Below are 248,146 nucleotides of genomic sequence, written 5' to 3' on the forward strand. Positions count from 1 at the left end.
TCATGGTGCAGGTACAGCACCAGCAGGATGTGCAGGACCTGTGGTGTGAGGATGCTTGTCCTTGATTATTAAGAATTTGGGGGGAGGGGGCTGGAGAGATGGCTCAGAGGTTAAGAACACTGACTGCTCTTCCAGAAGTCTTGAGTTCAATTCCCAACACCCACATGGTGGCTCACAACCATCTGTAATGAGATCTGGCACTCTCTTCTGTATACACAATAAACAAACAAATAAATAAGAATTTGGGGGGGGGTGATGAGTGGAGCTGGAGAGGCAGCTTAGTGATTGAAAGCCTGGACTGCTCTTACAGAGACACTTGGTTTCCAGCACCCACACAAAGCTGCTTACAAACACTTGTAACTCAGCTCCAGGGGATCTAAGGCTGCTGACTTCCACAGGCGCCAGCACTGAACACACGCATGTGCACGCATGCACTCACAGACACGAATAATTAAATCTTCTAAAAAAGACTTTCAAAAGGGCAACAAAGGAAAACTCTTAAATGTGGCTGGCCAGCCTGGAGGGGTCCTGAGTGATGTCCATCCTCCTGTCTCTGCACACGGTATGACTCTTGGAGCATGAAGGAAGCCAAAAACAGCTGTGCTTCCATTCACCTGCACAAGATTGCAGACACCTGGCTCTGCTCCTTCTTACGGCTTCCCAAGCCTCAGGGGCTGGGGTGGGAGTTTCCCTCACATCCCTCCATGCTGTCTTAGACGCCTGTAGACCTTGAGTGCACAGCTCTTCTCCAGCACGCTGCCAAGTTGTGCTCCTGCATTTCCCTCCCCTGGTGATGAATCGTGGTGTGCGCTTGCACTGTGGGACTTGGTAGTGTCACGATGTCCTTCCTCCTTACCCTGTGTTACCAACCCTGATTGACACACGAGCATTTTTTAGCGGCTTTAATGTCTACAATATGCCACCCATCATCTGCGGCATGTTCATTGTATGTCACACACGTGAGGACCCTGGGGCCCAGACATGGCACAGAACATCAGATGGACAGCCAGGAGTCTAGGACATACCTTTGCAGCCTGACTTGAGCTCTTGGAAGGTAGCATTGAATTTCTCAAACACTGTATTTGGTGTTATAATGTCAAGGAATGTAATATTTTTCCTGTCGCCACCTTCTCTGTTTGCTCACACGGCAGGGAGCTCGGGATGGGGCTCCATATCTCTTGTGATAAAGATACTTATTTTTTTTTATGGGAGCTTACAACCTCATTTAAACCTAATTATCATTGGAAGGCCCCCATGCCTAAGAACTATGAAAATGAGAGTCAGGACTTCTGTCTGGGAGTGGGGATGGGTGAAGTTCAGCCACAGCGGCGAGTATCCCATATAGTTCTCATTTATTCATTTGCCCACTGTTGGTTCCCAGAGCAGTTTTTAGTCACTGCTTCTTACAACTATGCTGACCATGAGTCTTGCTCAGAGTGCACTATTCTGTTACCCAGCAGGCTTCAGTGAGTACCACATGCGGGACCTGCACACCACTGTGGTGGCCCATTGGGCAGACACTGTTCCCTGTGTTCACAAAACCTTTATTGCTGTTTATGGCCTGTGATGTCCAGGAAATACAGAGATTGCCATTATGACCTAAACTGTGCCATTCCTGGCTCTGCCTTGTGTGGAGAGACCTAGAGTATAAATCTCTTCCTTACACGCACACACAAAACCTCTTAAGCTGGGCTTCAGGATTTCCTTAAGGCTCTTACAGGATTGGGATGTAATTTCAGCCTTCATTCTCCAGCAAGGCCTCTGTGTGGAATCTGACTTGCTCTGATGCTCTCTACAAGTAGGTATTAGCTTTGAAAAACAAAGGTGCTCTTTCACGGTTGCATATGACTTGCTCTGCCCTCCAGGAGGAGATTGGTCTGCAGGCTGCTGGAGTCCCCTGCTTAGGTCCTTTTCCATACTAAATCCTTCATCAGTGAAATCTACCCTGTCATCTTTGACTCCCCGAGGCTTAGCCCGACGGAAGGGAGCATGTCACCCACACTCTGTGTCCTATGCAGACCTGAATGTCAGGGAACTGAAACAAGTGGCCTGATGCCCGGTCTCAGCTCCCCACTTGCTCACCCAGTTCTGGGAAGCAAATGAGTCAGAGCAGGCCATCTGGCCAAGCAACAGTAGTGAGGGGCTTGAGTCAGGACCCTGTGAGAGCAAATGGCTTCCATCTCCAGAGAAGAGGCCATGCTACAACAGCAGATATCACCAGGAGCTGGCAGTATTGTCCCCTTGCAAATTTTCTTCTGCCCAGGGGACACTGTGTGTTGTGCTCAATACCCAAGAAAACTGACCTTGGGCTCAGAGGGGAGAAACCTCAGACTGAGTGCTGAGGTTAGCAGCTACTGCTCCATCAGAAAGCAGTGTTGGCCCAGACAGCACGGAGGATGTGCTGAGAGCAGAGAGCTGGGGGCTGTGGTCCCGGACTGTCCTTTACTCTAAGGGTAACCCCTGATTCAACACATCGTTAAAATTCCGATGCCTTTCAAGCACAGGTATGGCAAAGCCAGTGCTGGGCTTCAGGAGGAACTGTAGGGGATCCTGAATCACCAAGCAATATCTAAAAAACAAAATTAGCTGGGCAGTGGTTGCACATGCCTTTAATCCCAGCACTCAGGAGGCAGAGGCAGGAAGATCTTTGTGAGTTCGAGGCCAGCCTGGGCTACCAAGTGAGTTCCAGGAAAGGTGCAAAGCTACACCGCGAAACCCTGTCTCAACCCCCCCCCCCCCAAAAAAAAAAGTTAAACAGTGCTTTAATTCATTAGATGTGCCTTAGTCTGGACAGTTTAGAAACAAGGGAACTTACCACACACAGTTCTAGAGGCACAAAACCCAGTGAAGGCATCAACAGATCTGGTGTCTGGTGAGAAACTTTCCTCCTAATGTTACCTACTGTGTGTCTTCAAGCAGAAGAACCAAGGGCTCCCCAGGAATAAGCAGAGCCTTCGTGACCTAGTCACCTCTCAATGCCCCACCTCTACCACGGTACCACGAGTGTTAGCTTTCAGTCTATGAACTCAGGAAGACAAGGCTTTCAGACCAGAGAAGGTGACTCAGACATCTCCCTTCACGACAACTGCGAAGGGTTCCCCACGGACAGACATGTAGATAGTTACCACAGAACTGGGAGTCCAGAGGAGACAGACAGGGCTATGGGGGCACGAAGGCCACATAGTCAGAAGAGCAACCGAGTCAATAGCCCAGAGACAACTGGACATCCAATGCAAAAGGGCGGATTTAGAGTCCTCTCATTTATACATAAAAGTCAACTCAAAATGGATCAGTGACCCAAATATGAAAGCTAAAAATCCTTAAAACTATTAAAAGAGAATAAGGATAAATGTACATGATGTTAGGTTTGTTAATGGACTCTTAGATGTAACCCCAAAAGGCAGACACAGTGAGAAAGACATGCATTGGATTGCATCAAAATGAAGACTTCATGCATATCAATGGCATTATTAAGAAAACGGGGGGGGGGGGGAGAACTACAGAATGCAAGAAAATACTTGTAAAACTTCTGATAGGGGCTTAGTGTCCAAAATGTATAAAGCAGGCTGTGGATATAGCTCAGCCATTTTAAAAACATTTATCTAGAATTTGTGAGGCTCTGGATTTAGTCCTCAGTAACACACACACACACACACACACACACACACACACACACACACACCATACACACACATACACATACATACACACATCACACATACATCATACACACAACACACACACATACACCACACATCACACACACTTCACACACATGACATATACACATGACACACACACGCTCACACACACATCACACAAATTTCACACACACATGACACACATCACACACACACACACACTTTCATTGCTGTGCTGAAATGTTTGACAAAACAACCTAAGGCAGGTGTCTTTGGCTCACAGCTGCAGGGCACAGCTCATCGGCACAGCAGGGAATCACAATCAGGAGACTGGCCACAGCACTCTAGTCAGGACACAGAGAGGCATGAACACCGGTCGGGATTCAGCTCATGTTCCCTTTTATTCTGTCTAGAATCCTGGATCATGAAGGGGTGCTGCCCACATTCACAGTGAGTCCCCTTACATCAATTAACCAAACCCCTCGCAGACCTGCCCAGAGGTTCAGGTCTCAGGTGATTCTGTCAAATTGACCATTGATATTAACCATCACTACCTGTGTGTGGGTTGTTTTATATATGTGCATTTACACATATATGTACATATAGACACATGATTTGTACATGCAAGACAAAACCCAATTCAAAAATAGATACAAGGTTTAAACAGACATTCCCTTGAAGATCTATAGATGTCCAACAAGAACGTGGAAAGACAGTTGGCACCATTTGCCATTTAAAGAACACAATCCAAAGCCACAGTAAAATACTGCCTCATGTCAAGGTGACGGCTGTGGTGTTTTCTAAGCATGAAAGATGAGGGTATAAAGACATGGAAGCCTCATACTGTGCTAGCAGGAGTGTAACATGGTACCGCTGCTGTGCAAACACAAGATGTCCAGTGGGGCAGTGGCTGGACATCTCGCCATAGCTGTGCTGCATGGCTGTTCCACAAAACTCAAAACTCAAATATAAAAATCATCAAACCCAGCAATTCGGGCTTTATGCCTATACCCAAGAGAAATGAAAACATGTCCCGAGGAAACTTCTATGTTCATAGCTGCACTACGGCCCCTGGAGGAGATATCACATGCCCAGCCATGGAGGAACAGATAGGGATGGTGCTAGATTGTACAAGGAATATTATTCGTCTATGAAAAGGACTCGAGGCCTGCTGAACAGAACTGGGATGAGTCATGAGAACGTTGTATTCACGGAGAGAAGCAACATGTGAGTTCATGCGCTGCGCGATTCCTTTCTTGTGGGATGACCAGAGCGGCTGCCGTGGTTTGAATAAGAACAGCCCCCACAGGCTCATAGGTTTGAATGCTCGGTCAGCAGGGAGCAGCACTATTTGAAAGGATTAGGAGGTGTGACCTTGGTGGAGTAGGTGTGGCCTTGGTGGAGTAGGTGTGGCCTTGGTGGAGTAGGTGTGGCCTTGGTGGAGTAGGTGTGGCCTTGGTGGAGTAGGAGTGGCCTTGTTGGAGGAAGTGTGTCCCTGGGGGTGGGCTTTGAGGTTTCCAGGGCCTAAGCCTGGCCCAGGGTCTCTCTTCCTGCTGCCTGTGGATCCGGATGTAGAACTCTCAGCTACCCCTCCAGCATCATGTCCGCCTGGGTGCCGCCATGCTTCCCGCCATGATGATAATGGACTAAACCTCTGGACCTGTAAGCCAGCCCCAATTAAATACTTTTTATAAGGGTTTCCATGGTGTCTCTTCACAACAATAAAGCACAGACTAAGACAAAAGTCAAGTCCATAGAAATAAGACAGTGTATGAGTCGCCAGGGAAGTGAATGGAGGGTGCTTACTTAAGGGGCACGTGGTGACTGTCCTGAGTGATAAAAATGTTTTGAAACTCAAGAAAGAATGTGGTGGAACACTGAGATGCCCTTGAAGGTTGCTAGGTGGCGTGACTGTCCCCTCAGTAAGAATAAGTATCAACAGAAGAAGGTGAATATGAGTGGCAGTTACAGATGAAAGTCACTGAGAACCTCAGTGGGCTCACTCCCCTGCTGTGTGTGTTCTTATTCTCAGGTCCACTGTCCGGAGCTGTGGAAGATCTCACCTTTCCCATTCCTACCAAGGACTCTGCAGAGAGCCCATCTCTGAGCCTTCAGCCATCATGTCTGTCACTATTGATTGTGTGGGGTTTGCATCTGCTGCCTGCAACACACACACACACACACACACACACACACACACACACACACACACACCAAAACACAGCTCCCTTGCTGGTAGAGGACAGTACCTCCCCAGTGGGCCTTACTCAGCAAGAAAATAGCAATTCCTGGAGGAGATCCTTGGTTCCTGTCCTGAGGCTGGGAACTGTGATGGAGTTCTAGTTACTGAGCCCTCAGTGGGGCAGTGACTGGAGATCTTACTACAGGCATGCTGCATGGCTGTTCCACGGTTCCAGGCTCAGTGCTACCATCACCAGTACCTCAATCACCTCACCCCTTCTCCTGGCCTGTCAAGGCCTGTGGGTCTTCTATGGAGCTGCATACCCCTCATTTCATGGTCGATGCTTCACCCCAGAGACCTGCTTATCCCCAGTCTGCCCAGTGTTTACCACCCTCGGGTGGGTGGCTTGTGCTGTACACATGCACATCAGCATCCTTGCTTCAGTAAGAGCTGAATGGTTAATAATCATGACTCAGGTTTATTAGGTCTGAATCTGCCAGAACTCCCAGCTTGGCCAAGTGCAGATCTCCTCACTAGCAGCTTAGGAACTGTCTTCTTCATGGTGCAGACTCAGTGGGTCTTGGCTGCACTCTATGGCTGTCCATCTCCAGCTCTGCTGAGACCCTGGACCCTTTCCAATAAGCTTCAAGCACACATGCCTCGAGAAGGGCTGTCTTGTCCCTGTGAGTGATGTGAACTCAGACCCATTTCTGCTGGTGAAGGAATGTGGTGTAGACTCTATGGCAGCCCACAGAGCTCAAGGAGATTCCTGGAAGAGAAACTCCATGTTCTTCCAGATTCAGAGCCATTAACTCCAAATGTAGCCAGGGTGTTTAAAAGAAAGTGGAATTTTTGTTTTTCCTTGGAATTGGCGGTTATTTATCTTGTCAGCTCCAGAACACGTGAGGCCCAGGGTTCTGGCCTGACCACCGCAGAGCCCGAGATTCTGTTGTCTGGGAAGACAACTGCATTCCTGAGGTGTGAGGCCGTCAAGAGTGTTGTTTTTATGGGCTCTGTGGAGACACTGTGGCCAGGAAGAATGTTCTTGTGGGTACTGCCTGGTCTGCCAGAGGAGCGGGCTGGACTGTCTTGCCTTGGGACCTCGGCCTTGCACAGGGGAGAAGCTTCACCCATGGCCTCCTCAGCTCATAGACTAGCTGGAGCCTCCCTGGACCCGGAATGTGAGTCAGCTCATGGATGGACAGAGGAAGCAAGTGCAGCTCAGAAGTCCAGAGAGGAGGCTGCTGAACCTGAGAGGAGGCAGTGCCTCAGCCAGCCGCTGGCCCAGTGTCTACAACGCTAGCGTTCCATACTCATAGGCGATTTCACCAAGGCTGGTAGAAGGAAGCAGGCTAGAAGTCACCCTCAGGTTCCCCATCTGTGGAAATGAAAAGTACGTTTATCCCATGTGCAAGCACACAGATGTATTCCCGGCCAGGGAGCACCATTCTCTCCCCTGTTCTCTGCTTCCTGCAGATGAATGTCTTTCACACCCTCGGTGCCCATGAAGACCTGTTCCCAATTTTGTTGACACCGGTTGTGTTGACGTTAAGTGCCTTGTTCCGGTCACTGTGTCCCTCTGTCTGGCCCAGTGTGGGGCTTACTGTGTTCTTGGTTAGGCGGAAACTCTGAGCTGAGGTTTTGGAGGCTGGGACTTAAGCCAAGGCCAGAGGGAGCCAAGCCCTGACTGTCCTCGCCAGAATCCACAGGATCCAGCTACTAGGCTGTCAGCCAAGAGAGGCGTTCTATCTGCCACAGACTTGAGGAGAAGCTCCTGTCCTGCACATGGGGGCCTGCAGCCACTCTGTCCTGCCCTCCATCACCTCCAGACACCAAAGGTAATAAAAGTAAGGGCCATTGATCTTGGGGGTCTGAGTGGTTGGGGCTTGGGGGATGTGCTGGTCCCCTGTGTGTACACTGTAGCCCCAGGGATGCCCAACTCCCACAGATGACTAGGGGATCACCATGGCCAACCATTCGAGTCCTGGTCCCCCACTGTCCCAGGATGGCTAGTTCTAGATGAAGGTCCCTGCCACACGCTCACGCACAGCTTCCTGCGCTGGGTGGGTAAGGGAGGCATGGCGAGATTGCCACTGTTTACAGGGGTGCTCCGACCTGGTTGTGTTCTGCCCTTGTTTCTCAACCTATTGGCAGAGAGTGGACTTGAGGAGACCGAGGCAGCGCTGTGCATTGCCGGTCACTGAGAGCTCAATGTATGTATGAGAGGATGGGGTGAGCCTCATCACAAGGTATGCATGGCCACTCAGGAGGACTTTAAATGATGGCCGCACCCCAGTGGCCTTCATACCCCAGTGGCACTGCCAAGGCATCGTCTCCTGGTGTCACTGGAGTTTCTAGCATTCTGACTTTCTCTCTGGGTAGCTGAGTGCCACGCAGCCCTAGCAGCCTTTTCCTCCTTCCACACTGGACTGCTGGCTCTCTGGTAGAAAGCCGTGATTCGTCCTGAGACAGCCTGGGGCCATCCTGGATGTGCCCCACAGGGGGGTCAGGGTGATTAGTCCCTGTGGTCATGCTGGACTTACAGGTACAGAATGTTGGGCCACAGTGGAGTCCTGGGCTCAGGAGGAGGGGTTCTGGTTTTATGACCATCCGTTTATCGGCCATCTATGGTTGAGTTTCAGCCACCGAGGCTGCCATGTGACATTGCCTCCTCTCGGCCTGATAAAGCATGGGGTGAGGGCAGGCAAGTTCCTGGGGAATCTGGGGTCCAGTCCAGGCTCAGGAGCAGAGGGCATGAGCTCCTGCTTCTGCTCCATGGTCCATTGAGTCGGGTGGCTGCCGGACCTCTGTGACATTACATAAAGCATGAAAAGCCCACCCCTCCGATCAGGCAGACAAGCAAGGGGAGCAGTTTCTAAACCATTTCCTTTGACTTTCCAGCATGATGTCCAATCAGACCTTAGAATGTCCTGGCCTCTATGTCAAGATGCCTGTGTCTGAGGGATCAGTATCCCTGGATGTCCCATGGGTCCTCGTCTGACTACGGAGTCTGAGAACTTGTATTCCTCGTGAATTTCAGTGGTGCTGGATTTTGAGATGCTATTTCCTGTCAAGGACCTGAGTTTAGTCAGAGTGAAAGCCACCAAGGCCCACCCGAAAGGGGGTAGGGTTAAAGGTGGTTGCAGTCATAGGCTTTACAACAGGCTCAAGCATGAAGATGACCATGTCCCTGAGAGACAATGAGAGCACACCAGTTGAGCAGGTTACAGTGGCCAAAGCAGAGGGTTTCTGGGCACTGAGGTCTTAGAGGAGCTGACTCCTGACCTGATGACTGTTGTGGATCCAAGGCTGGACTGGGAATGGATGACTCAAGCTGGCTGAGATAGTTGGACGACTTGGGAAAAGTGGGCAGCCGCTTTCATGTGCCCATGCATGTTTTTGCCCAGTGTCTCTAAGATGTCTCCACATAGACAGGTTCCCCTGATAGACACACACGAGTAGTCAGGCTCCAGGTTTCCTCTGGGCTAACTCAACTCCTAGCTCACTGGGACTCCTAAGCCCGTTCTAGATGAGATAAAGAAAACCACAGCACACTCTCTGTCTGGCTTCTTTGCTTGACACCATGACCGTGAAATTCTCCGAGGTCCCTGGAAAGGTTTCCAGTGACTGGGGGTAACACTTGCATGCCCTTCCTCAGGGTGTCACTCTTGAAGTAGCTCAGTGAGATGGGATGTGGCCTTGAATCCAGGGAGAGGGTGATGGGGTAAAGAACTGATGGAGTGCTCACCCGGGAATCCTCCAGCTGCTGTGCATGTGACTGTTACAGACTTTAAAAGCATGGCCACTTACTTCCATCTTTCCACAGGTAATACAAAATAGCATGTTAGTTAGCATGCTTAGCAGACTACATTTTTTTTCCTTCTGAGACAGGATTTCTCTGTGTAGTTTTGGTGCCTGTCCTGGATCTTGCTCTGTAGACCAGGCTGGCCTGGAACTCACACAGATCTGCCTGGCTCTGTCCCCCAAGTTCTAAGATTAAAGACATGCACCACCACCACCCAGCAGCAGACTACACTTTAAGGTCCTCACTTGCCCTAAAGTTTAAACACACCTAAGCAGTACTACAGCTCCTCACAGACCCATGGCCTCTGGTGATGATTCTCTATTGCTTACTGACCTCACTCAGCCCACTTTACCAGGATGTTGTTTTTTTGGTTTTTTTTTTGTTTTTTCATGCATTTTAGAGTCATTTTCATGCATTTTAGGGTCATTTTCATGCATTTTAGAGCCATTTCTGTCTCTGTTCATGTATTTTGGCACCCAGTGGAACATCTGCATCTAGGATGTACCTAAGGGTCTTGCAAGTTTTGTGCATAGATGCACAGTCATAGTCAAGACCATAAACATACTGGTCACCCTAAAGCTTCCTTCCTTCCTACCTCTCTCCCTAGATAACATTTGTCTTCCTGGTATTGTATTTTGCAGGCTTTGGAATCTGATAGAAATGGGAAAACACTTTTATTGCCTATTATTTGTTTATGCAGCATAGTTTTACCCAGTAACAGTCAATGCTGTTTTGTGAGTCTCTTGGAATGTGTTCATCTCCTATCATTTTGAAGGGCATGTGGGTTGCTTCTGGATTGAGCAATCACAGACAGATAAGCTGTTACAAACATCTGTATTCCAGTCATTGCACACACACACACAGAAAAGGAATGTGTGGGTTGGAGAAGACTGCATGTCTACCTTGTTAAGGAACTGGCCAACAATCTCTAAAAGCTATTTGCTCCATGTCACGGTCAGCCCCCAGAGTGGCCATTCTGATGGGCTGTAGGCCTACCTTAAACTTATTTTAATTGTCATTCACACAGAACTGGCTCCTCTCCTCTGCAGCCTTCAGAGCCAATGACTTATTCTCCATGGCCATAATTGGTCATTTCAGGAACATTAGGTGATATAGTATGTGAATGGGTTTGCCTCAGCATGATTCTCTGAAGGTTCCAAGTCATGGGCTAGGTCTTATTATTACTATCAGGGTGTCCTTTGGGGTTGATGCACTGCCCACCTGTGTGGCTAACTCCAGGTGTTAATAAAACGAAGTGGTGAACGTAAATCTCTGGAGCATGTCAGTAAAGCCTTATTTCCCGAGGATCAATGCCTGGGCTGGGTCATAAAATATGTGCATATTTATTTATGTGCAATGCCAGTTAGACAGAATGCATCAGGGCAGGGGCCCTAAATAGAGGAAAACATCTTTTGATTTTTCTTTGAAAAAACACTTTAGAAACAAATAGCTCACATACGTTTGGTAGATCATTCTCCTTCCTCCTTCCTCCTCGGCCCCCTCTTTCCAAGCCTGTTTTGTTTGTTTGTTTGTTTGTTTGTTTGTTTCCCCAATTTTCCGAGACAGGGTTTCTCTGTGTAGTTTTGGTAGGCACCTGGATCTCGCTCTGCAGACCAAGCTGGCCTTGAACTCACAGAGATCCGTCTGGCTCTGCCTCCTGAGTTCTGGGATTAAAGGCGTGCACCACCACCGCCCGGCACCAGGCCTGTTTTTTTGATAAATTCTCCCTAAGTTGTCTAGGCTGGCCTCTGACTCAAGATTCTCTCATGCCCGACTTCTGAGTAGCTGGAATTACAGGCATATCACCAGGCTTGTTTTCTTGGTAGATTAACTTTTAGTAGGGTACAATAATAATTCAATTAGAAAAAAAAAAGTCTTTCCAACAGTTAGATTCAGAATTACTTTTAAAACTCTGGCCTTTATCTAACACAGCATACAAAAGTAAAACTCAAAATGATTTATAAAATACAAATTCTAAATTACAAAAGAAAAAATTCTAAAAATCAAATTCTAAAACCTTGGCCTTTATCTAACACAACATACACAAATCTCAAAATGGTTTATAAAATACAAATTCTAAAACTATGAAAATCATATAAGGAAACACAGGATAGCACCTTTTATTTGAGGCAGGTGAAGATTTCTAGAGAACAAAACCATGAGAGTCAGTTGGATTTCTTACAACTAAAAACTGCACTTCAGAAATTGCCAAGCAAAAGAATCCAAGGCTCATCTCGATGTGAGCAAAGCCTGCAGCATGGGGATTGTATCCAGAGTGAGCAAGGGACTCCATTTTGTTCAGATTTGTACAGGTGCTCACATAAGAAGATGCATGGATGGTCAATGTGCTCAGAAAGATGTGGGCTGCCATTACCACCAACAGAACCATCTGATTAAGCAAGACACATTATACCAAGCTTGGGGTGTGGCAACAGGTGCCTCATACACAGCTAGCTTTGGAAAACTATCTATATCCTAAGCATTACTGCTCTACAATCCAATACTTCAACACCTACATAATAGCCCCAAAGGAACACACACCCATTTATACCAGGATGTGTACATGAGGCTCTGCCTGTGACAGTCAATATCATGAGCTCCAAATGGCCACCATTTGGTCATCTGTGTTGAGATTGCAGATGTGCTCCATCGGGCCTGGTGAAGCAGAGAGATGAGGAGGAGGGTTTTGTCTTGGACTCCCAAGAGAGTCTGACCCTAGTGAGTGTCCCTGTGACCCCGCTGGGTGTCCCTGTGATCACACACTTGGAGTGAACCTTGTCTCCCTTTTAGCTCAGGGATCTTTTGAGCTGTTGTTTGCTTTGGATCATGTTGACTATGGTTACTTGGTGATTTCATCTTTTGGTTTATGCTGGGCCACTAGGGTTGTATTGAGCCATTTGGGAACTCTACAGTTTATGTGACTAGCTTTGTCAATTTGGAAGGTTTTTTTTTTTTTGTTGTTGTTGTTGTTTTTTAGCAAATTTGGAGTTATGTTGAACTATTTGGCTATCTGCCATCATAGGAAAGTTAAATTGGGTTGGTTTCAGGGTGTTCTGTAGAACCATAGGGGTTCAGTTGAACCTTTGAGACATGAAAACAAGGGTTTTGAGGGAATCTCTGCTGTGACTTGTGTGACCACATGAGTACAGCCTTGGTTTATATAGGAAGGTTTCAGAATGGCTACAAAGGGTTAAAAAGACCAAGATGGCACGGTGCCGAAGGACACTGCCATCACAGTGTTGGGTGTCTTCCTCTTTATGGTAGCCTTTTCCTCAGCTGAGTATGTCTGCTGAGTTCTCTGGGTTTCTTGATATGGTTTAACATACCCATGTGTTCTCACAGCCCCAGCTCACCCTAGTGAGTTTATAGGGTGGTACTCACTACTCCTAGGAAAAAGCCATTTACCAGTTTATGCTACATGGGTAAGGCTAGGCAGGTAGTACCATTCTGGTTCACATCTGCTTCCATCCTCAAAGAGCTGCTTGTAAAATGGAGTCTCTGGGGGCAAGGCACAGTATGGAAAAAAAACAAAAAACCAAAAAAGTGTTTTATACAGCATAAAGTAACTTTGGGCAAGGCACAGTCCAATCTCAGTAGAAAAGATGACTCTCTGGTGGCAGCCAGAGAGGAAATCGCCCCCAAAAGGAGAACTCAAAGCGTTGACAGCTTGCCAGACCACTTTGAAGGAGATTGGAGCCCAGACAATGGCGGTCAATGATGGGCGGTTATGCATAGACTTCCTGCCCTCTAGTTAAGTCTAAAAGCTCATGTCAGAACTCTGAAGATGGACTTGGGGCCACTGGACCTCCTCTTTGTTCCTCTCTCTGATATAGTCAGCTTGACTAAACCTCTCTCTATGGTTTTTACTGTTACTTGTCTCCCAAGTTGCTATGTTAGGGCTGCTAGGATCCAGGATGTGACCCTAGCCACTCTGGTGTCTATCATAGAACCTCACTGGGGACACCCGGGATTCTGATCTGTCACCGACTCCAAGAAACTACACCCTCTTCTGTCTCCAGGAAGATCCTCTGTTTGGTTTTTGATGTAACAGGAATCCATGTCCAACTGGCACCATGCTTCAGCCATACCTTGACTCCCAAGGATCTAATAGCCAAGAGAAGTGAAAACCAACTCTAAAAGGCCATTTTTAGGATTGAGCACACCAGGCAGAGAGGTCTTTGGCCTTGACTTTTTTTTTTTTTTTTTTTAAATGAGCAACTTGGCTGTGGGCAGCCTAACCAAAACTGCTTGGCCTCTCTACCCTCCGCTGTGAGAGGCTAGCCTTGGGAGCCAAAGGGGGGCAGCTGAACAAGGCTTGGCTGTGCTTGGGCTGAGAGAGTCTGCCAGCCCCGTGGCCCACACTCTTAGTGCATTTCACATTGTCCCCTCTAAGGATCCACGAAGCCAAGCCCACCACCCCCACTCCTCTACCCCCACCCCCGCACTAAAGCCATGCAGGATGCAGCTGGCCACAGCACTCAGGCTTCCTTGTCTCCATGGCAACGACTGTTTGGGTAAACTGTGTCCAAGCCCCTGGCAGGATGAGAGCTTTCTCCTGGAAGCCCTTTCATGTTGACGCACTCTTGCTTCGTTCTGCTCCTGGTCACCAGCCTGCAGCACCAAGCCAAGCAGAGGGGAGCCTGCAGCCTGTATGGGGACTGAGTGGTCACCAAGCTCCCGCTACAAAACAACCTTTACGACCAGGCATGAGGCCTCACACCTGTAATCTTAGTGGGTCGTGGAAAAGGGTAAATTACAGGATCCACAGTTCGGAGTTGGCTTAGGCTGCAGAGGCCTGGACTCCATCTCAACACACGCCACAGAGACACACCACACACACACACACCACCCCACACACACCACACACACATACACCCCACATTCACCCCCACCACACTGTGTACCACAAACACACACCACACCACATCACACACATATACACCACACACACACACACCCCACATTCACCCCCACCACACTGTGTACCACAAACACACACCACACCACACCACACCACACACACACCACACACACCACACACACCACACCTACCACACCACACCACACCACACCACACCCACCACACCACACCCACCACACACATATACACCACACACATATACACTCCACATATACCCCCATCACACTGTGTACCACAAACACACATCACACACATACCACACCACATACATACCACACCACACATACACCCCACATACACCCCCACCACACTGTGTACCACAAACACACACACCACACCACACACACCACACACATATACACCACACACATACACCCCCACCACACTGTGTACCACAAACACACACCACACCACACCACACACACCACACCTACCACACTACACCCACCACACACATATACACCACACACATACACCCCACATACACCCCCACCACACTGTGTACCACAAACACACACCACACCACACCCACCACACCCACCACACCACACCCACCACACACATATACACCACACACATATACACTCCACATACACCCCACTACCACACTGCGTACCACAAACACACATCACACACATACCACACCACATACACACCACACCACACACACACCCTACGCCCCCCCAACACCTCATACAACACATACTTCTGTAAGTAAGCCCTCTGTCATGTGATGTGGATACCAGCAAGTAAAACATTAGAATCCGGAATTGAGCTGCTAATGACAAGGACTCCACCAAATTCAGGGTCCTGTAGTGCTAGACAGAAGGGTGCTCATTCAGACCAGGCTCATGGTGATGATTTCAATGAGAGTGACCTCCCTTAGGCACATACGTTTAAATGCATAGTCACCAAAGAGTGAAATTGTTTGGGAAGGATTAGGAGGTGTGGCCTTGTGGGAGGAGGTTTCAAAAGTCCATGCCACACCCAGTCTTGTTCTCCCCCCACCAGTGGAGTAAGATGTAAAGCACTGCACCACTGCTCACCTCATGCCTATCTGCTTCCCCCATGATAATCATAGACTAACCTTCTCAAACTGTTAAGCAAGCCCCCAACTAAGTGTTTTGTTTTAAGATTTGCCCTTTAATTCTAGCACTCAGGAGGCAGACACAGGTAGATCTATATGAGTTTGAGGCCAGCCTGGTCTACAGAGCAAGTTCCAGGACAGCCAAGGCTACACAGAGAAACCCTGTCTCGAAAAGCCAAAGCTAAAAAAAAAAAAAAAAAGTTTGCATTGGTCTTGGTGTCCAGAGAAAGAAAGACAGGCATAATACCTTAGGAGCCAAAGACTGGCAATGTATGACTCAATACTCTGCTCAGTTTGGGGTTGACAATGGCCTCCAGAGTCCAGTCCCTTTGGCTGTGAGAAGAGCTTGCACACCCTGAAGTCTGGATCTCAACCTCCTGTGGTAGGCTGTGTTGTGGAACATTATTTTAAGATGTGTAACATTTGTTTACGCTGCGGAACATCTGATGGTGCAAAGATGTGTCACATTCTTCTATGCTGCATTTAACTCTGTGAAGCTGTGTTTCTGTGCCTGTCTGAAACACCTGATGGGCTAATAAAGAGCCGAACGGCCAATAGCGAGGCAGGAGAAAGGATAGGCGGGGCTGGCCGGTGGAGAGAATAAATAGAAGGAGAAATCTGGAGGGAGGGAGAGGGAGAGGGAGAGGGAGAGGGAGAGAGAGAGAGGGAGAGGGAGAGGGAGGGAGAGGGAGAGGGAGAGGGAGAGGGAGAGAGAGAGAGGGAGAAAAGATCTAGGAGTGAGAAAGAGGAGAGGAAGACTCCAGGGAACACACACCCAGCTACACAGCCAGACTAGGAATAAGGAAAGAAAAGTATATAGAAATAGAGAAAGGTAAAAGCCCAGAGGCAAAAGATAGATGGATAATTTAAGAAAAGCTGGCAAGAAACAAGCCAAGCTAAGGCATTCATAAGAAAGAATAACCCTCAGTGTGTGATTTATTTGGGAGCTGAGTGGCGCCCCCCCCCAAAAAAGAGCAAAGATTAGAGAGTAAACACACACACACACACACACACACACACACACACACACACACACTACAAGGCTGGGTGTGGTTAGTTGCTAACAAGAGACAGCTCATGCTGGGCCTAGGTGAGGGCTTTTTCTTTCTTTTTTTTCTTCTTTTTTGAGACAGTCTCATGTATTACAGGCTGACCTTGAACCCCTAAGCCTCTTGTCTCCACCTCCCAAATGCTTAGATTACAAGCACGTGCGCTACACTTGGCGTCCAGGAGCCCGTCTAACCATCCAAAGTCAAGCACTGATGGGGCTGCAGCTTGTGTGTGAATTCTGTCACAAGTCAGCCACTTCTGCTTCAATGTTGGTGATGCTCCAGGAAGCTCGGGGTCCAGGGTTCTGGTTGCTGACACTTGTGGACCCCCAACATGCCCCCAGAATTGCTGAAGGGTCTGAAAGATGATTGACTGCTCATAGGCAGGCTAAACCTGCATAGAAAATGAACATATACCTACAAACAATCCTAAATGAACTCAGGCTTTATAGACACGACACACATGCATATGCACGTGTGACTGTACTTCTCATGCATGCGCGTGCGTGCGCACACGCATGCATGTTTAATAATAAAAAAGAATAAGAAACCATGAATTGAGGCAGGGGCATAAGACATTAGAGGGAGGAGGAGGAAATGAAGTAAACACAGCATTTATACAAGTAATTCTCAAACATGATAAAAATTTTAAAACCCACAAGATTGTGGGGGGAGGAGGAGAGGTGGGATGGGTCTAGGAGGAGTTAGGAAAAGGAGTGAGGTTAAATATGATCAAAATATATTATACGGAATTATCAAAAAAAGCGATAAAAAAACCCTTTTAAAAAGAAAGGTTTTAACAGACTTAAGCATAGGAGTTAGTAGAGAGTCACTCAGGTAACCCACTCAAGTGTGCATGTGAGTGTCTCAAGATTCATCGCTAAGAGTGGCTAAGGAATTTAAATGAGATCATAGTACAATGGGTGGAATCACGGCTGACCAGGAGGCCCGAAATCAGGAGGGTTGCATGGGAAGCTAAAATGCTTTTACTGCAAAGAGAAGTTTGTCGTTTGTGAAATTCCCAGAAAACGTCTGAGAAAGGAAAAAGGCCATTCTCAGATATATGCCTAGGTCCTGAGTACAGTTTGTTGGTATTTTAACATTATTTGATATATATCTGTTTAAGAAAGCATTCTGTCAGCAATCCTTACAACAAATATGAAATGTGCTGGGATCTTGACTCTCAGGGAGAGGTTTCAACTCCAGGGCGAGGGGCTTTTCTTCCCATATACCCCAGTTTCTCTTTCTACCCCAGTCTGGTGTGTGCATCAAGGGACCAATAGGAAAAAAACCTGTCCCCTAGGATTCAGCTCAGCACAGTCCCCACTCTTTGCCATGGCTCATTCAAATCTGTCTGTCTGTCTGGATCAGTCTTGTATTTCTGTACCCTCTAGCAGGTCTCCAGCTGGGTTCACTATCAGCTTATCTAGTGACTTGTAATATCTGTCCTTGAATGTGTCTATTTTCTGTGTCTGCCTTCAGTAAGCCTCTTTAACTGTGTCCTATTTAGCCCTTTTAATAGACTCTGTAACATATGTGTGTGTGTGTGTGTGTGTGTGTGTGTGTGTGTGTGTATACACACACACACACACACACACACACACATATATATATATATATATGTCTTACTGTGTGATACATGTAAAAGATCCTTTGATTGCCAACCACCATGGTACAAAGGGCAGTCAGCATTACTTGATATGATGGTGACGGCTGTCCATTTGAGATCTAGAATCACCTGGGGATGGGCGTGTGAGCAGACCTGTGGGTGAGCACCTTCAGTAACTGAGGTGAGTAACACCATTCCTTGGCTAGGCTCCTGGGCAGTTTAAGTGGGGAAAGAGTGGTGTGGTCGTGTGCATTGGTGTATCCCTCTTTGCTACTCAGTTCCGTGTGACATGCCCAGCTGCTTGAAGCACTTGCTGCCTTAACTTCCCAGCGTGAGGGAATGCACACTTGAAATGTGAGCCAGAAGAGACCCTTTCTCCCTTTGCGCTTTCTCCAGATTATCTTAGTGCAGCGAAAGACAAGAACTACGACACTAGGGGAAGTGCACCCTCTGAGTTTGTGGATTTATTGTTATTCAGTAAATTCTGACACTGTGGAGAGACACACACACACACACACACACACACACACACACACACACACACACAGCCATTTGTTTCTGGCAGGGTGCATTCACCTGTCTCTGGAAGCCACAGCTCTTTGCTGGAGATGGCAAACTCCCATAGTTCCTCACTGCTTCATGTCGCCCATGTCCAGTGCACACAAGCAAATAGTTTTTCTCTCCTCGGTCTGCCTTTTGGTCCAACCACAGATTTGCAGAGGAATGAGCCCTATAGTTGGCCAGTTCCATGGAAGTCAGTTTAAAAAGTCTGAGGACAGAGCAGGGTAATGTGAGGAGCATCCTGTGTCTGTTGTCTGGGGACCTGCAGGACCCAACCCTTCCCCAAGAGAATGAAGGGATGGTGTTGAGATCAAGCCGTGTTCTGCCCCAAGTTAATCCATATCATATAAAATGTGTTTTTTTTTTTCAGGCTTTGTCTTGCTTGTGTCTTAGGCAAGTTAGGGTTGCTACTGCTTTGAAGGAACACCATGACTAAAAGCAAATTGGAGAGGAAAGGATTTATTCAGCTCACACCTCCACATCATGATTTATCATTAAAGGATATTAGGACAGGAACTCAAGCAGGGCAGGAACCTGGAGGCAGGAGCTGATACAGAGGCCATAGAGGGGTGCTGCTTACTGACTTGCTCCCCATGGCTTGTTCAGTCTGCTTTCTTATAGATCCCGGGACCAGCAGCCCAGGGATGACACCATCCACCATAGTCTGGACCCTCCTCCATCAATTACTAATTAAGAAAATGTGGAATCTTATGATGGCATTTTCTCAATTGAGTTTCTCTCCTTCCAGTGACTCTAGCTTGTGTCAAGTTGACATAGAATTAGCCAGCACAACTGACTCCTTGTCAACCTGACACATAAACATTAAGCCACAGACCTCCTTTCTCACTCATTCGTCCCCAAGATCTCACATTAATCTGAACATCACAATATAAAACATTCCAAATTTTAAAAGCCTCACAGTCTTTAAAAATTCAGTCTTACCCCAACTCCAGCAGGCACTCCCTTGGAACCCACAGGCCACTCCTGCCAGGGAAGCAGGTAGGCTGACTGCAGATGTTCACCCCTCCAAATCCCATCCCACCCCCACCCCCACCCCGTCTCATTCCCAGCTCTGTACCAGAACCATGCTGCTCCCTTTGCTCTCTGACCCCATCTCCAGCAGATCAGGAAGATGACCTCCCCCAACTCATGCTGTTATCTCAGCCTTCAGCTCCAGCAGGCATTCCCTGGGAACACACCAGCTGAGCAGTCCAGGGGAGCAACCTCTCCTGGGCTCATGGTGCCAAGGCTCAACTTCTCTCCATGACCCTTGAATCCTGGGGCTTCAGCTGCTGCAGAGGTTGCACCTTCTCCAATGGCCTATCCTCTCACAGGGCCAAGCCTTAGCTGCTTTTCACGACCCCCTCCTGCCTTCAAAACCCACCTGGGAGACTCTTACACTAACAAGTATGGCTGCCAGCACAAGGTACAACCTTGGCTGCCTCTGGAACATGGCTGCTATGTGTGGACCCTGAAGAAACACTTCCCAGAAGATTTCACTCAGCGATGCTGGTCTCTTCTTAATCACTGCCAACTTCTAGCTCCAGATAACCAGCATCAGTTGTCCCAATAAAGCATGAGTTTTACTTCAGTGGTTCTGGTCCTTGTTAATCACAGCTGATTCTTCAGGCCCAGCTGATAAGAACCTCAGATTAACTCAAAAGTCCTGGTAGAGTTTCTCCTGCCTCCAAAACTATCGTCTTCACTGCTCTCAACATTATCTCAGCTCCTACAGAACAGCCACTGAGCTCTCAACACTCTATGGTGTTTCTAGTCAAAAGTTCCAAAGGATTCCATAATCCTCTCCAAAACAACACGGTCAGGTCTGTCATAGCAATACTCCACGTCCCTGGTACCAACCTGTCTTAGGGTTATTATTGCTATGATGAAGCACCATGACCAAAAAGTTGGGGAGGAAAGGGTTTATTTGGCTTATGCTTCCACATTGTAATCCATCACTACAGGAATTCAGGCAGGGCAGGAACCTGGAGGCAGGAGCTGATGCAGAGGCCATGGAGGAGTGCTGCTTACTGGCTTGCTCAGCCTGCTCTCATAGAATCCAGGACCACCAGCTTAGGGATAGCCTCATCCACAATGGACTGGGCCTTCCCCCATCAATCACTAATTAATGCCAGGGGGCTGGAGAGATGGCTCAGAGGTTAAGAGCACCAACTGCTCTTCCAGAGGTCCTAAGTTCAATTTCCAGCAACCACATGGTGGCTCACAACCATCTGTAATGAGATCTGGCACCCTCTTCTGTATACATATAAATAAATCTTAAAAAAAAAAAAAAAGCCGGGTAGTGGTGGTGTACGCCTGTAATCCCAGCTAGGGAGGCAGAGGCGGGTGGATCTCTGCTGTGGATATCACTCTGTGTAAATAAAGTTCTGATTGGCCAGTGGCCAGGCAGGAAGTATAGGCGGGACAAGAGAGAAGAGAATTCTGGGAAGTAGAAGGCTGAAGAGAGACACCGCCAGCCGCCCCCATGAGAAGCAACATGTAAAGACACTGGTAAGCCACAAGCCATGTGGCAAAGTATAGACTAACAGAAATGGGTTAATTTAAGATAGAAAAAGTAGATAACAAGAAGCCTGCCACAGCCATACAGTTTCTAAACAATATAAGTTTCTGTGTGCTTTCTTGGTTGGGTCTGAGCGACTGTGGGACTGGCGGGTGAGAGAGATTTGTCCTGACTGTGGGCCAGTCAGGAAAACTCTAGCTACAGATCTCTGTGAGTTCTAGGCCAGCCTGGACTACAGAGCTAGTCCAGGACAGACTCTAAAGCTACAGAGAAATCCTGTCTCGAAAAACCAAAAGAAAAAAAAAAAGAAAGAAAATGCCTTCCAGCCGATCTTATGGTGGCATTTTCTCAATTGTTTCCTCCTTTCCAGTGACTCTCATTTGTGTCAAGTTGATACAAAACTAAGCAGCACACCCTGAGGCTCCATTTTCAGTCCAAATGCAGAGTTTGGGTGTCTTGTAACTTGTTTGGCATTTAAAACCACCTGTCCCATACCTCCATGAGGCATAGTCTGATATTTATTCCTAAATAAAGATGCCATCCTATAAACTCAAATTGGCATTGTGTACAGAGTGTGTTAAAACCAATTCAGCTTCTTTATCTGGACCTATAGAAGATACCTCAGTCAGCAATGGGGCAGTGAGATGTCATCTCTCACCTGGAGAAGGACTGAGAGGCCAAGAGCGCCAGGACGACTCAGGAGCTTCATCTCAGCTTGGTGTGCACAGGTGATACAGAGTACTCAGATTGCCTTCTGTCTACTTATTCAGTGTCTGGAGCCAGTTCTATACTTTGTCTCAATAGCATCTGGTCCCACGTCTGGTCAGACAGCTGAACTCCATCCTGAACTGTCTCCCTGCAGCGCCCCCAACAGTCAGACCTCCACAGGGGGTGGCATCTAACTCCTGCAGAGACTGTCTCTGCAGCTGCCCAGGTTCTCAACCTGTGGCTCAGAGGCCCCTGCCTGCCTGGGTCCATTGACCCTTTCACAGTAGTCACATACCAGATATCTACACTACAATTCGTAACAGTGGCGAAATTACAGTTAAGTGAGTCAGGAAATAATTTTGTGGTTGAGGGTCACCATGTGAGGAACTGTGTTAAAGGGTGGGTCGCAGCATTAGGAAGGTTGAGAACCACTGGGGTTCTGCCTCTCAGTGTGGTCTCTTAACTACTTGAATTCTTTAACACTTTGGGGCCTTCCTGTGACCTACACATATACATTATAGACAGTCACTGTGTGATGTGGAATGTGTAATTTGAGAATATTTGGAATAAAGGCTGGAAAGATGGCTCAGCCATTGGGAAGACATACAGAGTATCTTTGCAGAGGAGCTGAGTTTGTGGCCAGCAGTCACGTTGTCAGATGATTATTAAGAGCTGGTAACTCCCAGCGTTGGGAGAGCGGAGTGGGGGATGGGGAGTTGGAGGTGGGGACCCGACACCGACATTGAGGGCATCAGCATTCACGTGCACAAACCCATACACAGACATATACTTTACATATAAAAATAGGTTGGACTAGACTCACTTGTTTTGTCAATGGTTAGCTATTAAAGGAAAACTGGATTATTTGCCAAACTGTAACCAAAAAAACTAGTTTCTAGTTTGTGTTAGTCAGTGAAATCTGACAGTGTGGAGACAAACATGTCTATCCATGTGTTCGAATCCCAGACTAGACGCTTCTCAGTTATGCCCATCTGTGGCGCTCTCTCCAGCCTCATAGTTGATCCTGGGATTCCCACTGCTACAAGGAGAGACCGACACCCAAGGGCCTGTCAGTGGTTTGTACACACACTCAGGTGTCCAGATTCCAGAGATGGTCTGCACCATTCTTACCTTCCAAGGAACCTTACGAGTTTTCAGACTTCCCGGGACCCCTGAAAGTTCCCTGTACCCCCACACATCCTACACCTATTTCCCCCTGCCACCCAAGAGTCAGGGACAACCTAGCTTTAGGCTTGTAGAAGTCTTCCCCCCTTTCCTATAGTACTTAGAAGGGACCCCTGCCAGGATGCCTCCCCTCAGAGTTCCCGCCACGCTGCCTGTCCATGGTAACTGGGGCCTGAACGTTCCTTAGAGCCCCTCTTGCCCATGTCCATGGTGTTAATTCTAGTAAACCTCTTGCCCAACAGAACATTCTATGCCAGTGTCCCCCTCGAATCCCCAAACTGAGACCTCTCACTGTGTTCCTGATGTAGCACACTCGTGACATGTGGTGAGTCTGTAGGAACCCCTTTCCGCCCTGGAGGACAGCGCCACCTAGAGTCTCAGCTGCTGGGCTCCATGCATGCTGGATGCATGCTCTTCAGCCAGCAGGACACAGTGGACCAGGAAATGACCTTATTACCTCTTGAGCCCCAAGGCCGTGCATGGAGTGACATCCCTGTCTAACCTCCTGCTCATTGCGTCCATCATGTCAATGGATATTGGGCCTGTGACATTAATGGTATCCTTGGCTGCAGACACTGAACCAAAGTGTTCCCCGGTCAGAGGCGTGAGTGGTTCTGAAATCATGAGGTGTCTGAGCTGCAGGCTGGCTGGTATGTGGTGTGTGTGTGTGTGTGTGTGTGTGTGTGTGTGTGTGTGTGTGTGTGTGTGTGTGTGTGTGTTGCATTTTACAAAGCCAGCTATGACAGACACCCCTACACGTCTGGAATGGAAATGACTTTCTCCCAATTACTTGGGAAACCTTGAGCCATGACAAGCAGATGCTGAGTCAGGCTGACAGGAGAGCCTCAAAGGTCATGCCCCTCAGCCCCGCAGAGCGGTGAATCCTGGGGCTCTGGCTTCCTCCAGCTCCTGTCCTTTCCAGGTCTACCTAGCGTGCCAGATCCCCCGCTGGTTCCTGGAATCTGTGGCTGGTCCCACCTCAGGCAGCAAACTCAGGAGGATGTCATTGGGTTCCTTGCCAGCCAGTCCTCAGAGGACCTGAGTGGGAGGCGTGGGTTAGGCAGGCTTGGAAGCTTAGGGAAGGCTGCAGGCATGTCTCCACATGCCTGGGCCTGCCCCACAACCTGGTTCTGCAGCCCTGCTGACTGAGGACTTTCCCTGTGGTTCCCATTCCTGAGGCTCCTCTCTCTTAGTGACAGATGCAGGACTGCAGGGAACTTTGCTCCTAAACTGCCTAGATGCCGGGGGCGGGATGGGAAACTGGACAGTGGAAGGCCAAGCACACAGGACTGATCAAGGACAAGAAACTGTCTTGGGATGGGGGAGTTGACTTCAGCCTTGAGAACCTGGTTCTACTCACCCAGCGGTTTATGCCTTCTTATTCACCCTATACAGCCCTGGGGTCTTTAGCCACAGTCTAGTTGAGGCCACAGATAAGAATCTGGTGGCCACTCCTAGAAAATGAAATGGAGGAGTAGATGGGAACTCCTTGGGAAACAGAGGTCTTGGATCAGAAGCGGGTACTACTTGGGTGGGATAGGGCTCTTTGGGAGACAAGGGTCCTTGGATGTGGGAAACAGGCTCTTGGAGAAGGAAGTCTTCCTCACTACAGGCACTGAGTTATGGGTTAGGTCCTTCCACAGGGCTGGATGTGTGATGAGAAGGACCAGGGCCGAAGCGTGAGGTCACCAGCTTGGGAGAAGGGGGTCGAGCAAACTTGTGGGGTAGCCCATGAGGATGTGCGCTCCACCTCAGTGCTGCTCAGTCTCTGGGCTCTGCCACAGCTTCCTGCCTGCTCCCTGTACCTCAGTTTCCCCATCTGTAAAGCAAGGGTCATCCTTTAAGATGCCTTAAGCTGTGTCAGAACCAAACAAGATGGCTGAAACCAGGGGCTCCTCCACCGAGACAGCCTCCAGCCTCCCTCCCCCTTAAAGAGCGTTTGTCCACCCCTGGGAGGGTCTGGAAACCACAGGTCACTTTTTCCAGCTGTGTTCACACTGCATGGGCTCTGAAAATGCGCCCCCCCCCAAAGCTAAGCTTACACAGGGAAGATGCCAAGAATATTGGCAGAATTCAGAGCACACTGGGGCTCATTTCATGCTCCCCACTCAGAACCTGTCAATCTCTAACCCCCTAACAAACTCCCCAGGTGTCCCGCCCCCGGGAGAATGACAGGTGCCAGCCTTAACTTCCCCCAGGACACCACATGGACTACAATAGGCACGTCTCCTCACACCTTAAAGTTGTACTCTCCACTGCCCCAGCCTCTCGCTAGGGAAGAAGAGAGGGTCTGTCTACAGGGAACCTCGCCATTCCACTGATACCTGTCAGAGGGGACCCACCCCCCACTCTGCCTCATGGGCTTGGGTGCTTATTAGAGCCTCCTGACCAAGTCGGGCATTTGGGCCCGAACTCCTTCCAAAGCACCGGCCCATGCTGTTGTCTCTGTACCTGCACCAATAACTCTTCTAACCAACTTCTTCCCGCAAAGGACGATGCGCATCAGTGCCCGAGGACTCTTTCAAACCTTTCAAATAGGAGCCCCAACTCCACGAGACCCCACAGACCATCCTCGAATCAACACTTCTTGTCCTCCCCATCCCAGCTTGGGTTCTGTGGTCTGCACATATGCCGGGCTGCTGTCAATGATGAGTCTAATAGGGTCTTCTTGCTCTGGGACGGAGGCTGCGGACACTCCCACCCTGTCCCCATGCCTCCTAGTGACCGTGACAACACCAGAAGCCCATTATGGGATCAAGCTTCTGATACCCTCTGTCTTCCATGAATTCACCATGTCTACCATATCCTTGATGAGTCCAGGTACTCAGGGCTTCAGATGTACATGTTTGAGGGATTGTTTGCTTTTTTTTTTTTGTGGGTGTGTGGGGTCACATGGGAAAGTGATTGGGGAGTTCACATCCCCAAGCATCCTTAGAGAACCAGGCTTCCAGGTAGAGGTACTAAGGAAGGCTGTGGCCCAAGGCTTGGGGGTGCAAGGATATGGGTGCAAGGAGGGACAGTTCAGAGGTGACTTTGGCCTTTCTCCTCTCCAGCTGTGGCCTGGAGGTTGCCTACGTATGATATCGTAACTCCAGCAAGGCGTTCACACGGTGTGGTTTTCCTTTAGTGAGCAATTAGCTGGAGTTTACGGTCTCTGATACCGGAGAGGTGGCATGCCGGTTGGTCCTGCAGAATTGGTTCCTAGGACTGAAAGCAAAGAGGATTGGAGAACCCGGGTCACCAGGGGGCGCCATCACACAGGCTAAAGTCCTAGTCCTGGTGTTTGCACAAATAAGCCTGGGGGAGCAGCAGCAGCCTTGTGGGTGGAAGACAAAGCAGGGGTTGATGGGAGGTTGGTGGGCTGCAGAAGTGTGCTCTGCAGAGGTGACGGGAGAGACTGATAATCACAAGCCCACACAGCTAACAGGGCACCCTTCCCCCAACACCCTCTACCTACCACCCACCTCCATATGTCTCCTGCCCTCGGGTCTTTAGTAGCTTGACTAATATTTACCAAAAGACTAATTTGTATGAAACCCTTTGTGGCTAAAATAAGAAGTATCAAGAGTTATTGTCTATCCAGCTACAGCAGGGCCCATGGGGGCGTGGACTTGGTCAATGGGCATCCCTCATCTCAGGTACTGAGTAGCACCTTAACACAGTTCAGTGACCATGCTCGTTATACACTGAAAACTTATTATAAATTCAGGGGCAACATGACCCCAACTTGTAACACAGTCTACCCCTGACCTGAGACGAGGTCCATGTGCCCTCCCTCTGCAGTGACCATCTACCAGAAGGTCAGGGGTTCACTGTCATTTTCTACCTTACCTGTGATTGGCCTTGGACTGGAGGAGGGTCCCTGCCGTGGGTCTCCGTTGGCTGCTGTCACTCTGGCCCTGCCCATGGAGGGGGGATCATGAGGCTGTTCCAGGCCTGGGCTGTCTTCCCTTAGTCCCCAGAGAGCTCTACTAGTGGCTGAGTCAGATAGGTCCCGTCCTGAGACCTCTGGTGGTTCTGATAAAGCCAAGCCTGTGTCAGTGCCTGGCTGGGAAGATGCGGCCCGAGGAGGATGGAATTCTCGGGGTCTGAGTCACAAGGGCTCCTGGTAACCACCAGGCAATGGGAATTGGGACACCAGATGCTAAGCTGTCAATCCTCCCTGAATCCCAGCATCACTTGGATCTGAGGAGCCAGTGGCTGTGCTGGATGGAAACAGTAGGTGTTCTTCAACAGCCTCTGGCCACCAGAAACAGTAGCAAGAAAGACCCTGCGGGTGAGTGGTTCCGTATCTTTACCAACCATGAACATGTGGACAGAATGCAGGTACCTCTTGTTCCTCAAGCCCCAGGCCTGTCTCATCCTCCCAGTAAAACTGGCTGCTGCCAGCTGCTGCCCAAGCATAGCTGAGCTCCTGCCCTGACGCTGAGCCTTCAGCACACGATGACCACCCTTTTCTCCCCTCTGCCAGGACCTCTCTTCTCTAGTGGGGCAAATGATGCTAAGAAGCCATGTGGCTCAGAATCCACAGATAGACGGAGGCATAGGCAGGGAAGTGAGACCCAGGTCTCAGGCATGCAGGAATGCTTAGAACCAAGGTTCAAAATATGCCTTGAGCCCTTCATAATATGATTTCCAAATATGATATCCACCTCTGGACCTGGCAGATGCTGAGACCCTTGACAAAGGGTCACACACAGAAGGAACAATATCATCGAGACTTAAGCAAAGGTTGTATCCAGAGGCCTGGCCTTGGCCAACATGAAACTGCCATCCAGACATGACAAAGGATGGACAGGTAGACAGACTCACACTGATGCCTGCCCTGTGGCAAGAGCCCAGGAGCCATGACCAAGCCTGCCAAAGGTGCCAGCAGCTGTCTGTTCTGAAGTGTCTCTCTAGAGTACCTTTCTGGTGGCAGCTGGAGAATGGTATGGTCCAAAACCACATAGTGGCCCAAGGGGTTGCCTCACTTTACCATGTAGCCCACTCAGAGGACCATCTGGGCTGTTTGTGTCCCATGAGTAATGAAATAGGAAAGGCTTGCCCTTGCAGCCAGGGGTCTGGGTGAAAACTGAGGGGTGGGCCTTCCTCCCCTCTCTACCTGGATAAGGGCCTCCCTGGAAAGTACATTCCTCAAGACTCTCATCCTGAGGGATCACAGTTTCAGTTATCTATGTAAGGAAATGTGTGTACGAGGTATGTAAATGCAAATGTTCTATGTACTATGTAAGGGAATGCATACGAGGTATGTAAATGTGAATATGTGCGCTGTGCATTCATTATACATGTGACTGTACAAGGGTGGGCATGTGTGTGTGGTATGTGTATGAGGAGCTGAGGAGCATAGTCCTGCACACTCATATATGTATGGGTGTGTACCTGTGTGTCCTATGTACATATGAATATACCTATGTGAATGTCAAGCATGTGAGAGTTCTCTGTGGTGGACTTTGGTGGCATATATCTTGTGAGGGGGAAGCTGGGCCCACTCTTAGGATGAGGTAGAGAGGCACATGGGTTGCAAATGTTGTACTATGGCTGTGTTTGCTCTCATTCAACTGGCTAAGCAAGGTAGTGTGCATGCATTATCAGCCTTCTGCTCTCTCCTGGCTGTCCTGGTTCCCCATCTGGACCTGTGAATCAGCTCTGAGCCTTCTCCCTAAGGAGCTCGGGCTCCCTGTCTTCAGGTCAAGATGCCTAGATATTTCCGAGGTCCTGGCATCCTGGCATCTATCACTTGGGACCACGACTGTGGTGACCTCCAAGAAAGAAGCTGGTTCTAGCATCAGGCTGGGAAGACAGCCAGCTGGACTGGGACCGTGATAGCCCCTAATCCAACTTGCCTGGGCTTAGGGTTTGTTCCAGAAGGCCTCCTCAAGCATTAAACAGCATCTCTGCAGCCCTGTTATCCTTGCACATTTAACTTGTATCTCTGGTGATAACAAAGCTGGGGATACTGGAGAGTTCCTACACCTAGTGGGTGGCAGTACATGGCCATGGTCAGACCTAAAGATAGGAGTTACCATGATGTGGATTATATGGTAATACTGGGGCTCTTGTTCCTCAATTTTTATCAGGGCCTGGGCCCAGCAACAAGCACAGAGGTGACTCAGGCTGCTGGGCATTACCCTGCAGGGACCTTGGCACCCACAATGCCTTCCCCTGAGCACCATGTCATATCATAGATTTGGGCCCATAGCTACTTCTAGATGTTTCCAAGATCTTCAGGGTAGGACTATCAGCATCACCCACCATTATTGACAGGTGCCTATGGAGGACATAGCCACCTTCCTGCCTCTGTCCACATCCCATGGAGGAAGAACACAATCTACAAACATCATATCATCATGTCTCTGGAGGCCAGGGTACACACCTGGGTAGTCCATGCTCCCCCTGAGCATTCTTAGGCTACAGCAGATTAGGGGTTTCTACATTACAGCACCACTGTTCTTTCTCCCAGCTATGGCTAGCCTTGCAAGATGGCAATGGAACCCCCAGGGATCTGGTTAGAGGGACTCTGGAGTGAGCACACCACCCTGTACCCCTAGCCATTCAGAGTCCCATCCTTCCCTGCCCTCCAGGTTTTGAATACCTTCTCCAAAGCATTGGTAGCTTCCTTCACCTTCTTCTTGGTGGAATATGGGATGCAGCATACCCAGCTGGTCCTTGTCCTGGATGCCAAGAACATGGGAATAAGAATGCCTTCCCTGCTCTGTAACACACCAGCCCCACGGACGGCAGCCCCCACACCACACTCTCAAACCTCACTGCTCATACTCCACAAAGACCCAGGGAAGCAGGGCTTTCCCCAAGCCAGCTCATCTCTCTTCCAAACTAAATTCCAAAGCTAGATGCTTATTTTTGTCCTTCAGGTACCCAAGTCTCTTATTCTCTGGCTAGAGGGACTCTTTAAATACAAGAGACCAACTGAACCTAGTCATAACCTCCAGGCAGCAAAGCCTGGAGGTGAAGAAAGGTAACCTGCATTTATTTTCCTCTCATAGGAGGTAGTGGTTCCCACTATACTGTGAAGGCAATCACCCAGCTCATGATCAAAGCTGCCCAAGTGGGCAGCAATGGGGCTGTTGGTGCATGGTTGGCCTACCTCACTGAGGGGTCCTGGGCATAAAATTGGAAATTAACAAGGTGAGAGGCACAGATGGGTGTCCCGGCACCTGTTCCAATCAAGTTACATGTAGAAACCTCATCCCTACCAAGTAACTGCCAGCTCTCAGGGCTACCCTGGCACATACCCTACCTAGGGTAGTGAGTATTAGGGATTAGAAGCCAGATGCAGACAATAGATTTAACTGTCTATCTCTTAAGATAAAGTGTAAAGCCAACCAGCCTTTTGCCTCTGGTTAAATTCATCCAAGAACCAGTGAGAAAAGGAATCACTTGGAGAAGACTTGCATCTATCAGGTCTAGACCAGGGAGTGTGAAAAGAGTGTCCTGATGTCTTGGTAAAGCTTGATATGGTCACCTGTCACAGCCTGGTCATGTGGAGGTCAGTCAGGGAAACTTCACAGTGTGGATGAACAAAACATCACCAAATTCCTTCCCCCAAGACAGAAGCTTGAAGCGAAGATGGCAATCACCGTAGCAATAATTCCCAACTGCCCACCAAATAGAGGGCTAAGGGGCACCCACCACCCTGCACAAACCCAGCTCATGTCTGGAGTGTGGCGTCAAGGATCATGCAGCCTAGCAGTGTCCTGGGTCTATAAGGCAGGATTAGGGGCGGTTCTTAAACTCCTCCTTTTCTCTGCTGTTCCACATGGTATCCATTCCTTGAAGACCACATGCCAGTTTGACAAATCCAAAAGAGAAATTTTGTCTTCAAAACCTAAGTAAATCAACCAAAATACTAACAAAGACACTAATTCTGAGGGGGTGGGATTTTGAGTAACTGCTATTGTGTTCTTTGTTATTTCTCTGTGTTGTCAGAAATGAAGTAAAATAGATCTGTGGGCCAGAGGCAAGTATCTGCCTGGATCCCAACGTCCTTTGTGGCTGATGCCTCTGAACTTCAGAAGTCTCAAAATTTTACTGGTCCTCTCAGGGGCATGAGTCCTAGTACCAGTATGCAAAACCTTGTAGGCCTAAGCCCAGCTCTGAGAGGCTCTCTCTCCCTGATGGAGTCCATGTGTGCAGGGGCTTCCCAACGGGGGACACTGACACCTGCTTCTTGTCACGTTGCTGGCTGATGGGATGAGGAGATGTGGTTTGGTGGCAGAGTGAGATGTGGCTCCTGGTAAATTTGTCCCCAAGCTCTGAGAATGTTTATCATATTGTTGCTTGTTCCTTGGCCCCTCTGGTCCCCATAATCACTTGGCTTGTGCATGGATGGCTCAAGGGATGGAGGAAAGGCAGGAGTCTGTGGTGGGAATGTCACTCTGATAAGCACCCCCATCCAAGTTATCCCCTGATCAATACTCACTCATCCTCTGACAAGTCCCCTGTGTCCATTGGAAGCCTCTTCTCTTCTCTCACGGCACAGGTGACCACCTGTGGGAGGGGGTACAACAACCTATGGGACCCACCCAAGGTCAGATAGGGACAGAGAAAGCCAGTCCACTGTGGCCCTGAATGTCCTCCTTCCAGACAGTACTCTGTTGAGTGGGAATGTCTAACAAGGGACTCTGGCTCCTTGTGTGAGCCTCCATGGCTTCCTGTGTGAGCCTCCATGGCTCCTGAGTTACAGATAGAGAGAACTGGCCTCTCAGTCTACTTCTGCTATTGGCTGACCTTTCTGGAGTCCTTAGAACTTGGGGCCCCATGAGTAGTCTCATAGAGACTTAGTGACAAGTCTTTTTTACCATGATTCAGAAGCTGAAGGTGTAACAGGTGTAATCTGGAAAGGAACCAACCCTCAGGTACTCCTTAAACTTGTCAACTGAGAACTTCAGGAGTCATCCAAAAGGACATCTGCTCATTACAGCAGAGAATTGGAGGAAGACCCCAAATAATTATGTTGATGAGCCACTGAGAAAATCTCACCATTTTATGGATAATGATGTTGGTGATGTTGATGGTGATAAGGACAATGATGGTAATTATGTTGTGATATTGATAATGATGGTAGTGATATTGGTAATGATGGTGGTGGTAGTAATGGTGATATGGCAATGATGATGGTGATATCAACAGTGGTGGTGATGGTGACAATGATATCGAGGATGGAGATAGTGGTAACAATAACAGCAATGGTTGTTATGGCAATGATAATGTTGATGGTAATGATGGTGGTGAGACCAGTGGTGAGGATGGTGGTGGTACTCTTGGATATGGTGATACAACAATGTTGGGATAATGTGAGAGCTTCGGGAAACAACCTGGAGATGTGGGTATATGGTTCCATGATGGACAACTCAAGCACAAGAAGCTCATGGGTGTTTTGACCTGTTACTAAGAAAGCCATCAAACTCCCATTCTCTCAGCCTCCTTCTGAGACTCCCTCAGAAGCTCTGGGTACCCAAGGACCCAGGTTTGTGCTAAAGCAGATAGAGAGGAGACGCGGGTATTTTCCTTCTACACCCACAGCCAGTCCTCAGCACTAGCACTGTGGAGAGTCCCTGGAACTTCTGGCCTTGGGTCTCTGCCTTACCCTTCATGCGTCTGTTATACCCCCCCAATAGTGTGGGTGCTCTCCCAGGGGTAGTTTTGACCTCTGGTCTGGAGGGTTTGCTGTACCTCCTCTTCAATATGGTCTCCCAGGTCGATCTCCACAAACACAGCTGGTTTCTATGGATGAAAGCAGTAATTTTTGAGTGAGCTTAGAAGGAATTGCAAGGTTCTGACTTGCAGACATCTAGGTCTGGGTGGTTCCACCAGACTCTGGTGATGACAGAGAGCCCCTCTGAAGCTTGGAGGCCCCCATGGTAGCACAGACAGCAGTGTCCAGAAGGCTAGCTCTGGGCACGAGAGGAGTGTGGCCTTCTGACCCATGCCTGCTCAGGGGAAACAAGCTCTTCACAATCCATGAGTTTCTTCCTCCTCACCTCGAGTACTAGGGCCTTCAGGTGACAAGGCAATGTGAAGACCTGGGGATCCCTCCCCAGCCCTGACCTATTGGGAGCATGTGGCTCACTTCCATACATTTGCCTAGAGCCAAGCTTCATGGAAATGAGATCTACTCTATAATAAGACTACCTTCCTCCATGAAGGGCACCGTGGAATTCCTAATTCAGTCTGGGGCTTGCACTGAGCCCCTCAGTGACCAAGGTCAGATGTGCCTTTGGTCAGCACACCTGGATGAGGGGCTGGTGGGGGGGCATGTATTATTCTGGGTCAAGTTCAATTGGAAGGGGAAATTGTCTCAAGACCCACACCTTAATTGACTTCCTTGTTTGGCAAGCTAGGACACAATGCTTCCGGCTCAGGAAAAGAGGTCCAGAGCTTGGTCCCTGAACCCCTTTCTAGCCTGGTTGGACAGCACAGCACCTGCTCAGATGGCTTTAAGGGCTACAAGTCTACAGTGCACGCATAGCCCACTGGGGGTTGCGCACAGACAGACTTGTACATCTTAACTCCCCTGACTAAAGGGAGAAAGGCTTGCCTGTTTTTCTAGAAGGTTATTCAGCTTCATGGACTCTGACTCTTGTCCCTATAAATCAAAGAAGATATCAGTAGGTCAGTACAGGGGACGCCACACAGGCAGACAGGGTGCGCAGAGCTGCCCAAGGCCTCACCTCGGCCACTGAGGTACATCTTCCTTTGCAGGCATCATCTTGTTCTGTGGTGCTGGCCTCTGAGCCGCTCTTCTCTGGCTCCGTTTTCCCACACTTTGGGTCCAGTTTTCCGGGCTCATCCTGGTTCTTTTTCTTTCTGTCTTCCTCTAGGCTCACCTGACTGGAGATAAGTGGGTCGGGGAGGCGTCGAAAAAGTGATTTGGAGTGTCACAACAGGAATCAGTTGCTGACTTTCTGGCTCCTTCCCTAACGCTGGGAGTGGGGTAAAGCCTGTGGACCCTTTGGGGGCAAAAAGGCTCTCCTCTGTCCCCTAATAACTCATCTTGTCTGGAGACACCAGCCTGATCCCCTCCAGGTAGAGACCTTAGGGTTGTGGGGATCAGTGGACTGATCCGTGTCTGCCACTCATGCCTACTTTAGTGGCTCCCCTACTCAATGTACTTTGTTGAGTGTGACTAAGGGGAACACAGGTACATCCTCACCATTGCCAGAGGTAAAACTCAGATAGCTGCTGGCTTCTGACGTGTTTTGGGTTGCATCACCCCAAGGCCTTCCAAGCTCCAGCCTGTCCTTTTTCTGAGGCTAGACAGCTGCTACAGCCTTGTGTGACATATGGGTACCTAGTTCTACCAACCAATGGCACCTTCAGTGGCGTCTTAGTCACCAACATCCCTCCCACCTCAATGCTTTCTGGTCTAGCTCCTTCTATTGGTGTGGGCTCATGGGAAATCGTGTGTAAACAGACAGCCTGGCCTGTGCCTGACCCGTGGTGAACAGACTTTGGGATCTGAGAAGAGTCTTTGGGTTCAGTGACTTTCAAGCCCTATGGAAGGCAGTGCAGAGGGATGGCTGTGTTAGGTGGCCTCTTGTACCTGAGCAATAATGGGGCTGGTTATGTATCCTCTCTGCTCAGCAAGGACACCTCAATGGGCCCCGTTGACATGAGACAAGGTGGAGCTTCCTTTCTGGGAGAGGCACATGGAGCTATTTGTTGAGATACTTTCACTAAGCCAACATGATGTCAGACAAGGACCAGCCAGAAGGGCTGCCTAGGAAGTGAGCAGGACTGCCCGCAGTTCCGGGACACACTGCTGGGTTCTGTTTTCACAATGACTCCCTTAGATAAAGAGCATCCTCAACCATCCCAAGCAACCCCCCCCAAAGGACTCCTCGAAAGTCCTGACCCCGAGGGGGGCCTCCATCCCTGCTCCCCACGACCTCAGTCCTCATATTTCAGAAGAAAGTGTCTTCCACTTACCAGATGATGTCATCAGTGTCGTTTCTGGGATCCTCAGAGTCTGAGCAGCAAGGGCGGTCGGTCAGTAAACGAGCATCCCAAGGTAGGATGGCTCCTGCACCTAGACCTCCCCAGTTTGCCACCTCACAGGTGTCCTGCCTGGCACTCCTCTCAGGCAGGATCAAGGCCAGCCTGAGAGTGAACAGCCATGGCTCAAAAGAATTCCTTTCCTCAACTACTTCTTTGGCCATGCTCCAAACACACATCCATCTTTCCCCCTAGTCCAGCACCTTCCATGCCTAGGCTAGAATTTGGAGCCTGCTTCATGCACAGTTGCAAAAGCCCACCCCCTTGCTCTAGGATTCTCCCTCTGTGACTCAGGCTTCCACGGCCTCCTGGAACACACTCATGGGTCCCCAGACCTTCCTCATCCCAGCATGGATTACCGGAATGGCAGCACAGGAGACAAGGACAAGGGACCCTCACAAGAAGGCCACTTGTTAGAGATGGGGTGGCTTATTCAGGAACATCCTGGCCACTGATGCCTCCTAGCTCGGAGGGCCATCACACTGGGGTGGTCTGAATTATCCTCTATCCCATGGGGCAGGAGGTACCTTGAATGTGCTCAAGGCTGAGGAGACCCTAACAAGTGGACAGGAGACATAGCTTCAGGGAAATAACTGCAGGGAATCGTGTAAGTGATCCTGGGAGACACTGGTTGGTCTGTGAGCTTTCCCCTGACAGGGCACGCTCCTTCTGCATGGAACTTCCTCCCTCTCCTTCCAGGCTTCTGGCAGCCCAGCACAGCATCTCACGGGAAGAGTCATGTGCAGATGACTTCACGGAGGCCTCATTCTGGACTCTCCCCCAGGGTTGCCATGGAGGCCAGGCCTCAGCATGGATGGCTGGTATTATCTGATCCCCACGGTGGCTTTGGGATTCAGCGGGGAATCCAAAATGTTAAAGAAGAGTTGTGGGAGAAGCCAAGCCCAGAGACTGGGCTGGAGGCTGCCCTGCTCTGGACGGTTCCCTAACAACGGGCTAGCCCTTTCCTTGGGGTCAGCTCCCAGACGGGTTGATGCCCGCACAGGAGACAGTTGCTCCCCAGCTGGTCCTCTTTTTCCATCCCCTCCAGCCGCCCCCACCCCCACCCCCAATGCTGTCCTTCATAGAGATGCTAGGTGCTTTCAAGCTGCCTCCTTCCCAGAAGGGAGCCTGTCCCCTCCCGTGCTCAGCACGCCTGGCCTTGGCCTGTGCCACATGTGCCCTTTCTCAGGAGACCTCATGCTTTTTCCTCTGCTGCCTACAGTGCTGGACCCGGACTTGTGGGCATCTGTGGATGGAAGCTGCCTGCCCAACCCAGGGGCCTTTTTGCTCTGTGTGCGTGCGTGCGTTTTACATAGCTTCGTACAATTCAGACCTTGGCAGTCCTAGGCAGGTTTCAGTCCCATCCCAGCCAAAGCGTGAGGAGAGTAGCTCCATAGAAGGCTTCCTGGTGGTTTCAATATTTCCAGAAGGATTTAAAAATGGCCTGGAAGGGCTGGAGAAATGCTGTTAAAAGCACTGGCTGCTCTTCTAGAGGTCCAGGGTTCGACCCTGCACTCACATGGGGACTCATAACTCTAATTCCAATTCCAGGGGGTCCCAAGCCCTCTCCTGATCTTCATAGCACTATATGTACATAGTAACGCAGGCATACATGCTAGCCTAACACCCATACACATAAAATAAAGATCTCTGCCAGTCCCACCTGAGTGTACCTGTCTATATGCACCTGTGCTTTAGAAGATGCTAACTATAAGGAGAATCTTCTAGCCCTGGTCCTTCCTGTGAAATGTACTTGGCAAAGAACAGTCAAGAGAAAGGATTTCCACAGCCTGGTGCAGTTCCTGAGGTAGAAGCCAGCTACTTCTTACAGGCATGTGCCTTGTATGATGTGCACACGGTCCATGTTCAGATGTCCACAAACTCCACTGTCTTGAGGTTGGGTAGGGTCTGGCCTGCCCTCCCAGCCCACCAGGAGAGATCCACCCCTACCTAGCTCCTTACGTAGTAGTTTCCTGATGCAGACTGGTGGATCCCCCTTCTGGTGCAAGCCCCCCACACTCCTGCTCCGCTGGAGTTCGGCCCCCTCACTGACCACCTTGAGGTATCCGGGGCTGATTCCTGAAGGCAGGGCTCCAGGACCAGGCCGGTGCCTCCTGTGAATGGGGGGATCCTTTTCCATCCTGACCCAGAGGGGAGGAGGGAGCCACCGGCGCAACCTCAGACCAAAGACATCTCTGCCAACCTCTCTCCCTTTCTCTCCTCCAGCAAAGTGGTCCAGTGCATGCTCAGTCTCCGTTGCTAAGGGATTGCTGTGACATCACAAGTCAGAGCTGAATGTTTGTGGAGGGCCATCCTGGAGGTCTCTGCAGGCTTGAGGTTTTTTTCAGTGGTTTCATGTCTGCTGCTTTCCTGTACTTCTGGATTCTTCAACAGCCCGGGGCCTTCCCGAAGACAACGCCTCACAAATGTGTGTTCCTGATGCCTGAGTTTTTTCCCATTTGAGAACCTTCCTTTTTCTTCAGAGATGAGCAAAGGGCCCTGGGTCAGTGTGATCGGATTTACATCCAGGCCAATGGGTCAGAACTCACCCAGAGAGGAGGGCTTGGTAGGAGACATTTTGGTGATTTAAATGACCCTGACATAAGAATCTGTCTACATAGGACCACAGCCTGGATGGGTTCAATTGGAAAAATGTCTCCCAGTTGAAGGCTGGAAAGTGAAATCCAGGAGGGGCATGGCTGGCTCCCCTGCAGCCCCTCGTAAGGTCTACAGATGTCATCTTCTAGGGGCTTCTGTGTCATCATCTTTCCTCATAGGCACAACACATAACTATCCCCTCAAAGTGGATAAAAGTTTATTCTGGAGCTAAATGCAAGCCATCACTGCCTCAGAGCACATTCAAATGATCCCAAACTCCATGCCCCAACCTGGTGACAGTTGAAAAAGTTTCTTTTAAATTCACTAATTATTGCTGGGTGGTGATGGCACACGCCTTTAATCACAGCGCTTGGGAAGCAGAGCCAGGTGGATCTCTGTGAGTTCGAGGCCAGCCAGCCTGGTCTGCAGAGGGAGATCCAGGGCAGGCACCAAAACTACACAGAGAAACCCTGTCTCGAAAAATAAAAAAAAAAAAAATTACTAATTATAGGTGGGTGTGTGTGCGTGCGTGCGTGCGTGCGTGTGTGTGTGTGTGTGTGTGGTGTATGTGCACATGAGCGCAGGTGTTGGTATGATCCAGAAAAGGGTATTAGGTCTCCCGGAGTTGGAATCACAGGCAGTTGTGAGCTATTTAATTTGAGTTCTGGGAACTGAACTCGAAGAGCAAGATGTGCCCTTTGCGCTATCATCAGCCTCTGGAAGTTTTTATCTTAGCAGGACAAAAAGTCATAAACAAAGGTACTTTTCAAATACACTGGCAGAAATATTAAACAGATAGCCACAAAAAAGCAGGGGCTCTTCAGCTCTAGGCCTCAGCTGCTATCTGGTGGCATCTGTCACCTTTTGGTTCGGGAAATCGGAGTTTCGTGGCGAATGCATTGCAAAGGGTTGTTGTACCTGCTAGTCACAGGCTGTTAGGTCAGACACAGAGGTAGGCAAGGGATGGCCCTGAAGGTGGCTAGAGACAGCCCAAGATAAACTGTAACTAGGCTCTGGACCTGCTACATTGCCACTAGTCCAGAGTCATTGAGGTTCTCATCAGTTAACCGGCTTCACTGTAAGGTGTCAATCTTTCTAGGAACTTCGATTCACGTTAGTGACCTCATTCATAACTTTCCAAGGCCCCCTTCTCAAACCCAGTTATGTCTGAGGTGTCTGGTGCTGGATCATCAACTTCTGATGCTGGGGGCACAGCTTGACCTAACATAGCCTAACAGAAGTTCCCTGGCTCACCACTCAAGTCCACGGCCACCTATAGCCACGATGCTGGGAGGAAGAGCACCCTGACTCTCCAGGGCTTTTGATTGGCCTGAGAATCAAACCGACTCAAGATATATTCAGCAAGAAGACAGTTACATGAATTTATTTCTCCAGCACGGGCCCTGTCAGCTTGTTTTTGTCAGCCTGACACACAAACACATCCACATCAAACCATAAACTTCCCTTTGTTGTTTGCCCCCAAGATGTCATGTTAATATTACCACAACAGAAAACACAGTTTAGCTTTTCAAAGACCCAGAGTCTTCTAACAATTCCAGGAACTTAAAAGTCTAAGTTCTCTTCAAAAACCCAGCATCTCTTTAAAAATCCGAAGTCACTCCAACTGTGGGCTCATGGAAAGTTAATACCTTACATTTTCTTATTCCACAAGGGAAGAACCAGGGAAGTTACAATTAAAGCGAAGCAAAACCAAAATTAAATAGCTTAGTGTCTGATGTCTAGGACTCACATATGACCTTCCGGGCTCCAAAGGGTCAGAATCCCTCTCTTCCACTCAGTATGCCACTCAGCAGCTTGCTTCCATGGGTCCAGCCCTCGACCCTGCTCGAGTCTCTGCCCTGCCTTCCCAATGACTGGCTGTGACCAGGATGTATAAGCCCAATCCCTTTCCTCTCCATAGGAACCAAACTAAGACAAAGCTTTATAAATAATGAAGCCGAAAGTAGCAAAATAAATGTTTTCCTGCTCGCTGAGTGGAGAATGGTGAAGGGCATTGTGTGGGGTTGGGTCAGTGAGTCCCTCATTCTACCCTCAGGGGGACAAAGCTACCCTCTTCTTGCTTCAGGGGAGATGTTCACTGAGGTTTCTATCTGCAGCCACTGGCTTTGCAAATGACCTCAAAATCACTCCTTTGGAACATACAGCTCCTGGCAGCCAGTTCACCCTGTGCAGGCGGGTGTCCCCACACATGCATCCCCCTCTCCCCACATACGGGAGGCTGCAGGTCACCTGACCCAGTGACCATTGTAGAGACCTAGCATCCACGGGGTTGGTGGCCACACTACCCTACTCTAGATGCTCTGATGGTTGGAGCTCAAGATGGAAGCCTAGAGGTAGTTCATGGCGACTGCTTTCTCCAGTGACTAACAGACCTAATGGGAGAAAGGCACACAGACATGACTGAGTTCTCCATCAGAGAGAGCTATGGAGGGGCTTAGAGCCCTGTGTACTCTGGGGTTTCATTTTCTGTATCTCCTTCCCCACTCCCCAGGTACTACTAGTTTCTTCCCAGCTTCCTAGTTATCCCTCGGTTGACTCTTAACAGATGTGATCAAGTGTGAACCCTGCTCCCACCCCAATGAGCTGGATCCTAACTAACTAGGCAGGCTGGACTGTGAGCTGGGCCTTAGATAGGCATACCCCAGAATAAACTGAGTCTTAACTAGCCATGACTCAATGTGAGCTGAGCTCTAATTAGACATGCTCCAGTTTGAGCTGAGCCCAGACTAGGCATGCCCAAGTGTGAACTGGGCCCTAGCTAGGCCTGTTCCGGTATGAGCAGAGCTCTGATTTGGCAGTGAGAACTCTGTCTTGGTATTATCCAATTCTTTATGGATACTTTGCTTCCAGCTGATCCACGCTGACAGAGGCCTGTGGCCAGGGCAGCAGACACTCGCTGCTCCATTCCTAGCAGTTCACTGGCAGACGACAGGCCAAGGAGCAAGGTCAAACCTGCTCCCTCCACTCCACACTCTTCTTCGGCCAGAGGTGGCTGACCGGCGGCCCATGTCAGTCTCACCTTGTCCCGGGAAGCCTTCTGGCCTGAGTTCTTGGCCCCAGAGAAATGTCTCACTCAGTGCTCGCAAAGTCAAACTCCAGACTTGTCTTATAATGGTTCAGACTCCCAATGGAATTAAAGAAAAAGAAATGAGTAAAAGTCAAATGGAGACCAGAAGGATAAGGGAATTAGGTGACGTAGTGGTGTCCCTCGTCAGGTGAAGGGCCTCCATGCTGTGGCCCTTTCACTCTCTAGGTCTCCAAGAGAGGCAACAAGGCCTGAGTAGCCATGCAAAGCCTCTGCTTGTCTGCTCCACACACTTCTGCTACAAGCTCAGCCCACTGGATCCTTGCAGACATGGGAGGAATCTATCCCCGCCTATCTTAGTTGTCTTCAACTATATAGGACCCCCTGGTGGTGCCTAATGCCATACTCTTTTGAGGACACCAAAAAGCCAGGCTCTCACAGAGTCATCAGTGGACACCATATGGCAGAGACATGGTATGCTATCAGAAATGCCACCTGTCACCAGAGACATCACCTGTCTGGTCTGACAGCGATGCTGTCTACCTTTATCTGCCACCCTTCCTGTAGGGTACCTCCTGTGCACTGTTCCCATCATGTGAACCCCTCTGGAAATCCAAACCACTCCTCAGAAAGAATAAAACATCTGTTTTTAATCGACCGATAAAATACATTGCAAATCGTTAGTATCTTATAAACAGAAACATTAAGTTACAAATCCATGTTAAAAACCAGTTCAGTGCAGCCTAACTGCTGTGTCCAGAGACTTTTTTTTTAAGCCTCCATTTCTGTGACAACCAATGCTGTTATGTTTTCTAGACGAAGAGTGAACTTCCCAACAAGAACAAAGAGAAACTGGCACCGGGGTGCACGGTGTGTCCTGCAGCAACTCTGCTCACAGAGTGCCCTCCTCTCAGCCTCTGGAGATGCTGTGTGGGGTGAGGCGTCAGCAGCACTGTGGGGCCAAGCTGATACAGTCTGTCTTGTCTGTTTCAGGACCCTCCCACCCCAATCAAAAGTATCGCTAGACATTGCCATGTATAGCCTGTTGGGTTCACAAAGACATAGGCATGTGAAATACCATGTTTGGCCTTTATTGCTGATGATGCAGCCCCCAGCTCGGGTCTCTGTCCCTGAGGACCCTTTGAATTTGTGAGAAAACAAACACTGTTCCCTTTGGATTTCCCTGTACCATCCCCTTTAATGCATATAGGTGTTGATGTTCCAAACTGCCTTATATCAAAATGCTATTTAAAAACAGTCCTTTAAAAACATTAAGAAAAACAGCTTGAAAAAAATGCACATTTAAAACGCTCTCCCAAACTTTCACCAAGGTAGCAAGCATGTGGATTTTAGTTTAAAAACTCACCTGGCATCCAGACGTGTGCTCAAACTGTGAGTTGATGGTCACCCAGCGAAGACTGGGCTCACAGCCCTCCCTCTCCATGTCCCCAAAGATCAAAGACTTCCTGTACCATCCTGTCCATCCCAGCCACAAAACGACCCTTTGGCCAGGAACAAGCCAACATAAACTACGGAGAAAGGCTGCCTGCCTGCTGGCTGCCAGGAAAACACTGCTTCTAACATCCCAGACAAGGATTAAGTACAATTTCTACGGCGAGGGCCAGACTGCTACATGTATGCAGAGCCACAGAGTTCAGCAGGCCGAGAACAAGAGACAGTGTGCAGTGCAGAAGGTGCATGTCGCCATGAATGAACCAGCCGTGCCTCCATGAGGAGGGATGGGGCCATGTGGGAACAGGTAGGTTTAGACAAAGTCCACACTCCCCTAATATTTAACAGATCCCTGGATCCCCGTCAAACCAAAGCAGTAAAAAGACAAATGATCATACATTCCAGAATGGCTCAGACCACCTGTGCTGGCAGCGAAGGAAAGCAGCCCAGCCCAGGCAACAGTCCCTGCTAGGGAAGAGCATGCTCGGCCCGCCAGCTGGGTAGTCCCGCCAGTTGGGTGGCAGTCCCGCCAGCTGGGCAGGACCTGTGTGAACTGGTGAGCATGGTTCCTTCCCCTCCATGTGTGTCCTGTCTTCTTCTTTTATCCGTTTTTATAGGTGGTGGGTGGGTTTCCTGGTGTGGCTCAACAGCACATTCAGGAGACGTCGTGGCGTTAAATGGAATGGGTGGAGATCTCAGACTGCTGCCTGATGTAGTTCTGGAAGCTCTTGTCTCCAATAGGGTGCTCCCTGGAGACGGGAAAGAGATGAGAAAGTGAGACTCCGCTCCAGGTACCCCAACAACCACTGTACTTTTAGCAGTCCTTGTGTTTGTCACCGTGACACATGCACATCATGGAAAGTAGGGGATCCACTAGCAGCGGCAGTGCTGACCCCAAGAAGCACCTGCCATGACACTGTTTTCTGCTGTGCGTGGCATAGTCCACATGCCGTACATGTGTAGGTGGTACGTGCTTGTGTAGAGCACATTTAGAATATACATGCTATACACACCTACATGTGGGCTGTACGTTCTAAACATGTGTGGCAGATGCACACGGATGTATGCATGTGCTAGTATGGGCATATGTGGGCTGTGTACACACGTGTGTACTACACGGAGTATGCAACACTTGAAGCAGGTGCGCATATATATATATATATATATATATATATATATATATATATATATATATGGAGCATGTTCTGGGAGGGCATGGCTCCGTCATCTTTTGTGCTGGTGAATGATCTATGCTTGGACAGGGCCTGGAGCATCGTGGGTACTTGGTAACTGTTGATCCACGGTGAGTGCACACCTCATCTCTCTTCATGAGAAATGGAATCACGTCTCTCACTGTTCCTAGCCTGTGTGCTTCAGACTGTGGGGCTGACACACATTTAACACAAACAGAGCAGCATTTCTGGAAGGTAAATGTGGGCACCACCACAGGCATGACCAGAGGGATCTGGTAGGAAGATGAGATTGGGTGGGAGTCAGGACAGGGACGTCTGAGATCAGAGTCAGCAGATGCTAATAATACTCAGTCCTGTGAATACCTCGAGGGAGTCAGGACATGGATCATGGCCATCTCCAAGGGTCCCGATGCAGAGGGGATGGGGCCCTGTGACTGTCCCTGAGCATCACTGTATCTTTCCCTGGAGGAGGGCTAGTGGTGCAGAGAGGGCATGTGGGCTTCTGGGCTCTCTGTGGGTCACCCACCCATTAAGGGCTATGCCATGGGCACTTCCAGAGAAGTCCCCGAGCAGTTTTTGGATGGAGGCAGTACCACAGGAGCTGTCCTAGCCTTTGTGGATCTGATCTTGATCTTCCCCAACTCTTCATCTGTAGAGGTTGACTTGCCTGGGGCCACGTGGCCAGAGTTGGACCTGCTGAATGTCTCCATCAGGCTGGAGTCCCCCACCTCTACACCCCTGCTACCTCAACCAGGGATAAGAATGTGGTTCGTTAGTGACCCTGCACCCAGAGCCCTCGGTGGCCTGGGAAGATGGCAAAGGTCATGTGTAATGGCAGGTGGGGCTGAGCCCAAGCTACTGCTGAGGCCTCAATCTGGGAGGCTAATGCGAAGGTGCTGCCTCCCTGCATACCTCCTGGTGTGTACAGAGCTGCGTATCTGCTCTACAAGAGATAGCAGGCAAAGTTAAGCCCAGGCCACTGAACCCCATGGAGCCCCAGCACCCTCCACAACGAGGTGGGTGTTCACTGAGGGTCCAGATCTCTACATTGACCCCCATGGCCCTGGAGCACCCCAGCACTCACTGGCTTCCATATCTCGTCTTCTTGAACTTGTCTCTCTTGTATTGTGCATGCTCCTGTTCAAGGGTCCCCACCCCGGCAATGACCTGCTTCAGTGTCTTGTAGGTCTCCTGGGGGTCATCAATGATGAACGTCGAGTATTCCTCTTGCTCAGGGCCATCATACACAGATTTGCTGCCACAGGCCTCTGCAAGAGGGGGGAGGGTGGGCAGGAGAGTGTCAGCATGGGATGCCCAGGCTTCTGCTTTTCCCAGCCCTGTCTCTGGACATCTGCACAGGTTACTCCAGTGTGCTCCTCAGAGCAGCCTCTCCCTCAAAAAGCTTCCAGAAATAGGGGCTACTTCCAAGACCAAGCACGGTCCAGCCTGGAGGACCTCTAGGTGGGTTGCATAGCCAAGGTTTCTCCAGTTTGAATTCTGAGACCTCACATCCCAAGCCACATTACTGTCTCCAGCCAACCTCACAGGGGTTAGCTTCACATCCAGGTACTGTCGACCAACCAGGCCAGGAGAGGGGTCTGCACCTATGCACAGCTTGGCTGACTGGGGGTCTATCAGGATGAACTTCCATTCTGAAGTACAGAGTCTGGCACATGTCACTCACCGGACTCCTCTGGCTAGCTGTAAGGACGGCAGCACCCAAGGGTCTCTGCTCTTTGCTCCCCTCATCTTCTCCCAGGATTGTCTTCCTAATCACCCCCACTGAAGCCGTGCTGTGGCCTCTGGCTATAAACAAGGGTCACCCAAGTAATCCAGCTGCCCTTACCCACCTGAGCTGTCCACACCTGACCCTACACACCCGAGTTGGCATGCTTCTCTGTCACCAAGCTAGGCACACGCCCAGACTAGTCCAGACTAGGTGTTCAAGCCCTACAATTCTGCATGTGTCGTAGAATGAAAGCTTGTTTTCCTTCAAAGTGATATGCTGAAGTTGTTTTTGTTTTGTTTTGATTTTTTCTTGGTTGGCTGGGTTTTTGAGCTAGAGTCTTGCTGAGCAGCCTTGGATGGCCTCTACGCAGTATACAAATCAGGATGATCTTGAACTTTCTGAGGTCCCCCTACTTCTGTCTCTTGAGTGCTTGGATTACAGGCATGTGCCATGCCATGTGCCTGGCTTGTGTATGGAAGTGCAGTATCAGGAGGTGGTCAGATCTCAAGGGCAGAGCCCTTGTGGATGGGATTAGTTCCTCTGTAAAAGAGGCCTCCTCCACACCCAAGGGCATATGACAAGTCAGTCTGTGATTGGAACAGCCCTCCCCAGAGCCAGAACTGTGCTATCTGGATTATAGGTACCCAGCCTCTAGACCACTGAGAAGGAGTCTCTGTCACCATGACCACAAATGACCAGTCCATGGCAGTCCAAAGCAACCAAGGGAGAAGAAAGAAAAGGCCAAAGGTAGGGGCTGCTAGGAGAGCTATCCAAGGGTACGACGTAGCTTTGGACCCGGGCAGCAGAGGCTGGGAACCGCCGGGAACAGGGTCGGATAGGTGGTTCTGGGATGGGGGGGACAGTGGCAGGGGCGTCATGTTCCTGGAACACCGAGCAGACAACGGGAAGAAAATGACAGTCGAAGACAGCCATTCTGCTCAGGCCTCACACAGAGGCCAGAAAGGAAGGAGAAACACGGAGAAGGTGGTCGTCGCTGTACGTGAACTTGGCTGAACTGGGTTTGCGGTCTGTCCCGTGCGAGACAGCACTTGCTCTGATGACATGGCTATTTACCCATCCTCTTCACTTAGAAACCTCCTCCGCTAAATAGCCATGTCATCAACATGAAGAGGATGGGGAACGGCGGGCTGCTCCTCACTGCTTCTAGTGACGGTGGGGGAAGAGAAGAGCAGGTCGCCGGAACTGTTAAACAAAAAGGACTCGGGAAATGCCTGGCTTTCCCATCCTGTACGTGAAGAAGCATTTGGAAGGAAGGGAACACTGAAAAGGCAGTGAACCCCCACCCAGCAAGATCAGTGTGCCGCAAGCTATGGACTCACCCCCCGAGGCCAGGGGGCAAAGCAGGGCTCACCCAAAAGAAACTGCAGCAGGGACTAGAGGGAACTGGATAGGGCCGAGGGAGGAAGGACATCTTGGGCCCTACGGAACCGGACCAGAGAGCTATGGGCTATTGCTATACATGCTTCTCAGGATGAAGAAAGAGGACCTGGAAGGTAAGTCAGAGAGGAGCAGGGCTACCTTTCCATACCCAAGGAGTCAGTCCCTAAGCCAGCCATCACATTTGGAATTCCCGGCTACATTATCAAGTTCATTCTGATCCAGGAGAGGAAAAGACAAAACGGTTACAAACAAGAACAAACCAAGCGATGAAACAGAATCTGCTTGGAGTGCGGCTTGCTGAGATGGTTAACTCTGTCAGCGGGGACACAAGAGTCATCAGGGAAGAGAGTGTCAATGAGCTATCATCGGGTGTGTGTGTGTGTGTGTGTGTGTGTGTGCGTCTTGTTTATGGCAACTGAGGTGGGAGGACCTGCCTACTATGGGTGACACCATCCCTTAGCAGGGAATTTTGAACTGTATGAGAAAGCCAGTGTATTCACTGATGTGAATACATTAATTCACCGCTCTCTGAGCTGTGGATGTGATATGGTTAGCTGTTTCAAGTTCCTGCTGCCTATTATCCCCAATAATGGGCTGTAACCTGGACTTGGGAGCTAAATAAACACTTTCTCCATTAAGTCACTTTTGTTGGGGTGTTTTTGTTTTGTTTTGTTTTGTTTCAAGACAGGGCTTCTCTGTGTAGCTTTGTGCCTTTTCCTGCAACTCACTTGGTAGTCCAGGCTGGCCTCAAACTCAGAGATCTGCCTGCCTCTGCCTCCCCAGTTGCTGGGATTAAAGGCGTGCGTCACCACCGCCCGGCCTTGTCGGAGTATTTTTATCATAGCGACAGGGAAGGAAACCAAGACACTTGTTAAGCCGAGTGTTCAGAGAACTATATCGTGTTTGCAGACTTCAGCAAGGCCACTGACACGTCTATAAAATGACTGAGATGTAAACTATGTGAAGAAAATGAGCAGACAGACAGACAGATGCTTTTACTGACCGACCCTCTGTTACCATCTAATCATCTGAGAATGAGATCGAGGTACTGGTCCAAGTCCAGAGCTCTGACTCAGGTGAACGTGGCATTGGAAGACGTGATGGTGGGGAAATCTCAGAGAGCCTGGCTAACAGCAGTGTGCACAAGGACTACCAGATACATTGTCTGCTCTGTGGACAAACATCAGTGAACTCTGGCCTCTGAGCTTGCTTTGGAGACAGTAACATATGGAGACAGTGTCCCTTTTGCTGATCCAAGTGGAATGAAGTGATAGTGGGAAGGCCAGGTTGAGGAGGGTGGGCTTTCCAGGATGAGGGATCCTGGGACAGAAATGGAGCTTCCACAGTACAGGACAGCCCTAGGCTATGCAGAGTGGCTAGGAGAAGCAGAACGGCACCCAGTCACAGCTGTGGTCACCTTCATTACTCATTGAGTTTTCTACAGAGGCCTCAACTCTCCGAGGCTCCTTCATTCCACCCTACTCTGCTTTAGTTACTGTTGTGGGAGCTGCCCACGCTAGCCACACATCTACCAGGGCATTGAGTAGTCTTAGGTCATAGCTGCATGGCATCCTGGAACCTCAGAGTAGGTGCTGTGAAGGCCAAGCTTCTGGGGGGTGAAGATGTGACTGATGTGTACATGTATGTGAAGCCCATGACATATTCAAGAATCCAGGTGGGCATGCACAGTTGTCTTGTATTATCATTGCACAGGTGTGTACATGCTGGCACACTGCTGGCTATCCCCAAGCCTGGTCATTTGATGCTGGGTAGTCCCATGGAAGTCCCACAGTCACCTCACCAAACATAGTAATGTTGTTGGGCTGGAGCAGGAGAATGAGAAGGGACACATGGGCTTATCTCTTGGCTTTGTTGCACATTTCCAGTGGGCCACAGGGCCTATCATGTAATCCCTAAGAACAGGTGTGAGCGCTCCCAAGTCTAGGGCAGACAGGTGGTTCATCTGCTTCGGGTGGGTTCTGCATCTGAGTTATAGACCTCTAACCCTGTTCAGGTGACATCACCTGGAGTGTCTGCTTTAATCCTATGAATTAAATGTTATGGGTGACAAAGTAGCAGATGTTTGAAACATGTAGTATGCTTGGAGCTGCTAGGCATGTGGCATACTCACTTGTGTCCACACACGAGTGTGTGCATCCACATGTGTGCATGTCTATGTAACTTATGCACACACACGCATGCATACGTATATACCTCTCTGGAAAGCACAGAAGAGTGAAATCCCTTGTTGGTGCAGATGTTATTAAGAAAGGCCAAAGAATCCCCAAGTTCACGGTTTGCCCGTTAAATTCTATCTGAAAATGTCAGGATATCCCATGGCCAAACTATTCTCCTACAATTGCTCTTTAACCCCCACCAAGATCCCTGTCCGATGTAAAAGATGCCCGTGGGCACCAAGGACCCCAGAGGCTCTGTAGTAGCATTTCTGAGGTGTAACAGATGCCCGTGGGCACCAAGGACCCCAGAGGCTCTGTAGTAGCATTTCTGAGGTGTAACAGATGCCCATGGGCACCAAGGACCCCAGAGGCTCTGAGGTAGCATTTCTGAGGTGTAACAGATGCCCATGGGCACCAAGGACCCCAGAGGCTCTGTAGGAGCATTTCTGAGGTATAACAGATGCCCACGGGCACCAAGGACCCCAAAGGCTCTGTCGTAGCATTTCTGAGGTGTAACAGATGCCCACAGGCACCAAGGACCCCAGAGGCTCTGTAGTAGCATTTCTGAGGTCACTCGTCCCAATGCACAACTCCCCATGGTTGGCGCCCAGGGTCCACACTCACCCTGCATCTTTTCCAACTTGCCCATGTACAGGTTAAAGAGAGAGTAGATGCGCTCTGTCTCACGGTCCCCATCAATGTCCAGCTGGATGTTTGCGGGGAGCCCACTGTCCAAACACAGCAAGTACAGAATGGTTAGTGTATTTCCTTAAACACTTGCTCTGTGTGTGTGTGTGTGTGTGTGTGTGTGTGTGTGTGTGTGTGAGAGAGAGAGAGAGAGAGAGAGAGAGAGAGAGAGAGAGAGAGGGAGGGAGGGAGGGAGGGAAGGGAAATTTGGACATGGCAGTAATATGAGAAAGAACTATGTGAGAAAGGTCTTCTTGGGGGCACATAGGGTAGGAACGACCCAGAAGAGCCCCACACGAGTCCATGAGTCCTCACATCCTTGAAGGCTGAGGGGCTCTGGCTCCTGTGGTGGGCTAACAATGGAGGAAACCCTTGATCTCCTCCCAGGAGGGTTCTGGGGATACATACATACATACATACATACATACATACACACATACACACATACATACACACACACACACACACACACACACACACACACACACACACACACACACACACACACACACACATCTAGGGACCCTCCTGAGCCTCAGGCCCTACACCAATGAAGCTGCTACAATGACTCCAAGGCTCTGGGAGGGTTCAGTGACAGTCAGAAGGGTGAGTGACCCTGAACAGTCCTCCATCTCAGGACTTGTCACGTGAGGCTATCATTGCTTCTTCTACGTGGACAAGTCGTGTAAGGGGCACGACCAATCTTCCCGGCACTAGGCTGCCTCCAGGACCAGCATAGCTGAAAGAGCCTTGACCACTGCAGGAAGCCCAGCTCACCACAGGGCCAGGAAGGCAAAAACCTGCCTTAGTTTCCAAAAAGGGGTTTCAGGCAGTGAGTCAAGTAGCTAAATCAGGGTGAGGCATCTGTGAGCTAAGGATGTGCTCAGGGATGCACAAGCCATGTTTCTTGTTGAAGAGACAGAGTGCCCTGCCCTGGGTCCTCTGCTGAAGACCTTCCACACAAGCCTGAAGACATCTCTGCCCCAGGCAGTTGATAGAGAGGAATCTTGAAGGCTTGCAGCTCCCACCAGCCTATGCAGAGCCTTTCAGAGGACCGCACCAAGGGCTCCCTCAAGAACAGCTCTGTGCGTGTGGTTTCTGATTTATTGCATCTTAGTCACACTTCTGTATCTTAGCTGACTTGTCTTACATAGCGCAAAGGCTGACAGCTGTGCCTGGTTGGACAGGGCTGAGGAGCCATGGACCTACCCGGTGCAGGGAGTACAGCCAGCTGCTGTGTCTGAGGAGGCCTTGCAGCAAAGCCAGTGGCCATTCAGGTAGGCGGACGGATGGTACACGGTGAGGCGCTTCTGGTTACACTGACTCACTTTGGTGAGGATGTCGATCCAGTCCTTGGCCTCCACGCAATTGTTGGCCTGGATGTACAGGGCACGCTCTGGCTGGATAACCTGGAACATCTGAGCAGGTAGGGTGGGATCAGGGGCTGCAAGTCCAGAAGGTGCCAGGCCATTTGCTTAGTTTCTTGTAGGTTCTACCACTGAGCCAGGTAGAGGAGGAGGTGGGATGGTGAGTGCCCGGGTGGTAGGGACCCCAGGCCTGGACATGCAGGGTCGTGGGGGAGGGGACATCGCCAACAGTGGAGGTGGACAAGGAGGAGGAAGGACACCCGTTGGGTTGGAACTGGGCCATCGCTCACATTTTTCATTCGGAAGGACTCCTCCTCCAGTCTCTCCACAGCCAGGATGTTCTCGATGGGGATGCTGCAAAGGGGCTGGTCACCTACAGCAGAGAAGGGATGAAAGTTGTGCTCAGTTGCACAGCATGCCCTGCCTCTCACCGGTGTGAGGCTCCCCGTGGCCCAGTGACTGCAAGGCCGCAGGAGAGGGCTCATGGCTGTCTTCTCCTGAAGGCTGGAAAAACAGGAAGAGCATGGATGTGGGGTTGGGGTAGGCATGGGATTCTCAAAGCACAGTACCTACACCAAGGCAGGGCCTTGGACCTGTTCTCACGCTGGTGATAAAGTGTCTCAGCCAGGTCCACAGGAACGTGGCCCACACCATCTCCAGCACTTCAGCACACTAGCCAGTTTAGATCTAGGGCACGGCAGGACTGCTCAGCTCTATCCCTATGACTGGAACCCAGAACCGATGAGGCACAAAGAGACCTGGCTAAGGACATCTTCCCTAAGGAAAGCCTGCGGCTGCCAACCCCAAGGCCCCTCTTCACTTTGCTGAATCACTGCTCTGGGGCTGTGCATAGGAACAGGAGCAAGAAAGACATAAAAAGGGGGACCAGGGGTAGCAATGAGGAAATAAAAGTGGAGGTGAAGGGTCTGCTGTAACACAGTCAGCTCTGTACCCTCTGGTTCTACAGAGAGCAGATTCCTGAGAACATGGTCATCTTCACCGAGGCTCACAGGGCCCGGGGCTGAGGCTCGTCTCAGGTCTCACCTGCTCCCCAGGCTCCTGTGGCAGTCAACCTGTTAAGTGGGGGAGCCCCTCTGCCTTGCTGGGCCCCAAGTGAAGGAGTGTAGAAACCTGTTACCTTTGCTCTTCTGGTAGGTGAACTCATGGTTCGTCAGGCGAAACCACCTCTTCTTGAAATTCTTCATGCCGAACCGCTTCCTTCCTTGGGCCCGCTTAATCATGAACCTGGCACAAAGGGCCCGTGGCACCCGGTCAATGTTCTCAAGTCGGGGCCCGAGCTACCTCCAGGCACATAACCATAACAATTCTGCACTCTCATAAGACACGGGCGGGCAGGGGTACCGAAACCCTGTCCTTTTACGACCTTGTGCTAAGGCTGAGGTTGAGGGCACACACGCTTGTTTTTTTTTTTTTTTTAACAGTTCTGCCTCTTACTAGTACTTGCCTAGAAAACACAATTCTCTCTAACCTGTAAACACACGGAATTTGTGTAAAATTTATGTGCACAGCATCACTTGTAATGTCGGACTTTACCATATAGAGGAGCACGCATGCGCAGCACTCTATGGCTCTACAGAGATGTATCTGTGGATCCCTTGAGAAGGGGTTCATAACTCTTCTTGCTCAATTTTTGACCCGAGTACCACATGCATAAGTGACTTTTTCTAACTGCCACCAATGTTCCTCACAGGTGCGGGGAGGCAGTAGCCATGGCTGGAGGCTACAGTGTAAGGGTCACTGGGCTCACATAAGCAGGGCTGACTTCACACAGCAAATGCACTTAAAAGCACAAAGTCGACCTCGCAGTTCTGCGTATTGGCAGGTGACGGACTGAGGAATGTGTTGGCAGAAGCAGAAGTGCACCCAATCGTGGTGTGGGCCTTTGTGGACACAGTTACTTCCACGAATGGATGGGGATGATAAGGCGGGGTGAAGAGTGACAGGTCACTCTCCCGGGTGACACGGCAGCCATGCATACAGAGCTGCGTGTGTGGTCTGAGGACCTGGCCTGGAAGAGGAACGGGCAGTGCTTCAGTGTGGGGTCAAGGCCCCAAACCCCAGCATGAGGAAGCGAGTGAAATTCTCGTAGTGTGTTGGCAGAGCGGGAGAGGCTGCACCCCTCCTGCAATGGCTGGTTATCCTGAGAGCTTGTCACCATCGATATAAGGTTTGCAAGCCCTGTACACACTGGGCCAAGTTAAGGATTATGAGACAAAACCTGTTGCTTTAGAGGTTGTGAATTAAATGCATATCCCATGGTGTCATGTATGTATTGTTGAACACGTGGTTAAGGTAGATGGCGATTTAAAGAAAAACAACAGATTCACAGTTAGGGCAGCCTGATAGTGACCTGTGGATGGCCCAAGCTTGAGCCAAAGGGCCATGGGCCAAGCTGAACATAGTCTCAACTAGGAACTGGGAACTGGGATGCAGAGCAGGGCTCATGGGAACTAGGCATGCCTGTCAAAGTTCATGCAAACAAGAGCAGGATGCATTCCCAGGGCCCCTTGGGCAGGACTGTAGGGTGGGAGGGATGGGGGCAGAGAAGGAGGCCAACAATAACACAACCTCAACCACCAAGACCTAATTCCTTACCCTTCTTTAAGCAGGATGGGCTCCTCTATGCTCTTGGGGTCCCTTCTCCCCGAGGATGAGATCAAATCCAGGAACTGGAGTGGGAGGAAATCAGGCTGTCAGAAGGGAAGCGTGAGGACAGAGCCTGCTCTGCCAGAAGCCTAGCTGGATGCTGAGACTTCTGAACCCAGGGGAGAGGTTTGGGGATGTGAGTCCTAAGAGAGCTGCAGGGTCTGCTCTTGTCTCCAGTAGATGAGTCCAGTCCATCCCACCAGGTCTTGTCCATCTGCTGAGACCTCGCCAGGGCTCTCACCAGGAGCCAGGTGCACGGTAGGGATCCTACCTGAGCTTTGTAGGCCTAGGTCAGGCTCTAGTGGTACATCCCAAGGTACATGGGAGGGAGGCGTTAGCCCATCCAGAGCCCCACTAGTCTGCCTGGCTGAGGTCACTCTTCTCCCTGGCCCCCAGTGTAGTAATATAGTATACCCCAATATATTATATACCCTAATAAACGTATCTGGGGATCAGAGGACAGAGCCAGCCACTAGATTAGACATAGAGACCAGACAGTGGTGGCACACACCTTTAATCCTATCACTTGGGAGGCAGAGATCCGTCTGGATCTCTGTGAGTTCAAGACCATGCTGAGAACAGAGCCAGGCATGGGGGCACATGCCTTTAATCCCAGCACTTGAGATCTCATGTCTTTGCATGGAAAGCACACATGCCTTTAGTCTCGGGAAGTGACATGGCTGAGTGGAGAACGGTATATAAGGCTGAGGAGACAGGAACTGAGCAGCAGTTCAACTGAGACCGTCAGGGGTGATGACTCAGAGGCTTTCAGTCAGAGGATTCGTAGAAACAAGATTGGCTGAGGGGCTGGTGAGGTGAGGTTGGCTGTGGCTTGTTCTGCTTCTCTGATCTTTCAGCCTTCACCCCAATATCTGGTTCTGGGTTTTCTACTCATAAGACCTTTTAAGACCTTTGGTGTGTGACCTCCCGACTCCTTGGATTCCTTCCGTCAGTTGAAGGTCACCCCCAGCTACGGTCCCTACTTCCCTTTCAGTGTTCAGGACTCCATGATTTCTAAGAGAGACGCTGTGTAGACTGCTTCTGAATGGTAGACAAACAGCAAAGCCAAGGGTCCTGAAGTGTCTGTTTCTACACATGCATCAGGCCAGGGCTCAGACAGCACACACTGGTGTTAACACACAGTCAATGGAAGACCCGCGTGGACCACTTTTGGTCAACTCAACACAAACCTAGACATATCTGGGAAGAGCGACCCTCAACTGAGAAATTGCCTCCATCGGTCCCCTGATTAATGACTGATGCGGGAGGACCCAGCGCACAGTAGGCAATGCCAGCCCTGGGTAGGTGGTCTTGGGTGGTATAAGAAGGCAAGCTGATGCCACAATTGACGGCTTCTGGCAGAGGTGCAGGCGGGCAAGGACTCCGTCTGTTTAAGGGGCAGGCCACTGAGAGTTTGACCACACTCCAGTGAGTTTATAGAGAACACAAATTGGACTTGTTTTGTTTTCTTTTTTGTTGTTGTTGCAGGGGAGGTCACAAGGGTGGAGGGGTATGGAAAGACTAGTGAATGTGATCAGGGTGTAAGATGTGAAATTCCCAAAGAATCAATAAAAATATCCTGTTGGAAACAAGACAAAAAGCAAGCTGAGTGAGCTATGAAAAGCAAGCCAGTCAATGGCATTCCCCTGTGGCATCTGCTTCAGCTCCTGCCTCCAGGTTCCTGCTGGAGTTCTGATGTCCCTCAGTGGCAGACTGTGATGTCGAAGTGTACGCCCAATAGACCCTTTCCTCCCCAAGTTGGTCATGGTTAATGTTTTAGCAGAGCAGCAGAAAGTAACTTAAGAGAAAGCCTTTGGCACAGAAAACAGAGGGCGAGTCTCCACACTAGACTCCGAGGGGAGCCAAAGGTGGTGAATTTTAGGACAGGCAGGCCAGCCTCGGGTTAAGGGGTATGGTGGGTCCTGGCAATGGCCATGGAGAAGGTGTGGGGAACTGTGCCTTGGAGGATGCGACACTTACATTTTTTACAGCATCTGCGTACTTCTGCTCATTGAAGAATTCATAGAATGTCGCCATGTATGACTCCTTAAAACTGGCCTGAAAGGAAACAGGTCATCTGCTGACAGCCACGGGCACCAATGCTCATGGGCCAGATCAGAAAGCTGCAGCCCACAGTGACAACAAGCCTAGGGCGCCACAGGTGAGGTGATTCCAGGCCACAGGGGTGAATGGTAAGCATGCAGTGCACCTAGAGGCCGCCCCACCTAGAGGCTTCTGCATGAAGCTGGGATTCTGAAGCAGCATCCAGAGAGGTTGCTGGGAGTCTGTGTTGAAGCCCCTGGCTCAAAGCACATCTTCACTCTTATCAACACCTGGGAATCCGGGGATTAAGGGCTACAAACTAGCTACAGATGTGGTCACAGCAGCCTGGATCAAAGTGAAGGTAGGTTTGTAGGAACAGGAGTCCAAGGCAGGCCAGAGACCTCAGCACCAACCCCTGGTCCAGGGCAAGTGACGATGAAGGGGAAATCCAGGCTTGTGACCAAAGGGGTAAGAGGGGATCGACCTCTGCTGTCCAGGATGTAGGGGCCACATGTGGATGAATAGTAGTGCAGGCCGTCCCTAGGTTTGCTCCTACAGCGCCAACAGCCAAGGTCAATAACACATCTGGCCTACTGTGGCTTGGGGTCCTGGGGCAAAGCTGAGGAGGCTCAGTTCTTTTGTCCATTTAAAGAGTCAGATGGGGCTGATTTGCTCCCCACTATGGCCATTGAACCTCCCCCACAATGACTAGTCAGGGCAGAGGCAGCAGGAAGTGCTGGCATGCGTACTTTTGGAGCTGGGGGATGGAGACACTGGCTTTGATTCTATTCGATATCCTAATAGCCGTGATGAACACACCCTCCCCTATATGCAAAACATTTCATTTATAGCTTCTGAAGAAGAAAAAAAATAAACAATAACCCAGTGTTCAGAATCAGATAAAACGAGCCCAGACTTACAGACTTGGACTTGGACAAGCTGCCGAGAGTCTGAATTGTTTTTGAGATAAGTGTCAGGGTTCTAGAAGTCTGTGGATCCTGAGAGGACAGGACAAGAGCAATGTGAATGTTATTAGTTCTGTAGAAGAGTAACTGTCAATCCCAGAATAAGGTAATAAGACAAATGATGCTGTCTCAACCTTCCTAACACTGCAACCTTTGTTGTTGTTGTTGGTGGTGGTGGGTTTTTTTTGTTTTTTGTTTTATTTTTTTGGTTTTTCAAGACAGGGGTTCTCTGTGTAGCTTTATGCCCTTTTCCTGGAACTCACTTGGTAGCCCAGGCTGGCCTCGAACTCACAGAGATCTGTCTGGCTCTGCCTCCTGAGTGCTGAGATTAAAAGTGTGCGCCACCACCGCCGGCGACACTGCAACCTTTTAATACAGTTCCTCATGTTGTGGTGATCCCAACCTTAAAATTAGTTTCATTGCTACTTCATAACTGTCATTTTGTTATTGTTATGAATCATAATGTAAATATCTGTGTTTTCTGATGGTCTTAAGTGACCTCTGTGAAAAGGTCAGGTGGCTCCCAAATGGGTCATGACCCACAGGTTGAGAACTACTAGTCTAAACACCTACTATAGAATGGGAGTAGATACATCAGTAAAGATTCAGGAAGATCTGCATTGCCTGGGGCTGGACCTTGCCACACCCCAGAGGCCCTTTCATTAACCACCAGATTCCTGGCATTGCCAGCTGAGAAGAGCCACATGGATGAGGGCTCTCTGCCGGATATGCAAAGGACCCTCTCAAAACTAGAGCAATCCAACAGGTCACCGCAGCGCTAACTGAGGTTCCACAACCCTGGCCAGGGACACGTGCAGTTTTGACATGGCCTGGAGGGTGGAGAACCCCCTAGCAGGGGGCTCTACCAGGCATACATATGTCGCCCCAGGAGGAGGCTATGTCCACCCAGACAGGGCTTGGCCACAGTATGTGCACCATGAATAGATGAAGTAATACATGTATATCTGAGGTGGTGGGAAGAACACTAGTAAAGACTATCAGGTAAGACCCTGGTCAGACCATGAATTATTATTTAAAACAGTATTAACTAGGGGTTGAAGAGATCATTCAGTTGGTAAAGTGCTTGTTATTCAAGCATGAGTCTGATCCTTAGCACCCACATAAAAAGTGGAACATGTAATCCAAGCACTGAAGATGTGGAGACAGACAGACAGATCCTTGGAGCTCACTGGCCAATCAGTTTAGCCTAAATGGCAAGCTCCAGGTCCCAGTGTGCTGTGGATTAGGCTCCCTGCTAATAATAAAGCTGACTGGCTGATAGCAGGGCAGAAAGAGATTGGATAAGACAACCTGGCACAGGGAGAATGCTGGGAGAGAAGGGCGGAGTCAGGGCAGTCACACCAGATGCCAGCCAGCCACTGAGCAAGCAGGACATGTATAAAACGAGGTAACAAGCCATGAGCCATACGGCAGAATGTAGATAAATAGAAATGGGTTGATTTAAATATAAGAGCTAGTTTGTAATAAGCCCGAGCTATTGGCCAAGCATTTATAAGTAATATAAGTCTCTGAGTGGTTATTTGGGAACTGGTGGGTGGGACAGGAAATGTCTGTTTACACCAATGAGAGACCCTGTTTCAAAAAACAAGATGGCTGGTGCATAAAGAAAGATATCTGAGTTTGACCTGTGCACCACCCACCCCAACACATACCTAGACATACACAAATACAAAATAAGATAAAATAGTATTGATTCTCCCATCAGAGTGAAGAAAGCTGCTCAATCCACCCTCCTTTCCACTTGCAGAGGCCTGGCTGGTTAAGGAACCCTTGCTATTTAAGGGGGGCTGGCTGGTTGAGGTGGACTGCCTAGGTGAGAAGGACTGGCTGTCTGGCTTCCAGGACAACTCACATACCGTGTGGTGGGGTGTCAGCTGGAAGAGGTTTGGGGACAGGATGGCAGGAGCGAAGAACCTCAGGAAGATGAAGCTGCTCACAGCTGTGTACCTCACATCCAGGTCATCTGTAAGCAGACAGGGGACAGTTTCAGTCTGGGACAGAAGCAATGGCGCATGGGTTCTGATCTTGCTCGGCAATTCTCAAGGGCCACACCAATGAGCCAGACTTGGCTTAAGACTCTTTTCTGTCTCTTTCTGTTTATGTATTTCTTCTGTATTTTTTGTTCTCTTTCTTCAGTCTATATGTCTATATGTTTCTCTCGCTCCTCTGACTGTCTGAATAGTACTGTCATATTTCTACATATTTCTTCCGGTCTCTGTCTATCTCTGTCTCCCTAGCTGTTTCTCTCATTATGTCACACAAGAGGACACAGTCTGGCAGCCGAGGGTCACAGATGTAACGTCAGTCACCAGGGCCCCCTGAGGACTCATTGTTGGGTGATCTACTTCCATGTGGTGTGAGATGATAACTTTATTTTGTTGTTGGAAACTCCCTCCCTAGTCCTCTGAGGCCTGCAGTCCCAAAGCTCTGGGGATGGAGCTGCCTGGGGTCTACAGGACACATGCAGATTCATGTTTCCCAGAGGTTGGTCCCAGGAGCAAGGAAGGTGTTCTGGCCTGAGATGCAGCTCCAGCCTGTGTGGAATAGTAATGGGAGCTCACGTGCTTGTGGAATGATATGCTTGGAGTGGTAGGTGGGGGGCCTGGAGAAGTGTGGGTGGGGCCTGGAGGTGTGGGTGGGGCCTGGAGAGGTGTGGGTGGGGCCTGGAGAGGTATGGGTGGGGCCTGGAGAGGTGTGGGTGGGGCAGGAGTTGGGGCAGGAGAGGTCAATAGTACTGGGGTCTGGAGTAGGAGGAGGTAGGGGGCAGCCTGAGAGGTTTGGTCTGGTCTGCATGGGACAGGTGCTGGGCTCAAGGCCTACAGGGTCCAAGAAGTCTGGGCAATGTCATAGAAGGGGACCTGCCATGAGGGTATGATGTTCTGGGGTGGAGGTGAAGCATGCAGCTTAGGAAGTACTGTGGGGAGGGCATCTCTGCTTCTCCAGGAGCTGGTGGGACTAAGGAATAGGTCTGCAGAAGTGGGCTACCAGGAAACCTTGGGGCTCTCCATGAGGGAAAGGCCCCCAAGGGACCGGTCTCCTTGGCAATGCAGTAACTCAGAATTCATGACCCTAAGAGGAAAACATTTGAAGGCAGTTCTGGGAGGACATGTTCACACTATAGAACTGGTGTTCCTTCCCAGACACTGGGGGATTGTGAGCCAAGATGTCTGCATCCTCATCCTCCAGCTCAGGCCCTTGGTGGCTCACCTTGGAAGCGCTTGGCAGCTGCCTCCCGCAGGGAAAAGAAGATGTCACACATGACGGTGGGACAGCTCACTCCAGACTTGGTGATGACCGTGAAGATGCGATCCACATACTGCCGCAGGCTCTCCTGTAAGAGTTGGGAAGTTAGACCCAGAGTCTCCCTGAGGCCAGGACGGCACCAGAGACATACCCAGGGACAGGGGAGCCTGGACCTCATGATGTTTACAAACACTCGCTGCAAAGATCTGTATTGAGTGGCTACAGTAATCGGTCCCCTGGGTCCTCTTGCTCCGCATCACAGAACAGACTGAACTTCACTAGGATCCAAGGAACCCGCACTTCCGTTTGCAAGTGTGAACCTAGCAAAGTCTCGTCTATATGAAGGCATAAGAAGACACCAACATGCAGGAGCCCCTCAAGCAGCACTTCCTGTGGAGAGGTTTGTCTGTCCTGAGTTGAGAACCGGTGGAGTTCATGGGTCAGGTTGTGGGCTCACAAGGTCAGGTCTGGGCCCTCAGGAGACAGTGGGAGCTGATGGAGCCTCTAAGAGGCAGGTGTATGGAGCGGTGGTAGACAGGAGGTTAATAGACATCCGATGCGGATAGGTCACGTGGGCTCAATACTGTACTCAGGGTCAAGAGCCAGACAAGCGTTTTGGGGCCCAGCCATCCCCACCAGGCCAGAGATCTCCAATCAGCGTCTGCACATCTGCGAGCAGAAACTCCAACAGGAGCGACTGGCTTTGGGAAGCATCCCAGAACAAAGCAGGTACCTACCATGTTGCTCTCAAGGTTTTCACCGTCTTTCAACTTCACGGGGTCAATTTCACAGGACTTGTGGTTCTGGCAAATCTGGAAGAGTGTTAAGATGGTGCTGCACAAGGTGGGAAGACAGAGCTGAAAGGCTTCCCGAGGAAGCCGGTCCTCCTGGAGGCAGCTCCCACAACGGACGCTGGACAGCTGCGGGCATGCAGGAGCATCCCAAGGCTTGGGCTGTGCTGCAAGCTGCCTGGAGGACCAGCCTTGGCCTCACACTGTTGTTTCTTTTTGCTCTTTTTTTTTTGGGGGGGGGTTGCCACACAGCAACCCAAATAAATCACTCACAGAGGCTTATTCTTAATTACAAATGTCCAGCCATAGTTTGGCTTGTTGCTAGTCAGCTTTTCTTAAATTATCCCATTATCTTTGCCTCTGGGCTTTTCCTTTTCTCTCCCTGTAGACCCTTCTTTCTTACTCTGTTGCTGGTTGTGTTGTTGGGTGGTTGGCCCCTGGGTCCTCCTCCTTCTCTGGCTACTTCTTTTTCTGCCTCCCAGATTTCTCCTTTTATTTATCCTCTCTGCCTGCCAGCCCAGCCTATTTCTCTCTCCTGCATCACTATTGGCTGTTCAGTTTTTTATTAGACCATTGGGTATTTTGGACAGGCGAAGTCACACAGCTTCACAGCTTAAACAAATGCAACATAAACCAAAAATGTAACACACCTTGAATAGTATTCTACAACACCACATAGCCCCAAAGAATCCCACAGAGTCCCATGGGGCCTTATGAGACTCCACACAGTAGATATTTGTCTCTACACAGGCTGCTGGGAGAAACCCATAAACAAGGAAGCCATGCTGTGGGCATTTCCCCAGGACTGAACTGCTTGATTTACTCATGAAGAGATGCCTCAAAGCTTCAAGCACATTTGTCTTCTCAAATGTTCCCATGACTCTGCTCATAGATAAACCAGTATTCTAGATTAAATTTTCACACATTGCAGAGAACCCGATTTCACAACCTGTCTTGTAAGCAAGACACCCACTAAGAGTCATGGTAGGGAGGAGTTAGGAGTGGGGGTAGTTTGGATACAAAGGCAGCTGAACCATAGGCAGGGGCAGGCCAGGCCTCAGACAGTACAGGTCACAGTTGAGGCCTTAGGAACGGAGGGACCCACAGCATGTGGAAAGGAGTGGCTGAGGAAAATGAGGTTTCTCCTGCATGACCTGTCTTTAACAGTGAGGATGTCTGTCTATCTGTCTGTCTGTCTATCTATCTATCCATCCATCCCCTATCTACCCACCTATTTATCCATCATCTATCTATCTACCTACCTACCTATCCATCATCCATCACCTATCTACCCATCTATCTATCCATCATCTATCTATCTATCTATCTATCTATCTATCTATCTATCTATCTATCTATCATCTGTCTGTCTATTAATCCATCCATCCATCACCTATCTATCAATCAATCAATCAATCATCCACCCATCTATCATCTATCTGTTTATCTACCCTATATCATCCATCCTAAAGCAAAGAGGATTCTTGAATATATATAAAATGTCCTTTATAAAAGCTAGCAAAACGAGGTCCCTGTGGGTTGGCGGGTAGTCTTGTCTCTCATAGAAGCCCTGGTCACCATGCCAAAGTGGCCAGGGCCATCTCACCTCCTCAATGGTGGGCTTCAGGGTCACATGGAGGTAGTGCATGCCCGCCAGCTTCATTGTCTCATCTATGCATTTAGATGTCAGTGAGTTTCCTCGGAAGATGGTATTGGGGTCCCTGGAAAACAGCATAGGGATGATATCTGCCCTGAGGCACTAACAGAGCAAAGCCTCCTTTGAGAGCCTGGTCACCGGGTAGGGACATGAATGCTGCCAGGCCTGTTTCTAGATATCTCATAAGGAACTCAATGCCTGCGGCTCTGGGGGAAATACCCCTATCTCAACAAAATCTGAACTATTGATGTGCAGGGCTGGATGGACCCTGCCTCACCCCTCTATGAAGGGTGCTTTTGCAAAATCTTGGGCTTTTTGCACCAAAGCCTCAGGCTGTGCACAAAGCCGGGCATCAACCAGCTGCTGATCACCATGGCACCTTCACTCTGGTTCATTCTTCAAGAGCATCTTGAGACGAGGCTTGCAGTTCCAGGAAGGAGCAGATCCTACCTTTTGACTCAGTAATGGGGCTCAACAGGGAAATCTGGGGCTCATCAGGGTGGACAGAGCTAGTCCTTCAAGCCTTGGGGCCCAGGCCACCCCCTCTTTGGAGCTCACCAAGGTGGACAGAGCTGGTCCTTCAAGTCCTAGGGCACAATCTACCCCTCTCCCACCCTCTCTGGACCTTCTCAGAAATGGTGATTTCTGAAAGGACCAATAAGGAAATTTGTTTAAGGGGATCAGAAACCTGCTTGGCTCCTGAGGACCCCGACACCCTCACTCCCCACCAATGCTGTATTATAGATATGGGTTAGGATGGCTACTTTTGGTGTCTAACCACTGGGTACTTAGGGCCCCAGCTTCCCATCAAGGATATGGCTAGGTTTGGAGAGCAGCAAAGTCACGTGGAATGTAAAAGCATGGTAGTGGATCTCTGTATGGGGTTGGGGCACAGGGAAAACAGCATGAGGTGGGAAGGGGGCTGGGCATGCAGGGGACACTTACTGAGTCCTTTTCACCTCTGCACTGGCGATAGCACTGATGAAGGGCACTACCCTGCCGTAGTGCAGCAGGAGCCGTACCAGTGGGATGGCCGCCTCTTGCTTATCTCTGCACACCTCCCCCAGGATGTGAGCTGCCGAGGCTGAGACGGGCTGGGCAGGGGGGAAGTGAGCAGTGAGCACACAAGGCGGCACCCACCCACCCTCTGCAGGGTGTGCATAGATCGGTACCTGATGACTCCAGACCTTCACCCTATAGTCATGTGCATGATAGCACAGAAAGGCCACCATGCAGAGAGTCACTCACTCTGTCTGTGGCTTCCTTCCCATCTACTAAATGTCCCTCTTTGCAAAGAAACCCACACCTTATGAAAACCGTGTTAAAACCTCTAGTGTGACCTTGCTGGCTATACTCTACGAGTATGGCCTAAGCACCCTCCCACCAAACCCCAAATCCAGCAGCACTGGGGCTGGGAAAGAGAGAAGCCTGAGTAGGTCAGGCTCTGGAAGCTATAACCGGAGCGAGTTAAGTGTTATTTGCACAGCAAAATAGGAACAGGTGTCCCCAAGTACTAGAAACAGGGTGACGAAGGCCCAATGGGATACTTTGTATGGGCAGAGCCTGAAGGGCAGGTTTGTGGGGCTGGGTTTAGGCCTCCACCAGTAAACACGGCTGACACACACCTCCACATCCGCAGACTTCAGTAACAGGTCACGCAGTGGGCTGTAGTACTCAGAGGAGAAGACGTGGTCTTCTGTGTAAACTACATTCAACCTCAGCGACCCCAAGTCATCTGGCTTGAGGCTCTTACCACCATTGTCCCGGGGCTGGAGGAAGTACCTAAGAAGGAAGAGGATAGAGAGGCAGGTAAGGGCAGGGTCCTCCCAGAGGCATTCCCAGGGCAGCCTAGTGCCCTGCCCCTGCAGAGTCTGGGCTGCCACAGATGGGTCTCAGGCAGAAAGACAAGGCTCTGGGGCTGTTCTCGGGGCACGGCCACCTGGATGTTTCCAGTAGCAGGCTCACAGGCAAAGGGGAGGCTAAAGCTGGGTGGATGAGGTGAGGAGAGGACAGAGAGATGAGCTGCTGGGAGAAGATAAAGACAGAAGGCCAGGGGCCTTTGTAGTCAGCTTCTGTGTGAGGACAGGCCCCGTGCCATGTTCAAACAAGATGGGGACCAGTTTAACACAAGTGTGTGGTTTTCGTAAGAGCAAGTTGGGTTGTACTGGTGGCCGGTGGTCACTGAAGTGTTTTCTGAGAACCTTTCTCTCTCTGTTGGCCCACACTGGCCATCCCTCACCACACAAATATTCCTGGCCAGGCAGCTTGTCATCTTCTGGGGTGGAGCCCTGTGTCCCAGAACCTGGCCATGGAACTAGCAGGGGACCTATGTGAGCACTACCTCTGTAGAATTGGAAGTCAACTTCCTGGTGACAGGAGTGTACTTTAGCATCCTCAGAGTGACACCTGACATGGGACACTGGACAGCAGGACACTGACGGCAGGATACTGGACAGCGAGACACTGACGGCGGGACACTGGACAGCGAGACACTGACGGCGGGACACTGGATGGTGGGATACTGGACAGTAGGACACTGACAGTGGGATACTGGACAGCGGGACACTGACGGCGGGACACTGGACAGCGAGACACTGACGGCAGGACACTGGACAGCGGGACACTGACGGCGGGACACTGGATGGTGGGATACTGGACAGTAGGACACTGACAGTGGGATACTGGACAGCGGGACATTGACGGCAGGACACTGGATGGTGGGACACTGAGCTCCATGTGCTTTGTGTCTTTAAGGAACCAATCATGGAATAAAATGAAGAAACACTCCTGCTAAAAGCCAGAGTGTCTGGAGAAGAGAAAGCAAGTTGTATGAGCACCTGGTTGGGCTCTGAGACAGAGAAAGTCTGTGTCTGAGGAGCCTATGAAGACCCATACATCCTGCAAACAGACCCTGACTGAAGGTGCTCAGGAAGGCCATCCACAGCCAAGCCAGCCACTGGAGTGTGCTGACATGCTCTCCCACAAGGGGGTCAAAGCTGCTCTTAGTTCTATAAAACTTGCTTTTAACTGGACCCTTCTTCGTTGTCAGGTTCCCAGCACCACTGCCCGAAGGTCACCTCTCTCCACCTGCTGTGCATTACCTACCATAAGAACAGAAGCCCAGACAGCAAGATGGGCAAAGGGAGAGCAGGCAATGGTAGGTGGGGGTAAAGGTTAGCATAGCGCAGTGCCCTGCACAGTTGGAAGCTATTTTATATTCCCAGCCTTGTACCTTGAAATGCACACCTACCAGGCTTCGTAAGAGCTAGCATGTCGTAGCACTCTGAGAGGGATCCTCAGCTCCCCAAGAAACTCGTCCCCAAACTTCAGGTTGCTGGCATTCCAGAGGTCAACTCTGAAAGAGATGAGCACGTGTCATTCAGGTTTCACCAAGCAGCCCCAACTAGTGGGCAGGGGATGGAGGAAGCCTGCTTCCCAGAGGGGCAAGGAATAAAGGCCTCCAGTTCTCAGAGTGGGTGAAGATTTTACCAAGAGCAAGTGAACCAGGCTGCATTGTGGAGCAGAGGTTTTGATTCTCAGTGCAATGGACAAGCGGCGGGCAGACAGGGTACCTGTGTCTGGGTGCCAGTGGGGATCCCCAGCTCAGTCTGGTGGAGGGAACTATGTAGTGTCACTACCCATGATAGAGCCAAATAGCTGCTCCATTCTTGGCTATCACCTGGGTCCCTTCACCTAGGAGTAACCCAAGGGCCCTAAGCGGTTGTTAGAGATGTGCTAAGGCCCTGAGGGCCTTGGCTCTGCCCCGGATGTACCATGCTTTGATCTTGGAGCCCAGCACATCAAGCAATAGAGGCGTCATCAGGCTGAGCAGCTGCCCACAAAACAAAATAGCCAGCCAGGGCAGATGCTCCACCATGGGTATACCTCAGAGGGGCACTGGACTCTGGGCAGCCCTGCTCCTAAAACTTAGAAGCCCTGCCTCTGTCTCCATCAAGCACTAGACTGTGGGGTGTGAACCAGGATCAAAGGGTACCCTGTATCCACTGGAGGGCCTGCAGTTGGGTCCCAAGGAGCCACACACTACAACACAGTCTGCAGCCACAGCAGTGTCCGGTGCTTCTTGGGAGGATGGGCCACTCAATGATGCCCTTTCCCCAAGAGAACACTCCTTGTTCCCTCAGACTAGGGGCTAAGAAACTGCACCAGAGTAAGAGTGGGTTGGGTGCGTGGTTCCTGACAGCACCAAACACTCAGCAGAGTTCAGGGGCAGAGAACTGAAAGTCTCACACAGGTTCTCCCAGGCCTTGACTACTAGGCATTGCTATGGAAGAGGATGTTTTAGAAGACTTGGCTATCTTCCTGTCATCTTTGCCCGTCCTACAGAGCATACCTGAATGACCAAGAGGGAGGAGGACACTTCACTGAGAACATATGTATGTTGGAACCAGAAGAGCTGCTGGTGTCTCTCATCCCAGGGTTGGAGGCTCCTGCTGGCAAGCCTGATCACTGGATGGCTAACATGTTCCCCAAACAACTTAGATGGATTTAGGAATCCACAGGGGGAGGATGTGGTACACGCTAACCTTTACAGAAGATTTGGTTTCTATAGCAACAGAGCAGGAAGACCCATACAGGATCCATACAGTACCCAAAAGGAATCAGTAACATCAAAGGAGATGGACTCTACAGGGGTTATCAGAGCTCAGAAAATAGTCTGGAGGAAGAGACCTGTCGGATGCCAGCAGGCTTTCCCATGGGGCAGTAGCCATGAGAAGGCAGCCCTTGTGGTTTCTAAAACTGATCCTAGACCTTTGAGGGTAGCAAGTAATGAGACCCCCAAACAGCTGTGGCTGGGACGTGCCGGGGCTACCTCAATAGTCTGGGGGCTGGGACCTGTTGAAGTGATACATCTCCTAACTTTTGCTATCAACCTCTGTGAGCGACTCACCGAATTTCAAGTTTGTCTACATCTTCCTCCTCAAAGTCAAAGTGTGACTTTTTGCTGTAGCTGCAGGGTCTGGTCACCTGGAGTCAGAAGGGGGGTAAATAATGTCAGACACATGTGCCAGGCAGCATCCCACAACCCAAGGAAGGACCATGCAACTTGCTTGTAGGAATAGATGTGTGTGTGTGTGTGTGTGTGTGTGTGTGTGTGTGTGTGTCAGAGACAGAGACAGAGACAGAGACAGAGAGAGACAGAGACACACTAATTGCAGACCATCTTGACAATGTGTGGCTCCTTCCTCAGCCCCTGTGAGGAAGAAGGAAGGGCCTGTGACCCACAGCTCCAGTGTGGTGGTAAAGGGTTCAGGAAGGACACACAGGCCTGGGAGAAGTCTGAACTGAAGGAATGATCTACCACTCTTTTTTTCTGTTAGTTTAGAATGACTGTAACATAACAGGTAGAGGAGAGCTGATGATGTATCTTGGTGGAATGCTTGTCCACCATGCACAAGGCTCAATCCCTAGCACTATATTAGCATAGCCTTATGACTCATGCCTATAACCACAGCACTCAGGAGGTGGAGGCAGGAGGATCAGAAGTTCAAGTTTATTCTTAGCTATATAGTGAGTTCAAAGCCAGCCTGAGACACTCAAGATCCTATCTGAAAATAATCAGGTGCAGGAACTGGAATTCAGGCTCAGGGTAATGGCCAAGGAGCGGGCTCTGCTTTGACCACAGTAGTGTACGATGCTGCCCTCACTCTGGGTCCTTCGCAGGGATCAGAGAGGCTTTCTGCTCCAAGCCCTAATCTAGAACTTGATGCTCATGTTCCTTAACTGGATAGTGCTTTAATTTACTGGATAGCAAGGCAATGGTGAACACCCAGGCCACCTGCCTCCCTCCTGAGCACCACACCTGTCAACTGCTTCTCCCAGAAACACATTTATCAGGCACCGTCATCTTCCTACACCACCCTGTCCCGATGCCACTTGGTCCCTGCTGCCTCCCGTCTTCCCACTCAAGACGGTGGTACAGCCCACAGTGAGTCTCAGGGAAGCATGCCCCAGGCTTCCCATCACCCTTCTCCCCAGCAAGGAGGATCTAAGCTAAGTCTAGGAAGAAAATGATGTGGAAGCTACCTTCTACTAAAGCATGTACCCTGTGAGAGGCTACACAGTCAGCCAGGGAGTTCACTTTCTCTCCAAGCCCCACCCCCCCCCCCAGGTCTGTCCCCAACTTAAGTCAAACAGTGATAAAGAACTCCTGGTATGTCTTGTAAGCTGGCTATAGCTGCTGACTCATAGGACTGAAAGATTGACAGCCGCAGTACCTCAAGGCTGGGACCGGGAGGAGCAGGGACCCCACCTGTCTTTGGAAGTCTGACAGGCGCCACACAACGTGGTTCTCAAGCTTCTCTGGGACACTGAGTTAACCCAATGGGCTGGAGCTCATGTCTTTAGCAAGTAGATTAGACATGCGCAGCCCAGAGATGCGGGGTCTCCCACAGTAGAAACGGGGTAGGAATGAGGTTGTCATGAGTGATATGGTGGCGGAAGAGTCCGTCTTCACTCCCGCCAATTGTAACCGCCTGGTGGGGCCACTTGAGGCGCCCAGACAAGGGCAGACATCGCTGGCTTTGATTTTCAATTCCTACTAAACTTTCACATTTCCTGGCCACAAGTTCATGCCTCCCTCCTGGGAGAGCCTGCTGAGGCCCCAGTGCCGTGCCCCACTCTGTGACACCTCCACCTGCCTGTACGGCAAGGGTTTCCTAGCCAGCACAGAGCATGGCTACTCCCCACCACACCCCCCCTGCACCCTCCAGGCCACAGACCTGCCTTCAGGCCTCTTCCTCCCTGCCTCTACCCTGCCTACCCAGGGTTGGCTTTGAAGATTGTCCATTGCTCTGATTAACTTGACTCCATCCACAGCACCCTTGTTCATGAAGATTTACAGAGCTCCCCACCCTCCACAGCTTTGACAGTACCAGTCTCAGGTTGGGAGCCCTGCTCAAGCTATGGAAAATTCCACACTTGAGAAGCCCTGCCCTCCTCAGCACCACAGCGAGTCTCTGTGCTACCAGAGCTGGGTGGCTTTTATTTTATAATTTATTAACTGGGTCTGTGTGTCTTTTTTTTTCTTTTTTCTTTTTTTTTTTTTTTTTGCCAGAGCTGAGGATCGAACCCAGGGCCTTATGCTTGTTAGGCAAGCGCTCTACCACTGAGCTAAATCCCCAACCCGTGTCTGTTTTATAATGTGTGCACCTGCATGTGCAGGCCAAACACTGATGTAGGAATTCTTTCCTCAATTGCTCCCCACCCTTTATTTTTTGAGACAGGGTCTTTGTCACTGAACCAAAGCTCACTGACTTGGCCAGGCTGGCTGGCCAACGAGCTTCACCCTAGGAACTGGAATTACAGGTGTGCACTGCCAGGCCTGGATTTTTTAGGTGGGTTCTAGGGTCTGAACTCGGGTCTCCATGCATGCACAGCAAATGCTTTACTGAATCATCTCCCCAAAGCCCTAGTTTGTAAATTAAGGTCTAGCTCTTTAACACCCACTGGTCTGAAAGTTGCTATGCAGACCAGGCTGTCCTGACACTTGCAGGCGTTAGACATGTTGGGCCGCCATGTTGGTCTGCAGCCCATCACAACATCAGGCTGCACCTACACCTTGCCTTTCCTTCCTGCCTGGTGGCAGGCCCTGAAGATGGGAACTGAGGCCTTGCCTGTCCCCCTAACCCCCAGAACCTGGTGCTAAAGAATACACAGGAGCCATCGAGGCTGAGAAGGGACCTGCTGCCTCACCCTTCTTGACTAACCTGCTCTAGTTCTAAGAGGCCCCAGGGTGCTCTGGGCTGAATCATTTCCCCTTTTTGCTCAAACCCTCACGTTTCCGGAGAAATGAGCCTCACCCTGCTTGGGGAAGCTGTGGCGAACAGCCAGGAAAACAAAAGCCCCAAAGCCAAACAAACAACCCAAATGCCAGTCCGGAGGACTGTGACAGCATCAGTCTGCCCTGCCAACGTGAGCCAGCTGCTTCAGGAAGAGACACGTGGCTTTTCTCTCCTGAGAGGGAGGAACACTCCCAGGGAATCAAATGCCATCCAGATCTGAGGATCCCTGGGCTGGGCCTGGACAGCTCCTGAGACATAGTCAGGTGGCTCAGACTGACATTTGCTCTGTCTTGGTGCCAAAGTTCAGCGTTCTTCCCGCTGGAGCACCGACCTCGAAATAAAACACCTCGTCAAACTGGGGATTGTTCGTTTTCTTCTTCACCTTCGTCTTCTTCGCTTCCGACCTGCAGTGGAGAAAGAGAGTTTGTCGGCTCCAGATGGGTCTGAAACAGAGCTGTCAAATGCACAGTTGTTTACTACCTTTATTTATCTCGCAAGGAGCGTCTGTCTCCACCTCCAGATGGTATGTAAAACAGGGACCTTTTCGGAGCCCAAAATACCCGGTATGGAGCTCACAAAGGCTTCCCGAGAAACAGACCCCGCCACCATGAATCCGCATGACACATTCCGCTTCCAAGTGCGCCACGCCCACCCCCCTGAGAAGAGGGCCAACCTCTTGCCTCTGGAGCTCTCGATCTGGCCATTCCCTGCGCCCCCAATCCAGAAGTGAAACCCAGGCAGGGCAGGATGTCAGAAAGACAACTTGCCTGAAGGGTCCAGCCAACGTCACTGTGGCGTAAGGGTCGCACTGCCCGTTCACAATGGGGAGGCCTTGGCACTCGAAGATGCTGAGACAAAGAAACCAGTGGTCAGGGAAAGGATATGGAGGTCTCAGGAAAACAAACCAGTCCTTCCCAGGCCAGGAGTTCTCTTTCCTATGGCCTGGCAAGTTCTGGCAAGAATGGCAAAGCAGGTGGCCTTTACAAAACTACCTCTTCTAGGGTATTGAGTCCTGTGACCACCAGTCATGGCCCCTCCACTGCACCTAGGTGACAGCTGAGGACCATGGTGTCACCCCAGGGCCAGCACTGCTCTCCGCTGCTCAGAGGCCTGCACTGACAACCCCTTTGTGGGGCCCCTACACCTCTCTGGCCTTCCTACAGTGCAGGCTCTCAGCCTGGGACTCGGCTGCTTCCCTGATCCCTGTGTACAGGTGGGAGATTTACAGCGATGCCCGTGGTTGTCCGTATATTCTGACCGGCACCACGACTCTCCTGTACTGGCCTGCGAGTGCCATGTCTCCGCTACTCTTAGTCTTTCCACTGACGGTACCTTGTGGGGTTCGGTTCTACCCTCCAGTGACATAAGCTCTTCGAGTAGATCCTAGGCCATGTGAAGTTTAGGTCAAATATCCAGAATTTTCGCAGCTGGTTATTAAAGAACAAAGTAGCCGAGGTCAAGCTCTAAGCTGTGTGTTATCACTCTTTTGATTTGGCCAGTTTCATGCTCTGCCTTTTGTGGGAGGCTACTCTTTCCTTGAGACGGTTCATGATTGATCAAGCTGTAACCATCTTTCTGTCTGCACTATGTGTGCTGGGCAATAACAAGGCTCTTCCCTGGGCTAGAGGGATACATGTGGTTCTTAGACACATGTAAACCCAGCTACACACGGCTGATGCTCCTTCCGGGACCTAATACCACATGCCACAGCTCCCTTCAGCCTATGCTCTGCTATCAGGTGGATGGAAACAGAGTCAGAGACTCCAGGTCTTAAGATGTGTCCCTTCTCAGGGGGCTCGGAGCTGTCCCCTGAGCATGGCTTCTGAAGCAGTGAATGTATACACAGTGTGCATACGTGAATGTATATATGTGAATGTATATGCAGTGCATACATATGAATGTATATGTGTATGAATGTTTATACAGTGTGTATATATGAATGTATATAAATAAATATATAATGGGTATACATGAATGTATATAGTGTGCATATATGAATGTATATATATGAATGTATATGCAGAGCATACATATGAATGTATATATGTGAATGTATATACAGTGTGTGTACATGAACGTATATGTATGAGTGTATATACAGTGCGTGTATATGAATGTATATACGATGGGTGTATATGAATGTATACAGTGTATATATATGAATGTGTGTACTCATGTTCCTTTGTATGAGCCCAGTTCCTGTAACTCAAACAGTCAGAGGTAGCAGTCTCAAACCTGATCCTAACTGATGGCACAGCTGCACACACCATGGGTCCCAGCACCTCTGCCTGCATCTTAAAAGGCTTGTCTGGGAGGTGCTGCATGAAGCACACTCCCAAGAGCTTAGGTCTGCTTCGAATGCCTGGGGCTGTTTCACCTGTGTTGTGTGTGTGTGTGTGTGTGTGTGTGTGTGTGTTGTGTGTTGTGTGTGTGTTGTGTGTGTGTGTGTGTGTGTGTGTGTGTGTGTGTATGGGGGGGGCTTTTCTCTTCCTCCTCCTTGTCACCCGTGGGTCTGTGAGATGGCTCCACCCTGCCAGGCTTCCTTTAACCCACCCTCTTGCTTTCCAAGACTCCTGCTAGGAGAAACGTGCCCTGTGGCATGGTCTGGCACCTCTGCCAGTCTGACCCGGTATTCTCCAGCCCTGTGCCCTTCTCTGCCTTCTGGGATACGCTTTTCATCCGTTCTGATGACTTGGCCCTTGGCTACCTTCCTTCTCTCATTCACTCATCCATCAACAGGCCCACTGAACAGACGGCCTTTGAGCTCTATCGTCTTCCAGGCTATTCTGAAAATAACAGCGAGCACGGAGCAGTGAAAAGGTGGCCCTGCGCAGCTCAGGTCTGCTTGTCTGGCACACCCAGGAAGACACAAGATGATAGTCAGAACTGTGGTGTTGATTGTCTGGCCACTGCTGCACAGAGTTTTGTGGGATCCGCACAGGGAAGAGAACCGGATAGTATGGAGACGTGTAGGTACAGCCAACCCTTCAGTGTGGTCGGGGTCTCTAGAGGAATGAGGCAGCTGTCATAGGGAGACACGGGACAGCTGAGGCCACAGAGACCCACCTGGGTGGACAGTCTCAATCTAATGCAAACCTGTTTTATGAGATTCGGCTATTAATCAGCAAACAGCATTAGGCCCCACAGGCACAACCACATTTTGGACATGGTGGCGCGAAGGGACTTTCACAGCCTTGCCCCAGTGCAGCATCCAGGTGTATCTGCAGAGTACTGCTGCATCCTCTCTCCAGCTCATGCAAACTTCAGGAAAAGCCTACGCTTTCCAGTTCAACCTGAGACTGCCCTGCAATGGCCAGAGGAGCTGCAGACCAGGAAGAGAACATCTACACCCAGGGCATGTCACTCGGAGAAAAAGCCAGCTGGCTTCCCATGCCCCTCACAGCGCAGGGCAATACAGTGCCTCAACTGCTTGAACTGTCCGCTCTAAGAGTCTAATCACTAGCGTCTCATATTTTTAAAGGTATATTTTATTCATATGTGCGCATGTGTGTCCATGCACATGTGTGTGGGCACCTGTGGAGACTAGAAGAAGGCATTGGATTCCACAGATCTGGAATTTGTGAGCTACCCAAGAGTGGGTGCTGGGAACGAAACACTGGTCCTCTGCGAGGGCAGCAGATGCTCTTAATCACGGAGCAACCTCTCCAGCTCCAACACTGGAGCCTTGATTGAGATGCAGAAGCCAGGTTTATCTGGCTTAGAATCAGGGATAGCCCCACACTGCACTCATCTAAATCCAAGCTGGCATGAATCAAGGTTCACAAACACAGTACACGACCTGTGTGAAAGAGAAAGATAATAAAATGTTCACCATGCCCCCACCACCACTGACAAGCCATCCCTGAAGTTTGTGAATGGAAAATCTGAAGCACAGTAAGTTCCCAAATCTAGTTGAAAGTACAAGAACTGTCGCATTCTGTGTTTACTAATTGCGGGGTTTGCTCTTCAACTGAACCCTCAAAATGGGCCTATGCTACATTGATGTGGAGCTGTTGGGGTATAGCTCCGCATACCAGTGAGCTATCTCATCAGGGAAATGCAGCATATGGAGATGTCTCAGGAGGAACCATCCACACTAATTCCCGACCAAGGCCGACATTGAAAACTTGGCACTGGGTCCCCTTGCTGCCCTGAGAGCCGGGGCAGACAACTCAGGGTGCTAACTTCCATCCCGTCCCATCTTCACTGGGCAGCTGAAGATGTATGCCGTTGGGTGTGTCTAGTCGACACCACAAGACCAGGCTCTGTTCCCCAGACTCCCTTCTCAGGATCACACTTCTATATCCTTATCACAGACAGACTTTACCCTCAGGGTAGTGAGACAAAAGCTTAGCCAATAGCTGATTTTCACAGTCTCACTGGGGGGGGTTTCGTCTTATTAGGACACAGCACAAGGCCTTAACAGAACCACGGCCAGACAGATCTCTGCTCTTTGTCTGGCCTCAAGTACTTCGTCACAGTAATAGAGAACAGGTGGTGATGTCCCTGATCACCCAGAGTTCCCTTCTACTTATCCAACCATGTGGAAGACTCTCCAAGACACAGCTTGAGTCCCTTGGAGAGAGAGAGAGCGCCAACCGAGACCCAAAAGGTGATGCATGGGGCTGCTCTGCACATGATATAAGGAGAGGAAATAAAGAGAAGCCATCTAGCACATTGAGGGAAAGTCTCAACTTGGTGTGTACTCCCAGGGCCAAGGTGGGGTCAACCTAAAACATGAATGCAAAATGGAATGTGTGGAACTACACTCTCCTGGAGCCACGATGTCCTGTGAATTACTACAAGGGCCCACCACCCTTCAGAGGGGCCGAGTGCTTGGCTGCAAAGTCCTGGGACTAACTTAACTTGGAGTGTGCCTTCTACATCTATATGTAGCCACGTGGCCTCATTGTTGTTGGGCTACCTCCCTGCCTATCAACTCATACCCATTTCTAGCTTTGGAAGGTAACGGCCCACTTCTTAGCTGAAGGATGGCACTGAACATGTCAGGCTCTCTCCGAGAGCTGCATGTCAATCACACTGGGGGTGGGCATCAGCTCTGTCAAGGACAGAAGGGATGAAACAGGCAACCTCTGGGGAAACGAAGGAGGCACTTATCTCCTTGGGTAACTTACCGTGCCGCGAGTTTGTGGCAGACAACACCGGTGTCTGTAATGACCTCACTCAGCCTCAGCTCCAGGTGGACCTTGCCCTGCAAGGCACAAGGACAGTGTCACAAGTAGACAAGGCTTGAAGAAAATCTGTGGCCCTTCAAGTGGGTGGTACTTGTGCCTCTACATGTCTAACCTAGGCTCAGACACTAAGAGGGCAGCTGCAGCCCACTGGTCTTACATTGGCTCAAAGTTAATGGGTTCAAGAGTGTTAAAAAAAAAAAAAGGCATTAGGACACATGGCCCTGGAAGAGCTAGGACTGCATATATGCAGGACATGTTATGAGGTACAGTAAGTAAGGCTCTCCCAAGAGGCTCAGAATCTCCATGGGGAGGCCTGAGCATCCAAATCTTGTTCTTCATGAAGAATGTTAATATTCATGGTTGCTTCTTGAAGGGCAGCAGGCAGCTGGCAACACAAATGTCCTGTTGTTTCTCTCTACACACTACGACAATTCAGAAGGAATGGCATCGGGAGAAAAAGACTTGTTACCCAGCAGGATCCACATGGGATGCGGGACCTCCAATGGGTTGGGTGCACACAATTGTTAAGCCAAGATATCTGTCATTAGAGAAGGGGAGGCGAACCCAGCCAGTCTCTAAGGCTTCTTATGATTGAAACCATTGGGCTCCAGAGCCATCGAACAATGCCTTGCCTAGGAGAGTCCAAAATTGTTAACTTTGTTTACAACAAAGATATCCTACCTTCCTATATCACTGGAAGCTAGACTTTTTTCTTAACAAGCGTAACTTTGTCAGGAGGCCCCCAGGAACTACTCAGTGACCTCATTCAGGTTCAACATCCTTTCAAACCTCACCCAAATCCTCCATCCTATTGTAAAAAACAATCAACTGTGACTATCCTTGAGGAACCTGTACCTACACCTGGGCGTTTCACTTTCTGTGGCTCTTTGAGATCACACCCATGCTTTCATGTGTGTCAAGAGCACACCCATGCTCTCAAGTGTGTCTTCTGAGCACCTTTCTCCTAACCTTCATGCTTAAGCCTATATTCAAATATCTTCACTTAAATCTCAGTTCTGTCTCATACTAGCAAGTTCTGAGTTCTCTTTTGTACTGAAGCCACAAACCCTGATTTGACTTGAATAGAGGTCTTTAGAAGTCTAGGGAAAGCTCTGCCACCCCCAAATGCTGACATTTGTGTTTCTGGTGGCTTTATTTATTTATTTTGTTACCTTGGCACAAAGATACACAAATCTTAGAAGAGAGAACCTCAATTGAGAAGATGCGCCCATAGATTGGCCCGTAAGCAAGCTTGTGGGGGGGGGCATTTTCTTAATCAGTGATTGACCATGGGAGGGCCCAACCCATTGTGGGTCATGTCACCCCTGACCAAGTGGTCTTTGGCTGTACAAGAAAACAGGCTGAGCAAGCCATGAAGAGCAAGGCAGTAAGCAGCACCCCTCCAAGGCCTCTGCATCAGCTCCTGCCTCCAGGATCCTGCCCTGGGTGGTGGACTGCAATGTGTGCAGTAGAATAAACATTTTTTTTTCCCCAAGTCGCTTTTACCCACAGTGTTTTGTCACAAGAATAGGAACCCTGACTAAGACAGAAGGCCCAGGGAGGAGGGCACTGGCTCCCCTGCTGTTTGGTGGAGTAATATCAATATCAAAGGCTTTTTGCAGAGCCCTTTTTCATGACTGGTGGAGCTTGCCTGAAGCTACCACTGCCTGAAGCCTGAGTGGCTGCTGGCTCAGGCCTGAACATGGGTGAGAACTGAGAAAGGGAAATAATGGCCATCCCAGGCACTTGAAGTCAGCCTTACCACCAACAGGCCATTTTCGGGACCCAGCTGTGAGCTGTTCAGATAGATGGAGCTCTGTTCATCTTTAGCCTCTGAAAGGCAGAAGCACTGGGGTGAGGTGGATGACCCCACCGCCCACAGCTGATGGCAGCTGCCTTCCTGTTTCCTGTTTTTCCCACACACTCGCAGTGCCCTGAGACTCGGCACAAACACTCCTCACAAGGGCGGATCCCACCTCAATGAACAGTGTGGCTTCCGTTTCTAGAGGTCTGGGAGAGGCTAGGAGGTGAGACAGCAGACCGCACCGTGGCCCCTCTGTACCAGGAGGCTGCTCTCGGCAAGCCTGTGGGCCAGAGGCTTTCTGAGTCCATCCCTGTGCACGATGGGCGTTTCCTAAAGGGCGAGGTGTCAGGGTGGAGGCTGGGAGGTGCCTCTTGTGCTGTGAGCAGGTGGTACACAACAACACGTCAGTGCCACACCCGTGCTTCGGCCCCTCTGTTCCCAGGCCCCACAACTGGGTCCAGTTAGTTTCTACACCACAGGCCCGGGTGCCTTCCTTCTCTTTAAGAGCTACTGAAGAACAGGCAGGTACTGAAGAACGGGCAGGTGAGCTTGAATTCTCTGCTCTGTGAGAGATGCCCTTCCATGATGCAGAAGGAAGTGCTGGAAGTCTCCTCCCTCCAGTCTGACTTCAGATGAATGTCAAGCACGTTCACCAAAGGAGGCGGTGACAGGGAGGGACAGGCTAGGCTGCAGGGTTCCACTGTACGAGTTCCTGAGAGGAGCCAATCGGAGTTCCTAGACCTTGTCACACAGCAGGGAACACCCTGTTGAGCTCACTGGGGACAAGGGAAGTACCTTTAGGGCCATTCATCAGATATGCAGGGGAAAACCACAGAGTTCACTGTCAGAACTCATGAGAACAAACTGGAAACCAGTCATGAAAAGGAACACTCCAAATGCATAGAGATGACAACTTCTAAATACCACAGGGGTAAAAAAGTCTGGAGAGGAATCTAAAAACATTTTTAAATAAATGAAACTGAAGTATAGCCTATCAGAATTTGCAGGAGCCACGGAAGCACTATGTTAGAGGGACATTCTGAGTGCTAGCTGCATGCTCTGGAAAGGAAAAAGACCCAGAGGCAGTAACCTTCCAAGAACAGAATTAACGCCCCCCACCAAAGCAGAAATAACCAAACACCCAATTAGAAGTAAAAACACAAAAACAAAAACAAAACCAGAAAGCAGGAAGTCAAAGCCCTGTTTAGATTCTCTGAAGAGATGGTTGGAGTGATAGGTCTGTATTCAGGCTACCAAGACCAAAAGAGAAAGACAGATTCCCTAGACCACAATGAGGGCGTGACCAACCTGAGCATGCCGCGTAAGGAAGGTTGCCTGTGCAGCAAGCTGCCTGGGGCCCACTTACCACTGGGGTGTGATTGTGAACTGTGTACTTTGGGAAACAATGACTAGCAACACTGGTCACCTGGGGCTCCAGGAAGATGTGTACAACTCCATCTCTGCCTAGTTTCCCTATAAACGTAAAAACTCTAACACAATTTCAAACAAAATAAAATACTGGTGGTCCCTTGATTTCTTCTCGGATGATCCCACCCCCTTCCCCCACCCCACACACACACTAATAGGTGCCTCAGGAAATAGAGAACACTCCTGGCCAGTCTCCCATGAGAAGGTGGCTCGTGATAGTGGACATTCCGTGCTGAACTGTCCCTAGCATCCTGAGCGGCCACTAGGCCAAGGCAGGGAGAAATGTGGAGCTGGCTCTAGGTGAGATTTGTGTAGCAAAGACAGCAGGGCAAGTGAAGGAAAAAAAAAAAAAAAAAAAGCAAGCTCGGGCCATGGAAGGAAGGAAGTCAATACTTCTTCTCCCAGCCTCCAGGCTCTCAAACCCTCAGAGACAAAAGTGGCCCTTGACCATGGACAACCACTGGCAACCTTTTAGATTATCTGACACACCAGAGACAAATACCCAAACACTTTGGGAGAGGTGGAATGCCCACCCCCTTCTCTGGCCTTCAGAGTCAACTACTATCCCCAAGATGGTATTGGCCTTGGGCCAGTCATGAGCTACAGATCTACAGTGAACATACCATGTGTCCTGACTACATCACTGTCCATAAGCCCTTCAGAAACACAGATCTGGGGGCGGGCACAGTAGGGGAGGAGCCAGGAGAGAAGGACCAGTACCATCCCTCCCCTCGACATTCAGAACTGGAGGACTTTGGACATTGCAGGGTGCCCAGCCAGCTGGAGCCCCCATCCTCTGACGTGTCCCTGGGAAGGGAGTGGCAGGGGTGACTGATTCTATATAACAAAGTGACGTATAAAGGTTTTTGAAAAGCATCAGTTGAAAAAGGAAGCAAGATATTCAGCCGCCTTTTTCTCCACTTCTGTGACACATGGTCTCTCATGTGGGCCCAGTTCCCGCTGTCATAATGCATGATTCTTTCCTGTGAATTACAAAACAGGTGGATCCAAGAACCCAAATGCCACTTTCTGCCCTTCTAGAAACTGTAAATGTGACATTTCAAAACAAGCCGCAGCTGTGGCGTAAAGATGGCAATTACAACTTAAAGGTCAGGCTGAGGGGAGGAGCCGTCTCCCTGTCTCAGCCTCTCTGAGAGCGAAAGTCAAGCATTTCACACACTAGAGAGGTCTGCTTATTTATTCCTCAGCCCAGCCGCAGCAGCTTAGTCTTTTTTTTTCTCATTTTTTTTCTTTGAGAATTATTTATTTATATTTTATTTTTTGTGTGGGTGTTTTGCCTGCATATAAGTATGTGCACCATGTATGTGCAGTGCCTGCAGAACCCAGAAGAGGGCGTTGGATCTCCTGCAACTGGAGTTACAAATGGCCGTGAGCTGCCAAGTGGGTGCTGGATCCTCTGGAAGAACAGTCAACGCATTTAATTGTGGATCCATCTCTCCAGCCCTTTCATTTGTGAAAATGTTCCAAGGCCCCAAGAGACTAGAGGGCTGGAGTCAAGACCTGTCTCCACTGACGTAAGAGCCAGGCTACAGAGGGAGAAATCCTGCCCCATGGTACTATAGCCATTTTCTGGCACCGAGTAGGAAATTCCCCTCCAGACATGAGATTGGCACATGAATCTATGTTTATAGTTTTGTGGCTCTGAATCTAGATTGTAGTAGCTGTTATACAAATGTGTACACAGTATAAAGCTGCAAAGAAATCTAATAACCCAGTGTCAGCTCCCATGCTGTCCCTATGTTAACAGATATGTAAAATGTGGTCCAGCCACCCAGCCTTAGGAAGGCAGGGAATCCTGACATACAACACTCATGGACCCGGGAGTTAACACTCAGTGAAATGAGATAGTCATAGAAAGAGACAGTCTTCAAGGTTTTACTCACATGAGCTCTAAGCAAACTCGATGCCCCAACCCCCTGCCTACTCCTGGCCCAGCAGAGTAGTGGAACCTGTGTTTCATGGTTTGAACAGAGTTCTGGAGATGGATAGAGGCATAAATGCAAATGCCCCCGATGATACTGAACTATACTTAGAAATGGATGAAGTGGCAAGTCTTATGAGACCTGTATTTCACCACACTAAAAAACAGAACGTGTGTGTGTGTGTGTGTGTGTGTGTGTGTGTGTGTGTGTGTGTGTAAGTGTATATAAAGTGTATATACTGGTGAGATCACACAAGATAAGTGCACAGTCATGTCACCTGTACCAGCCACACCAGGAGAAGCAGCCATGGGGTCCTCACAAACGGTACCCATCTTTAGATAGAGAAAAGACAACACATGTACTGGCTGGCCATATTCCCTTGTGGACTCCTTTGTAAAAAGATAACACACAAACTTTCCGGCCATGTTCCCTGTGGACTCCTGTCTGCAACTTCCTATGAATCTGCAGCCATTTAAAAATTAAATACCTAATGAAAAAAACAAGAACTAGGAAATGCCACACTTGTCAATGAAGTCTAACTTGAGGGAAACCGTGCCCAGAAAGGGATTTCTGCAGCTCTATGAAGGTGCTGAGCTGGCCTTGGCCTTGGGAATCTCTTGGGAACAGGCCCGAAACTTCCAGCAATGCAGAGTGCCCTCTGGAGAAGCTTTCTCAGCCAGGGAGGGAAGCAGGGGCTGCTGCCTTCAGAAAGCCTTGGCTTTCCCACTAGAGCACCGCTGTGGCTTCGACCAGTGATTCTGCACTGTTTAGCTCACACAGTACAAGTGGGCTCCCGGGAGGCTGGGTCAAAGAATAGGGAAATCAGATGTGTCATTCCATGGGTGGGACTTCCACAGGCCCATCTGAAGCTTGGCCGTGGGATTTTCCTATTCAGTGCCTCGATTTCTCTCTCGTGCTGGTCTCACGGCCAACTCTGTGCTTAACCTTTGACCTTGGCAAGGAAGCCTTGCCTTGTACATAGAGAAGCCAGGCTGAGGAGGAGAACCCTTGAGGATGCAGGGCACGCAGGCTAGCCTGGCCTGTAGTTCTAGGACACAAGGGACACAGGACTCAGAGCTTCCCCAGTTAACTGTTGGTAAATTCTTTCTGCCGATTGGCAGCCCAGGTCTTTACAATGTCTGCTTCATGGATTTCCCCCCAACAGTATAAAAACAGCGATTATCGCCATATCCCAGTGCACCCAGTATTGCAAGACAACATGCAAGTCGCCTTAGCCTACAAAAACCCCATTTTACAGATGAGGAACTGAGGCTTGCAGAGACTGGCCATCGGGTCATGTTACTCCAGAACATGGGAGCTAAGTTCTGACTGACCCAAGACTGACCCAGCTCCCAGTCATGCCACGGCCACAGCAGGGCACCTGCAAATTGGAGGATCATCGTAGTTGTCCTTATCTAGGACCAGGGCTTAGGACAGCCCCACAGTCATGTACAGGTTTGTGCCCTGGGTAAGTGACCCTGCTGCATCCCCCTTACGGGCCAGTCCAAGAGTGGCGTGCTAAGGAGGATCAAGCTACCAAGTTTTCTGCTGCTCATCAAGAGTCAGGCATGCCAGGCCTCCTTACTAAGTGCCCATGATCTCTCTGTCCTTGGAAGCTGGGTGCTCAATCCCAGAGGGCAAACTATGCAAGCAGGCCATGGGGAGGCCTCTGAACCTGGACGGTAGCTAGTTCCTGTGGCTCAGCTGCTCTCACCCAGAATAGCAGCCCTACCCAAGCTCACTACATGCACTTTGCCTCCTCAGCGCTGCCTCCCTTCCCACCTTCTGTATTTTTAAAGCTGCTTCCATCTGCCTGACAAAACGTGCCAATAACCCGAGCAACAAACACAACCCACAAGCCTACAGAGCTTGATCAGGGGTGAAAACACGGTGTGCGGCCCCTCCTCCCTTGTCAGGCCCGAAGCCTGCAGCCTTATCTCACCACAGGCCACATGGGCAAGCCTCACCTGCACCTCTGAGTCAGCATCCACATGCTGAAGCTGGAACCACGTGTCCCTGTTGTGGTAGCTCTGCAAGTCTTCCTTCTGGATGGCCACCTTGCCTGAAGCACAAAAAAGACAGTAAAGGCTGTGGAGGGGAAGCCGTGGAAACACAGAAGGGTTCCGGGAGGCTGGGTCCCGACTCCTTAACAAGGTTAAGATCTGGCTAGTCCACACTTCAGAATGACTTCGGTCAAGGCTGCAGGTCTGTCTGTTCATGTTAACAGCCCCTCCTACAAGCTAAATGACACGAGAGCCAGATTTTACAAATACTCTCCCAGCTTGCCTGCTATCTAAGCCACTGCAGGGGGCAGGCTTATAAGAGAAAGGGGTCAGCCTGTTGTTCCCTAGTGGCCACCAACAGCAGATCAGACTGTTCCAGCACCTTCCTGCTGCCATCCTTCCCATCACATGCAGTAAGGAATAAAACACCCTTTACAGGTTTGTGATACATTAGCAGGAGTGTGTGCCCACTAAGAGAAGCCGCAGAACGGGACACAAATGTGCATCTTTAATTTATATGTTCTGTGGCATATGTGTGTGAGTGTGGCATGTGGTCCTGCACGTGTGTCCAAAGAATAGTGGGTTGCCACAAGGGCACAACCTGTCCATAGGTCCTTCCTCCCTTCATGCCACCTGCTGGGCATTCCTTTGACTTTTTTCCACAGTGGGGTCCTGAGGCCTCTGACCACCAAAGGCAGTAACTGTGTGGCTTTTGCAAAACAGACCTTTGCCCACAGTCGGAACTCATTTTTTTTTTCTTTCTTTCTTTTAGTTTCTTGTGAGTAAGAACATATGAAACAAAAAATTTCATGAGGTTGAGCTCAAGTCTGTGAAGAAGGGTAATGAAATCCCTGGGCTCTGTGCTCAGCTCTCTGGACAGAGGGCGACCCTCTGAAGTTTTCAACTCGTAACAGCTACGTCCTCACGACTCTGCTTTCACTGGCTGGCACCAGCCTGAGGAGCACTGGTTCATGCGTGTGGGAAGGTGACGCAGGCCTCGTGCTTGGCCCATCCACACGGCGTCATCTCCTTCTCGTCTGCTCTTCTGTGCTGTGACGCAGTCAAGGACTTGCCCAGGAGTATTACATGTGCTTCCTGAACTCTCCCAGACACAGAACCATCTCTCCTCGAGCCCCCTCCCTCTCCAAGGTGCAGCAACTCGTGTGTTCCGGTGTGTTTTCTCTCACTGTGGACTTCTCCAATGGGACTATTTTGTGAGACACACACTTAGGCTGTTATATGAGGCAAACATTTATGGAACTGTGGCAACACAGCCAGGCTTTCAAGGGTAATATTTCATATTTTCTGGTGTGCCTGGCCCGTGCTTCTGTGAGGTAGTTGGGGATTGTTTCCTCACACTTGGTCTGGTACTCTCTTCTCTAGGAGATTCTACTGAAATTGATCTCACTTTGTGCTTCTAGAGCACACACAACCAGGTCCTTCAGGCCCCTCTTGATAAGAGAAACCTGTAACCTGGAGGCCACCATTCCTCATGGCCTGAAAGCAAGAGGCCATCAGGTCAGCCGCTAGGGGTGGCGAGAGCCAACAGAAGGCCACCAAGTGTCTGAGGTCCTGACAACACCTCTAATACCTCAGCGTACCCAAGAGCCTAAGCCAGCGACACTAGATCCTGAAGAGGAAAGACCTCAGAGAGAAACCAAAAACAAACACCACATCCTAAAAGGCCCTCAGTGCCTGAGAAAGCACCCCCAAACCTGAGAGAACATCAGATCCTGGGAAGACCCTCAGCATCTCTGAGAGATCCCTAAACATTCAAGAGGAACCCCCCCCCCCCCCCAGTGAAGGGACTGGAGCCTGGCAGTGGCCAGCCAAGACCTGCTGACGAGAACTGGCTTCTAGGATGTTAGCATTCTACACTCAGGAGGGCAAGCTCCCCTATTGTCTGGACTGAGGGCCCAGAGCCCTGCGCCAGGTGGAAGCCACAAGGAAGGAAGGAATCGGTCTAAATGGGAGGATAGCAGTCACCACACAATCAAGGTATAGTTTTCCCAGGAAACAAACACAGATTACAAACTACAAGCAAACTTCCAGCAGGCTCAGGCCCAATACTCTCAGGAGTCTATAGCAAAGATCATGGTCCTGAGAATGGTAAACTCCGTAGCTAAGGACTGGCGTACTTGGAACAGCAGATGGCTCCACCGTGAGGGGCCTGATGGGGAGTTTGCACACACAACGCCTGCCCACCCACAGGAAAACCACCTGCCCTACTTTCTCCCTTGCGAAACACCTGAATTAACAAATTTCCCTCATTCTTCGAAGTCATGACCCAATTTTTCCTTGGCATGTCTGGGATGCACATGGCTTGTTTGGAGCTGAGGAACATTCATGGTCTTGCCTCTCTCCAGGAGAGAGACTGCTGGCTGTGGCAGAGTTGGGGGTCTCCTGCCCTTGGCTAATGGAAGCCACAGCTAGCTCTGATATATGAAACAGGCAAAGAAAAGTAGCCCGCCTGCTACCCATTGGTCCTATCAACAAGTAGAATAGTTGGGGATATTGCACAGTTGGGAGAACAATTGCCCAACACACACGAGGCCTTAGATTCCATCTCCAGCATCACACAAACCATGAAGATGCACAGCAATGCATATTCATCTCGGTGCTCGGGGGGCGGGTGTGGAAGGACTGGAAATTCAAGCTCATCGGCTACATAGCGAGTTTGAAGTTATGGTAGATGAGACCTTGGTTAGGGAAGAGGAGGAGGAAGATGAGGAAGAGGAAGAGGAGGAGGAGGAGGAGGAAGAGGAGGAGGAGAGCTCAGGGTTCCTAGGGGTCATGGTTGAACTTGCCTGTGCAGGAGAGGAAAGTACACGGGAAGCCTACAGCAGAGACCAGGAAACACTCACTACATTGACACACAGAGTTTGTGTAGGAGGAGGGAGGAGGGAGGAGGGAGGAGGGAGGAGGGATGAAGAGCATAGTCCTCATGAGGGGTGTCTAGGAAGGGGAGGTGGAGCCTGGACACCCACAGAGCTTGCAACAGCAAGGTCAAAGCAGTCTGAAAACTGGGACCCTGTAATGTGTCCCCAACAGTTCACATCTATTTTCTATTTCTAATAGTGCAATGCAAGGCACAATGAAAACACCAAGATTCTCCAGCTGATTTTGAAAGTGAAAATTTGGTCCCACAGTCACTTCAGGTCCCCATCCCCACAACAGCTTAGGCAGTCCTGGGCACTCCTAACAGTGGCTTGTACCCAGGAGCCCATTTACAGTGGCCACCAGGCAGGCACACAAAGCTTTGTGAATCACAGCCCCTTCAGAGAGAGACTTATCGGGACCCAAAGTCAGGCTCTCTCACACGGACTTCTGTCAAAGCTTGAGACATAAGGTGAGTACAGACAGGAGCTATTCCAGATCCTAGTACATGCAACCAACTTCAATCATTTTCTTTACCCCATGCCACATCCATGATTATTGTTAGCTAGGGATAAATAAAAAAAATCAGGTGTCCAAGCTGTGTCACGCTAACATGCACCAGCAGCCAGTCACTGACAGGGACCAGCTGGAAAGTAGGGTACTGAGTTCTGGGGTGGCTCTCAGTTGGTGCCATCCAACCGTTACAGGGACCGTCTAATTGTCCCGAAGAATTTACAGATCAACGAGCTTCCCCTGGCCCTGAAAGCAGATACAGGAGGCCACACACACCAAGAGGACACTGAGACGTTCCACTCAACAAAAATTAAGAGACGCTTGACGGGAAGCGAAAGGTGTATGCAGGAATCACAACTGCGCAAATTAATCCTCGCGCCTAAGAAAAGGCCTGGAAGGAAAGACTCCTTGAGGGCTAGCCTAGGACCCTGAGCACCAAAGTCACCAACCCGGTTGTTAATGAGCTCCCAACAGACCTGTGCAACGTGACTAAATAAACTAATGGACAACACAAGTGTACGAAACAGCCAAGGTGTGCCATGTTAGAAAAGCACTATTGGTACGATTGGTCTCTCGGCTTTCCACTTTCCTTACATGATTAAGACAAGGAAGTGTCCACATGTGCACATCTGCATTCATGTTCATGCGCTCCTTCGGCACCCTGGCCATATGCCAAGCATGCACCTAAGGCATGAATACGATAAACAAATCCCTGTCTCCAGACATCTTATGGACAATGGGATGCAGACAAACACACAGGCGGGAAACCCTGACGGCAGATGTGGAGGGGCTGAGACAGTGGGGTGGGCAGGGCCGGGACTAGAGGTGAGTCACCAGAGAAGCAGTATGAACAGTAAATGAGAGGGAGAGAGAGTGGGGTAGGTGTGAGGAGTGAGCATGAGCTGCCTGTGAGCAGCGTGAGGTCGGGCACAAGAGCAAGCTGAGGGCTGGTGTGAAGGAGCTGAGGGCTGGTGTGAAGGAGCTGAGGGCTGGTGTGAAGGAGCTGAGGGCTGGTGTGAAGGAGCTGAGGGCTGGTGTGGTGTGAGGGAGCTGAGGGCTGGTGTGAGGGACAAAGTGAGGGAGGCGGAGGAAGCGAGTATCAAGCGGGTGTGAGGGGGTAAGGGGTCAGGTGTGAGGGAAGTGATGAAATACAGATAAGAAACACACATGGAGTTGGATGTGAAAGGCAAGGTGAGATGTGGTGTGAGGTGTCAGGTGAGATGTAGTATGAGGCATGAGGTCAGACATGGTGTGAGGAGTGAGGTGAGACATGGTATGAGGCGTGAGGTGAGGTGAGGTGAGGTGAGGTGAGGTGAGGTGAGGTGTGAGGTGAGGTGTGAGGTGAGGTGTGAGGTGAGGTGAGGTGAGGTGTGAGGTGAGGTGAGGTGAGGTGTGAGGTGAGGTGAGGTGAGGTGAGGTGTGAGGTGAGGTGAGGTGAGGTGAGGTGTGAGGTGAGGTGAGGTGTGAGGTGAGGTGAGGTGTGAGGTGAGGTGAGGTGTGAGGTGAGGTGAGGTGAGGTGAGGTGAGGTGAGGTGTGAAGTGAGGTGAGGTGTGAGGTGAGGTGAGGTGAGGTGTGAGGTGAGGTGAGGTGAGGTGTGAGGTGAGGTGAGGTGTGAGGTGAGGTGAGGTGAGGTGTGAGGTGAGGTGAGGTGAGGTGTGAGGTGAGGTGAGGTGAGGTGTGAGGTGAGGTGTGAGGTGAGGTGAGGTGAGGTGTGAGGTGAGGTGTGAGGTGAGGTGAGGTGAGGTGTGAGGTGAGGTGAGGTGAGGTGAGGTGAGGTGTGAGGTGAGGTGTGAGGTGAGGTGAGGTGAGGTGAGGTGAGGTGAGGTGAGGTGAGGTGAGGTGAGGTGTGAGGTGAGGTGTGAGGTGAGGTGAGGTGAGGTGAGGTGAGGTGAGGTGTGAGGTGAGGTGTGAGGTGAGGTGAGGTGAGGTGTGAGGTGAGGTGAGGTGTGAGGTGAGGTGTGAGGTGAGGTGTGAGGTGAGGTGAGGTGTGAGGTGAGGTGTGAGGTGAGGTGTGAGGTGAGGTGTGAGGTGAGGTGAGGTGAGGTGAGGTGAGGTGTGAGGTGAGGTGAGGTGAGGTGGGGTACAGAGAGTGAGGTGGGGTGAGGTGGGGTACAGAGATGCAGGCAAGCCTGTGTGCGGACTGAATGAAGAGAGGTCTTCCGTAGGGGAGGTGCAGGGCGATGGGAAGGGTAAGATAAGAGCAAAGTGGGATGAGCTGTGGAGGAACGTGAGGGAGGTGAGGAACAGGAGGTGACATGGTAGGTGTGAAAACAAGTGTGAGGCCCGAGGACGTAACCGGTTGAGTGTGAGGCGTGTGTGAGGTCAGGTCCAGGCAGCGGGGTGAGACGGGCGTGGAAGGCAGGGAGGGACGTGGGGTACAGGAGACGGGGTGAGGCCTGCGTGAGGGGTGGTGTCTGGTGTGAAGAGAAAGCAGCAAGGACAAGGTAGGCGGGGTGTGAGGGTCACGTGAGGGTCACGTGAGGGGCGAGAGACGTGAGTGAAAGGGTGTGTGGGGGTTTGAATGAGATAGCCCCAATAGGTGACTTCCTCATCTCAACGAACGGGGGACCTCAGACACCAGAGAGGGCCTCTTCCTACCTTGAACAGTGCAGTTCAGGCGGGCGTGGCATCCTCTGTCGTGGCAAACTCCGGTACTACCCTTTCACCGTTCTCTTACTTCGGGTACTCTTGGATTCAAGGGAGTACCAAAACAGTAACCACCCTTGGGCCCGCCCCCTCACCTGGGCTCATCACATGACTAGCGTCTGGGAGACTACCAGGAACGCTGCCTTCCTGAGGCCACCGGGAAACTGGGGCTCAGAGACACAGGGGTTAACGTGGACTTCATACGTGTCTGACTGGCCCCGAACCCTCTCCCTGGCCTTTTCATATCCCTACCACTACGCTGGGGTTAGGGATGAGAGGAGCCTGGAGACAGTGAAGAAGAAAGGTTCAGAGCCATACTTCCCTAGGATAGCTGGGAAGCAGTCTGTCTAGGGACTTTTGGGGACATGCTACATGCTAGCCTTAAGAAGGCCCTGATCGGTGTGTTCCAGATAGGAGTCTCCAGCGGCAAGCTCTTCTGCACATTGTCAGGACAATGCAAGAGGCCAGGCCACACAGGCAAGGCTCCACGCCACTCCCATCAGGAGTGACTCAGTGCCCTACGGTCCTGTTCAGGAAGGCTTCAGATTAAATGCTGCTCTCTTCCCAGTCAGAAGGGCAGCAGGTGCTTAGGAGAGATCTGCCATTTCGACCAGGAAGACAACACCCATTTCAGTACCTACCATTTCAGTACCTACCTATGATGGAATCCCTTCGGAAAACGTCTCTATCAAAAATGTAAAAGGACAGGTGACGGAAACTCCGAGGGATTTCACAGTAAAAGTCTTCTCCATAAAAGGGGCTAGACAAACAGACAAAATGCACATGGTTAGAATATAAGTGGATGAGTCCTCGCAGAGACTGACATGTGCAGGGAATGGGCCCGAAAAAGTCAGACAGCTCACTGGGAGCGGGGGTGGGGGTGGTCAGGAATAAAGCCATCTCCAGTATGTTTATCTACACATAACGGTAACCTCCAGGCTGTTATAAAGAGATCGGACGGGAACTGAGAGCAGGGGCAGCCTTCTTGGATGCATGGGAAGGGAAACACTCTCAAGTTTCGGATCCGCTCCTTTCCTGCAGAGACCCGTCTGCCCTTGCTTCTTGTGAGGAGAGGACCCAGCCCTCCAGGCTGACTCCTGCTGTTCCCGTGGCTCATTGGCCCCCTTGTGAGTCATCCCACAGCTGCAGCAGCCCTACAAATGGAAAGTTAAAATAAACCGAAGTTCTAATTAAAGGGGCAGAAAGCCAGAGGACTCTGTCACTAAACAAACTTCCCATTGTTCTGGGCTAGGAAAAACTGGCTCATGACACCGTGAAGACGCCACCGGACCTGGCGAGCTGCGAAGGAAACCCGATGACTTGAGGGCAGACATGGGGCTGGGCTTAAAATGAGATGTGATTCCAATTCCATGCATGGTCATGGCTGAGGTCCAAGCCAGGAAGGGTGACTGTGGAAGGGGGGACCAAGGCAGGGTGTCACCATCGGGGAAAGCGGCAGGACAGCACAGGAGGGAAGGGCCATTGGCATCCACGTGCAAGGACCTGCTCACCACCACAGACAAAATGAACTCACATCACACACGAACCTAACGGCTAAACCTACAAACTTTCCAGGAGTTCATGGGAGCAAAGCTGTGACCTGGAGTTAGGTTAGATGTGATATCATAAGTATGACTGCTTAAAAAAATAGTTAAGTTGGACTAACAGAACGTAAAACATTAAGATTTATGCTGGGGACTGGAAGGACGGCTCAGTGTTTAAAAGCACTTGCTATTTTTTCCAGAGGATCTGAGTTCAGCCTTAATATCCACATTGGGCAGCTTACAACAGCCTATAATTCCAGCTCCGGAGTAGATAACACCCCTTTCTAGAGTCTCTGGGTATCTACACACCAGACACATGTCTTACACACCCCTCCCACCCACACACAAATGAAAAATAAAAATAAGTCTTTATGCTTTAAAATATGTCATTAAGAGCATAGACAGGAGGAACTAGGGAAGAAAATATCTATAACTCAGTTATCTGACAAAGGTTCTGTGTCCACAATAAGAACATTTACACCACACTTAAGCCAAATGGCCAAGGAGCATGAAAAACGCCAACTATCATTATTAGCTGTTGTGATTTGAATGTGCAACGTCTCCCCCAAAGGTCCTATGTTCGAACACTTGATTCCCACTGTGGGAGGTTATGGGGCCCTTCGGGGCTATTGCCTCGCTAGCACAAGGGGGTCCCTGAAGGCAGGCCTCTGCTTCCTGATCTGCCAGATGTCAAATGGCAGCTGCTTCCAGCAGGTGTATTGCCATAGTAACCAGACATTGATCACAGGGAAATACAAATTAAAGCAGGAGACGCAGGTGAGCCTTCCACCCTGGCCTCTGGGTGGGACAGCAATACTTAGTGTCCCCCCGCCCCTCTGGGTCAGAGAAGGAGCCCACACACCTTCCTTCTCACGCCAGGGCTGTAGACCGACAGCTCCATCCGTATATAGCAGCGTTTAGTATAATTTGTCAGAAGTGGGGTGGAGTTTAGTTAAGAAACTACCTCTTTGCAATGGAAGCAAAATCCTTGAAGAGAAAACGAAGATGCTTAAGTTGTTTCGAGCATTTTAGGTACAGAGTAGTAGTAACTTAAAGACAACAGGGAATATCACTCTATCTTTCATAGAAGCGGGATGCCCAAGGACTTCCACCCAGAGTCCCTTAGGTTAATGATGCTTTTTAAGGGAACTGCACTTAGCCTCTGTGTTCATGTGAGCCTTTGATTCTCCTGTATGTGTGCCAGACACAACAACAGAGCAAGGCCTCGTGTAGACCTCCATCCCCAGCCTCCTTGCACTGGGCACTGATCTCTTAGGTCTATTATCCTCTCTGGAACTGAGAACCTTAAAAACACTGCGTTTTCTACATGAACATTCCTGAAGCCCTGGGAGACAGAACCTCCCGGTCAGAAGTCTATATATGTGTATGGGTGCAGAAGTGTAAATAATCCTGTCTGTGTACCTCTGGGTGTGGTATGTGTACACATGCCCATAGATGCAGGTGTGAGTGTGCGTGTTTGTGGACACAGATGTGTGCAGATGTGTATGGGTACCTGTGAATACGTCTGCATGTATACCTTCATGTAGGTATCTATGTACTTGTACCCTGAGTGCAGCTGTGTGCCCCATATGCATATGTCAGCCCATAAAGTGCATGTGTGAGCCACAGGCATGTGTCAAAGCACAGACCATGCATGTCTCTCCATAATACACTGCCTTTGTAGTGTGGGGTAAAACCTATCCACCTCCACATGAAGCCACAGATGCTGGAAAATGATGAGATTTTTACAAACAAGACACCTCTTGATTACTATCTATGAATGTTCCAAGAAGATGTGTCATGGTGGAAACAGCCCATGCTCCACAGGCTTTGGTCCAAGAACAAGAAAAACTATCGTCAACCCTAAAATTCAAAGAAGGGAACACAGAACAAGCCCAGACAGGTACTTTGTCATCCACCAGAAACCTCAACAGCCACAAAAACTGCTGAACGGTTCCATTTAAGTCAATAGTAAAACATTTGGTTGTTTTTTTTTTTTAAGTATGAAAGAGTTCCTCAGCATATACCTGTGTCAACACTCAGAAGGATTGATGCTGAAGGGGCTATTTGGGTTAAGACACTTGGATATCCCACCTTAAAATCTAGCCTGGGCTACATAGTGAGCCCTAGGACAACCTGGGCTATATGGTGAGACACTGTCCCAAAACAAATAAATAAATAACAAACAAACAAAATCCCACACAAAATAAAACAAAATGGCATGAAATCAGAGCAGAAATAAGGTGATTGAAACTACTAGAAAAAATTATGAAAAGATGAGACAAAAGGTCACTTGTCTGCTCCACTGGGCCTGCTGGGATGCCCTTAGCTCATTGGAGGCATGCTCAGTGTGAACAGTAAGATCTCAGCCCCTTTCTTTTTCCCCTTTGCTTCCCTGACAGACAGTAAATTTCTGTTCCATCACGTGTTCCTGCCATGATGTCTTTCACACAGCCCCAGGACAACCGGCCAAACAGTCATGGACTAAGTGTTAGGATTACAGGTGGATGTTACCATGTTTGCCATTCTCTAATTCCATGTAACTCTTAAATTTAAATTTTACTAGTAAACTTGTGAGTCACCTCAAAACTCTGGAAATTCAGGTGGGACGCTGGCAGACGAGGGGATGGTTTTACTAAGTGAGGAGCTAGTGTGTGCAGGCTAAATTCCTACGAACTGGCTGAGCTGGTAAAGGGGGGAAAGTGAGCAACAAAGGTAACCCCTTTCCTGAGGAGCACGGTGCCCTTAGAGAATGAAGAACTCATTTTGCTGAGCCTGCAGAGAGGGCTGCTTCCCAAGCAGACAATCCCCAGAGCTTTGAGGTCTGACCACTGCTGAGGAGAAGAGGCCATGGAGGCTGGCCTGGCCGAGCTGGTGTTAGTTTCCATGGGAGGCAAGGGTTCCATAGAGAGGCAGATCCCACATCCCTGACTACAGTTTACTCAGCTTTCTTTTTTTAAAGACAGCGTGGGTGGGTTGTTTATTTAACATTTACTTATTGCATGTGTATGTGTGTACATGTCCCATGGTAAGCATGTGGAGATCAGTGGGCATCTTGGGGTCAGTATTCTTCTACTATGTAGGGTCCAGGACTCAAACTTAGGTCGGCAGGGTTGGTGGTCAGCACCTTTACCCCCTCCCCAACCCATAATTCATTCAGTTTTTTTAGACCCCTGGTTTCTTTGTGGAAAATAATAGGGGAACCAAAACCCACAAAACTTCCTACTCTCTGGCACCACGGCTGGCAGTTGTGGTCTCAGCCCAATGAGAATGAGGACTAGCATCCTCCAGCACGGAGGCTTGCAGGGCATTGGGGACCCTGATCTGCGGCCACACGAGCACCTTCAAACCACAAGCAAACGCTGTAGACACATGGGTTCCTCAAGCCCAAATGAAGGCAGGAAGTGGGGTCAGCTAGGTAAGTTGTACTGGGCCATTCCCTGGGGTGTGCATGGCCCAGCGAAGCTACCTGACCTAGAGCAGAGTCCACGGAGTCCCAACTCATGCCCAGCCACAGGGTGATGAGGTAGATGAGACTCCAGGGCAGGTGGGTCAGTGGAAACAAAGTGTCCACAACGATATCTAGCCACAGAGCTGCTGTGAGCGTGACTAAGATGACCCAGGCTCTTGCCCAAGTCTAATCCTGAGCATCGTTACGAACCAGCCTTGCAATTCCCATGCCTGCTGGGAAATTAAATGAGAGGATGCAGCTAATTGCCCACCTCACTTACACTCCTGCCCGGCAGTCTAGTCACAAACGGGACCCCCAGCCACTATCCTGGGCAACAAGCAGCTTAAGCTTCGCCAAAAACTCTGGGTTGAATGTCCCTGGAACTCCACATACTGGAGTCTTGTTCCTACGACGAGGTATTAAGAGGGTGGGAATGTAATCTAACTACAGTGTTTAGGAGTGGGGCCCTTTGCAAGTGATCGGGAGTAGATAAAGTGAGCTGGGCACATTGATGTCTTCCTGTAATTCCTGCTGCTTGGGAGACCAAAGGATTATCAGTGCCAGACCAGCCTGGGCTACACAACAAGGCACTGTCAAAGGCTGGAAGGCAGGGAGGAAGGAACACAGATAAGGCCATGATTGAGCCTTGGCTCAAGCAACAGGACCACACACATGCACTCACACATACACCATGTACCTGCCTGCCCCATCATGATGCTGCTGCTGCCTGGACACCCTACCATCCAGACAGCTGCCACCCAGATTGAACCAACCAAACTACCCTCTTCGCTTTACAGTCCGCCCCGGGTGTTTCAGAGAGTCTGTAACAACTCACACGATGCTGCCCCTTAAGTCTAAAGAGATTTCAATTGTTACATTTAGAATTAAGTTCCTGCTCACTCAACAGCTGCATGTATGTAATCTAGGGCCACCAGACCCAGCGGAGCCGGAGCACGGAGAAGCAGTGGGCACACAGAGAGGAGCCCACTGACTTGCCCCTTTGGGCCAGCGGCTAAGAAAACCTCAGGCTGATGTGTGGGGTGGGAAATGGGGGCTCACTTGGGCTATTAGTGGGATGAACTTTGCTCTAGACATGGGTGCCACACCACAGCCCTGTCTCTGCTCCAGAGACAGAGAAGGCAGACGGGGTGAATACCCACTTGTCAGCTATAAATCCTCCAGCAAACCGCTTTGTCGCGGAGAGTGGCCTCAGATTCTCTGGTGTTTGCTGAAGGTGGGTGTGAGATTGGCATCAGCGCTCTCCTTAGCCAGCGTGGGATGTCACTGAGAGAAACAGAAGCCTCTGCATGTAGCACTCCACAGTCACCAGGCACAGCAGAGATGGCCCAGCTGTCCCAGCTCTGGCTGAGAGGCAGGTCACAGCCGGGGTAGCAGGGACCCCAGGCTGAATGATAAGAGAGGCTGAAGCAAGACCGGACCAGGTGTCAGCCTCATGTCTCACAGCTCAGCAAACCTTCTCTTCAAAGTCAGAAAATATCCAGGAAAGTGCTATTTTTTTGGGACAAATTAATTCACAACTCAGTTCATGTGCAAATTTGGAGAACTGCCCATGTGTCCCTCTGTTATATTCCCCAATTTGTGGGCTTTTGGAAACAGGAGACATCCACGACAAAGAATGTTTCCTTGCATTTTAACTAACATTAAGATATTAAGTAATATCTTTTTTGGAAATGAGAAATAAAATTAAATTACAGATAAAATAAAAAAGAATAAAAATCTATTATGGCTACATCCTTTAAAACATTTACTTTTATGGCCTGGTTTATCGTGACAGTTCGTGCCTTTAATCCGACCACTCAGGAGGCAGAGGCAGATGAACCTCTATGAGTTTGAGGCCAGTCTGTTCTATATAGAGAATTCCAGATCAGTCAGGGCAACACAGTGAGACCCTGCCTCAAAAACAAACAAACAAAAACCAGCATACTAAGACAGCCGAGGTGGCACACGCCTTTAATCCCAGCACTCGGCAGGCAGAGGCAGGTGGATCTCTGAGTTCGAGGCCAGCCTGGTCTACAGAGCGAGATCCAGGACATCCAGGACTACACAGTCTCAAACCCTGTCTCAAAAAACAAAACCAACAAAAGCAAAAACAAACAACAACAACAAAAACACACTAAGACGGCTATGACCACACACTACATTCAAGGTGAGGCCCTGGGGACAGAAAGGCTAGCACCAGCTCTGGCGGGGAGATGGTCATGTGCACGGTATCAGGAGAAAGACAATTCTTCATTGTCACCTACAGCTGCCAGGTGACCCATAGCTCCACTCCTAGGTATACACACACCTGAGAGAAATGAAATCTCAGCAAATGAGAACTTACACACAAATGTTCCGAACACATCAGAAAAAAAAAAAAAAATTGGGAAAACCAGGCATCATGGTGCACACCTTTGATCCTGGCACTCAGGAGGCAGAAGCAGGCGGATCTGAGTTTGAGGCCAACCTGGTCTACAGCCAGGGCTGCACAGAGAAACCCCGTCTGAAAAGAACATCGAGGAAGGAACAGCTCCATCAGCAGATGGTGTGGAACTCAGCCCTATGTGTGCGACAACACAGATGAATCCTGAGACACTGGGTGAAGATGAGCCCCACACAGAGCTCCACCGCGCTATGAGACGCCTCGGGCGCCAGGCATGGGGACAGGGTGACAGTCACAGGAACCACACTTCTTCTGGAAAAGTGAGATTGTCTTCCGAAAGCGACGGTAGTGATGGTTACACGGGCGTGTAAAGTTACCAAAAGCCACGGAGCTGAGATTTTAAATGGCTGAATTATATGATCCGGAAATTATATTTCAATAAAACTATTTTTAAAACAAAAATATAGCCAGATGTCAGGAAACTAGAAACTAGAATTAACATTCTGGGATAAGACCCTCCTAGAATATTTTGCCTTAAATATATACAGATAGAGAAATGGAAACAGATTTTCAAGGAAAAAGGGGATTGCCATACATGTTCTGACACAGCTTTTCCTCAGCATCATCCTGACGGCCACTTTCAGGATAAGCAAACCTAACACCCCGGGCCAAATGTCCCCATGGCCACCAACAAAACCACCAGCCTCACTTTCCATTGGCTTTCCCTAACCTTCACAGCGAGAAGCAGCGTGACAGCCCACACCCAGACAGTGGGGTCTGCATGGCTCCTGCCGGCTCCCACAGAACCACTCTGACCCAGGATTGTTGGTAGAGAATGCTCTAAACTTCTGGAGGCATCATGCCACAGACCCTTCCTGAAAGCGTGAACTGGCTCACGTCTCAGCATGCCAGGTCACATCAATATAGTTAAAGTTTGCTTGTACAGGAGTGTGGTATACCCATCTCCAAGCTCCAAAAAATAAAGTTGACTCAGTTGATAGCAAGGGGGGTAAAAGGAATCAAGAAATTACTTAATTCGAAGTGTTTAAATTACAGATGAGTTTGAGATTCTTCCATATATTTATGAGCTTTTAAATGTCACTCTTCTTAAAGACTTCGGCCTGTTTTCCATTAGTATCTCCCCCCCACCCTCCCTCTAAGGATATTGATCCATTAGGAATGTTTGAATCTATGTTCCAATAATTCTGAGCATAGGAGGAACCCTTTTAAAGGAAACACACCCCACATCTGCAGACAACTTTCTTACTAGTGGGTCACTTAAGACCCTCTACCTCCTACCCTCAAGCTTCACTAGCAGAACTTAGGCCTCTCACCTACTGGGCCATGGCTGCCCCAACCTTACATAGTGTGCCTTCAATGAAGACCTGTGGGAGTGCCCACAGCAAGCTCCTCCGGCTCAGGCAGAGACACCCAGGCCGTGGTGAGCTGCACGCCAGGTTTCCTCCCGTGTCGGATGCTAAGTATCAGGCTAGAAGCAGGAGGAACCAGGCACACAGCATCAGGACCTCAACACCCTGCGCTCTGGGTTCTCTCATCCTTGGGAGTCCACTGTGTCCCTTCCTGGGCATCAGAGTTTAAAGCATATTTTCAAAAGAAAAAGGAAACAGGCTGAACATGAGGGAGGACATTCCTCTGCACCCTCCCCCCAGAGCTTCCCCGTGGACAAAGTCTCCTTTCTGGGGCCCTCAAAGGGGCACACAGGGAGGGTGCTTCCCTTCCCAGGCACGGCTTAGCCACAGTTGTGTCCACACAGACTGCCTTTGTCCAGGCCACAGCCAGTGGCAGGAGAGGCATGATACTGCTAGCCAGGCAGCCCCCATTTCAGCTCAAGGGCTCCAGAAACCTCTTTCCCAATAAAGAAAAGACCCACAGGGAAGGGCTGGAGTCCTCACTCCTCCTTGCTGTTTGACAAGAGGAAATTAATCTAGCCAGAAGCTTCTGCCTTGAGGCCACCAGAATGACAGACATGCTGTCTTTCACTTCATCAAAAAGGAAGAAGCCGGGGCTCAGCGGAGGTTCACAGAATCAAGGGACTTTCATCCAGAAAAGCTGACAATGGGCCATTATCCCCTAGTGGGGCCTCTGGCAGGAGCCCTCTGAATCCCTTCTCTCATGGTCCTCCAACTTCTCTCCCCCTCCCGCTGCCCATCGGACTGGGCACAGGGCTCACAGAAGCCTCACTTGGGACCTGCAGAGAAACCACCAAGTCTTCCTTGAGTCATTTCCCGACATCTACCGCTGCCCCACCCCATCCCAGCTGCATGCGCCTCGTGACAAGTGACATTGGTCATGAGAAAATGATAGAGCCGGGTCCCCAGTGTCCTCCCTGGAGCAAGTTCCTGGGCCTATTTCCCAACATCGTGAGCGAGCTAGCGGGCGGGCAGGATGGGGACTTAAGGGGAGGGGTGGGGCGGGGCCGTGTGGAGAAGGAGCATGGAATCAGGGTGGGTCTCTGGGAGCCTGGTCTTTGTGCCCCAGTGTCTGAGGAGGTGCAGACAAGGCCAGTGGCCAGGAGGACTTAGGGCAGAAGCCACGTGACTCTTGGGCTCTTGGTCCCATGGGCTGGAAGCGGCTCTTTACCAAGATTCCAGCCTGTTTGTTTCTCAATGGCCGAACATCCAGCTATGAAACAGGCACTGGGTTCGTCACTAATTAAAAGCCAGATTAAACTTTCACTAAAGCCCACAGTATATCAAATGTCCCCAGGAGATAGGCTGGGGGTAGACGGAAGCTTCAGGGCATGGAAGAGCCCTGGGAGGGCAGTCTGTTCCAGAAGGACCTCAGCGAACAGAGGGACTCTGTTTCCCTCTGAGTTGAGGGAAGCCTCCCTGCTTTGCACAACTCTGCCTTAGGTCCCCTGGATTAAGATTCTTAAAGCATCACAGGCATCCAGGAAGGCAGGGCAGTTCAGACTTAACCACTGGTGCCCTTGGGAAATTGCTACCAGAATCGCCCACAGAGAATCCACAGAATGTGGCAGCGGAGGAGGAAAAGACACCCATCATCCAGTAAGAAACTGAAAGCCATCATTGGTGGCTCTCAGACCACTTACACATCTACAGAGGAGACTGGGAACAGTGTGACCCTGAGGTCAGGTCATGGTGCTTCCATACCAGGCTAACTTTCCTGCCTGGTGCCCTGTTAGACCATTGCCTAACACCCCAGGGCTCTGGCAGGAAGCCTGCAGTTCTCTGGCTGCAGGGTACCAAAGTGTAGTTAAGGCGTGGGGTAGGGTTGTTTATCTTGACACCCTGGAACATAGATCTGCACAGATTTTGAGAGCGGGAGCCCCGAGATGCCTTCAGACAGCACGCCATGCTGCTTTCTCAGCCAGCCAGACCAGGGTCACAGAGCGAGCACTTCAGTGAACGGGATGGCCGAGTGGGCGGCCCTCCCAGAAGAGGTCAAAGTGACAGCTTTACGAGGTGGGGAGCGAGGGGAGGTTTGTGTGGTGGCTGGATAAGACAGTCCCCACAGTAGTTGAATGCTTAGTCACCAGGGAGTGGGGCTGTTTGAGAAGGGTTAGGAGGTGTGGCCTTGCTAGAGGAGGTGTGTCACTCACTGAGCTTGGAGGTTTCAAAAGCCCATGCCAGATACCGTGTCTGTCTGTCTGTCTCTCTCTCCCTCTGTCTTTCTCCCTCCACGCCCCTGTCTGTCTGTCTGTCTCTCTCCCTTTGTCTTTCTCCCTCCCCGCCCCTGTCTGTCTGTCTCTCTCTCCCCGTCTTTCTCTTTCTCTTCCCCCATTTCTCTCCCTGCTCCCTGTGGAGCAGCATGTAACACTCTCAGGTAATACTCAGCACCATGCCTGTCTGCTTCCTGCCAGGATGATAATGGATTGAACCTCTGAAACTGTAAGCCAGCCCCCCAATTAAATGCATTCTTTTCTAAGGGTTGCCTTGGTCGTGGGGACTCTTCACAGCAATAGTACAGTTGACTGAGACAGTTCGCTCTCAACATCACGAGCATCTCTTTCAGGTGGGACGTAGCCTTCCACAATACGACTTTCACTGGGAAGAGGTGGGGCCAGCGAGCTGGGCTTGCTCTCCCTAGTGTGTGCCTCCAAGAGCTAACAGTAGCGGAAAGGGATATATCAGACAGTATTCTCCCAGAGACACTGGCTCAGGAGGGAGGGCAGACGCTGAAGCCCCATCTACACATAGGAAAGACACAGAGCGGACTCCAAGAGAGTGTCCATAAAGTGAAAAGGGGGCAGAGAAACTCAGCTCCCTCTCACCTTGCACATATACTGTGTGACTCTGCATTGAGTCCAGGCACACAGAAGGACTCACAGTGAGTGCATTTTGTGAGCACCCTCCCAGGGAGGGTACCACGAGCAGTTCCTGCTGGGCTCACCAGCTCTGCCAGGCTGCATGCGCGTGCAGTCAGAACACCCTTGCACACTTTCCAGTTCAGACTTGTGGTTCTGCTGAGTCTTCGGTTCCTGCGGCAACGCCGCCAAATCAATATCTCATCTAAAGGGTGATGCTGATGCTGGAGGGCACTGTTGCCATGGAGATTTCTGCTTCTGGAGGTTGATACCAGGAACGTGTTTGACGGGCATAGCTGCCCTCTGTGCAGCGGCAGTCACACGATGGGAATGGTGGTGTCTGGCTATAGGCTCTCAGTCTGGACCGGGGGGGGGGGGGGGGCTGTGTGTCTCACTGGCTCTGTCCCACTACTCATCATTATCACAGTGGCCATTGGGTCAGCCCCTCCCATCAACAGCTGCTGCTGGGTCCAGCCCCCGGCCCCAAGGCCACACCAGAACCTAAGCAGGACCCGGGCCTTTCAGGCCTGGCTACTCTGTGCCCTTCCCCAATCCTGAATGCCCACCTAGTGAGCTATGCCGCTGTTACCGCACTGGCCTCCACTTCTCTAGACTTCCTGCATTTCCAGTTTCTACTTCAAACTGGCCTTCGGCTTCCTCTTCAGCTCTGTCTAGGAGCAGTTTAATTCCTTCACCAGGTTTTCCGTTGAAGCTGTTGCACTGTCCATTCATATACGGGCTACTTTAAAAGAATGTTCCTGATGGCCTTCCGTCCCCCTGCCGTGTGTCCATCTGTGGCCTCCCCAGTGGCTTGTCACCCAGCCATTCCTTCACTGACACACTCACAAACACGCTTTCTTTGTACACATGCTGCTCCTATGGGACATTCTATGGAACTTTTTACACGAAAACTCTTTGAGATTTGGACTGAAATGGATGATTGGATTTGCTTTGATGAACACTTCATGGCCTGAGCGGACGCTGACCCAGTGTGGACCTAGAACACATGGATTGAGGCTTTTGGGCCACAGATGTGGACTTGGCACCTACCAGAGTCACTTCTTCCACAAGTCACTGGCACGTGTAGCCCAATGCAGGGTGCCAGCCTGAAGGTCTACAATGTGAGGAGGGCTGCTCAGCTACACATGAAGCGGCCACACAGACCCACACTTGAAGCTCTTGCCGTAGTGCCTGTGTTCACTAGTGGTTACCAGTTTGTACTCGTAACAGGACCCAGTTTTCAGCTGGCATATTTCATCTGTAGCCTGAGGCATGCTGGGAAGATGGGGACAAGGAAGGGAAGAGCCCCTCACCTCTCACCCCAGAGTCTGGCTCAAGTCTCTCACCAGATGAGAATCAAAAGTTCCAGGACAATTAAAACTTTTTCTCAGCTGGGCGGTGGTGGCGAACGCCTTTAATCCCAGCACTCGGGAGGCAGAGGCAGGCGGATCTCTGTGAGTTCGAGGCCAGCCTGGGCTACAGAGTGAGTTCCAGGAAAGGCACAAAGCTACCCAGAGAAACCCTGTCTTGGGGAAAACAAAGCAAAACAAAACAAAAAAACCTTTTTCTGTGAAGGCTGCAAACCCAGAGACTTTCTTTTACGTAGAGTTATTTCAAGTAAGAATATTTAAATAGCAACAAACTTTGAGCAGAAAGGACACCACCCTACAAATTTATCGGTGAGTTGGGACTGTGGGGGCATATTAAGGTTTTGTCAGGAAGACAGGACACAAGAACTTACTGGATAAGGCAGACCCTGGAAGGATGTAACTCCGCCTCTTGGACCCCAAAGGACTTAACACCAGCACAGCAATTACCCCATAACCAACTGTCTGGTGTGGGAATCAAGGACCAAAAGGCAGAATTTCTAACCTTCCCAGGAACTTTACCTTGGCTTAATCCCCACTGTTGACATGGCATGCTAGAATTGCTGTCTGTCTGTCTACCTGTTCACCTGTCTGGGCCCGTGGCAGTCCACCTGTCCACACGTTCATTCATCTAGACTAGGTCAGTCCCTTCACTCACTCCTGAAACTCAGTTCTGATCTCCCAGCCTGACTCTTGCACAGCCGTGGGGCTTCACCTCAGTTTGTTATTATACCAACAGACTTATTTGCACTTATATTAGCTTCCCTGTTCTCAAGACTTCTGAAACCAGTAAACTCTGCTGCAGCATATATACATGCATGCATACATCTATGTGTATACGCATGCAGATACACACATGCACAAGTACACGTGTGTGATATGTGATGTTTGAGAGTTAATATTAGTAATGAAGCATCATCTTCACCAACCCCACAAGACATTCTTCAACACAGACTTGTATTTTTCTGTCTTCAGTTTCATTTAAAAAAAAAAAATCAAAGCATGCATAAATAACAACACAAGCAGCTGTAACGGGGAGGGGGGGGCTCAGCAGGGTGGCTGCAGGGCAGACAGAATTGAGTACACCATCCACCTCCCTCAGGGGCAGGCAGCATTAGCGCTTTCCCAAAAATTAAGCTCATTAAAGTCATCAGGACACGCTGTTTGCTCCCACTTGAAACAGCAATAGGCAAGGATGTAATTCAGCTGCTAAAAATGCTCTCAAAATCAGAATAGCGTTTTGAAACCACACAACCCGTAATTCTAAACCCAAAAGGTGGAGTCCCTGGCGCAGCGCTGTCGCCTTTGATCTTGAAGAACCGCAAAAGAGGCTCGTGCGCCGGCCTTGATGACAGTCTGGGCTCCTTACCGGCACCCACGGGATGCTAATGGCTTTCTTGCTCTTCCCCTCTTATTCTCCAGTCACTGCTGTGAGTTCTAAGATATCACTTCCTGTCCCCACATGCTCTTAGCCACAGCCCAGACCCTCCACAGACCAGGCGCTTTTGGTAAGGCAAGGTCTGGGTCCCAGAATGCTGGGGCAGACAACCATGCTGAAAATTCATGCTGGAGACCAAAAGCTCTCATCCCGAACCACAAACTAACAAGTTAGAGCTCCGTTACATTCCCGTTCTCCTTGGCTGACCCTTCCTTACTCAAAGTATGCCAATAAACGCTTTCTAGGCCTTTCTCCTCAATCAACAACTCTGTGTACGGACCATGTGTCTCAGAACATTTTTTAAAGAAATATGGTGTTGGAGGAGGAAGCTTTAAAATATTTCCTTTCTTAAAATTCTTACCTTTTCTTTTCTTTTTTTTTAAATGTATGTATATGAATGTTTTGCCTGCATGTATGTATGTGCGCATGTGCATGCCTGGTTCCCAAAGATGTCAGGAAAGGGTACCATCCCCTGGAACTGAAGGTAAGGATGAAGGCTGTACTAGGAACTGAACCCAGGTCCTCTGCAGGGACAGCAAATGCTCTTAACTGCTTAGCCATCTCTCCAGCCTCATTTGCAGACTTTCTCAAGAAGCTCTTTTCATGTCCAGGGGGAAAGAAATGGCCCCAAGAGTTTCCCATGCTTTGAGGCCCTGCAGATCAGGAACACTATCTCTTCCTCTCTCTCTCTCTCTCTCACACACACACACACACACACACACACACACACACACACACACACAAAACAAACAAACAAACAAACAAAAAAACCCTCCATGAGCAGCCTGGCACAGACAGGCAGATGCGGAACCAGAACCAATAAAAGAGCAGTGGACATTACCAGAGTGACTTCTCTACAATTTTGGTCCGGAAAACCTCCTCCTGGTCCAGGTTCACTGTGCAGTAGCAATCCCTCATCTTGTTTGGCCCCGGGTAGGAAGGAAGATTCTTGGCTTCACCTGAAGAGTAAAAATGTGACACACACCAACTTAGCACAGAAGGTGCAACATCCTTCACCATCCTCCACATCGTTCACCTACCCCAGGACGTTCAGCACAGTCACCAGACACACACACACACACACACACACACACACACACACACACACACACACACCTGAACCGTGGCATCATGTCATGGGGAGGTGCGTGCCTTCGCCTTGGACACTCATTCACTCTTCATATGGTTTTCTTACGAGTCAAAAGGTTGCCTAGGATGAGGTTTGTCACACGGGCACCCACCTCTAGAGCAACCTAGGAGCGTGAGGACCCCTAGCTTTGGGACTGGAGATTATTCTGTTTGTTTGCCCACATTCGTCCCTCTAGTCTACAAAAAACTTGGATCAAGGTAAGATGCACACAGCGTGCCTCACCACAGCCATCTCTAAGCATAGTAAGCGGGTACGTGTGGTCACACTGCTGTGCACCAATGCCTCCATCTACCCACGGCTTCCATCTCGCTTTGGACCGCTGCCTCTTCCAGCGGGGCCTCTTCATGCCTCCCTTATACATCCCCTGCACCTTCCCAGCACCCACCGTCCTCCTTTTTACCGCTGGGACACTGATAGCTCTGGGGGCTGCCTTTGTGAAACCATGTGGAGCTTCTGCTTGTCCCCAGGGTGGCACCCCCGGGAGGCAGTGGAGCCTTTGGGAACAGGAGGCTTTGGATAGTTGTTGAGGTTGTGCCGTTGAAGGGGTTGTGAGACCCTGGTCTGTCTGCCCTCTTTTGCTTCCTGGCCACAAGGTGAGCGCTTTGCGCCACCACTGTCCTGACCATCCCACTAGAGGCCCAGTGTCATGGATCCACACTATCTTGGCTTGTAACCTCCAAACTGTAGAGCATATCAGGATTGTCTTCCTTTCAAGGTTTCCTTTCAAAATGTTGCATAGACAACATTTTGTCCCTTCATGTGTCAAGTGGCTTTTTCATATTTAATTTTATTACTATGGTAAGGATAGCAATAACCACAAGGACTCATTTTCTCATTCACAAAATTAAACTCTGAACTCCAACCACGATTTGCCAGTTGGGAAAAAAAGTCCAGAAGAAGCCTGCAATGGCCCCTACTTCCCTTCCACGGGCCGCTCTTCGTCTGAGAAGCCCTACAAAGGTTCTGAGTGTGTCTGGAGATTGTAGGAGACTCTGAGGCAGCCTGTGCCAGCAGGGCCTGCAGAACATTCTTGCCATACTGCAGTAGACTGCCCCTTGGTAGGTCTAGGAGATTTTCTAAGCCCAGCCATTGGCTCCTGGGCCAAAAGCACAGAACAGCTCTGGAAGTTGCCCAGGCTATGGGTGAATGAGGTGAACAATACAAGCAGTGGCTTCCATCCCAGATTTCACTGGTACCCATCTAAGTGCAGCCAGGTGAAGAAGCACCTCTGGAACTCCCTTGCCTTCTAAAAGGCGTCAACTGTCTGAACCATTTTGGTTCTAAAGGCACCTTGCACCAGATACCCATTGGTATAGAGGGAGGCAAGACATCATCCCAAAGGCACCTTGCACCAGATGCCCATTGGTATAGAGAGAGAGAGGCAAGACATCATCCCATCACATTGGCATAAGGGAAGCTGGGAGGTTGGAGACTCAGTTTGCAATGTTCTGATGTTGTGTAGCAAATTTTTATGAGTTGAAAACTTCTATCCTGAAAAAGGGCTCCTTAAGACTCTGGAAGTTCTAAAGGGAAGCTCATGAAAACTCAGGAAGTAAACAACTCACAAGTCTCAGGAAGTCCCTGAAACTTACCAGGTTCACAAGGCCCCTCCCTCCCCAAGATTATGTAAACAGCAAGAATTGCTTAGAAGAGACTCTCCCACTGGGTGGCGGTGGTGCACACCTTTAATCCCAGCACTCAGGTGGCAGAGGCAGGCAGATCTCTGTGAGTTTGAGGCCAGCCTGGTCTACAGAGTAAGATCCAAAATAGGCACTAAAACTACACAGAGAAACCCTGTCTTGGAAAATCAGGAAAAAAAAAAAAAAAGAAGGAGGAGGAGAAGGAGGAGGAGGAGGGGGAGGAAGAGAGACTCTTCCACTTGTTGAGCTGCAAGTCCTGCAAGGCTCTTCAGGGTTCCAGCTTTTTGAGTCATCACTCATGCTTGGGTGGGCTTTTGGTGATCCAGCCGCTATGAGTTATCCCTGCTCCTGTAAGTAACCCAGCACCCATACTCTCTTAATTAACCCCAGTAAACACAAGCTGGATTTTGGTGGTACTGGCACTTTGGTCCATCATCTGCTGACTACTAGGTGAATAGTCATTTGTTCATGTCTTCCCAGGAGTAGTGCCGTACAACAACCAGCGACACAGAAGGTACACACTGGTACCTGTCAATACCACTTTATGTTGGCATTAACAAGCAACACAACCAACCGTGCCATGACAGATGTTCCTCAGAGCTCTGTAGTCAGCTAGTTATGACAGCACCAAACATCCTTAGCCTCCTCAAGTGACAAGCAGGCACATATGCTCAGCTTTTACGAGGAAAACAATTCAGACAGAACAATACCAATTTACAAACTGGTCAGCCAAGAACTCCCCAGAGTTATCTAGCTCACTTTTAAACTTTTCCTTAAGTTTGTTCACCTGAGACACAGAGTGAAGGAGATTAACAGATGTTTTTCAATGGGTGATTTTTTTTTTTTTTTTGTACCACATTTTCTTTCTGATGTCCCAGAGCACTTTGGACACCTATGCCAATATACATCATCTCTCAGAGCTGCCCACAGGTCTTAACTTGCATGACACTGTTTCCCGCAGTGGGGGCAGTCTGTGTGGGGCCTCAGTTCCCTCTACCCTGAGGACTCTGGGCTCTGAGTCTGCCCAGTTCAAAGGCCCTGGTGTTCATGGTGGTGGTGGGGGGGGCGCTTCACTGTACTAGGCAAGTGCTCTACCACTGGCCTTCATTTCTAGCCTTCTTTTTATGTTTTGTTTTGTTTTCTGTTCGTCTTTTTTTGCTTTGTGACAAAGTCTTTTCTTTTCTTTCTTTTTCTTTTTGTTTTTCCATTTTTTTTTCAAGACAAGGTTTCTCTGTGTAGCTTTGGAGCCTGTCCTAAAACTCACTCTATAGACCAGGCTGGCATCAAACTCACAGATATTCTCCTGCCTCTACCTCCTGAGTGCTGGGACTAAAGGCATGCATCACCACTCCCCGGCAGGAGACAGAGTCTTGCTAAGTTGTTCAGGCTGCCCTTGAGTGTGTGATCTACCTGCTGTAGCCCAAGAGGCTGGGATTATAGTTCCGAACCACCAAGCCCAACTAGCCCTGGAGTTCTTCAGGACTCATCAATGAACCATCCATGACCAACAGTGGTTTGGAGAAAAATCACCCAGCATGTTTCTTTCAGTCACTCTCACCCTGGAAACACGGCTCTCCCAGAGCATCCACTTCTTCCTGGGTAGAATCAAGACATGACGAACATGGTTTGAGGCAGTAAAGCTGAGCTCAGTTTCAACATGTCCAAAGATCAACCTCTGTGACCGGCCTCTGCTGGCTTCCTAGGACATGGCGGCCTTACACCACGTACATCATCTATACTGACCAATGATGAATTCACAGGTGAAAACAAGGCTCACAACCTCTGCAGGAGTGAACTCGAAGTTACAGCCACCCTGCTGGTCTCAGAGGGAGCACTGCAGCTCTGGCCGTGGAAAAGGGACTCTCCATCCCCAGCTCTGGCTGGAGACAGAGTTGAAAATCACTGGACTCTACTCCCTTCCAGCAGACACCTTATGACATGAATTAAAGCTTCCCTTTCCTTTGGATTTTAATTGTTCTCTCGTGTTTTTATGTCTGGGTTCGTTTTGGTCTGTGTGAGCACATGTTTTTATAATGAGTGCTGAGTGATTGTTAGCCACAGGTCACCCTGTTTCTTGAAAAAAAAAATGTTCTTTGAAAGGTCCTGTGGGAGATGGTTTTTGGTGGAAGACACAGACCTGATATCCTGTTTACTATCCACAGAAAGTCAAAATAGGAGAACAGCAACTGTGCTTCCCTGGGAGGGTGTCCAGTCAGTCCCCAACAGCTTGTGGGACTCACTCACTGGCACCACACAGTTTGGCCAACACCTAGACAGGGTAGAAACATCCCGGTTGCTATGACAACAGCAACCCCAGCCAACAGATGATTGTTCTGAGTCATCCATTAGCAAGCCACTCTGGCTAGGAAGACAAGAGCATCACACATCTGTCCTGTGTCTTCTCACTGGCTCCCTAGACTCAGAGGCTCTGTCTGCGTCATAAAGAACGGAGAACAGTGAGTTATTCCAAGTACACAGACCCGGCTGAGTGACCAAGTGCCCTCTCCATCCCCTCCCAAACTACATGCGTTCCTTCCCCCTTTTTTTAAAAATTGTCATAGATTTGTTGTACAGTGTTGGTTTTCATAGACAATTGTGTATTTTGACTATATTCACCCCGTAGTGCTTCTCCCCTAGAGTCCCGCCTTCTCCACTTCCTTCTAGTCTTAGTTCATCTCAGTCTTCCCTGCTTTCATGTCAGACACACACACATACTCACACATATACATACACATACACATATACACATACACACATACACATACACACATATACATACACACACACATACATACATACACATACACACATACACATACATACATACACATACACATACATACATACACATACATACATACACACACACATACACACATATACACACATACATTTACACACATACACACACATATACATACACACACACACACATATACATACACATACACACACAAGCATACACAAGCACACACACATACACATATACATACATACACATACACACATAAACACACACACTTTCATATATATACAAAAAATTCTAGCAGAGCCAGGCATAGTGACAAGCCTTTAATCTCAGCACTTGGGAGCCAGAGACAGTGAATCTCTGAGTCCAAGGCCAGCCTGGTCAACATAGCAGGTTCCAGGACAACCAGGGCTACATAGAGAGACTCTGTTTCAGATTAAAAAATAAACTCTAGGACCCACAAGTCGGAAAACATGGTATTTGTGGTAGTTTGAACAAGAATGGCCCTATAGGCTCATAGAGTTGAATGCTTGCTTACTATGGAGTGGTGCTAATTGAGAAGGATTAGGAGGTGTGGCCTTGTTGGAGGAAGTGTGTCACAGGGGTGGGCTTTGAGGTTTCAAAAACCCAAGCCAGGCCCAGGGTCACTCTCTTCCTTCTGCCTGTGGACTCGGATGTAGAACTCTCAGCTACCCCTCCAGCACCATGTCTGCCTGCGTACCACCATGCTCCCCACTATGTTGATAAGAAACTGAACCTCTGAACCTGTAAGCCATCCCCAATGAAATGTTCTCTTTTATATAAGTGTTGCTGTGGCCACGGTGTCTCCTCACAGCAATGAACACTGACTAAGAATGTGTTCATCTTTCTGGCTGGCTTACTTCACTTAACATGATGGTCTCCAGTTGCTTCCATTTCCCAGTGACTGACATAATGTCACTCTTCATGGCTGAATGAAATTCCATTTGCACACATATAATTTCTTCATCTTGCTTGACAAGATTCCATGGCTTGACAATTAAGAAGAGCCCTGTAGTAAACTTGGGTGTGAGCGGGTGTCTCTGTGGTGTGCCCCCTTAGTCCTTTAGTGAAATGCCTAGGAGTGGTGTAGCCAGGCAATAGTTCTCATTCTAGTTCAGGACCCTCCATGTCCATTTCCACGGATGCCGGACAAATTCACACTCCCGCCTACAGTGTACAAGGGTTCCTTTTTCTCCACACGCCTATTAGTGAAATTATTAAGGCCACTCCACGTAGTTAAAAGGCAGGTTTATTTTGTGGGGTAACTTACAAATGAAGGGATAGGTTGTAGGGTCTGGGAAAGGTATGGTGCAGTCCGGCGGTGTTCTCTGGAGAACTCTGCTCATTCTACCTCCAGCGTCCAGGGTCCTGGAACCAAGAGAGACCTCTCCTCTCCATCCTGGGTCTTCAGCTTCCTCCCTCAGCCCCGCCTTGTGGGCGTGACCATTACTGAAGCCTCAAGGGGGAATGGAACTTCCAGGCCAAGGCTGGGATGGCTACCTACTACACACACAGGCCAGAATCAGTTGCTTGTTTGAATGACAGGCATTCTGAAGATGAAAAATGAAATTTCAATGAGGTTTTAGTTTGCGTTTCCCTGATGGTTGAGGGGCATCTTTTCATGTGTTTACAGGTCACTTGTACTGGACTGAGAGCTGCTTGCTGGTTTTATTGGCCCATATGTCGACTGGATTGTTTGGTTTTCTGGTGTTCATTTTTAAATTCTTTCTACATCCTAGGTATTAACCTTTGGCCAGATGACAGCCTGCAAAGACCTTCTCCTCTTCGGAACCAGGCTCTCTTCGCTTGGCGACTGTTTTCTTCACTGGGCAGAAGCTCTTAAATTTCACACGGCCCATTTATCGATTCTTGGCGTGACTTACCAAGCCAGCAGAGTCCAGGATGTCTTTGGCTATGCCTGTGTCTTAAAGTGCTTTCCTATAACAGCTGCAGATTCTGAGTTCTTATACTGCCATCTTTGACCCATTTGAAGTTGATTTTCATACAGGATGAAGAGCCTACCTTCATTTTCCTACATATAGATTTCCAGTTTTCCCAGCACCATAGGTTAAGAGCTGTCTTTTTTCTAATGTATGTCTTTGGCACCTTTACCAAAAAGCAGGTAGCTGGAGCTATGTTGGTTTGTCTGTGAACGTGAGGAGGGTTTTTTCTTGTTCTGATTAAGATTGTCATTGGAAATTTTAAATGATGTGTTTTAATCATTTGTGTGTGTGTGTGTGAACACATGTGTCTCTCCCTGTATGTGTAGAGCTGTGTGTAGCTGAATGCACCTGGGTAGAGGCCAGAAGAAGGTGTTATATTTCATTAGAGCTGGAGTTACAGGTATTTAAGGGACACCCATCTGGATACATGGGTGCTGGGATCTGAGCTCTGGTCGTCATGATTTCACAAGTCTCCTGACTGCTGAGTCAGCTTTCTGGCTCCTCACTGACATTTTACTGGGGATTGAACTGGATCTATAGACTACTTTTGGCAATACAGCCATTTTTTCCACAATATTAACTCTGCTAATCCATGAGCACAGAAGGCATTTCCATCTTGTCGTGTCTACTGCCACATCTTTCTTCAGGGTCTTCAAGTTTTTATCGTCACAGTCTTTGACCCCTTTGTCAAGTTCATCCCTAGGCATTTTTAAATGCTGTGGGGAATAGGACTGTGTTCTCGATTTCTTTCTCAGCATGTTCATTACTGTGATGTAGAAAAGCTACTGGCTTTTGCATGTTAATTCTGTGTCTACCAGTTCCCAGAGCTTTGTGCGGCCTTCTGTGTCTCTTCTGCACAGAATCACATTGTTTGCAAATAGAGATTAATTTCATTGTCCATTGGGATCCTTCTGACTCCTTTCTCTTGTCTTATGACACTAGCTGAGACCTCAGAGATGACACGGACTAAGGTGGAGGAAGGGAACGCCCCGCTGGTCCCTGGTTTTGGTGGAACTTCTCTGAGACCCCATTTAGTTAAATGTTTATATGGGGTTATCATTAAAAAAACCTTTTTGTTACGCTAGGGTCTTTCTATTCCTAGCTCAAGCTTTTTAATTAAGAAGGGACGCTGAACTTTTTATCAAGGGCCTTTTCTGCATCTATTGAGACAATTAATATGATTATATTATATTTATTGATTTGCTCCATCCTTGCATTCTTGAAATGAAGCCCGTTTGATCATGGTGAATGATACTTTAGACATATAGTCAAATTCAGTTTGCAAGTATTTTATTGGTTATCTTTGCATCTATGTTCACCAGGGAGACTGGCCTATCACTTCGTTTGCTGTTGTGCCCTTGTCCAGTTTTTTAATCAGTATAAAGAGTCCCTTCCCTAGTTTATGGAATAGTTTGAGGAGCATTGTTATTAGCTCTTCTTTAGAGATGGTGGAATTCAGTTGTGAATCTATCCAGGCCTAGGGTTTTATTAGTTCAAAGTCTTTAAATTTTTTTTATTATTAATTTTTATGTGTATGCGTGTTCTGCCTGTCTGTATGTCTATATATCACATGTGTACACACACTGCTGGGGCCTGAAGTGGGTGTTGGATTCCCCTGGAACTGAGCTGCAGATGGTTGTGAGCGACCACGTGGGCACTGGGAACTAAACTCAGGCCCTCTAAAAGACCAAGAAGCCAGTGCTCCCTTCCAGAAGCAGCTCTCTAGCTGCAGATGCCTTTTTAATGCTGATTCAACTTTACTGTATATCTACTTAAGTTGTTTGTGTCTTCTTGCTTTACATTTGGAAGGTGAGATGTCCCTAAAATGCATCTATTTCAGTTAGGTTTCTCAGTGTATTAGAGTGTAGGCTTGTAAAATATGCCATGATAATCCTCTGAATTCATTGATTGATTTTTTTTTTTGCAATGTCTCCTTTTTTTAACCTCTAACCTTATTAACTTGAGATCTCTCTCTCACTCCCACTTTGTCTCTCTCTCTCTTTCTCTCTCTCTCTCTCACTCATTCTGGCTCTCTTTCTCTCTCAGTTTGAGTAAGAGTTTGCAACTCTTACCTTTTTGAGAAGCCAACTCTTCATTACATTGATTCTTTGTATTCTTTTTTGGGTTTCTATTGCCTGATCTTTGTTACTTCTTTCCATTTACTGGTTTCGGGTTTAGATTATTGATTTTCTAAGACCTGGGGTGCCTCACCTAACTGCTGTCACCAGACACATTCCATCCAGTAGGTGGTGTTTCCATTCAATGCTGGAAATGTCAACCCCCCTCCCCCGAGTTCTTCAATGACCCGTTCATCATTCAACAGTGTGCTTTTCAAGAGCTATGAGCTTGTGTATTCTCTGCAAGTTCTCTGCTGTTGATTTCTAGTTTTACTACATTGTGGCCAGATAGAATACAAGAAACTATTTCGGCTTTCTTGTATTTGTTAATACTTGTTTTATGTGGTCTATTTTACAGAAAATTCCACAGGCTACCAAGAAGAATGTGTATTATGTAATGTTTGACAAGACATCTATTAGGTCTATTCTTTTTTCCTTCTCTCTCTTATTTATTTATTTATTTATTTATTTATTTGTTTGTTTTAATTTGAGACACAGCCACACTACATAGCTCTGGCTGTCCTGGAACTTGCTCTGTAGACAGGCTGGCCTTTAACTCCACCTGCCTCTGCCTCCCAAATGCTGGGATTAAAGACATGTGCCTGGCCCCTATTTTATCTTACAATGTCATTAAACTCTAAGGTCTCTTTGTTGAGTGTGTGTGTGTGTGTGTGTGTGTGTGTGTGTGTGTGTGTGTGTGTATACACTGTCTATTAGTAAGAGTAGGCCTTTCAAGTTAACTACTGTGATTGTCAGGTCAATGTGGACCTGAAGATGGTATAAGACAACCACTCATGGACTGCTACAATCTCTGGAGAATAAACCAGACACCGTTGGAGTGCAGCTATCCTAATCGGTAGGTGATAGTGACAAAATACAGGTTTCATTCTTAGAGCCATGTAAGTGACCACACTCACCACTGCAGCTCCATCAACCACATCTCCAACCCTTGCTCCCTGCCAAGGGGTTTCCCAGACTCTGAAACACACCAACAGAAGTCAACGGCAGCACTTGAAAGCTAACAAAGTAATCCAGAAGCCATCATGACCGAAGTCTAGGTTTGGGGAACTGGGAAGGATTTGGCTGCTGGCTGAAAGCTGGCTCCCTCCCAGACTCAATCAGGAACAGCTCTGAACTGAGGAGGGTAGGAAGGGCCACTGGGGTCCAGGATTCTCTGCAGTGCAGAAACCAACATCTTTAACTCTGAATCAATAATTGCGCCTTGGAGTTCACATCTGTCAAGACCATGTATTGTAACAACACTGAAGAGTTTTTCCAAAAACGACATTGAAATATTCTATTCTTGGGACGCATTTTTACTGCATTATTATTTTAGTGAGTCTGGACTTCTAAATCACATCACACAGACTGTGAGCATGTTGAGTTACGGAACTCAGAAGCCACGGGCTTCCAATACCGAGTGGGCCCCTGGGAAGAGCCTGCCCCGTGGCCCCTGCCACATCTCAGAGTCCTTCAGTTTCCACAAAGGACAGGAAGCACTTTCCAGAAAGGACGAGCATAAAATAAGATTGTTGTGTGGAAAGAAGGAGACTGGGAATGGCAAAAATAAGGAAAATTACATCTACCCATTCCTAGCTCGTGGGAACAGCACTCCTCTGAGCTTCTGGGAGCTGGTATAACATAATTTTATTATCTTACTTTATTAAAATGAAATGCATCAACTCTCCAGGAGGGATTTACCAGACATCTTATGCAAGTGATATTAAATAATGAATCAGACATAATAATGAGTCTTCTGTGAAGACTTATAAAAGGTGCAGAAATGAGGCCATATTTTCTAGCCCCATTAAGCAGCAACAGCATGGATGAACTACAAATTCCCAGAAAAGATTTCTCAGCAGAAGAAATGACTATGAACCTGGGGACATTAACTTCCATTTGTTCTATCCAGCTCAAGTCTCGACCCATGCTTAGAAGGATCCTGATGAGCATGTCCACTGAGCCACTCACAGCCGGCCCCTGAGAGCATTAGCAGTTTACAGGTCACCAGTCAGCTGAGCACTGAAGAGGAACAGGCCCCTCCCACCACCACAGCAAGCATCTTTCCCTTCAGGCTCAGGCCCTGGAGGCTCTGCCCACCTACCTGCCTCTTCCACTTCCTAGACTCTCCCCTGAATCTGGTGGAAAGCCAGGGCCTCAGCTGGTCTTTGCATTTTGACTCCTGAGAAGCATGTGGGAACCTAGTTTGGAAATTCTCAAGCCTTTGAGATTGAAACCGGAAGCCCTGTGGGAGTACATCAGGGAACTAAGGTGGCTGCTTCTAACTTGTTTAAATATAAAATAAATGTGAGTGGCACTCTGACAAGCCAAGGATAATAAACCAAAATAATGGAGACAGGCAGTCACAAAAGGAGAGATCGTCTCCATAGACACATCTCCGGGAGACTTGGGTACACCCACAAACGTCTGGCTGGCAACGATGCTGCAAGCCACGGCACTGGGAAATATGGAAAAGGGAGAAGACCTGGGGCTCCACCCAGATTCACAGACAGGCAAGGAAGCGACTGCACAGATGTAGATTCTATTTACACACAGCACAGGTCCACAGGCTCTATGCACCTGAAGGTTAATCCTGTGCCGGGTGTCTGCCACACATAAACAAAATCGATGGTGACATGTTCAGGTCAGGGCCCAAGATTCCATCCCATGTGTTCATGCTTCATGCCAACAACAGAGATGGTTCCAGACTTCCCTTACAGTACAATCTCTGGAGGCCCTTCGGAAGACCGGTACCCACAGTATACCCAGAGTCCAAATCCTATTGGCGGTGTGGGTTAAGGGTTTCAGGAACCAGGCATGAATGCTCCTGGGTGGCTCTGGGGTACAGCCCACGCTGGAGACACTGTTTCTGTCAAGAGCTGCTCCTCATAAACCAGCTCACAGACGCAGCAGGAAACCAGCAACTCTTGGTCCAAGATAAAGAGATTTTGCATTAACTTCAAACGCTGCTGCAAATGTTAGTACTCCCAACCCAGGACACGGGTGCTGCTTGCACACACACTCCAAAGAGCTGGAGCTTAGGCAACATGAATCATAGGCTGGCAGGGGAGGTGGGACATGTTTTCACTGCAGTGGGTAGAGACACGCCTCCCCTCGTTCAGAGGCGATGGACAAAGGGGGTGGGTGGGCAAAGAGAACAGAATCTCTGCCTACAAGACATGGAGAGAATTGTCTCTACAGAATCAAGCTTGGGGAGGCAGACAGAGGCGTAGGAGGAATAATTCCAACCTGCATGATGCCTGACTCCAGCCAAAAGGGACCATGCTGAGCTGGGGTGCTGGGAAGTACTGGCAACCAGCTCTCCAGAGAAAACACACATGCGCGTGTTTACACAGGTTTGTCATAGATTACTTAAGCATCAAATGGAGCACGCAGCATACCAGAAGCACTAAAATGCAGAACACCTTTTATTTAAAAGCAGGTAATTCTATAGGCTGACAGGTTCTTCCGGTGGCTTCACTCTTGTCCTGTCGTCATCATGAAGCCTGGACTTGCCTATTGAGCACATAAAATGGCTTTTCCATATGGGTGTCACGCAGCCTGTTTCTTGGACGTAAACTCTTCAAGTTGTGCCAACCAGGCCTCCTCCAGCCTCACCTCAGAAATGCTGACACGTCCCTCATCTGCTAATGTCCCAAGTGACTTGGTTGATCAAAAGATTAAATCCTGGAAAGTTTGTATGTTTTGTTTGAATGTTTTGTTTTGGGGTTCGTTTGGTTAGTTGGTTGGTTTTGGTTTTTTGAAACAGGGTTTCCCTGTGTAGCCTTGGCTGGCCTGAACCTCACAGAGATCTGCCTCTGCCTCCAGAGTGCTGGGATTAAAGGCGTGAGCCACCACCGCCCGGCTTATGTTTTATTTTTTTATATTGTGCTGGACATGGTGTATGTGACAGCTTCAGCTACCAGATCTTATTTACAGCCTCATTTCCTCCATTGTTTTCTAAACCCAGACCATCGAAAAACAACCTGCATCCAAAGAGCCTAACGTACCCACTCTCGAGCTGCTACGGGAACCAACTCAGGAGGGCATGAGATGTCCGACGGACGGTGTCAGAAGGGGAACCATCCAGGGAACTACAGCTGGGTATTTACCACCCTCACTCTTGGTACAACATATTCCAACCATACCGCAGACCTTACACAGGACTGTGCATGTCAGCAGATCCAACTCTTCCTTTAGCTTCTGACTGGCAGGTTCAACAGGCTGCCTCTGTGCACGCCTCGACGTGTGCTAGGACCTGCCTGGGAACTGAAGTGGGTGATGGACGACCAAGACTAGTGGGGTAAGAGCTACACAGCCCCCCACCCCACATGGAAGTAGACACAGGCACCCACAGAAGGCAGACACGCTGGTCCACCTGCCTCCTGAATGAGTTATGTTGGAGGACCACAGGGCAGGCCCACCATCAAAGCTACTCTACCGAATGGAAGCCTGTTTCCGAGGTGCCATTTAGTGAAGGATAGACTACTCCTGAAGGGCCAATCAAATTCCCAGAGGGAGAAGCCAGCGACGTCAAATGAGAATACTGTTCTCTTCCAGGAAACCTCACTCCATCAGCTACCTGCCTGCAGGCCTTCCAAATACATGGGGATATCACTGGGGTCCACAGCTGTCCCAAACTATAGTGCCAGGTAAAGATGTCTGGAGAGGGCTCTATCCAGCTACCTGCACATGTCACCCCACTAGAAGTGTATTTATCACATCTCATCTGGCTTTTGGGACCTATCTACACTGCACAAGCCACAGAAGGGATCTGCTCATCAACAGTTCTACAAGTTCAAACCTGAATGATGTGGGAGGCCTGTCCTGACCCTGGACCCACGACAAAGTTGTCAGGACTACTCTGCTCTGCCCTGATTCCTAAATTTGCTGAATTAAAAAAGGGGGAACACAAATCTTTCATTGGCTTCTGGTCTCTTTATGCCTCTGCCCACCCAACCAGGCAGGGTACCCAGCAGTGTCATGGTGTCACTGGCTTCCATCTACAGTAGTCTTTGATGATGCTCATTGGGTAGAACTGTGGACCAGCTTCCTGTGTGCTGGGCACCTGCATTATATACTAGTGAAGGACAAGCCATCTGAGCTCCTGGGAGCTGACCCAGGGGGAGTGTTAATTGCCAGTCCTAAAGTTAGCTGGGTGAAGCCTCCCAAACAGATGCAGGTACATTTTAAATAGTATTTAAAATTAGATGTCATGATCATCATACTACCCTTAGGAAGCTTCACACCGCTCTCTACACACATGACATCCCCAGGACAGGGCTGCAAAGCTCCATGCAAAACAATTGCTATTAGTGAGTGACACCTTTTGGAAGCACAAGTAGTTATCCTGCCTTTGAGTAAGAAAGTACTGCGTGATGCTTTGCTTTCCAAAGGTCATGGTGGGTGCCCCATTCTAGGTACAGTGTCCAGCCCATACTGAGCTCTAGAGCTATACCACCACCAACCTCAGGCCTAGCCCAACTAACAGAGGTCCCTCTGGCTGCCTTCCAGCCCAAGTCACTTCTAAGGTGACTCTGTGTCACCCTAAACTGTCTCCTCCCCTCTCAAAACATAACCCTCAAAGGAAGGGAGTCACTATAGCCAGACACTTGGACATCCAGAGTTTGGGAGCCAGGAGGCTGAGTTAGTCTACTTCTGTGGGTTCCCAACTCATCTCTGTCTTTGCTCTTGAACGCTACTCCTTACATCAGTGAATAAAAAGAAAAATAAAGCACGAGAGAGGCCCAGAAACTAGCAGGGACTGTTACTCTCCCAGCCGGGAGTAGTCCATGCCTGGGACCCAGGACTCTCCTGCCTCCTGCAAGGCTATCTATCTTCAAGGATCCTGTTGCAATTCTGCTCTGGTCTTAGTCACTGCACAGCAATTTGAGAGAGCTGTCACTAAGCCCGTGGGGTGGGGAGCTCGGGGTAGCTGCACAGGGAAGAAAATAAAAGGAAACAGAGTGGGCAGGAATATGATGAGACTAACAAGGAACAGCGTTGGGAGGCTCAGGCTAATACAACACAGACACTTTCAAAAGATGGGGTGCCCCCAGGAAACAGGCCGGGGAAGGGGACTTGAACAAAGCCTGCTTTCCTGGGGAAGTCTGGGCCCCTCTCAGAAATGACTAGAGGGCAGGGAGGTGACAGGAGGTACCAAAATGGCACACACCAAGGACAAGTGCCAAGCGAGAGCAAGAACATGCCTGTCTTTCGTGCAGGGAGCCTCGGAGGAACACCTGCTCCTGAGGAAGCAGGATATGGGGATGTCGGCCAACTGTAAAACATACCACCCCAGCAGCCAACTGTTCTCGCTGGTAAGGTGTGGGGGACACGTTCTGTGTATCTCTTGTGTCTTGGGCCTTAGGGTTTTTTTGTTTTTTGTTTTTTGGCTGGTGGTTTTTTTTTTTTTTTTTTTTTTTTTTTTGGAACAGCTCTACCGAGACAGCATTTCAACATCACTCAGCACACAACTGACTAGTTCCCAGGACAGCAGCGGAGTTGTGCAAGCATCACCAAAGCCAATGTGAGGACATTCTTGTCCCATGGAAGAGGCCAGTTCCCACTGGCTGGTACTTCCGTTTCCTGCAGCCCTGAACCCGACACTACGTGTTTCTTCTCAGGGTTCATCTACATTGAGAGTGGCTGATGGCTGTGTGGGGCTTCTCCAGTTCTCATCCTGGGTCATATTCTACAGCATGGATGGACCACACTGATGGATGTGTAGGCTGGGGCCAGCACCATGCTTTCATGGCACCAGAATGTACAGAAGAAAACACGCAACCTGTGACGTCCAAGATTGAACCAAGTGCAGCCACCCTCCTGCTCCCTCTCTCTAGAACAGCCACAGCACCAACTCCTGCCTCCTCAACAGCCAGCCTCCCTGCCATTTCTAAGCATATCTCCTGCAAGCTGTCTGCTGGTTCCTGCTGTCAGGGCGGGCACTCTGTCCAAAATGGAGTTCTCTCTGTGTCTACAACTAACCCTGTTTTCTTTCCAAGTCAACTACTAAATATTCTGACCCCACAAAAATGTCATCTACAACATTACCATCATCCAACTGTCTGCTGAGAACCAAGTGTCATGCATGGCCTGGTCAGGGGTCCCTGGAACCCATGGTAAATCCCAAGCGCACCTGGGCTGGAGAGATGGCTCAATGGTTAAGAGCACTGGCTGCTCTTCCAAAAGACCCAGGTTCGACTCCCAGCACCCACATGGCCTCTTACAACTAACTGTGTTCCACAGGACCTGACACCCTCTCCTGGCCTCTGAGGGCACTGAGAATGCATGTGATGCACACATACACATACAGGCAAAACCTGGACACAAAAAGTATGAAAACTTTTATTTAACCCCGACATCTGTTTGTGATGTGGCCGTAGTCACTGTGCTGTCCAGCCATTGCCATCTCCTCCTCTGTCACCATGCATCCCTTTCTGTCTGGTTTACCCCACCCCACCCCACCCCACCCATCTACCACACGTAGGGCAGAAGACTGGTACCTCCACCGCACACAAGTCCTGGTCTGGAGTTCCCGTTTGCTGGTTTGACAATGTTTGGATCCCAGTTTCAAACTGGCATTCCTTCATCTTCCTGTGGACAACATTCCATGATAGAGAGCTCTTTAAAAACATCATGAAACCCACATCACTGCCAGTATGGGAAGCAGAGAGAGCCTCCTGTGGGTTCTACAGCTTAGCCTTCCCCAATAATGGGCACTTCAGCTATTTTCCATCTCTTGCTATTACCAAGAAAGCAGCATAAACAGACCTCTACAGAGTCCATTTCTGTGTGATAAATTCCTAGACTTAAAATATCTGGCACAAAACTTACTTAAATGACCACATTGCTGGACCGATAAAAATACCCATCTCCCATGCCCTCCCTCTGGTGTGCATTTATGCTGTGTCTGTCTATTACAAGGAGCCTTTTAAAAAGGACTCTAATTCTATTCCATCTATTGAAAAGCCATCCCCTGGGGCTGCAGTCTAGACTACTTATATAGCACATTTCTGTCCAACTCTCTCTTCCTCATCGGGACCAGGGACAGGTACAAACGGAGACCGAGCACAAACTGTCAAATGGGATCCCCAAGACACGGTTTAGGAGAACCAAAACCATCCCTACTATCAAAGTCCTTGTCTTCCCAGCACCACCTGGACCTATTACTTCTGATTTACTAAAGCATCCAGCCATATGTCAGCCCAGTGGCTCAAAGTCAACCCTCCTGAGGCTACAGGGTCCCTGCCACCTCCCTAGAGCCCTCCCTGACAGCCATCTCGGGAGGCACCACAGGTTTTGGACACGCTGCCACATAGGCTTGAAGCAAGGACTCCTCTGGCATGTGCTTCATTAGTTTCGAGTCCAGGAGTTGGAGTTGGGAAACACTGCATTTGGGGAATCAGCCACCAGGGCACTGAGACTGGGACAGATCAGAAGGCTCTAACCCTAGCAGGGTGGTGGTAGGCACACCTTTAATCTCAGCACTCAGGAGGCAGAGCCAGGCAGATCTCTGTGAGTTCGAGGCCAGCCTGGGCTACAGAGCGAGATCCAGGACAGGCACCAAAACTACACAGAGAAACCCTGTCTCAAAAAAAAAACAAACAAACAGAACAGGGGCTCCCTCCTGTGACACACCTGCTCCCCACTAAAGAGAAAAATCTTTTCCTCTGAGATCAAACAGAACTTCACCCCGAGCTCCTCTGCAGTTCTAACCTGGGGATTACTTACTTCTCTTTGCCTTTCCACATTATCTTAGAGAGTCCTGAATCAGACATAAGGAAGAAAAACATTTGGATGTCAAAAAGTTTTAGCAAACCCCCATCCACTTCTAATCAGAACCCCAGAGCCTATCTTCAATTTAGCTGATACCAAAAATAAACAAACAAATAAATAAATAAAAATTTTAAAAAACAGAACAAATTATACATGGATGCATCTATTTCATCATAAGCCTTTGACTGGAAGGTAAACCTACTTAAATATTTCCAGGCAGGTGATAAAATGTCCCAGCTCCACAACCAGACGTCAGCCACACACTATCCAGGCTTGTGGAGCACACACACACACACACACACACACACACACACACACACACACACACACACACACACACACACACACACACACGCACGCACGCACACACGCACACATGCATTGCGTGCACGCACACGCACGTACACACGCACGCACGCGCACACACACGCACGCACGCACGAACACATGCACACACACACATGCACGCACGCACGCATACATGCATACACACACATGCACGCACGCACACCTACCCCACCATGGAAAGCAGTGGCAGGTGAGGAACAGCCAATGACAGCGGTGTCTGGGAACTGTGACTAAATAGGAAGAGCTCCCACAAGATGACAGCAGCAGCTGCCAAGTCACAAGCCTGACAGGAGTCTCGTGTGTGTGTGTGTGTGTGTGTGTGTGTGTGTGTGTGTGTGTGTGTTGCTGTGGACAGAACCCAGGGTCGTGCACGCGCTTGGCACATGCTCTATCACGGCACCACACACCCAGTCCTAAAAAACGGGTGCACCTCACCAAAGAAACCAAACTGAAAGAGAGAGAGAGAGAGAGACCTAGAGAGAAAACAAAACAAAGCTCAAGGACCCAAACAAACACTTCCTCAGAGAAAATACAAAAAGCCAAAGTCATTAGTCATTCCAAAAATCTCAACCCCAAACCACAAGATATCACTTCACACCCACAAAGGGCGGCTACAGTTTAAAAGGGAAAAACAGAAGCAGCAGCAAGCAGGGCAGGGGATGGGGAGAACGGAACCCTGGAGCATCGCTGCCGGGACATCACAAGACAAAATCACAGTCGAGAGTGATCCTACAGGACCCCAGTTACATGAGCACCTCCCTGGACCCACAGACCCCTCTGCTTGTTTAGGAGGAGGAGAGGAAGATGGAGAATGAGAGGGAGAGAGAGGAAGGGAGGAGGGAGGGAGGGAGGGACGGACGGACGGACGGACGGACGGAGGGACGGATGGATGGAAAGAAAATTGTGGATATGCTAAGCCACAATAGTCAGCAAGTGGGTACAGCCCAGGTGTCTACTGATGCAGGAGCTGACAAACCATAGCCAATCATCTGGACAGGCATGGATATTGCTACTTTAAGAGACAGAATATTCTGGAAGTGATTTTAAAAATAACAAAAATAACTAGAGGTCCATGGTGGCACAAGGCGGTAAATGGTTAATGGGAATTGTACACTTTAAAGGGAATGGGCTATTCCTGCAGGTTTCTGAATTTCATGCTCTGTGCCATCTACAAAATTATTTTGTATTTTTATTTTATGTGTGTGTGTAGGTGAGTGCATGTGTGTATACATACACATAGAGGCCAGAGATCCACCTTGAGTGCCGTTCCTCAGGAGACATCCACCTTATTGTTTGAGACAGGGTCTCTCACTCTGTGGAGCTAAGTAAGCTATGCCGGCTGACCAGAGTCCTGGGGATGTGCCTGTCTCCATCTCCACTGGTGTTACAAGTGTATACCACTCCGTCCAGCTTTTTGATGTGGGTTTGAGCCTGGGTCCTAATGCTTGCAAGACAAACACTAATTAAGCTTCCTCCCTACCCCTGAACCAATCTCTTTAAAAGTGGTTACCTCCACCTTGACAGAGGCCCTCACCCCACACACACATGACTTCACACTCCTTACACCAGCTCATATTCTAATCCTCATCTCTGTAAGGAGCCATACGGCGTAGAAAGAAACACATCTTTCGGTGTTTATTTTTAGCTTTATTATTATCACATGCCCAGTGGGATATGACAAACATTCATTAAACTCAGCTCATGGGTTCTCACATCCAGTCCTAGCAGTGAGGATGGACTCTCACTGGGATGCCAGCCATCTCTGACACCCTCCCTCCCAGCCCAGCACCTTTCAGAACTCTAGACCCTCTCTCTGCCTCTTCCTACACACACAGAAATGGAGTACCTCATGTTCACTGATAGGCTAAACTGAAAGGGTAAGACGTCCTCATCTGTTTCTGGAAGCCATTCACGAAGCCACCAAGTAAATTACTATTACTTCGTATTACTTTGTGTCGTGAGTTCTCCAGCGGTGACTTGGTACCCTATGGCACTCAGAAAGTAGCTGTGCTGGCTAGTTCTAAGTCAACTGGACATAAATTAGAGTCATCTGGGGGGAGGGACCCCCAGCTGAGAAAGTGTCTCTATAAGATTAGGCTATAGACAAGCCTGTAAGGCATTTTCTTCATTACTGACTGATGGGCGAGGGTCCAGACCATGGTGGGTGGTGCCATCCCTGGGCTGGTGGTCCTTGGTTCTATAAGAAAGCAGGCTGAACAAGCCATGAGGAACAAGCCAGTGAGCAGCACCCCTCCATGGCCTCTGCTTCAGCTGCCTCCAGAGTCCTACCCTGCTTGAGTTCCTACACTGCCTGCTTTTGACATTGAACTAGGATAAGGAAATGTGAGTGAAATAAACTCTTTTCTCCTCAAGCTGCTTCTGGCTGTGGTGTTTCCTCACAGCAATAGTCACCCAAAACAGTCGTTAATTTGAGAATTTTTTTTTCTGCACTTATGTTTTACTGAGATGTAATTCATATACCATACAATTCTCCCTTGTAAAGTTTGCGCCTTGGAGGCATTGAGTATGTCACAGAGCAGTACAACATCACTGTAAAGGCTGCTCATCACCTAAGCAAGCAACTCACTGCCACCAGAGTTGCCCTCTACCTCAAGATGAAATCCTCACTTCTGTGTTGTTTCTGCGGATTTACCAGTGCCGTGGACATTTCACATCAATGGACAAATACGTGGTGTTTGTACCCAACTTCTAGAATGGTACTGTGTTTCCAGGCTCTGTCATGTCATGGTCTGTCTAGGGCTTCACGCCACTGGCATCAGAGTTACCACAGCCCAAGACCAAGAGTACACTTGGGAGAAAGCACCATGGTCAAAAGTTCTCACAAACCTGGGGAGTACAGCTGTGGCTGTGGCCCAGGAGTAAGGCATTCGCCAACAAATCCAGGGGATGTGGAGTGAGTTGTCTGGCCTCTCAGGGCCATAGTTTTCCCACCTGTAAGTGGTGTGGCTGGTCATCAGCCAACTGAGTGTCTCAGTTATTCTTCTGTTGCTGTGAGAAGACATCATGTCCAACACAACTTTCCGGAGAAAGAGTTTATTGGGGTTTGCAGCCTGGGAGGGCTGGAGTCCATGATCATCATGGCGGGGAGCACAGCAGCAGGCACCAGAGAGACTCAGTCCTGGAACAGCAGCCAAGAGCTCACAGAGTGATCAAGTAGGAAGTGAAGGGAGACATTGGGAATGGTGTGAGTCTTTTGAAACCTCAAAGCCCATCGGCAGTGGCACACCACCTCCAACAAGGCCACACCTCCTAATCCTTCCCAAACAGTTCCACCAACTGGAGACCAAGTGTTCAGATATAGGAGCCTATGGGGCCATTCTCATCCAAACCACCACTCTGAGTTCCTTTCCAACTCTACAGTTCCTGTGGTTTAACGTAGGTAGACCGGCCCCAGTCCTGTACATCTCTCCACGCAGCAAGATATGTTACCGCATCCACTGCACTCCAAGACAGTGAGAAGAGCTATTTACGGTAAAAAACAAAAAGAAAACAAAACCATGATCTAGCCAGGTGCTGTGGCATTTGCCTGTGATCTTAGCTACTTAGAAGGCTAAGACAGGAGGGGATCATAAGGTCAAAGGCCGCCTGGAATACACAGCATGACCCCGTCTCAAATGACAATTTAAAAAAGTTTTTGTTCCTGTGAGCTAGCTAACTCAAGCTACTCTTTCACTCAATATATTTTAAAGTCCTCCACAGAGAAAAGGCTGACAAGTGTGCGCATCAGATATCACAGACACCCAACAAGTGCCAGACTCCTGGACAAACTTCCTGAGCATCCAGACTTCCTGCCTGAGAGTGACCGCTTAATCTCATGTCTGTGCCCCAGTCAATTTTTTTTCTCATGGCACTACAGGATGCCATGATCTGGGCCATCCTCCTGCCTCAGATGACATCTGTGAACGGTTCTTCCCACTCAGTGTCATCTGCTTCTTGCCAGACCCTGGACATGGCTTGATGCCCAATATTCAGCTCCCAGTCAGCACCCCAACTCCCAGACGAGACTTCTATGTAGCCGTCCCCACCCAGAATAACCTGGTCCCTAAACAGGAAGAATTGTTGCACCCAATAAACCCACACCCCAGGTCCTCCGCTCACTCCCATTCTCCTAGCGTGTGTACAGCGCACTGACTTACGGGAGGGCCTGTCACCTTCGAGACGTCTCCTCTCCTTCCTGAAAGGCAGGCAAGGGATCTCTGCTGCCTCCAGTCAAGCTCTATCCCAGCCAACATGGAAGCCCCACCCAGTGCATGCCCACCTGTGCCCAAGCTGATGCAGATTTGTTTTCCCTTGACATCCCTGCACATCCTTCCATCTGCAACCATATACTTCTGTACACACAGTTCCCTCTGGCTGATACCTCCAGCCACCCTGTGGCCCTGTTAGGTAAGCCCTCTCCTCCAGCAGGCTTCACTGGGCATCCAGCAGAACCAGAACCACCTTGGTCTCTGAGTTCCCCTCAGCAAGCTGCCACTGTCACCTTTGACTCAGCCCTCACAGCTCCGGCACAGAGCAGCTGTACCTCTCACATCACTTCCTTAGACCGAGCATTTGTGATCAATCGCCCGCTTGAACATCTCCAGAGCCAAGTGGTAACTGCTGAAGGGTCAAAGTCATGAATGACCTTAGATTGTCCCTTAGCCTGCTGCCACTAGCTGAGCAGGACAATCCTCTGGTTCGGTCAACAGATCAGTCCTTGGTGACCCGCTAGCGGGGCCTCCCCACCCCATGCCTAGTGTCCGGGAAGCAGATCCAAACAGCACAATGTCACTGTGCCACCATGGCCCTACAGCAGCCCACTGCAGCCTCTACGCGCACAGCTCAGCCTCTCCTCCTCCGTGTTCACACACAAGCAAATGTCATTTGGCTAAAAGACTGTTTCGAGTTTCCAAAGTTATTTTTTTAACACTCTTAAGGAAAACTGCCACATTTATGTATGGTTACCTGCATTAGAAGGAAGAAGGACCATGGGCTATTGTGCTTGAGAACAGATTCACAGCCCTAAGCATGATTTCTTTTTAATTTGTTAGCGTAAGGGAGACACCGAGAAGAGTCAGAAGACTTGCACACATCGTAACTCTGGTTTAACCTCCCTGCTCAGACCTCCCCATTCCGTGTGGGGTGTGTGTATATATGCACACACACATGGCATGCCTGTGGAGGCTGAAGGTCAGTCTCAGGTGTTGCTCCTCAGAAGCTATCACTGGGACATGAGGCTCCCCGATCAGGCTAGGGTGGCTGACTGGTGGTCCCTAGGGATCTGCTTGTCTCTGCCTCCCCAAAGCTGGAATTACAAGCACAAGCCACTGTGCTCAACTTTGTATGTGGCTCTGGGGACTGAACCTGGGTCCTCATGCGTATGTGCCAAGAGTTTTATCTCCCCAGCTTCCCATCCTGCTGTTGTTGAGATAGGGTCTCATGTATCCCAGGCTGCTTGCAACCTGGATCGACAGCTGGGGATGACCTTGCTCCTGACACTCCTGCCTCTACTTCCCAGAGCACAGATTACAGGCAGGAGCTACCACACCACACTTGACTACATAATGCTTGGGGTTAACACGGGGCTTCGAACATGCTAGCAATGCCCTAGACCAGCCCCAGACCAGCCCTCTCTAGAGGACTGGAGATCAGTCCAGGGTCAGGCTCCTCCATGGTCCTGCCTCTTCTGTCAAGGAGGGGGCCTCCATGGGAGAATAGTTCATGGCTTCTGTTTCCTCTAATGAGCTGTTTTCTATAATAATCACTTCATTCAAAATCATTCATAACTTTGGTGTATTATTTCTAAAGAGTATTCAGAGCATTAATTCACTTCTACAGGGCCTCTTTAACATGTGTCCTTTAAGGGCTGACAAGAAACTGTGAGCTTGTCACCACAGCCAGTGTAAGGGAGGAAACAAGGAGTGGGCTGGAGCCAGAGCTTGCTTTTCTGCACAGCGCTGCCTTGGCAGACTCTGGTCCCAGTGCCAGCTCTGAGACAGACGAGGAAGTGTTTTCTCACCTTCTCCTCTGATACAGCATGGCCTCTGGGAAACAGGTCAGGGCTAGCACTGCCCAGTATTCATCGTCCCTGAGATGGAGCTGGACCTGCAAGCATGGCTCCCCTTCACGGGGCTTCGCTTCATCCAGAGGCCTGAAAGCCAGGCGCCCGAGAACTCCCCGGGCAAAGGCCTCCTCGCCAACAGCTGTCTCTGTGCTGCTGGGCTGTCTTTTATCACCAACTCATATGACTGACCAAGGGAGCCCAGCGGTGACCGAGGATGACAGGTCCAGGCGTCTTTGCAGCTGGAACCCCCAGGGTTCTCACTGGGACCATTCTCAAATCCCCGGGTCTCAGGAAAGCCTAAAGCAGCCTGTGAGTTCTGGGTGGTGCACAGAGCCATCACCCTGGGGTTCTGGGGCAGGATGAGGACTTACACGCAGCGGAGAGGAAACTTTACGGTCTATCTAGGAAGCTGAAGCCAGAGGGAGCGCTCACGGCCGCTCTTCTGTAAGAGCCACTGGTTTTTTATTCTTCTCTCATACAATGCACCCCAACCACAGCCATCCCTCCCCGCTCCACGCCACCTCACCACCTCCCCTCTCCCCCAGATCCATTGCTCCTCAATTTCTCTTCAGAAAAGAGCAAGCCTCCTGAGAATATCAACTGAACACGGCATAACAAGATGCAGTAAGACTAGGCACAAACCCTCATATCGAGGATGGACAAGGTAACCTATTAGGAGGAAAAAGGGCCCAAGCATGGGCAACAGAGTCAGAGACACCCCCACTCCCACTGTTATGAGTCTCATAGACACCCCGAGCTAAACAACCACAGCATGTATGCAGAGGACCTAGCGCAAACCCACGTGGGCTCTGTGATTGCTGCTCCAGTCAGACGCACTGTTTGGGTGGGGTTTCTGACATTAGGGCACACGGGCTGAGGGCCGTCCAGGCAGAACACACACGTGAAATCCGATCTCTGTTCACCAGCAATCTTGTCCCAGGCAATAAATAAGGAAAGGAAACTGAAGTCTAATTTTACTGTTCCCTGCTACTCTAAAACCATTGCCAAGAATCCAGAAGGGGCGGGGCTGGTTCTCCACAAGGGGCGGAGAACTAAGACAGGACCCACTCTGTAATCACTCTGGGTACACTGCCTGCACCCACTCTGTGCCATGCTGATGGCTGGGTCGAGCAAGGAAACCCATTGCTGCTGGAAACCCAGATGCCATAGGCCTTGGCACAGATGAAGAAAGAATTACATACAGTCCAGTCTCCTGACAGAGAACCCACACTAACGCAGACCCACGGGGCAGGATTCACATTTGTTCCTGCAGCAGCAGCCCAGAGAATGTTGTGTGTGTCCAAAATTAAATCTTATAAAAACCATTTTCCTATATTTTAAAACTTTATGTTTTAATATATATGTTTTAATAAATATGTTATTATATAATATATATTCTATAGATCTGTATACGTATCACATAGGCCTCAGTAGGGAATCTGCTCTTCTCCTTCCACCTAGTCCCACACCTAGATGGCCAAGCAAGTCACATGGTGTGGACCCTTGTGTCCCCTTCTCTCTGAACACACAACCATACAAGAAAGGAATGCATTTAGGAACAGGAGAGGCGCTCTGAACTTTTACTAAAGTTGGTTTTTGTTTGTTTGTTTTGAGACAGGTTCTCACTATGTATCACTGGCTGGCCTGGAACTTGCTATGTAGACCAGGCTAGCCTTGAGTTTAGAGAGATCCGCCTGCCTCTGCCACCCCAGTACATGGATTAAAGGTGTGTGTTACCATACCCAGCCTACTTTTAATGAAGTTTTATCCCACAATACTGAAGTAGCTCCCCACCCTTCTACCATATTGAAGAAGCTACCACTAGGCTTCTACCCTGACTGCTCTGTTCATCTCTCCCGCAGCTCCTGCCTCATATCACAGCTGGAGGCTGCTGTGACCACACACCTACCAGTCCTGTGGAGGGCTATCACTAACCGACCTCCAAAACCCTTACACACACACATCACCATAAGGCTAGGCGCACAGGAGCTCACTCACAGATACAATGGAGCCCTGGGGCAGAGTTCACGTGCTCACTACCTTGAGCCCTCCAACGGTATCGATCTGAGTAGAGAAATCCCATGGTTCTCTGCTGTAACTACAACTCCCTGCTTGTTTCCAAAAGTGTTGGGTGGGCAAGACGACAACATCAAGTTTGCATTTTGTGTGCCTTTGAGCCTTGGTGTCGCTCTGTAGAAGCCACTGTGGGTCAGGGTCTACTTCAATCTGCAGCCATTGCCAGGTGGTGGTGGTGGCGGCGGCGGTGGCGGCTCACGCCGTCAATCCCAGCACTCGGGAGGCAGAGCCAGGAGGATCTCTGTGAGTTCGAGGCCAGCCTGGGCTACAGAGAGTTCTAGGAAAGGTACAAAGCTACACAGAGAAACTCTGTCTCCAAAACAAAACAAAACAAAAACAACAACAACAAACAATCTGCAGCCATGAACATCTTGCCATATAGACATTTAAAAGCTTATATCCAGCACTCTCGGCATCTGTGGGGACCTGTCCCAGTATCCCCCAGAGACGGATGTTCAAGGCCCTTATAGAAAATGGCGCAGTATTTACATGTAGTATCTTCATTTGTATTTTAAATCTCTCTAGGTGACGTGTAATAGCCACATACGTGCTTTGCAAGTGAGTACTGTCTATGGAATAACACAGACTGTGTGCTCAGTAGAGGTATTTTCTTTTCATATTTTTTTTTTATTTTAATTCTCAGCTGGTAGGTTCCTGAGTCACAGTTCTGCTTTCTGGTTTGTTCTCCTGGTCATGAACACTCTGACGACTTACCAACTGTGTTGTTATTTCATTTTTTTCCACAAGTCACCTTTAATCGTATGGAACTTAACATTTCCACGGTGTGAGCCAGAACGCAATTCCTTTTAAGGTGAGTGGGTAATGAAGCCACCCCACTTACCAAACCCACCCCATTCTCTGGGGAAATTAAAATGCCTTCCTAGGCATCACCTTGGCTCTGAACCCTCTTCGATCACCACTTCCTGCATCGCATCCTGCCCATCAGAGAGCCTGACCCCTATGACCAATGAGAAAAACTGACCACATGTGCATCCCAAGATGGTCTGCAGGATGCAAAGTCTACCTAGTTCCTAGGAACCGTGCCACCTCTCATAACTTTTGGTTCCAACTTCCAATCAGAACAGGCGCTAGACCAAAGATCGGGGCTGGCAACAAGATGGCTCAAGGGTTAAGAGTGTCGGCTCTTCCAGAGGACCAGGTTGATTCCCACCATCCAGGATGTAATTCACAACCGTCTGTAACTCCAGTTCCTAGAGAGCTGATACTTTCTTCTGGCCTCCAGGGGCAATGCACTCACACAGTGCACTGACATACATAACATAAAATCTTTCTTCAAAAGCATCCCCATAATTTCTCTTCTTTAAAGTTTAACCAGAGCTAATAACCAAAATTCAAAGCGTCTTCACTTTACTGCAACTCTAAGTAACCGTTTCTACCTAACTACACACAGCCTGATTAGGGACGTGTCTTCAAGAGGTTCCGCACCCCGCGGGCGGCCATTTTTCTCCAGCTCTGCCTCAACAGAACCATTTCACTCTGAACCTTGCTCCCTGGAGTTCCATCTTCAGTTTAAGCCTCTTCTAAATGGTTCTTTTTCCACCGGTTCTATTTTCAGCTCCCAGAACCGAAGTCTCTAGTTGGTGGAGACTGTCGTTGACTATCCTGCCAGCAGCTGACCTCAAGCTTCCATGGATTAAAACCAACCGTACTCGCAGGAAATCCCCAGTACTGACTTCCACTATCTCACAAACATCCTCACTGGGCTCCAGAACCTGACTAGGGACCCCAAATTCCACCAAACCCAGGCAGAAAGAAAGGCAGAAGGCAGAGAAGCCGATGTGTGTGAGAAGACAACGCCCGGATTAAGCCTGGGCTCGCACCACCCTGGAGACAGACACGGTGCTCCATCAACGGCTTCCCTGGTGAAGAAGGGCTTTTCCTGCCTCCTGCCTGATGCAGGAGTTTTGGGGCCTGGTCTTCCTACCCTCCAGCCTGCTGGAGGAGAGTGTGGCACATGCTTGCTCTCTTTTCCCCACATCCAGTGTGAAACTATGGACAGTTTCCTTGACATTTTGTTATGTACTCCTCAGGCAGACTCTGGGCCCTAGTTAAAACAGCACCTGTCTCCTCTCCCATCACCTCCCAAGGTACCCAGTCAGCCCAGAAGGCACAAAGCCTATGACAGAAGAAGTCACAGCCAGCATAAGCCAGTAGCAGTTAGCAGACTTCAGTAGACAAGCTGAATCTCCAGTTGCCACCAGAGAAGGGTGCGCATTACAGTAGTCCTTTCCAACAGGACCACATGGCCCTGGGTCCTCAGAAACAGAGGCCTGTATTCACTGCAGGACATTCATCCCAAGATAGAAGACAGCAGAAGACAGATGGAAGCTGCTTCAAGCCTCAGTTTCCCTACCAGTAAAGTGGATCAATTCTGGTTGCTTGCTTCAGTCTCCAGGGACATACTGCATGTGTGAAATGAACAACCTTGTCCCATCCACTTTCCCACTGGGGCCAGCAGAGTTCTAAAAAAGGAGGTTGCCAGACAGCCACACACTGTGCATCCCTCCTGCCAACAACATCCTAGGACTGGAGCCAAGGGTGACCATCCGCTGGCACACTGCCCTTACCCACCTGCTGACCCAGGATCAGAGAGAGACATCGGCATCAAGAGAGGTCTCAAAACGTAATTTCAGTCAACACTCCGCACACTTATCATCTTAGGCAGAGAATAACACAATAAAGCCAACAAACACGTGGCTGGCTTGGAAACTCCTATTTCGCTTTTTTACGGGTGTGGGGAAGACACGAGGAACTAGGTTGATGATCCAAACAGCTCTTACAACCCACAGCCAGTATGTCACAGCAAAAACCAAATCCCTGAAAACAACGTCTTGCTCATCCTTTGCCCACCCAACAAAACTTGCAGGTCCTCGTCTGGACAGTAATAGGGCCTTCAGACCTCCGCGGGTACCTTCCAACTACGGCCTTTAGGGCTGGCCATGCACACAGTCAACGTGTGGCTAGGCCATAGGGTCAGAGAGCTTTTAGACAAGAGGGTCTCCCCTCAACACAGGCTGAGAATATTGGATGGGGTCAACTTGAAACTGTGCAAGACAGCCAGCCCCAGAGAGCTCACACCACCCAGTGAACACGCTCCAGGTCTCAGATACCCACAGACAAAGCCCAGCCCTCCAGAAGAAAGCGCCGTTTGGGGGTTACTACACACAAGGCACCCCAGTGTGGAGGCACAGATACACACGTTTTAACTTTGCTTTTCTGGATTTCCCCAAACTTTCTATAGTGATCATACAACCTCACTCATCACGGCTCCATACACACATGTAAAAGTCATACAAAGACCTGAAAGACCTGGACTGATGGTTCTCAACCTGTGGTTCATGTCCCCCTCAACAAACCTCTACCTTCAAAAATATTTGCAACACCATTCCCAACGGTAGCAAAATTATAGCTATGAAGTAGCAATGAACATAATATTATGCTTGGGGGTCACCACAACAAGAGGAACGGTACTAAAGGGTCTCAGCATTATGAAGGCTGAGAACCTCGGACCTAGAGCAACAATCGCCAGGAACCCACAAATGACATGAGCAGGATTTGGGGAGAACTCAGGGTAGAGACCTGAGGAAAGAGAAGAGACACCCTCTGCCTCTTCCTCTGCTTCCCCTTCGCGTCTGATCCTACATCAGGCCCCCAGAAGTTCTCAGCCAGTCCCAGCCCAGCTCGGGGACTTGGGGAGTGGACTGTGTATTGGGGCAGTTTGTGGGGGGTCCCCTTACTCGACTGAAGAAGTCCTGTCATGGCTTCCTCACAGGGACACACCCGCATCTGCTGGAAGCCTTCTGAACTGTGAGCATCCACAAAGCAAGGGGAGGAGAGGCCAAGCTGGGAGTATGTGTCTAGCGCTGGCCTGCACAGTGGGGAGTACCAGCTCACTCCCGCACTAAAGAGGAACAGTCCTCTCTGGGAAGGCCTGGGCCTGTTTTGCAATCACTTTAGCTCACAACCACCCATATCCCCCAGGCAGAGCACTGCTATGCACACTGGTCTTGTGGAGAAAAAAAACAAAAACAAAAACTAGTACCATGTGATGCACCCCTAAAAGGTGAAAGCAAAGAAATGGGTGCTGGCTTCACATGTCAGTGGCGTGGCAAGAAGCTCACCCAGGATGGCAGGAGCTCCCAGCATGGTGACAAAGTGCTCCCACCAGGGATGCCCCTCTTCGGCTTCACCTCCTCCCGCCCCCCCGGGGGGTCTTTGTGCTTCTGGCTCACAAATTTCTGCAGCGAGAATTCCAACCCAAACACTTCAGGGAGTTGTTTGGTCCTCAGAAGCAGGCTCTGCCTTTCCCTAATCCCTGATTCTCCAAGTTTTGCTTTCCCTAAGGGCAACCAGCTCCCACAGCTTATAGGACAGGGGCATGGAACTTTCCCTCAAAAAGTTTAGGCTCTGACACAGCCAAGCCCTATGTCAGGACAGGGTACGAACCATAAGCCAGACCCTCTCATGCTCACAAGACACTGAGCAGCCTCACTTAGCTGTGGTCTGAATGTGGACTGGGGAGAAACATTCCTTCTATAAACAGAAAACATAGTGTTTCAAGGAAAAGAAATGGTCAGAATCTAATCAAAAAAAAAAAAAAAAAAAAAAAAAAAAGGAGGGGAGAGGGAACCAGTGGCAGAGAACCTGGAGAATCTGGTGAGTGAGCAGCTTAGAGGCCTGGACCCCTGCTCTGAGGCTGCCGGCTGCCCTGTGTTGAGACACCAACGCTCGGGGTCAGCAAGATGGATTGAAGCCCCAAATCAGTTATTCTGTTTGCCAATGCAAGATAAAAATGGCTTTTTAATATATTTTTTTGGCTTGTGTATGTGTATGGAGGGTACACATTCATGTGGGTATACATATGTATGCAGATGGGTATGCGTAAACATGTATGTGCATGCATGTAGAGAACTGAGGTCAACATTAATGTCTTCCTCTGTTCTCTCTCCTTTATTTTTATTTTTTTATTTATTTGTTTGTTTGTTTATTGGTTTTTTTTCGAGACAGGGTTTCTCTGTGTATCTTTGCATCTTTCCTGGAACTCACTCTGTAGCCCAGGCTGGCCTCAAACTCACAGAGATCCATCTGGTTTAGCCTGTACAGGCCCTGTACATGCTGCCTCTGCCTCCCGAGTGCTGGGATTAAGGGCGTGCACCACCACCACCCGGCTCTCCCTTATTTTTTAAGACAGGGCCTCTCAGTGAACCTGGAGCCCATCAATTCTACCAGACTGAGGAACCAGTGAGCCCCAGAGGTCCTTCCTTCCTACCCGCCCCTTCATCCAGCACTGAGATTATAGCTGTCTCCTACCATGCCCAGGTTTTACTTTATTTTATTTACTTTTTATTGAATATACAATATGTTTTTCATACAATATATTCTGATTATAGTTTCCCTTCCGCAACTCCTCCCAGATCCTCCCCACCTCCCCACCCACCCAAATCCATACCATTTTTTCTCTCTCTCATTAAAATACAAACAGGCATCTAAAGTAATAATAAAATAAAAACAAACCAGAATAAGACAAAACAAAGAAGCAAATATGTAGCATGAATCTCAAAGAGTTCTTATTAATAAGAACAAACCTGAGGCCAGTTATTGGGGTGATTGCTGGAAGATCAGAGAAGCAGAACAAGCCACAGCTATCTTGTTAGTTCCTCAGGTGATCCTGTTTCCTCAGGCTGGAAGCTTCTGAGCCCTCATCCAAAAGGCTCTCAGCTGAACTGTGTTGCTCCAAAGCCTAAACGCTAAACCAACCAAATGCTTAACTAACTGCATGCTTTTTCTCTTCCGGTGCCTGGTTTTCTCGTCTTATATACCTTTCTCTTTCTGCCCCCCCTCCCTGGGATTAAAGGTTGGGTTTCTGGGATTAAAGGCATGGGTCACCATACTTAGCTGTTTCCAAAGTGGCCTTGAACTCAGAGATCCAGCTAGCTCTGCCTCCCAAGTGCTGGGATTAAAGGTGTGTACCACCACCGCCCAACTTCTGCTATGGCTTGCTCTGACACATTTTCTAGCCACCATTTCTGGCTCTGTTCTAGTGGCTGTCTGTTCTCTGACCGCAGATATGTTTATTTCAGGGAACACACAATATTTCAGGGAACACAATACCCACCACACAAATAGAAAAAAAAAAAAAAAAAGAAAGAACCAAAGAAAAATCACAAGAAACATATACAATGAGACACACACATTCTCACACACAGAAAAAAAAAAAAAACTATAAAAACAAAATTGGAAATGATAATAGAAAAGCAAAAGATCTGTAAGGTAAAAAAAGAAAGTGTCCCAGACAAAGCATTGTCAGACACACCACCACCACCACCACCAAAAATATTGAGTTTGTTTTGTGTTGGCCATCTGCTGGACATGAGCCTGCCCTTAAGTGTAGTTTGTGTACCCAGTGAGACTCCACTGGAGAAAACTAATTTTTCCTTTGTGGGTGATTAGCACTTGGAGATGGTTTCTGGGTTAATGGTGAGGGCTTGCATCTACATCACCTCTCAGCACCGGGACCCCATCTGGTTTAGCCTGCACAGGCCCTGTACATGCTGCCACAGTCTCTGTGAGTTCACAGTGGATCGGGCCCGGTGTGTCTGGACGGTCTTGTTTCCTTGATGTCATCTATTCTCACGGCTCTTACAATCCCCCTCCTCTTCCATAGCGCTCCCTGCGCCATGAGGGGAGGGATTTGATAGAGAGATCCCACTGAGGAGTGAGTGTTCCCAGGTCTCTCACTTTCCTGTGCCGAGATTTTACCCAGACGCTAGGGATCTGAACTTGTCTTTATACTTGCATGGCAGGCAATTTTTTGACTGAGCCATCTCTCCAGACATGGCTTTTAGATTTCCAAATAACTTTATCAAGAAGATATCTCAGAGCATAAGACAATTATGTGCAGCCCAAATGTCAGTGTCCATAAATAAGGCTCCATCCACAGACATGCAGTCACACTTACCCCGTGACACACTGTCTGGCTACTTTGAGCTACAGCAGTGAGGCTCCAAGTGTCCCAGTTCTCAGACCACACAGGTGGAGCTCACAGTGGTTCCTCGGCCATGTGAGGGTCTGTACAGGAGCATCACCACTTGAACTCAACACATTCACATTGGCCTTACGCTGGGATTACTCAGAGAGCCCCAATCCACATGGACAGCAGGATGCAATTCTAGCATAGACCTGGACCTGGACATGTAGTTAAACCAACAAGCCAAGAGTATGTATCCACCATGCATACTGTCGCCACCATTGTCAGGGCTGCAGGAACCTGCAGAATAGCAGCTGCCGGTGCCAGCCACAGCTGGACCACAGACTGAATTGTACTGGCTGATGCCTTCACAGAGGAAATGCCACTTCCCACCCATAGGACATCCAGTCTCTCAGAATGCCACACCAATGCTCAGTACTCTCAGCTACAGGCACACTGCCTTCTGTCCCAAATAACCTCTAACTACGCGGCTTCTCCAAATACCTTACTTGTAGCAAATCAGCATCTGGGACAAGCTAGAACTAACAAATATGTTTTTAGAGGGCCACTGAGTCATTTGGGGGTGATTCCAAGTGCAACTCAGAACAGCATGTCCTTTGTAGATATTGCACAGATAGGGTGGATCCTTCCTCTTACTCCAAAGAAATGAGGGATGGAGAGTGCCCAGGGTAAGACAGAAGGACTGGGGGTGGGGAGTGCACAGGGATGCTATGAAGCCTTAAGACCACAGAGTAGCCAGGCTATGGTAATGGCTGACCCAGTACCACAGGAGGGAAGTCTGACAGGGTATAGGGCCCTACTATCTAGTGGGCAGGAATCAGAGTATGAATGATTCCTGACCACTCATCCTGAACCAACACACCTCCATGACCACAGGCAGCTTTCCTGCTTTGTGTTCCCCTGCAAGGCTGCTCACTCTGCTTCCAAGGAGCACGGACACCCATGTGCAGAGACTCAGGCTTGGAGGGCTCCTGCACAGGCACCAGAGACAGAGAGACACACTGGGAGGCAAGCATGCCAGCCATGGCCTCCCTGCAAGCTGCTGCTCATAAAGAAAAGAAAGGTTCATAAACAATGCGGACTACTGCTGAGTTCCTTCCCAGTGACTCCTGAGTGGCTCCTGACAATAAGAGAAGCCTAACAGGACACCCAGACCCAGCTTGTGAAATAGGTGATGTCAGACATTCCCTAGCTCATTAAACAACAAAAACCCCTAACCCGCTTTTCCAGGTTCCCAGTAGATACCGACCCCCAGTTCCCGGAGTGAAGGAGACACCCCTTGTCTTCAGCAAGTTGACTGGTATGGTACTGTTAGAAAGTCAGACTTATCTGTAGGGCTTAAAATGAACTTCCTCTGGCCATGTGCTAACTTTCTATTCTGGATTTCCTGACGTTTCCTTTATTAGACTGGCGTCCAAAACTATCTTGGAAAGAGCTACGGGACATATGGGTCTTACACATTTGAGGGTAAGGAGAGGGGCCAGGACAGTCAGCATTTCCCAGCTCTGACAGCCTGCATGAGCTCCACCCATTAAAAACTAGCCATTTGCTTGCTAAGAATGCAATGAACCCAGACCTTATTTCACGCTGAAAAACAAAGTAGTTGGTTCTTGTGGCCTTTAAAACCACACGGGACTGACCTGCTTCCCACACTCCTCCAGTGCTGACTTCTCAGAGGCTCTACTTCCAAACGCATCAACAGTAAAGTGGCCCAATGTGCCCCAGAAGAGTTATGAGAATGAAGCCAGGGAGATTCCTGGTCTTTCTGGAGTTGAAATGTTACCAGCAAGTCACCCAGCCCTCGTGGGCAGCTACAGGCCTAAGCATGACTAGTTCCAGTGACAGGATGCCTCATGGTGCACAGAGCCAAGGTCTAGCAATCCAGAGTCCCTCCAGATCCCCTGAGGCCCTCACTGTAGGTGAGGAGGGTACGGTGTTCCTGCCTATGAGCTGTGAGGTATCTGTTACCTTTGTGCCACTGTGGAGGAGTGTTCCTGGACATCCTGGTAGAGCCATCCCAGTCAGCTTTGCTGGGTGCGAGCAAATGAACAAAAAAGCAAGCAAGAACCTCAGAGAAAAACACTGGGACCCAAGCGCTGAACCTGACCTTGCCTGTCCATACGTGGGCTATACGGTATGTAGGGTCTGCTCTAAGCTGGGCCCAATGTGGGAGCCCTCCTATATTCTGCAAAATAAACTGAAGAGCTATCCCCTGTGTTCCTCACCTTACAGAGAGGTCGGCTTTCACTCCGCCCTGGAGGCTCCTGCCACGGGAGGTTGCACTCTAGGCGAGGGTTAGCACACCATGGACGGATAGTGTGGAGAAAAGTAAAGCGGCTTACTTCATAACCAAGAGTGGACAAGAAGGGGCTCAGGACCACAGCATCCTCCATGCCCCACTGCCCAAAGATCTTTCCTCCCACAGCATCAACCTGGAGATGAAGCCTCTGATGCACAGGCCTTCAGGGACATTCAACACTCTTACCACAGCACACTGCATCTGCTGTCACGGCGGCCTGTGTCGTGGAGACGGCCACAGGACAGTCCAGGAAATAGCACAGAGCCAAGGACTATGCTGAGTGCCTTCAGGCTACCTGCAACCACACTCAAGCGCTTCATTCAGCTTCGGTATCCTGTAGCAACTCTTTATTGCCAGTGACAGGGAGCCCAGTCACAGCTTCTGGGAAGGCAGCCTTGATGTACAACTCCACACCCTGGTGCTGCTGCTGCCCTGCAGCAGACACGGTATAAAGACTCTACATAGGCACGGGGTCACAACATGGTTAGCATTTCATGGTAGACTGGAGCACACTATGGAAGGAATTTGAACACTGCCAGTTAATGCAGGACACACAGCCTTCCCATCCAGGCAGCATGGGCTCTGGTTTACAGGGGTCCCACAAATTCCTACCCTCCCAGCCCAACTCCACCCGTGATGCCCACTCATCAGGCAAACTCTGTAGTCTTATGAGGCTTTTCTGCTGGTCACACACAGCCCAGCCTTTGGCTCACCAACCCCCACATCGCTCCTGGGTGAGATAAAAAGCCAGATGGGAGCAATGACAACATCAGGCTCGACTTATTCTGTGCCCACACGGAACTGGCGCTTCACACACTATCCAATCCTCCACACTCCTAGGAAGGGGCTGTTATAATTCTCATTGTACATGAAACCAAGGCACAGGAAAGTCAAGTCACGTGTGACGGTCACCCAGCTGGTGAACTGCAAGTACCTCTACCCCCTGGATCCGCACCCAAGACTGTGACGCAGCAGTCACACGGTACACAGCTTTGGAGTCTTTCCTCCAGCAGATGAACAAAGAGACCTTTGCTCCCTGCTCCCGAAATATGACTGACAGTAATGTGATATTCTATTTCCTGAAGAGGGGACCTGAGGCGGACACATTCTCGGTGTCCACAAGTGTTCACAATATCCCCACAGCCACTTTTCCGCCCACCATGCTACTCAAAAATGTCATCGAACAAGGGCTCCACCTCAGCATCCCATGCCCCACGGATGCCCATGGCTTGCATCCACCATGCAACAAACAACCCAGCTATGACCAAATGACCCTTGGTGGGGTGGGGAGAACAAAACCGCCTGATAAAACCTCTGCATCAGAGAGAACTGCCCTCTGCACACGCTTCCTTCCCGACTCTGGGATGGCAGACTCAGGCAGAGGGGCGCAGCATCGATTCTGCTGTGCACTGGGCCGACCTGCTGTCAGTGCGGGAAGAAGGCGTCAGGTGCTGAAGGCCACGCATAAACAGGGCACCACACAGCCTCTCCTCCCGGGTTTCAGTCAGACCTGACAGCAAACCATGTGTAGCCAATCTGGGGGTCACAGGGCCCCTTAGAGCCAGCAAGGGGGAAATGATGGGGTCCTACCTCTACATCAGCTCATGACCAGGGAGGCCAAGGTCCTGGGTAAACCTTCTCCCGGGGCCTATTTGTGTGGGAGCCCGTTTTCAGGTTCCTCGTGGCTTTACCCAGCAGGTCTGCATAGAGGATGATTGGGGTCACAGGCCTGAGTGCAGGTGTCTGAGATGGTCTGCATTTGGCTGTGCTGGGGGAGGAGGTCCTTTGCTCCACCTCTTGGCGTCTCTATAAATACTCTGGGGCAGAGACAGTCAGGGCCCATTGGAATAGGTTCCAGGTCTTCTTGAGGTTATCCTGTATTTTCTGTTTATCTCCACACTATAAATCCTATCTAATATTTCCTGCTGCTCTCGCTCAAAACTCTGGGGAAATGTGGGGGGTAGCCCCCACACACACACACACACTTGGCCTCCCTCTGAGCCCTCTCTTTGATGTCCACTCTGGAAAAAAGGCTGACCTATCACTCTTACCTTGCTCTGATAACAAGGACCAGGGAACTGGGAGGTCATCTTAGGAAGGAGAAGATGAATCCCAAAGCACGGTACCTGTGTGCAGCCCCTGAGTAGCAGCCCCCCGGGGTAACACCTACCCTGTATTCCCCAGGCAGCCAGCCACTCTGAAACACACCAGAATCCAAACACACAGAGTTACACCTCCAATCCTGCCCATCAGATTCCAAACTCGTGCAGCTGATCTGCCTCAAGACCCTGCCCGCACCATCAGCCTCCAGCCCCTCACCCGGCGGCAACACCCTTATGTCCACAACACACGAGGTGCAGTGCAGCTAGAGAGATGGTGTAGCCAGCCAGCCCTGAGGTGGGTGGCCTCCACGGAGTAGGAGCTGAGGCTGGGGGATGAACCACACTATTGGTGCTAAGAATGACCATCACAAGGAGTAAGCAAGTGTGTTTGACTCGGGGTAGAAGACCCCATGGGACCTCTTTGCCTGCCAAACCCTCCTGACCTGGTCCCTCTAGCCCTCTGGAGAAAATTACATCCTGGGGCTCGGCAAGGGAACAGCAAAGGAGACCAAGTTTCCCGGCAGGCGTCATGAAACATACTTCACGAAACAAAATTCGAAATCAAGACACTTGGCAAAAACAGTGAAAACTTTTTTTTTTCTTTCTTTCCATGTGACCTTTGGTTTCCACTCAGGCCATGCATAAACACATTCTTGGGTTCCAATACTCAGAAACGCTCTCTCTAAACACTAAACGCAGTGCCTCCGAAGGCAGGAAATGATGAACAGCAAAAGGAATGTCACAGATTCCAGACGGATGGGACCAGCTGGGGAGCCGGGCAGCCACACTAATGTCTCAGATGTTGCCTCCGGGACTCCTCAAGGGGATTGGAACTGCATCCCAGGAATAGCCGGAAGGCTGTGCAGCCAGCACAGCTCAAAGAGGCTGGGCATCATCCCGACACAGCTTCATTCACCCTCTGGCAAAAGTCCACCTGGCACAGGGCTTTGCACCAACTCTGCCCAAAACAACCTGCAGGTAGAAACTGCCCATGAACCCTCTCCAACAAATCCCTGTCCAAACAGTGATCTGCAGGCATCTATTTCATGCTTCTCATTAACAGTCTATGGCTCGTACCTGCCTGGGGTCCCTGGTCACATCTTACCTACTGAATTCAAGCTCCCAGCACCTGCCCATGGCTTCCTTCCCAAAGATAAGGATTCAGGTTTGCTCGATCCTCACCTGGGAATCATTATGGCTTCCTGAGCACAGGGCTTAGGAGGCTGAGCCTTGGCTCCTGCCTGAAAAAGCCACCTAAGGGAAACGGGTCAGAAACAAAAAGAAGAAATGCCAGAAGAACTCTAAACTGCAGGCCTAAGAACATGAGTGTGTTACGCAAATATAAAATACGTAAAAATCCAAAACAATTGTGGGAAAAGATCTTACGGCGTGGGAATGGAAGGCACCCTAATACCAAAGCCATAGTAGCAGGAGGTAAGTTGTCTGAAGGGTTCCTGGACCCCAGGTGACAAAGCCCCACCCATATGCAGGTGACAGGAGAAGTATAGGACTCTGTGAAAATCTGAACCAATTTAAACTTCACAAATCTCACAATGAGTGACCTGTTCCTGTTGTTACGAATCCTGGAAAATGTAGAACCCCAACCCTCAACACAATTGCTACACTGTGCATGCTGGGGCATGAAGCTCTGCCCTGCAGTGGCCCCAGTGTGCACACGTGTGTGTGCATGTGTAAATGAGCTCCTAACCATATCACAAGAAGTGGACACCTCATAAAAAAGAGAGTGGCCCTTGACTTAACCTGAATGCTGGCCTCATGGGTGCAGGTCAGTTCTCTCTCCCAACCTCACGCCTCAGGAAGCGCCAGTGGTGGCCAGTGTCAGACCCCCAACGGTCCAGACAAGCATAGGGCACAGTTCCAGCCCTTAGAACTCAGCTTTACACGGTGGAGGAAATGCCCTATTGTGTGTTCTTAGGTCAACAACTTTACAGCTCTTGTGGCCACTACTGAGAGATAGCCTTGACACTCAGGAATTATCTTCAGTGCCCCTTCAGGCTTGAGGCCGGCAGCCTGCTTCCTTCTTCCTGTGCCCCGTCTAGGGCCAGGCTCAAGGACTGGGTAGCAGAAATGCATACTCTCTTCAGGGAGATGGCTGAAGCAGCTACAAGATGAAAATCTGGCACAAACTCTGAATCCATCAGCAGAGTCTTGGAGACCAGCCATTGGGACAAGAAGTAGTGTCCTCTCTAGGCTCTGTGGTGGTTGAGCTTTCCCAGAATTCCCTCCTGCAGCAGCCTGCCTACATCAAGGGCCTTAGGCCAGCAAGGCTTCCCAAGAAGGCTAAGTATGCCATCTGTATATCTGTGGGTCTGGAATTCCCCTGCTCAGCCCTCACCCCAAAGGCCATGGGAAACCCAACCCCACCACAACACTCATCCCAGACTCTAGACAGGAGTGCAGGCTGGCCAGGGCCTTTGGGGCTTGCACACAGATGAATTTTCCGGAAGTGCCTCATGTTCCTGGATGCTAAGGGCCCCGTGCCCCAGTCTGACCCCAGCCTTGGAAAATCCCAAGTTAGCCAGAGCCAAAACAAAGCAGATGCCCAGAGGCTCAGGGTCTTAGGACTGAGATACGTCCCCACACTGAAACTGAACCCACTTTCTGCTCGCCAAAGGCATGCTTTCTTCTCCAGGTGGGTTTTCCTGGCACGAGGCAGCAATTCTCCAGGAGGAGAGAGTGAATCTCACCTCTTCTGAGAGGACTAAGTAAGAGGGAGAGGTCAAGTACCCTGGAAGCCAAAGTTGAGAAGAGAGCAGCATCTCTAGGCTGTCATGTTTTGTAATGCTGGTCTGAAGGTTTCACCCGACAAGATGTCGCTGAGCTGGGACAGGGTTTGCAAATAAAAGGTCACCCCTGACACTGACTCCTCAGCTCTCTCTACTCCGTGTTGCCTGGTGACATCAGCACTGGTCAGAGCTGAGCTCCATGGACTAGTTCCACGAAGGCTGCTTTCAAAATGTACTGAGAAGGAAGGGCACTCATTCAGAGGCTGGTCATTCCTATCTGGAGGACAAGTCCACAAGGACCATCGTTGCCAATCATGAAGACTCCTGGGCTCTGAGAAGCAGACACGCCACAGAACAACTTAGTGGGAGGCCACCTTGTCTCTCCGAGCCTTGGATGAAAAGTGAGAAATACCGGTCGGGACCATAACCACCCTCCACAGGTATCAGTGTGTCCTCAGCTCCTCTACCAGTGGCTGGCATTGGTGCTGCTTGGCAGTGCCAAGGTGAGCATGGCCCAGCACAGAAGCAAACCCCAAGAGTTGACTCAGAACCTAGATTTACCCTCTCCGACTGGAGAGTTGCTGCTTCAAGCCAGGAAAACCCACCTGGAGATGAAAGCATGGCTTTGGCAAGGCAATCCACTGATATGAACCACTTTCAGATAAGAAAGTGAATTCTTTTCTTCACAAGAAACCAAAGAGAAGCCTGACTGACCATCTTAGCCCTGAGAGGAGCTTACCTGCTGTGGGGTCATTCCTTGTAGCCTCTTCACAGTCAGGGAAAGCCCAGAGTAGAACCCAAGGAAACAGTCCCGGTCTCATGCAGTGCACAATGGCCCAGAGTCAGTGTCCCTTGTCCCTCTGTGGATGCTCCATGATGCGATCACCCTTTCAACTAGCATTTATTTCACTTTGCTGTTATTGGTTTATTGAACTACAGAGCTGAGCAGAAGGCACTTCTGTACGTGATCACCATCTGCTCAGAGCAGGAACAGTCCAGCTGTGCATCTCTTCTGCATCTGGTTCAGACTTTGACAGGATAGACCAGCATACCTTGACAGGCACCCACAGAAGACCAACTGTGACCCATGAGGTCCCTCCCAGCCCAACACGCAAAACTATACCTCACTCACTGACCTTGTGCCTTCCAGAAGCCAACCAACACCTACAAGTCATATATGTGAGCCTTGACACGACCTACCTACATGTGCTTTCTGCCCCATAGGGAGGCCCATCTATTCACCAAGGTGGAAGCTCCGGGCCAGATCATCTGTGCCCAAAGTTGCATGCTCAACCAGCGATGCCTCACAATATCAGAGGCAGGGAGGGACACCGGGATCCATGGATCCATGGAATCCTCTCTCCAAGGACAGGGCCAAAGCCTTCTCTCCTCACACTTCAACCCCTATCCACTAGTCAAAGTTCATCCCTCTTATTTATGCACAACTTGGGTGAAACTCTAATTTGTACAAGTTGACAGAACCAACAGCTTTAGATTGTGCTGCAAGCCTCTGTCAGCGAAGACCCAGTCCTGGGTGCATCTGCAATCACTGGTTCAATGGAAGCATCACTTTCCACTTAGGTAAATGAGACCAAGGCCAGAGTTCATCTACTAAAACTGCAGAGTTATTAAGAACCAACCGCCACCCTATCTTGAGTTTCTGTTCCAAGAACGGAACATCACCTCCTCTCCTCACTGACTGTCTGGGGCTCTGGTCCTAAAGACCAGCCAACCCACCTTCCAAGGTCATTCAGCCACCTGGACCTTCTAAGGCCATTTGCAAAATCCTTTTTTTTTTGCTAAATCTTTTCACACTTAAAACACACTGTCTCTTGCCCTAGGCCAGCTGCAGTTAGCTCCTCCGTGTGTGTGTGTATGCGTGTATATGACTTACGCATTCAGATACACAATCAGCTTTGGGGAGTCAAATCAAAATACGTCCTGCCTTTCAGGAGCGGCTGCCACACAGCACTTTGGGGCTAATTCATGGAAGTCTAACCTCAGGCTGATCCCTTTGCTCAGACTTATGGCTCCTCTCAGTTTCCAGCCCTGCACCTACTTGTCACTGAGCCTCAGCCTGCTCAGTCAGCAATGAAATCAGCATAGCCCTGCTGTCTACAAGCATGGACCAGTGCCCTGTTGAACCTCCTCAGCATCATCTGCCTGCTCTCTCCAAAGCTCCCCTCTAGCCTGCCAGCCACCACCATCCAAATCTAAGATCATAGAGGAAGTAAAAGCCCTTGTGAACTGACAGGAAATGTCCAGAGGCCACACAGGCTAGCTATGTTTTATATATATGTGTGTGTGTCTGTGTCTGTGTGTGTGTATCACCCTTCATGGACATCATGTGAGAAATTAAAATTAATGATATAGGCTCAGAGGTAAAATGCACTTGCTGCTCTTCCAGAGGACCTGAGTTCAATTTCCAGCACAGTTGAGCATTTCACAACAACTTCCTACAATGCCATCTCTAGGGAATCCAATACCCTCTTCTGGCCTCTGTAGGTATGACATGAATGTGTATACACACACACACACACACACACACACACACACACACACACAAATAAGTAAAATTACTAGTAAAATAAAATCTTTAAAATCAATGAGACAGCCGGGTGGTGGTATCGAATGCCTTTAATCCCTGTGAGTTTGAGGCCAGCCTGGGCTACAGAGTGAGTTCCAGGACAGGCTCCAAAACTACACAGAGAAGCCCTGTCTCGGAAAAAAAAAAAAAAAAAAAAAAAATTAATGAGACAATATGACAATGTGCACAAACCCCTCACTTGAGATCTGCATCTCTCTGCCCACCATAGGCATAGCCAACCTAGCATGCCAGCAGGCAGCACCTGGATCCGCAAGACGAAGCAATCCAACCCTGAGCTTTCCAAGCTTCCACAGGTACAGCCTAGATCTGCACATTAGTCCTGGGCAGCTAAAAATAGCCCAGCCAGCTGAGCTGAGCTTGGTTAATGGAATACCCAAGTTAATTTTAGCATGAGAGAGCTCAAGAGAATCTAAAATCTCCCATGCCAAGGACCACATTTGGCCCACACGGCATCTTCTTAAACTCGGGCCCAGAAGCTACTGTATCACAAAGGCTATTGCCATGACTCACAAAACACCTCTTCTCTCTGAATCCAGCCTTGGCCGGCCCAGGAGAACTGTGTTAACCCATAAAGCGTAACTGCCCCCTGCAGGTCCATGGCCTGCTATATGACCCACAGCAACCCTGGTGTCAACATGCTGTGGCTAGTGGAGATAGCAACTTTGCTCAGTGGGCTGAGCTTCCAGCCCTTAATCTGGGGCTTTGTCAACTGCTGCCGACTCGTGGTTGAGCAGCCAGGCCAGCTCACACCCCTGTTTGACCCCATCTTGCACTCCTGATCATCCTCCTTTCGCTGATTCTGCCTGATGCGGGTGAGATTTCTGTCATCAGCAGAGAGGCAAGGGAGAGAACTGTAAGTGAGAAACCAGCCTTGGTCCACAGCAGCCCAATCCTGCAGGGTGGGAGGAGCTACTGCTGTATGCTCTGCTGGACACTGTGCTTCTCCATTACCACATTCTAACCTAGAGCAAGAGCACAGAGCCTCAGCGAGGATGCAGTGGCTGCTGTGACAGCCAGGCTGAAGGACTGGAGTCACCAAGAGCCCAGTGGGAACACAGGAAGCAGAGCCTGCCTTCCTGGGGACCCGGGGAGCTCAACAGAGACCCCAGCAGAAAGAAAATGAAGAAAAGCTATATCAGCGCAAGAGAACATTTCTGGTCTGGGAATGCAAAGCCAGAATTTTGAATTTTTATTTATTAATCGACGGATGATAATTATGTCTAGAACACTCAACATTTTTATCCAGAGAGCGCCTTTAAAAACAAGTAATAAATACTATGCAAAAGGAAAACATGACTGGGAAGTAAAGCTATATTGCAACCACAGGGAACAGTAGGCCCAAAATAGCTGGGCAGATGAGCTCTGGCCACAGCTATCCACCCAATCACCAGCCAGCATCGGCTCTAGAGAGCTGGGCTACACACTTCCTCAATACAGCCGCCTCAAGGAAGCGTGGGTCAGTCACATGTGATGGCTGAAGATGGCTGTAACAAAGCAGTAATTGTTACTACGGATACTTAAGATTCTAAGTGCACAGAAGAACACATCCAAACAACCAGGCAAATTTTAAATGGAGAAGCAACAGATTCCTCAAGACGGAATTTAAAATATACTCTTTCTTTTATTATTATTAAGATACTTTACTTTTTTGTGGCTTTTTCTTCTACACAAGCAAAGTGTAGACAGAATGAGAAAGAGGAAGAACAGATTCATTTCTGATGAAACCAATACTATCTTATGCTCTAAAACCAAGAAGTAGAGACCAGCTTCACAGCGTTGGCCCCTTCCCTACGTTCTTACAACAGTGGTAATGGTGTTTATCTGTATGATTTTAGGGGAAACTGTCTCTCTTTCCTTCTCTAGGTGGGGGAGGGTGTGGACTAGGACAGATCACAGCTCGTGCACTCCCACCGGATGCAGCCCACACGGGCCCCGGCTTTATTCAGATGGGAAAATGGCTGTGACAAGAAAGAGGTTCCTCTAGGTCACCCTGCAAGGCACCAGCAGGCTTGCTGGAAGCCAAAGTGTCTGGAGACAAGGCTCTGAGGAGTGACGTACGTGTGTGTGTGTGTGTGTGTGTGTGTGTGTGTGTGTGTGTGTGTGTGTGTGAAAGTGAGAGAGACAGAGACAGAGAAACAGGGCAGGCAGGACGGTCAACAGTTCAGCCCTCAAGTCAACTACAATGTCACAGCCAGTGACACTCAGGCAGATGTTAATCACAGAGTGAACTGACCGCAGACCAAGACCTGCAAAAGGAAACCCAGGAACCCGGCACACAGGGAGCCCGGCATACCACCCACCTTGCGAGGAGTCCTATTTAGTCTGATGGGATTTCCCTGGGAACCCCAGTGGTATCAGACAAACAGAGCAGCTACGCAACACCAAACCCAAACCAGTTGCCACAGCTGTTTTCTGGGCTCCAAAGGGCTAACACAACACACCCACCCGTGTGCTCGGACGCAGGAGGCAGGATCTATATGCAGAGCTGTGTTCCCCTGCATACTCCACCCAGAGAGCACACAGGCACCCCTCTTGATGAGCCCTGTGGGTAAGGACCTTTGAGAAAGACAAGCCTCTTGGAGACAGAGCACATTTAGGGAGCAGGTAGTTGGAGCTTGGGTATCTCTACCCAACCTCCTTGCCGCCATCCTGAACATGTGAGTGTTGCCCAGCCCCCTATGTAATCAGAGGCAATGAAGGCTCCAATCACATCCTTATTCGAAATGTATCAACAGAGGAGAGACCTTGTGACTTGTCCCCACCATTGCTCCTCTGGCGAAGACCCTACTCTGGCAGACAGGTTGGGTATCAGAGCCTTTCCTTCCCTCTTGTCTTCCTGTGTCCTTCTGGAAGAGAAACCCTCTTTGTTTGATGAGAACTAGAACCCTTCTCTGTGCACAGTAGCTTCAGCTAGGCACACTGGCCAGAACAGGAAGGTCTTGAACCCTTGTTACCTGCTGACCTGAAGGCCTGGATTCTCCCCTAACAGTATTCCACAACAAGACCACCCTCCTTGCTCTCCTCCAGTAGAGGGGCTCGGCACCCCTGGAGCCCGGTGGACTCACTTGGTGAGATGGTCTTGGTTGAAGGAAACCGAAGCTGGCCACCCTCACACAGGGGCTCTTTGCCGCACAGCGGACAGAAGCAGCCCCATTCCTCAGATTGAAACTGACAGCGAAGCCAGGCACAACAGCAAGAGAAATCCCTCCCATGCCCTCTGGGAGCCCAGGCACCACATGGTATCCGCAGTGCTTCTGAACCAAAGATCAAACTGTCTCGGCGATGATTCAAAATCAAAATAAAGCGGACAGGAAGCAACACGCTGATTGCGCGTAGCGGGCATTCTTCAGACAGCATCGAATGTCATCAACAAATAACACTAGACTGTGACTGTTGCCACCCACTAGGGGCCTTTTCACGTGGGAACAGGCCAGTATGTGGAACGCAGGTCAGAGGGGAAAGACTACAGGAACAGCGCGCTAGGACCCAGAATGCCTTCCAGAAAATTGGCCCTTGCCCAGTGCGTTAATGGTTCGATGTGTAACGGTCACTTCAGTAAACCACTGTTAGGAAGTGGACTCACACATCACTCACAAGATTAAAAAAAAAAAAAAGGCAACTGGGAAAAGCAAATTCTTCAGGTTAAAAAAAAAAAAAAATCAGGAAGTCCTTTCCAGATCACCCCAGATCTACTTCACTCCCTGCCCCCAGCGTTGCTGCCGAAGTCCGGAACAGCCGAGTGCAGCCTGAATGCCAGGCCTGCCGGCCACAGCTCCCACGGCCAGTTCTCAATGAAAGGAGGGGGAGGTGCTGGCAGCCCCATCACCACGCCTGCAGCGCGCAAACACACGGTCGCGCGCGCACGGCCTCGAAACCTGCAGCACCGCACAGCAGAAAGGGTGAAGGGGCGCCCCCTCCTTGGGAAGGAAGTTCCTGCGCACAACTGTGAAGGGGACACCCGGAGACTAACATCAGTAGCCCTGATCCCTGAAGTGGGAGCACCCAGACGGAACCGCGTGTGCTCGTGCATGTAAACTCGGACGCCCGAGACCCGGAGCGGTCCGGGGACTGTCCTGCGCACACGGACACACACAGACAGCCACGCGCGCTCACGCACACAAACAGACGCCCCCTTGATGCAGCTCCCGCCTCCCCCGCAGTGCCACGGAGAACCCTGCCGACTGGGCGGGGAAGCACGAGTAGCTGGTCCAGCCCGGCCGGATACCAGGAGCAGGGGTCTGGGGAGCTGCCCACACCACCGCGGTCCTCACCGATCTTGATCCTCACGCTCTGGAAGACCCGCAGCCCCTCTTCCTCCCCCGCCATGCTGCTTGTCGACCTCGCCAAGGCGCGAGGGCCCGGCAGCGCGGCCGCAGGAGGAGGACAAGACAGGCGGACAAGGCCGGCAGATGGAGCCGAGCGGCGGATGCCCCCGGAGCCCCGCGCGCTGCGGTCCGCGCTCTGCTAGGGTGCACCGCCTCGCGCCCGTCCATTGGCAGAGCTCGGGGGCGGGGCGGTGGGCGCCTTCCTCTGCCAGACCCCCGATCTTCATTGGCTAGGGCTCCGCACGGGGCGGGGTCGTCAGACTCCGCCTACTGCCAAACTCTGCATCCCTTTGGTCGGATCTGTAAGGGGGCGGAGTCCGACTCTGAGGCGGGATCGGAAGGGACACCGGGTTTAGCGGTTTAGGTTCTCCTGATCCCCGCTGATCTGGTCTCCTCCGACCGGGGACAAAGAGAGGATCCTGAGTACTGTTCTGTGTTTTAACAGCCAGCCTCCGCGAGACTGACTTGTGCTTAAAATTTTAAAAGGTTATATTCAAGCCAAAGGGATGGGAGGAAAAGATTTCCTCGGGCCCCAGCTTCAGCACCTAAGAGAAGAGACACCTGCCGATCGCGCTGAGGAAATCGGATGGTGATGCACAGCCAACGTGAGGTCCGTGTGGACCCGGTGCCTAGCAGGCAAACCCTGCTTGCCCCCTGGTGTACTTGGGCAGCCTCTACGTGGGCCTTGAGTTTGGCATCCCGGGACCTTCAAATCTGGTGTTTATTGGCAATTTGATTGGTGTCCATCCAACTTTCGGGTTTTTGGCTCTCTGCAGCAATCAGATCTCTCTGAGGTCCTATCCTGAACCTTCCACTAGGACGAAGTTTTCCCTGCAGCTGGGACAACTCCCAGCTTTCTCGAGGGGCAAGAGCTCCAGGCTCCTCAGCTGCCTTTTAGTAGGCACGGGAAGTGTCTTCCACAGACTTGGCCCAGGTGGGTGCGGAGGGGTGACAGAGGCGACCTCTGCAGTGACCTGGAAGAATGCCCTTCCTTCAGCAGTGAAAGCTGGATGAGAGACCTGTGGGAAGAATACACTGCCTTTAGGAGATCTGAAAATTGAGCCGGCACTGGCTGTGGAGTCAAGGGGGCTAAATCATTGATACACCAACTGAAAGAAAGGTGTGACACAAAAGCCCCTTGGTGCTATGCGGTAGCTCTGTCACCAGCTACCAGAGAACAGACACATGGTGCACAAACCAGGACTATCAGTAAGGCTTTGGGACTCCAGAGCAGCTGAAGGCTGTAACTGGCCAAAAGCTGCTGAGTCACAGTCAGGCTCTGTGAAGGGAGCCCCTCTAGGTTGACACATTACAAATCCTGAATTCCACTGGGCGGTGGTGGCACACGCCTTTAATCCCAGCACTTGGGAGGCAGAGGCAGGTGGATCTCTGTGAGTTCGAGGCCAGCCTGGGCTACCAAGTGAGTTCCAGGAAAGGCGCAAAGCTACACAGAGATATCCTGTCTCAAAAAACAAACAAACAAAGAGTCCTGAATTCCTGGCTTGGGAGTTTAGCTCAGTGGTAGAGAACTTGCCTAGCAAGCTCACGGCTGGGCAGGGATGGAGTGGGGTGGGGGAGACAGCACAGAATTATGCAAAGACTATCTTAGGTTTCTATACTGTGATAAAACACCATGACCAAAACTAACGTGAGACCACAGAACAAATGAACAAAAAGCTGGGCGGTGGTGGTGCACGCCTTTAATCCCATCACTCAGGAGGCAGAGGCAGGCAGATCTCTGAGTTCAAGGCCAGCCTGGTCTACAGAATAAGTTCCAGGACAGCCAGGGCTACACAGAGAAACCCTGTCTCCAAAGAAAGAATGAGAAGAAAGGAAGGAAGGAAGGAAAGGAGGGAAGAAGAAAGGGAGGGAGGGAGGGAGGGAGGAAAAAAGAAAGAAAAGAAATGGTTTATTTTCATCATGGTCCATCATAAAAGAAAGTTAAGTGGGAACCTGGATGCAAGAACCAAAGCAGAAGCCTTTAAGGAACCCCACTTTCTGGCTCGCTTCTATTGGCTTTCTCAGCCTTCTTTCTGACCCAACTCAAGGCCACCTGACCAAGAGTAAGCTGGGCCTTCCCATATCAGTCATGTATGTCCTACAACCAAGAAATTCCTGCAGACTTTTCTACAGGAAAAACGCAATAGAGACATTTTGTCAATTGAGTTTCCTCTTCCCAGATAACTGTAGCTTGTGTCAAATTCACACACACACACACACACACACACACACACACACACACACACAGCCACCAAAGGAGGGAAAAGGCCAAGAAAACCTGAATTCTGGACTCCTCTGAATGTGCTCAGAGGTCTTATTTCTCTCAATGAGGCAGATGGCCTCTCTCTGCCTGGGAACACCTTGAGACCTCTGCAAAATACTACATACCTGCCTCTCTTCCATCTACTGGTCCCTTCCTTTTACTGGATCAGCTGGAGATAGCTGACCAACAGCCCTTTCAAGACACTGAATATGGGCCCCAGGAGCTGAGGCCAGGCAGATCTAGACCTGAAGGACATGGAGCAGAGTGGCTCATTGAAATTTTGTCGACACCTACAGGGGGACTCAGGACCCTAGCAAATACCCCCTGCTCCTCAGACAGCCTTTTGAAGCTGTTAAAAAAGCACGCCCCCACATTTGGTGAAGTAAGGCTGTCAAGTTGTCATGGCAGATGACAGACATGGGTTTCATATCCTCAGAGAAGTGGCTCGCTGGCCTATGAGCCGCTCTATGAGGCTGGGCTGATGATGTTCTATTACTAAGTGATGAGGATGTGCTGGTGAAGGTGCACTTGGGAGATGCTCAGGGACAACGGCCCATGGACGACGGCCCATAAAAGGGTTAGATAAGACAGGCCTGAGCACCTGACAGCAGTGAGGACAGTGGCAGCAGGGAACCAAGGGATGAGAGAGGAAAGCTGGTAACCAGCCAGCAGCAGCAGAGAGTATGCAGTAGCATCATGACCAACAAGACAGGAGAGTCCGGAGATAGCTACTTGAGCAAGACACTCCCAGGAGCTCCAGCTTAATTTATAAAACCAAGTGGAACCAAATATTGATATCAAGAAACTAAAGACAATTTTCCTCCCCCAAAGCCCTTGCCCTATATTTCCAGAGTGAGCAGCTTTCCCACCTACAGACTGCTACCAAAGGTGAGTCTGAATTCTGAGAATGACACATGTGTGTGCGTGCTAACATGCTCCAGAACATCCCAAGGACCTGCAGCCACCTAGCAGGGGCTTTCACTTAGATATTTCCAGGACAGCTGGAGCTTGTGGTCCCAAGGTCATTATGCCGCTGTGCAATGCAGACTTGTGAAGCTAAAAAAAAACCCAACCTAGCCCAGCACAGGACTGGCTCACAGTAGACCAACCGCACACTTAGCTTCATGAAGGTACCATTCCCCCTTGTGCTGAATGTGAAGTTTGTATAGGTAAATTTAGTAGGAGTTGGAACACCCATGCATGCCCTTGGCATGTAGGCTAAGAGCTGTCCCTTTTGGGAAGGGCAGCCAAGGCATCATAATGGGAAGTAAAAGGTAGTAATCCCAGGACAGAGACCAATGCTGCCCCAGGAGATATAAGTAGTCAATATGATTCAGTAGACGTGGTCCTGGGAAGCCATATAGATTTTGAAGGGGAATGACAGATAACCACAGACTCAAGCCACTAGCCTTCTTACTATAGCTCTGGTGCCAGCTCCTGCCCAGGCTTCCAGGAGGTGCCTGCCAAGTGTTCCTCCTTTTCCTGCTATGGAGGGGATTGAAGTAGTTCATCTGCAGCCGCTTGGCGTAGCTTGTCCCCACAGCTTCTCAGCCCTGTTCTGCACCACCTCAGCCTAATCTGTGAGTTGACACTGTGGTGATCAAAACGTTGACAGGTTGTGGGAGAGAACCAGGCTTTGCTAAGACATGCTGGGGGGTGGGTGGGTCCAGAAGCAAGTTAACAGAGTTGTGAAGGCTACTTGCTGAGGCCGCCAGGTGTCCAGAGTTCCCAGGAACACCAGGAAATTCCTCATGAACAAGGGCCATTATGTCATACAGTCCCCACTCTTCTCTGTGAGGAAGGGCCTGAGGCCGCAGATTCATTGTGAATTTGGAGTCACTTCTCTGGCCCATCTCTAGAAGGGTACAAAGGCTGAAAATTTGAGGTGGGCACAGACAGCTGGGGATGTAAGGAAGATAACCATGTTGTCTGACATGTACTTCCCTCAAGACCCAGGAAGAGAACACTGGTGTGGTCTGTGGATGGAAAGTCCATGCTGCACTTTGGTTGGAGGAACAGAGACTGGTCCTCAGGCTCTGAAAGGCACATCCCTAAGAAAGATGCATGATATTCAGCAAGCAGCCTTTGGTCCAGCTCAGCCCTGGTAGACCAGTGTAGCCATAAGACCATCACTCAACCATTTAGAGTTGGGAATCTATGATACCCACTGAGGGTGCCAGGTAGATTCAGCTGCCATCTATCCTAGGATGCAGATGGCCATGAGCAGGGCTGGGGCAGAAGCTACTGGGCCAGCTGGTGACACCAGAACTTGTACCACATTGGACTGGATCTTAGTCTATTCCTACCAGAACCTGAGGCTTCTACCATCCAAGCATCTCAGTTACAGAGCACCTATTCCTGAACACTTCTACAAATTTGTTCTCCTATGTTCATCATCCTTACCACATGACAGAACTGAGGGGGAAGCCTTGTGCCACATTCATATGTCACAAGACTCTCTGGAGAACCCCAGTACAGTCACCAAGAAGAATAGGTGTCGCTCCCAAGGCTGCCCTGCTGACTGTCTGCGGTATTTAACCAAACACACAAGTCTGTCATACACAGGGTAGCCCCCCTTCCCCTTGTGAAGCGCAGGTGCCTGTGTAGCATGTCTTAGGGTCTCCCATCAAAGAACTTTGTGGACCTCCACCTTGTGTGACAATTTCCTTCAAGACTGAAACATTCCATCCATCAGGGTAGCACCTTAAGCAGGAAGGTAAACAACTCGGCTGCAGGAAGTCCCTGAAACTGAGCAGATTTACAGGCCCCATCCTGTGAGAGTAAATAAATGCTCAGTCCCTCTCAGAGGACCAGAGCCAAGCTGCAAAGAAGACTCACAGAAGCCAGCTGAGCTGCCTGGAAGAGGTTTAGCCCAACTGAGACACTTGGAAAGGACACTCTCCAACTTGTGGAGGTGCCTGAAAGCTGTGCAGTGTGTTCCAGGTTCCCAATTTTGTGAGCTGTCACACACACACTGGGGTGAGCTGGAGTGACATAACTGTCTTTGAGTCATTTCTGTTCCTGTAAGTAACTCCAATAAAACTCATGGTTCACCAAGTTGGACTTTGGTGGCATCTGTACTTTGGTCTGTCATGGGCTTCCTATCTAGGGTGAGTAGATGTGTGTGTGTGTGTGTGTGTGTGTGTGTGTGTGTGTGTGTGTGTGTGTGTTGCATCTCCCAGCAGAAACGTTTTGTCATACATCATTGGCCTCCCCAATCCATGTCGTAGACACAAAGCCAGTGGCACATAGGAAAAGATTAAGCTCTAAAGCAGTGATGCTCAACCTTCCTAATACTGTGAACTCCCCAACCATAAACTTATTTTCATTGCTACTATATAACTGTAATTTTGCTACTGTTATGAATCGTAATGAAAATGTCTGATATGCAGGATAGTCTTAGGCAACCCCTGGGAAGGGGGGTCATTCAACCCCCAAAGGGGTCATGACCCACAGGTTGAGAACAACTAGTTTAAAGGAACAAGAGATGGTAATACAAAGCCTATTATTTCTTTTTCGTCTAACTTACTATTACTTTCTGTTCTCTGACATAATCTCCTTATGCCCCCCCTCCAAAATTTTTCTTGTGAAGTGTGAAACTAATAGCAGCTCCTTAGATCACTCATTATTTATGTCCAATCAATCTCCTTTCAAAGGATTTGAGGCAACATAAGATAAATGGCCAATATATGAGAGAGTAATTCTTAAAAGCTCCAAAGAAAGGAATTGTGGTGTCATCGTATGGAAAAAGCTGGTGTAATGGACACAAAGGTCAGCTCTGCACCTGCTGCCGTGGAGAAGGGAAATGTAGAGAGAGCGTCTTACATGGGCTATGTGTCTAATAAGAGCACAGAGGTAAACTCTGCAGGAAGGACAAAATTTTGTTCAAAAAATATTCAAAAGGTTGTTTAACAAGTTAGAGGGATATGCTTCTGATCTTAAATGACACTGGGGAGTCGGGACGCAGTCACGTACTCTGGGCCAAGTCAGTGTCCGAGTTCTTGCACTGTTCCATGAAAAGCTAGAAAGAACATGGAAAAGCTGTTTCTGGTAGTCTTGTGAGTCACAGGGGACATGGTGGGGAAACAGCAGAGTGTGAGCAGGCTGTGGAGGCACAGCTGGCAGCAGCTGGAGTGGGTCTACACCACAGCCCTTCTTGGTGTCCCCTGCTCTCTGTCACTAGTAAAAAGGAGGCACTGTGGGTTGTCACCCCCTAATCTCCTCCTCATAGCCAGGCCAAGGACTCTACCTAGAAGTATAAGTGGAGGTGGTGAGCCCCCTTCCCTACTTTAGGCAGGCAGAGTCCCTGTGCATTCCCCAGTTTTCTCTAGATGGGGCCTCAAACCTCATACTGAAATACAGAGTGCAAACAGAGCAAGCCGGGTCCCTTGTGGCCCTTCCTGTGACTGAATGGCTTTACCTGCTCCAAGAGCAGCTGCAGCTGTGGATGTCTCCACATGTGAGAATGAGTTTCAGTTGTGCAGAGCATTAAAATGCAGATGTCCTCAGCATAGAAGGCCCTGGCTCGCTGAGAGAAACCTTGACCATTTACACAAGCCTGCACCTTTACCCTGAGCTGGTAGGAGCAGAACTGGTGTTTAAGGATAGATACCTTTGTGGGATAGTGTGCTATGTCTCTGTGATGACCATAAAAACATTTCTTTTGGGGTGACCATATGGTTTTCATCTTAATGAAATTAGCTTAATATTTTATCCTCATTAGCCAAATAGCTTTTGAAATTGCTGAAAAGAGCAGCTAACGAGACCTCAAATATCTCACCTCTTTAACAATGGCAGGGAAGTATTTTTATCCCTTTTAAAATCTCTGTGAAATTACCCAAAGGAGTTTAAAATGAATGGTAGCGGTCAGGACAGGAACCTCTGGTCAGAATCCCACACAGGCTTAAGGCAGCAGAAGGACTAGAGCTGTGGGAAGTCCCGCCCCACAGACAGGTGTTTCCTGTCCAAGGTGCTGGAGAGACAATGAATGCAGGGAACATCGGAAACTGTGGCTGAAGCCTGCTGAAATCAAGAAAAAAAGACGTTACCAATGGCTAGTCAAGGGACCCAGCTGAACAGTTAAAAACAAAACAAAACAACAACAACAAAAAAACTCTAAATGGGCAAAAACATATTTGTATGCCCACCACTTCAGCACAAGAGTTTTTATTTTTCCTGGTTCTTTGAGGTTTCTATATGTGTTTAGATGTGGTGGGCTCTGGTTCGAAACTTGTTTACATAACAAATCTCTTCCAAGCACTTGGCTGTGTCTAGGATCTGCCCTCTCATGAAACAACAGAGATACCCAGCCAGGCCCAGCCCAAGGGCTCGCTCCCCTGTGTGGTTCTCTGGGTGCAAGTGAGGGACAGGGGATCTGTAGAGGAGAGATAGACATCCTGGACATAGCCAGAGTGGCCATCCTATGGAAGTATCTGAACCTGTGTTCTTAGAGGAAATAGCTTTGGGGGACTGAGAACACTGGTCACACCCTGACACACTACCTTCCTTCCCTCAAATTGGGCTGCTCTGTCACTTACTAACGAACTGAAGGTAGGCTGGCTGAGGAGGGCACACCCCACAAACATCACTCTCTGGGCCCAAGCAATATAGAGTGTAAAGCTCCCAGTGGAGCAACTGTGTGGTGCACCTGGAGCAGACACGGCATGGGCACTGATCCATTCTGCTTTCCCATCCAGTCAGAGCCCTTGGCTGTGAAACGTGACAGAAAGTCACTGTCTACCCACAGTACACATCATTCCAATCTCCTTGTCTTCCAAGTGGAGATGAGGGTTCCTCTTCCCCCCAAATCTCTGTTCAACAGAGCTCAGGCTCTAAGACCAGCTCTAGGCCAGTGGTTCTCAACCTTCCTAACACTGCGACCCTTTAATACAGCTCCTCATGTCCTGGTGACACCCCCAACCATAAAATTATTTCATTGCTACTTCATCACTGTGATTTTGCTACTGTTAGGAATCATAATATAAATATATGATGTGCAGGATGTCTGATATGTGACCCCAAAGGGTTGCAACCCACAGGTTGAGAACCATGGCTCTAGACCGTGGTGTGAGCACCTGGGCCTGTCTGGCTACTTTGCCTGAGAGTCAGGAGTGGCCTCTCATCCCCTGATGCTGCCATGTGCTGAGCACTGGATGGTTTATAGGCCTTGCACCACACCGTAGGGAGAGGTGTGTGAGGTAGTGCAACGGATTGCATGTCCCCAAAGCACCACTATCCTGTCAGACTAAGCCTCCTTCCACAGACAGCAAAGGCCCCGAGTGATCCCAGCACTCACTGCTCTGTTACCCTATGCTAGAAGGATGGCTGGGACCTCCATCCCTCACACCACAAGGACCTCCGTGATCTGTCACTCCATCTACAGAGAGAAACTGCCTTTTAAAAGATGTTGGGGCCAGGCAGTGGTGGCGCACGCCTTTAATCCCAGCACTTGGGAGGCAGAGCCAGGCAGATCTCTGTGAGTTTGAGGCCAGCCTGGTCTACAGAGTGAGTTCCAGGAAAGGCGCAAAGCTACACAGAGAAACCCTGTCTCGAAAAAACAAAAGCAAAAACAAAAATATTTTGGGCACACAAAATAGGGTTAAATGCAAAGCTGGAAATGACCTTTGACCTCTCCTTCAGTAGGCATGTGCTGAGTAGATAGGGTGAAGGATGTAAGGCATACTGCTGGTCAGGCCAAAGGCTCAAGCTTAGGGCAACTCCAGGACAGTACAGGAAATTCAGCTAGGCATCATCTCCAGGACAGCCACTTACACAACATTCTCCAGTGACAGAGTGACAGAGATGGAGGCCCAGATGGTCTCAGGGCTAGAGAAAGGGGAAGCTGTGGCTGATAAAACATAGGAGAGACCTTTGATGTTGAAGTCTGGAGATGCCCTGCATTTTGACAGGAATCCACATACATGATAGAATTGCATTAGTCTAGATTCACATGTTCACGTGCACATGCTCACATACTCAGCCCACAAAAGCTTACACACACTCCTATTATCACCACACACATGCTTACACACATGTTTGCATAGTCAGCATATATACATTTGCACAGGCTCACACCCACATGGTCATATACTCTGTACATATATGCCCCAAGTTACACGCTCACCTATTCAGTACACACATGCTTATATGCATATACTTAGCACACATATGCTAACATATTCTCACACAGATATTCAATACCTATACATGTATATGTTCATACGCTACACACACACACACACACACACACACACACACACACACACACACACACACTCACACAGGGGAGGGCAACCTCATTCTAATACCAGAAGCAATTCCAATCCTGTGGCTTTGCAAGGTGTTACCACCGGGAGAAAACAGAGACATTCCACAGGACCTCTATCCTATAACGGAATGTGAATCCATGTTTTTCACAGGCTTGAATGCTTAGAGCAAAGGGTGACATGGAGGCAGCTGTCACCTCACTGTCACAGCGTGCCCTGCTCCACCCTGGTCCCATTCTTACTGCAGCTTCAGAAACCAAGCTCTCTCGGTAGGAACCCAAACCTCCTCTGCACAGGAAGGGTGTGACCGTGTTTACTCACCTTGCAGGGCCCAGCCCTCTGTAAAACCAGCCCTTAATGTCATGGGGGGGTGGGGGAAGCTGAGGTCAGGGGAACTCAAGGTCTGTGAACGTCACGCTGCCCTGGTGGTTTGATTGCAGGGAACTCACCACAGGGAGAATCCAGTGATGAGGATGCAGTTAGAGGAATCCAGGGCCGGGGCTCTCATGGCATAGCACAGCCTGGGTCCCCACTGCACACTGCCCCCTCTCCCCTCTCTGTATGTCTGTCAATAATGTGTGTTGTGGGTGTGTCTATGTCTGTGTCTGTCTGTATGTGTGTGTGTGTCTGCCTCTGTCTCTGTCTGTCTTTGTGTCTCTGTCTCTCTCTCTGTCTCTGTCTCCTCCCCCCCTCCCCAGAAATTTTTGATTGCAGGATGTTGTGAAGCCATAGGCTTTAGCACTAAGTGACCAGCCTGCTCTGTGAGACTTGGGCGCACAGAAGTGAGTAACGGTCTCCTAACGGAGCCATGAGAGGGAGGAAAGGAGCTGGTTGTTTCCATTCCAAAATAATTCAAAATGCACCAGGCTCACAAGCAGATGATACAGGGAAGTCACAGCCCAGTACACACTCAGAAGTTGAACTCAGTAGCTCCAACAGTCTCTAAAGTGTTACCTCCTACTCTAGCTTTATTCGGGTAATCTGCTTTATTTAATTTCTAAAATATATTTTATGTTTTAATTTTATGAGTGTTTTACCTCCATGTATGTCTGTGCACCATTTGCTTGCAGTGGTGGAAGAGGCCAGAAGAAGTCATCGGATCCCCTAGAACCAGAGTTACAGATAGTTAAAGCAGCCCTGTGCTGGGAATCAAACCCAGGTCCTCTGGACAAACAGCCAAGTGTTCTTCACTGCTGCACCATCTCACTGGCCCCTGGTTTGTTTAATTTTTAAAAGGTGATTTTAAGACTTGGCCGTGAGTCCCTGGCATGCTGATGGTTCATGCTTGTGAGAGAAAACCATTAACTGTTGGGAATTTGTAGCAGAAATCTTAGAGTCTTATTAACAAAATCAAACCAGAGCCAGGTATTGGGGTGAATGATGGAAGATCAGAGAAGCAAAACAAGCCACACCACCTCACATTGCCAGTTCTTCAGCTGATCCTGTTTCCTCAGATTGGAAGCTTCTGAGTCCTCAACCCGAATGGATCTCAGCTGAACTGTTGCTCAAAAGCCTAAAAGCTTAACCACCAAATGCTTCTAGTTACTGGTCTTCACGCCTTATATACCTTTCTACTTTCTGCCATCACTCCCTGGGATTAAAGGTGTGAGTCACCAGGTCTGGCTGTTTCTAATGTGGCCTTGAACTCACAGAGATCCAGAGGGATTTCTGCCTCTGGAATGCTAAGATTAAAGGCGTGAGTGCCACCATTTTCTAGCCTCAGTATCTAGTGGCTGTCTGTTCTCTGACCCCAGATAAATTTATTAGGGTGCACAATATTTTGGGGAACACAATACCACCACATTAATTCTGTGAGCAGACGGCTAAATGGACCCATCATTTTAAAGTTGATGCTGTCCTCTTGAGAGAATTACGCAGCTTGTGTCCTTGGGGCCACTGCTAACTGTGGCAGAATGCCATGGGTACAACAGCCACATGCTCCCTCCAGTGTGCCCTGCTCCACCCTGGGCTCTGAGCCTGTCCTCATTCACTCAGACTCTAATCCTGCCATGCCTGTGGACAGACAGGAGGACTGAGGGAGCCCTCCAGTGCTGCACAGTGCTGCCCCCAAGGTACAGCCTCTAGCTCTTAGGACCTCTAAGGAGGTGAGGGCCATAGGATGCAGTCTGGGCCTAGAGGGTTAGAGGTGGCCTTTCCCAACCTGTCCTAAGATGAGATGTGTGCAGGTGGGACGTGTGGGCTCCTGTGGGTGGCCACGATGAGGTTCAGGTGTTGTTTTACTGGTTAGACACCTTCCTCCCTGACTGGGAGAGGAAGGCAGGGCAAGTCTTACTCTGGGGCCTGGTCTTCTGCAGTGTCTTCATGCTTAAGCCTCAAGTCCCTTTTGTTTGTCCCTTTCATATGCATCAAAGCAATTTCTGGGAGGAGAGAGCACCAGGAGTGAGGAGGAGGGAGAGAATGAGGGAAGAGGTCCTTCTTAGAAGTTTGCTCCAGTCACCTCCTCATGGGAAGCATGCCTGCTGGCTGGAGTCCTCTAGGCTCTTGCAAAATGTGTTTCACTCTGCCTGAAAGAGTTGCATTCATCTCCTGCTCTGCTTTGGTGAATGAGCAGCAAGAGTCCCTCCAGAGCGAGGCTTCCTGAGTTTGACGCTTGCTGTCCCTTTTCACTTGAGAAAATTTTACACAACCCCAGGTGTGCAGGCATATAACACAGATACACACATCAAACACACTGACAACAAATCATAAAGAAATTTATCCTGAAACAGTTATTTGGTATACATGCCGTGTTACCAAGAAAGAGAAAAAGCAAATGTGCATGCTAATGAGATGCATATGCATCTTTTATTTTTGCATCAAGAATTAAACCTTGATACAGCAGGATGTAAAGCACCTTTAGCTTCTTGAAAAATATTTTATCTTAGAATCATCAGTGTTGGGAGTTACTTTGCATAAATATATAATGCAAAATGGCAGGAATGTGTTTAGAACCATTTCAAAAATTGTTAATTTCCCAGACCAATATTCATTGCATACTTTTTTTAAATGAATTTCAGGTCAGCAATTCAAATGAGATGTTTTTTTTTAAGATTTACTTTTAACTATATGGGTATGCACCTGTGGGTGAGTAAGTATGTGCAGGTTTAGGGTTGGTGCCCACAGAGCTCACGGTAGTTAGAGCTACAGATGGTTGGGGCTGCCCTATTTGGGTGCTGTAGGAGCTTAACTAGGATCAGTTCTTCTGAAAGAGCAACACACTCTCAACCTCTGACCCATCTATCCAGCCTGCCAGATCTTTCTGCTGTTTGAGACAAGGTTTTACTATGTAATCTGGGTTGACCTGGAACTTGATATGTAGACCAGGCTGATCTCAAACTCATGGAGATCCACCTGCCTCTGCCTTCATGAAGCTAGGATTAAAGGCACAGTGGTCTTAAATAGTGATTTTCTTCTTATTTGTCTCATGTATATGTGTGCAAGCATGTGTGCTTGTGTGCCTATATGTATATATGTGCACCATATGCATGCAGTGCCCAAGAAGGCCAGGAGAGGATGTTAGGTCCCCTGGAACTGGAGTTACAGTTGTGAGCCACTATATGGGTGCTAAGAATTGAATCTGGATCCTCTGGAATAACAGCAACTGCTCCTAACCACTGAGTTATCTCTCCAGCCCCAGCAAAAAGCAATTTTTAAAATCAAACATTCTAATAGAACTCAATACAAAAAAAGTGTACTAATTTGGTATGTGCTGAGGAATGGCAGGAGGGAACCATTGAGCCTGTTCTCCATAACTAGACTGTTAGTTTCCTAGAAGAGCAAGAAACATTGTGTGCACAGTGAGATGCCGCAATAGTTTAGATTCTGAGCTGCTGTGTTTCAAGCTGTATTCACTGCTGTTGCATGGTATGATGGGATGCTCAGGGCACAGTGCTGTGCGCTCAGAACCAAGGCTACAGTTAAGTCGCACACTTTGACACCAGCAAGTGCCAACAGAAAACACCCTTGGATCTGTTCCATATTTGATTTTGAATTAGTTTTTTGTTGCTATCTGTTTAGAAACCTTTGACCGTTACCACAACTCTACATTCAGTTACAGGGAATGATCCACTGTTTGGAAAGCTGAGCCCCAGACCACCCAACAAAGGCACTGAGAGGCGTCAGAGGCCTGGGACCCAATGGTCTAGGGCTGCTTAGGTCCTTCTCACATTTTACAGGGTGGAGGTAAGTGGAGCCCCATTGACTCCATCTTAGAGTTCTCCACGAATCTGCCTGGGCTGAATAAGGGCTGGCCAGCAATGGTGCCTTCCTGTTGGAAAAAGAACACTTGTGGCTGCTGCTCTGAGGTGCTCTCAGCCTAGTCACTGGGCATCCCCGTGTCTCTCTTGCCCCATTGTCTACAGATCCATTGATTAGAACTTTGTCATTGTGGAGAGGTGGAAGGTTGCTGATCTAGAGCCAGAATTACTTGGGGGCCATCGTTAGTTCCCTTGTAGCTATTTGGTTCTCCTCTCTGTCTGATAGCCTTTCAACTATCAAGTCAAAGCATTGGAACGATCAATTTAGGGGAGCTCTGGCTTCCACTAGCCAGAAGGCTGAGTGTTGCCAGAGAGCATCTGAGGTCTCTAGCAGAAATATCCCTACCTGGTGTCCCCACTAACGTGTCTGTCAAAAGCCTTGATTTACGACTGTGTTATTCTACAACCACAAAAACTTAGCATAGCCACTTCTCTTGGAGTGGAACATTTCACTTGGAGTGACCCTAATCGATTTTCCTGTACCAGGATTACTCATATTTGGTAAAGAATACACTGTTCTTACTGCCTTTGGAGCAAGAGCTGTGTTTTATGTCCACGAGATGAGCAACTTGGTCCAGCCAGGACAGAAAGACAGAAAGACAGCCAGAGAGGAGGACCTGAGGAAAGGATGGGTCTTGAACAGAATGCCATGTTTAAGTGTCGATGGTGACAGAAAGCTTCAAGGATCGGCTGGGACTCCATAACTTTTGCTAAGTTCAGACTCACATATGGGACACAGAATACAATATCGCACAGGCGTCGCGAATCCTCTGCAAAGACCTTTGAGCATCCCCCAAGCATAGAAATAGATGCCGTGCAAACACGTGCTGCTCTTCCAGACTCTTCTTGCTGTTCCAGGACCCTTGGCTCTTTGGTATGCTTTCAGCAGAGTGCATTCTTTCCATTGCAAGGATGTCGTCATCCCCGGTAACTCCCTTTTCCACTGGGACTTGGCTGCCATGATCCCTGTAGAGAGGTTTTATTGCCTACTGACACCACCCTGCCCACATTCTTCCTTTACCCTCCAATGCATTTCACTGACTGACCTATTTTGCATTAACTTGGTGACTCTGTGTCTCTCCAAGCTTGGTGAAGATAATTATTTTCTAGTCACAGGATACTCGGTCATAGAGAACACTTATCTCATTCAGACTATCGATACTTCAGTTGTTGGTTTTGTTTGTTTGTTTGTTTGTTTTTTGGGTTTTTTTCTCAAATAAGTGGGAGTCTGCATGGAGCTGACAGTAAGAATGACAGAGCTGGTAGGGCTGCAGACCAACACCGAATAGTTGCCATGCAGGCGACCCAGACATTTTATGCTCTGCCCATTCTCTTGGTGTAGATGTGACTGTTCTTTGGTGTCAGAAGGGACCTCCTACCTCCACACAGAACATCGGACATCAAACCTTTCATTTGCTTGTTTCTTAACTTCAAACACTATGGTGTTTCAACCATGAAGAACTCACTTCCAAAGACAGGATGGGCTGCAATGTAGGAACGTTAGTCCTGGCCTGCAGAGGGACCAGAGCCGAGAGGACTGCCCAGCATGCACTGCCCCTGCACCCCAAGTTCTTATGAGGCTCTGCAGAGGCAGCTTCACAAGACGCCCCAGCAGGCTGTCCACATGTGTTTGTGGCTTGTTCTCTCTTCAGAGCTTATCATGCTACCACTCCTTAGAAGAAGGGAAAAGTTAGAACTTGACTTGGTGGATCGCCTGGTACCTGGCAGGTTGATGGAAGGGGGGACCTGCTACATGTTTGAGGCATTCCAGGATGCATGAGGTGCAAGCATACCTGGACTACAGAATAGAACCCTGTTTCGAGAAAAAGAGATAGAGACATACAGAAAGAGTGTGTTGCTGGACACACACACACACACACACACACACACCCCAGCCAGGAGGAAGCGTGTCAGAAAGCTTCATGTGGCCAGTGCTGTACCACTTCTACACAGTGCAGAGCATCTGTAGCAATGCCTAGTTTAAGGATATCATCCACCTCTGCCCACCTCCACTTCAACCCCCTCCCAAAGCCAAATACTTAGTCCCAGCGCTGCTGGCCAGAGCCTGCTGTTCATTTTAATTACACACTGCTGCGCTCCAGTGAGTTGGAGCTGATTGCTGCTGACAGGCCATCTGGCCTCCTGTCCTTGTGGAGGATCACACCTTGGTAGCTGTGTCCACTCCGACTCCATTCTGGTGTCTTAACAGCAGACAGCATGTGTTACCTACTGGGAAAGAGGACAAGGCCCTTCGGGTCATACTCTGAGCAGGAGCTTCCCAGGCCCCATCTCCACTGATAAGGATTCTTGCCTCAGCCTGGCTGAGGAGCAGGAAGCTGAAGGTTTGAGAGTATAGGGGAGACACTGGGTTGGTCAGAGGTTGGACATGGGATACCGTGGTAATACCAGCCCTCTCAGGTGGGCCTGGCTCCGAGAAGCAGCTCCTTAGCCCTTGTCTGAGTCCTGCTGCATTACCACCACACAGTCACACAGATAACTGGGTCACAAGGACTGCTCCACAGGTGCATCAAGTTATGAGTGTGCTCAGTGCTCAAGTTCCAGGAGGTGCTTTGCGGTTGGTTCTAGGGTGGACTGACCAGAAGCAGACACTGAGGGAGTTAGTGAAATGTGAGACTTTTAGTTCTGAGACAGGAGCAGTTCTAGGTAAGGGAGAAGTCACCTGGAACCATGTGTGTAGCCCGAAGTCCTTGACCCCAGAGTGGAGTTGAACTTGCAGCATCTGTTGAGCAGAAGTCCTGTGTCTGTTAGCTTCTTTGGCTGTTGCTCCTTCTTCCTTGTTTTTTATTAGATTTTTTTTTCATTCAATATATTTTGACCACATTCTTGCCCCTCCTCCAGCTCCTTCGGATCCTCCTCACATCCCTACCTGTCCAGATTTGTGTTCCTTCTCCTTGCTTCAAAAAATAAACAAAACACAAAGTGAAAATAAAAACAATAAGACAAAAACAAAACACACACACATACATACCACATACATACCCATACATACATAACACACACACACACACACACACACACACACACACACACTCACTCACTCACACACAAAACAAAAACAAAAACAAAAACAAAAAAACAAAAAACAGGGAGTCCATTTTGTGTTAGCCAACTAACTACTCCTGGAGTAGGTGGAAATACCCAGTGGCTCTCCATTGAAGAAAACTGATTTCCCTTTCCCAGCAGGCGCCAATTGCAAACAGCTTCCTGGTTAGGGGTGGGGCTTTGTGTCCACTTCCCCTTCTCAGAGCTGAGATTTTGTCAGGTTTGAATCTGTGCAGGTCCTGTGCACGCTGTCACAGTCACTGAGTTTATATATGCATCAATCCAGGTGTCTCTGGAAGATGCTGTTTCCTCGGACTTCTGGCTCTTATAGTATCGTCTCCTTTCTGAATAGACCCCTGAGCCTTAAGAGGTAACGCATTCTGTGATAAATACACCCCATCTAGGCTGAGTGCTCCAAAGTCTCTCTCGCCCACAGCACACTGACTGGTGCTGGGTCTCTGTGTTAATTCCCATCTCCTGCAAGAAGAGGCTTCTCTGATGAGGGCTGAGCAGTACATTGATCTGCAGGTGTAGCATTATGTCACTTGTAGTCACTGGATTGCTATGTTCTTCCTTTAGCAAAATCATAGGTTTTTCCCAAGGTCCCATGACCTGTCTAGTCTCAGGTTCTTGGTCACTTTAGCAGTGTCAGGCATGGGTTCCATCTCCTGGAGCGGGCCTTAAATCCAAGCAGAAAGTGGTAGGTGACTCCCCTAACGTGTGTACCACTCTTGCACCAGTAGATCTTGCAGGAAGGTCACTGTTGCAGATCACACAGAAGTCCTGTTTTGAGAAGAGTGGAACCAAGGGACATTCACAAAATAAGTCCTGTCATTTGAGTTAATTTTTAGGAGAATATTTTTTTCTCCATTCAAGATGTTTTTTTTTTAAACAGTCTCTCTCTGTAGCACAAGCTGGACTCAAACTTTTCATCCTCCTGCCTTGTGGCCTCTCAAGTGCTGGGATTACAGACTCACACCATCATGCCTAGCTTACATAAGAATGTTTAAGGAGGCAGCCACTTAAATAGATTAAAAAAAAAAAAAAAAAGGATAAAATCTTGAAACCATTGTACTTCCAAATTCTATTCTATACTTCTTTAGATCGAGGCTTAAAACTTGATAACAGATCATGTTTTTTTGGTTTTTTTTTACCAGCACACAGCCATGTCTGCTTCACGATTTTATTCCCTGAACAATTTGTACTTTATTCATGCACTTTTGAAACAAAATGCCTCAGTTATGTAACAATACAACAACCACCTATGGATGTGGTGTGTCCTCGGCATTTTCTGAGGCCCTGATTCTGGGCAGCCTGTAGGAAACCTCTCAGAACAGGAAACAGGGCCCTGCCATCACCTTCCTCAGATAAACCAAGATGCTTTTTCACTGGTGGCTGGCGGTCCTGCAGCAAAGGCAAAGGCCAACAGTCAAGCACCTAAAACAGAGCCCCTGGCTTATTCCAGAATAAGAAGGAAAGGGGTAGCCCAAAACTAAGGATTTAGGCAATTGGCTGGGTAGCTGAGCAAATCGAAAAAGAAAATGCATGCAGGATGAATCTTAGGAAACAAAAATTGTGTGCACATGTGAGGCCCTGGGTTCCAACACAGCGTGTACACACACACACACACACACACACACACACACACACACACACACACACACTTTTTCTCCTGTCTTGGCTTTCCTGGATGATGAACTGTAACCCATAAACTGAAATTAATCCTTTCCAATCCAAGTTGGTTTGGGTCAGTATTTTACCAACAGCAACAAAATTCAAACTAGAACATTTGGCCTCAAACCTGTTCATCTGGTCACCTGCACCATCCTCACTGTTAGTTCTAATAGACACTGCTGTGGCTGTTCTGATCCAGTCTTATCCAGTTCAATCAATCAATCAAGGACCGGTTGACATTTCCCCATGATTACTTGCTCATGTCACTTGGTCTGCGTTCTACCAGAACCAGATCACCGGCAGGTATTTCCCTTGCTTCAAGACTAAGTGTGTCTGCGTCAACAAAGATGAAGCTCAAAAGCATCGTAGCAAGCGAAGGAAGCCAGACATGGCAAACTCCATGCTTCGTGATTCTATCTTATGGCGGTCTCTCAGAGGCAGGATTACAGGGAATGCAAATAAATCCATGGCTGCGTGAGGATGGGGTTAGAGGAAGATATCAGATGTAAGAGAAAGCAGGGGCTATTGTGGGCGATGGAAGTTTTCTATATTGTGAATATTTGGGTAAATATATATATATATAAAAGAACTAAATGTGTTGATTCACTTCAGTGGGGAGTTGAGGTCATCAGCAGCACATATGACAGGAAGGCCGAGCTTGCTCTGGGCTTTGCCTTCATAGCTTGCATCACATTCTCTGGTTATGTTTGCTTTTCTTCAAAGGATTTCACAGTGTGCCTGTGTGCCCTTGTTGGCTGTGCCCCATGTGGAGGCAATATCTTTGTTTCAAGGGTGTGTGGCTGGCTTTCTCCACCTTCCTGGGTCTCTCTGTCTTTGCACCCGCTATTTTTTGTTTTTCTCCTTTCGTTTTAATTTTTTTAACTTATTTCTTGAGATTATAATATAATTGCATAATTTTCCTCTTCCCTTTTCTCCATCCAAACCCTCCACAGACCCCTGCTTGCTCTAAGTTCACTACCTCTTTTTAAATTGACACACACACACACACACACACACACACACATTCTGTCTATAACGTTACTTGTACATATGTTTCCAGGGCTGACTCTTTGGTGTTGGATAACCAGTTGGTGTGCTCTTCCCTAGGGAAGACTATTTCTCCAGCTTCCAGCTTCCAGCTTTCCTTGATTGCCTGTAGTTCTCTGTGTAGGGTTGAGACCTCCTGGGCTTGCCCTGTCAATGTTAGCACACTTACTGTTGTCATTGTTCAGCTTCTGTTTAAACAGTCGTGTTGGTGAGACATTATGGGTTCCGTTTCTGACATTACTAGGAGACGCCGTCTCACAGCAAACTCCCTGATCCTCTGGCTCTCACAATCTTCCTGCTACTTCTTGTGCAATGATCCCAGAGCCATAGAGACAGAAGTTGTATTGTAGATTTAGCCGTTGGGGCTGGGCTCCATAGCTCTGCATTTTGATTGGTTGTGGTTTTCTGTAGTAGTCTGTATGTCTCAAAGAATGTTGTTTCCTTGATGATGGATGAGGACTACACTTACCTGTGGGTGTTAGGACAAGCATTAAGAGTGTAGTTAGGGATTAGGCTGACTTAGTCAAGTAGTGGTTGTGGGTTCTTCTCCAAGATCCAGGACTTCACTAGCCCTGGGTAATTGGCTAGGTTTCCAGGACAAGGCATGATTTTACTCTTGTTGAGTAGGTCTTAAGCCTAATCAGAGAGTGTTGGTTACAGACAAGATACTCATGCCATTACTGCGTCTACGGTTATTGTGCCTTGCTGGTGGTTGTTATGGTTCACAGGTATCATAGCTGGGAGGATTGAAGCTTGCATGGACCCTTCCCTGTATCATTTGTCCTGTTCTTATGTAGATTGCATGCCGGTTCTTTCTAACTATGACTCAGCCTGAGTGAGGAAAGCCCTTCTTGGATTAGCTGTTTATGGAGGTTATGGGAGATAGCAGGGCACACCTGGCTGGCAGGAGTCCCTGTGACAAAGGCTGATTGTGGATGGTGACAGAGTCCTGAACAGGCTGGTCTGGACTGTTCAGGGTGGTGTGTGGCCCTCCTCTGTGCATCTCTCCAATGTATCTTCTTGCTAGGGAGTCTCCTCTGGTGACTGCAGCTTTGCTTTGCTTTGCCTCTCTCTCTCTCTCTCTCTCTCTCTCTCTCTCTCTCTCTCAATTCTTCTATTTTCTTCTTTCCTTTCCTTTCTCTCTTCTCAATTTTCTTCCTGTGGAACTAGAAGTTAAATTAGGTCTCATACATGCTAGGCAAGTGCTCTGCCACTGTGCCGTGTCCCAGCCTAGCTGTGCTGCTTTAGGAAGCAAAGAGATCCAAGGAAACTCCTGGTGTTGATCCACATCCTGCTTCCCCCACCCACCCACCCACCCAGAACGAGATATTCTCTGGGGCCATTTGGCTCCTCTGATGTGTGCTACCCAGTTTGCTGTAGGTCAGATCAACTGTCACCAGGTTTCTCAGGAATGTCTTTCTCTTTTCCCAGGAGAAAGGGGCTTAAATGTCATCTCTATACAGCCAGTTCACCAGATCTAGGCCCTCTAACCAGATCACCAGGGCCCAAGGCCAAGCCCTTGGTCTTTACAGGTGTTCTCTTCCCAGGGGATCATGGGGTTCACCGTCTCATGCTGCTCTGTGGGTTTCAATCTCATGAGTCACATCTCTCTGCCCTGGGAAAACTTCCCATGTTGTTTTAAGTAATCCCTGACTCTTCTGCCTCCTCTCTCCCCTGCCTTTGGCCCCAGCTCTTCCTTCTCCCATGCCTCTCCAGCTGTTTCTTGAGGTGGGTCCTGTGAGTCACTGGACTCCAGACCCCATTTTTTTTCTTGTGGAATCCGAAGTTTAGCAATCCCATCTCAAGTGTGTGTCCTCCTCTCTGCCTGTTCTTACCTAGGACCTGTCCTTGCATGATGGGTATACAAAGAAAAACAATTTTTAGGAGGATAATATTTACTTTGAATTTCATGTCTCAGCTTTGCAGGTTTCTCCATGGTAGGTCCTTGTTTTATGCTGATGGTTGTCTTTGCCGCCCTGGCTTCCTGGCTGTGCAGTTGGGTTAAGAATCAGTTTGAGGGACTTTCTATACTCTTCTAAGTGTGGGGGAAAAAAAAAAACCTGTGGAAGAAACCTCTGCTCACAGATGCACCTCATTGGCTGTGCTTTGTTGAGGATGGATCGTATGTTGGGCCCTAGGCAGGAAATCCCTCTCCCCTCTTCCCTATACCCGACAAGCCTGGATTCAAATCAGAATACAGATTCTCCTCTGGGTCCAGACCCACGCTAGAAACTGTGGCCACACCTGATAGGGACCTATGGGAAGTAGCCCCTTTCTGCCTGCTTGCTGGAGCCTGCTTGGTGAGGGGACAGAGAGGCTTCAACCTCCATCAGTGTGCTTTCTGGCAACTGGAATTATGTGTTCACTCTTCTCTGGGCCTACCCTTGGCTTGACACTCTGAATCCCTTTGGCCAGGCATGTCTCCATGACCGGCCTCTGCAGCCCCTGGCTCTCTGATGGTTGCTCTAGCCACAACCGTTTCTTCCCCTTTCCACTTCAGAGGCCAAGGGCCACCCTTACCTCCCACAGCTCAACTCCCTCTGCCCGCCCCAGATATGCTTTCTCTGTGTGCCTGTTCTCCATGCCTAGGGGACAGGGACACATGTGCACTCAGATTCCAGGGCCCTTCACCCCTGGAGCTGGAGCTGGGCACCAGGGGACCTGGACAAAGTATTCCCAACACCCTTAAAATATGGAGACAAAACTAAACTGATAACTGCGAAGACTTGAGTATTCTGAATGTCGGGGGTAATTACCATGTTTGGTCACAGCCTTCGCGTGGGGCTCCGCCAAGAATGTCAGCAGTTCCTTTTTGGCCACAGCCGCTTGTTTCTCAGTATGTCACTGAGTTTGGCTCTCACCCATCTTCCTGGGCTTCCCAACTTTACACAAAGGCTTGGGCACTTGGAGTCTTCTTGTGTTTGAATGAATCTGCTTTCTGGAGAAAAGTTTACCCCTCAGCTATGCCAAGCAGGCCCTGTAAAGGGCCCACCCAGCCCGTTTTTGAAATTTCTCTGGTGGGCTGCTGGAAGATGTGGACCTCTATGTGATTCTCTCCTTCTGCCTTGCAGATTGTTGTTTTTTCTGGCACCGCCGGCCTCCACTCACTCTGCTTCCCATTCCTGTGGGGCCGCTTCATCCCAGGCAGAACGCTCCATGGTGAAAGCAAAACCCTGACCCCTTCACTAATATGAGAGGCTGCGGCTGGCGCGCCAAATGAAGAAACAGCATCTTTCTCACTGTGTAGTCTGTTTCCTGCTGATTTCAAGGTTTTTTGGTTTTTTTTTTTTTCCTGGTTGACAATTCACTCTCTAATTCTCTGGTAGCTTTCAAAGGCAGAGCTCACAACCAAATTATTACCCACGTTTATGGGCAAAACATCACGTAACCAAGCATGTTATTAGCTCCAGTGTTTAGGATACAGCTGTGGACAATTTGAAGCTGTGGATTTTCAGAGGGCTTTTTTTTTTTTTTTTTTTTTTTAAAGCTCTGAGACATTTTCTTCAAATAAAACTAAGTGCAGTACCAACATACTAAATAGGATCAGGAAAAGCCGCCCTGATGCAGTACAGCTGGGCACTCCCTCCTATGGTGGCTTTGTGCCAGCCTCAAGAACACCATAGCATAGAAAGTACCCATCTCGGGGGTGCGAAGCTCTGGACCTAAGCTTCTTCAGCTTCTTGCGAAGTCAGGGTCTATCCCACAGAGAGGCTGTGTGCCAGGAACAAGGAGAGAGCCCAACAGAGCAGAGGCCAACCGGGAGTGGGGGAGGATGAGAGTCTGCGAGTTGGCAATGACCAGAAAGCGTTTGGCAATCTTTGTCCTTTCTTTTCCTGAAGACATAAGCGCACTATGTAGACTTGGCTGGCCTGCAACTCAGACATCTGCCTGCCTCTGCCTCCTAAGCACCAGAGCGAGAGGCATGCCCTGCCACACTTTTATGTTTGGCAGTCTTAGCCAAGGTGGTCTCCATAGAGACAAGAGGTCAGGAACATGGCTGGAAAGAACTTAGTGAGTTCCAGTTGTCAGGATGCTCCTGTCACTCCCAATAGCTGCAAACAAGAGGAAGGAGTTCCCAGGCCCAAGCATCAGTGGGGCACAGGGGTGAAGCCTGTCCTTCTACCTCCTGCCTTAAAGAGGAGCAACGACTTGGTTTCAGCTGAGAGAGGGACAACCCTCTTTTAACTGTCATGTCCCGACATCTAGATGAACTAAAAGGTCACCTTTGACAAGTGACATGTGTATTCATCACAACCACAGAGCCTGAGCAGACAGAACATGACTGGATCAAGAATCAGAACTGACTGGGCAGTGGCATATGCCCTTCATCCCAGCACTCGGGAGACAAAGGCAAGAGGACCTCTGCATTTAAAGGGCAGCATGGTCTACAGAGTGAGTTCTAGATCAGCCAAGCCTACACAGAGAAACCCTGTCTTAAAAAACAGCTGGGCAGTGGTGGTGCACACCTTTAATCCCAGCACTCAGGAGGCAGAGGCAGGTGGATCTCTGTGAGTTCGAGGCCAGCCTGGTCTACAGAGTGAGTTCCAGGACAGGCACCAAAACTACACAGAGAAACTCTGTCTCAAAAAACAAAAACAAACAAACAAAAAGTCAGAAATGTAGTGCACCTGCTGGTGACAATAAGCACTACCAGTCACTGTGCCTGGGTACCATTTTGATGAGACTTTCGCCTGTAACAACTAAAGTGGCCTTAATAACATCTCTGGCCCAAGGACAGTCACAGAGTTTTCTCCTGAATGCAAACTTCAATCTGCCCTGAGTAAGGAGCTTCAAGAACTCGTCATTCACAAAGTGGCCAGCAGTGGGGAAGGGTGGGGAAATTCCCATGAGAGACAACAGCCCTGTTTGTAAATTCAGGGCAACTGTGTAGACTGACCAGCTGCAGCTGCAAGCCAAACATAACTGGTTCTTATCTGAGGTTACAGTGACTTCCACTCTACCCATGCTGCATCACTATCAAGGTTCACAGAGACTCGTCCTAGGAAGTTCTGGGCCCTTTGGAATTCTTCAACCAGGAAGTAAGCTTAAATATCTTACAAACCATGCCCTGCTTCTCTGGGATATTTGAAAACTCATCACTAGAAATCTGAATTTTTCCATTAGGAAGTATGGTAACTATTTGAGGGGGAGGGAGAAGCACATGCCATCTACGTTTGACTCCAGATGGAAATGGACTGGGACATCGCCTTCTTCCATGAGTAGAGAGGGCTTCCCAGCCTGTCTCGGTCTACCCAAGGCTGCTCAAGACAGAACTTAATGATTCTGTAGTTTGTGTTATATTCAAGGGCCTGGGGCTTCTTCCATATCTGAAGGAAATACTGAGAGAGCCATTTGGAGCTCCTGAGTCCACCTCTTACCCTCAGTTCTCCGAAGGCCATTCCCAGCTGCTACGCACAGTTAAGCACAGTGCCCCCGATCCTCAGTGTGTGGGTATCTCAGGGCCGAGTGTATGTGAATCGAAGTTACTAATTCAAATGCCAATTATGGTTCCAGAGAGATAGTTCTGGTTTATTCCAGATCATTCTGTGGATTCAACTGCCTTCAGCCCAGGGTGAGGGCAGGGCGGGGTCCTAAGTAGGAACACGGCAGATCTAGGGCACTAGGGGCTCTGCGCATTGGGCAAATGCACTGAAAGGGTACAGAGCAGACAAGTATGCTGCAGAGCAGGGGAGAGAAACACCACAGATAGAGAGGCCTGGCTCCCACTAAACCTGGAAGCCAGAACTTTGATGTTCTCCGCCCCCGGGACATTTTCCTCATGAAAAGGAGGCAAGGCTGGGCTGGGTGTCTATTTGACTTCTCAGTCACATCCCCCTCGGTCCATACTGCTCACAGGACTGACTACATCCACCGACAAACGTTCTCATTGTGTGTAGCCTCCCCTGGTCTCCATCCAAGGACTAGGCCAGTGGTTCTCAACCTTCCCGTGCTGCGGCCCTTTAATATGACTTCCCATGTTGTGGTGACCGCCAACCATAAAGTTATTTCACTGCTACTTTATAACTGTAATTTTACTACTGTTAAAACCGTAATGTAAATATCTGATATGCAGGATATCCGATCTATGGTCCCTGTGGGGAGGGATTGTGACCCACAGGTTGAGAACCACTGGGCTAAGCTGTCTCTCTCTTTTAACTGGTCCTTGTGTAGTGAATGGAGTATGTTTTGAAGTAGATTCTTGAGCTAGAGTAGAGGCGGGAGACAACGCACACCAGGATTTGTTGGGGGGGGGGGTGTCCAATGGGCACTGGCCTCCAAAGAGGAGCTTCTGTGTCCTAGGAGGCCACTCTGGGTGACGTTTTCAGTTCCCTCCCACCTCACCCTACACAATGGGAACGTTTGTCGGTGGATGTAGTCAGTCCTGTGAGCAGTATGGACCGAGGGGGATGTGACTGAGAAGTCAAATAGACACCCAGCCCAGCCTTGCCTCCTTTTCATAAGGAAAATGTCCCGGGGGCGGAGAACATCAAAGTTCTGGCTTCCAGGTTTAGTGGGAGCCAGGCCTCTCTATCTGTGGTGTTTCTCGCCCTGCTCTGTGGCTTTGATCTTATTCAGTTCTCCTAACACTTCTAAGAGGGCCCCCCCTCTATTTTGTTGTAAAGAACACCAGGCCCCAAAGGTGAACGGTTTCCCCAAGGGCATCAGGTCAGCGTAGAAGAGGGTAAGATATGGATCTGGGCTTCTTTGCTGCACACTCTGCCACGATACGTTCTTGCCTGTCAGTCAAAACTGAGCTGAGCACCTGGTCCCCAGCATTCTGCTGATAAAGGGTTTTGAGCCTCAGGAAGAAGAAATTATGTAGTTCTCACCAGTTTGAGTAAAATTGGCCCAGACTTACAAAGCACAATTTATATGCATTCTGAGCCTCACGGTGGTTCCTGAGAATCCCCAATGCCGTTGCTATGTCTCCTGCCCTCCACTGCAGGCACACGGAATCACCACAAGGAAACCTACTTGCGGCCTGGTGTTAGCTAGTCACCCCAGACAGGCTCGTCACCACTAGACTGGGAGACCACTGCGTCCCTCTCCCAGACAATTTGGCTTCACACTCACAGAGAGGGATTATACCTACATAGGCTGGTGGGCTCGAGAGGCAACACCACACATCCTACACATTTCAGGGCACTCCACACACAAGCATCACTTGGCCCCAAGATGTTGAAAATGTTGAGGTTAAGAAACCCAGGATTGGGACTGGAAAGATAGTTTAGCTGTTAAGAGCATTTCTGCCCAGGCATGATGAAATGCATCTTTAATCCCAGCACTTGGGAGGCAGAGGCAGGAGGGTCTCTGTGAGTTTAAGGCTAGCATGGTTTACATATGAAGTTCCAGACCAGCCAGAACTACATAGTGAGATCCTATCTCAAAAACAAAAATAAGAACCTCAGTAACTCCTGTTCCAGGGGATCCTGTGAGTTCTGCCCTCCGCAGGTACCATGTGTGCACCCGGTATGTATACATACATGCAGGCAAACATTCATACACATAACAAAGAAAAGAAAGAGAAATCCAGCATTAGAGATTTTTCTGGTTGCCTTGGTTGGAATAATGCCAATTAGTCAGTAAGTATCCTCAGGGCTGGAGAGATGGCTTAGAGGTTAAGAGTACCGATTGCTCTTCCAGAGGTCCTGAGTTCAATTCCCAGCACCCACATGGTGGCTCACAACCATCTGTAATGATGGCACCCTCTTCTGTATACATAATAAATAAATAAATCTAAAATAAATAAATAAATAAATAAGTATCCTCATGAGAAAGGACCAGTGCAGGGCCAGAGCAGAGAATGTCACTCAGCTCATCTCCTAACTGGAGCACATTGTAGCTCTCACCTCTCATTTAATGGAATTCTAAAGGTGCAGTTCCAGGAGGAGGAAGAGGAGATGAGTGGAGGAAGGCTTGGTGTAGCCTGATGTATTTTAAGACAGGCCCAACCGAGGAATTAGGATGCTGAAACTGAGCAGAAGGTTCCCCATGTCACCAGCCTCGGACGCACAGCTTCCTCCCGGCTTCCGAAAAGGTGCGACAGAAGTCGCTTTACAGTGGCAGTTCCTTCTAGGACATGAAGTGATTACAGTGACAGTCACCACCAGAGACAGAGCCGTCCTGTGATGATTGCCACCTGAGAGAGAACACTGCCTCTGTGCCCCTGGGAAAACCCTCCCCTGTTCCTGGGCCATCTCTACCTGGGAAGCACAGCTGCTACTTCTCTGCCCGCACGCCACTCCTCTAGAAGGCTGACGTACTTTCTCATCCATCAGATCTCTCTTTCTGCGTTTTGGTTCCCCTGTCAGTTGGAAGAAGGGGGTTACTCCATCTTCTGCCGGGTTTTCTCTCGAGGGAAAGGACATGCTGCCAAAAATACTTAGGAACTACTTCCTTGTGTTGACCGTGGAAAAAAGGTTTATTTATTTTACAATTGCATCCACATTTAAATGGCAGCCAGGGACAGTAGTGCTAAGAGGCTGGGGCCTTGTGCCCTCCCTGGGGTGCTGAAGAGCTTTCTGGAAGGGTTCCCAGACTCAGCCCTGGCCTCAGAAGCACACACATCCTGTTAGCCTGCGGCCCCCTGCACAGCCTCCCCTGCCAGGGCCCTCACCCAGCAGCTCACTGCTCCTGGGCTTCCAGAGTCTGAGCAGTAACAATAGTCTCACTTCTCCTCGAGGAACTGGCTGCTCTGTGAAGATACCCTGTTCAGCCTACACTCCCCATCCAGGAGACACCCTCCCCTGCCGATGAGGTCCCGTGGCTAACGGGCGAGTGTGTGTGCTGTGGCGGGGGCGGCTTTAAAAACACCAGAAAGGCTGCTGTTGTTCAGTGCTACACGTCTTCCATATTCTATAGCCAGATAATAAAAGGAATTGGGGTGAAGACCCCACGGCAGGGAGATGTTGCAAACAGCATGGATGCAGAGCGTAACCTGGAGCCCTGGCTTCTTCACACCATGGCCTGTGAGCTCTTGACAAAACAGCTCAAGTTCTCAGGTATGTACTGCTTTTCAGCAAAAGTGAACTTGGTTCACATCTACTCTCCTACTTGGCCTGGTTTGGATGATGAAGGAGGAGGGAATCCTCACTAACAGATACCTTTCCCAGATCCTTCATGGCCTAAACACAGTCTGATGCTTTCTCTATATGGGTTCTACTCTGTAGATGTTCTGGGATTTTCAGAGCCAAGAGAGCCGGGGATGCTCCACAGAGGTGGCTATGACCAGAAACTGGGAACAAGGTTGGCAGAGCAGATGCTGAAGAAGTCTGCTTTGTGAGAAAGTCTACCCTATGACAGGGTACAGGGACAGCTTGTATGTCACTTGAATGACCTAAGCTCAGGGACAGAGAGGTGTCTGGAAGCAGGGCTGATTGTAAGTGGTGTTCATCAAATAGTTTTTAAGAATTACCCACATACATGTGGTTAAGACACAAAAATCACAGTTTCCCTGTGTAGTGGAGCAAATTTTTAATTCCAGCACTTGGAAGGCAGAGGCAGGGGCATCTCTCTGAGTTCCAGACTAGCCTGATCTGTCTATGAGTTCCAGGTTAGGCACGGCTCGTAGTGAGATCTCATCTCAAACAACCACCACTTCCCTCCCATCTGCTCAAGTCAGCTTTCCCACAATGACTCTGGGCTGGTTCAGGGTTGGACCTGAGACAGGATGGTTTCACACTGGCGCTGATGGCAGCTGGACACCTTTCCCAGCGGGCCCAGGTCGCACACCTTTCCCAGTGGGCCCAGGTCGCACACCTTCCCCAGCGGGCCCCGGTCGCTCGCCTCCTGCCACATTGCACTCCAGATCCCTCTGGCAGCAAGATAACCATCCAAATCACATGTGCACATCATGTGCCTCCCTTCTAGGTTAGCTCCTTAAGAACATGCTCAGAGAAGGATGGAACATATTCAGGAGAGTTTTCTTGAGGAGGATTGTGTAATGAGATGCAACAGAGCTGCCAGGAGCAGGACCCTGGTGCTCAAGGGGCCCAGGCCTTCCAGAGACCCAGCAAATAGGTGTTAGTGACCTGGAAATATCCTCCTGCCAAAGGCCACAGAAGTGCCCCCACCTTTTCCTGAACTGCACTTTTCATGACAAGGACCTGTGAGTGTGCGGCCAGTTGTCCACAGCATATCAGGAGGCGACCATGCTTTGGCTTCATTCACACCTCATATCCTAAGTCTGCCTCAAGCTCGGCTAATATTTGTGCAGACTGACAGCCCCTGAATCGTGTTACTGTGTACCCATTCTAGCCTTCATTTAACCGGAATTGGCATCTACCAATTCTGTGCTCCAAGTTCCGGGTATCAAACGTTACAAAGGCCAGAATTCTGAAATAAAAACAACATTGCCATCCTTTTTGACACTTCTTTGGATTGTTGAGGAAAACTAGTCCAGGACAGATAAAAAATAATGACTTCAGGCCTGCAAGACGGCTCAACAGGTAAAGGTACTTGTTGCCAAGCCTGGTGCCGGGGTCTGATCCCTGAACCCCACGTGGTAGAAGGAAAGAACCAAATACCACCAGTTATCCTCCAAACTCTGCATGAACGCCACGGCACACATATGCCCCTGTTGATATTAACTATGTGTAATAAAAAATGAACTTAAAAAAAAACCAATAGCTTAAAATGACCAAGACTTTGTGTAACCTAGCCTCAAGTCAACTGAAGAACAAAAAGATGAGACTGGGCACATTTGGAGTGGTATGGCCGTAGACAGAATAAAAAACGAAAAAGAAAAAGAAAATCTGCTACCTAAGCTGGAGTTATCCAAATTGTTATAAATGACTAAAAGACAGGATCAAAAGTGTTACTCTCACAAAGAAACACACAGATTAAGAAAGGGAAGAAATGGAGAGACCGACAGACAGCAGATGAGTAAGAGTCGGAACAGCAGTGTGAAAGAGGGGCTGGTCCATTCTGGTCAGTTCCGGCGAAGTGGATGACCTTAGGCCTCTTGCTTCCCATTTTCTTCTGGAGCTGGGGGCTGACTTGCTCTGCTCAAAACAGAAGCAGTGAGCTCATCAAGATCCAAGACAACCACTGGAGTGGAAGGAGAGTCCATTCTTCTCTCAGCTCTCATCCATTGTTCCAAAGCCTCCACAGGCACAACAGGGCTCTCCCCAGGCCTGGGCGCCATGGCAACAGTCACATGACCCCACAAACAGCTCTGCTGGGGCTGTACTGCTCAGCCTGCTTCTCTCTGAAGGGAGCCTGGAGATTGTGATCTGAGATGCTGCTTAGAGTCCCCCAGCTGACCACCCCTTGGGCTAACAGGGACCTGCAGAAAGCCTGGGAGAAAACCTACCAGAACCACTGGAAAAAGGTAGGAAGACAAGGGCTAGCCTCCTGCTGGGCTTTGGGGTGCCCAGAAGTATAGCAGGGGTTTAGACGGTCATTTTCTTTTTTTTTTTTTAATTAAAAAAATATTTTATGTGTATGAATGCTTGCTTTCATGTATGTCTGTGCACCATGTGTGTGCCTGGTGCCCATGGAGGCCAGAAGAAGGTACTAATCCCCTGGAATTGAAGTTACAGACAGTTGTGTGTGCTGGGATTCAAACCCAGATTCTCTGGAAGAGCAGCCCATGCGCTTAACCTTGCTAAGCATCTCTCCAGCCCCTGGAATGACAGTTGTTAACAGGGCTCATCATGTGTCACCAGTGAACAAGAACTCCACAAACTCAGATTCAAGACCACCCCATCCCCAAGCACAGGGTGTGTTCCTGAACGTACTCAGTTTCCCTAAAAATACTTGCAGTCACCTTAGGAGAAGACCTGTGTGTCCACTCCTGGTCGGCATTCCATGTGCCAGAGGAAACTAAACCTACCTGTACCTGGAAAGGCAAGAGACAAGTATTATTTCTACTCCTCGGGTAAGGATGTGGATGTTGCTTAAGAATGTCATGAAGCAGGGATGGAGAGATGGCTCAGCAGTTAAGAGCACTGGCTGCTCTTCCAGAGGTCCTGGGTTCAATTCCCAGCATCCACATGGTGGCTCACAGCCATCTGTCATGAGGGATCTGGACCTCTCTTCTCTCTGATGCTCTCTTTAGTCGTGAAGGTATACATGCAAATTACATAAAGTACATGAATAAATATTTTTTAAAAAGGGATGTCATAAAGGAGCCCTGCCTTCTTATTGGGCTCATCTGCTAATGACATTCCATTAGTTATACCAGAAACCCCTGAGGGAGAGTGTCCTTGGATCTGGAAACTAGGAATGGGGTGATCCCCTTCACTAATTTTCAATGATTGCCCCAGGTACCAAATCGACAGTCAACGCTTTTTCCCCCTGAAGCTTCAGGTGACACCCTAAGAGGTCAACTCATTGCCAGGCTCACTTGGTGCCCCACTGACCTCAGGAGACTCCATGTAGAGTAGCACTCCTCCCAGCTCTTTCAAAGGCCTGAGTTAGTTTCCTTACATCCCATCCCTCCCTAGAGAACTTCCTCTCTCCTATAAGAAGCATAGCATGACCTTCTGGTTTCTTGTTCAGGCCACCAAGCTGGATGTACAGGCTCATCACATGGCACCTGAGTCACCTGCTCTGATCATCACTGTTCACTATGATCTTATCAACCTATAGCAACCATTTAGTAATGACCTTTCACTAAGAAACCAGAGTCGGTGACTATTGTGTCTCTGAGTGATCTTTCAGACCAGCCCTCTGGGCATTTGGGTCTTTTTTATCCCAGGAACTGGCCCAAACCCCATGAGATAGACAGTCACCTGCGCTTATGCGAGTGACCAGACTCTGCACCCTAAACACCATCAAACAAAGCTGTTTTCAAATGTTCCCTGCAGCAGGAGAGGGCTGACTAAGCAAATGAGACTTAGTGAGGTAGACAGCGGGCTGGGGCCCTGCAGTGTTTGGGAGCATTGGCTTATGGCACAAATACACAAAGCTTTGAAATGTCCCAGAAGCCTATGATTGGAGTTTTTGGAGAACCTGATATGGTTATGGCCACCAGCAGAACCAGTAGACTGGGGATCCACAAGCCTGGCATGAAGGTGAAGGTACTAACATGTGACCGAGCACACCGTGAGTCTCACTGAGAAGGAGAGAAGTGATGGGAAGGGAAGTCAGTCAAGGCCCGGGAGCCAGTCTTGGGCATAGCTGATGGAGCAGCTGAAGAAAAGGGGGGCTTGGATGAAGCGTGCAATGACTGGGGGAAGAACCTCTGAAGAGAAGCCATGCCGGCTGAGGGTGTGGTCAGAACCTGCTGTGGATATTGCTCTGTATAAATAAAATGCTGATTGGCCAGTAGCCAGGCAGGAAGCATAGGCAGGACAAAGAGAGAAGAGAATTCTGGGAAGTAGAAGGCTGAGGCAGAGAGACGCTACCAGCTGCCGCCATGAAAAGATGTTAAGATACCAGTAAGCCACCAGCCACGTGGCAACTTATAGACTAATAGATATGGGTTGATTTAAGATATAAGACTAGTTAACAAGAAGCCTGCCACAGCCATAGAGTTTGTAAACAATATAAATCTCTGTGTGTTTATTTGGTTGGGTCTGAGCAGCTGCAGGACTAGCAGGTGAGAGAGATTTGTCCTGACCCTGGGCCAGGCAGGACTGGAGAACACTCAAGCTACAAGAACCTAAGGAGGTCAGGCAATGGAGCCTAGGAGCCAGTGGGATGTCCCCATAGGCACAAGACAAGGGAAGAGAGACTGTCACTGATTTCTACTGCTGCAATAAGACACTGTGACCAAAGCAACTTGGAGAAGAAAGGGTTTATTTGGCTTACATCCACATCATAGTCCATCATCAAAGGAAGTCAGGACAGGGACTCAAGGCAGGAACTTAAGAAGAGACCACAGAGGAAAACTGCTGACTGGCTTGCTCCCCATGACTCGCTCAGCCGGATTTTTATACAACTCAAGACCACCTGCCCAAGGATGGCACCGCCCACAGCGGACAGGCTCTCCCACATTAATCATTAATCAAGCAAATGTTCTACAGACCTGCCTACAGGCAATCTGATGAAGATATTTCTTCAGTTGAGGTTCCTCTTCCTGGGTATATCTAGGTTTATGTCAAGTTGACAAACAGCACAGGAAAAGTGACTGTGGCCCAGATACCAAGGTCCCTGTTGGAGAGTGACAGATATGAGCAGGTGGAAGAAGAATGATGGGATGTGGCAAAGAACAGAGAACCCTCTCTTCCACCCCAAGCACAACTAGTCTGAATAAAAGCCAACCCATGTTCCATGTGAAGAGTAGCGAGCTCAGCTTTCCAAGTAGTCAGAGCAAGCATGGGAATCTCTGTTAATGCAGAGACTTTGATAAAACAGAGAAAAGAGAACACTGTGCCTCCAGCCACCAGTGACACCTCTAGAGCCTCAGGGGGTACTTTAGGACCTGAGTGCCCACCCCAACCTGCTTCCACTCTTCAGCAAGCACCACGACAGTGCACTTGTCCTTCTGGTCACTGCTTCTTTTGGAGATGCGCCCTTCCCCCTCCTGGTCTACCTGGCATCCTCCCTCTGATGGGCTTACACTGCTGTTGGAAGAAGCTGCAAACTGGAGGATACAATGAGAAAACCTTCTTTTGTGCTATAACAAGACACCCCAGACTAGACAATTTATGAACAGCAGGCATTTATTTCTCACAGTTCAAGAGGCTACACATCCAACATCAAGGCTCTGGATGACTTAGTGTTTGCAATGAGTGCCTTCTGAGATGACAGCCTTAATGGGATAAGAGAAGGGGCAGATTTCTGATGACTGTTTTATAAGGGCTTTCATTTCATTCACGAGAAAAGAAACATCATGACTTAATCACTTCCCCAAAGACTCCATTTCTTAATACCAGCACGGGGAGGATTAAGCTTGAGCATGAATCATGGAAGAATACAGATGCAAACCATAGCAACTTTGAAAACTGAAATCAAAGAGAACAAAAGCCTAACAAAAAATAAAAACAAACCTGAATGTCCAAACACAGTGGTAGAGTACAGAGGTGCAGTGTGCCAGTAGTGAGAATACCAAAAAGGAGAAGAAAGAAAAGATCTAGAAGAAGGAATAAGGGACAATGTCCCTCACTTCCAGACACCACAGCAGAGATCCAAGGAGCCCAGAATACGCCATAAAGCATAAATGTCTCCAACTACACATAGGCATGCATATCGTATTTGAACCTCAGAAAAACAAAAAATAAACAATCTAAGGGCTTAGACAGATGTCCCAGCAGATAAAGCACATTCTGTCATGATGGCCTGAATTTGATCCTTGGGACTTACATGATGGAAGGAGAGAACCAACGCTCATGTGTCCTCTGACAGGCTGTGGAATGTATTGATACACACATACACACACACACACACACACACACAAATAGATGTAATAAGAAATAAATAAATATAGATAGTCACAATGGCTTGGACTGTGAAGGTGTCTGTACTTCAATTATACAGGAACAGTGGGGAAGTAATGAGATTTAGTTGTTGCAAGGTACTACACTCCCCATGACTCAAGGAAATGTTATTTGAAAACGAACTTGGAATAGTTGTAAATGTATGTTGCAAACTCCATGCACAACAGTTTTTAAAAAAAAAAAAAGTATTTAAACTGTTTAACTGGTGTGTCTAGAGAGACGGGTCAGTGGTAAAGAGCGTTGGCTGCTCTTGCAGAGAGGACTTGGGTTGGCCTCCCAGCACCCACATGGAGGCTCACAACCTCCTGTAACTCCAGTTCTAGAGGGTCTGGTGCCCTCTTCTGGCCTCCTCAAGCAACAGCTACACATGCAGTACACATACACACAGACAAAATACTTGTACACATAAGATAAAATTAATTTAAAATCTCAAATAAAATGAGAAAATCCAGAAAACTAGTGGAAAACAAAAAAAAGGAGCAAAGGACAAGGTTGATGGATAGAAAATAGTAGCAAATACAGTAGATATGAATCCTATTGGGTCAACAAACACTTTGGGGTTTTTTGGTGGTGGTGGTGGTGGTGGTGGTTTGGTTTGGTTTGGTTTTTTTGAGACAGAGTTTCTCTGTGTAGCTTTGGAGCCTGTCCTGGAACTCACTCTGTAGACAGGTTGGCCTCAAACTCATGGAGATCCACCTGGCTCTGCCTTCTGAGTGCTGGGATTAAAGGCGTGCGCCACCACCCAGCAACAAACACTTGGTATGTCTGTAGTATGTCTACGTGCACCAATGAAGTGACAGAGACTGGGACCTGTGAGAGCCTCCTCAGATAAAGGTTCTTGCCGCCAAGCCCAATGACCTAAGTTTGATCTCCTGAAACTCACATGATAAGGAAAGAACCAGCTTCTGCAAGTTGTCCTCTGGCCTTCACATATATGTTACAACATGTACACCCACACATGTGTTATAGCATGTACACCCCCAACACACAATAAAGGATGTTCTTAAAAAGGCAAATTATCAAAGTGGATCAAAAGTATATTTAACAATAGATATGCTGATCATAAGAAGTCCACTTTAGTCTAAAGATACATAGATTGAAAATAAACGGAGCTGGGCAGTTGTGGTGAACGCCTTTGATCCCAGCACTCGGGAGGCAGAGACAGGCAGATCTCTGTGAGTTCGAGGCCAGCCTGGGCTACAGAGTGAGTTCCAGGAAAGGCGCCAAAGCTACACAGAGAAACCTTGTCTCAAAAAACTTAAAAAAAAAATAAAAAAATAAAAAATAAATGGAAAAGAATATACCATGTTAACACTCATTGAAAGGAAGGAAGACTAACTTTTTTTTTTCTGAAACAAGGTTTCTCTTTGTAGCTTTGGAGCCTGTCCTGGATCTCGCTCTATAGACCAGGCTGGCTTCAGACTCACAGAGATCCACCAGCCTCTGCCTCCAAGAGTTGGGATTAAAGGCATGCACCACCACTGCCTGGCACAAAAATTACTATTTTTAATCTTAGGCAGAGCAGACTTCAAAACAAGGAATGTTATTAGGGATGAGAAAATCATCGCATGATTACAATGGGGGTTCACCCTTCAAAAGGACAACAATTCTTAACATGTATGCAGCTAACAATAGCCTGTCAAGCTATGTGGGACAAAGAGAACTGGAACTGCAAGAAAAAATTATGAATTGAGAGGGAAGATAACCAAAGGATATCGGAGGGTGAGTATGATCAAATTATGCTATACGGATATATGAAAACAATTACAATTAAATGTACGATGATTTTTAAAAGAGAAAAAAAGAAATACATGACTCTACTGTCACAGTGGGAGATTTAATACCTTCAGCCAGAAATAGGTCACCAGGCAGAGTATCAGTAGGGAAATGTTGGAACTCACTCACTAATCCATTGGCTTGAAATCTACAGATTACTTCACCCAATAGCAACATAATATACATTTTTTTCTCAAGATTATGTAAAATATTTATCAAGATAGACCATATCCCAGGCCATAAAACACACCTCAGTAAGCCTAACAGATTAGGAGTCATACAACATGTGTTCTTGGATCAAATTGAGCTAGAAATGAATCATAGAAAGGTAACTAGAAATTTTCCAAACATTAGAAATTAAACACTATACTTATGAACACATGGATTAAGGAAGATATCTCAAGAGGAATATGCACACATACATTCCATTTATCCATTTTATGTGTGTGTGCATGTTTGTGTACACACATGTGGGTACATGCAGTACTTGGTCCTCTATCTCCATCATGGGTCCTAGAAATTGAACTCACGTCATCTGTTTTTGTGACAAGTGCCTTTATCCACTGAGCCATTTTGCCAGCCCTCCTGAAAAATGTTTTAAATGATTTGATCTAAGTGGGATTAAAATGTAACTTCTCAAAATTTGTGGGATGCCATAAAACCAGTGTGGAAAGGGAAACTTACAGCACTGGATACATATATTTCTACAAAAGAAGAACAGGCTGGGTGTGGTGGTATGCACCTTTAAATCTTAGCACTCAGGTGGCAGAGACAGGAGGATTTCTGTGAGTTCAAGGCCAGCCTGTTCAACATAGGAAGTTCCAGGCCAGCAACAGTTACATAGTGAGACATTGTCTCAAAGAACAAGGTGTGGGGAGTGGAAGGTTAAACACAAAGTCACCTGAAGTAGGAAAATAATAATTGTAGGAATAAAAAACAATAAGATTCACATCAGGAAATTAGTAAAGAAAATAAATGAAACCTGGTTCTTTGAAAGTTGATTCTCTGAAAAGATCAGTAAAATGTATGATCTCTGTGCAGGCCAACTTAAAAAAAAAAAACAAAAGGACACAAATTATTAGCATCAGAAACAAAACAGAGAGCTTCAGTTCAGACACCATGAACACAGGGTGGGATGTAGCTCAGTGGTAGAGCACTTGTCTGGCATGTGCAAGGTGCTGGGTTTGATTCCCAACACAGCAGGAACCAGAGATCCTGAAACAGGCCTATATCTATTAAAATATCAAATCAACGATTAATTGCCTTCCAAAATGGAAATCTCTGGGGCCAGATGGATTTGCTAATGAATTTTGTCAGATATTTAAGGAAGAGATTGTACTCATTCTCTACAGTCTCTTTCCAAGGATAGAAACAGAAGTATAGGTGCAAAAATCTCTAACAAAGATTTAAGAAACAGAATCCAACGTTATATTAAAAAAATTATATACCACAAATAACTGGGATTCATCCCAGGGGTGCAAAAGTGAGTTATTATTCAAATATCAACTAATAAATCAATTATTCAACAACAGGGGAGAGAAGATAGAGAGAGAGGAAGAAGGAAGGAAGGAGGGAGGTAGGGAGGGAGGAAGGAAGGAGGGAGGGACAGAGGGAGGGAGGGAGGGAGGGAGGGAGGAAGGAAGGAAGGAAGGAAGGAAGGAAGGAAGGAAGGAAGGAAGGAAGGCAACTAAATCAGAATCAAGTTGGAGGACTAAAGCTACCTGTCTTCAAGACATACTCTAAAACTACAGTCATCAGGATGGGATAGTGCTAGTCAAAGAACAGTTAACTAGGTCAACGGACTAAAATAAAGACATAGCACACAAATAATTGTAATTGGGTAATATTTAACCAAGGATCAAAGGCAATACAATGGAGAAAAATAAATAGTATTGAATGTCGATTGAACATCTATGTGCAAAATAATAATAATAATACAGACTCAACTTGGAACTTTCACAAATATTAAGTAAAAAATTATCATAAGTATAAATGCAAAATGTAAAACCATGAAACTTCTAGGTGGAAATCCAATGGCCTTGGGGATAGAAATTGTGTTTTGGTTTGGTTTGTTTTTTTTTTTTTGAGACAGGGTTTCTCTGTGTAGCCCTGGCTGTCCTGGAATTCACTCTGTAGATCAGGCTGGCCTAAGGCTCAGAGATCTTCCTGCCTCTGCCTCCTGAGTGCTGGGACTGAATAACTTTTTTTGTGTACAAAACCAAAGAAAGGCACAGTTCATGAAAGAAATAATAGACAAACTGGGTCTCATCAATATTAAAAATGCTTCTACACTGTGGAAAACAATGTTGGGAGAGACAAGAGACAAGCCACAGCCTAGAGAAAGGATGGTAAAGCATGTATGTGATAAGCAATGTTTTCCAAACTGTGCAAAGAACCCCTAAAACTCAACAGTAGGAAAACAATCCAATGTAAAGATTGGGCTTAAGACTGAATGTACATTCCCAGATGATATATACAAATGACAAATCAGCCTGGGAATGATGCTCCACATCTTATCATATGGGAAAGGCAGATGAAAACAGTAATCAGAGCTATACTCCTATTAGAATCTCCATCCCCCAGGGACCTCGACATAGGCTGTCCCTTGGGTTATTAATGATGCTTCCTTACACAGGCATGGGTGATCAGATTGCTTAGCCCTAGGGACTAGCTTAACCTTCATCCTTGCTCTCCTCAGAGAGATCGAAGACTGGGAACAAAATTTCTAGTCCTCTAATGACATAATCAGGGCCCTGGTGACTGGCTGCCATTTGAAGCCAGGCAGGAGTCTCGTCACCAGCTGGCTCACTGGCTGCCACCAAAAATACACCTGTGGCTTTAGGGAGTTCCAGGACTCCAGTTCTATAATGACAGGAGAGGGGAAGAGAAGACTACACATCTTCTCACGCCTGCGTAGAGAGCAACAGAATGTTCTGGAAGATCACAGTAGATGACCTGAACAAACAGAAAGAGGTACAACATTCTTGAAAATAAATACTGATACAAATAGAGAATGTTCCCTTGAGTTGCTTTGTATCCTTAGGAAAATCCAGTTCTATTTTTCTCCTGGGATTAAACATATTCATCATCAAGTTTACCTGGTAGCCATGCATGAATACTCAGGAAATACTGGAGAGAAAGTGTGATTGGAGGAGGCTCAGCTATGATATCAAATGCTAAAGCCAACACAAGGCCTCTGGGCCTAAGCATGTGCCGGTGCTGAGCACTGAGAGGAGGCAGACCAAAGGTGAATGCACTAAAGTGTATTCAGCCTCAATTGCACCAGAAAATCAGAAGACAGTAGAAGAGGGATCCCTGCAGACTGTCTGCAGACAGCAGTAGTCTTCTCGTTGTCCCAGACACAATCAAGGTGCCATGTCTGTGTGTGTGTGTGTGTGTGTGTGTGTGTGTAGATCTTACTGCAGTGTGCTCTGGTGGCAGAGCAGAGGACCAAGAATTGTGCCCTTCCATGGGGAGTGAAGAAGAGGTACTCATCGATACAAGCTCCTTCTACAGCAGCGCAACTCCATCTCTGAGGCAACACCTGCCCGCAGGGCTGCATCCTTGTTCTGCACTGAGGATTAAGTTTCCAACCCATGAACTTGAGGACACATTAAGACCACAACAGTCTCCTGGTCTGTTTGCGCTGCCTATAACAACAGAGATTTATTGTTTATAGCTCTGGAGGTTCTGAGTTAAAATGCTGCAGCTGCAGTGCCAGGTCAGGGCCATTTTTATAGATGGTGCCTTCCCACTGTGCCCCTCTCACTAGGATCTTTGAGGCCCCTTATCCCATTAGGGAGGCCCTACCCCAGAGTCTCATCACCCCCCAAACACCCTACCTCCTCATCTTAGGGGTTAAGGTTTCAAGATACAAATTTGGAGGACACGAGTGTTCAGGGCCCAGCTAGAGTGTTATCGAACAATACAAACACAGTACTGAGTGGGAGGGTGCTTACACACAAAGGATAAACCTGGGGCTATTCTTGCCTTAGCCTGAGCTGCCATGGGAAATACTAGACTAGACTGTTTTAATAGCAGAGATTTATTTCTCACAGTTCTGTGGGCTGGGAGCCTAGGGTCAAAGTTCTTGGCAGGGCTCAGTTCTCAGTAAGGGTGGCTTCATGCATTGCAAACAGTACATCTTCTCTCAGCTCACATGACAGAGAGGAAGGACCAAGGCTCTCCAAGGCTCTCCCTCTGTCTTGTGACAGGCTCTGACCCCTCATGCTTTGTTTGGTCTCACCTTCCTCCAGAGGACCCATCTCTACACTCAGTTCCTGGGATTGGAGCCTCAATTGGGATTCTCAGGGATTGGAGTCTTTGGCCCACATACTCTAAACTAAGAGAAACTACAAAAGGATTGTAGATTTAAATATAAGTCAGGAGAGTGTGATGACACTTGCCTGCAAATCCAGCAGCACTCTGGAGGCTGAGGGGAAGATCAAGAGTTCAAGGCCAGCCTAGGCTACATAGTAAGACCCTGTCTCAAAAAACATAGCCAGGCTTGGTGGTGCACACCTCTAATCCCAGCACTGGGGAGGCAGAGGCAGGAGGCTCTCTGAGTTCAGGGCTAGCCTGGTCTATATAGTGAGTTTCAGTACAGTCAGAACTACATAGTGAGATCCTGCCTTTAAATAGCAAATAAAAAGATTAAGTATAAAAGCAATTAAAATTAATTTCACAAGTACTAGAAGATGGAAATTTTATTCTATAAAATCAGGGTAGAAAAATTATTAACCATAATTCAAACCCCTTAAAAAAGAAGGAAAATTGATAAACTCGACTAATAACATATAGCATGGCCCAAGAAATAAGCATTGGAAAAGCAAGTGTAAGTAGGAAAAGGTAAGTGCAATTTACATCACAAAAGTAAGTCAACTCTAGAACTAAGAAAAATGAAAACAGATGAGCAGTAGAAAAAAGGTTTTCCAAGTTCAAATAGCTTTTAGCCTATAAAAAGATCGTCAGCTCCACTAGAATAGATAAATGCAAATTAAGCTTGCCCTCTAATACTGTTTCTCAACTCTGAGGTTGGTGAGGAGCCCAAATGTCATTGGCAATGCTCTGGGGACAGGGCCACCACCATGTTGTGCTAGTGTGTGTGTGAAAGGCAGAGCCCCGTGGGGAAACTGAGCAATACCTCATAAAATTGCGCACATGTTTATCCTTTACCCTAGCAATCCCAATTCCAGATATACTGGCAAATACACAAAGACAAATTGCAAAAGATATTAACTGCAGCTTTTTGTAATAGCAAAATTGGAACCAATTCAAATATTCTTCAATGGGCAGCTGGGTAAATAGGGTTCTTTATACATAAGGACTATTATACAATTGTATAAAGAGTAAGAAACTTCTCCACAGGCTACTGTACAGTTATTTCTGGAATGTAGCATGTTGTGGTTTGATGTGGTTTAATGTTTCCTAAAGCTTTATTGCTGAAATTTAAGCCCTATTATGAGGGGCATACATCATGAGGGCAGAAACTTGATGCCAATGCCATTAGGATGGAGCCCCAGGACTGAATCCTGGTGGCTAGATAAAAACAGAGGGATGGCTGGGGCTTTGTCTACAAGACAGAGCTCTTGCCTAGCATGAATGAATACTTAATTTCATCTCTATATGTAGATGGATGATGATAAACAGATGATAGATAAATGATAGATGGATGAATGAGAGGCCAGAAAACCATGTCAATGTGCACACATACACATGTGTCTACATGTATTTCATCTCTCCCTGTATGATACTCTGCATCTTCTGGAGTTTGGTAGGAACACTAGCATCAAAACTTGCCATGTAGACCAGGATGGTCTAGAACCTGCCTCTGCCCCTGAGTACTAGAGTAATGGTGTGTACCACCATGCCTGGCTTTCCATAAATTCTGAAACACCAAATAAAATAGTGAGCTGACTAAAGTTCATTCATAGTGAGCAGAAATAGATACTAGAACAGAAGGTACATATGTACGCAGGGAGAAGAGTGGGACGGGGGAGGACAAAGATAACCTTTTTGTTTTAAAATACCATCAAGTTTAGAGACTGCCTTAGAAATAATACAAAAACGCCCTCATAAATCTCCATTTCTGTCCCTGTCTCTAACGTCTATATGGTTAATCTTGATTGCCAACTTGATGAGGTTTAGAGTTACCATGGAAACAAATATCCAGACAGATCTGTGAGAGAGTTTCTAGATTCCATCAGCTGAGGTGGGGGACCTACCCTGAATGTGGGCAGCACCATTCACTCTATGGGCAGGGGTCCTGCACTTTACAGCCGTGAGTGAAATGTGGCCAGCTTCTTCAAGTTCCTGTCACTGGCCCTTCTCTATCATGATGACTGGACCCTCCACTGTAGGTCAAAAGAAACCCTTCCTTCCTTCCTTAAGTGGGATTTTCTCAGGCATTTTGTTCTAGAAACATGTAAAATAACTAATAGACTCTCTCTCTCTCTCTCTCTCTCTCTCTCTCTCTCTCTCTCTCTCACACACACACACACACACACACACACACACACACACACACACACACACACACAGAAGCAATTTAAGAGAGTACAGTACACATTTTATCCCTCAGTATCTCACTGTGTAGTTTCCAAGAACAAAAACATTCTCTTTCCTAACAGTATGGTTTTTCAAATACATGGATGCTGGTATTTCACGGTCCATTTCCTAAATTGTCCCAAGAATGTAGCTGTTCTTCCTCCCAACACAAAATCATCACCTTTAGCCTTCATACTACTTGGAGTAATTTAATTTCCTAATTTCATGTCTGCCAAGATATGAACTCTTTAAAGACATGTTGTACTTGTTTCATAGAATCCTTAGTTTGGGTTTTTCTAGTGTTTCTTTGTAAGTTAATGCAAACTCCACAGCCCTGAGTGAAGAAAACAGAATACCATGCCCATCTCATTATGGAGATGGAGACATACTGTAGACACCTGTATGCCACTAGCAATGACGATAGTGACCCATGGTCAAGGATGTACCCAGTTTCCCAGAGCCTAGACCTAGAGACAATCTTTGAAGACCTCTTCTGTATTGCCTGCTAGACTGTAGACCTGCTGTGGGACTCTTGTACCAGCTTTCCAAATCCAGTGCTGTGTTTCACATTTGGGAATCTGTGTTTCATGTCCTTAACATACAAAGGAGGCACCATATCATATAGTGTGTCAGGTACCTCAGTCAACACAGGCTGTATCATAAGCTAGAGCGGTGTTCCAAGAAACAGTACAGAATACATCTTCACCTGGATCCCAAACAAACGTCCAAGGAAGGTCTGCTCAGTCAGCTCAGATTAAACATGGCTAACACAGTCTGCAGATTACTCTCCAACCTTGGTCACCACCTTGGTATTGATGTCACCAGGTATCAAATCATGGTGTGTGGGGCCTCCCTGCTCCCTCCCTCCCTTCCTCCATTTCCAATAGCCTTGACTCGGGCCCATTCCTGGGATTCCATGTCTGTGGCCCTGAAGCACCACAGTTCCCTAGCATCTCCTCCTGCCCCCATCTTTGCCTTTCTTACACAAAAGACAGCACCATTCTCTGACTTCTGTCTCTGGTTACTTCTAGTTCCTGAGTAGGACTGTGAGATGCCTCGCCTTCTAGCAATCTGTTGAACAGTCCTCAGCCCCTCACAACACTGCAGCCACAGGGTGGACTTCCAGATTGCCCGATACATATGCTGTCATTTGGGGGAGGGCAAGGCAGGGGCCATTGAGACAGGGTTTCTCTGTGTAGTCCTGGCTGTCTTGGAACTCACTCTGTAGACCAGGCTGGCCTCAAATTTACAAAGATCTGTTGTTGTTTGTTTTTTACTCTTTGGGGGGGCCTGCCACCCAACTCCCAAATAAATCACACATGAAGGTTTATTCTTCATTATGAATGCCTGGCCTTAGCTTGGCTTGCTTCTCGTCAGCTTTTCTTAACCTTTTATCCTGTCTACCTTTTGCCTCTGGGCTTTTTCTTTTGCTTACTCCTATACCATACTTTCACTCTTAGTCTGTGGCTGGTTGCATAGCTGGGTGGCCGGCCCCTGATGTCCTCATTCTCTGGCTACTTCAATTTTTCTCTTCCACATTTCTCCTCCTATATCTTCTCTCTGCCTGCCAGCCCTGCCCATCCTTTCTCCTGCCTCACTGTTGGCCACTCAGTTCTGTATTAGACCATCAGGTGTTTTAGACCGGCACAGTAACCCAGCTTCACAGAATTAAACAAATGCACCATAAACAAAAGTAACACACGTTAAAATAATACTCCACAACAGATATCTGCCTACCTCTGCTTCCTGAGTGCTGAGATTAAAGGCATGTGCCACTACCACCTGGCTCTGCTGTCATTTTATTTACTTCATTGGTTTATTTTTCTGTTTGTTTTGCTTTGTTATTATCATTGGTGGTACCTGCCAGGCCAAGAGCTCTAACACTGAGTCCCACCCTCGCCTTGCTGTGAATGGCCATTTTAGACATGTTTTGAGTGTGTCCCTTGGTTGGTAGGGTTCCCAACTCTGTCATCTTCAGATTGTCAGCTGATAGGTCCTAGAGTCAGTGATGTCACCGGGGATCTAGAACGTAAGGGATTCCTTTTACTGCAAACAAAAATACATGTAGCTCTCGTGAGTATAATCTGTCACCATTTAAAAGATACACTTTCCCTATGTCATGTGTTACTTTGTGGTCAGTCCTGGTATTTGGTACTTCCTGAGCACATTGCTGGGACTCACACAGCCCTACAAGTTAGACACATGGCCTGGCCTGCAGGAGAATGCTTGCATAGTGTTGGGCCGATGACTGGCTGTTACCATGTCAACAAACCTCGTTCTGCATCCATGCGATCCTCTACCCCACCACAGAACACGAGCTCACTTCTGAGGGTCAGCTGGTCCCTCCCAGTCAAACCATGAACCTCAAGGGAGAGCTTCCTGCTGGGGCCTATTTGGAATCTTTGGTACAAGGTCCTCATGGGGATATCACAGAACCTGCTCAAACTGCCCCAGGAGTCTCACTGCCCGCTCTGTGCTGCAGGTCCAGAATGCCCAGCCACTAGTGGATACCCATCCACCACAGACTTACAGCCACCTCTACCTAAAGTTCAAGAAGCTGAAGGTACGTGCCGCCTCCTCTGCTAACCACTTTCCCAGCTTACAAGGGGATATCAGCTCAGAGCCCCTAGACTGTGACTAGACAAGCTCTTTGGCCTTGTCAAAAAGCAAGGTGTCACCTAAGAGGCCAAATGAACTGATCCTACCCCAGTGGAGCTGGCTGGTGGTACAGAACCTTCTCTGATATTTCCCCATAATGGCACAGATGCAGACAGATAACTTTAGGGCGATTTGTACAGTGAAGCTCCAGATTAATAATTAGCATCGTTCCTTTTCATTTTTTGGCCACTTCCAGATTTGTATTTCTGGAAGCATAGGCCATGGGTGAGAGTGAGCCATACACAGTCATGCATGCAGTGATCCCCCGAGGCAAACTGAAAGTGACTAACATTGTGAGTCAGCTGAAGAGCAGCTGAGCAAACCAGCGCGTCACTCAGTCTAAAAGCAGAGTAGTCCACCACTCTTACAGCAAGATGGGAGGAAAGACAGAAGAATCCCTGGAGGCCTGTGGGCCAAGGGATTCAGCAAACAAGAAACGCCATCTCAAACGAAATAAACACAAAGGTGGACAGCTAAGGATGTCCTCTGACCTCTACAGGCATGCTGAGGCATGTGAACACACACACACACACACACACACACACACACACACACACAATGCAGAAGGCTATAGGTATAATCTTTTCCTCCCTCTGGAATTAAGTATACACTTCTTCTGAGCAGCATAAATATCTCCTGAGATAATTTCCTTTCTAGTATGGCCACTGCATGTCAGTTTAACAGGAGACTTAAACGCACAAGATACTATATAGCTTCTTGCTGCAGCAGCCCCATCCCAGTGTATTTTCACCCACAGATGTAGTAGTCACCCTGTTTCTGTCCCGGTGCCCAGGATTATAGTGCACCTTGCTAGCTGCTGCTGACACCTTGGGGGACCTATGGCATGTGGCTTTGAAAAGTATGTCTGGAGGAACCTTATGCTACTGAAGGGTCCCTGTGTCCACAGATGGAGGAAGAAAGACTCTCCGTCATTGACAGAGCCAACTGTCTGCTTCTGCAGAGGGTGGCCTCTGCCATGAGAACCAGGGGACAGACTGACAGCAGAAATAACTTCATACACAGAAGGTAACAGAAGGCCTCTTGACATTGGCCTTGGCCAGCCCCAGGCTAAGCCTCGGCTCAAGGGCAGGGGACAGGGGCATGGTGATACAGAGGCAAGGCATGCTTTCTTATCACAAGAGCCAAATTCAAAGAGCCCACACACTCCCTGACTCCAAACTCTCCTTGAGGCTTTGAGGCATATCAAGGCACAAGAATGGACCCAGGGTGACAGCTGCCCAGCCACATGCCTGCTGTGTGCCAGGCACTGTCTGTAGAACCTGTGCAACCACCATCCTAACAAGGACCAGGCAAAGCAGAGGCTGAAGAGCTTCTCATTTCATGGTGGGGAAACTGAGGCACAATGAAGCTGCACAACTTGGCCAAAATTGCCATCACTGTGGAGGGTGGAGGGTGTGTCCAGTTTGTAGAGCACCCGACAGCCTTGCAAAGTGTCAGATCCTTGTCAGGGAGAGAGCAAAGGGCTCAGACATGATGCCTGGGTGAGATCTTGGCTGTCCCCTTTTATGCTAGCTCTGTTCTCTGAAACCTGTGATTTCTTCCAGCTTGGAATTCTGCATCCCAAGAGGATAAAGGGCAGCAGGTCTCCATGTTCCATGAAACCACCCTCTGAACTCTCTCATGAGTCCTTTCTCCTCATTCATGCAAGAGCAGTGCTCTGTCCCTGGTAGTCATATGCCCTAGGAGACCTCTGCAGTCTCCCCGTTTGGATGCAGACAGAGTCATGCTGAGGACTGTACAGGGCCACAGCGATGCTGTTGCTCCTGGACTTAATCTTTAACCCTGCAGAGCAGTTTCCAGGTTCATAATAAACTAAACCACAGGCAAGCACCAGGCACCCAAGCCGTCAGCTCAGGGAAGAGACAAAGGTGCTGTGAATGGGCCGCTCATCTAGGGAATCCTCTGTTTCAAGGACACAGAAAACTACTTGATTTAGATAGTTTAAATACAGCAGGCTAGCTTTGTATATTCACACATGTACACACACACACACACACACACACACACACACACACACACACACCGCCAACCTCCCCGTGATCTGTCTAAAATATGTTCCTCTGGTTTGCAGCATTTAGCACTTTCAAAACAGACTAGACTCTTCATACCTCTGTCTGTCATGCTTCTCCACATGGCTGCTGGCCCTTCCTCCCCTTCTTGCCATCAATCCTTCTCTCCTTTGAAGACTCTATCCAGCATTGCCTCCGGGCTGCCGCCACTCTTCTCTAGCAGTATGACATCTTTACCTTGTGAGCTCAGTGCCCACTCCCCGCAGTGGACAGAAAGCATCCTGGTACATGGATGGGGAGCAAGGGTTTGTTGAATGTTTCTCAATGGGAAGAAAACGAGAGCCCAGCAGGCCTGATGATCCACGGGCACCTTTTGTGAATGGAGAGGGAGCTTTCTGTTCCATAACTCTTGGCTGATGAGAGAATGTGTGTATTCCTTCCTGGAGTCTAAACAGGAAGACCAGCGAGCAGGCTCACATGAAAGCACAGAAACAAAACAAAGTCGTCCTGGAAAGACTTCCAAGCTCAGAGCCCTGGTATGGAGCACAGAGACCGTGGGAGGGCAGGGCTGCCCCCGCCAGACGTCCCTGCAAAAGCAGACGCACCTGGAGAAAAGGTACCTGCGGTTCTTGTTGTAAGTATACAGCTATCTAAAATTCACTTCATCAGATTCATCACACACGGATGCACTGGGTCTTCGCTGCCCGGTGCCTTGTCAGTGAATAGATGGCTCAGGTCACAAAAGGGCAAACTGAAGCCTGGGCACTTCTCCTCCAGGGAATTCACCCATCTCTCTTCCCAGACTTACAAGGAGATAAAAATGAGTTCAGTTGATTGGTTACAGGTTCAGGAGCTGGGGAGAGTTTGAAGATATAACTCGGCCAGAAAGTATGCTTCCAAACTCCTTTTGTAAATACCTGAATTAGCTGTTCTACACAGGATCCAGGACAAGGTGGAAAAAAAAAAAAAACCTACAACCTGGAAGAGTTTGCTAGAAAATCATAACTTTTCCTCTTCACCTAGCCCAAATCTCTGGCAAGCTCATAATTCTAAATGAAGGACAATCTAATTCCAATGCCATTATTTTTACAAATATCTCAATGAATCAAAGTAGTTAGGGGTTTTAAATCTTCACTCACTGTCCTTATCCATGATGCTGTTTCCAAAATCAAGTCTATTCTAGGGAAATGTGCAGATACCAAACTAATAGTAAGAATTCCAGGACATAGAGCCTGCCCTAATCAAGCCCCAGTCCAAAGATTCCACCCCACAGCCCCCTCCCCATGACACCTGGTCTTTTAGTCCTCACTGTGCCTGTAGGGACTGAATTTGGCTCATATTATTTCTGGTCATATGACCTTCCTATTAATTGCCTCGACATTTCTTCTAAATTCCTGAGGCATTAGGACAAGTATTGCAAAGATGTACAATAAGAAGCAATTACTAAGTAGCAAAACACTAGGGGAATTTAGTTTGCTTTCTAATTGACACAGAGAACCTGAATGTTTGGGTTCAAACCTTGAGTTTAATTCCAGAGCACTGGCATTTGCTATTGCAGAGAATAAGGCACTGGCAGTATGGGATGGTTGATTATGAAGCAGGGCCCTTTCTCAGATGTTGTAGACATGATCTCTGGAGCCGTTTGTGCATACTTCTATTTATTATGTGGGTCTATTGGTTCACACAAGCATGCTTTCTGTAAACTGCCCATTTCATTCAGTCACATGTCATTCAGAAATCGTTCAATGCCAGGACATAAAGGTCTTTTCTATGTGCCTTTTTAGCGGTTAGTATTTTTGTACATATATACCTTAATTTATTTATACAGACCCCAAGTTATAAAAAATAATCTGATTATTTTCATTATTCTAAGTGAAACTTTGATAATCACCACAGTGCATGTATATCTGTAACTTTCATTTCTAGATGTAAAATTGCTCAATTGAAAGACGGGCCCAGTAGATACCACTAACTTACTTTCTAGAACATTCTAGGTACTGCCCTCCATTCTGGGTACAGAGCATTGTTTTCTCATACTCTAGCCCACATTGTGGACTATGAATTTCTGTTCATGTCCTTTTACCTAATTCCCCTGGATAGTTCTTTAAGTTATTTTCAATATTTCAGTATTTACATTTTTTCTATTGTTATTGTCACAAGTATTCTTTCTCCCACACTGAGCGTTTCCCCTGGGGTTATATTTTAGTGTAAAATCTGCCAAGTTTTCCTCTATGGCCTCTCTTTATTACTCTAAGAGAGTGACAGTGTTTCCCCATATTTTTTCTTGAGTCTGTAATAAACATGGAATTTTTATACATTGTGTAAATTTGTTATCAAAGGATTTTAATTTTTCTTTGAGACAGAATTTCACTATGTAGTTCAGGCTGGTCCTGAACTCAGATCCTTCTGCCTCAGCCTCCCAATTGCTAAGATCACAGGCATGCATACCTTGCCTGGCTTTAAAAAAAAACAAACAAAAAACAAAAAAACAATGCTGAGCATAGTGGTGCATGCCTTTGCAGGGGGAGCTCTGTGAGTTCGAGGCCAGCCTGGTCTATAGAGCTAGTCCAGGACAGCCAGGGAAGTTACACAGAGAAACCTTGCCTTGAAAAGTAAAAAATAAATTAATTCATTAATATTTAAGAATTAATATAAAAAAAATTAGATTGCTACCTCTGCTCACCTTCATTCACGTCTTATTGTTAACATTTCTGTATTGGTTTTATTTAAGGTAGCCTTTACGGACAAAGATGAATTTTGCTTTTTAGCTGAGTTTGGAGCTTTTACTTGCTAAATACTGTTTGCTCTCATTTCTGATTCTTCTATTTGTTTATACTTTGCTATTCCCCCGTTCTTTTCCTATTGTTGATTTTGAGGGATTAGTTTTTTGTTTTCCAAGGAAAATGTTTAGAAAATACTTGGAAGTAACACTCCATTCAGCCCTTCCTTTGTTTGCACGGACCATCTTGTTCTCCCCATAAAAGGAATTGAAAAAGCTGATGGCAAAGGGAGATGCTGAGAGAGACAGAAGGAAGGCTATTCTGCTTGGAACCGGTCCCCTGCAGCTACCACCCACAGTCCACACTCCATGTAGGATGTGGCCAGCTTGGCTCACGGGCAAGCAGAGCCTTGCAGGGGCTCCTGGGGCCGCTTCAAGGGCAACCCCCACCTCCTCTCCAACATTCAGCTCTGGGCCTATGGGTGCACTTTGTCAGTGGCTCTGGACCTTTCCTCTTCGTGAAAGACAGGAAACAGCTGCCACTGCCTTAGTCTGTGGTCGGGAGGCAGCTTCCTGCCAGGAGCCTTTCAAACCATCATATGCATTTCCAGGACCTTCACTCTGTGTGTCCGTGGGAGAGAGTGAGGGACCTAGGGCTCCTGCTGCAGACGCCTCAACCCTGAGCCTCTTCCCAGTTTGGGGATGCCTTGCTTTTAGGTGACTTTGCTCTTTGTTCTTGTTGCTTTGGTTTTGGTTTGATTTGTTTGAATAAATATGCTATAGTCCTGACTGGCTTGGAACTTTATAGACCAGGCTAGCTTTGAACTCACAGAGATCTGCCTGCCTCTGTTTCTCAAGTGCTAGAATTAAAGGCATGTGCCACTGTAGCACAAATTGTGAGAAGGTCTTGTTAATAAAAACAAACCTGGAGGGGCTGGAGAGATGGCTCAGAGGTTAAGAGCACCGACTGCTCTTCCAGAGGTCCTGAGTTCAATTCCCAGTCAACCACATGGTGGCTCACATCCATCTGTAATGAGATCTAGTGCCCTCTTCTGTATACATAATAAATAAATAAATCTTAAAAAAAAAAAAAAAACAACTCGAGCCGGGTATTGGGGTGAACGCTGAAAGATCAGAGAGACAGAACAAGCCACAGCTACCTCACCTCGCCAGTTCCTAGCTGATCCTGTTTCCTCAGACTGGAAGCCTCTGTGTCCTCATCTGAATGGGTCTCAGCTGAACTGCTACTTAAAGGCCTAAAAGCTTAACCAGCCTCATTCCTGATTTTCATGCCTTATATACCTTTCTGCTTTCTGCCCTCACTTCCTGGGATTAAAGGCTTGAGTCTCTGGCTGTTTCCAGTGTGGCCTTGAACTCACAGAGATCTGAATGGATCTCTGCCTCTGGAATGCTAGGATTAAAGGCGTGTGTGCCACTATTTTCTGGCCTCTATATCTAGTGGCTATTCTGTTCTCTGACCGCAGATAAGTTTACTAGGGTACACAATATTTTGGGGAACACAAAACCACCACATGCCACCATGTTTGATTGGTGCCCCAGCCTTTCATAGAAATAAAATTAAGTAATATGTAAGTAAAATTATGTTATTGGAAAATGGCAGGTATAAAAATAGAAAGGACTCCATTTTCTAGGATTGGAAAGCCCAGAAGGCACTTTTCTGGCTGGCCAGCTTAGTCTGGAACTTCTATTGGCCTTCTAAAACTGGACTTATCTTGAGCCTCTCACAGGCATGCCAGAGAAGAGCACCCTCTCCCAGCCACTGCAGGAGCTCTTGCTTCCGGACTCTGACAAGAGCAAATGGCGTGCTGTTAGGAGGAAGATAGCTAGAAGATCGTCCAGGAAACACCATTGGCCATCCTAGTGCCGGGGTCTACCTAAATGGAAGCACAGGGCCTCTACAATGCACACACAGACACCAGAAAACACACACACACACACACACACACACACACACACACACACACTCACAATGAGAAAACTAAACAGACGAACTACCCGTCAGTGGTGGAACAGTACACATGCTCCAAGTTCTTCAAGACAGCTCCACGGTTTCAGACGAATGCCCAGTTCCTAGCACACACAGTGAAGACAAATGGGCCTCAGCTCCTGCACCCATGTCAGGGTTAAGTGAGCAGCAAAGAGGCTATAAGGCTCCTGACCCTAGAAACAGCATGCTTTAGCTTCTGTCCTTCTTCACCACATACTTCTATCATCTGAGTCAAAACTAGAAACCAACTGTCAGTTTGCCAGTTCGGTGTAAGAAAAGACTCTACAGCAAAATTGAAGTCGCAGAAATTCTCATCTGACTACACGTACATCCAAGGGAGAAATGCAGTGACCAGTGTGCACATGAGAAGATAGCCAGTGTTCCTGGGGAAGTGGGAATCAATTCCACAGTGAGATACCCTTCACATTCATTTCCCCGCTGGCTGGAATGGCTGAGGACAGCATGTGCTGGCGAGGTGTTTGGAGAAACTGGGCAGCATAGTGGTGGTCCACTTACTTGGAAAAAACTGCTGGTTCCTCTAAAAATTAGACAGCAATTCCACACCTAAGGAGAGAAGAGCATTGGAACTGCAATCAACAGGAAACTATACACACACCTGTGTCTGGAACAGCATTAATAACAATAACCAAATGTTCATAAACTGATGAGTGAGTAAACAAAATGAGCTATATCTGCACAATGGAATATTATTCTGCCACACACACAAAAAATGAGGTCTTGCATTGTTGCATCATGGCTGGAGCTTAAGGACATCAGTGAAAGAACAAGGTAGAGAGTGGCCCATATATGAAATGCCCAAAGAGGCAAATCCTAGTGGCAAGAGGACCAGTGGTTAGTGGGAACTGGAAGAGACAATTGGGGGAAAATTGTTATAGAATATGGTTTGGGGGGAGCTAGTGATTAAAATGTTCCCAAATTATACTGTAATTATAGCTGTACATATATTAATACCTCCAAACCTCTAAAGTATTCACTTTAAAAGGTAGGTTTTAGACATAGAATTACTGTATTTCAGTCAAGTCATTATGAAAAAAAAAAAAAAAAAGGTGTGAGCCAGCATGGTGGCACAACCTGGGAGGTAGAGGGCAGTCGGATCTGGATTTCAAGGTTAACCTTGACTACGTAGAAGTTCAAGGGCAGCCTGGGCTACATGAGACCTTGCCTCAACAAACAAACAAAAAGCCAGACACAACAATGAAAGATCATCTAGTACATTCTAAATAAAAGACTGTCCATTGAAGTGCTCTGTCCACTGTGCATGCTAAAGAATTGGCATGTTTTTCTGTCCCCGCCTAAGGAAGATGACTGTGGCGGCATTTTTGGTCCCACAGGAGCTGGAACTGATGCCCAGCAAGGACACCGCTTCACCTGGATGCCCAACCTGGAGTGGAAAGGATGACGGTTCAGAATACAAACACCCTAAGAAGCCCAGGGCCCAGGAGCTCTGAGGAGGCCTTCCCGTGCTCTCCCTGGGGTCAAGCTGGCTTCCGTGTGCCTCCGGGGACAGCCATAAGGGCTGTGACACAGCACTCATGATGTTCGCCAGATGACACAGCACAGCTATTTATTGCATTTCTTGGACTGATAACCAAAACCAAAACATGCGGAGTAACGCTCAAAGTGACTGGATTTGGAATTAGACGGTCTTTTCTAGCTATTAATACTTTTTCTGAGTTACCAAGAGTTTGGGTGGGTGGGTGTAATTCCCTTAAAAACTCTGTGACTGTCACTTTACCAAATATGTAAATAAATCAAATTTGAGAACTTTCACCCAGATCCAGAATACATGACCCAAAAACTAAGGACCCAGAGAGTCTTTCAGAGCAATTAAGGAGTGTCTAAGACTCCGCAACCTGCGTGTTTTCCATTTTCAAGCTAGATCACATTGAAACTTTTTCCATTTTCAAGCTAGATCACATTGAAACTATTCTATGACTAGGAGCTGCTAGCTTTTCTGCCTCAAGAAGTAACTTTAAAAAATGGTGCACACTTTCACCTATTCTTCCAGCAAAGTCCTGTGGGGGTGGGGCCTCAGAAGTAAGGAGGAAGCATGCTCCATGTAAGCTCTTTCTGAGGAGACATGTCTAATATCTAATTATTCTGTGTGTGTGTGTGTGTGTGTGTGTGTGTGTGCGTGCGCTCCAGCTCATTTCTTTTCTTTATTGCAAAACCCTTTAACATATACTTAGATGTCAGTAGCAAGTCTAATGCTGGCTCCCCAGACAAGAAAAAACCTTCAACACAGAACCTCAGGGCCTTCAGTACACCACACAAACACCATCCTTAAATCACAGAGCTTGGGGGCAGGCAGGATGTGGCCTTTACCTCTTTGGCTGTGTTGCTGGACATTGTAAACTGCTCACCTGAGCCGCAAGTACTGCAGGAGTCTGCCTCAGTCTGCCTCAGGCGACATACTCGTGGCCTGTACACACTGTAGCGATGACCCAAGCTCCTTCTTAACCGTCCAGATCGCTGTCAGGTCTGACAGAAAGGTGACCTCTTAGTACCATATGTGCCCTCAGCTTACAAGCATCCCCTTTGCACCTGCTCCCGAAGGTGGCGCCTGCCTGTGTCCCTGCTGCCTCTGCACCCTGGGGAACAGAAGGTTCCCAGGAGCACTTGGTGGCATTGCTCAGTGCAGTCTGTCACCAAACTAGAAGAGTTGCCATTTGATCACATGAAGATTATTCCTGTTCTCCTCCTGCCACTCTAGAGAGCGAGTGGTGGATAAGAACCGCCAAATCATTCCATAGCGTCAAGGCTGAGGCGAAGCCTTCCCATTACAGGAGGACTTCTGCTTTTTTCCCCTCTGAACTTTTTTATATAATGAAGGATTTTTTTTCCTTGCTCACCACTTTGAACCCTGCCTTATCAGCCACCATTCCTCAAAGAATTATATGAAGTTGACCTCTGTCTACAGCAGGACAAGGTCACCATGAAAATAATTTTCTCACTTTAGGTTATGCAGTACACCTAGCCCCTTTGGCTGCCAATCAGGGTCCTAAACGTGAGAAGACATTCTGGGGGGGTTCCATCGGCTCAGCTGAGGGAAGACCCCAAGTCTCCCAGTGCTAAGGCTGTGTGCCTTCTTCCCCTTTCAGACACGGCTGGCATGCCCAGAGGTCGGACTCACTCAGAAGAGAAGCAGACACCTATGAACTGCAGTCCTGCCATGCTGAGGGGATACTGCAAAACAATAAAGCCTGGGAAGTACATGGAACAGCTGGGCAGAGCCTAATGCTCAAGATGGCCATCACATCTGTCCTGCCTCACACAGGCTCAGCAGCTCAGAAGGCCTCTTTCTGCCAAGTGATGCTGTCTCTTAGTTCCTAGGGAGCAAGATTCCTCTTATAACGGTTTGTCTATTTTCTGCAGGGTATCTAGAAAAAACATGGCAGACACATGAAAAACACTTCCGTAAGAGCCAGATTAATTTTCAGGGGCCTACAAGTAGGAACCCACAGCCGACACTAACCCTTGGAAGACAGCCAGCAGCACTTTGGCAAGACCGTACAGAATACACCATTACAGTTCAACTTGATGTTCAGATCTGTGATCTAGACTTCGAAACAACTTTCTCTTGTCTGTGGCCTAACCCAGTTTCTAAGGATAAAATAATGGTAGTAAACCAGTGGCAACATGCGACAAAGATCTGGAGCCCTCAGAGACCTTCCAGACACTACTGTTCTTGGCTGCCCATCAGAACTTGGTGGTAACACCCTATTGCTGAAGACACCATGTGTGTTGGTCCCATGACATGTAGAAATCTAGCTAGAACTGAGGTGGGCGCTTCCTCCCCACTGGCTAGCTTTCATGGAGCTAGGAGGTGCTATGCAGGTTGTTTTCTTTTGTGGAGTGGCTCCAGTGAGTAACTTCCCGTGTGTGCTCACACAAGTAGCTCGAACTCAACAAAGTGATTCACACGCCAAGACGGGACACGAAAGGCGGCTGGAGGGATGGCTCGTGGTTAAGAGCACGGTCTGTTTTCCCAGAGGACCCAGGTCCTAATCCCTGCACACACGTGGGAGCTCACAACCCTCTATTTCTCCAGTTCCAGGGGATCAAACACCCTCTTCTGGCTTCCATGGGCATTCTGCATGTGGTTCAAGATATGCATGCAGCAAAACACTAACCTACACAAAACAAAAATAATAAATCTTTAAAAAAGAGGAAAGTTGGGGCTGGAGAGATGGCTCAGCGGTTAAGAACACTGACTGTCCTTCCAGAGGTCCTGAGTTCAATTTCCAGCAACCACATGGTGGCTCACAACCCTCTGTAATGAGATATGGCGCCCTCTTCTGGCATGTAGGCAGAACACTGTATACATAATAAATAAATCTTTTTTTTTTTTTAAAGAGGAAAGTAGAAAGACTTATTAGGAAAAAGGGTTTCAGTAGGACAGAAAAAGGGATGAGAGAGGATAACGGGGGGAATAAGAAACCCCCAAATGTGTGTGTGTGTGTGTGTGTGTGTGTGTGTGTGTGTGTGTATGAAAATGTCAAAGAATAAAAAATGTTTAAAAATTTAAAGAATATATCCAGTCACCAAGTGCATCATTTGCTGAGTCAGAGTCCTTGGCAGCATTAGATATGAGCTATTGTGAGAGTCTTCAAACTATGAAATAACTTGAGATAACCTTAGATTTCCCATGGATCACGGTCAGGAAGCAATACGGGAAGATCATCACCCAATCTTCATGCGAAGTCCTATCTTCATACCACAGCTCAAACCTGATAGAGTGCAATGGGATGCAAGCCAAAGCCATGCTGTTCGCTTTGCTTTGGGTTTCTGCCTGTGTGGTAACTCACACCATTGGCACAATGTATAGTCAAGAACAGAACTCCCCCGTCACACAGGCTGCCTACAGTCCTGGTAACGGTCATTGGTGCTTATCTCCAGGACCCTGCGGCCTTTGACTATACTGATTCCATCTTTGCTCAGAGGTCTAGTAGCCTCACTTTCCAGCAGAGTGGACTAGCCCAACTATTTTACCTTCTGTACTGTCACGCTACAGTCTACAGAGAAGAGGGCTCCCTCCAGTGCAGACGCCATCCACAACCTGCCAGGAAGAGGGAGCAAGCACATGCCAAACCTTGCTCAGGAGAGCCCTTCAAACATTCAGTATGTCTCTGTTCTCACCGGCCTCTCCATGTGTCTGCGGCTCCTCTCTCTTTTTTCCATTTGACAAAGACTCCCTCCTGATGATGCTCTGGGTAGTTCTGCTTCTGCCCCCAGCTTACATCTCAAACTTAACACAATCAAAGGCTAATACTAAACCGGTCCCTCACCCTAATTAGCAGCTCAGCCACCGTGCTTCCTAAACAGGACACCTTGTAGCTCCTCCACCACAATGGAGTTGCTAATAAAGTATTTGCTGACAAAATATAACAAATATCTGAGGTGGCAATAGTGGGAATTGGGTGAGAGTCCATTGCCAATAAATCAGTTTTTATCCATACTACAGCTCAATCATTTGGTGTATACCAAATTTTCCAGGCTTTGACTCCTAATACAGGTGTTTATGGCATGTATTGGGTGTGTTTGTATGTGTGATTTAGGTATGGTGTATTGGTGAAATTATTAAGGCCACTCCACGTAGTAAAAAGGGAGGTTTATTTTGTTGGTTAACTTTCAAATGAAGGGGTAGGTTGCAGGGTCTGGCAAAGGTATAGCGCAGTCTGGCGGTGTTCTCTGGAGAACTCTGCTCGGTCTACCTCCAGCGTTCAGGGTCCCAGAACCAAGAGAGAGACCTCTTCCCGATCCTTGGTCTTCTGCTTCCTCCTCCACCCTGCCTTGTGGGCGTGACCATTACTGAAGCCTCAATGGGGGTTGGAACTTCCAGGCCAATGCTGGGATGGCTATCCACTACAATGGTGTATGTCATGCATGTGTTCTGTGGGGCATTTATGTGTTGTGTGTATTGTACACGTGTGGTATATGTGTTGTGTGGTTTATGTACTGTGCGGTATGTATAGTGTGGCATGTACAGTACAGAAATGTGTGGTGTATGTGTCAATGTGACAGGTGTGTGTCTGGTGTGATATGTATGCTTAGTGAGTATGTAGTATGTAATGTATGTGGTGTGGGGACATGGTGTGTGTCGGTAGATGCTGTGTGTCTGTAGTATGTTGTGGTATACATGTGGTATAGGATATGGTATATGTGATAGGAAAAATATGTTGTGTATGGTATATGTGTCAGTGTATATGGAATGTATTTGTGGTGAGGTGCAGTGTGGTGTATGTGGAGGTGCACATAATATAGGTAAGGATAGTGTATATGGAGTATGGTGTGGGGAGGCATGGTGTGTGTGGTATGTGCAGTGAGTGTGTGCAGCATGAAGTCTGTCATGTGTGGCATATGTGATGTGAAAATTTTTTAAGGTGATCCATATGTTATATGTGGAGTGTGTGAGGTGTGGTTTTGTGGCACGTGTAGTGTGAAGAGTATGATGTCTTTGTATGTGGCATGCATGGATTTAAGGGTACAGTTTATGTCTGAGTACACCTCAGTGATTTTAAGTGTTTTCTTATAGAACCCAGGACCGCCAGCCCATCGACGGCACCACCCACCATGGGCTGGGCCCTCCCTCATCCATCACTAATTAAGAAAATGCCCTGCAGGCTTGTGCACAGCCCCATCTAATGGAGGCAGTTTCTTAACTGAGGTCCCTCCTCTCAGATGACTCTATCTTGTGTCAAGTTCACAAAAAACCAGCCAGCACAATTGACCCTTTGTCAGCTTGACAAATGCAAACACATCACTGTGAAGCCACAGCCTTTCTTTCCCTTTTCATTCATCCCCAAAATCTCACACTAAAAACACAAATACTGTGGAAGTCCCACAGTCTCCCCAAATTCAGACACATTCGAAGTTCAGTCTCACCGGGCCATCTCGTCCAACCTTGCTGTGATAGGGTGTGCCTGGTCTTGTTGTGACATGTTGTATTGTGTTCATTTGACGTCCTGGGAGATCTGCTCTTTTCTGAGGGTAAGCAGAGGGGGTGTGGATCTGAGGAAGAGGGGAGGTGTGGGCGAAGTGCTGGCGGGAGGGGAGGAAGGGGAACTGGAGTTGAGATGTAATATAGGAGAGAATTTTTTTTTTTAAAGTTCAGTCCCTTTAAAATATCCTACCTCTTTTAAAATCCAAAATCTCTTTTAAAAGTTCAAAGTCTTTTGACTATGAACTCCTATAAAAATCAAAATTAAGTTAAATACTTTCTTACTTTAAGAGGGAAGAACCAGGGCACAGTCACAATCAGATCAAAGCAAAACCAAACTCCTGACAGTGTGACTAATGCAATGCACAATGTCTGGGATCCACTCATGATTCCTCCTGTGGGCTTGGGTCACTTCTCTGGCTCCACCCTCTGCAGCACACACAGCTTTTCTTCTAGGCTCCACTCCATGGCTGCTGATGTTCTCAGTGGTCATCCCATGGTGCTGGCATCTCCCAAATGCTGTGGTCCTCTGCTGCAACTGGACTGCACTTTCACCAGTAGCCTCTCCTGGGCTCTCTTCAGGGACACCAATCCTGTCACACAGTGCCATGCCTCAGCTGCTCTCCATGACCCCTTCGTCACTTCAAACCCAGCACCACCTGGGTGACTCTTACACTACCAAGTTCAGCTACCAGTACAGGGAACAACCTTGGCCGTGTCTGGAACATGGTTTCTGTGTGCTTGACTCTCAGGAAACATTCCAGAAGATTTCACCTCAGTGGTGCTGGTCTCTTCTTAGTCACTGCTAATTCCTCAGCTCCAGCCGGCCAGCATCCAGTGTCCCAGCAAAGCAAAGGTTTCACTGTAGTAGTTCTGGTGTCTTGTTAACCACAGCTGATTCTTCAGCCCCAGCTGACCAGAACCACAGGATCTTAATTCAAAATAACAAATGGCCCCATTAAGTGTCTTTAAACTTCCCTCTGAAACTTCACAAGCCAGGCCCCCACTGTCTGCATTGCCCTCAACATTCTCATCTTCCAAGGTCCTACAGAACAGCTCACTGAGATCTCTACACTCATGGTTTTCCTAGTCAAAAGTTCCAAAGTCTTTCCACAATCCTCCCCGGAACACATGGTCAGGTCTCTCACAGCAATAACCTACTCTCCTAGTACCAGTTTGTCTTAGGTTACTACTGCTGTCATGACCAAAGAACTGGGGGAAGAAAGGGATTATTCAGTTTACACTTCCACATCACTGTTCATCATCAAAGGAAGTCAGGACAGGAACTCAAACAGGGCAGGAACCTGGAGGCAGGAGCTGATGCAGAGACCATGGAGAGGTACTGCTTACTGGCTTGCTCAGCCTGCTTTCTTATAAAACCCAGGACCACCAGCCCAGGGATGACCTCACAATGGTCTAGGTCCTTCCCCATCAATCGCTAATTGAGAAAATACTCTACAGGCTCACTCAACCCAGTGTTATGGAGGCATTTTCTTAATTGAGGTTCCTTCCTTTCCAGTGACTCTAGCTTGTGTCAAGTTGACATAGAATTATTCAGCAGGATTTGGATGTGTATAATCACTTTGTGTAATATAATTCCTGTGAGGATGTCTCTTTGGGGTGTGGGGTGCATGATCAGTGTGTGTAGTACAGTATTTGGGGCTATCTCTGTGTTGTATATGATCAATGTGTATGGTATCTAGAGGGGATTTCATTGATCTGTGTGTGTGTGTGTGTGTGTGTGTGTGTGTGTGTGTGTGTGTGTGTGATCAGTGTGTAGTATAGTATCTGGGGGTGTCTATATGACATATGGATTTGTATGATCAGTGTGTGTAGTATGGTATCTGGGGGTGTCTATATAGCATATGGATTTGTATGATCAGTGTATGAAGTATGATATCTGGGGGTGTCTACAAGGCATTTGGATTTGTATGATCAGTATGTGTAGTATGGTATCTAGGGAATGTCTATGCAGTATGTATGATCAGTGAGCAGTACTACATCTGTGTGTAAGTGGTTTGCCTCTGTGGTATATGGTATGTATGACCAGTATATGTAGTGTGGTATTTGTGTTCAAATGTCTATTTGGTTTTGCATATGTGCAGGGAACCTCTCAGTGTGGTCCTAAGAACCTGGCCTTCAGGCTCTATGTTCCAGCCAGGTCTGGTTTCTTTCTGCCCCCAGAATGCACTGGGTTTTCATCACTCCCTCCTTGGATGGACACAAATAACCCTTCCATTTTCCATTCTGTTATTCCTCTCTCACTACCACACACCCCACTGTTTCATGTCTGTGCCCTGTGGCCCATGAGCCAGCTCCCTGAAAAGCTTCCATTTTTTTCTATTCTGCAGAGCTGTAGATTTTGTGGGTCACCACTCCTGGAGAGGAGTGGCACTCACAGCGGAAAATTCTGTAAGAGTGGATGGATAACGACACCTTATATTACCAAGTGCTTTCCTGAATTGGCCGTCAAAACCAGGACTAGTGATGACTGACTGATAACAAAGCTTACTTAGGCTGTGGTGTCACTCAGCTAATTTGATTTGTTCAGACAGGTAACCAGCTTTTTAAAAATGCTTTTCTGAACTGGCTTTTGCGCTGACACAGCCTCAGGGGTGACCAGACTGGTGGTCTTTGCCAATCTGCTGTGACAGCGTGTACACAGCACCCATCATCATCATCATCATCATCATCATCATCACCATCATCACCATCATCATCATCATCATCACCATCATCATCATCATCATCATCATCATCATCATCATCATCATCATCACCATCATCATCATCATCATCATCATCATCACCATCATCACCATCATCATCATCATCATCACCATCATCACCATCATCATCATCATCATCACCATCACCATCATCATCATCATCATCACCATCATCATCATCATCATCACCATCATCATCACCATCACCATCATCATCATCATCATCATCATCATCACCATCATCATCATCATCATCATCATCACCATCATCACCATCACCATCATCATCATCATCATCATCATCATCACCATCATCACCATCATCACCATCATCATCATCACCATCATCATCATCATCATCATGGCTTACTAGCATAAAAGGAACCCTTTGTTGTTTGGTTTTGCTCTTTTTGGGGGGCCTGACACCCAGCTCTCAAATAAATCACACAGGGAGACTAATTCTTACTTATGAATGCCCAGCTTTAGATTGGCTTAGTTTTTCTAAGATTGCCAGCTTTTCTTAACTTAAATTATCCTGTCTACCTTTTGCCTCTGGGCTTTTCCATTCTCTTACTTCTGTAAATCTTACTTTTACTCCATCACTGGCTGTGTGTCTGGGTGGCTGACCCCTGGACTCTTCTCCCTTCCTCTCTTGCTCCTAGATCTCTCCTCTCCCAGATTTCTCCTTCTATATATTCTCTCTTCCTGCTAACTCCATCTTTTCCTCTCTCCTGCCTTGCTGTTGGCCGTTCAGCTCTATTGAACCACCAGGTGTTTTACACAGGCACAGTAACACAGCTTCACAGAGTTCAACAAGTGTGACATAAACAAAAGTAACATACCTTAAAAACATATTCTCCAACAGCCCTTTGCTTCAAGGAAGGCACGGTGCCTGGTAGATGCTATGTCTAGATGGTGTGGCCTGCTCGGGCATTACTGCAGTTCCGTTTGCATGCAGTTTTCAGGACAGCAGGGGAATGAAGAGATTGATGCACTCTGCAGGATCCCCACAGCCCAACAGAACTTCACCTGTACAGACAGCTACCATCACCCCACTAGGACCTCATCCCCAAGAAGCGTGGAGAGGAGAAGCTGCCGGCTTATCCACAAGGTCCAGGCTGACATTCCTGAACATTGTTAGCTACAATGTCCTCTCGGCCCTGTGTTAAGCCCAGGTTAAGCCCAGGAAGCTTTAACCCAGGGCTCACATCACAGAAAGGACAGAATATTCTGGGACCTGTTGGTAGAGGTTTTAGTATAGTCAAGAGCACTCTGTGTGCTGTCAGGGGTGACTCAGAAGCACATGAAGTCCAGATCCAGTCAGCCCCCTCATGAGAAGGCTTGCACACAAGGCCAGTGCCCCCACAAGGTGGCAAGAGCACCCAACAGAATGGTCCATGGAAATGAACTGAGATGCTTTCCTTGTAGGGACACTGGTCTCTTTGAAGCATCTTAAGATTTTGGAATAAGGTGTGATGAAGACACCTTTCATCCAGATGGATCTGGAATTCTGGATCTCTGTGAGTCTGAGGCCAGCCTCGTCTCCATAATGAGTTCTAAGATAGCCAAGGTAAGGTAGAGGTTTTGTAATGAAACATTCAGAGATTCCGTTGTATCCAATCCACTCAAATGTTACATGGTCTCAATGAAATCATGGGAAGGACTCTGCTTGCCACTATCAGAATCAAGAAGGGGAAGAAGAACTAGGTAATCAATGTGCTCTCAAGATATGTTTTCCCTTTGACTGATGTTTGCAACAAAGTTAATAAATGAAGACAAATTCGTTCTAAATGTATGAACTTCAAGCATGTCTAGGAAATGTCAGCATGATTCGGCTACTAAGGAATTATACTCCGAGCTAAATTCGCCATTTAATCTTGTCCTTTCAAAAGTGAGTTGGGGACTGGAGCCATGGCTCAGCAGTTAATAGCACTGAGTTCTTTTAGAGAACAGGGTTTCCATCCCAGCACCCACAGGGTGGCTCACAACCATCTTCAACTCCAGTTCCAGGAGATCCAGTGCCCTCTTCTGGACTCTGTAGGCACTGCATGCACATGTTGAATGGACATACATGGAAGCAAAACACTCATACACATAAAAATAAAATACAAATACAAATACGAGTCTGACCGAAACATTAGATTATATTTGTAATCTTATTCATGACTTACATCAAACAAGAGGCATCTGGGACATGGGGTTAATTTTAAATTGCGTAGTGAGGGTCTGGAGAGATGGCTCAGCAGTTAAGATTACTTGTTGCTTTCACAAAGGAGGAAAGGACCTGAATTAAATTCCCAGTACCCACTGGGTGGCTTACAGCCATTTGTAACTCCAGTTCCAGAGGATCCATGACAGTTCTGGCCTCTGAAGGCAACTTCACTCCTGTGCACGCAGTACACACACACACACACACACACACACACACACACACACACTTAAAATTCTAATAATAAATGTTTTTTAAAAGAGTAATTTATCATAGCAACAAGAAAAGAAAATAAGACAAGACTTTTCTCGATTTTCAGCTGTAAATCTGAAATGTTCTAGGAACCTCACCAGAAATTCTGTTTACAGTATAAAAGTGCTAACCTCCTTTGGAAAATTGTAAACCCATCTACCACACCTCTGGAGTCACTCTATAATCTTACTCATCACAAAGAGGAAAGAGGGGGCTGGAGAGATGGCTCAGCTACCCTTCCAGAAGGTCCTGAGTTCAATTGCCAGCAACCACATGATGACTCACAACCATCTATAATGAGATCTGACGCCCTCTTTCGGCACGCAGGCAGAATACTGTATACATAATACATAAATAAATCTTTTTTAAAAAAAAAAAAGAAGGAAAGACTACCTGGGAAAGTTTCTTAGCAACCCTTCGAGATGTAAATTGAGAACCACTAACAAGGTATTATATGATGAGCACTAAGAGGCACTTAATGTAACTCTGAGAAACCCACACTAGTGTTTCCAGGTCATTATTCTTTCTCTGCATGCCTTTCTTTCCATTTTGAATAAATTTGGACTCTGACTCTTAATAGCTCGTCCTAAAATTGTTTTCTGGATTGGAGTCAAAGAACCAGTTTTTATCTGGTTAAAAGAACTGAGGTGGCACTGGGCAGTAGTGGCGCATGCCTTTAATCCCAGCACTCAGGAGGCAGGGCCAGGTGGATGTCTGTAAGTTCGAGGCCAGTCTAGTCTACAGAGTGAGATCCAGGACAGGCACCAAAACTACACAGAAAAACCTTGTCTTGAAAAAACAAAAACAAACAACAAACAAACAAAGAACTGAGGCTGCTGTGGGCAACATCATGAAACTGTGCCTTCATCCCTGCCACCGCCAATAACCTGGTCAACTCCTGCCTGACTGAAGTTCTTGTCAGTCTGGTGGCTGTCATTCATTCCAGGGAGAGACAAGCACAGTCAGCACAGAGACGTGAATGGAAGTGAGTGGGTGGATTGTCAGGAGTCCAGCTTTTCTCTTGGACTTGTTTGTAAGAACAATTGCTTTCCATATGAATAGCATTACTGATTACAGCATGTTATTGTTTGTTTTTACTCTTTTGGGGGACCCACCACCCAGCTCCTAAATAAATCACACATGGAGGCTTAGTCTCAATTATAAATGCCTGGCCTCAGCTTGGCTTTTTTCTTGCCAGCTTACCTTAACTTTAAATTATCCCGTCTACCTTTTGCCTTGGGGTTTTTCCCATTCTCTTACTTCTGTAAACCTTACTCTTACTCCATGGCTTGCTCTGTAGCTGGGTAACTGGGCCTTGGAGTCCTCCTCCTCCTCTGGCTACTTGTCTTTTCCTCCCTGATTTCTCCTATATCTTCTCTCTGCCTGCCAGCCCCGCCTATCCTTTCTCCTGCCTTGCTATTGGCCATTCAGTTCTTTATTAGACCATCAGGTGTTTTAGACAGGCGCAGTAACACAGCTTCACAGAGTTAAACAAATGCAACATAAACAAAAGTAACACACTTTAAAATAATATTCTACAACATTTCCCCCTTTTTGTCTAAATAAAAATAAAGGTTTTTAACTTTAACATAGTAAAACTACATATAACAAAACAATTATCAAGTAGGAACTACATTTACAATATTCTGTCCATTTGTAGTTAGCATATTCAGAGAAAATAATGTATTATCTATCCTATCTTAGTGAATACAGTTTTATAGCTAATTTACTTTCTATCTAAGGAACACTGCAACTATAAGTATCTGGTCTTTAACTCTATCAGAGGCCCCAGAAGGATATAATACTACTTGAGTAAACAAAACGTTCACTGCAAACAACTTCCAAAACTCTAGAAATGACAGAGACATCGGACTGCCTGGACAGTCACCCCGAGTTCCTCAGCAACATTGGGGCATCCATCTTCAGCCTACAGGCCCATACTATCTGGCAGACTTTTCAGTGAAGCAGGAATTTTGAAAGACTGTCCCACCTATATTGGCAAAGATTGTCAGTCACTTTCCTCTGTGTCCTGCAGAATGTCTGGCAGTTTCTTCTGTGAAGCAGGAACCCTGAAGAACTATCCTGCCTTGTTTTGGCTAAGTTCAACAGTCCCTTTCCTGTGGGGCCTGCGTGTCCAGTTTATACAACATACTGTCAATTAGTCCATGCAAGAGCAGCTTCTTGCCTAAATAGCTAGCCTTGGCACATTGAAAGCAGACTCCACAAGGAGTTTCTTTGATGCCCATCATCTCTGAAGTGAATTGTTGCTGCCAGGAACAGACGTGTCTCACTGTCATGAAAATCCTTAGGTTAACAAACATTTTAAATGTAGGTCTTTGAAATGTTTGAAAACCATTTATCTATCTAAAATATATCTCTATATGATCTTGTAAACATACCTAACATGTCTACAAATTTGATTGTTATAGATGACTAATTATTAACCTACATTTCTTGATTATCTTGAATAGTTTATAGTAATAGCTTTCAAAAACTAGAACTTTTCCTTATATTTTTTGATGAACTGCATAGCTACAATGCCTTAAACAAGAGCAGAAACATATATACAGTTTAAAAAATATCTAACTCCAGGTCTCATCACTACTACTGAAAGGAAAAGAGAAGTTACAATGCCAACTAGGGGAGCTCAAATTTTTTCCCCTGGAGGAAATGGTCACTGTATGAATTTAGTTTGTCCAGAGAAACAAGAGGAAGGAGGTGGGGAAGAAGAGAGACTTATTAGAAGAAATTGGTTCACACACTTATGGATGTTGGAAAGTCCTGGATCTATAGTCAGCCAGCTGGAGACCCAGGAGAACTATGATGGCTAATCTTGATTGTCAACTGGTCTGAATTTAGAGTTGCCACGGCAACAAATCTCTGGTTGCATCTGTGAAAATATTTCCAGAGAGACTTAACTGAGGAGGGAAAACTCATCCTGAATGTGGGTGGAACCATCCTATAGATTGTGGTCTTGGACTGAACAAGAAAAGAAACAAGTATGGGGCTGGAGAGATGGCTCCACACAGTTAAGAGTACTGGCTGCTCTTCCAGAGGATCCGGGTTCAATTCCCAGCACCCACATGGCAGCTCACAATTGTCTGTAACTCTAGTTTCAGAGGATTTGGCACCCTCACAGCAGACATACACACAGGCAAAACACCAATGCACATATAAATAAACAAATCTTTAAGGAAAAAAGAAAGTAGAACTGAACACCTGCATTCATTTAGCTCTCTGCTTTCTGGCTGCAGGTATGTGACTAGCTCCCTCACACCCTTGCCACCACACCTTCCCTACCAAGACAGAGTATGTCCTCTGAAAGTGTAAGATAAAATATACCATTTCCCCCTTAAGCTGCTTCTTATCAAGTATGTGGTCACAGTAAGAAGAAAAGTAATTAACACAAGAGCTGCTGATATAAGTTCCAGCCCGAGCAAAAGCTGAGTCCAAAGCAAGGAGACACTGACATTCCATCTAAACCAGCCAGGCAGAGATTGAAGTGAACTTACTCTGCCTTTTCATTCTATTTAGCCTTTTAATGGTTTGGATGTGGAGGCCCACCCACATTGGAAAGGAATTCTGCTTTCCTCAGTTCACTGGTTCAAAGTTAGTCACATCCAGAAACATCCACCCAAATAGACTTAGAGCCGTGTTTTCCAAATATCTGGGCACCCAGTGGTCCAGTCCTTGAGCATCACAGCCCCTCAGGCAAGAGATAAAGGATTCATTTGGACTGCACCCTAGCTTAACCTAATCTGACGGATGTAACAAGAAACACTCAGGTGTTGTTGACACTGGGGCACAATGATGTCATCTACAAAGTTCACCCTTGAGAAGTGCATGATCGAGTTACAAACAAAACAAACCGCATACAAATTTCATAATGTTTTAAGGAAGTTTATAATCATCTGTTGGGACACATTCATAGCTCCCCTCTGTCACATGGAACCCATGGACCATAGGCTGGAGAACTCTCTAAGACATAAAAAAGAACAAGGTGGGTTATGATGAGGAAAGAGACGTTCCACTTTTTTGTAGGAAAGGAGATATATTTGTAAGTATGCATACATATAAAGTACAGGGGGAAAGCAGAGAATGTGCTAGGTGGATATGTGCAGTCATTGTATCTAGAAGACAAAGAAGAGGGACTCCATAGTATTGAGAGATCACTCATGAGAAACTCATACAATTCAGGAAAATACACCACAGATAGAAGCGGCGGATGGGGCACCTTATTATTCTACAAGTGTAGGTTTGTACTTTGTACGGTAGAAAGGCATCTACAACACATATTGCAAATAGCTTAGTACATACACACTGCTAATGGTTTGTTTGTTCCATGTTAACCCTAGCCCAAGTGTCTCTGCTGGAAAAATGAAGGTTCCACCAGCCTTGGGACTATGCAAACCCAGCCACACAGTGAGGTGATAATGAAGGAAAAATTCAGGACACATGAGGAGATACACACCAACATAACCTCTGGGGTAACGCTGACCGTTTGACCAGAGAGGCAATACTAAGCTTTGGTATAATTGCCTTTGTTTCCACTCCTTAATAAGGCTTCTTGGCTGAAGATGAGCTGTAAAACAGGGTGTTAGAATGTTAATCCACTGCCTTCTCCGACCACTGGCTCTCTGAATAACATATAATTTAAAGATTCAATTCCCATCTCTGCTCTTTAGCATTGTGTTGACAGCACAAATTTTCTTTATAAAATTATTCTTTTTATAAAATGGATAGAAGAACTGTAAGTGTGGTAAACTCTACCTTGCCACATACCCACCTCAAGTTAACGAGCACAGTTAGATCACTACCTAAGAATGGAGAAGACAGAAAGGAAAATGTGTGTGTGGGGGGGTGGTGGTAGGGGGATAGATCCCCCTTAAATATTATATAGTCACACATATATGTATACATTCACAGAAAAGGATGCAGCCAACTGCTCATAGTGGTGAGAGCAGAACCTTTGAGTAGTGACATTCTCTACAGTTCCGTTCAAAAGGCAACACGTGTGCACGCAATGAAATGTTAAAAACACAAAATGCCCGGCGTGGCGGTGCACATCTGTAATCCCAGCACCCAGGAGGCAGTGGGTGAAGGGGACTAATATTCAGAGGCCAGTCTCGTACACAGGGCAGGATCTGGACCACCCAGGACTGCAGAGAGAGAGAAAAATGCGGTCTCCAAAACATCCCGGGCGGTTGGGGAGGGGTGTGTAGCTATAGCAGCATCTCTCCCACTCCCTGAAAGCATGGAATCCCGCTAGATTCTCTGCGCAGCCTCCCCAACAGAGGCGAATGAGGTGGGCACAGGCGGCTAGCACCCGGGAAAACCACGGAACCAATAGAGTGGGCACACCCTAGAGGGGCCGCTTTCACAGGGGACTTCCGGGGGAGGGCCTGTGACGAGCGGAAGTGCCGTGTGGCGCTCGGGGTCTGGTCCGGGCGGTGGTCGGCAGGCTTCGGTCCATCGGCACCAGGGTGCGCGCGGACGGTCGAGTGGGTGTCAGGCGCCTGTGCTGGCCTCGCAGCCATGAACCTGGAGCCGCTGCGGAAGCGCGTCCGGCAATATCTGGACCAGGTGCGCGGCGGGTGGCCGGACGCTGGGTTTCGGGGCGGCGGGGCCTGGCGGGGCCTGGCCGGGGATTGCGCAGCTGCTAGCTCAGATCGTGCGTGGACTACAGAAGCTTGGCTTGGGGGTGGGGATGGGGGTAGAGGGTGGGGTTGCATTGTGGCTTTGGAATCTGGCCGGACGACAGGATGTTTCTGAGCGGATTAGTTGTGGTTCGTATTTGGCTTGAATGTGTGTGAATCGTGATACAAGCAAGCTGTCTTTCAGTTAGGACTTGAAACAATACCTAATACTACATCTGCAGCCCCTGCACCTCCCTCGAGTGGACGACAGGGAGTGTTTAAGAAAAGGTGTGTCTCTGGAGTCCACGTCATTGTGATGTCATTTGGGTTTTTGCTAAAATGCTTGCTCTCCCGATAAATGGGAAACGGAATTGATGCTAAGTGGTTTGCCAGTTGTTTGTGCTTTGCTGGAAGGCTGCGTGTTAACCAGCAGTCAGTTTTGTGATTATATTCTTTGGCACTGAGATGTAGAGAGGATAATGTGGGCCGGGTTTCCACTCTGGGGGCATCTGTTCTGGGCATAGTCTCAGCTCTATAAGGCTTCCTCCTGTCCACCTGTTTGGCAACCCTGTTCTGATTGTATCCTGGGGAACCGAGGCAAAGGCAGTAAGCCCGTGATTAACACTAGCCACGACAAATTCATGAGTGTCTTTCCGCTGTCATATTATTCTGTTAGAGTTGGCTGTAGGGGATGACTTTGCCCATGGTCATTTGAAATATTTGGGAATCTAGTGCGCTATTACATTCTACTTTGGGGTTCATTTTAGCTTATTGAAAGTATTATTACATAAATGTCAGTACCCTAGAGAGTAGATGATCGCACAGTAATCGCTTAAGTTATTTACTGTTTTGGATATTCGCTGATACGTTTTTTTGGTAGTGTATGCAATAAACTGCTATCTCGAATTGTATTTATAAAGGTCTTACAGTGATGGGCTAAAAGTCATACTAGCTGAGCTGTAACATGCTAATAATTGATGGGCCTCTTGCTCCATTTAAGAGCTTACTGTAGTGAGTTGTTGGTTTTGTTTTACGGGTTTAGACTAGTAGGTATGTGTTCAGAACTGTAGGAGCAATGGCAATCACCCTGTGTTTGCTTTTTGTATGCAGCAACAGTATCAGAGTGCTCTGTTTTGGGCAGACAAGGTAGCTTCACTCTCTCATGGTGAGTGACATGCTATTTTTTCCCCCTAACTAATCTTTAGAAATCTCTCCATGAACCTCTGACCACTTGTGTAATTTTGCCCCTTAGAGGAACCCCAGGATGTTTATTGGTTGGCTCAGTGTCTTTACCTCACAGCACAGTATCACAGAGCAGCCCACGCACTCCGCTCGCGAAAACTGGACAAAGTGAGTACTGAAACTGTGGACCTCAGAGTGCCCCAACTGTACAAAAAGTCGTTAGGTTCTTTTTATTATTGTTGTTAAATTTTTTCATTTATTTTACATAACGGAGCACAGTCCTCCCCCCATCTGTGTGTCATTGTGTGTCTCCCCTCCCCCCCATCCACTCCTCTGTCTGTCCCCAGTCAGAAAGGGGCAGGCCTCCCATGGGAGTCAGTAAAGCATGTCATATCAAGTTAAGGCAAGATCAAGCTCCTCCCCCTGCATTGAGGCTGGGTGAGGCATCCCAGCATGTGGAATAGATTCCCAAAAGCCAGCTCAAGAGCCAGGGACAGGTCCTGATCCCATTGCTAGGAGCCCCACCAACAGGCCCAACTGCACAACTGTCACCCGCATGCAGAGGGCCTCGGTTGGTCCCATGCAGGCTCCCTGTCAGTTCACAAGCTCAGGTCATCTGCTGTTTTGTTTTGTTTTGTTTTGTTTTGTTTTTTATTAATTTTTTGCATTTATTTTTATATACTTGTTAGGTTCCTATATTTGGTATGCGCTCTGCTTTTGAGTTAACATTCAAAAGAAATCGAGTTTGCTTGTTTTTACGTGAAGAGATGGTTTTTAAATATTTTTTTGTTTTTATTTGTGTGAATGGGGAGGAGGTGAGTGTGTGTGGGTGCCCTGCGAGTGTGAGTGAGTGTGTGTGTGTGTGTGTGTGTGTGTGTGTGTGTGAGCCCTGTGAGTATGGATGCCTCCAGAAACTAGAAGAGGACATTGGATTCCTTGGAACTGAAGTGCCAGCTGGTTGTGAGCTGCCCATTGTGGGTGCTGAGAACCAAACTCGGGCCCTTTGGAAGAGCAGCAAACACTCTTAACTGCTGAGCCACCTCTCTAGCCCAAGAGAGAGTTTCTCACTCTAAATCTCAATCATTTATTTTCCCTCACTTGCCCACTAATCTAATCTCTAAGTTCTCAATATTGTGTTTTTGTTAGTTTGGTTTAAAATTTTGCTTTTAAATATTGTTTATATAGTGTGTGTGTGTGTGTGTGTGTGTGTGTGTGTGTGTGTGCGCAAGCACACACAGACAGGCACCTGAACCACCTGTGGGACTTTGTCCTCCTTCCATGTGGGTCCCAGGGGATCAGACTCTGGTCCTTGGTCCTAAGGCAAGCACCTTTACCTCCTTAGGAGTCCTGACAGCCCTATTTGCTTGTTGTAAGATCAGGTCTCACTGTTTTGTTTAGTCTGGTTTCCAATTCCTGGGCTCAGGGCAGCTCTGCCTCAGCCTCCTGCATAGTTGGGATCACAGGTGCACACTCCTTGGATCCCCTGCACCTTAACATCTTTTTGATGAATATGGGCTAAAATATCTAAGGTTTTAAGTATGGGTGTGTGTTATTTTACATATTACATGCACATGTTTTACATGTGAAGTGTTTGATTACTTTTTTGCCTTAATTTCTTTTCTAGTTGTATGAAGCATGCCGATACCTTGCAGCTAGATGCCACGTAAGTGTGCTCAGTTCATTTATTTGGTGAAAATTTGACTTATATGAACAGTATGCATCCTTCATGGATATGTGGCAGTTTGTGTTCTGAGGCTGAAGCTTGGTGACTGGGTGTAACAGCTCATAAAGAATGTCCTTTTCTTCAGTAGTATTGTCTATAAAATACTGATTTTTAATTCATACAAAGCTGATATGCATGGAGAAAGTTGTAGTGTAGGCATTTAAGTTTAAATAATGGATACAGTGTTTATTGCCCTTTTAAGTCTAGAAGACATAAGTGACGAATGGCACTTCCGTTCTCTTCATAGTATGCTGCAAAAGAGCACCAGCAGGCTCTGGACATTCTTGATATGGAGGAACCGATTAACAGAAGGCTCTTTGAAAAGTACCTGAAGGATGAAAGTGGTTCCAAAGACCCCTCCAGTGACTGGGAGATGTCACAGTCCTCGGTGAGCAATACAGCTAGCATGTTTCAGCAGCAGCAGTGGGAAATGCCCACATCACATGACAGAAATTCTTCTACATGTATATGGTGCATACAAAAGTTACAGTTACCTGCTTGTGCCAACTCACGGGAAGACTGAGACATTTCTGCTAGTTTGAAGCTGTGATCTCACAGATGCCTGGAACTGCATACAGTGGGTGGAAACCTCCTCCTCTCCTTTCTGTGTTTTGTACATATGCAGGGGAATCTTAATTAGCTTTGATTGTTTACAGAAAAAAATTTGTTATTTACTTGATAGCACTTAATAGTGTTGTTTGCTATGTTTGAGTTTGTAATATTCATAATTCCACAAAATTGAAACAGACTTATACTGTAATCACATACTTAGATTAACTTGGCTTGTTACTCTTTTTAGCAGTTTATTAGGATACAGTTACACCCACTGAAAGTGTACAGCCTGTGGCTTTTCATGTGGCAAGCCTATGCCAGCCTTACCTCCAGCCACGTTAGGGCACTTTTATCATTCTGAGAGAGCTATACTGCTTTGTTGTTGCTCCCGATCTACCTCTCTCCCTCAGAGCATAGTTACAAGGGAGCTGGGATTGGTTACTGTGCTTTTCACTAGGACAATGCAAGAATATTACACATCTGGGTATCTCTCTCCCCTTTCTTTCCTTCCTCTTCCTTTATTAATATAATGTACTTAGAAGTGTGTTAATTTTCTGCTAGGAAATGCATGTATTTCGTATCTTGGGATTATTACTTTTGGGTCTTGTCTATTAACTGTTAGGAATGCATGACATACTTTCTAATGCATTATTTGTTTTATGAAGTTACATTTTAAAAACACCTGAGAGAAAACTGCCCGTGTCTAAGAGTCTCTTCCGAAGGCCGTTATGTTTAAATATTGATTTGTGAATTTTTACCACTTGTGGTTTTAGTCGTCTATCGTGAGTCATCAGTGACTCAGTTAGCATGATTTTTAAGGTTGAAGGCCGTGATATGAATCAGACTCCACATTCTCTTGGTAGTAAGAAGCAAGATGACCAACAGTATGGAGGTATCCACATATCCAGTCCTTACAGAGTTCCATAAATGAGTAAAGGAAACTGGCCAAGACAATGATCAGCACACAGAAGCACATACAACTGTCAGGGCCCATTTGAACTAACTCGGGTCTCTGGGCTCTTCCAGGCCACTGCTGACCTTCACCAGGAGCTCTCTTGCTGTCTGGGTCTGCTGTTCTCTGGGGCCTTCTCATTTGTTTATGCATCAGACTCTGTCTTTCATCTTGATTTTGTACATTCCCTTCTCACTCTGAACACACAGAGGGATGTGCCTAGAAGCCGTATTTCCGAAATTACCAAGGCTTCACTGGATAGAGTCATCTGTGCTCAGTGTCCAGAGAAGACACACCAAAGAGGCTTTAGTCTAGCCTCAGACTTACTGTGTAGCCCAGGTGGACTTGAACTTGCAATCCTCCTTCCTCAGTTTCCCAAGTGCTGGGATTCTAGCCTGGTGAGACCAACGCTTTGCTGATGTGTGTCTGTTGGTTTGTGCTGCACTTTGGCAGTTGGGATGACACCTTGGACATAGTAAAAACTCTCAGTCTTCTAGTAGTACATATCTCTTAGTCAAAAGTTAGTTTACTTAGTGTGTAACTGCTTGTGTTTTCCCAACAGATAAAGAGTTCGATTTGTCTTCTCCGCGGGAAAATCTATGATGCTCTAGATAACCGCACCCTGGCCACCTACAGTTACAAAGAGGCTTTGAAGCTGGATGTCTACTGCTTTGAAGCATTTGATCTTTTAACATCACACCACATGTTGACAGCACAAGAAGGTTTGGGAACTCCTGTGTTTGTTGTTGTTGTTTGGAATAGTTAATGTTGTTTAGTTTGCCTTATTTTCTGAAATCTATGTAATTGAGAGCAGGGTACATGATAGGCTGAAATAGACCTGCGAACTTCCCTAATGCCTTCAGGGATAAAGCACATCACAGACACAGTGTAGTGCAGTATCTGTTGCTGAGAGTCTTGGGGTTGTGGTGTCGTGAAGTCTTTTGAGGAGTGAGATGAGGGGGACTTGTAAACCAGATTCTGTTATTTTCATCCTGGCCACACTTTAAATCCCTTGTTTCCAAGTCCCAATGTCAGAGCATTACACCAACAATCTCTAAAATTAGGGCTCTGCGCGCATTCGATTTAAAGCTGCCAGGTGACTAACTTCCCTCAGGACTAAGAGCCACTGATGATATGTGAAGTAGGTAATCAAGGGAACAGGAAAAACAGAGTTGGTATGGTAATGGCATTCATACCAGACATGGCCAAAATAGTGAGTGCTTCTTAAACCATTGGCCTATTGGCAGTTCTGAAGACCTGGGGACAGGGTCGAGTTAGGAAAATGGCTGCTGGCATCTAGTAAAGGCCAAGGACCCCAACGACCCCCTGCTGTGTTCGGGTGCCTGGCAGAGAGAGCAGCCATGTGTCAGTATTGTCCTCCCTAAGGCCTGTGTTTTCACCTGGCTGATGAAGAGGACCAGCTGGAGGTCACCTGGCCCGGCTCTTCCGGTGTCCGAATTCTCTACTTTGATTTCGTTTTCTCCTGATTTGATCTACATGGATAGTGAACTATAAAAGTATTTTCAGTTTGCTGTTTTCCTGTGAATGTTTTGAAGACTCTTTTTTTCCTTACCATTTTTAAGAAAAAGAACTTCTTGACTCACTGCCTCTCAGCAAGCTCAGTGCTGAAGAACAAGAATTGCTACGATTTGTGTTTGAGAACAAATTAAAAAAGGTAAAAACCTGAGCTGACATTTCCCTTATGTAAATAACTTCCGTAACATTGGCCTTTTTCTTTTATTAATTTTGTGTATGTGCACATATGTGCATGTGTCTATATATGTGCTCTTGCCCACACACATGCAATGGGTGTATGCAGACCTCAACTGATGTTGTGGTATTTTCCACAGATTCTCTCATTGAACCTACCTGCTTGGCTAGAGTAGCTGGCATTAAGCCTGCAGCATTCACCTGTTGCTTAGTGCTGGGATTACAGGCCTGTGACCATGCACAGCTTTTATATGGGTGCTGGGAAGTGCTGAGATTACAGGCCTGTGAGCATGCTCAGTGCTTACACGGGTGCTGGGGAGTGCTGGGAAGTACTGGGATTACTGGCCTGTGAGCATGCACAGCCTTTACACACGTGCTGGGGAGAGCTGGGGAATGCTGGGATTGCAGGCCTCATGATTGCACAGCAAGTGTGTTGTGCCCAGCCTGATCCAGTTAAAAGAAATTGTTTATTGATGTAGCATTTGCCAAAATAGATTATTTAAACATATGAAATTGCAGAGGGAAACTTTCAGAGAGGAGAGCTACTAGAACCCAAAGTTAACCGTGTTTTCAGCGCCTTGTGTGTGTCTGGTGCAATGTCTTCACGTCTAATAAAACATGGATTCATTCTGCCTTTCGCTTTGTTATTGTTCATTTTATGTATAAATTTCTCTGTTTCAGTATAATAAGCCCAGTGAAACTGTCATTCCTGAGTCAGTAGATGGCTTGCAAGAGAATCTGGATGTTGTAGTGTCTTTAGCTGAAAGACATTATTATAACTGTGATTTTAAGATGTGCTACAAGCTCACATCTGCGTAAGTATACTTGCTGTTTTTTGTGTACGAATGTGTGGTTCAGGCCCTAGCTGTCTAATTCAGATGTGGTCTCTGACAGTCTTACATTAGTTGTTGATGGCTGAAGTTACTGTTACCATTTCTAGAGTACTGAACAAGTTGCTGTATTAAAAGAACAGGTTACAGACAAACAGTTATTGATATGTGTAGGCTTGCTATAGTTACTTGGGAAGAATATACATGTCTGTCTTCCCAAGCCATCTACTGACTCGGGAATGACAATTTCCCTGGGCTTACTCTACTGAAACATAGAAATTTATACATCAAATAAACAATAACAAAGCAAAAGGTAGAATCAATCCATGCTACCCAAGAGGTGATAGTTTGAAGATAACATTTGTCCCATGTTTTTGTAAAACTCCCATGTATTACCATTGGCTCTAACAATCCTCTGTCTTACATATTCCTTGCTAAACCATCTCCTCCACATACTAGTTTTCCATTGTACCTCTTCAGACATCTTAGCTAAATTACATTTTAGAGATTTTTGTGGTGCTTTGGTTTTGTTTTAGTTCTTGAATTTTGAAATCACAAAAATATTAGTCAATAAATACTTGCGATCTATTTAAAAATGTATACTATATATTCTTTTTAACTAGGTAGACTATATATTAAAATTCTGTTGATTTTAGTGTAAATGGAAAGGCTAAAGTTTATTTTTATTCTTTCCAACTGAAATAGTTGATAATTTTTATTTTATTTTGTGATAGTGGAGATTGAACCTAGGACTTGTTCACTTTTGGCAAGTGTTCTGCCCCTGAGCCCCAGCCCTTTATATTGATAACAGGGTCTTACTGAGTTGCCCAGGCTGGCTTTGAACTTGTGGTTCTTGTGCCTCAGCCTCTTGAGTAGCTGGTAATGTAGGAATGAACTGTGAGGCCTGGCATCCCTTTCCTTTATAACCTAAGCGTTGCTCTAACCAAAGTGAAGGGTTACAGGTTACAGCATCATATGTGGCATAACAACTGAGCCTGGTGGGTGACAGGATGCCTTCCTCCTGCCCAGACTCCAGGTAGTAATGTGCTGCTTCCACTTTCAGAGTGATGGAGAAAGATCCTTTCCACGCAAACTGTTTGCCTGTGCACATAGGAACTCTTGTGGAGCTGAACAAAGCAAATGGTGAGGACTTACATCCCCAGTCCCATGATCTCACCAGCTGAGAGTGACCTCAGCCTCCTGACCCTCTGTATCCACCTCCCAAATGCTGGGATTATAGACTTGTGCCACCAGGCCAGGCTTCAGTGAAGGAAAAAAAGAGCATTCTAAACATTGAAATTTTGTATTACAAATCCTGGCTACTTAAGATACAGCATAGCAGAGCCCCACAGCAGAAGTAATACCATGATCAGAATGACTGATGATCTGTTTCCTGGCAGAACAAAGTATTTCCCATCTCCCTGCTTCCTGTTTCCTTTTCTCAAATGTAATTTGTGGTTCGGAGTATATTAGCTTTATTAAGTGTCAATTTTGACTGTTTTCTTTCCTGTCTCGTGTGTGTGTGTGGGGGGGGAGATTTGGAACAGGGTTTCTCTGTGTGGTGTCCTGAAACTCACTATGTAGACCAGGCTGGCCTCAACCCCAGAAATCCGCTTGCCCCTGCCTCCCAAGTACTGGGGTTAAAGGCTCTGCACTGCCTGGCTCCTATCTTTTTTTGTTTTCTTTCAGTATAAAATTACCATAGAAAAACAGATAAATCAATATTTAGAAATTGGAAGGGAATAGATATTTTGCCTGTATTTCCCATGATGTTTTTTTGTTTTTGAGAAACATTTAGTATGTTGGGCAGTATACTTGCCCTTAAGTCTTGTGAAACTGAATAGTGAGTTTTGTCAAGGGGGGAAAAATCCCCAGAAAAGCTTCAACTCTAAACTCGTTGAGCTCTGCCCTGGGGGTCTGTAAGACCGTGTCTCCTGGAAGCAAAGATGTAGACTTCTACCCCCGGAACACTAAGTCCAGAATGCATATATGCCATCATGAGATGCTAAGGCATACACACTTCCCAAGAGGAAACTCTCTCACTTCTGTGATAAACATGGAAGTTTGGATAACAGTTTGATTGTAGCTGACTGATACGCCATCCCAGCCTGTGGCGTGAGATGCATGAGTTCTCAGATGGGCCTCTGCCACACTCTAAGTGCTCAGGTGGGGCGTCTGCTCATGTGACCCACCATGCACCCTTAGTCCACTTAGTCTCTCAGCTAGCGCTCAGTGCCTGGATTGGGACTGGGGCAGGGTGTACCAGGTGGATCTGTACTGGCGGGAAGAAGGTTTGAGACGGTTGTGTGAGAATGGTTTTATGGTAGAAGGCCAGGTCTGAAATTGGAATTGTTCATATCAAATTACATTCTTTCCCTTTTTCCTAAAACAGAACTTTTCTACCTCTCTCACAAACTGGTGGACTTATACCCAGGTAACCCCGTAAGTAATCCAGTGTTTTCTCCCCTAAACTTTAAGAAAACATTTTGCTAATATAGAGATAGCAGCTTATATTTTTAAGTTCTAGCAAGTAATGTTTATGTTAAAGCATTGAGACAGAATCTTCTTGTGCTGGAGATAATAGCAGACGGCTTTAATGTCTAGCCCAGGAAGTCATTTTTACTTACGTTAAAGCAATAATTTAGAGTAAAAACTTTTCCTCTGGTTATAGAAGTATACATAGTCCTTTAACATGCTGTAAAGATACACAAAAGTGTGAGTTCACTACATGCTTCCCTCTCCTAAGGATATAACTGCTCACAGCCTTCTGTGTGCATGTGTGACTCACCACTGAGCTCATGTTGACTGCTCCAACACCTCCAGTGTCAGAATAGAGAGCTAAAGAGTGGAAAGTAGAGGCAGGCAGGAAATGTGTCCTTGTAGACAAAAGTGGTGATCAGAGACTGAGCCTCAGACAAGAACGTCTCTAGCTCAGCTGAAACCAGTGTAGGGGAATCCAACCAACTGAAAATCAGAACACAGCTAGAAAGCAAGGGAGAGCCAGGGTCAAGCCAGAACTCATAGACAGGTGCACTTAGGAGCTTGTCCTCAATAGAAGCCACCTTGAGAAACCTGGAGTATCTGTTCTTATACAGGCCCTCAGTAATGGATGTGTGATCTCAGAGAATCCCTAATTCAGATGAAAATATGTGATCTGGGAGCATCTACCCCACCCTCTGTCTAGCCTACCTTATTAGATTCCAGTTCAAGGTTAAGCGTCTTTGGTTATAGTAAATATTGAACTTTTTAGGTATCTTGGTTTGCAGTGGGATGTTACTATCTCATGGTTGGTCATAAAAATGAGCATGCCAGAAGATATCTCAGGTATGAATTTTTTTCTTTTTTATGTAGTGACCCTCTGAGAAGGGAATTCTTGCTCATAAGCTTTCATGCATAAATGTAGGTGTGTCCAAAGTAGTGAGGATGAGTAAATACTTCCTTGGGCCAGTTCTTTCACGTGCATTGTTTATTTGTATGACTGTCCTTTAGGATGCTGTGTGGGGAGATAAAGCAGTGATCCAGGCCTTGCACACCAAGAGCTTCGATGTATTGTTTTACTTGTAAATGAGAACAGGAAACAGAATGATGTAGTTTGAAAGGGCTGTCGTCCTTTACACTGTCAGCCTTAGCTTTTGCTAATAGTGCAAACACATTCACTCTGAATGAGTTAGGGTAACTCAGTGTGACCGTTGAGTAAGAGGGTTCTGGGAAGGATCTGCTGTGGTTTCAGCTTATCTTGCCCCAGGGTGCCAGCATGGCACCTGGCTCAGAGCAGGCCCACATCACGTGGCCATTTGTGCCACCAGTGTCTCCCCGGTCACAGAGTGGGCTACTGCGCGAGTAGTATTTGTAAGTTGCACACAGTATGCTAATGGGTTCAGCTACATTCTCTGAAAAAGCGCAGGACGCCTACAGTTTCTTACTGTGTATGTTGTCTTAGTTTAGCTGCATTAACAATTGTCCATGTTTGTTGGTTTATTCACTTGATGTCATTAATGTTTTGACACCATCTACTTAGAAAGCTTAAGTTGGAGAACAAATATTGAATATTGATTTTGTTTCAGCAAAGCTACCACACTGGAGAAGACCTATGGGCCTGCTTGGATCGCCTATGGGCACTCCTTTGCTGTGGAGAGCGAGCATGACCAAGCCATGGCGGCTTATTTCACAGCCGCGCAGCTGATGAAAGGGTATGCACTGCACAGCACCTTGACTGAATGCCAGGGAAGGGTTCTGCTTGTGAAGGGAGGCGAAATTTCCCGTAGGAATATTAGTGCCATTTGTTCCTGAATTCAACAAAACTGTCAACACTTGTCTCTTAGGTAACAGTTTGTATTTATAAAATAACGGTGGCTATGAGGGACAGGATTTTCTTCAGTCGGTGCAAGAAAACTAGGAAATGAGACCAAGGACAGAGGTGAACTCAGGAGCACCCCACACACACCTTTATTTACATGCTCATGAAGAAAATATTTATTCATAGTAAAATCACGATGTCTGATCTATTACCGAGTTATTTGGTGTGTCTTGGTTGTGCTACAAAACTGCATTTGCTGGTAGGTATTCGAGGTGTCAGGATTATATATGCAGGATCCAGTGATGTTGACTCCCTCCCTCCAATTTCTGACCGTTTTTGCTCTGTGTTCAGAATTGCTGCTGGTTTTTAGGTGTAGTGTAATTACTGCGTCTTCTCGATCCACTGAGTTATTTATCGCTACAGAATGTCCCTCCTTGTCTCCGGTAGCGTTGTCTGAGGGTCCATTTTATCTGGTACTGTGGTCACACCAGCTCTCTGATTTCCTACTTTCCCATCCTTTCAGGTTCCCTTGTAGTCCTGTGAAACTGACTGGTAGTTAGGGAGCTGTGTCCCTTATAGACAACGCACAGCTAAGTCATTTTGAACCGTCTGTCTATCTGTTTGCTGTAGTGTGTATTCCATTTGCCTGTGATGTAATCACTGGGAAGCTGGAACTTACTTTTTGCCTGTCGCGTCTTTGTTCCTGCTCCATATTCCTGCTTTCTTTTGTTAGATACTTCACTGTGTGCTTTAGTTCTTTAGAGTCATGTCCTCAGTGACTCTCATGTGGGTGAGTGACATGTGAAAGCAGTTCAGCATTCATTCATAGTTCCTTTAGACTGTTCCTGCCCACCTCCTGTGTACTGTTGCTATCATTCAAGTTAATGTCTCAGATATAATCCATTACCACAGCTTGGAGTTGTTCTCAGTTGTCTTTCAGTCATATTGAAGAGTTGCAAGTACATTTACACTGCCTTCTATTTGCCACTGGAGTTACCTCTACCAGACTCATTCATTTTTGATTAAATATAAGCTACCTGCAGTGTCCTTCTATAACACATATGGAACTTGCTCTAGTTTCTCCAGTAGATCTACTAGTGACGAGTTCTCTGTTATACCTTGTTCTCATGGGTCCTTCTACCTATCTAAATGTGTTTATAAACCCTTTTAGCAAAGGTTTTTTATTTCGTTTGTTGTGCTTTTCGATTCCAAAATTACTGTTTGGCTCTCTGTTACAGTTTCCATTTTGGGGACCCTGAAGAGCTGGCTCAGCTAAGAGCACTTAATTTCTCTTGCAGAGACCCAGATTCAGTGTCCAGTGCCTACATAGCAGCTCACAGTTTAGGGGAATCTGATGTCTGCCTTTGGCCTTCACGGCTCCTGCACACATACATACACTCAGTCACAGACATATACAAAATTAATTATTTTTATTGCTATTTTCTGATGGGGCATTGTTCTATATTTTTCATTAATTTTGCAACATAATTTTATAAACATAATTCTTTGAATATTAAGCTAGCTTATTTAAAATATTGTCTTTTGTTTTGTTTTGTTTTTCAAGACAGGGTTTCTCTGTGTAGTTTTGGTGCCTGTGCTGGAGCTTGCTCTGTAGCCCAGGCTGGCCTCGAACTCACAGAGATCTGCTTGCTTCTGCCTCCCGAGTGCTGGGGTTAAAGGCGTGTGCCACCACTACCCAGCCTTAAAGTATTGTCTGTTAAATACAACATCTCATCTTCTCTTAGGATGGTTTCTGTTGACTGCCTTCTTTTTCTGTTTGGACTGTACTTTACAATTAGAAAGAAGTAAATGATAGGATGTAAAGCTGACAAATTTCCATTGCATCACAAAGTTTTGGGTATTGAATATGTGAAACTTTCAAATATTTTCAGGTGTCACTTGCCAATGCTGTATATTGGACTAGAATATGGTTTGACCAATAACTCTAAACTGGCTGAACGATTCTTTGGCCAGGCTCTGAGCATTGCCCCCGAGGACCCCTTTGTCATCCATGAGGTTGGAGTGGTTGCCTTTCAGAACGGAGAGTAAGTACCAGAGGCTTCAGCCCTTGAGTTGGCTCTTTGTAAGTGGGGCCTGGTCCCTAAAACTTCACTGACCAGACTTGCTCACAGTGGATTTTTATTTTTAGATGTATTATTTTAAGAGGCAGGGAGGAATTCAAAAGTAGAAATTCTCTTCTTGGAGTCTCTTAAAACACTAAACTATGTTCTGATTCTCCTTTAATATGAGCTGCCACAGATTCCAATCCCATGTGTGGCCTGTAGGCCCACAGAATCTTTAGCCGTCTTGGTCAACTAGATGTTAGATTCACACATTTGAGAAAGTTTTTCACATTATCTTGTGATTAATTATTGTTAGGACAAAAAAATTAAACCACTTAGAGTAATCCAGTCTAGTTTACTCATAGTAGTTTGAATATCTGTAGAATAAGCAATTTGGAGTCATACTCAAAGAGAAAACTATACGCTGCATTATATATTATACATTAATGTAAGCACAGATCTTCATTGTTGTGTTCTAAAATTTAGGTTATGGGGATTATGAGAGGTGGCTCAGCAGATAAGAACACTTGCTGCCTTTGCAGAGGACCAGGGTTCTGTTCTGAGCACCCATATGGTGGCTTATAACCACTTGTAACTCCAGTTCCAGAGGATCCAGTGCCCTCTTCTGACTCTGCAGGCACCAAGCATACACATGGTGCACTTACACGAATTGAGGCAAAACACTTAGATGCATAAATAAATAAATCTTTAAAAAGTTTTCAGATGGGTTATGTAGGTTTTATAAAGAGGGTTTATGACTTTAAAAAATAAGGATTATTACTTTCTGTATATGAGTGTTTTGCCTGCATGTTTGCATATCACGTGCCTGGTGTCTACAGAGGCCAGAGGTGCAAGATGGTTGTGAGCCATCTTGTGGGTCCTGGGAATTGAACCTGGATCCTCTACAATAGAAACAAGTGCTCTTAACTGCTGCACCAATTCTCCAGCCCCATGGAACTTTGAAAATAAATAATATCTAATGTGTTTCCTCCTCAAATTTTGCAAGCACTTTTTCTGTGAATTGGCCTACAAAAATCCCTTGTTTCCCAAACCAATACTCAAAGTGATTTTAACCTTTACACGTGGGATGTGAAAAGCCCAAGTCCCCTGAAACTTTGTTCCAGGCTGATCTCACACAGATTGTACTCAGTGTTTTCTTTTTGTTTTTCTGTAGTCTGTTTAGCGCTGTGGTTTTCAGTGTTTTTGTCGCTAACTTTACTATCTAAAATAATTTCCAAACTTACTGCTGCCTTTGGTGAGACCTAAGCAGCCATCATGTGCCTCCAAAGGAATGTGCACTAGCTCAATGGTAGGTGAGTGGTTGTGCTTTTGGCTGAGGTTCAGTGTTAGTGAACGGACAGTGTATGTTAAAGAAGGTCAGCCGTTGTTTACAGTCTAAATACCACTGATCACGAGAATGGACTATCTCTCCTAAAACCTGAACCTCTGTGATATTAATGTCATAAGATTAGCTATTTGTCTGGCTCAGTTTTTTTCTTTCTTGTTTCTTTTGCATTAAATTTTTTTGTGTTACTGTAAAGTGGTGAGTTTCATTATGGTATTGTGTGTATGTGTGTCATTGTACTTATTTTTATTCATGGATAATTTTTAGCATTGAATATCTACTAGAGATATTCAAATTTTCCTGTGTTTATCCTTGCAATTTTAAATAACTGTTATTACCCCCCCCCCTCTATTTTAGATGGAAAACAGCAGAAAAGTGGTTTCTCGATGCTTTGGAAAAAATTAAAGCAATTGGAAATGAGGTATTGTATGTAATATCTATATAGACACGCAGAGACACTCCTGAGCACAGTTACTGTTAGACAAGGGAAATGCGGGCAGGCTTCTGGAAGAGAGCAGCCTAATATTTGACCTAACAAGTAACTGACAATGTTATGCTTATCAGCTGACGTTTAGGCCACAGAAAACGTAAGCTCAGATCTGATTGGGTGTGACAGGGCAGCAATCAAAACACATAAGGTGGGTTTGTTTCTCTAATGATTTCTGATGGTTGGTGGAAATGCTAGTCGTGTTCGACTATTGCTTCTTAGAGCTTCAGAGAGCCTCCTCTGGTTCAGTAAGGAATGCAGTTTAGCAGGAGACCCACCTCTGTAGAATTAGGTGTCATTCAAATCCAGGCCTTCTCTTGTCTTCTTGAATGAATGCCAATGAATTAACCTTCCAAATGGTAAGGCTGTATCCACACTGGTATTATTCATAAGTGGTTATTTTAAATGTAAGCGTGTATAGCTAAGAGATGGGCATGTGGCTGCTCTTCTGAGTTCTAGTTTCTTTAACTGGTTTTTCTAGTCTTACTGAGTTCCACACCCTGGTTTTAATTTGTACATTTGTGCTCATGGGCTCTCTTCTGTTTGTCTCTCTGTCTCTGACAGACACAATGTCATTGGGCTCCACCAGGGTAGATTGAGCTCTGCTTGCATTGGTCTTTATTGTCTATCATTTGAATCACAAACATATTTCTGTGTGCTCCACATGTATGTCTGTAAACCATGTTTTTTCCTCAACTGAGTCATGGATAGTTCTGAATAATACTAGTGTTTTGGTTAGAGTAGGTTTGCCGCTCACCACATCCCATCTTTGAGACAATTCAACATCTTGCCGTCCACTGGCCCAGCAGCAGTAGCATCACCTGGAGCTGGTTACAAATACAGTCCTAAGATCTGTTAATACAAGTTACAGTTTTAGCAACACTCTGAGTAGAGTTTCATGGATAGGAAAATTTGAGAAGCACATTCCTGAGCCACTCCTAAAAATGTTTTTTCTTTCATAGGCAGTTTGCAATCTTATAGAAACTTAAGTATGAGAGCATATTACAGTTGAAGTACCAGCATGCCAATTAAAAGCTACAGGAAAGGAAAATTCTGTTTTGCTTTAATAAGAAACTACATCAGATGTCAAGCTAGCTAGAGAAACAACTCAGCCTAAGAATCTCAGAAGGATTTTTTTGTTTGCATGGGCTGAACTCCTAAATCTAGTCCTCAAAGCATTGGAAAAGGTGGCCCAAGTTCCTTTGTTTATTTGCTTAACATGTATTTACTAAGTACCAGCCAGGAGCATGGAACTGAGCATCAAATACAATAAGAACTATTTCCCTATTTCCTGCCCTCAGATCCACTGGAAAATGCAAGTAGGTAATTTGCAGCAGTAAAGCAGTATGATCGAGGATTATGAAGATCCCACATGCAAGGGTTGTTACCCAGATATGACAGTGGCCAGGAAGGGTTTGGGGTGTTTCACACCCCATCCTTAGTAAGCAGACATTAACTAGACAGAAAGCAATGTATTTCTGAGGCAGAAATGGCATGTGCAAAAATCTGATTCATTTTGTTTTGGATCTGACATTTCAGAAGATATCAAGAAATGGGGCAGGAAGGTTAAATGGGTGTTTAAAGGCCTTGAAAATGGTGTTGGAGAGTTGGCAAATTATCCTGGGAAAAGGATAATGTGAAGCTTCAGAAGAAGAATCCATAGCTAAGTTCGTAGGATAGGCGCTCAGGCTAGCCTTCTGACACTGGGAAGCCAAGGTTTACACAGTTGGAATTGTGACTGCCAAGTAAACTGAACAAGCTCTGGGGTGTCTTAGAAAGGCTGGGATGTCCTGTTCCATTGAGTGGCTGGTTGGACATTTGGGATGATCTTGAATGACCAGGGAAAGATAAATTGTTAAGGCACACTAAATTGGAAGTGCTGTAACATTTCTAGGTGGAAATATTGAGGAGGCAGATGGCTATAAAGATCCAGTATTTCAAACTGAGCTCTAGGCGGCAAGTACACAATTAAAATGTCTTTGGCATGGGTGGACTTGGGACAGAATTGTGCTCGTTACAGTAAAGTGTTAGGAAGTCTCAGCTATAGTGAAGAGAACTGGATGAAGCAGTAGTGCTGCCTCTTCAGTGGAGGAGGCGCTTGCCAGAAAAGAGCCCAGCTCGCAACCTGTGGGATGTGAAATGATTCCGTACGAACAAATTAGGCTGCAGTGACGTGGAGCTTGACGTTGTTCTGTTTTAGGTAACAGTGGACAAATGGGAGCCTTTGTTGAACAACTTGGGGCATGTCTGTAGAAAACTGAAGTAAGTGAAGTAGAGAATTTCCCGTTACATTCTTTGTGACTGAAAGTATGCTTATTTTGAATGGCCTTTCTGTGCTTTTATTCCATGCTGTCCTCCATGTACTTGGCTGCTCAAATGCAACAAGCACCATCATCCCCTTTTCCTGCCTCAGTTGTACACTCTTATTTTAGAGACATTCAGAAGTATAGCCATGCCTTTATTTTTCTTCCCTTACATTAAAAAACTTCAGTGTTCAAAATTAATTGGAAGCATCTGAATGATGAAGTCTAATTAAAACCATACCCACATTCTGGCTTTGTTTCTCCATAAGTTTCATGATATAATAAACAGATGACAGTTAAATGGGTTCTTTGCCTGGAAATGCACTTCAGTTGATAGAGTGTTTGCCAAACATTCAAGAAGCCCTGGTTTGCTTCCCAGCCTTGCATAAAACCAGACATGGTGACGGGTGTCTGTAATCCAGTCCTAAGTAGGCAGAGGCAGGCAGATCCAGAGTTCAAGGTCATCAAGGCTACATTGTGAGTTGGGGGCTAGCCTACAATACATGAGGGGGGCTGTTTTGTTTGAAGAAAGTCTTGGGAGCTCTAGATTGTTCAGAAGCTAGCAAGTTTGCTAGATATGCCAACACATATCTAACACAGGTAATCTCCTGGACTTGGGGTGTGAGCCAGGAAGATTGCTGCAAGGTTAAGGTTAAACTGTCTCAAAAAACCCAAACACGTGAAAATGGCTTTACAAAAGGCTTGAGTAGGGAATACCCCTAAATATCCTTATGTAATACAAAATAGTCTTACCGCTTAAAAATATCTGAAATACAAAGGGGGTGGAGGCAGGAGGGAGTTCTGTTGGAGAATTTCTTTGAGTATTGACTATTCATTGAAGCACTAACATTTCCCAGACTTTAACTAAGTATGAAACCTTTTCACAAAAGATTTTTACAGAGCAGATATTCCAAGAACTTTGGAAAATGCTATTCCAAGTAATTTATATGTTAAAGTGTGGTAGTTTGAATCTAATTGCCCCCATAAACTCATAGGGAGTGACACTACTAGGCGGTGTGGCTTTGTTTGAGTAGATATGGCCTTGTTGGAGGAAGTGTGTCACTGTGGAGGTGGACTTTGAAGTTTCATATGCTCAAGCCATGCCCAGTATCTCAGACCACTTCCTGTTGCTTCTGAGTCAAGATATAAGAACTCTCAGCTCCTTCTCTAGCATCGCGTCTGCCTGCATGCTGTCATGCTCCCCACCATGACGATAATGGACTGAACCTCTGAAGCTGTAATCCAGCCTCAATTAATTGTTTTCCTGTATAAGAGTTGCCATGGTCAGGTGTCTCTTCACAGCAATAGAAACCCTAACTAGGACATAAAGCAAAACTCTTTTGGTTGTTTTTGATTGTCTGGGTATAAAAGGGTTATATATCAGGAAATGCTGGTGTGTGGAGAAGCTCAGTCTGAGAGTCAAGGACTTTCTGACTGATGTCCCCTCAGATGGCTCAGAGGATAGCTGCTTTATGCTGGAATTTCTCATCCAGCTAAGGGACATGCCAAGAAGTGAATGAATGAATGACATGCCAGAAAATGAATGAATAAACAGACAAGCATCCTGATTTGTTTTTTGAAACACTAAGTAGCCTTGGCTATCCTGGAACTCACTATGTAGACCAGGCTGGCCTCAAAAGATCTGCCTGCTTCTGCTGCTTGAGTCCTAGGTTTAAAGGTGTGTTGCACCATACTCCACAGGAAAATGTATTTTAAGATGTTGAAATCCATAAAAGTAAATATGGATTAGTTAACATTCTAGACTATATCTCTGAGGAAAGTCTATGGATTTACAAAGGCAAATAGGAATTTTTTTCTTTCTTTTTCTTTTTTAAAGATTTACTTATTTATTATGTATACAATGTTCTGCCTGCATGTATGCCTGCAGGCCAGAAGAGGGCACCAGATTTCATTATAGATGGTTATGAGCTCCCATGCAGTTGCTGGGAATTGAACTCAGGGCCTCTGGAAGAACAGCCAATGCTCTTACCTCTGAGCCATCTCTCCAGTCTGACAAATAGGAATTTTTTAATTAGCTCTTTTATTTTACCCAGTAATTGTTGTCTTCCCTCCTTCTCTTCCCTGTGTCCTCTTTCAACAGAAAATATGCTGAGGCATTGGATTACCACAGGCAGGCACTGGTGCTGATCCCTCAGAACGCATCTACATATTCTGCTATAGGATACATCCACAGTCTGATGGGCAACTTCGAAAATGCTGTGGACTATTTCCACACAGTATGTCTTTGACTTATTTACATCTTACTCTGAATATGGTTAATATGTGCTCCTTGTTTTCAAAAGCTCTTTCCCAGGCAACATTGTACTTACTTACAGGTTTAAACTTCTTTAGTAACCCTGTCCTTATTCTTTTCTCTGCAAAGAAAGTATGCATGTTCTATAGTATTCAGCAAATTAGAAGTAAATGTGAGGCTGGTCCTGCACTGAGGTATTTGTCATTCCGTCCCATCTGGATTTTGTCTAAGAAAGAAGAGCAGAAATTCCCATTTATTTACATAAAAGCCTTTGAGAGCTCCCTGTCTTCCTTCTTAGAACTTGTACCATTAACTCCGTGTTCCCTTTGGAGATGAACAAAAACAGTCCACACATTTATCACAACAAAGAGTCTTGTCTTAGTTCACATACCTTACTTCATGAAGATCTGGAGCTTGAGGTAGGTTGGTCTTTTTGAAGATCCATAAAAGAGAGGAGGAATGATAAACTGAGCTTTAATAATAATAAACACATTGACCACAGAGGAAAAAAAATTTATCATAATCATCTCCTATCATTTTTGTACTCTTCTGTGCCTAGTCGTTAAGTTTTTACAGGCACTCTGGTATATGCATTACACACACACACACAACTGAAATAAGTGGTTTCCCTCTTCAGCCTAGGCAGTCGGTGTCATCTCTCCCTTACATGGTGTCCTGGTGACAGCATACCTAGCTCTTCTTGAGTCTGGGCTACACGAGCTGCACATACTGCTTTGCAACTCATAAAATGCTCTCAGATTGCTGACTTGTCAAGAAACACAACCACACAGTTTAGACAACCACACAGTTCCTAGGTTACCCTTACATAGTCTTCACGTGGTCTTCTCCCTCCTGACCACAAGCTACACCCTTCCTAGCCCAGGCACCCATATTACAGCTGTGCCTGGTCATAGCAGCAGCAGGTACTACAGCTGTAAGACACCATGGTTTAGAAACATTAGAATTTGAGACCATGTGGGCCCTAGGCTCAGTTCACTAATGATGTTTGGAGAAACAATAATGTGTGAAGCAATGCAATATTTCTTTTCTTCTTTCAGTTTTTCGAGACAGGGTTTCTCTGTGTAGCCCTGGCTGTCCTGGAACTCACTCTGTAGATCAGGCTGGCCTTGAACTCATAGAGATCCACCGTCCTCTGCATCCTGAGTGCTGACATTAAGGGTGTGCACGGCTACAGTATTTCAAAGATAGATTCATTGGTGTAATAGGTTCATAACTGGTCTTCAAGGATCAAGTAGCAATTTTCAGGCTACATGAAGTCCTAAAGTTAGTCCTGTGGCTATGGGACTGAGCTGGTCAGCTTACCCTCAGAAAGTTTTATGATCTACATGATCTTTCAAATGTATACATTTGAATATTAATGTAAGTAGCCTATCTTTAATTCAGTTAATGCACAAGGTTCACAGAACTCCGAAGAGACAAGAGTGGGAAGGTGTGATGAACTTCCCTGACCCTCACCTGCTGTTAGCAGTTACCAGCTCATGCCTAGTCTTGTAACGAGGTACTTACCAGTACCCGTCTGCCCTATCCTGGACCCCACAGAATGCTTCGTGAAAGTATTTGCTAACAAAAGTGAAGGGATAACATTTTAGTAACCATGCTTGGTCTCTTTGGCAGGCTCTTGGTCTTAGGAGAGATGACACGTTTTCTGTTACGATGCTGGGTCATTGCATTGAGATGTACATTGGTGATTCTGAAGCTTATATTGGTAAGATTAAATCCTTCTCCTGGCAGTGTGTTATACGCTTCCTGTTTGGTCTCTTGAAATCTCACCCAGTGTTTGGAATTTAAGAAACTTATTTGTCAGAATCGTGCAATACGAGTTAGTGGCTCATTTCAAGTTGAATACTTGCTATACATAGAACATTTGTGAAACATGGTGTACCAAAGAGTCAGTCTTACTACATGGTAGAAGAGGAAATCACAGAGATGTTACTCTACAGCAAGTGAATGCCTTTGTCCCTCTTGTTTTATAATACTTAACACAACATAATGATCTACATGTTAATGGAACATTAAGATGCCTTTCATTTACTAAATAGTGATTTATGATTCTTTGAAATACTTTTATAGTGATAAACAATAAGACAATTTTAAATACAATTGCTATACTTGGCACTTCTTTAGGAATAAGTATTGTGAGGTCAGGAGAATACATTGAGGTTAAATGTTAGGATCTAGACCTTGAGGTAGGTAAAGATTTCTTTAAAGAGGGAAACGTGGAGAGGGGGAAATGATAAATTCGGCTTTAAATAAAATGCAGAACTAACACCATTACAAGAGAGAAAGGCATGCCAGTAACTGGAGGAAATGACTCAAGCACAGTGTATCAGAAAGTTCATGTGTAGGCCCAAGGTGATGCCCCAGCGTGCAGAGAACCTTGGTGACTGTCCGGGCAGCCAGCTGTTTCTACCATAACTCACATTTTTTGGAAGTCACTTGTTTGCACTTCCTGCTTTACTAGGTAATATTATTTCCTCTCGGGCCTCTGAGGGAATTGAAGATTAGATAGTTATATTTTTCCTTGTTAAGAAATTTCAGAAAAGAAACTCACTAAGAGGTGTAAAGTGTATAAATTTGAAAGACATCATAAGATAGTTTTTGTTGGTAATACAAGCTAGGATAGAAAGTGAATTAGGTACATTTTGGACTCACCAAAAATAGGATCGATAATGGAGTATTTTCGCTGAGTTTGTCAAATGCAAGTGGACTAGACATTGTTGGTGTATTTATTGTTTGTATATATGGTATATAGTTATTGTAACTTTATTATTAGACCAAAAAAGGGAAATGTGGTGATATTTTATTTGTGCAACCCAATAAAGTTTATCTGAGGATCAGAGGAGAAAGCCAGCCACTATATTAAACATAGAAGTCAGACAATGGTAGCACATGCCTTTAGTCCTATCATTCGGGAGGCAGGGATCTGCCTGGATCTCTGAGTTCAAGGCCATACTGGGAACAGAGCCTTAAATTCCAAAACTAGTTAACCATAAAGGTTTGGAGGTCTGTACAGACAGACAGGAAGTGACAGAGCTGGGCAGGAAGAAGTGATGTAGCTAGACAGAGAGAGCAAATGAGATAGTAGAACAGAAAGGCATATAGGCGTGAGTATAAAGGAAGTAGGGCTGCTTTGGAAGCTGAGGGTTGGTAAGGTGAGGTTGGCTTATGGCTTTTCCTGTTCCTCTGATCTCAGGTTTTAACCCTGATATCTGGCTCTGGGTTTTTTATTTAATACGACCGTTTAGAAATTCGTCTACATTTGTGTCTAGAATAAAACAAAAATCCTGCAAGAAAAAAAGCATTAAAAATGGGCAGATATGCTGGAAGGTGTAGTAGTCCATGTCTGTAACCTTACCACTTAGATTGTGGGACAGGAAGATAATATGATGCAGGTCAGCTTGAGCTATATATACAATCTCAAATTCCAGTGTGTGTGTGTGTGTGTGTGTGTGTGTGTGTGTGTGTGTGTGTGTGCGCGCGCGCGCGCGTGCGTGCGTGCGTGCGCGCGCACGCCCTGCCCATGAAAAGGAGCAAACACCAGAAGAGTGGCATGTCATTAGGAAGCACATTGAAGGTATTCAGCAACACCTTACCTGGGAATGGAGCTGCTGTTGGTATAAGAGGCCACCATGCATCTTCCAAGCAGCTAGTGCTCTTAACCACCGAGCCATCTCGACAGTGTTGGTGAGGATATGGAACAACTGACATTTCTGTGGTTTTGATTATGGTAGAGACAGGAATAAGTTAAATCTGGAAAACTATCCAGTGTGTTGCCAAAGTTAAAAGTTAAATATTCCTGAGTAATAGGCTACCCACATTCAGTGGTTTAATCAACAGTAATGGATGGTTGAGTTCTGTGGGTCACTTGAGTGACCTTCTCCTGGGTTTTCTGATTCATTATTCATGTGGCTGTGGTCAGCAGATGTATGACTGATTCTGTGATGGACTCACCAGTGGGTGGAGGACCTCAGCTGGGATGGCCAAGTCCTGAGATTTTTATCCAAGGCTACTAAATAGTGTAGGTGCTCTTCGAGATTTGACAAGGAATTAAATTTCAAGACCTTGAAAGTTGCACATCATATTCATCATACTCTGTTCATCAAAACAAGTCACATAATTAAACTCAGTCACTGTTGGAGGACGTCTTGTTATAGGTCAAGGATGCTGAACTATATACATTTGCGCGCGCGCACACACACACACACACACACACACACACACACACACACACACACACACGACCCAAGGTAAAAAGCTTACCTTCAATAGTAGGCATCTGCTATGACTTTGGGGGCATCTGAGCTCCAGCTTCTATGTTAGACTTTTTGTTACTGTGTCAAAATTACTTGATAGGAACAATTCAGAAAAGTTTTATTGTAACCCGGTTTCAGGAGCTCCAGCCTAAGGCATGAGGAAGCCGAGCAGATTACTTCATGACAGCCAGGAAGCCGAGGGAGAAAATGCTATGTTTGCTGCCTTTTTCCTTCTCTCCCTTCAATCCCAACTGGGCCCCTAGCTTAGGTGTATTACTGCCCACATTCAGAGCAAGTCCTCTGCTCTTAACTATTCCTCCTAAACCTGCCTTTACAGATACACCTCAAGTGTACTTTACAAATCGCTGAGGTATTTCTCAACACATTCAAGTTCCAAGTTATAATTTATACTTACTGTTTTTTAGGATGTTTATGTCATCCTCTGCCAAAGTACCTAGTCTTGAAAGTTATTAGTATGAAATGCATAATGTTTTCAGTTATGTCAGAAATTACTGAACCTAATCTATCTGATTAGATTGGCTCAAATATATATTAACCTTAATTTTTTTTGGGGGGGGGTGGGTTTCGAGACAGGGTTTCTCTGTGTAGCTTTGCACCTTTCCTGGAACTCACTCTGTAGCCCAGGCTGCCCTCGTACTCACAGAGATCTGCCTGGCCCTGCCTCCCGAGTGCTGGGATTAAAGGCACGTGCCACCACCACCCGGTTTAATCTTAATGTTTTTATAGACTTTGATATAGCTTGACACTATGCATCAGTTTCTATGAGTGACTGCCCAACATGGTTTAAGGAATAGAATTACTCAGGCTTTGGGAATCGTTAGCTGTGGAGCCAGGAAGGAGCCGTGACTGACTGCAAGTGCTTTGAAAACTGCTCTCAGCATCTCCTTTGAGAGGGGTGGAAGTGAAGAAGTAAAGGAAAGAAGAATGGCATCCCCTTCTGACCTGTGTCCACGTTCTTTCAAGTACAGTCGGGCTTCAGTGGCAGCAGCGTAACTGTTCATGATGGAATTTCACGTTTTCTAATTATGGTGTTTCTTTTTAGGAGCAGACATTAAAGACAAATTAAAATGTTATGACTTTGATGTGCATACAATGAAGACACTAAAAAACATCATTTCACCTCCGTGGGATTTCAGGGACTTTGAAGTAGAAAAACCTACCACAGAGGAAGCAGGGCTTGCACCTCTGGAAAACGCCAGTAAAACTCCAGATTCCAGGCCTTCCTTGGAAGAAACCTTTGAAATTGAAATGAATGAAAGCGACATGATGTTAGAGACATCTATGTCAGACCACAGCACATAACTCGAGACATTGGTCCAGGACCTATCCCCCCATCACCCCACACCCCACCGCGTGCTATATAGGTCAGTATTCCCTTGTATCCTTGCTAGTCTTAAGAGTTCCCGCTTCCTAATGTGAATCCAAACTACATCTCTATGTTGAGGACCAGTGGCCTGAATTAAGAGATGGGATAGCACACCTTGGCAGCAGATGTTTGCTGATCTTGTGAACCTACAAAGTAGTCATCCATTATAGAATAAAGATAGCCAACTGTTCGTTGTGTCTCTTTCAATAAATTCATACTTTGAAATAATTTTTGAGAAGTTTCTAAGAGTCGAATGTCTGAGTTTCCTTTCGGTTGCTGTGGTGCAATTCTGTGACCAGGACAACTTACTGGAGAAAGCTTATTTCTTACAGTTCTAGAGGGCTGAGTTTGCTTGAGACAGGGTTTCTCTGTAGCCTTTGGAGCCTGTCCCGGAGCTCGCTCTGTAGCCCAGGCTGGCCTCAAACTCAGAGATCCACGAGCCTCTGCCTCCCTGATGCTGGGATTAAAGGCCTGCGCCACCATCATCGCTTCTCTGTTAGTCTTTATGACCCTGTGACTCTTCGTGAATGCCTCCAACACCTGCATTTCTCTCATTGGTGTCTTTCATGTCCCCACAACAACCCATTAGGCTCTGAGCACTCAGAGCCTCAAGCACCAAATACTTGCACAATCCTCCAAATGTTGGTCAGGCCTGTCAGCAATAGCCCACTGTCTAGTGCCAGTTTCTATCCTAGTTTTCTGTTGCTGGGATAAAATACTAATAGCAACTTGTGGCAGATAGGTGTATTTGCTCTTACGGCTCTTAAGGCCCAGTCCTTCACTGAGGAAGTCAGGGCAGAAATTCTAGTAGGAACCTGGAGACAAGGACCGAGATAGAGACCTCAGAAGAAGGCTGCTTATTGGCTTATTTATTACAACCAACTACCTGCTCTGGGTGGACCTGCCCACAGTGGGTGGACCCTCCCACATCAGTCATTAGTCAAGAAACTGTCTGCAGAGGCCAACCTTAGGAAAGCAGTACCTCTGTTCAACTGAGTGATTGTGTCAAGTTAATATAATCAAACTAACCGCAGTTTACAAGACAGTTAAGAGCGTGTTAGGTCAGACACACAGATGGCAATCAATGGCTTTGTCAAAGGGGCTAAAGCTAGCCTGATAAATTTGGCTCTGAGTTTATAATCCAACTTTGTTTACTGTGAAGTTACTACCATCTGCTTCGTACAATCTAACATCTAGGTGTGGGGGTTTTGTTTTGTTTTTTTCCTGACAACTCATCTCCACATTTTTATCAGCCTCTCAAACACACATTTCCCTCCTCATAAGGTTAACAGGCCAGCAGAGCTTTTGGTCAGCATAACTGGCTAT

The 248,146-nt window shown here is 47.8% G+C and overlaps 4 protein-coding genes across 16 annotated transcripts; 2 read left to right on the forward strand and 2 right to left on the reverse strand.

Moving 5' to 3' along the window:
• Nucleotides 1-27,220: 27,220 nt before the first annotated feature.
• On the reverse strand, nt 27,221-37,427 carry C17H13orf46 (chromosome 17 C13orf46 homolog). Its single transcript, XM_036209303.1, has 8 exons — nt 37,238-37,427; nt 35,222-35,261; nt 33,964-34,123; nt 33,831-33,878; nt 32,966-33,016; nt 31,713-31,780; nt 29,865-29,943; nt 27,221-27,286 (listed from the first exon to the last, which is right to left on the reverse strand). Exons 1-8 carry the CDS (start codon nt 37,425-37,427, stop codon nt 27,221-27,223), a joined length of 702 nt encoding a protein of 233 aa, XP_036065196.1.
• Nucleotides 37,428-41,560: 4,133 nt separating this feature from the next.
• Nucleotides 41,561-151,163, reverse strand: Rasa3 (RAS p21 protein activator 3). 4 transcript variants are annotated; one of them, XM_036209484.1, is made up of 24 exons: nt 150,930-151,163; nt 103,849-103,966; nt 89,193-89,296; nt 82,464-82,558; nt 75,262-75,338; nt 70,894-70,974; nt 70,458-70,530; nt 67,234-67,310; nt 65,575-65,679; nt 63,950-64,106; nt 63,270-63,418; nt 62,274-62,388; nt 60,614-60,688; nt 59,841-59,964; nt 58,490-58,596; nt 56,568-56,645; nt 55,585-55,662; nt 53,554-53,627; nt 52,076-52,182; nt 51,228-51,310; nt 50,780-50,988; nt 49,508-49,611; nt 44,661-44,844; nt 41,561-43,132 (listed from the first exon to the last, which is right to left on the reverse strand). In XM_036209484.1, the coding sequence occupies exons 1-24, from the start codon at nt 150,982-150,984 to the stop codon at nt 43,057-43,059; spliced, it is 2,505 nt and encodes an 834-aa protein (XP_036065377.1). In that variant the 5' UTR covers nt 150,985-151,163; the 3' UTR covers nt 41,561-43,056. The 4 variants fall into 4 exon arrangements, with proteins under 4 accessions (XP_036065377.1, XP_036065380.1, XP_036065378.1 ...); XM_036209487.1 differs by lacking the exon at nt 103,849-103,966 and having other exon boundaries at nt 150,930-150,966; XM_036209485.1 differs by lacking the exons at nt 103,849-103,966; nt 150,930-151,163 and adding an exon at nt 89,469-89,619.
• A 30,553-nt stretch (nt 151,164-181,716) lies between these two features.
• Nucleotides 181,717-207,867, forward strand: Cfap97d2 (CFAP97 domain containing 2). Of its 10 annotated transcripts, none has more exons than XM_036209184.1 (5): nt 181,717-181,883; nt 196,742-196,822; nt 197,825-197,943; nt 199,394-199,581; nt 206,797-207,867. In XM_036209184.1, the coding sequence occupies exons 1-5, from the start codon at nt 181,791-181,793 to the stop codon at nt 206,931-206,933; spliced, it is 618 nt and encodes a 205-aa protein (XP_036065077.1). In that variant the 5' UTR covers nt 181,717-181,790; the 3' UTR covers nt 206,934-207,867. The 10 variants fall into 10 exon arrangements, with proteins under 10 accessions (XP_036065077.1, XP_036065079.1, XP_036065078.1 ...); XM_036209186.1 differs by having other exon boundaries at nt 199,394-199,563; XM_036209185.1 differs by having other exon boundaries at nt 199,403-199,581.
• A 13,348-nt stretch (nt 207,868-221,215) lies between these two features.
• On the forward strand, nt 221,216-247,055 carry Cdc16 (cell division cycle 16). Its single transcript, XM_036209462.1, has 18 exons — nt 221,216-221,408; nt 222,572-222,626; nt 222,714-222,811; nt 224,268-224,306; nt 224,614-224,754; nt 226,433-226,592; nt 227,454-227,545; nt 228,262-228,395; nt 229,474-229,553; nt 230,803-230,852; nt 231,661-231,734; nt 232,475-232,600; nt 234,600-234,752; nt 236,473-236,536; nt 238,803-238,864; nt 241,007-241,142; nt 242,795-242,885; nt 246,497-247,055. Exons 1-18 carry the CDS (start codon nt 221,361-221,363, stop codon nt 246,754-246,756), a joined length of 1,863 nt encoding a protein of 620 aa, XP_036065355.1. The 5' UTR covers nt 221,216-221,360; the 3' UTR covers nt 246,757-247,055.
• The last annotated feature ends 1,091 nt before the right edge of the window (nt 247,056-248,146 follow it).

Source organism: Onychomys torridus, chromosome 17 (genome assembly GCF_903995425.1).
Source record: "Onychomys torridus chromosome 17, mOncTor1.1, whole genome shotgun sequence".
Lineage (NCBI taxonomy): Eukaryota > Metazoa > Chordata > Mammalia > Rodentia > Cricetidae > Onychomys > Onychomys torridus.

Coding starts and splice junctions, on each gene's coding strand:
- C17H13orf46 (XM_036209303.1), bottom strand. CDS start 37,427: ATGGAAAAGGATCCCCCCATTCACAGGAGGCACCGGCCTGGTCCTGGA. Junction 35,262..37,237: donor ACTACTACGTAAGGAGCTAG/GTAGGGGTGGAT, acceptor CTTGCTGCTCAG/ACTCTGAGGATCCCAGAAAC. Junction 31,781..32,965: donor GAGACCATATTGAAGAGGAG/GTACAGCAAACC, acceptor CCCCTCCCACAG/GTGGTCACCTGTGCCGTGAG.
- Rasa3 (XM_036209484.1), bottom strand. CDS start 150,984: ATGGCGGGGGAGGAAGAGGGGCTGCGGGTCTTCCAGAGCGTGAGGATC. Junction 60,689..62,273: donor TGAAGCCCACCATTGAGGAG/GTGAGATGGCCC, acceptor ACACTCTTCCAG/ATTTGCCAGAACCACAAGTC. Junction 49,612..50,779: donor GGCTGTACTCCCTGCACCGG/GTAGGTCCATGG, acceptor GTGTTTGGACAG/TGGGCTCCCCGCAAACATCC.
- Cdc16 (XM_036209462.1), top strand. CDS start 221,361: ATGAACCTGGAGCCGCTGCGGAAGCGCGTCCGGCAATATCTGGACCAG. Junction 221,409..222,571: donor TCCGGCAATATCTGGACCAG/GTGCGCGGCGGG, acceptor TTTTGTATGCAG/CAACAGTATCAGAGTGCTCT. Junction 234,753..236,472: donor GTTGCCTTTCAGAACGGAGA/GTAAGTACCAGA, acceptor CCTCTATTTTAG/ATGGAAAACAGCAGAAAAGT.
- Cfap97d2 (XM_036209184.1), top strand. CDS start 181,791: ATGCTGCTTAGAGTCCCCCAGCTGACCACCCCTTGGGCTAACAGGGAC. Junction 181,884..196,741: donor ACCAGAACCACTGGAAAAAG/GTAGGAAGACAA, acceptor TCTGTGCTGCAG/GTCCAGAATGCCCAGCCACT. Junction 197,944..199,393: donor AATAACTTCATACACAGAAG/GTAACAGAAGGC, acceptor TCCTTCCTGGAG/TCTAAACAGGAAGACCAGCG.